Below are 242,155 nucleotides of genomic sequence, written 5' to 3'. Positions count from 1 at the left end.
AGTCCCTCCTTCTTCTTACTTCTTATTGAAAGCTCTCAGATTCCTCACTAAGAAGTGAAGGTGTGGTGGTACATGCCCGTGGGCCCCGGGATGGGGAAAGTTGAGGCAGGAGGACCACGAGTTTGAGGCCACTCACAGTAATTTGGCAAGGCCTAAGAAACCTAGTGAGACCCTGTCTCAAAATAAAATATAAAAAGGGCTGGTGATGTGGCTCAGTGGTAAAGTGCCCCTGGATTTAGGCCCTACTGCCAAAGACAAAAAATAAAAAAGAAGTGAGAAACAATGAACCAGAAATCAACAGTCCCCAACCCTGAATTCAATAATTTCTTTTATCTGTGGGTCTGTATGGTCTGATTGGGTTCTTAAATCCTGCTCTATTATAGAATCATTGTAAGAATTTATAATGAGCCAAGTCTTGTAAAATCATTCCTTATTTTTATGAAGGTATAAAAAAAGGCTCCTTAATAAAATAGTACATGATGTAATACACACTCATTTTTTGAAAATCATAGGCCATTTGCAAGTATAATACTATTTGTGTTAGTCAACTTTTCATTGTTGTGATCAAAATATCTGACACAAACAACTTCAAGGAGGAAAGTTTTTTCATGGCTGATGGTTTCAGAGGTTTCATTCTATGGTTGGCTGGCTCCATTGCTCTGGGTTTGTGGTGAGGCAGACCAACATAGCAGAGGAAAGCTTCTCAGCTTATACCATCCAGATAGGAGAGAGACACACACACAAGATGTAGTTCCCAAGGGCACACCCCCAGTGACCTACTCCTTCTAGCCATGTCCCACCTATCTGTAGTTTTCATCCCTTGCCATGAGTCCACTCAAATTATTAACCCATCAAATAGATTAATCCACTGATGATACAGTCTTCACAATCCAATCACTTCCCAAAGCCCTACCACTGGACACTGCTGCACTGGGGACAAAGTCTTCAACACATGAGCTCTAAAACACAACACTGGATAGGTTACTTGATCCTTAGTTGCCCTTCTGTAAGATAGACAACTGAGGTCTGACCCTCAGGGAGATAGATGACTTCTCTAGAGAGTAGTTGTGAGATTGCACTGTAAGTGGATGCCAGCCACTGGGGGGTTTGGTATGTAGGAGAATCTCAGCAGCTGAAGCCCTTGCTTCAGGCCTCAGTGTGGGACAGATGGCCCTGAATCTGGAAGGGCCTGGAATGGGCAGCGAGGGATTACAAAGAGATCTGGGGCTCCCCAGGAGTCTAGAGAGACTGGCAGAGAGGTTCTTTATGACCTGAGCCTCAGTTCTAGAACTGCTTGGAGGTGATGGGGAAGGGAGACCAGTGGAGAAACGCAGAAGATGCTGGTTGTCTCAAATGACCCCAGAGAACCCAGGGAAGCTCCAGATCTTCTGAGGGACACACAACACTAGGGTATCAAAGGGACAGAGATTTGCGGGCCAGGACAGGGAGGCGTTAATGGGATTTCAGGATCTCACAGATACAGAGGGCTGGAACTAGATGGTTGGGGGAATGGAGAGATGTCAGTGTTCCCACCTCTGTCCTCTAGCATGGTCCAGAGGACAGGATGAGAAGGAGGCATGGCAGTCAGACTGCGGGCTTCCTGGTGCAGCCCCGGGGGGTTAATCTCTTCACATGTGGTCTGAACATCACTGGGCCACCTCAAGGAAGAGGCAGAAAGCCCTGCAGATGCCTCAGGTCAGGCACTGGTCTGCGAGGTGCGTGGTGGACTTTCTGTTGACAAATTAGAGAAGCTGAGGACTAGAGAAGCAAGTTACAAATAACATTGCACAAACTAGCAAGCATGTTTAACTAAGATACAGTTCAGGTTTTGTTGTAAAGGCAATATTCTTTTTTTCTTTCTGCACTTTCTGCCCCCATTTGGTTTGTTACCATTAATTTATCTAGTACCGATTAAAAATCTATAATGTGCTGGAGTGTGCAATCCTTTCAAGGGATACAAAGGTTGGGGATGTAGCTCAGTTGGTAGAGTGCTTGCCTCACATGCACAAGGCCCTGGGTTCAATCCCCAGCACCACCACAAAAAAAAAAAAAAAAAAAAGGGATACAAAGGTAAATGAGACAGGTGGTCAGGGGAGATACATAGGTCAGCAAATCCAGCTGGGTCCATGGCACATGCCTGTAATCAAAGCCAGCCTCAGCAACTGAGCAAGGCCCTAAGCATCTCAGTGATATCCTGTCTCTAAATAAAATACAAATAAAGGACCAGGGATGTGACTCTGTGGTTAAGCACCCCTGGGTTCAATCCTTGGTACCAAAAAAAAAAAAAAAAAAAAAAAAAAAAAAAAAAAAAAAAATCCAGATATTTCAGGATGACAACTGAACTAGAAGCATGGGGCATACAGGTGGTGGGGGGCACATTCTGACTGGGATGAGATTGTAGCAGGGAGAGAAGTCAGGACAGGCTTCAGAGATGAGGTGGCAGTTGAGAGAGTTGACTTAAAGGAGGAACTGGTGACTCCTCCTCGTAAGGACTGTATCTCAAGATAAATGAGAAAGGAGAGGTGAGGACATCATGGGGTGCAGGAGCAAAGTGACAAAGGTGGAGGCCAAGAGTGACAAAGACCTCAGGACTTCAGGGGAACAGTGCAGGAGCATAGAGAGGAAGCCCGGGAGGTTGACTTGCCTGAGAGCTTTGTCCTTAGCTCATTGGCCCTGGGGAACCATGGAGGGATTTTCAGCAGGGAAGTGTTGACCTCTAGTTCCGTCACCCTCATATTCATTTATGGTGCATTTACAATGCTTGTTTTTTGTGTTTGTTTTGTTTTGGTTTTGGTTTTGGTGGTACTGGAGATTGAACCAGGGTGCTTTACTGCTGAGCTACATTCTGAGGTTCTTTTGATTTTTCATTTTGAGACAGGGTCTCACAAAGATGCTTAGGGCTTCACTAAGTTGTTGAGGCTGACTTCAAACTTGTGATCCCCCTGCCTCAGCCTCCCCATTCCTGGGATTACAGGCATGGGTCAGTGTACCTGGTAGCACTTAGTTCTTACCCAGGTCTGTGGGGGCTCCCCACTGTGTGCTGCAGTTCTTTGTCTACACACCTTCTGTCTGAGTGGACAGCATGCTCCTCAGGGCATGGCTGACTCTTGCTCATCTTTATGACTTCTTCATCCACCAAAAGACCTACTACAAGCAGGCATTCAGCCTATCACTTGTGCTAAAGATTTTTCAGTGCAGAGCCAGACAGATGCCATCCCTACCCATAAGAACTTGTGCCCACCCATCTCCAGAGCCCTCTTGGCCCAGTCTGGGGTACCCCATAGGCAGTATTGTCAAGTAGGGGCTTTGAAGAGGTCTCTCCAGAGGCAGAGGAGACCCCTAAAATATCTGGGGATGTAGCTCAGAGGTAGAACGCTCCTGAGTTCAATGTCCCATATTGTAAAAAAAAAAAAAAGTATATGTGTGTGTGTGTGTGTGTGTGTGTGTGTGTGTGTGTGTGTCCATGTCCCCATTAGGGGGTCTGATCTGGCTCATTGACTTTATCAATGTCTTTGGCAACTGGGTAATCAATTGGGTGATCCTAAGAGGGTCATGATCAATCAAATGTTTGTCCCTAGCTTCATGAGGTATAATTGGTCTCTCTCTGTTGAGGTTTTGTTTCTGCTTTGCAACATTCCAGAAAACATAGGGAACAGGAAAGTCACAAAGTAATTTATGGGCTTTTTAGTGCACTCATACGTTTTAGTCCCTAGGGCTCCATTGTCTGGCTCATGAATTGTCTATAAGCTGCCCATTCCACATTCCAACCAGGACATTTTATCCTTTTAGAAACGCAGTTCTTTCTATATATTCCTAAATTTCCATCTCAGTGTGATATAGTAGAAAAAAGTGTGGACAGACCTGACTTTAAAACCCTGCTCTGCCATTTATTAGTTGTGAGAATTTTGGCCAAGCTTTCTCATCAGTTAAGTGTCAGCAACAGTATGAAGTTAACCTGACTGTTTTGTGTATCAAAGGGTATGTCACCAGGTGTGGTGTCACACACCTGTAATCCCTGAGTGTTGGGAGGCTGAGGCAGGAGGATCTCAAGTTTGAGAACAATCTCAGCAACTTAATGAGACCCTGTCTCAAATAAAAATAAAAAGGACTGGGGCTTTAACTCAGTGGAGAGTACCCCTGGATCCAATCCCCAATAATGGAAAAATCAGTCAACCAGTCAATTAAATATATGCCAAGTACTGACATGTGTTAGGCACTCAATATATTTTGGGTATGATAACAATAAGTAATAACTCCTATGGATGCTGATTATTTATCTATTGTCTCTCAGCTCTCAATGCTCCTGTCTGTTCTTTGCTGGAAGCCACATTTCCCAGAATCCTTTGGCATTTGGATCTCTATTAGGTTCTACCAATAACAGGTGCTATAAGGAGTCAGGGGAGGGTTTGCTTATTCCTGTTTGCTTCCTTCCAGTGTTGTCCCAAGCACCTGTGGGATGGACTCTCCAAGATCTGACTTCTACTTCTATAAGGGCCCCTTTCCTGAGTTTCTAAATTCTGACAATTCCACCCGTATCCACTTGATCTAGCCTATGGATAATAGCTTCTTTCTGAAGCCATCTCTGTGTTGCTTAATATTCCATTCTTGCTTTTCAGCCCCCTCATACCAGTAGTCAGTCCCTTATATTCAGTACTCTCTGTTGAAATACCTGGTGTGGTTTCTTGTTTCCCCAGGAGAGTTCCAATAGTAAAACCATGACTGTGTATGGCAGTAGGTACTAAACACCCTGTGGTTGGTGCAGAGATCAGAAAGTGTGTGATGGGCCAAGTGAGATGGCACATGCCAACTTGGCAACTTGGGAGGCCGAGGCAGGAGGATTGCAAGTTTGAGGTCATCCCTAAAACTTAGTAAGACCCTGTCTCAAAAAAAAAAAAAAAAAAAAAATTAAAATCTGTGGCTACTGGGTTCAATCCCTAGTACAAAAGAAAGCAAGTAAGCATGCAAGCAGGTAGATGGTGGAAGAGTCTCAGAGACCAAGGAGTGGGAGGGTCTCAGGGATGGGAATAGATGTAGAGGCAAGTCTCAAACAATGCAAGTCCCAGGCCTGGTGATGAGCAGCACCATACAAGTTGGCAGCCAGGGAGGAGCCAGATGGATTGAAACATGAGATTCATATGAGTCTGGGGCATCTTGTGATGCTGGAAGGGCAGGTTGCAGCTGGAAGTGGGAGAATTAAATGCCAGGATCTGGGGCCAGGGAAGGTGCAATTTAGAGAAAAGGACAGGGACTGAAGAACTGGGTACAATGGCACAAGCTTGTAATCCTAGTTACTTGGGAGGGTGATGCAGGAGGATCAGAAATTCAAGGCCAGCCTGAGCAATCTAGCTCAGAAAAACAAACAAACAAAAACCCAAAACAAAACAAGGTAGAATGCTTGCCTATCATGCGCAAGGCCTGGGATTCAATCCCTAGAACTACAAAAACTATAAACAAACACACAAACAAACAAATAATAGCCTGATGTTGTAGTGCATGCCTGTAATCCATGGCTCAGGAGGCTGAGGCAGGAGGATCTCAAGTTCAAAGCCAGCCTCAGCAATTTAGTGAGGCCTTAAGCAACTCAGTGAGACCCTGTCCCTAAATAAAATACAAAAAAGGTCTGGGGATGTGGCTCCCCAGTGATTAAGTACTCCTGGGTTTAATCCCCAGTACAAAATAATAATAATAATAATAATAATAATAATAATAATAATAATAAAAGGAAATAAATGAAGTAGTGCATGGGAATCCTGACTCCCAGCTCTTGGAGCCATTCTAGGTGGAAGCTGATCCTATAGATTGGGAAGAACCCTCCCTCATGTTTTGTTGACCCCAGATGTGCTGTCAGCCTCCCCTGGGGTGAGCCCAGAATTGCTGGGAATCTCTGAAAAGTGTTTGCTTTTCTCTACTTCTGCCTGTTTTAGGTCTCTCTAGCTGTAAAACACCACGGGGTAACAAAAACATACTGCTACTCCTAAATTTAAGAAAATGGATATTGTCCCATGACTAAAAACACCGAGGAAAAAATGTCCTTGGAGAATGTAAGAGAGCCTTGTGGTACACAATCAGGTAGAGAACAGAGCTGGAAGCCCGGGTGGACTGTCCCCACCTCCTGAGTCACTCCCTTCTACCCTTTGGGCAGGAGCTTGTTCTTTTAAAAAGAAGCCTTGTTGAGCTGGGGCTGTAGATCAGTGGCACCGTGCTTGCCTACCATGGCTCAATCCCAGGACCACAGAGAAAAAAAAAAACTTCCTGTTTTTCACTATATAAATAATGTACATTGTTTAAAAAACAAATAGAAAATACAGGTAAGCAAAAAGAAGAGATAAATGATTCACAATTCCATCACCTAGATATATCTTCATACCTGCGGACACTTTCCTGAGTTTGTACTTGTCAATGTAAAAAAATGGCATCACTTATAATATTTGTAGCCACTCTTTTCACTCTGCATTCATCACGGCCATCTCCTCATGTCTCCGAATGCACTTCTGCAGCATCTTTTCAAATGATATCACAATTAGATAACGACGACAATAATCCACACAGTGTTCCATCGCTTACAAAGCACTTGGCATCCATTATCTCATTTCAGCCCTTGGCCTTCCTGCACTGAGGTCTCTCCTTTAGAAACTTCTGCTTTCAACAGAGGCCACTCTGTCCCTTCACACCTTGTCTTTCCACAATCCCCCCTCCATCCCTCCTGCTTCAGCAGCAGGCCATGTCTACTCAGACTGCCATTGGTGGAAGTGGAGGCTGGCCAGGCCCCTTCTCCAGCTCCGCTTCCTGTCTTGACCCAGCTGTCAACCTCTATCCTTTTTTGTCTCATTTTCTTGCAGACCTCTCTTTGAGCCTCAGATTTTTTTCCAGGCTGCCACCCAGTCTTCTCAGCCTCCTCCATCCCCACCTCCCCTCTTTGCCCCCCTCCCTCCTCCCATCCAATTCTGTGCAAGGACACAGACTGACACTGCCTGAGGGGAGAGGGGAATCCTGAGTGTGCCCTCTGCTCCTTCAGGAAGGGACTCCCCCAACTTCATCTCCAGAAATGACCAAATAGAGTCTCGTTGTTTACAAGTGTGGGGGGCTGGGGCCAGACCCTCACAGATCGACGGGGTAGGGTGAGTCAGAGCCCTGGGTGGGTCAGAGTCCTGGGCGTCCTCAACGTTCCATTGCTGTGTGAAGCCAGGCTCCCACGCCAGGCTCCCTGCCTCTGTGCTCTCTCCTCTTCATCTACTCTGCCTGCCTCCCCGCTCCCCAAGACTTCTCTGACACCTGCATCCTTAGTTGTTGTCCCTCTGTTACCTTGAGAACCACTTTGTGCTTGAAGAGTGGCTGAGGGTAGAGAGGGTGGGGAGAGTCGGGAAGGAGTGCCACATGCCCCTGGATTAGCTTGCGCACCCTTTGGTCCTAGGACTTCCGTCCCCTTCTTTGTCCAGTTAGTACTTCCCTCCCTCTCCTGCTCCTTTTCCACTGAGTTGGGGAGACCAAACTGAGTAGATGCCCTCTGTCCCCCAGGGTGGAGAGAGGCATGTGGAAGCTGGGGTTAGAACCCATACTCAGTTTGCAAAGCTCCTGGGCAGGGGCTGGATCTTCTGACTTCGAGGGGCAAACATCTCAGAGTTAGGGGGAGCCGGAGAAAAAGGCCCAGTGGTCTACACCTCCTCAGCCTCCTCCATCCCTGTGAAACTTGCCTCTTGGCCCTTTGGTCCTCCTTTCTTTCTTTCTTTCTTTCTTTCTTTTTTTTTTTTTTTTTTTTTTGTGTGTGTGTGTGTGGTATTGGGGATTGAACCTGGGCTGCATGCATGCTAGGCGAGTGCTTTACTATGGAGCCATATCCCCAGCCCTTCTTATTTTTTGTTTTGAGACAGGAGCTCATTAAGTTGCCCAGGCTGGCCTAGAACTTGTGATTCTCCTGCTTCAGCCTCCTGAGTAGCTGGGATTACAGATATATGCCACTTCACTTGCGTGGACTGCCTTTTTTTTTTTTTTTTTTTTTTTTGGTGGGGGGTGGTGTACTGGGGATTGAACTCAGGGGCACTCGACCACTGAGCCACATCCCCAGCCCTGTTTTGTATTTTATTTAGAGACAGGGTCTCATTGAGTTGCTTAGTGCCTCACTTTTGCTGAGGCTGACTTTGAATTCACAATCCTGTCTCAGCTTCCTGAGCTGCTGGGATTATAGGCATGCACCACTGTACCCCGCCTGGGCCCCCATTTAATAGCAAGAACATCAGTGGAGAAAAAGGGGAGGGTGGATTTCAAAAAATAGCAAGAGCATCAAAACTCTTAGCCTTGTGGTGCCTTTGAAGGATTTCGCTTCTGCCAGGCATCAGATGGAGGTGAGAACTTGATCTCCGTTCCTGTGTACCTGGGCTCACCAGGAATCCTCCGACCTGACTGAACTGTGACTCGCCAAATATCCTTGGTCGAAATCCATCCCTGCCCATCCACCTGGATTCTTGATTTGATATGTATTCAATGTCACCTCCTCTACCCTCTCCAGAGTGGATGGTGCCACCCTACTGGTCATTCACTAGTGACTCGGAATGGTAGATGACTCAGGTGTTCAGGTCTCCTGACTCCTGAGGAGAAATAAGGGGTTGATGGGGTGCCAGTATTCCTCCTATCAACCTGGCAGGGATGGGAGGAACCCTATCCTTCCCAGGGGCAGGCAGTATTGTCCTGAGGGTCATGCATAGGAAACTCCGACTGAAAGGTGGCAGACCTTTGCTGTGGATTGGTGGTTGTTATGGTTTGGATGTGAGGTGTTCCTCAAAAGCTCATGTGTGAGACAATGCAAGAAGGTTTAGAGGACATGCGATTGGGTAATGAGAGCCTTAACCCAATCAGCGAATTATTATTGAGTGGTAACTGAAGGCTGGTAGGGTGTAGCTGGAGGAGGTGGGTGATTGGGGGCGTGGCTTTGGAGTATACATTTGTATCTGGTGAGTGGAATCTTTCTCTCTGCCTTCTGATCATCATGAGAGCTGCTTCCCTCTGCCACACTTTTCAAAGAATGATGTTCAGCCTTGCCTGGAGCCCCAAGGAATGGACCCGCATGTCTGTGGATTGAGACCTCTGCAGCCCTTAACTTAAAGGCTAGAGGAAGGCAAGTTGTGGGTACCTTGCTTGGTCTTGCCTCTACTGAGGCCTGGTTTGGGGGCTCAGCTCTCCTGATATCAGACCACCTCTGTCCCTCTCCTGGGTCCCTGGACTTCTCTCCCTGGAGCACTGTCCTTCCTACTCCTACAAAGACACATCAGTTGTTCCATGAGACCCATAGTCCTTAGCATCCTCTGCCTAGGTGGACCTGTCATAGGGACACAGACAGTTCCAAGAGATGGATGGTAAGTATAACATTGTTTTATGCTCATTTGTCCCCACTTCATCCTCTACCTTCCAGCCAACTCAGTTTTGTTTGTTTATTATACTTTTTAGTTGTTGATGGAGCTTTATTTATTTATTTTTATGTGGTGCTGAGAATTGAACCCAATGCCTCACACATGCCAAGCAAGCTCTCTACCACTGAGCCACAACCCCATCCCCTATTTATTTATTTTTGAGTTCTGTCACCACTGGGAAGAGAAGAGAGGGCAAGAATTGTGCTTCTGGTCTGGTGAGGTGGTGCGTGCCTGAAATCCCAGAGACTCAGGAGGCTGAGACAGGAAGAACACAGTTAATGGCTAGCCTGGGCAACTAAGCAAGAACCTGTCTCAAGACCGAAAATAAAATAAAGTAAAATAAAATAACATAAAATAAAATGACTGAGATGTAGCTCAGGGATAGAGCACCCCTGGGTTTAATTCTCAGTACCACAGACAAAAAAGAAGGGTGCTGGGGATTCTCTCTCTTAGTATCATGCATTTACCCTTCCTCCTCTGTGGTGGGTGCCCATCCCTCCATCCCAGATCAATCTATTATCTGATTCCAGCTGTATCTGAGAGAGAAGACATGTATTCCCTCCACAAAGTTCCTTGATTAGTAGGGAAGTCCCTTCTGAAGTCCAACCTTCAACTCTCTTGCTACCTTGCTAAATATACTTCTTTCCTGGGACGGAGATGGCATCAGATCTTGTCTTCTAGCTTCCCTATACCCCATTACAAAATGTTCTTCTGAGCCAGCTGCCATCTCTCATTTGGAGGTAGAACCCAGGTAGGAATATATATTTTTTGCACTAAGGATTGAAGCCAGGGTTGTTCTACCAATGAGCTACATTTCCAGCCCTTTTCATTTTTTATTCTGAGACAGGGTCTTGCTGAGTTGCCCAGGCTGACCTCAAACTTAAGATCCTCCTGCCTCAGCCTCTGAGTTGCTGGGATTACACGTGCCCAGTAGGCAGGATATTTTTGGAGCCCTCTTTTCTTTAAATCCCAATCCTTTCCTGAAGCTCCTCCAGCAAATCCAGGTGACCAGCACTTCCTGAGCATGCAATACCCAGCATTGGAGTTTGGGGACAAGATGGGGGAGGGCTTGACCCCATTGCAGCCTTTGGGGTGTGTGCAGGTTCAGTATGCCTGTGAGCTCTGTATGAGCATGTGGATGTCAGACCCAGGGTTTTTGTGTGGAATTTCCTTTCTTCCACTCTCCTAAAGGCCTTGGGGAGACCAGCAACAGAAAAGGGAGATGGGGGAGTACAACTTTTTCCTCCAATAGCTGCAGTTCTAGTTCAAACCATTAGGGGTCACTGTTGCTTCAGTCACCAATGCTGGGCAAGGGCGGAGGAGGGTGCTGTTCCCCCAGGTGGTCCTTGCTGCCCACCCTGACTCTGTCAGGGTAGCAGGATAGCTGCTGTCGTAGAGATGGTCTTACCCTGCCTGACTGCTCTCTAGTTGCAGGACAACTGCTGTCACAAGCAAGGGTACTCAGTACTAGTGGCATTGTATGGTAACTTGAGCAAGGTGGCCCCAAAGACAGATGCAGGAAACTAAAAAGCCTGAGGGACAGGGCAGGTAGCTCAGTGGTAAAGAGTGTGTTTAATGTGTGTGAAGCCCTGGATTTCATCCCCAGCACAAAAAAAAAAAAAAAAAAAAAAATGTCCCAAGCTGTGACCTTCCTCTCCCATTGCCACCCCTTCATCAAGGTTTGTGGTCATTCTCCTGCACCTCTTCCCCTTCAGATGCCTTGCCATTGCCATGAAAGCCTCGGACACTGGCTCCCCTGCGGTGCAACTATAACATCTCTCAAACACAGCTCTATTCATGTTCTTCCCACTTAAAGTCTGTCCTGGGATTTCCTGAAAGGAAATGCCTGCCCAGTGGTCAGCATAGCAAGAGACAAAGATGGGTGTGGGGACTGGTGGGCCCTGCTGGGAGGGCAGATAGAAAGGTTCAACCACTTCTGGCCCTGAGCAGAACATAACAGCAAATTCTCCTGCTTCACTGCCATGGCAGCCCTGGCTGCTCAGGTCCTCACCGGAGGTGCTGTTTGACAGCAGCGTATTTATCCTGTTTGGCTGCCTTGGGTCACCACCTCAAGTCCCAAAGGAGGAAGAGAGGAAGTTCATCCAGTGTTGATGCTGTAGAGATGGAGAGATAACTGCCCAGGACCTGGGTACAAACAGACCTCAGCATTTATTGTCGTTTTCCAGTCTTCCCATGAGAGGCAGGGGGTGGGACAGGAGGGGAGGGAGGAAGACAAGGCTCTTAAAGCCTTAATGATCCAAGACTTATAATTGAGGGGAAGACTGGGCAAAGGGGTGAATGTGCACCAAGGGATGCCCCTGGGGAAAAAGGAGGAGGAGCACCAAGCCTGGGGGTCCCTGGGTGGGGGAAGGGGAGAGGAAGAGTTGGGGCAGGCCCACCAAGGTCAGACTGGGAACCTGCTCACCAGTCCCTGGGTTCTCGCCATGCCCCCTGGAGTGTGTGGCCAAGGGAGGAGGTGATGCAGTTGAAAGAAGGGCAGCAATATGGACATCCATCCTGAGCCTCCCAAACATGGGTGGAGAGGGCTCCAGGTCTGGCTCTGATTGCTCATTTCACTTCAAGCAAGTTGATGGCCCCAGATGCCCACAGGAGATCCAAAGCTGAGGGTGGAGCTCTTCAGACTCTGCTTCCAGGGCAGATGGGCCTTTATTTCTTGGTTGAGCAGAGCCTCTCACTCTGCAGGTGGTCTAATGATTCCTCCCACTGTGGCCCTGCTTGCTTTCCCACAATTCCGACTGCTGAGGTTCTTTCCTGCGTGAGTCTGTTCTGACAGCATCCGCTTCTTTCTGCTCCCGCTCTCTGCCCCACTCTTGGCCATTCCCTGCCTTGAAAATAGCTGGGGGTGGGAGGTGAACATCTGGACATCTCATGGGCACAAAGATCAGGTCCCTTCCTCTGCCATGAGAGGCCAGAATGTTAAGGAATGGGGAGTCCCTCAATGCACTGGACCCCCATTTTGGGGGCTGCAACCTGAGGCTCCTTTTGGAGTTAGTGGGGAGTCGGGCTCTGCATCAGTGGACAGCAGGGAGCCCAGGCCTCCCCGGCACTCTGGGCTGTAGTAGAAGGAAAGCAGGCGAAAGGAAGGCCTCAGTTCTTTCTGTATGCTGTCCAGGATGTGGGTGAAGGTCGGGCGCAGGCGTGGGTTCTGCTGCCAGCAACGGCTCATCAGCTCTTGCCTGGCAGGTGGGGGAGGCAGTGTCAGAGCATCCTGGAGTTGCAGTCACTCACTCCCCGTCTCCTACACTGGGAGGGTCGCTCAGTGCAAGTACAGGGCCCGGGGGCATTATGTTTAGAAGAATGGGAGGAGAGTAAATGGGGGCATGGCTGGCTGGGGGCCAGTGAGTATAGAAGCATCAGAGGTGGTAGACCAGAATCATGGGGGTGGGGTAGGCAGGGGTGACTCACAACTGAAGGGGACAGCCCTCCAGCTCCTCCAGAACCCCGCCGTCCATGACGAACTTGAGCACTTGCTCATTGGACAGGCCCTGGTAGGGCTGTTCAGCCAGGGTCACGATCTCCCAGAGCACCACACCAAAGGACCTGGAGGACACACAGGTGGACTCAAGCTCAGCACCCTTCATGCTGCCCAGTGCAACCCAAGGGCGGGAGTGTCCCAGGCCCCTCCCCAGATGACACCTCCACATCCCCAGAGCCCTCTGGTCCCACCAAGCCCCACCAGACATCTGAGTGGGTGGTGAAGATTCCATCTTTGAGGGACTCGGGGGCCATCCAGCGCACGGGCAGCAGCCCCTTCCCACCCTTGCGGTAATAGTCTGTCTCATACACGTCCCGAGTCATCCCGAAGTCTGGAAAATGGAGGTGGAGGGGGTGTGGATGTCACACACTAGATCCTGCCCCAGAAGTTCCTCTCCCAACCCTCTCTACCTCCACAGTCTAAGAGTCGTAGAATGTGAGGGCTCAAAGGACCTCAGAAGTCATGCCATCCAAAGTCTTTTGACCTTGGACCAGGAGACTGAGATCTGGGGGCTAACTTGCCAACTTGTCACAGGCTGTCGGGGTCAGAGCTGTGGGCCAGGCCCTGTTCTCCTATGCCTAGCAAGGGGAGACTCTCTACCCTTTAGGATATCCTCATCTGCCTGGCACCCTCTGTACCCCCGATCTTGACGGTGAAGTCCTGGGACACCATGCAGTTGCGGGCTGCCAGGTCTCGGTGCACGAACTTGTTGGCGGCAAGGTAGGCCATGCCATCAGCAATCTCACCAGCCATCTGTATCATATCCTCTAGTGCTGGTCGTGGGAGCCCAGGGTTGTTCTAGGGCCAAGAGACAGGGCTGGTGAAGAAGGAACCTCGAGTCTTGTCCCCCACACTGTGCCCAAGTCTTCCCAAGCTTCCCAGCCTCTGAAGACTCAGGGTTCTCCTGGTCCTCACCTCTGCTTCAGGCCGCAAAGATCGAAGATGGCTCTTGAGGTCTCCCCGGGTCATTAACTCCATGATGACCAGAGTTGGCTGCCCTTGAGACACTACTCCCAGGAGACGCACCTGGAATGAACAGAGAGCTTGGTTGCAGTTCTACCCACCTTCCTTTGACCAACCTGATCAAAACCTTGACCTGCTGTGACCACAGCCTGACCCAGACATCCACCCAGACCCTGATCCCAGCCATGACTACAACCTTAATCCTGATCTAACAGTGACCCTAACCCTAACTCACAACTCTCATAACCTTGATCATATCTGACAATTGTCACAATCATGAACTTGGCCCAACTCTGACCTTGATTCCAATCACAACCCTAATAATCCTCTGGACACCCCCAACCATGACACTCTAGTCATAACCCTAAGATCCTTTATTTTTTGGGGGTATGTGTGTGTGTGTGAGGTACTGGGGATAGAACTCAGGGGTGCTCTACTACTCAGCTACGAGCCCAGTCCTTCTAATTTATTATTATTTTTTTAATTTTATTTTTGTTTTGTCTTGAGATGGGCCTTGCTAAGTTGTCTAGGGCCTCACTAAATTGCTTAGGCTGGCTTTGAATTTGTGACTGTCAGTCTCCTGAGCTGCTGGGATTTACAGGCATGTGGCTTTTTTTTGAGATAGGGTCTCACTAAATTGTGGAGGTTGGCCTCGAACATTCAATCCTTCTGCCTCAGCCTCCCTAGTCTCTGGGCCCGAGTTGCTGGGATTATAGGTGTGTAAAACCATATCTAGTTGCTCCCAACTAGGATCCTAACCACATCCCAACCCTGACCTTCATGATGCCCTGACCTCATCTCTAACCCTTTCTTTCCCTCTTACCACATTGCTTTTACTTTAATTACGACCCCAACAATGCCTGACCCTCCTTACCACATGGTGACACTTGAATGCCTTCATGACAGAAGCTTCCTTGAGGAATTCAATGCGTTCCCGTGGGCTGGCCAGCTCATTCACTGTCTTCAGGGCCACGGGCGTGGACTTCTCTCCAGCCCCAAGTCCTTGTGCCAGACCCTCATAGACCATCCCAAAAGAGCCTTGGCCCAGCTCCCGGATTATGGAGATCTGCTCCCTGGGCACCTCCCACTCGTCAGGGACATACACTGAGAGGAGGTGGGGGTCATGAGGCAGGGATGCTGCTCTCTGCCTCACCTCCACCCGCTTCTCGCCTCCTCTTCTGAAGTGCTCCGGTCCCAAGGTCACCATCTCCAAGAAAGTTTCCTGGAAGTCTGTTTCTCCTCCGCTCCTGTCTCCCTTCCCACGCCACTTGTCCACCCACCCCCAGACCTACTATCAGAGGCGCTGAAGTACTCCGGATTCACAGAGGTATACAGGGTGCCATTTCTGCAATGGGAGGCAAGGGGGTCAGGCTGGAGGAGATCTCAGGAAGGAATGAGCATTTCCAGAAAACATGGATGAGGGACACCTTGAGAAGGAGGGTTATTGACCACACCCCAACCCAGGTTAGGGGAAGGCGCAAAACACTTTCTAAGCTAATTTTGGCCCAAGTTCTGGGATATGACAGGTTGGGAATAGGCAGACACAGGAGTGAAGGGGTTCCTGCCCCCTCGGGACATCCTTAGGACTCAGCTAATCAATGTCCTGCCCCCATATCCCTCTTGTATTCTCTCCTAGAGGGATCGACATCAAATGTCTGGGACGCATGCTGAGGTTTCTTGCTACGGCAGGACCAGATTCATTACTTCTTCTCTTGGGTTTAGGGCGTGGTGAATCTTCAGTGCCTGTGTGCCCACACTGAGGGTTTTCCCAGCTAAAACTGGCTAACCAGGTTAACCAGGATTCATCGGTCACCCTAGCTGAGAGGTATGTCTCCTCCATGTTATCTCCAGGGGAAGAGTCATTCCCCAGGGTTAGTGCTTCCTGCTGTCTGATCTACCACCCTCTGATGGCACTGACATGCTGAAGAGAAAGAGAGTGGGAACTATCATCACCTCTTCTTGCCGTAGAAGAAACCAAGGGCAGCAAGAATGATGAGCAGCATGAGCCCCACGGGGGTGACAGTGAGGAGGATGTGCAGACCCCCGGAGTCTTCCTCCTCTAATGGTCAGAGGACAGCAGAGAGTAGGGTCAAAAATTGAAAAGTCCAAGGGAAGGGAATGCTTCCCTTTAAACACTGGGAGACAGGGATAGGGAGGATTGGGGTAGAGGAAGCTGTGGTGGGCACTCAAGTCTGTATACCTGGGCCAGGGATGTAGAAGGCAACACTGTCTGTCCAGGAGCCATTGCCAGCCAGGGAAGTGGCCCGAACCCTAGCAGAGTAGTTCCCAGGGGGAAGCAGGGCCAGGTGGACTCCACCAACTTTGGCATATCGGAGACGGGACACACACAGCACTGTGGCCTCCTATGGGTAGCACAGAGGAGCTGATTAGGAAGGGGGATGTAGGCACAAAACAGGGGCTGAGATGGGGGTGCCCTAGGATACCTACCTCTCCCAAGCGACGATACTTGATTTCATACTTGAGGATGAGTCCATTGGGGTCCGGTGGCTCAAACCACCGCAAGAGAACACTGCTTTTGCTGGCTGCTTCCCAGGCCACCTTCCCTGGAATACCATCGGCCTCTCCTGCGGGAGAGGCAACCAGGCCACAAGTAGTTTACCTCTCACGTTCGAAATCAAGTTAAACTGGGCTGAACTGGAAGGTTTGGGGAAGCTCTGGGATTATAGAAACTGGAAAGGGCGAGCAAAGCGAGTTTCTGGGGCAAGGAGGTCAGGGACAGGGTCCTCGGGTCAGTGGTGGCGGGTAGAAGGTGAAGGTGCACTTACTGTGGGGCATAGTGCGCGCAAAGACGAAGGTGGCAGCGCTGCAGCCCACGGTGTGCGCCGCGTGGTTGCAGGCATGGATGTCGATCCGATATTCCGAGAAGTGGCGCAAGCCGCTCAGCACAGCTCGCTCTCGGGGAACCTTGTCCTCCTGGATCTCAAAATCCGAGCTGTTGCCCCCTAGTCTGAGGGTCCCGGCGGCCCGGCGGTGTCGCACCGAGTCCCTGGAAAGGGAGTAGGTCAGCCATGTCCGGGTCTCTGGAGTCTCGCCCCTCAGTCCCCTGCCCCATTCCGGCTCACCTTTGGGGGCTCTTGTTGATGGACGTCACTTTCCAAGGGGATCTAGGGAGGCCGAAGAGGCACGATCAGGCTGGACTGGAACGCACCCCAGTGCGCTCTGCAACCGCGCACCACCTTCTCCCCCACACCGTCCCACAACTCAGGCCACGACCACACAACAGGCCCCGCCCTCAAGTCCCACTGTCTGGAAGACCCATCCCTCCCAAGGCCCCGCCCATCAGACCCGCCCCTCCGGCGTGCGCCTGGTCGCACTTGGGGATGGTGATGGCGTTGTGTAGAAAGTTTTCAAACTTCTTCTGGAACGAGGCCTCTTGCGCCTCCAGCGAGGGCAGGACTTGGCCAGGAGGTGAGTGCTGGCAAGGGCAGCAGCCGGGTTCCGTCTCCGCCTCAAGTTCTTCATCTTCGCGGTCGAAGCGGGGGTCGTGGTTGCTGGTGGGCAGACGCAAGCCTAGCGCCGCGGCCGGGAAGACAGTAGTTAGAGAAGTGGTCTCCCTGCCTCTGGCCCACAGACCCTGGCCCGGAACCCCCACCCTGACGGCCTGCGCACCGCGGTGGCAGTAGTCATTGAGGTAGAGATCGCCGTCCTCTGCCAGCCTCTGCCACAGTACCAGGTAGTAGGTGATGTTTCCGTTGCGCTGGGTAGGTGGCTTCCAGCGCACCAGGAGGTGGGAGGAGGAGTTGGACGTGGAGATGACGTCTTGGGGCACTGTGGGTGCTGGGGATGTGAGCAGAGTACACTCAGAGGCCGCGGGTTCCACTCCCAAATAGTGTCTGGTAATGAGTCCCTTTATCTGGAGTCCATCTCCCTTCTCTCGAAGAGTAGGTGACCTTCCTTCCTAGAGTTCAGAATTCTGTCCTCCCCTTCTCCAAAGTCTCTTGAGTTCACCCAGCTTATTTACTGCACTGTTCCAACCCCACACTCCCTAGAATCCAGGTGAATGTCTCCTATTTTTTCTAGGACTCAAGCCTCTGACCTCCCTGTCTCTAGGACCAAGGCCTACAGTGCCCTAGCCTCTGTTTCTGGTACTTTGCCCCCCATCCCTTGCCCCTTCTCATTAGATACAGGCACAGTGATTTTGGTCCTTTCCGGGTGTCAGCCTACCTGCAGGCAGGGTTCGGAGGTAGACAATGGGGCTCTGGGCTCCTTGATGGGGGCTGTCCTCAGCAGTGGTCAGTGTGATAGCCCGCACAAACACTGCATACTGTGTCCAGGGCTTGAGGGGGGCTAAGGTCACCCCTGGTTCTTGGGTGCGGCTTAGGGGCAGCTCCACATCCAGCAGGTTCCAGCTCTGAGTTCCACAGGCATCTGGACCCACATGCTCTGTGGCATTCTGGAATGGGCTAAACACCCCATCCCCAGAACTGAGAACTGGCTCAACCCCATCCCCATATTCTACCACACTTTTCCCTTCTGAATCACGGAGGACTGTCATTGTCATTGTTCTTCCTCTATGTGTGAGGGCACACTTGATAGACCCTATGTATCATGTGACATCTGTTGTCAGTCAAATTTGTGATGAAATATCTCTTCACTCTTAGCAGGAAATATTGAGCATTAGTCACAAGGAGCATTAAAAATTTTTGCATTGTAGGCTGGGAGTGGTGGCACATGCCTACAATCTCAGTGACTTGGAAGGCTGAGTCAGGATTGTAAATTCAAGGTCAACCTCAATAACTTAGCAAGACCCTCAGCAACTTAGTGAGACCCTGTCACAAAATAAATAAAAAGGACTAGAGATATAACTCAATGGTAAAGTGCCCCAGGGTTCAATCACCAGTACCAAAAAATTGTTTTGCATTGTATAAATAATGCTAGAAGGTGGATATGAAGTTACCCTAATCCCCCTTCCCCTCAAGTAGAACTGCAGACTATGAGCACAGTTCTATAGCCTCTGGGGGGCTGGTTGCTGGGAAAGATGAGAGTGGAGGCCACATGGGAGATGTCAAGGTAGATGAAGGGGAGAATCTGAGGCTTCATGTTGATGTTCATGATATGTGTTTCTTTGGAGGGAGGCAAAGGGGCGGAATTCTTGCTGAGCAAGGGATGAAACGTGGGATGTCAAAGGGAAAGTGGGTAGCCGGGTGTGGTGGTACATGCCTGTAATCCCAGTGACTCTGGAGGCTGAGGCAGGAGGATCATGAGTTCAAAGCCAGCCTCAGCAACTTAGTTAGACCTTAAGCAGTTTAGTGAGACCCTGTCTCAAAATAAAACAAAAGGGGCTGGGAGGTCTGGGGATATAGCTCAGTTGGTAGAGGGCTTGCCTTGCATGCAAAAGGCCCTGGGTTCAATCCCCAGCATCACACACACACACAAAAAGTGTTTGGGGATGTGGCTCAGTGGTTAAGTGCCCCCAGGTTCAATCTCCAGTACAAAAAGGAAAAAAAAAAAAAAAAAAAAAAAAAAAAAAAAAAAAAGAGTGGGGGTGATTTAGGCCCAGCTGGAAGTGCCTGCCCTTGTTGGGATGGAAGCAGGATAGTGCAGGAGCAAGCGTGTAGAGGTGCAGAATCAATGCCATGGTGAGCCAGGACCACAGTGCATGCATCTGAGGGAGCACACCAGTCATACTGCAAGGCATTAATGTTAGGGGAACCCCTACAGGATCCCCAAGATTCTCTGCCCTCATTGCCCAAATGTATCTGTGCAGAGTTGTGCAGTTGGGAGCTGCATGAGTCAGGGGGTGCAATTCACACTGCAGGCCCTGTCATTGCTTCTTAAAATGTGACCCATGAACCAGCACCTTCAGCATCACTGAGTAGCTTGTTACAGTGCAGACTTACAGGATCTCCTGGGGACTAACCAAATCAGAATCTATACTTTACATATTCTCCAGTCCCTCATGCTAGTCCCAGTCACCTACCACTGAGGAAGCCTCCCACCCTCATTCCAAGACAGACCCTGAGAAAAAAATTAAGAACTCTCAATTTTATTTCATAGGGGGTCTTTCTAAGCTAGGTAGTTGCATCTTTTCTACCTGCAAGAGAGTACTCCTCACTCCTGCCCGCCCAGCCTGCCCTCCAAAATCCATTTCTCCTCTGTAAAGAGATCTTTTTGATTCCTAGCCATGTTTTTTTGGGAAGTCCTTCCTGTGTCCTAACTATGATCCCTCTTGCTAGGGTCAGTCCATTCTCTCCAAAGAAAAAAGCAACCCGTCCCTGGCCATCTCTGCACCCTCCCTTTCTCAGGCTTTAATGAAATGTTGGCAGAGCTGCTCATAAAACTGGCCAAATTAATGGGCACTCCCCAAACCACTGCTGGGGCAGGAGCATGTGGTCAGTATAGAACATTAGCATAGTGAATTGAAGTTTAATTATCCAAGCCTTCCAGCAGAACGATCTCAGCTCTCAGAAGCCCCGACGGTCCTCTTCCTTTCACTTGGTGAGGGAAAACTGAGGCACATTGTGTTGGGGGAGCCAAATGTGGGCCCTACATTGTTGAAATGTGCCTTGGGAGTCCTAGCTTCCGGGCTCTCCATAGCCCTGAGGGGCTCCGCCCTGGGCTGCCTTTGGTCTTGGAAGAAATAGGCGTGCCCTTTCTGCCGGGCCTGGATTGTGACCCCGCGTCTGGTACTCACGACTCCTTGTAGTACACGATGAAGCTGAGCAGGTCGCGGGCCTCCAGCGGTTCGTAGCGCTCCCAGCGCAGCAGGATGCGGTCGGTTTCCGTCACGTTGGATACGAAGCGCAGGGTGCGAGTCTGGCCTGGGCGCGGAGAGCGGGTGAACACCTGCTCCCAACGGGCCTGTCCTCTGTTGGAACCCCCACCCTGCCCCAAGGCATTTACCCACAAAGGGACCTCCAAAGAGGCTGTCCCATTCAAGCGACCCCTCCCACCCGGGTGGGTGTGTCTAGTGTATTTCAAGATGGGTGGGTGTCTGCATGTGTGAGCTTTCCAGTGTGTCTTGGGGTCGCTTCGCATTGTAAGCGCCCTGGCTTGCTCTGGGGATGGAGTCTTGGACCTTACAGGCAGCGCGGTCTCCGTTGGTGCGGGGATTGATCTCAGCCTTGTTTTGCCGACCTCGAGTGCCGGTCACCTCCTCCAATCGGTAGATGTGCTCCAAGCAGAGGCGCGGATTGAAGGCAAAGTAGATCTTGCCAACGGGAATGGTGAGCCCAGTGGCCACCCAGGATCCCAACTGCTGTAGGTTCTGGTTGTCCAGCACGTACAGAGTGTAGTTCCTGGGGGAGGCCGGGGGATTTTGTTCTGTAGGGAGGTAGGGACTGGGGGTGGGAAAGGGGGTGGCTTATGGAGCTTCTCCTGGAGGAGCTGTGCTAGGCACAGGGAGGAGGGTCATGGGCAGCCACTCACACCCCGAACACAGGGGTGAGGAGCTTGAGCACACCCACTCTGCGCTACTAACCAGGAGCTTGATGTCTGGCAAGTCACCCATCCTCTCTGTTGTCCTCATCAATGAAATGGGGTCAACAGCTACCCTATTTCCTTCCTGACTTCATCTCACTTTGAATACTTGGTGTATCCTGATTTGGGGGACACAAGGAGGAATGGTACTCATCCTGAGGCAGTAAGTCTCAGGTTGGGGTGTGGGCACCTCTAGGTGCCAGGAGACATGAGAAGCCACAGGAAAGCACTGACTAATGCTAATTTTTTTTTGGTGTGTGTGTTGGGGGGGGCAGGTACTGGGAATGGAACCCAGAGGAGCTCTATCATTGAGCTATATCGCTCACACCTTTTTTTTTTTTAATTTTATTTTTTTATTTTTATTTTTATTTTTTTGAGACAGGGTCTCACTAAGTTGCTGAGGCTGGTCTTGAACTTGCAATCCTGTCTGAGCCTTCTGCATTGCTGGGATTATAGGCTACCATGTCCCTGTTGATGCTAATTTGTTTGTTTGTTTGTTTGTTTATTTACTTATTATGTATTGTTATTATTTTAGTACTGGGGATTGAACCCAGAAGCACTTTACCACTGAACTACATTCCTAGTCCTTTTTAGTTATTTTTTAAATTTTGAGATAGGTCTTACTAAATTGTCCAGGCTGTCCTTGAACTTGTGATCCTCCTATCTCAGATTCCTGAGTCACTGGGATTATAGGTGTGCACCACTGTGATGCTGATTTAAAGCATTCTTTTTGTTTTGAAAAATTCTGGCTACATTCTGGATAGGTATTATCTAGTAGTTGGTAGAAATGAGTTTAAAACCCAGGCAGGCATGCTATGCAGTCCAGGATCAGATGTTGACAATTATGGTCAATTTTTTTGGAGTTCTATGTAACTATACTGTGTTCCAGGCATTATTTTAAGTGCTTTACACATAACAATATAATAAGTAATATTCACAGCAGCACTAAGAAACAAATAGTGTTATACTAACTCCATTTTACCAATGAAAAACCACCAGAGAAGTTAAGTGACCTATCCAGAGTCACACAGCTAGTAAGTGGCTGAATGGGTTCTAGAGCCCATCCTCTTTGCCACTGTTTGGGGAATGTTGGGGGAAGGGGCTGGTCAGAGGCCTAATTCTGACCCCTTACCCATCCACCATGGCATCCCCCCGGATTAGCTTGAGGTTCTTCAAAAAGCCCAGGGACACTAGCGCGAAGGAGTGCTTGATTTTGAGGAAGCCAGTGATGGTCTCTACCAGCCCCAGGCTGCGCTGCAGTTCTGCCTCCAGGTTGTCTGAGGAAGAAAGATGGATGGAGCAGGAGGAGAAGGGGATGGAGCCACAAGGCTGGGGCAGGAGGGGATCCAGGGGAAGTGGGCCCTCAGGGCTGGGACCCTGGATGAAGAAAGTGGTACTTAGCCAGTTTGTTGCAATGGGCATGGCTGAGAAGAAGGGCATGGTCAGGAGGAGGAATGTGACCCAGAGGAGGTACTGACAGCCCTGGCGAAGGTTGAGGATGAGGCTCCCCTCCACGTGGGTGCAGCCCACCAGATCCTGTGCCGCCTGGACCGAGTCGATGGTCTTGGTGCCTACCTTGCATTCTTTCGGGCACAACCCCTCACACTTATGGCAGAATATGCTGGTGGGGACAATTAGGTGGCATGAGCCTTGGATCCCAGTGGGCCTCCGCAGGCCACCTCACTGCCCCAAGGTGCCTCCCTCGACCTTGCCCTCACCTGCTGCCATTACGGGTGAAACCTGGAGGGCACTGGGCCAGGCAGCTGCCCTGGTGGATGCCGAAGGTGGAGGCGCGGCCAGGCACTGAGCGCAGGCTGGCACAGCGCTCGGCTGTGACGCAGCGCCAGGACTCGTGCTGGTAGGTGCCTGGAGGACAGGCTCTGTGGCAGGCACCCTGGAAGTACAGATGGCGGCAGGCTACGCAAGCACGAGGGTCTTCTGGCCGGCTGCAGCCCCCTAGACATTCCGAGTGGCAGCATGCGCCTCCCGCTGTGCAGGCCAGCCCTTGGGGGCATGGACACACTGTGGGGCAGAGAGCTGTGTTGGATGTCACCCATTCCCCCTCAGTCCTGTCACCGTTTTCCAGTCCTGCCCCACCATGACACTCTCTATCTGTACCCTCTGATTCAGATGACATTGGTTTCCTTTAGACAGGGTCTTTTGAGGACAAGGACCATAGCTCCCTATCTGTGGTTCTCCACCTCCCACAGTGCCCAGCTGGGGGCATCAGAACTCAGGACAGAGCAGTGACCTTGTCCATCAGGGTTGCTGCTCTCCGGCCTGCTGTCCTGTCTAGGCCTGGTGCCCACATCATCACTGGGCATGGTGCCAGGATGAGCCAGCTGGTCTTTCCTGAGCAGTGAGGCCTGGGGCAAGGTGGGCCTGGGAGTGTTTGGAGGGAGGGGTCGCTACCTGTCATTTACCCACATCCCTGCCCATTCTGCCTCCCTTGCCAACTCCCCCACCCCCTACCCTGGGCAGGAGGTGGCCCCAGCAGCAGTGGTGGGTTCGGGGCTGGGGATACAACAATCTGGAAAGTGCACAGTGGCAGCTGGGTATCTGTGGGAGTGATGTGTGGGGTGGGGTCAGCCAGGGTCTGTTGACACTGTACACGAGAGGACTTGCAACAGCTGTGTTTACAGCCAACAGGGAGGCACAGGGAAGTGGCCTCCGATACAGCAGGGATCTGGTTACTCGCCTGCCCTGATGCTGAGGCCTGGAGGTGAGAGGAACTGACCTCCATGAACTGTCTGGAAAAGACTCCTAGGTTGGGGATCCCCGATCTGCTCCCAGCCTATGAAAGGTCTTCCTTCCTTCCCCCGGAACTTTCATTTCTCCCTCATCCCTCATCTTCCCTCCCTTCCTTCTGTGTCCATAAATCTTCCTTTTTTTTTTTTTGGTACTGGGGATTGAACCCGGGGCACTTAACCATTGAGCTGCCTCCCCAGCCTTTTTTATATTTTATTTGGAGACAGGATCTCACTGAGTTCTGAGTTACTTAGGGCCTTGCTGAGTTGCTGAGGCTGGCTTTGAACTCCCTATCCCCCGCCTTAGCCTTCCGAGCCGCTGGGATTACAGGTGTGTGCCACTGCACACAGCAGAAACCCCCCTCCCCGCCCCGCCCCCGCCCCAGCACTGGGGATTGAACCCAGGGCTGCTCTACTACTGAGTTACATCTCTAGCCCCTCTTTTTAAAAATTTTTGTTTTGAGACAGGATCTCACTGAATTACCCAGACTGGCCTTGAATTTGCTGTTCTTCTGCCTCAGAATTCCTAGTCACTGGGATTACAGGTGTGGGCCGCTGCACTTAGCATGTGACCACTTTTACTATGAACATAGAGCCACTACAGTGGCCTAGACACTTCTCTAATACTCTGTAGAAGAACTCATTTCTCATAACAACCCTATGATCCCTTTACAGAAGAGGAAACTGAGGCACAGCCAGTAAGCAGTAGAGCTGAGCCTTGGACCCAGGCCACTTGGCTTTGACCCAAGACTGCTTGTGCAGTTTTCTGTCCATTTGTGCATATTCCCTCCCTACTGCCCCACGCCTGCCTTGTTTGTACCTGTCCTTTACCAACTATTCCATGATTACCTGATGCCGTGGGGTTTTTTCTCACTGCAATACTGGGAATTGAACCCAGGGCACTTTACCACTGAGCTACATCCCCAACCCTTTTTATATTTTTATTTTCAGACAGAATCTTACAAAGTTGCCCAGGCTGCCCTCAGACTTGTGATCCTCCTTCCTCAGCCTCCTGAGTCCCTGGAATTATAGGCCTGCACCTATAATTCCACCTGCACTGTGCCTGGCTGTGATGCTGTCTTGTATCTACTACTAATGCTGCATCAACTATTTCATTCTCCTGAACCTCAGTTTCCTTTTCTGTAAAATGGGAATAACAGTAGAACCTGCCTCATAGGACGAGTGAAGATTAAAACACAGTGGCAGTAAGGTACCCACCTACACCATCCTGACTCCCTTGGCCTCCCAGTCATATTCTGTGCCAGCACCCACCTCTCTGACAGTGGCTGGAGGTCCAGCACCTGTAGTCGGTGTGCCCACCGAAGGTGGTCCTGGCACAGGGCTCGCCCGCAGCTCCCAGCACTCCTGGGCACACGTCAGCACACTCCTCTCCCAGCTTGTTGCCCACAATGTGGTTGGCACCAGGCACAGGTTGCAGCAGTCCCCAGTCGATGGTGGAGAGGTGGCAGAGCTCCTGGTTCTTCTCCACGCGCACAGCCCCACGCAGCACAGCCCCCAGTGCGGGCAGCCCCACATCACGCAGATGTGGCATCTCAAAGATGACCAGCGCATAGCCCAGGAAGAGGCGGGCCCCTCGGATCACTGCTAAGTTGGGGAAGAGGTCACGCAGGCTCTCCAGGCCATAGACACGGAAGAGCAGCAGGTAGTCAGTGACCTGGGTGAGGCGAGGGAAGCTGAGGCCGCGAAAGTCCTCCCCTGTGGCTGTGAACATGAGCAGGATCTGCAAGTGGCCCTCTACCACGCTGCAGTTCTCCAGCCGCCGCAGCTCCGCAACCTCTGAGCGGATGTCCAGGCTGGGGCACACTGTGGACACGCAGGGCATGCAACAGTGAGTATATCCCAGGCCAAGTACCCCATCCCGCGGGGCTACTTTGGGGTAGGGGAACCACACGGGCAACTGGACACTGAATATGAAATCAGGCTCTGCTGTGGGTGAGGGGTAGCCTCCTCCCAGGGTCTCAGAGGGCTCGCCTGCAGCTTGCACTCTCTCTACCAGATGAGCCACCATAGCCAAAAGTCAGTCCTTGATTTCCCCTTCCAAACCCACTTCCCCTTCACAGTCACTAGCAAGTTCATTCCTGCTGTTCATCCTTGACTCTTTTTTCTTTCCTTTTGTTTTTCTTTTTATGGTACTAGAGGTTCAACCCAGGGGTGCTCTACCACTGAGCCTCATCCCCAGGCCTTTTTATTTTTTATTTTGAGACAGTGTCTCACTAAATTGCTTAGGCTGTCCTTGAACTTGAGATCCTCCTGCCTCAGCCTCCTGAGTCACTGGGGTTACAGGAGGTGCCACTGCATCCAGCTACCTATAACTTCTTCTTTCCCTCCCTCTACGTTCTGTGGGCTTCATATTTTACATATGTCCAGAACCTGACCATTCGTCACTGCTTTCACTGTTTCCACCATCATCTTACTCTGGATTTACAGCCTCCAAAATTGCCTCCCTGCTTCTGCCCTGGCCCCTCTATGCCTCTCTACTTTAAAGCCATGGGGACCTCAAAACACAGGTTTTACTCCTCCTCTGCTTGAGCCCCACCACCCATGACTCCATCTTACTTGATGTAAAAGCCAAAGCCCTGCAGTTTAGGTCCCTGTAACCTCTCTGATTTCCTTCCTTTTCTTTCTCCTCTTCAACTACTTTGACCTTTTTGATATCCCTCAAACAAGTCAACCAAACTCCTGCCTCAGGATCTTTGTCCTTTCTGTTCCTTCTAGCTAGAACACTCTTCCACCTACATGGTTTCCTCACCTTTTTATAAGAGACCTTCTCTGACCATCCTCTTAAAAATCCTTACTCTACGCACCCTCCATCCCCTGTTTAATTTTTCTCTAGAGGTCTCAACACTGGTTAATATATAATCTACTTATTTATTTTGTTTATTGTAAGCTCCATAAGGGCAGTGATCTTTGTTTAAATCATTGCTGGATCCTAGTGCATGGTAGAGAGACTGGCACAAAATTGTCATTCAATAAATATTTAACAAGTGATTGAATTCTGTGACTGGGAAGCAATGAGCCCTGAACTTCATGTACCCTGCTTTTTTCGTGGGTGTGGTATCAGTTTTAAAACCCAAGGGAGGTCTACAGCCCTTTGGGGAAAAAAAAAAAAAACTTTTAAAAATTTTGAGATGGAGTCTTGCTAAGTTGACCAGGCTGGCCTGAACTTGCAATCATCCTATCTCAGCCTACCAAGTTGCTGAGATTAGAGGCATACGCCGCCATGCCCAACTCATACACCCTACTTTCTCTGCCTGGTCCCTGCATTTGCTTACTCTTGGAGGGACATCCCATGACTCCCCATTGGAGACTCACATTTCAGTTTTTTTTGCCTGACATTCTGGGTGTAGATAAGCTGATCTCCATTCCTATCTCCAGCCTCAGTCCTTGTCCTGTACACCTCAGGCCAAGCCTTCTTCCCTAACCCTCTTATCCTCAGTTATTCACTTCCCCTTCTGGCTTCCTTGCATTTGGTCCAGCAATGCTAGTCACAAACATACCTGGGGCATCACCCCAACTTTGCTGTCTACATCTCCATCATCCCCTCCAGGGGTCAGTTCTGCATCCCCTATGGTGCCCAGTCCAGAGCTGGAACAACAGGGACACTGGGGACTGTGGACCATAGACATCTGGATCCCACATCTACCCCTCTCTGGGGATCCAGGAGTGTCTGACTTTCTCAGACTCAAGGCCCCAGGCCTACTTCCTTTTCTATTCCCAAGGCATTTAGGGCTATTCACCTATGGGGGCTGGATACCTGGCTTCTTTTTCTCCTAAGGGGCCTTGCATGGCTCCCCCTTGCAGAAGCTGCAAGTCTGAATTCTTCAGCCCGACATTCTGGTCCAGCTGACCTGTCCAGCCTCTGCTGCCTCCCTTCCCACCTGGCGCTGCAGCACATCACACACACACCGCACTGTCCAGGCTCATTCCATGATGGTTTGTTAGTGGGGTCAGGGGCAGGTGGGGCTGATTCCCTGGGGCTTGCTTCACACCTTCTTCTCATCGTTATTAATGGTCCTGAGCTTGACTCTGCCCAGCAACGCTCTGTGTGTGTGTGTGTGTGTGTGTGTGTGTGTGTGTGTGTGTGCTGGGCTTAGGCAGCTACACACACACCAAAGGGAGGCAGAGAATGAGAAGATACTTCTAGCTCCTCCAGGAAAAGGCCAATCAGGCTCTGCCAGGCAGATGGGGGTTCTCTCAGGCGCCCACTTCCCATCATGCCCTTGCCTCTCTAGGGCTCCCCTGATGGGAGTCATTTGGAAAAACAAATCTAAGACCTTTGCAAATTAACCCCTGCCTTCCCTCAAGACACAGCTCTGTGCAGAGCTGCACTGGGAACAGAGCATCTGTGTCCCCCGACCAAACACTAACCCAATGCAGGGACATGCTTCTGTCCTGACAACTGTGTTCCCAGCTGGCATCTGCTGTGCCCTATCCTGGCACAGCAATGGAGGGGGAGAAGGAGGGGCTCAGTGGGAGGGGCACTCTGGTTTGCAGGCAGAGCCTCTGTGACTAGTACCCTTTAGAGGACCCTCTATTCCAACACATTTGTATTTCTGTAGGAATGGCAGGCTCTGCCCTGCCCCCTGGAAACCCCTAGTCTGAAGGGCAACATGAGACCCCTCAGGCAGGCACAGAGCAATGGATTCCTGAGCTCCCTCAATCTGGAGGGGAATGGTGGAATTGAGGAAGGGGGCACCACTTAATCCTTCCCCTTTTGAACCCCCCCCTGCCCTTTTTTCTCTCCCCATTGATCCCCCTGTGTGGCCATGAGGGCCACTTACCTACAAGGTCACTCCCCAACATCTGATCCCTACTTGTGGAAAGTGTCTACCTGGGGGTTAACACTGAAACACTAAGGAAAGGCAGTCCTCCCCCAGAGCCAGTCCCTCTACCTACAGCAGATGGACCCTAAGAGTTGGGGACAAGGGACAGGGCTCTGGATGCAGGAGCTCAGGACCTAAGTTAACTGTTCCATTGTCTAAGCCTGTTTCCTGCCTGCATATTCAGTTACTTAATGGTGTCTGGTTCTCAGTTACCTTTCCCAGCCTTGTCCCTTCCCATTCAATGGCCCTACAAATGACCTCACACCCTCACAGCCTCATTTATGGTTCTCATACAGATTTTACAGGGATCATGATTTCACAATTGGCAATGGAATAGAAGACATCTATTTCTCCCCGTTTCCAAGTCCTCACTTTATAGGGAGCTGAGAGAAAAACACCTTTATGTGGACAACTAACTGTTCTTCCCAATGAGAAGTCCTTCTGAGAGCCAACCCAAGTCCTCACATTGCAGTAAAGAGTAAGATGTGTTCTGGCTGGATGCTCAGTTGTTTGACCTCCCAGCTGTCTAGGAGGGAGATGGAAGTGCAGGAGACAGTGCTGGGGACTCACCCTCCAGTGTGTCCAGGCCGAATCCCAAGGAGAGGAGAATCATAAGCCAGCATGCTCCCCAGGGCCACAGACCAGGCACTGCCATGGTCCCAGCCCTGGCTTGTGTTCTGTCTTGGCTCTCCTCCAGGTGGCTCCAGAGAGAAGGGTCTGACAGACCTTAAAGGACACCAAGACCCGGCTTCAAGAAGGAGGGGAAGGGCAAGGGCAAAGAGCTTAAGAATCCCACTCTGAGAAAAAGAAATGCGATCACAGAAACACAGGCAGTGACAGGCTGCCGGAAACTAGGGACTCTGAGAATCCAGAGACAGAGAGATGGGGACAGAGATGCAGACAGTGACAGGGAGAGCCTCAGAAAGGCCTCCGAAGGGAGAAAGTGGCACAACGTTTAAGAGCAAAAGGCAGACCACGAGGTCGGTCAACCTCGAGGTGAGGCGGAGTGGAAGCTCAGAGAGAACTCCCGGGGAGGCAGAGCGTCGGAGGTCCCGGGACGCGCGTGCTGCTTGACCAAGGAGAGTCTCTCCTGGTCTCCTGGGCACACTCGCTCCCAGGCGCCAGCGAGTCGCGCTCCTGCACTATCTCCCAGGGCCCGCACACCAACCGCGCCCAGCTCCGGTCCTCCCCGCCCCCAGTCGAAACCGATTGGTTTGTCGGGACCTCCCAGTTCTCTCAGCCTCTCCCGCTAAGTCAAAATATTTAGCCTGACAACTGAGGGGGCACAGATCTGTTGGGGAAATAAGGTCAAATTACCAGGGGTGGGGGTGGGGGCAAGAACTGAGCTCCCCCAACCCTGCTTCGGCTGCGATGGGTCTTCTCGCATCCCCACTGCCGCCTCTGCTGCAGACTTCTTCCAAGTGGAGCTGCACAGCCGGCGAGACTGACAGCGCCCGCGTTTCCTGGGGGAGAGGTGTTTCTGGATTCTACCAACAGGTGCCTTGACACCTGCGGGGTAACTCTTAACAGCCTCAACCCGGAGGAGCCTGTTTGTTGAAACCTGGCGAGAAGGTGGACAATGTCTCCTGAATATTCAAGCACCGCGCCTCTCGGAGCCTATCTCAACCTCAGAGGGCCACACTGTCCTTAGCCCCTTAGCGCGAGCGAGGCTTGAGGAGGGCGACCACCCCGTCCGCCTCTGTACGCTCATTTTTACTGAATTCGAGCCGCCGGGTCGGTCTATCTGTGCATCCCTGTATTGGGGACTTAGGAGGACAATCCGTGCTGGGGGGGGGGGGGGGCTGGCAGAGGAAAACTGTTTGCCTCTAGGAGGATTTCCTTCGCCCACTCCCTGGGCACCTGTCTACCTTTTTCCCAAAAGTTCTTCTTCCAGGATCCTCTTCCCTCCCTCTTCTGATCTTGAGATTGACAGGATCTTGCAGCCGCAGAGGCTGGCTGCTGAGAGACCAGGACCTGCCCTCTGGTTCCATGGGTGCTGGGGATCCCGGGGCTTTCCAGGTGCGCAGCCTCCAAGGGCTGACGCGTCCCCAGCTCCACCCGCGGGCGGCTCCCGCGTCCGAAGAGCTAGGAGAAGATCTATTAATTTCCCCGCGAAGAAATCAATGCTCCTGTCAGGACGGCGATCGATGCCAGTCCTGCTTGGCCTGGCCCTACCCGGTTCGTGGGGGCGGGGGCCGCTGCCTGGCGGGAGTCAACGACAGGCCCTAGGACCCGAGGCGCAGTACTTAGTGGGGGCTGCCCATCGCGCCCCCACCCACCGGACCCAGCCCAGGAGCTCACACCTTTGCGCGTGGGCATCTAGCGCCACCCTGTGGTTTCTCCTGGACAGCGGGGTCTCGACTCCTTGGTCTCCCTTTGGCGGCTAAGGGTCTCTCTTTCTCGGCCCTTTCTGTTTCCCTCCCCAGGCTCTGCGTTTGGTCCTTTGGGGGGTCTTCTCCCTTTTCTTACTAGGGTTTAGAGAGTGTGTCACTTCTTTTCTCAACTGACGGGCACCTCTCCCTCAGGCAAGTGGTCGTAGGGCGGGGGCTGTCAAGTGTGACCTGGACTGCAACCTTTCCCCAGCTCAACCATCTTCCCTCCTCCCAATCTAAAAATGCAACTGCTTTATACTCTGGGAGAAATAACGTATCAACCCCCCCACCCCCAGAAGACACTTCGAAGGCATTCTGCGGCGGCCTCTCCACTTCTTCTGGAGATCGGGGGATATTAACGGAGAAGGTTGGTACTGGGGGCCCCGAAAGGGGAGCTGGCAGAGTTGGGGGCTTCGGAAGAAGAAGGCGGGGCTGGAGCTGGCGGGGCGGGGCCGGGCGGGGGCCGCTGGCTCCGCCCTTTCCTGGCGACTGGGTCTTTAACACCGCCCAGCGCACATGTCAGGGGAGGCCGGGTGGCTGGGAGCGCACGAACTGCCGCCCAGCCAGAGCTAGGCGGACGCCGCCGCGATGCTGCGGGGCGGACCGCGCGGGCAGCTCGGCTGGCACCGCCGCCTTGCACGGCCGAGCAGCCTGCTGGCTTGGCTGATGCTGGCATCTGCGGGCGCTGCATCTTGCCCCGATGTCTGCTGCCCCTTTGGCCCCTCGGGGCTGCGCTGTTCCAAGGCTGGGACCCTCCATAGCCTCCGCCAACTGCCGACCGCCGAGAACCTGACAGAGCTGTGAGTGTCCAACCCGCGAGGGGGCGCGGGGACAAGAGGACAAGAGGACATAGCCCTGCCCCGAGGGCGCGGACTCGATTGCTGGGTCAGGTGGGGCGGGCGCAGCGAGGCTGGCACCGCGCAGCCTTTGGCGATGCTCTGGCTTCCTCCACTGCTGCCGCTGCCCCTTTCCCAACAAGATCCGCGGTCGCTGTCTGGATGTGGACTAGAACTCAGGGCAGCTGGGTCGCTGACTTGGGGCAAAGGGAGAGGGGAATCTTCACAGACCAGGTATAAGAAAGCTCAGCGTTCTAGAAGCCGCCTTCCGCAGCTCAACCAGGAATTCAAGCCGTTCCCATGGAGGGTGGTGGTTAGCTGCAGGGAACCCTTCAGTGTGGCACCTATACTGTCTTTCCCCTTTACGAGGGGAAGCCATTCCCTTACTCCTTCTGGTTGTGACCAGCCAACCCCACCTCTTACCCTGGACTTGGGAAAACTGGAATTGGTGGGAGGTGGTGAGAAAATATAGCTTGGCGGTTGAGCTTGCTTCTACCCATTTCCACCATCCAACGTCCCCAGGACCCCTTGATTTGGATGTGAGAAATGGGAACCTTTTTCCTGGCTTCTCTTCCTCCACTCCAATCTTCCTTTCCACCCTTGTCTCCTTATTTGGGTTAAGGAGACAGGGCTATTGCTGAGAGATTCTCCTACCTTCCAGGTATAAAACTGGGAGGAATCTCTAGCATTCTCCAGTCTCCCCACATTGTGCAATAATCAGTTACAAAACAGTCAAGTACTTTTTAGCAGCCGGTGAGACCTATGGAAGTATGCTGTGGTAATTGCCCTAGCGATACTCAAGCATTACAGGGTGATGACTGGAAAATACTTGAGTATTCTGTGTGGCTGGTGGAGCCAGCAAGACTTCTAGAAGAGGGAAGGAACTGCTAGAAGAGTCCCCTCCTGTGGTCTGGACTTAGAGGGTGGGCCAGGATCCCTGGTCTCATGCATTTGACAGGCTAGAAGTCCGAGTTGGGGGCTATCGCTGTCTGGAAGTTACTTGAGCAGCCTGCAATAATTGGCACTGAGTTACTCGGGCATCTTGTGGTAATTAACGGGAAGGTACTCAATATCTCTCTCTAATGGCCCTAGGGAGACCAGAAGATGGCCTTGTCTTGGTCTAAGCCTAGGTTTCTGCATGACAGGAAACCTATCCAGGCTGTCACCCCCAGTCCTGTCCATCCATCACTCCAGGCCTTCAGTCTGACTGCTTGGGTGCTCTCATTTTCCAATTTCTTTCCAAACCCCAAGTGAATTCAACCCAGGGGTGAAGGGGCATGCAGAGTGGTGAGCAGAGATGTCCCCTTGGGTGGGGCAGTAGTCAGATCACCCCCACCTCCTCCTGCACAGTCCCCTCCCTCCTCCCTCACCCATGGAGCTAACAAGGAGATAATGGACTCAAATAGACAGATTGATTATGAATCCAAATGAACGAGGCAGCTTTGAACACGCTGGCTGACAGCTTGCACACAGCCCCTGGCCACACATGCTTACCATCTCGCTGGGTCCCTAAAGCTTGAAACACGCTGCGCATGGGCTGAGGAGGGGTGAGCAGAACAGGGAAGTGCCCTCCCTCAGAGTCACTAGATGCTACTCCCCAGACCTCAGGGGACTGAGGACCTGTGTGTGGCTGTGCTTTGGGCCAAGGCTGGCAGTGGAGAGGAGGAGGGGTCACTGGTTCCCTTACTTAGTGCTTACTTAAGGAAAGTCCAAGGATAGAGGGGGAGAGTTCTGAGAACTGGTGGTGAGTCAGGGGCCCCTGGTGTGTGTGTGGCAGTGGTAGGGGGTGGGGCGGGGGTGTGGACATGTCACTGCAGGGCAGCTGAGTTCTCAGGAACTCTCTGGCATGCCAGACCCAGAAGCTAGGCAGAGCCAGTCATCAGCTATCACCCTGAATGCCTGTTTGTTCTTCTTTCTTTCTTCTCCCCCCTCATCTTTCTTTCCCTAGCTCTCTGTCCTTATCTCTCCATCTCTCTGTCTCCCTTTCCTTATCTTTCTCCTTGCTTCTCTCTCTCTCTGCCAGTCTCTTCCTGTCCATTTCTTTTTCTGTATCTCTGTTTCACTCTTTGTTTTTCTTCCCTCCCTCCCACCCCCCATTCGGACTTCCCATCTTTCTTGCGCTGTGTAAGCCAGCCAGTCCCTCCTCCCCACCCCATGACTGCATCCTCTCATTGCCCCTCTTCCCCTTCCTGGGTCCCTCTTGGGGCAGGGAGGGGCCCAGGGGTCCCTGGCTGCAGCCTCTATGCATCTTGCTTGCTCTGTGAAAGAAAGCATTGGGGGAGGGAGTAGGGGCTGCTGCTGGAGTGTGGGGAGGGGCCTGAGGCTTTGAGGGGGCAGAGAGGGTGGGGTGTGCAGGAGGTTGTGAGTCCAGAGAGTGGCTCCTGAGCAGGCACGTTTGGGAACACACATTTGCATGCCCACAGGGCTTCCTCTATACTGGGTGGGGCAGTGGCCATGATGAACCTGGGCCCTTTGTGGGAGGAAGCAAGGATTTCAGCACAGCCCCCCATGGTTGGGTTTGGCATAAAAGCAGAGCACAAAGCTGAGAACGAACTGGTGTGTGTTTATGAGCGTATGCCCATGCATACGTATGCCCACATGTGCGTGGGAGAGGTATATGTGAGCTTTGCCTGTGTGCTCCTATGTGAGAGTGAGAGTGTGTATCTGTGTGCACATGTGTGTTCCTGTACACACGCGTGCCTGTGTGAATTACGTGAGCAGGAGCATCTCTGTGCATGAGTTTATGCCCCTGTGTGTGTATACATGTGCATGCTTGGGTGTGTGTATGGTGCAAGAGGAATGGGAGAGTGCACATGTGTGCGGGTGTGAGGATGCCTGTGCGTGTGCCCCTTGTGAGGAGGTGTGTCTCTGAGCCTGTGTGTGTATGCTCGTATCTGTGCATGTATATGTGTGTAAGTGGCTCTGTGTGTGAATGGTGCATACATGTGCACATGTATGCACACACATGTGTGTTATTGTGAGGGAGGTGGGTGGTAGGCGTGGGAACCCGAGTCTGGGCTTGACACCTGTGACAACTGTCCATTCTCCCCACAGCTACGTGGAGAATCAGCAGCATCTACACGGCCTGGAGCTCGGTGACCTGCAGGGCCTGGGGCAGCTAAGAAACCTGTGAGGGGGCTGAGGGCTGTGCGGGTGGGGGGCGGGGCTCAGCATGGGGCCAGGGATCAAAGGGTCAGGGAGAGTCCAAGTGTCCCAAGAGACTGGAAGGCCCTTTGAGTCCGAGGGCTGAAGGGTTGGAAGAGTCAGGAAGCTCAGGGGTCTGAGGGCTCCAGGGTAGCTGGGGAGGGGTGTGGGGATCAGCCTTAGGGACTGGGATGGGCACAGAGTAGCTGAGGACCGGGGTCTGATCCTCCTGCACCTTTCCCAGCACCATCGTGAAGAGTGGGCTCCATTTTGTGGCACCAGATGCCTTCCATTTGACTCCTCGGCTCAGTCGCCTGTGAGTGACCCCCGGGTGGGCAGTGGCGGGTGGAGAGGACACCCAGACTTGGGTTGCTAATAGGCTTGGCCCTCCCCAGGGAATTGTTCTGAGGAAGGCCCCAGCCTGGTCAGGGAAACTGTCTCCCCATCCCCCTGGGGCATCTTCTCTACTTCTCGACCTCACCCAGGACTGTTGGAAAGTCCTTCTTGCTGTCTCACTTCCATACTTCATTCTTCAGAGACACTTCTCTTAGTTTCCTGCCCAGTCTGTCTTCCCGGAGTTCAGTTATACACCAGTCGAAGGGAGCAGACCATCTTCCACTGCCTTCCTGGGAGCCGGGTATCAGATCTTCCACTTGTCACCCTCCAGGGGATTCATAGCTGCCTCTCCTGTAGAGGGTAGAGAGGGGCATGAAGTAGATAGAAGAGACCCTTGGAGTCCCTGGCAATTCCTTTCTGGGTTTCTGAGGGTAGAAGTTCAGTTTCTCCCCTCACCAGGAACTGGGGAGATATGGGAAGGGCAGAGTGGCCACCATGTATGGAGTTGTATGTCCTCTAAACTCTGCTGAGTCCTGTGATCTTTTTTTTTTTAGGGGGCGGGTATTGGAAATTGAACCCAGAGGCACTCCACCACTGAGCCACATCCCCAGCCCTTTTTATTTTTTATTCTGAGTCAGGGTCTCACTAAGTTGTTGAGGCTGGCCTCGAGCTTTCCATTCTCCTATCTCAACCTCCTGAGTAGCTGGGATCATGGCCACGTTGCCGCCGACCCAGTTAGATCCAGTGATTGACAACAACAACAACAACCACAACAAAAGTGATGTCTTGTCACTCACTGTGTACTGGGATTTTTTAACCTCAGTTAAAAATGTGTACTCAATGTCATTTCACAATTCTTACGTCAATGAACCGTTAAGTCAACGTGGTGATAGAGATAGAGAATCAGAGGGCCTAAGTTTCTGGGCTGAGGTCACACAGCAGGACGGGACTCACACCCAGTTCTTTCTGTCTCCAGAGTGGTAATGGTTCTGGTCCTTGTGTGACAGTGCCTCTCACAAATTCTAGGATGAAGGAGAAGGGTCAGGGTAGGCCCCTCACAGAAGAGTTCCCCAGGAGCAGCAGGCACAGAGCATGGGGGTCCCGAACCAATGTCCTGTGTGGCCTGGATCAGGCCTCTGGCTGGGCTCACTTTTTTCATCTCTATAGCTAGAGAGCTGCAGCCCTGGGGTCTTTTCCTGCCATATTCCTTAGTCCCTGGGGAGGAACAGGAAGGAGGAAGGGGAAGGGACCTAAGGAAGTACTTTGAGATCCTTGTCCTCCAGCCAGCAGGGGGCAAAGGAGTGTGGGAGCCTGGGTTCTCCCCCTCCTCTGCTGTGGGGGAGTACAGATGGAGTCCCTTCCCCCAGCTGTGGCCTCAGCACTTTGCCAGCTGGGGCCCAAGGTGGGGGAGGGGGAACGGCTGTTTCCTTAGATCCCCCTCCCTGGAGTCTGGGGAGGGGGTTACGTGGGGTTAACCCTTGTTGTCCCAGGCAGAGAACTGGACTCGCAAAGCCTTACCTGCCCTGACCGCACCCCCACGCGGTCACACACGCTCCCTGGGCTCCTTCTAGCTGCCTGGGGAGGGGAGGGGGAGCCCAACGTCAACTTCCTCCTCGCCTCCTCCCTCACGCTGGGTCAGAGTGAGGTCAGAGTGAGGTCGTGGCTCACTGGGTCTGGGGTCTATCTCACCCTGTCAACTCCTGCAGGAATCTCTCCTTCAATGCCCTGGAGTCTCTCTCCTGGAAAACCGTGCAGGGCCTCTCCTTACAGGAGCTGTGAGTGTGGGGCTCCCGGGGGCCAGGGCGCAGGGTGTGTGATGTGTGGGTCCACGTGCACTTGTGTCTCTGTGTGATGGTATGTCACTGTCTCTTCCAGGAAAGGCTGGGGGTGGGGTTGGGGATGCACATGGGGGTGTCTCTTTGGGGCCATGTGTTTGTCTGTGAGCTGAATGGGGATGGGGTGCATGTCTGTACCGCTCCTGACCCGGCCCCTCCCGTGGGGGACTAACTGTGGAAGGGGCTACTTACTGCACTGGGGGTGGGGCGGTGTCGGGGAGCTGGCCTGGACCACTGGTTGTGTGTGTGCCCAGGAGGCTGGGGGTGGAGTCCTGGGCAGTGCTGAGCAGATCACAGGCACACCTGCCACACGTCCAGCACACCATGCGTGCTGGAGGAGTGAGGTGGCACTGGTCCATGGCACTTGGTGGGCATGTGAGGCCTCTGGGTCCCTTCAGGAAGCCACACCCTTCCTTCCTTGTCATGCTGAGACCCTTGCCTGACTTGTCATCCTGGGAGCCCAAGTTAAGGGACCCCCTGTAGTCTTCGACTTTCTGTATTTCTTTCTTTTTCTTTTTTTGGTACTGGTGACTGAAAAAGAACCAGGGGCACTCCACCACTGTGTTATATCCCCAGCCCTTTTTATTTTTAAATTTGAGATAGGGTCTAAGTTGCCAAGGTTGACCTCTAACTTGCGATCCTCCTGCCTCAGTCTCCCAAGTAGCCTTTCTTTCTTTTACTGGGTCATGACAGGGACCTGTCCTGCACTGCACTCCTTCACCTCCAGATCCTCCTCCCTGTTGTCTAACTCATCTCTGTGGCTCCTGAGGCCCCATGCTGCCCACTTCCTGACTCTTGGTGTTGCCTGTGCCTGCCAGGGTCCTGTCGGGGAACCCGCTGCGCTGTTCCTGTGCCCTGCACTGGCTGCAGCGCTGGGAGGAGGAGGGGCTCGGCGGCGTGCGTGCCCAGAGGCTGCAGTGCTCGGGACCCAGAGAGCAGCCCCTGGCCCTCAGTCACAACACCAGCTGCGGTAGGTGTTGGAGTCCTGCCAGGTGCGGGGAAAGAGGGCTGGCCACCTGCCTGAAGTTGGGGGCAGGTGCTGGACAATGCCCAGGGGACCAGCATTGGTGAGGGAGGAAAATGAAGGTTGAGGGAGTTGCCTGGGCTCCAGGTGAGGGAGGAAGCATGCCCAGGATGGGGTTCCAAGGCCACACCCGGCTCTAATGCCCCCTGGGCATCCTGGTGTCCAGGTGTGCCCACGCTGAAGGTCCAGATGTCCAATGCCTCAGTGGAAGTTGGGGACAATGTGTTGCTGCAGTGCCATGTGGAGGGGCAGGGCCTGCAGCAGGCTGGATGGATCCTCACGGAGCTGGAGGGATCAGCCACAGTGACGGTGAGAGACCCCCCACCTTCTCCCTGCTGTCCAGGAGAGGCCCTGGCAGGGCACAGGAATGAAGACGGAGGGAGGCAGCAAAGAGGATTAACAGCACATAGAGGGTGAGGGTTGGAAGAGATGGTTTAGACAAAGATGGCAGGCTAGCACCGTGGGGCAGCCCAGGGCACATGGAAAACATCAGGACAACTGCAGGGCAGGACCCCTCACCTTCATCCCAATGACTGGGGAGGCTGAAGCAGGAGGATCCCAAGTTCGAGGCTAGCCTCAGCAATTTAGTGAGATCTTTAGCAACTTAGCTAGACCCTGTCTCAAAATGAAAAATAAAAAGGGCTAGGGATGTAGCTCAGTGGTTAAGCACCCCTGGGTTCAATCCTCAGAGAGAGAGAGAGAGAGAGAGAGACAGAGACAGAGACAGAACACCTCAGGGCAGATGCTGGTCCAGCAGGGATCCCAAACTCTACTGGACCCAACAGAACTTAGAGCTCCTCTCTGGGAACAGTGCTGACTGAAAGAGGGGCTCAGAGCTCATATGTTGGAGCTCAGAGGGACCCAACAGAGTATCCCCTCATTCACTGCCTCTCTAGCTAAGGCTACTGTAGCCTGGTGTGTGTGTGTGTGTGTGTGTAGGTGCACACCCATACATGGGCTATGTCTTTGGTCATGCACACTTTTGGGGGGGTCTTTGGAGTCTCTTCACGGAGATGCTGGAAGTATCAGTCTTGGGTGTGTGTTGAGCGCATTAGTAAAGGAGACGCAGGTCTGTTTCCAGCTCTTTCACTAATTACTTCTTAGAGCGTCTTTCAGAAAAATCCCATAATCTGCCTGCACTTTCATTTTCTTATCTGTACCCTGAGGACCTGGACATGTTGGCCTTCTGATGTCCTGTCTGCCCCGGGGCATTCTCTGGCCTCTTTTTGTTATTCAGATACGTCTCTGGGCACCTTCCCCGCCTTGCTCTCTATCCTCAAACTGGCCACAGGCAGCTGAGAAGAGCCATGGCAGACTCAGAGGCCTTGTTTACAAGACTCTGACAACAGGTTGTGCCCACCCGTAAAGCTGGCCCCATCTGGATGGCAGAAGTGAACTCACAGGGACCAGGGGTGTGGGCCCGTGGGACTGAGGGTGTAATGTTCAGTTTGGAGGACCTTGCTATGGGAGAGGAGTCCACCCCAGTAATGCTGAAAACCCCTGGAACATACACAAGAGGGACTCTGGAACCCTGAGCAAGGATTCCAGGCACTGTGGAAGGAGCGAGCAAGAGGGGACAAGGCAGAGGCAAGGGTTTGGACACACCTATGCGTGCAGACACCTTAAATCAGCTATCTGCTTTGGGAAACTCCAGGTTTTTGCTTCCTCTTTGGGAAATTTACATGTTTGCTAACACCTGTGTTTCCTCAAAACTTCCTATAGAAAAGTCACATCCTAACGGGGTTACACAGAGGGAAAAAGAGGGAGGGAGGGCATGCAAAACCCAACTTGCACAAAAGGTCGGGTGCTCTTCTGGAATCGTAGCACTCGCATATTCCAGTGGAAGCCCAGGGAGGGCTTGCCTCCTCTTGCACGTGCTCAAGGGAGTCTACATTTGTGAAATTTCCGGATAAACAAGATTTGTCTCCCCCGTCACCGATTTTCATCAGTCTTTGAAAATAGCTTTTAAGGGCTGGGGAGATAGCTCAGCTGATAGAGTGCTTGCCTCGAAAGCACAAGGCCCTGAGTTCGATCCCCAGGAGATGGTTTTGTCCACCTTTTCAGTTCACAAAACAAACATAAAATCCCATGGTTCAGCAAGATGAAGAATCGTCTTCTGTTTAGGTCACAGAATTTACACATGACATGACATGGCCTTGGTTTCGTAGGAAGAGAATTTGAACCTGATTCAAAATTTTTTTGTACTGAGGATTGAACCCAAGGTGCTTTACCACTGAGTTTCATCCCCAATTCCTTAAAATTATTTTGTTCTGTATTGTTTTGAGACAGGGTCTTGCTAAGTTGCAAGACTGGCCTTGATCTTGTGATCCTCCTTCCTCAAACTTCCTGTTCCTGGCTCTGATTCAATCCTTTTTATGTTTTTTGGGTTTTTTTGGTACCGGTGATTAAACCCAGGGGCAATTAACCACTGAGATGCATCCCCAACCCCTTCTAAATATTTTATTTAGAGTTAGGGTCTCGCCGAGTTGCTTAGGGATTTGCTGAGTTGCTGAGGCTGGCTTTGAACTCACGATCCTCCTGACTTAGCCTCCCGAGCTGCTGGGATACAGGTGTGTGCCACCATGCCTGGCTCTGATTCAATCTTTAGATAGTAATTCAGAATCGAGTCACTTAGCCTCTCTAACCTCACTCACTGTCTTCTTTTCTTTTTTTTTTTTTTTTGTGGTGCTGGGGATCGAACCCAGGGCCCTATGCTTGTAAGGCAAGCACTTTACCAACTGAGCTATCTCCCCAACCCACTGTCTTCACCCACCAAAGGAGGGGAAGCGCTGTCGTGGTTTCTAATTTCCACCTTTTATCAGTACTGGCCTTCTTTGGGCTGAGTCTGAGTCTGTTAGAACTGTGTGTAAAACAAGTGTCACTAGGTATGGAGGTTCTACCTGCTTCCCTAGTGGGCTCTGTATGAATGTGGTACTTGGGATTCATGGCATCTGTCTAGCTGCTCAGATGGTCACTTTAGTTTTGGTTTGGAGTGTTTTGTGCCTATTTAGGCATTATTGGTTAAGCTTTTACGTTTCTCAGGTCATTAAACAAGTGATCTGGGAGAGAGTCTGTGAACCATTTGGAAAGGAGGAGGCCATTCCCTGTCATGTCCTCTCCCATCCCTCCTTCCTTCCCTTCCCAGCAGCCTCCTCTCCTTTCCATCTGGACCCCCAAAAGACATCCGCTCCAACCCCCTGCAGCTGAAACCTTCCTGATTTCCCTCTCTTCCCTGATCCAGAAATCTGGGAATCTGCCGTCCCTGGGGCTGACCCTCGCCAATGTCACCAGTGACCTGAACAGGAAGAATGTGACGTGCTGGGCAGAGAATGATGTGGGCCGGGCTGAGGTCTCTGTCCAGGTCAACGTCTCCTGTGAGTCCCCACGATTGCCTCACACCTACCCCCACTCAACTCTTGATGAGGGTGGATTGAGGGAAGGATGGGGTGTGCCTCCACAGCTGCTCCTTCCCAGCCGTTTCCAGATTCCCATGAAAACCTGATCCTTCGGGGGAAGTCCTAGGGGCTCATCAAGGCCAGAGGGATGGAGATGGATTTCTTTCTGGCCCCCTGCCGAAGCCCTGTACCTGAGGCCTTCCACGCCAGCTGCCTGACTTCCTTCTGCTCCAGTGTTTCTCCATCCCCGCCCTTCCAAGGCCTTTCCCCTGAATCCTAGCTTTATTATTTTATATTTTATTTTTATTTTTCATTTAGGATTTTATTCTAGGTTTGGAATGGCCACTTTAAAATTGGTGCCAAGACTCTACTAGTGCCCTGCATTGAATTTCCAGCTTGGGTCAACATTTGCTGCAAACCGAATTTTGTAGGTAGAACAAGTTAGGGGTTGGACCTTCAGTCAAAGGAACCCCAAATCACCAAGACTGGCAGGCTGCACCCTAGTTTTAAAAGAGGGATCTTCCTCACCCTCGTTCCTCTTTAAACATGTTACCTATTTTCTCTAAATCTGCCAAAAAATTATCTTAAATCTCCTACTTAATATCACTTTTTTTTTTTTTTTTTTTTTGGTACCAGGGATTGAACCCAGGGGTGCTTAACCACTGAGTCACATCCCAGCCCTTTTAAAATATTTTATTTGGAGACAGAGTCTCACTGAATTGCTGAGACTGGCTTTGAACTCATGATCCTCCTGACTCAGCCTTCCAATCTGTTGGGATCACAGGCATGTGCCACTGCTCCTGCACCTTTTTTCTTTTACTGTGAAAGACACAGAAATGTGCATAAAATACACACACTTTAAACATTAATTAACCTTACCAGCACTTCTGAAGACCCCCCTTTATCTTGCCAGCACCAACCCCATCCTTTCCCATACCCATACTGATTTTTTTCAAAATCATTTTTGGCTGGGCATGGTGGCCCCATCCCAGCTACTTGGGAGGCTGAGACAGAAGGATTGTAAATTTGAGGCCAACCTGGGTAACTTGCTGAGATTCTGTCTTACAATTTAAAAAAAATTTTAAAAAGGTCTGGGGAGGTAGCTCAGAGGTAAAGTGTCCCTAGATTCAATCCCCAGTCACACACAAAAAAGAGGAAAAAAAAATTGCCACAGCTGCTGGCAGGCTGCTTCTCTAGGGCTGTTGTTTATTTTGGGCCTGCCACTGAAGTTCTTTAATCCTTCATTTTGTATGCCTGCTGCCAGATTTATTTAAGATTCACTGTCAACTTTCTTCTAAATGTCCGTGGCTCCTTGTAAATATCTTAGGACCTTCTTATCTGGTTTTCTTGAGCGTACCCATCTGAGCTCTGGCTCTCTCCCATTGCCCTTGAACTTGTCAGGTCCTTGAGCCTCCCTCCAGCTGTCTCGTGATTGTCCTGTTGCTCTCTGGCCCATAGTCCCAGCCAGTGTGCAGTTGGATACAGCGGTGGAGCTACATCACTGGTGCATCCCCTTCTCCGTGGACGGGCAGCCGGCGCCCTCCCTACGCTGGCTCTTCAATGGCTCCGTGCTCAATGAGACCAGCTTCATCTTCACTGAGTTCCTGGAGCCAGCCTTGGCCAATGAGACCATGAGGCATGGCTGCCTTCGCCTCAACCAGCCCACCCACGTCAATAATGGCAACTACACGCTGCTGGCCACCAATCCCTATGGCCAGGCCGCCGACTACGTCATGGCTGCCTTCATGGACAACCCCTTTGAGTTCAACCCCGAGGACCCCATCCCTGGTGTGAGAACCACCCTGAACCCTGCCCCCACTCCTGGGCTCCATCTGGGGTGGGCATCCAGGTGTCCAGGGTGGATTGGCCCCCTTCCTGCTATGACCCCTGACCCGGAAGTTGGAGTGCTTGGTCCTGGACAGAAAGGGGCTGGCGTCCAGCTCTGGGCTGGCCTTCTAGCCCCAAGCCAGGACTTCTGAACCCTTGAGCTATCCCATCCATTCAGACTGGCTGGAGAGAGAAGCATGCACCAGGGCGTCCAGAGCCCAGCTGGAAGAGGGCCATGTGCACCTTCTCCCTTGAGGCCCAGCAGCCCTATCCCCTCCCCTCCCTGCCCCAGGAAGGGATGAGTCCAGAGGGTCAGGGACTCACTGCTGTCCTCCTCCACCTGACTGCTTTCTCTCCTCCCTCCTGCCACAGTCTCCTTCTCCCCAGTGGGTGAGTAGCCCAGATTGGAAGGCAGCTTGTGTCTGGTCCCTGGAGCTGAGGCGGGGGTAGGGGGTACCTGATCCCTGAGAGGCCAGTTGGGGCCAGGGCAGGTAGTCTTCGGAGCAGACACAGATGTGCCAAGGCCCACCTTCGTGCCCTGTGTCCCCGTAGACACTAACAGTACCTCCAGAGACCCAGTGGAGAAGAAGGATGAGACGCCTTTTGGGGTGAGCATGGGAAGGAGGAGCTTGGGCGGGACTTGGGGTTGGGAGGCTGGGCTAGAGGCTGTCTGCATGTTGTTTCTGGGCAGAGCAGGGAGCTCTTGTCAGCAACTCCCACAGCCAGGCCAGGGTCCCACGGGAGCGGGAACAGGTTTGGGGGCCTGGCTCTGGGCTCCTAGGCAGGATGGAGAAACGGTTTGGGGAGCTCTGAGGGTGCGGGAGAAGCCTCTGGATGAATCCCCCCCCCCAGGTTTCCGTGGCCGTCGGCCTGGCCGTCTTTGCCTGCCTCTTCCTTTCTGCGCTGCTCCTTGTGCTCAACAAATGCGGACGGAGAAACAAGTTTGGGATCAACCGTGAGTGGGAAAGCTGTAGAGGGCTGTCTTTGTCTGTCTGTCCTACTGGCTTTATTTCCTACTGGCTCTTCCTGACCCTGTGTTGCGGGGCGCGGGGTGTGTACACGTGGAGCTTTAGGGCGTGTGTGCTTGAAGCACAGAGGATGGCCTGGCTGCGGGGCTCCGGTGTGTGTGTGTCGCTGGCTGGCGCAGGGTGGTTTCAGAGGTAGCAGCTGCTAATTGGTGGCTGGATTGTAGTCAAACACTAAGTGGGTCTGGGAGGTCTGGGCTCTGTGAGGGGAGCAGCAGGGGAGTTCTTTGGTACCCATGAGGCCTGGGCTGGACAGGAGCCAGACAGCGAGAGAGGCCCTGGTGCCTCCCCTTCCCCCACCGCCTGCTGTCTTGCTCCCTGGCCCTCCTTCCCTCCCCCTGCAATTTATGGGATGGGGGTGGTCTGGCACTCAAGTTATGAGAGGGCCAGGATGGGTGCCTAGGCTGGGACCCCTTCCATGCGACAGTGTCTCTTCTCCAGGCCCTGCTGTGCTGGCTCCAGAGGATGGACTGGCCATGTCTCTGCATTTCATGACATTGGGTGGCAGCTCTCTTTCTCCTACTGAGGGCAAAGGCTCCGGGCTCCAAGGTCACATCATTGAGAATCCACAATACTTCAGTGATGCCTGTAAGGGGCCGTGCTGGGTCAAGGGCGAGTATGTGTATGTGTGTCTAGAAGCCCCTGGGCCAGTGCCCTGCCTGCCCCGGGCATGACCAATCCATGCCTTCACCTTCCCGCACCCATTCCTATCCCAGCTGCAGCTGGCATCAGCCTGTCTCCCGGTCACAGCCCAGGGCCACAGTGCCCACACCCTGTGGGCAGATGCTGTCCCACACCATGGCATGGGGTTGGTGAAGAAGTAAAGGCTGGATTTCAGGCCCGTCCACCCGCTTGGCTGGCCAGGCTGTCCTGCCCGTCACTGCCATCCCGCCCACTTCTGGGGCTCCCACCTGACCCCGCAAGCCCTTCCTAGGTGTCCATCACATCAAGCGCCGGGACATCGTGCTCAAGTGGGAGCTGGGCGAGGGTGCCTTTGGCAAGGTCTTCCTGGCCGAGTGCCACAACCTGCTGCCTGAGCAGGACAAGATGCTGGTGGCTGTCAAGGTGAGGCCCTGGCCACGGGGAACTGCTGGCCTGGGTCCCACCTCCTACAGGACCGTCAGGACAGGGTGCTCTGGCTGGGGTGGGGTCTCTGGGTCTGACATGGCTCAGGACAGATGGTTGTGGGGGCTGCTCTGGAGGTAGGACCATGAGGGCCACCTGAGTGCTGTCCCCACTCCTGACTGCAGGCGTTGAAGGAGGTGTCCGAGAGCGCTCGGCAGGACTTCCAGCGCGAGGCCGAGCTGCTGACCATGCTGCAGCACCAGCACATCGTGCGCTTCTTCGGCGTCTGCACCGAGGGCCGCCCACTGCTCATGGTCTTTGAGTATATGCGGCATGGGGACCTCAACCGCTTCCTCCGGTATGAGCACCTGGCTGTGGTGCTGGCCCCCAGGTCCTGCTCTGAGCCCCTGTCGCCCCTTCACTTTAAGTGTGCCCCTGCTTGTCTGTCGGACTGAAGAGGAAGCCAGGAAGGATCTGGAAGGAGCAGTTGATAGAGGAAGCAAGGGAGAGAAGGTGGTAGAGAAGGTAGGGATGGTCTGTGCAAAGGACCGTGTTAGTGGACAGAGAATTTGCTCTAGCAGAAGCCACGAGCAACACTCAAGGATGGCTGGATGCAAGGATATGTGTTTGTGTTTGGCACGTGGAAGCCATGCCTGTGGGAGGTGGCCGAGTGGATGACCACAGTCAGTAACAAACACTGATCAGGTGCTTTCTATGTTCTGGGCCCATGTTATGTACTTTACAGTTCATTCTTTTGTGGTTCTGTGTACCTGAACAACATATGTACCTACTTTCTTTTGTTGTTGTTTTTTTTTTTTTTTTTGGTACCAGGGATTGAATCCAGGGGCAATTTAACCCCTGAGCCCTTTTTACTTTTTTTTTTTTTTTTTGAGATGGGGTCTCACTAAATTGCTTAGGGCCTTGCTAAGTTGCTAAGGCTGGCTTTGAACTTGCTATCCTCCTGTCTCAGCCTCTGTAGCCTCTGGGATTACATTGTGTCCAGCTCCCCAGCCTTTTTCATTTTTTAGTTTGAGACAGGATCTTGCTAAATTGCTGGGGTTGACCTTGAACTTGTGATCCTCCTGGCTCAGCCTCTGGAGTGGCTGGGATTATTGGTGTGTACCACTGTGCCCGTCCTGAACATATGTATTTTGTACAACACTGTAAATATGTATTTATTTTTCATAGTCTCTAAACATGTATGGCAATTTTTATTTGAAGAAAGTCACACGAAATTTATTTCTTTGTCTTTAGACAGTATGACCCTCATATGTTTATTTATTTGTGCAGGTAATTTTAATCACTTCAACAATGTGCCTGAGCTGGGTGTGGTGGCACATGCTTTTAATCTCAGCAACTCAGGAGGCTGAGGAAGAAGGATGGCAAGTTTAAGGCCAGCCTGGGTAATTTAGTGAGACTCTGTCAAAATTAAAATGGCTGTTGCTCAGTGATAGAACTCCCCTAGATTTAGTCCATAGTACCCGAGCGGTGGAGGGTATGTGTGCCCGTTTCACAGATAAGGGAGGCATTCTGGAAACCTTTAGAAGGAATGAAAAGCCCATGGAAATAGCTGGACACGGAGGGCTGGAGGATCAAGGAGACTCCCAGGTCTCAAGGGCACACAGGTAGTGAATGGCCCCAGGAGGATGAGACCCCAAGTAGAATCCCTGCTCTTAACTCCTAGCTGTATGATCGCATGTTCCCTTAGTCGAATCCTTCTCCCATGAACTGGGAGGATGGGCAGGATTAGCGAGGCAGAGGTCAGGGTGTGTAATCGGCTGCCCCTATTCTTTGAACCTTCTTTGCCAAGGCTCTCTCTGACCTCACTGTCCCCACTGGGGCCTGGAGGACAAAGCAGAGTTCCAGTTCTGGATGAGAAAGGGCTGGGTGACTGTCCAGCTGATGGTTGTGATTTGGTCCCCAAGCATCCCCCAGGGAACCATGGGTCATTTATGAAGTCAGGCTGCACATTTCAGCTGGGGGAGGCTGAGTCTGAGCTCACCCTGTGGACTGGGGGTGGGGGGGGCACTGGAAGGTCAGAGCAGCGGAGGTGCAGCCAGTGCAGAGGGTGAGGCTGCCGCTGGAGTAGCAGAGAGGAGCCAGGCTCCAGAGAAGGCCCAGGATGAGTCCGTCTTCTTGCTCACTAGACCAGGTGCAGCATGGCGCCGGTCTCAGGGGATGCAGGCCAGGGAAACGCCACCCAGTGGGGCCTAGGCTGTGGGAGCAGCTTCAAATGCTGCATGAAACTCTGGGAGAACCAGAGGAGGCCTCCTGAACACTCCTGGATGGGTCTGGGGGCTCCCTTGGAGGGGCCATCTGTTCCTTCCCCCCTGGGCTTTCATGTGTCCAGTTCCCTTTGCCTGCTTCCCTGGACCTTCCTCCCAGTCTCTTCACCCTTGCCTGTCTTGGTCTCCTTTGAAGGGCTACCCATTTGTCTTCCTCAGGACTTGGCTGTCAGTTTAGATGTCCTTCTCTCCAGGAAGCGTTCCTGACTTCTTCCCCTCCCCTGCTGCCCATCAAGTGACCCACACACTGCACTGTCGAGACATGGTCTTTGGTGCTTAGTTCTTTGGAGAGGCTTAAAAAATACCTCAAATTCATAATGGAGGAAAATAGGTGGCCAGTAGGAAAGGGCATTGCTGGCAAGGCAGTCTGCTGAGGTGAAGGTGTCAGAGGGATGTTGGGGATGGAGAGGAGTGACCACCATTGACCTGGATTAAGGAAGAGGATGAGGTGAATGGCATTCTGGAAACCTTTAGAAGGAAGGAAAAGCCCATGGAAATAGCTGGACCCAGAGGGCAGGAGGATCAAGGAGACTCCCAGGTGTCAGGTCCAGAGCCTGGGAGAAGGAGGCTCCTTCCATTAGGCGGGGCAGACTTGTGGGAAAGAGATTGAGCTCAGCTTGGCAAGGGCTGAGACCAAAGTGCCCATGGCAAGAGAGGTAGGGGCTGTGGGCAGCTAGATGCTGGGGCTGGAGCTCAAGGGGGCTTCTGAGGAAGGCCTGGATGTGGGGATGTGGGGCTCTTTCTGGCAGAAGCCCTGGGGTGCGTACACCTGTTCAGAATCCCCCCCCCCATTTCAATGCCTCCTAACTGCTGCTTCCCTGTTCTTCCCTTTCTCCATTTCTGTCCCCCAATGTCCTCCTGCTTCACACCCAGCTCTGGGGGAATCCCAATTCCCAGACTCCCTGAGGATTCTGTCCCAACTGGTCCCTTCTCCCCTCTCTTTCACAGGTCCCATGGGCCTGATGCTAAGCTGCTTGCTGGTGGAGAGGATGTGGCTCCAGGCCCCCTGGGCCTTGGGCAGCTGCTGGCCATTGCTAGCCAGGTGGCTGCAGGGATGGTGTACCTGGCCAGTTTGCATTTTGTGCACCGGGACCTGGCCACACGCAACTGTCTGGTGGGTCAGGGATTAGTGGTCAAGATCGGCGATTTCGGCATGAGCAGGGATATCTACAGCACTGACTATTACCGAGTAAGGGTCTTTCGTGCCCAAGCCTTCCTGCAGCATCCAAACTGACACCCCGGACCCAAAGCCCATTAAGACCCTGTCCTGGTGATCCACCCTCCCCTTCCTCTGGTTGGAGTCTGAGACTCTGGCCTCTGATTTTTGATCCCTTCCTACCTCCTTGGCCCCCAGTGGAGGAGGGTCTGGCTCCTCTGCTATCCTGGGTGATCAGAACCAGCACCATTGGAATTTCCCTTTTAGCTTTGGCCCCTAGACCCGGTGGTTTTTTTTTTTTTTTTTTGGGGGGGGGGGCGGGGCGGGTGTGGTGGTACCAGGGGTTGAACTCAGGGGCGCTCAACCACTGAGCCACATCCCCAGCCCTTTTTTGTATTTTATTTAGAGACAGTGTCTCACTGACTTGCTTAGCACCTCGCTGTTGCTGAGGCTGCCTTTGAACTCGCCACCCTCCAGCTTCAGCCTCCCGAGCCGCTGGGATTACAGGCTTGCGCCACCACGCCCCGCCCCATGTGTTTATCTTTAATGACCGACCGGGCCGGGCTGGCCTGGCGGGCGCCCCCTAGAGGTAACGCTGCACCCGCTCGCCGGCAGGTGGGAGGCCGGACCATGCTGCCCATCCGCTGGATGCCGCCGGAGAGCATCCTCTACCGCAAGTTCACTACGGAGAGCGACGTGTGGAGCTTCGGGGTGGTGCTCTGGGAGATCTTCACCTACGGCAAACAGCCCTGGTACCAGCTGTCCAACACCGAGGTCAGCCCCGCCCCCCGCCCCGACACTCCCTTCCCTTCCCTTCGAATCCCATTGTCAGGGAACTTGGTCCTCCTTCTGCCCCTCTGCCACTGCCAGCATACTGCAGGTACTGCTCCCTCCATTCAGCCCAGATCTCTTCCTCTTCTAGTCCTTCCTCCTCTTACCGTCTGGAGTCCACGTCCAGCTAGTTCCTAGAGGAATCTCCAAACATTCTAAATAGAGCCTGGACTCAGATCCTTAGCTGAATTTTATAGTGGGCCTTAACAGGGTGGAAGGGAAAGGCATGGATGGGTAAGAGGACCTGACCCTGCAGCAGGAAGGCTGGAGGTTAGATTCTCAGAAGGACAGTCCTGCCTCCTCCCCCAGTCCTCCAGGCTAGTCACAGCCAGAGCAGGCCCCAGGTGTTCTGTCTCCCAGAGCAGCTCCCACCCCCTCCTTGGCTCACAGCTGTCAGTTTCCATTTCTCCTCCTAATGCAGTCTGCTCCCTGGAGGCTCGTGGGGTGGGGGAGAGGGTTATAGATTTTAATTTTCTCAAGCACTGAAAGAAGGAATGGAATTAATGCAGCCCATAACCCAAGTCCTTTAATGGGGAGGAGGGGGAAAGTGGGGAAGAGGCTCCAGGCCCCTTCTCCACCCATCTCCCTGCTGTCATCTCTCCTTTGGATTTCTCAGTTGTTCTAGCAGTCCTCCTGGAGTCTAACTTTGATCTCTCTTGCTGCAGTTTCTTTTCAGAGAACCTAGGTTCCCCATGCAGTGTTACCCACAGAACGGAGAAGGAAGTGAGGGTTGCCTTTTACTTTCAAATGTAGCCTCTTTTAAGGACTTTAACTGCAATTGTGCTTGATTTTCTTTTTTTCCTCTCTGGGGCTGAGAGCCAGGGGACCCTTCCCCTCCTCCTGTCAACCTCCAACATTAAGCTGGTGGACTTGTCAAATACTTCAGTCCCTCTCCTTCCTCAGCCCACCTGGCAAGTCTTCTTCAGGTCTGATTCCAGCCTTCTGGAAGCAGTCTTACCCAGGCTTCCCAGAGCCCCCCTTCTCAGTGTTCGAGCAGGAATCTTGGGGTTCACTGTGTACCTTTAGCGCATCAGGAGCGGAGGGGCGCGGACGTGGATGGTGTGCTTGGCAGCCTCAGCGGGGCAGGGCTGCCCTTGCGCCCCTGCCCCCACCTCGCCTGTCCTCTTCTCTGTCTCTCTGGTGGCTCCAGGCGATCGAGTGCATCACGCAGGGCCGGGAGTTGGAGCGGCCGCGCGCCTGCCCCCCAGAGGTCTATGCCATCATGCGTGGCTGCTGGCAGCGGGAGCCGCAGCACCGCCACAGCATCAAGGATGTGCACGCCCGGCTGCAAGCCCTGGCCCAGGCGCCTCCCGTCTACCTGGACGTCCTGGGCTAGGGGCGGCTCCAGGGGCTGGGGGCGCCACCCCCTTAGCCTCTAGCAGCCCCCGGGCGATCTCCAAGCATCTAACTCACCCTCAGCATGCGGGAGGGGCCAGTCGGGGCTGGGAACAGAGGCCTCCTGCTTCCCTAGGCAAGGTTCCGTCACAGCAATTATATTTATTATCCCTTGGCCGTGTCTCTTGCCGATTCTTGGGATGACGTCGCTCTGGGAAGAGGGGCACTGGGACTCAGGTAGGGGTTTGGCTCTGGGATCTTCCCTTACTCTAGTCCCCTCAGCTGCTTCCCTGCCTCATGGCTGAGGTCACCTGGTTCACCTGGTGGTGAGGCAACCTCAGGTCAATGCCCCCAGACCTGCAGACCCTGACTGTCATCCGCTACTTCACATTCCGAAGGCCCCGGGCGCAATGGGAGGGATGGAAGTCAGACGTCCTGGTGGACAGGCTGGACGCAGTGGTGGGGCGAGTTTTCCTTGTGCTGCTGCAGCCCAGCACAGTCAAACAAATGGAAGAGAGAGATGGCGTGCATGTGTTTGCACGCATGTGGAGGCCTGGTGAACCAGCAGGACCCTCGCCTCCCGTTTCCTTCCCCTGTTCCATTCTGCCCAAGGGAATAGGTGGGCTCTCCTTTCCTCTCACTCTTGGGACACCAGTGACCTTCTCTGAGTGACCCCAGGCTTCTGGATCACTAAGTTCCCTAGCCCACTGGTCAGGGGACTGAGCCCTGCCTCCATTTTTCCCACCCCAAAAGCTCGCACTGAGCCAGGGAGAGGCAGATTCCCACTCCCAGACTCATCACTTCCAATCACCTGCTGACCACTGCAATAATGCGTGCTCCCACAGCTCCTCAGGGCTAATGGTGACTGTCTCATGTCCCCCGTGATTCAATCTGGGTCTTATCACCTCTAGGCCTAGCCCAGCGGTGTGTCTGCCTCCTGTCCAGGCTGGTTACTGCTAATGGAAGTCTGACCCAGGGCAGAGGCTGATTGATGGAGGCGGGTATCCTGTCCTGGTCCCTAAGGGCCAAGTTCATAAGCAACTCTCTTCTCCTCTGGGAGACGTGGCGTGGGAACATGGCGAGGGAGTGAGGGAGGAGATTGGGGGATCAGATCCAACAGGTGAGCCCAGGGACAAAGGCAAAGAGAGACTGTGCAGAGACAGGGGCAGGACCCACATATAGGGAGCCCGAGGAGAGATGGCAGGAGTGGATGTACAGACAGAGACAGGCTAGCAGAGACAGGGCGAGAGGGAAGGAGAGAGAGACACGCGAAGAGAACCGAGGGCCAGGGTAGTGCCGTACAGAGTCACAGGAGGGGTGCTGAGGTTACTCCACATTGAGCAGGATGGGGCAGAGGGGTGGAAGTTCAGGTAGCAGAAGGGACCTGCCAGGGCATATGGGGCATTTCTAAGGTCAAGAGCAGTGAGGTGTCAGAGGCTCTTGAGCCGCAGCCACAGGTATTGCTCAAAGAGCTGAGCAGGTGAGTGAGGGGTTCTGGGAAAATTCCCGGAGAGGTTGGGAGAGGGAACTGCAGAGCTTTCGTCCATCCAGAAACAGGGGCTGAAGCTTCCATGCCAATCCCTCAGGCAACTAGGACCCAGGGCCCCTGTGCTGGGGGCGAGGAGGGGTCTGCCCTCACATCGTCAGCCTGTGGCCTGAAAGCCCCCCACTCCCTCCCCTTTACCGAGGAGCACGTAGGTGCACCCACTGACAGGCACCCTGGCCTACCACACGCAGCCCAGACACTCATGCGCGCACGCGCACACACACGCCACCCCTCCCCACTGCTGTTGGATTCCATTGTCATTAACAGTGCCCCCAGCCCCCTGTGGCCCCTGCCCCCTCCCTGTTAATTACCTCCTGGCTGTGCCAAGTCCATTAGCTGCCCCCACACCTTCCCCAGGGACTGAACGCCAGCTGAGATGGATGGTTGGAGGGGGATCGATGGAACAGGGGCCCTAAGGACCCCTTGTGGGGCTGGGACCAGGACAGCAACCTGAGGCTGTAAAGATTGGACATCTGGATCCCCAGACCTGGCGAGGCCCCTCCCACCACCCTTCTCAGAGAGGGCTGGCTGTCTTGGTGGGAAAACAGACTCAGAAAGTGGAGTGCTGGGCACTGAGGAAGAGGCCCCTCTCCACGCCAGCCTCTGCCAGCTCACACTGCAGAGAGAAGAATCAGTGGTGCAGAAACCAGTGAGGCTCCCCCCAGGGGTCCCAGAACTGGGACAGGATCTTTAAAGAACACAGGTGTCCAAGCCATCCCGACCTCTAGCCTCCCGAACCAGCCTCTGCCTCCTTTCCTCTGACTTCCTGACAGGAGGGCTTCTGCTCAGCTTCCAGGAATGGGGCAGGCAGGGCCGGGGGCAGCCTGGGGGAGATGCCACGCTGGCCTCCTTGGACCCTCAGGCTGAAGAGAGTTCCTAGAGAATTCCGGACGGCATAGGCCCTGGGCTATTTAAGTACAATTTTGAGAGAGCCTGTCTTGCCAAAATCCTGAAGTGGGCTTAAACAGGCTGCCCAGTGGGGACAGGAGTGCGGGCATTCTCTGGAGGATCCAGGACCTGGGGGTCCTCACTTTCAGCTTACTTCCAGGTTGATCTGCCAGGCAATCTGGGCATCCTCTGGAGGGTGGAGGTGGGGGAGCAAGGGGACTCCATTGCTCCAAGCATCGTCCCAGATTGTCTCTCTGTCCCCTACTCCACCCAATCTCTGAACAGGCTCCAGTATAGAGTTTGGGTGACAATGACTTTGGAGGTGGTGGAGAGGAGAGAGGTCCTGAACCAGGAGAGAGAGACCAGACAGGGCTGAAACTGTAGGAGGAACCCACGTAGAAGAAAGGAGGGGAGCTGGGCATGGTGGTTACACCTATAGTCCCAGGTACTTGGGAGGCTAAGGCAGGAGGATTGCAAGTTCGAGGTCAGCCTCAGCAACCTAGTGAGACCCTGTCTCAAAATAAAAAACAAGAAGGGTTAGGAATGTGGCTCAGTGGTAGAGTGCTCCTGGGTTCAATCCCCAGTACTGCAAAAAATAAAAAAGAAGAAAAAGGAGGAGGAGGGAGGGACTGAGCAGGGCAACCCAAAGCAGTGCGCAGACCCCAAACCACATGTAAAAGACACAGCCCTCAGGCCCAGGGCTAAGAGGTGGAAGCGCAGGGCCCTGGATCTGCAGAAACAGATCTGCAGGGTGTGATCGACTTTTCTCTGAGCCTTAGCTCAAATCCAGCCCCTGGAATGAGACCTTGAAGCCCACCTGCCTCTAACTGGAGCCCCTTGCTGTCCTTACAGGGCTGTGTTCCTGGTGGTTATGCTTCTAGAGTCTGGAGCCTGGTTCTGCCACTGAGTAGGTGCTAGGCACTGGACAAGGCACTCCGGCCTTCTGTACCTTAGTGTCTTCCACTGCAAAATGGGAGTAACAATAGCACTCAACTCTTGGGTTGTTCTAGGGTCCAAACAGGTCCCCTGTGCAAAGCTCTTCCGGAGGGGCCTGGCCGGCAGCAGGTGCTGCGTCAATGCTCCCCGCTTGCTCCGTCCGGCCATCCTGCCGCAGGCCCTGTTGTTTGGGGTTTGACAGTTGTGCGTCTGGGCGGGAACAGTGCAGCTGCTTCAGACAGTGGTGTGAGGAGAGCTGAGGAGGTGGCTGTGGACTTGGGGTCTCTGAGCTGCCCCACGAGATCCCAGTGGAGGAAGAGCCTGGGGGTGCTACTGGGAGGGCAGGACCAGAAACACCCCACCCCACCCCACTGTTCCCCTTAACTCCAGTCCTGACTCACTGATTTTCCTGACCGGGAATTTCCCTTCCGGCTCATCTCCTCTGGGGGCAGCCATCAGAGATTAGGCAGGCACCCTGCAGGATGCTTCTGGGTCACAATCATCAAAGACCCTAAAGGTCTCCAATAGTACCCATCTGGGGATGGGAAATATACTCCTAAGACGTTCCATCCCTTATCCCCGTGGCTTCCCTTTCTGGAGTGCCAGGAAGTCCTTCCTGCTGTCTAGCCTCATATTTCCCACCTGGATCTGAAGGGGTTACTCAGCTCTAGGCCTGCCCACTGCAGGTCTCAGCTGCCTGGGGCCTGTGGTCAGGGCTAATGTAGGCGAGAGTTGGAGGACAAGAGGGGATAAAGTTATTAGCATCTTCATCTTTGAGGGATATTGATTGTCAGGTCTCCAGGCTTACTTGGTCTTATAATGGGGCACACTGGGGTGTTGGGAGGGACACAGAAAAATCTCACAGAACTGACCCCCCACCCCATATCCTGGAGTGAGAGCTGAGCTAGCCAGGTCTGCTCAAAGGAAGACATGTAGAGATAATTTGGGGGCAAGGACTCTGGAGGGGTAGAGGGATGGGAGGGGCTGAGAGTGGAGTCAGGGCTCAGTGCCCTGGGCAAGGTAGACTACAGTCAGTTGGGATTTGGTTCATTGCACTTGGCTTTAAGGAGAGAAAGATAAAGAAGGAAATAGATACCACAACCCAGCTAGAGAGATTCAAGATGGCAGCCCAAGGGGGAAGAGGAGGGATCCCTACCCCAGAGGCTCCACTCATCCACCAGCCCCAACTTCCCATCATGCAGGCAGAGCCTGCTCCTCTGACACTTGGATCTTCTGTGACACTTCTTTGGCCCTTTGAATGAGTTCTGGATTGTGTGTGAGTGTGTGTGTGTGGTAGGGTGACTTTGGTCCAGTGCGTCTGGTTCTGTGTTGAGTGTGGCACTCCGTGTGACCCCATGAGGAGGTCTATCTAGTCTTGTCTCTGTGTCTGGGTCTGTGCACATCCCTGTCCCCAACCTGAAAGCGGAAGGGATGGAGGCCTGGGAAGGGGCTCATGAATCTAGCTGTCCACCTTCTTCAGACAGGACACCTGTCTAGAGCTAGAGGTTCCCAGCTCCAGGTTGGCCACCTCCAGAGGTGGGGATGGAGCTCAGACTACAGGAGAGGAGGGGTGACAGCCTCAGAGAGCAGAGCAGAGCAGCAGGGTCCCAGGTGGGGGGTGGCCAGGTTGAAGGCAATTTTCCTCCCTCCATCCACCTCATTTCCTTCCTTCCTTCTTCCAGTTCCTCTCTTCCTCCCCTTCTCTTCCGGAGCAGGGAGGAGGGGCTGCGGTGGCTCCTCTGGGCAGGGGTCAGGGGCGCTGGTTCTTTTGCCCCAGAGGAGCTGGCTTCCCCTGTGCTGGACCGGGAGAGGAGGTAATTAATGACAGGGAGGCCAGGAGGGGCGAGTGTTCAGGGCTAATGTTGGTATTAATCAGGAGTGGGTCCCCAGCGAGGGATAGGATTCAGCTGGGGCACTGTGTGTGTGTGTGTGTGTGTGTGTGTGTGTGTGTGTGTGAGAGAGAGAGAAAGAAGAGAGAGAGAGAGAGAGAAAAGAGGGTGCGGGACAGGGGGACCAGGAGCACCTAACTTCTCCATACTGCTCCTCCCCAAACACCCCTCCTGCCCCTGCCCCCATTTTTCTGGATGTCTCTCCTGCTGTGTCCTCCACCTTTGAGTTGGGGGAAGGGCAGATCCTCCTCAAGTCCAAGTCCAGCCCTGGATGTGGGGGTGGGGCAGGCCACCCCCTCCCTGCAAGCCCCTTCCTGCGGGCGAGCACATTAGGTGACTCCTGGGCTGTGGGCCCAGCTAATTGCCTCTCAACCTTCCCCTCATCACCAGGGCGGCCCCCCACGAACTCCATTAGCCCCCTCCCCTGACAGCCCCTAAATCAGCCCCAATTATTCACAGGCGTGTGGGGGGGTCTGGGTTGGACTGTGATTGGAGCTAGGGCGGAGGGCCGAGGCTGGGAGTCTGAGTGCCAGGCAGGCTGGTGGGCAGAGGTGGGCTGGAGGCCCTGTGGGCAGACCCAGACCAGGGACCACCCAGGGGCAGGGATGCAGGAGCCCCAAAGGGCGGCTGGTAGGGGGGCGAGCTGGAAAGTCGGCAGCTGGAGGTCCTGGCTTGTATTTCTGGGACCTAGCAGGGCGAGGGAGGGGATCAGATGTGCCAACCTCACCGTCATCATCAGCATCACTGCCAAGCGTTATGACAAGGAGCCTGGTTGGAAAGGACCAGAGAACAAGAATGTCGTTTGCACGGAGCTTTCCGAAGAGGACCGCCCCACTCCTTGCAGGCCCCACCCCAGCCTGCCACCCACTGTGTGATGCGTGGGGCAGAGGCCACTCATCCCTGTGTGTGTTCTGGCTGGGTCCTCTCTGCAGGGGCCACGGGCGCTCCGGGGACATAAAGAGTGGCGTGCTGGCAGTGCATGACATTCAACCTGCTGAGCAGAGCTGTGTATGCGGGCGACAGTGAGACCACCTCTTAGCTCCTGGCTGCCCTCCCCAAGCAGAATGGGGACCCCCTGCCCAGGAGCCATGATGCTCTATGGATTCCCTCAAGATGGCTGCCTCCCGGATTCCTAGGAGAAACCTTCCTGACCTGGAGGGCCGGGGCACTCCTCCCTGCCCCTAGCTTGCCCTGTTAGTCCTTGCTAAGTGTTTGGTCCCCCTCTCCTCTAAGCCTTCCCTAGTCCAGCCACTTCTCCTCTGCATTAGTTGGTCCTCACCCCCGACAGCCTATTCTCAATACAACAGTGATTCTTTTAAAGCCTGAGTTGGAGTACGTCCCTGCTCTTCTCCCACGCCTTCAATGGCTCCCTATCTCATCTCACACACAGCAAAATCCAACAGCCTTACGAGGGTCTAAGGGGCCTTGCAGGACTCCGCCCCATTACGCTTCTGTCTTCAATGTCTGCCGCCAGGCTCCTCCTTACACACTCGGTTTCACTCTCCTTGGAACGTTGTTTTTGCTATCCTTTGAACATGGCACATGCTCTGACCTCAGGGCTGTTGTATTTGCTGTTCCACCTGCCTGGGATGCTTTTCCCCCAGAACTCTGCATGTCTCCCTCCCTCCTCTCCTTTAGGTTTTCACCTGGAGGCTACCTTTTCAGTGAGAATTTCTGTAACTGTCTTTCCAAAAACCGCACCCCTGGTACTCACTATCCCTTTTCATTTCTCTCTCTCTTTCTGTTTGGAACGGGGGATTGAACCCAGGGGTGATTTACCACTGAGCCACATCTCCAGTTCTTTTTATTTTTTACTTTGAGGGTCTCACTAGGTCACTGAGGTTGGCCTCAAACTTGAAATGCTCCTGCCTCTGCCTCCCAAGTCGCTGGGAGGCATGTGCTACTGGGCTGGGTTATTTTTCTCTATTTTTGGTGATAGCACTTTTTATCATCTAATATATCACAGTTTCACTGATTTAGCTTCTTTATCATCCTTTCACTACGACACCACTAGAATATGTTTCATTAAAACAAAACAAAACAAAACAATGTAGGAGATTGGACCCAGGGCATCACACATGCCAAGGAAATGCTCAACCCCTGAGCTACACCACAAGTCCTAGACAGAAATCTTATCTCCCCCCACCACAGCTGTAGCTCCAAAGCCTAAACATAGTAGGTAATCAATAAATCTTTAGTCAATGAACAGATGAATAATTGACTTTTTCTCAAATCAGCATGTGAGTTACTTCAGGGCAGGGAATTTCTTTTTCTTTTTTTTTTTTTTTAAATTTTATTAGTTGTAGATGGACATGATGCCTTTATTTTATTTACTTTATGTGGTGCTGAGGATCGAGCCCAGTGCCTCACATGGGCTAGGGCTGGGCGAGTGCTGTACCACTGAGCCACAACCCCAGCCCCAGGGCAGGAAACTTTGAATCACTGCCTAAGTAAGTTACTAAATGTAAAGTTCTTAGAAGTTGGGCATAGTGGCACATGCCTATAATCGTAGCTAGTTGGAGTGGAGACAGGAGGATCACAAGTTCCAGGCCAGCCCTGGCAATTTAAAAGACCCGGTCTCAAAATAAAAAAAAATAAAAAAAATAAAAAAAAAACAAGGACTAGAGATGAAGCTTCCTTAGAGAGATCCCTGGGTTCAATCCCCCCAAAAGGAACGATTTTAGAATATTGCCTAGCAATCGGTAAATGCTAGCAATGTCATCATCACCATCACTTTCTCTGTGTTCTGGGCACTAGGTAAACACAATAGGGTGGGGTCCTCAGGTCCCCTCACGCCTTCCTGGGGGCCCTAGGGAACTTCCATCCTTCTAGCTGTAGGGATGGGCTTTGGAGGCGGGGCTGGGGTCCACCGGTTGACCCTGGTTCTCTCTAATGTTTCTTGAGCACTAAATTTGTCAGATCTTGGGAGCACAAAGATGCCTGCTGCCAGGTCCCAGTCCTTGAACTCCCGAGCCTGGTGTGGGGGTGGGGGTGGGGGATAAATATTAACCTGGCATAAACTGAACTGGGAGGCAAGTCTCTAAGAAAAAGGGCAGTTGAGCTGAAGGATGAGAATATGCAGCCAGGTGAAGGAAGGGAAAGGTGCTCGTTCCTCATCTTCTCTGGGCCTCAGTCTCCCCATTTGCTCCTCAGGGTCGGATCAGGTGACTTTCAGGCGCCAACACGCAGCAATTCTATGGTCTTTGGCCTCCGGCCTTTGAGCTGTGCGCTGGTTTCTGCTGCCCCCTGCTGGAGACTCTTGGTAACACGGAAGTCTCGAAAAGCCACCTTGAACTCGTCTTCCTTTTCTTCCCCAAACCACCAGTACCAAATGGTCGGGTGCTGTCCTCCGCCCACACACACCTTCCACCCCTTCAAGCAACAACTAAACAACTGTGCTTGTCTCTCAGGTGGAAATTTCCCAGAAAAAAAATTCTCAGTGCATATTATAGACGAAGGACTTGAAACTAGAATACATAAAAAATTCATAACTGTTATGACCCAGCAATCTCATTCCTGAGCAGCTTCCAAGATAAATGTAAACACGTGTCCACACAAGACTTGTATGCGAATGTTCATTGTAGTCCCAAACTGGAAAAGACCCAGTGCTGTCAACTGGGGGTAAAGATAAAGATATATCCACATAATAGATTACTGCTCATGATAAAGAACAATGAGCTACACACGCCTGTAATCCTAGCAATTTGGGAGGCTCAGCAGGAGGCTGAGTTCGAGGCCAGTCTCAGCAATTTAGTGAGACCCTGCCTCAAAATAAAAAATAAATAAAAAGGGGCGGGGGAAGGAAAGAGAATGAGACAAATATTACCCTATGTACATGGATGATTATACAAACAGTGTGGCTCCACTTTGTGTACAACCAGAGAAATGAAAGTTGTACCCCATTTGTGTACATTGAATCAAAAAATTAAAATAAATAAATAAAAAAGGCTGGGGGTATAGTTCAGTGGTACAGCAGCCCCGGATTCCATCTCACCAGTACTGAAGGGAAAAAAAAAAAAAAAGATCAATGAGCTCTTGAATATTTTCTGGAAAGTGAAAGAAGGCAGACATACGTGAGCACACATTGTATGATTCCATTTATGTGGAAATCCCAGAACTAACACATCTGAACTGACAGAAAGCAGATCAGAGATTTCACAGGGGGCGGGGTGAGAGTGGAGTTTGGGGATATGATGCACAAAAGGGGAACAAGTGAACTTTTGGGGGAGGTGGAAATTGTTTTAAATGCTCTTATTGGGATGGTGCTTACACACATGAACATATTGGCCAAAACTCATTGACTTTTATGCTAAGTGATATGATGCAAAAGGACCAATACTATATGACTTCACATATTGGAGCTACCAGAGTAGTCAAGTTCAGAGACAGAAAGTAGAGGAGTGGTGGCCAGGGGCAAGGGGAAGGGGAGAATTGCAAGGCAGTGTTTAATGAGCAGAGCTTCATTTTCAGATGATAAAATAGTTCTGGAAATGGATGGTACAGATTCTTGCACACAATGCACTATACTCAATGACACTGAACTGTATACTTAAAAATGGTTAAAATGATGAACTTTATACATTGTAACAAAATGAGAAAAAAAAATCTTTAAAACCCCCCATAAGTGGGTACATTTGTGTGTGTGTGTGTGTTACTGGGAATTGAACCTTGAACCCAGGGGCTCTCTTTTCCTGAATCATATCCCCAGTCTTTTTTTTTTTTTTTTTTTTTTTTTTTTCCCCCTGAGACAGTATCACTAAGTTTCCCACATTGTTCTTGAACTTGTGATCCATCTGCATCAGCCACTCCAGTAGCTGGGATTATAACTGGGATTAAAGCCATGGGCCACCGTTCCTGGTTAAGTGGGTTCATTTTTATCATTTATATTATACCACAATAAGGTGTATTTATTTTTTGTAGTGCTGGGGAAGCCCTGGCCTCCTGTATGCTTGGCAAACACTTTACCACTGAGCTACGCCCCCATTCCCCAGACTGATTTAAAAGTCTCCCAGGAGGGATGTTCCGGTTTGGGTCTTGGAACGGCGGTAGGTTTTTCGGTGACAGCCTGTGTTGTGCGATGGTTGGAAGGGGTAGCCCTGTGTTCAGACAGAATACAGACCTCAGTTCAGATCTTGCTTCTGCCAGTTACTAGTGCCCTGAACTCCACCCGACCTCCGTTTCATCGTGTGTCAATGGGCATATGACGGGGCTGATCTCAAGTTCAATGAGCGAACCCTGGAGGGCCAATGCGGGACCAACGTTAGCTGTGCAGTCACAGACCCTGCGGGTTGTTGGGGACGCCCAGAGGCCGCAGGCCGCGAGGTGGCGCCCGGGGGCTCGGGCAGCCCAGAAGCTGCCTCGGGGCGGTGGATAGAAGCGCTGCGGAGGCGGGACCGAGGGTGCAGGCAGAGGCGGGGTCTGCGCGGGAGACTGCTTCCCAGGCTCACACCCTCGTGCCAAGCGATTTAAGGCCAGGCGGCAGGAGAGGAGGGCCTCCTCCAGACACAGAAGCGGCGATCGGTCCCGAGGTGGGGCTTTCAAAAGATCACGGTGGTTGGGCAGCACTGGAAGGTGCCGGGCACGAACCATCTCATTGATGCTTTCCATAATCCCACTTTGCAGATAGGAAAACTGAGGCACGAGACGTTAAGTGACCCAAGCGGCACAGCCAGTGGACTGCCGAGAGGGGGACTCACGCAGGGGTCCTTCCCTCGCCTCCTCGTGCGCTCTCTGCTCCCGGCCTGGGCTGCCTCTGTGATCCCACCCCCAACAGTTTTCCCTCCCGGGCGCTCTGGATCTCCCCTCCCCCCGCTCCCGGTTTCCTTGTCAAAACTTCCTGCCTTGGCGCGGGCCCGAGTTCCCACCCCCTTCCTGCCCCCCGCCCCCAGCGCCCCTCCCCGCCCTGCGACGCGCGGCCTCCAGCCACTCCCGCAGTAGGCTGGGGCTCGGGGCCGGGACCCTCGCCAGCCCTCCAGCGCTCAGTCCTCCTCCCCGCCGACCAGGACCGCAGACACACTGGGTCCCTGAGGCAGGTGAGTGACGGGCGGGGGATACCGGATGGCCACCGCGATCACCCTGCCCCGGGGAAAGGGCATGCGAGCCCCGAGGCCCCCTCCCAGACTGGAGTCCGAGACCCTTGAGCAGAAAGTGGGGAGGAGCCGGTCAGACCGAGAAACGAAGGTGGAGGTAGTGGAGAGGGGTCACAGGGAGGCGACTGGGGGGTTTCCACTCTAAGGAAACGCCGTGGAAAGACATGCGATTGAGACTGCTGGTAAGAGGACTTGACCAGACCGGGGACAGTCTCCCCTGGGGGTAGCAGGTCCTCTCTTTGCTCAAGAGAAGTGCATCCCCAAGAGCACCGACCGACATTGCAGTCAAAGCCGCCTAAACTGGAATCTGGACTCTGCCTCTGTTGCTCGTTTCTAAAGAGGGATAACAGCATAGCGCCGACCTCACCGGGTTGTTTTGAGGTTTAGATGAACAAAAACGTCTCCCGCTTAGAACAGATTGCTAGCCCTGCTGTGGTGGCGCACACCTGTAATCCCAGCGACTGGGGAGGCCGAGGCCGAGGCAGGAGGATCACAAGTTTGAGGCCAGCCTGGGCAACTTAATGAGACCCTGTCCCAAAACAAAAAATAAAAAGATCTGGGGATGTAGGTCAGTGGTGGGGGCTCCCCTGGTTCCAATCCCCAGTGTAGCCCTAAATAAATACTGAGTAGTCTCTGGTCTCCTCCTCCTCCTCCTCTTGGCATTGGGGATTGAACCCAGAGATGCTCTACTTCTGAGCCACATCCTCAGTCTTTTTTACTTTTTTAATTTTTATTTTGTGTTGCTGGGGTTTGAACCCAGGGCCTTGTGCATGCAAGGCAGGCACTCTACCAAATGAGCTGTATCCCCAGTCCCTCATTTTATTTTTTTATTTTGAGTCTGGGTCTTGCTAAGTTACCCAGGCTGGCCTTGAACTTGTGATCCTCCCGTCTTCAGCCTCCGGAGGAGCCAGGTCTGACCTGCTCACCATTTATCAGTGCTGTCTCTCTCCCACCAGGGAGAAATGCCTGGGGGGGCGGGGGTGCAGGACAGGGACCATGTTTGCAGATCCCTGACACCTCTTTGCCATCCGTGAGGACTAGGAAGTCGCTCTCCATGGCAGGCATCTGGAGCCTCAGAAGGCTTCATGGAGGATGATCTGGGGCAGAGCTGGCAGCCAGGGGTAGGGGTGGTGAGCAGGTGGAGTGGTCCCCAGGGGCCCGGGACCCAACAGAGCTGTCTCTCACTGCCCACCCTGTTTCTAACTTCCAGTTATGCACTCTAGACTCCGTTCTTTTAGGAATGGCCTCTCCCGGGCTGAACTGTGACCTTGGTCCCCTGGGATGGGAACAGCTTGTGCTGGACTGAGGTTCCCAGGCTCAGCCAGGCCTCAGCTCCTCTAGGAAGGACTGGACAAGGGGTCAACTCTTAACCCTGGACTAAGCTGGGCTTTGGGGGTCAGGAGGCTGTTCTGTGAACCCCGCCCCACCGGACCCTCTGGAATAGCACCCGTGCGCGCACGCATGTGAGCCAGGGTGCTGGCGGCCCTCCTGCCTCTCCAGTCCCTCCCCTGCTTCTGCTCTCCTGCTTTGGAGGCTTTCCACAGCCCGGCGGCCATATCTCCCTGCGGCTGGGTCAGACAGACTTGCCTTCCCTTTTCTCTCCACTGGGAGCTGAAGCTGGAGGGTTGGCATCTGTTTCCCCACTCCACCCCACATTCCCTATCAGACTTCCCCAGAAGAGGAAACTTGCTCCCCAGGCAGCCCATCCACCAGCGGGGAACCTGGAGAGAGAGAGCTCACTGCCTCCCACTATAGCACACACCCGCCAGGCAGGGGGCTGGGGTCAGGCAGGGCCTCCAAGACCTCCCAGCCTCTGCTCTGAGGAAGGTGGTGGCTCCTGGCACCTAACCCATAGGGCAGAGGCCAGCAGGAAAGGGAAGGAGGCAGAGAAGGAGAGAGAGAAGACAGAGATGGAGACATGAATATCCAAACAGAGGCCGAAACACACAGGCAGAGGGAGGCCCCGACTCAGGGGATCAAGACCCGAAGGGCTTAGACAAATGCAGCAGAGTTGTAGAGGTAGAGCAAAAAGGTCAGAGTCTAAAGAGAAACCGCGGGGGCAGAAAGAAGCAAAGCCAGGCTTTGAAGCATGATAAACTGCTTTAAATCCCTGCTCCACTACGGGTTGGCTGTGGGACTTTGGGCAAATTACTTAACCTTTCTGGGACCCCCTCCCGGCTTTCTTTCCTGGATTGATTGACTGATTACTTCCTTTCTTTTTCTTTTCTTCTGGGGAATAGAACCGAGGGGCACTCTGCCTCTGAGCTACAGGGTCTCACTGTGTTGCGGAGGCTGGCCCTCAACTTGTGATTCTCCCGAGAGTGGCTGGGATCACGGTTGAGCGCCACCTTTGGGTTATTTATCTCTAAAGTGGGAGGCATAATTGCCCCTGCTTTATAGCATGGGCAAGCAAAGTAAAAGAAAGCAGCTAGCCCCAGGTGGCACTTAGGGTTCCAGCACCTGTACGTGGCAAGGCGGAAGGCCTGAGAGATCACCTATACTAGGACCCTGGCCCCCACTTCTGTCACCCACCCCACCCTGTGTAGCGGCATCTGGGGTCTAGTGGAGTGAACAGTGAGGGGACGTGGTCCTGGGGCCTGGAGGCCGAGGGCTGAGGGTTTGGGCCCCTGCCACACCCCCTACCCTCCAGGTGACTCAGTGCCTGCGGTACCGCTGCACACTCATCCCATAGGAACTTGGAGGCCAGCCCTGAGGAACGCCTGCCAGAGGTCAGGAGGGCAGGTCTGGAGCGTCCCTTTGTCTAACACTGTTGGGAATTCTTTCTGAATTTCACCTTTCATCTTCTCACCCGCAATCCCTGTCTTTTTTGGTACCAGGGATTGAACCCAGGGGTGCTTTGCCCCCGAGCCACCTCCCCAGACCTTTTTAGTTTTTCTGAATTTTGAGACAGAGTCTCACTAAGTTGCTTAGGGCCTCACTAAGTTGCCCTGACTGGCTTCAAATTTGTGATCCTTCTGCTTCAACCTCCCTAATCGCTGGGATTACAGGCACGTGTCACTGAGTCTAGCACACCTCACTGTCTTGCGGGCCCTGATCTGTTGTCTGGTGAGCTGAAAAAAAGCCACAGTCCCTCCTGCATTTGCTAAAATACAAGGCTTGGGCTTACTGGACTCAGGTCAGGGTGTGTCTATCCAGCCTCTTCATACAAATGTTTAGTTGCTACTTGCCTGGATGTGGGCACCCAGCAGGTCGGTGCTGGTGGGTGCTGGGGATGCCGTGGTGAAGAAGACTGTCCCCAGAGAGTCCTAGCCCAGTGGATAGACAGACCTTAATAAAAACAGTGTGGTGCCAGGCAAGGTGGCGCACGTCTGTAATCCCAGTGGCTGGGGAGGCTGAGGCAGGAAGACCATGAGTTCAAAGCCAGCCTCAGCAAAATTGAGGCCCTAAGCAACTCAATGAGATACTGTCTCTAAATAAAACATGAAATAGGACTGAGGATGTGTCTCAGTGGTCAAATGCCCCTGAGTTCAATCCCCCATTACCTGCCCCCTCAGAAACAAACCATGTGGTAAACTGGGTGCAGTGTACCTGCTTATAATCCAGTGATTCAGGAGGCTGAGGCAGGAGGATCACAAATTCGAGGCTAGCCTGTGCAATTTAGCAATAAAAAATAAAAAAGGTTAGGGGCGTAGCACAGTGGTAGAGGGCCCCTGAGTTTGATCCTGTTCCACAGTAAACGACAACAGCAAAAAATCCATCATGGTTGGGATGGGGATGTGGCTCAGTGTCGGGGCACTTGCGTGTCATGTGTGAGGTCCTGGACTTGAACCTCAGCACCCAACAAAACCCACCATGGCTCACAGGATGGGACCCAGGAGAAAACATGAGCTCCTGGGTAGGGTTTGGGGAGAGTTGAAAGGCTGCGTATGTGTGCGTGCTCCCAAGGGTGGAACCCGGGCTCGCGCTGCCAGGCCAGTGCTCTACCACTGAGCCCCCTCGCCAGCTCTCAGGAGTGACACTGAGGACTGCAGCCTGGAGGAGCAGCTCTCTCGGCTGGGACGTCCATTCCTCACTCAGTCCCCAGCCTCGGGTGTGAACTCCTGGACTGGCAGGGGTATTCCCGCCGGGCACACTGGTGCCCAGACTTTGCTGAAGTTTGAGGAGGTGTCGGATTGCTGGGAGCCAGTCCCAGGGCAGAGTTGGGGAGAACACGCCAGGTGTCCTTCGAATGGCAGGGCCCACGGTGACTCCGGAGCCTGCAAGAAGGCCTTGAGGGGCTGGGCTGGGGCTCAGTGGCAGAGCGCTTGCCCAGCATGTGTGAAGCCCTGGGTTCCCTCCTCAGCACCCCATAGAAATAAATAAAGTAAAGGCCCAGTGATAACTACAACTAAAAAATGTTAAAAAATAAACTTAGAAAAAAGACCTTGAGCTTGGGGAGGAGTGGATGAGGTTTGAACCTGTGTGTGTGTGGGGGGTCTCCTGGAAGAGGCCGGGAGGACCAGGGGGAAGCAGGGGGCATTGCACAAAGGTCACTGTGGTGAGAGGCGCGTGGGAGTCACAGGCTGTCCAGTGTGTTGGCAGCAGAGGGCTAGGCCACAGAGCTGGACACTGGCTGCCTTTCCTGTGGCGGGAGCCGCAGAAGGTGGTAGAGGGGGGTCGTGGCCAGGGCAGAGCTGTACTTTCTGAAGATGATCTGGGATGATGGTGAGCAGGGTGGGCCAGAGGCTGCTTTGTCCTTTGAGGTAGATTCTGGACCCATGGCCCACGATTGCCTCGGCAGTCAGACAGCCCTTGGGCAAGTCATTGTACCCAAGACCCTCCATCATCTGACCCATGAGATGGGGACGACAACCACGAGCACCTTCCTGGGTGGTGGCGAGGGCTGGGGCTGGCACTGGCGCCAACCTCCAATAGATGGTTGGTGAATCAGAATCCCTGCAATTTCCTGATGAGTAAACAGGTCAGACTGAGGACCCTCCAGCTTCTGTTTCCTGAACCACAGAGAACACAAGGCCAGCTCTTCACCCCTGCTGCCTTCCCGCCCCGGCCCTGGTGCACGCGCAGGCTTCCTGTTCCTCCATCCGGCTGACATGCCTGGCGTGCGGACGGCCCCGCTTGGCTGGACGCAGGAGGGGCTCCGTGCTTGCGTGTGTAAGGGTGTACATGTGTGAACTGTGTGGCGGGTGGCGCAGAGCGGCCAGACTGCTGGCAGAGCTCCCTGTGTGGGGAGGAAGGAGGAGAGTCTTCAGACTGGGATCTTACTGCCGAGTAGGGACAACTGAGTGATTCTGTCTCCATGGCACAGATAGATTAGGAATAGGCATATAGAAACACAGACAGGGAGAGACAGAAAGATGAGTGAGATACAGGGACAATCTTAACCCCAAGCTAAGACACACAGCTTGGTGAGTGGTTCCTGGCTGGCATTCAGCTTCCATTCCCCTTTTGAAAGTAGATGACCTTGTACAGTGAACACACTGCACAACTGTACATGGCAGCCCTTCTTGATGTAGAAAAGGAAGTAAAAAAGCAGAAAGACAGAGACTAAGAAACTGATGGAGGAAGAAAAGAAAGGCAGTTAGCAGAGTCTCTGATGAAGAACAAGAAAAAAATTGAAAAAGGCAAAGAACAGGCTCTAGTCTGAGGCTCTATTCCAGAGTGGTTCCTGGAGTCCCAACCCTTGCTGAGTCCTGGGAGATGTGAGGGGCCTCTTCTTTTACAGATGAGTTTGAGGATTAGCAGGCTTGAGTGAAGTAACTGAGGTCACACAGCTTGTGAGTGACACAGACGGGACTAGAACTTTTGGACTATGAGATGGGAAGGGAGCGGAGAGGCAGAGAAGGGAGGAGGAAAGTAAGAGGCTGGAGTTGGTGCGTGGCCGCGGACGTGGGCGGGGCAGAATCCAGGCATCCTGCCTCTCTGGCTTCAAGATGCCCCTGGCGGGCAGCCCATCGTTCTAGGGGATCAGGTTCTGGGGAGCTGGGCCCCTCCTCCCCACTTCCTCTCTCTGTATCAGCGTTTTCAGCACTATTCCCATTCCCGGATCATCTTGGGGGTTCTTCAGAAAAAACTAGAAATAGTTTTTCCTGGAATTAATACCCAGAGGGCATGACGGTACCAAAAGGGGAGGGGAGCTGGGGCCACATTGGGTGCCGGAGCAGGAGGGGGATGGAGGATGTTATTGAGGGGACCGGCCATGTTAGGAGCTGTGCATGTTGTATATTGATTCAGAGTACGTTATCTATATTACCTCATTTAATCTGCACAACAACCCTACAGAGGAAGTACTATTATCCTGCCTGTTTTATAGACCGGGGAACCAAGCTGGCATCGACACCTCTGTTGGAAACAGGGAGAGAGCGGAGGGACACAGGCCTCGGGGGTTATCCTGTGCTACATGTCTCCCAGAGGAGCTGGAAGGGAGCCCATGGGGAAGTCCCTCCTGCTGTCTTCACTTCCATCAGCCCCACTTACTGCTTTCTATGGAAGTGAATGCTCTTGTCAGGCTCGGGCACGGTGCTGCATGCCTGTGATCCCAGCTGAGTGAGGAGGATCTCAAGTTCAAAGGCAGCTTCCGGAGACCTAGCAAAACCCTGCTTCAAAATAAAAAATAAAAAGCTCTGGGCATGTGACTCCAGTGGTGGCGTGCCCCTGGGTCCAGTACTGCAGGGGGAAAGCAAAGCAAAGCAAAGAAAAAACAAGAGAAAGAACGGAGGAAAGATCTGGATGCCTCCCATCCATCGGGAACTCTAGCCCGCTGCTCCCAGGACTCCCAGACTCTTTCCTTCTCTCTGGGGCCAGTAGGAATGGAGGGCTCCCCACGGGGGAGCAGGGACGGGGAGCTGGGTTGGGCTGGCAGGCTGAGGGCAGGGCGGCGGGCCGTGGGCGGGACTGGGACCTCCAGGCTGGCTGGGAGCCCAGCAGATCTGCATGTGGAGGTGGAGGAGGCAGAAGGGGCAGCTCTCCACTGCACACACTGCGGTTCCCACGCCTCTGACCCTATTCTCCTGGCAGCCCCCACCCCTTCCCCTTCTCCTGTCCACCCCCTGCCAGCTCCCCACTCCCCAAACTGAGGCTATTAAAAAGGAGACACAGAGCTTCCCGTGTCTCGGCTTAGGAACCATCCAGAGGCCTCTGCCAGCAGCCTGGGGTTGGATCCCAGCTCAGATGCTTCTGGCTGTGTGGCCTTGGGCAGGTTTCTTACCCCTGCTGCGCCTGTTTCCGGAAAGCTAATAGCACTGCCTACTACCAAGGGGGATGCGAGCTCTATTTTTAAAATTCATTTAGTCCTAGGGATTGAACCCAGGGTTATCTACTACTGAGTTCATCCCCCAGAACTTTTATTTTTTTTGGTACTGGGGATTGAACCCCGGGGCGCTTATGCACTGAGCCACATCCCCAGCCCTTTTTATTTGTTATTTAGAGACAGGGTCTCACTAAGTTGCTTAGGACTTGCCAACTTGCTGAGTCTGCTTTGAACTCCCGAGTCCCCTGCCTCAGCAGCTGGGGTTACAGATGTGTGCCACCAAGCCTGGCCCCCAGACCTTTTATTTTTTGAGACAGGATGTCACTAAGTTGCCCAGGCAGGCCTTGAACTTGCCATCCTCCTGCCGCAGCCTCCCCTGTTCCTGGGATGACTGCCCTCTGCCAGCTTTACGGGCAATGATTCAGGCAAATGGCTCAGCACCCTGCCTGTCCCCACGCAGTAAAGGATACATGGGGTCACCTTTATTTTGTTATGAGAGAAGGTTTTGGGACCACCAATCCTAAGGGATAGTGGAAGGCGGGGGTTGAGTGGGGAGGGGACTTAGTGGGAGAAGGAAAGGTGAGCCTGCAGGGGGGATCTGGGTGCCCCTAGCGGTGGATCACACCAGGCGCAGTGCTGCTGGGGGAGCTGGGGACAGGCCTCAGGTGTCCTCGTCCCTGGGAACAAAGACTCCGGTGGAACAAGCCCTGGGTGCTTGGTCTGGCCTGTGCTCCCTCCTCGGGGCTGGGAAGGCTTAGGCCCAGCCCTTCCTCTCCCTGCTAGGACCCCCGTCCCCCACCCGCCCCAGTGTCCACCCACTGGCCTCTCTTGACTCTACCTTGGCTTCCAGCCCTGGACTCAGAAGCTCTTTTCTCCTCCATACTGCAGCCCTACCCTGAGGACCTTTGGAAAGGCAGAACTGACCACCCCTGTGGCCAGCTAACCTCCCCGTTCCTGCCACCCTGCTCCATGCTGCTGTGGCCTCCGTGGGTCCATCTAGAGCCCCCAGGTGAACTGCTTCCTCAGGGACCCTTGCCGTTACTCAGGGGCTGGGGCTGGGGCTGGGGCTGGGGCTGGGGCTGGGGCTGGGGCTGATGTGACGGGAAGGATTTTTCTGGGCTTGGCTGCTTGCTATGTGTACCTCCCCTGAAGTCCTTCCTTCCTTGGACTTTGTCTGCCCCACCATGGCTCTGGGGACAAATTCAGGGCAGGGGTAAGTCCATGGAGGCCTATATGGCTTAGGAGATAAGGGTTACTTGGGGACAGGACTGACATCCTGGCTCCAGATAGACTGAGCTCCGATCTGAGGACAGGAGCACCGTGCCAGGGCCAGGGCTTGGAGGGTGAAGACCAAGAGCAGAGGGGAGATGTGGCCTCCATGGTGGCCCTGCCAGCTGAGCACGCTTGGGGAACAGTGGGGAGAAGGTTGACTGGTACAGGCCAGACTGAGCCCTGGAGGTGGGTCCTGGGCCTGAGAGGGTAACCAGAGCAGAGCACGGTGAGAAGGGACAGTTTGGGGTGTGTAGGGGTGATGTGGGGTGCTGCCCTGAGTAGCCTGTGAGGGACCACTGTCCATGGCCTGGCTACCTGGACATATGTCTGATTCCCCCACCTGAGTGGGCCACAGTGCCGGCTCAGGAGCTGAGCCACCAGAAGGGCCTCTTGTCCTGGCCCTTCCCCTGTACCCCACCATCGTGTTCAGGGCTGTGGGAAGATGCAGCGCCCCACTCCCCACCCCATCGTGTTCCCCGGGTCTCCCAAGTTCCCCGCCAGGCTCTATTTCCTGTTTTCAGGCTCTATATCCTGAGTGCGGGGATCTCCCTGGACGTTTGCTAGCCACCCGCTCTCCCCTGTGAGGTTCCTGCCAGGGCCCTCCCGACCTGAAATCTGTGGGCCCCACCTGGTGAGTTTCTTGGGGACTGAGGGAGGATGGGAAGAGGCATGGAGAAGGCTAGAGCTGGACACTGGCTCTGGGGGAGGTGTGGCAGGGCAAGGTGACCTGTGTGAGAGGGCCGCAGTGGCTTTGCATGACCGGAGGGCGGGGTGGAAGTTGGCCATGGAGGGTGGGAACCTGGGAGCAGAGGGGCCCTGCTCTGTAGGCGAGGATGAGATCCGACTGCTGGAGGATTGTGGGGAGCGGGGTTAAGTCGGGAGGCCTATCCAAACCCAGACCTGCAGGGAAGGGCCTCCTGCCTGGGACTGAGCAGACTGTGGGGTCCCTGGAAGTGTGTGGGTGGGGGGCAAGGGGCGGAGCCTGCAGCAGGCATTCCAGAGATACTCAGGGGGGTAGGGGGCCAGCAGCCGTGACCTTTCTTCTTGGGAAAATTGTAAGCAGATGTTAGAGCCTCAGGGAGTCACGGCAAGTTTTAGGAACTCGGAGCACGGATTCAGAAAGCGGCTCTCCCGGGTTGAAGAGCCCAGAGAGCAGATTCATCTGAAGTCCTGACCCTCTTCCAACCCACTGGGCGAGGCCAGGGTGGTGGAAATGGAAAGGAGCCCGTTTCCCAACAATCGCTGGGCTGTCCAAGGGAGATGGGGCTCAGCCCTTCCCTGAATCTGAGGCCAGCTTGGGGACCTCCTTGGGTTCCGCGCCTAGTGTTGGGTGCGGTGGTGTGTTGTCAGATGTTCTAACATTGGCTTTGGGGGCCGGGGCATCGGCCTTGGTGTGGTGTTTACTGATTTCTGTGGTATAAATACCCCCGCCCCCGCTCCCCATGCCTGATTTCAAGCTACTCAGGTGACATCACTGAACTTGGAGTTGGAAAGAGATGCGCACAATCACCTCTCCCGAGCCCATGGCTCCAGCACACTGGTGGTCTCGAGGTCACCTGGATTCAGCCCTACTCCCACCCCATATAGCAGGAACCCCCGATTGCATATCATCAGAATGGTTTTGGCTTCCGTCTGATACATCCAGTGACGGGGAGCTTACCCTTTGAGGCAGCCAGTTCCATTACTGACTTGGAAATTTCTCTCTGAGTCCATCTGCATCCATAGAACTTCCCCTCTGTGGTTCCAATCTCATATCTTGGCACAGATAACAAAGTGCTCTGGTGCGTGCTGGGCTAGGGGCTGGGGAATCAGAGACAGAGGGCCCTGGGTCCTTGCCACTGGAGGTCATGGTCAGGGAACAGGCATGAGAGTGGCCATGTTTAGGTGAAAAGTCCTGGAGGACTCTAGAAGAGATGGGTGGGGGCAATGGGCCAGTGAGGGTTGGGACGCAGAGCAGAAAAGAAGGGGTGTCGCTTGTGCTAGCCCTTGAAAGTTGAGTACTTCGGGGAGAATGGGGGCTGGGGAAGCAAATCATGAGCTAAGACCTGGAGGCTCAGGTGCAGTCCTCACCCAGGAGGAAGACCAGGGGAGCAGGAGGCCCAGAGGCATCCGGCTGGCTCTCCTGTGTGCCCACTGCCCAGGTCCCTGCAGACGCTGCGCTCACCTGCTGGTACCTGGCCCTGTTGCAGGCCTCTGCAATGTGGCTACCTCTTCGGACCCTCCTTCTCCTGGCCCTAGGCCTGGGATTGGCCAGAGCGCTCAGCTCCAGTGATCCCAATGCCTGCAGCTTCTGGGAAAGGTGAGGGAGGGGCCCCATGCTTTGTGCGTCTTAATGCCACGCCCAGGCTCCCTGGTGGTCCCTAAGGATTCCTGGTTCCTTCCTCCTCTTTCTATTTCTGCTCTCTCTGCTGGCCTCTGTGGCCTGTCTCTAACCCCTTTCCCATCTATGACCTTGTCTCAGTCTCATCTCTCCCCTCTCTGACTCTGTCCTGTCCTTATTCCTTCCCTGGATCCTCGTGGGAGGTCACTGCAAGACTGAACACCATGTGGGAGCCATTCATTGTGGACCAAGCAGGGGGCTGACCCCAGAGGATCAAGGGGGACAAGGCTGGGAAACAAGACCTAGGGCAGAATAAGCCTGAAGTGCTTCAACCCATTACCATCAGCTGGGCTGGAAAGTCAGTTTTTCCAGCTCAGTTTTCCCATATAAGGAGGGGGAGGAGAGAAAAATGGTCCTATTGATCCAATCGGGTGAGAGGGAGCTCTGTTGGGAGGGGTCCCAGGAATAGTCCCAAGTCTGGGAGGAGCCCTCTAGACTTGAGAGGTGGGGCAAGATGAGGGTCCCATTCTAGTTTTGGGGAGCAACCTAAATACTGGGGTGTCGATCCCCTACTGTGGCCAAACCCTGGCCCCCATTCCCTCCTTGCCCTGCCTTCTGACCCTGTCCCGCCTCGCAGCTTCACCACGACCACCAAGGAGTCCCACTCCCGTCCCTTCAGCCTGCACCCCTCGGAGCCCTGCGACAGGCCCTGGGAGGGCCCACATACCTGCCCCCAGCCCACGTGAGTGCCCATCTCCTCCACAGGCAGGTGGCTTTGCCTTGGTCTGGCCCCTGCCCCCGTCCTTGCACCCCATTCTCTTCCCAGAACCTTTAGGGTTCGCAGGAAACTTCTTGCCTTAAGGCACCCACTCATTCCCAGCAAGGTGCATTGTGGTCTATGCGGAGTGCATGTCTGGGCTGTCAGTGTGAGTGTGTGTATGAGTGTCTGTGGTGTGTTGCCTTCGCGGTGTGTGTGTGTGTGTGTGTGTGTGTGTGTGTGTGGTGGAGGGCAAAGAGGAAATATCCTTCCTCCCCACCACCCAGTGCTGCACCGTGGTGAGGGTGGGCAGGCGCCAGCCTCCGCGGGATCAGAGGGTCACCTCCTGGCTCTCCGCAGGGTGGTCTACCGGACTGTGTACCGTCAGGTGGTGAAGATGGACTACCGCCCGCGCCTGCAGTGTTGCCAGGGCTTCTACGAGAGCAGCGGGACCTGCGTCCGTGAGTCCTGTGTTGGTCCAGGGCAGTTGTGGAATGTTAGGGGACTTAGCTGCCCCTTCTGGAATCTTCCCTGTTCCCACCATGTGGGGCTACTCCTGTGTCCCTTCAGGTGTCCCCCATGCCAGCAGCCAGGGCAGGAGGGGAGAGGGCCCAGCAGAGACTGGCTGCAGATGGCTGAGTTTGCCTTTCCCTGGAGGCCATTCATCTTCTAGCTATGCTGGCAAGACAGAGCTGGGTTCCAGTTCCCCAAGGAGCGTAGGGTCCCCAGAGTCCTGATGGGCACTTCCCTCAGTTGCCACTTCACACCTGTATCTGCAGCTGACCCACCCGTCTCTCCGTGTCCCTGAGCAATCTGTCTCTGCATCTCTGTCTCAGAGCTCTCCTTCTGTCTCTGTGTCTGCGTCATTGTGTCTCAGGGCCTGGTGTCTGCGTTCTTCTCTGTCTCTGTTTCTGCTGCTATCTAGCTCTGACTTGTCACCATGCAGTCCCTCCTGCCTACCATCTCCCCTAGCACCCTGTAACCCCTCCAAACTGGAACCTGCCCTCCTCTTTCCCCACTTCCCTCAGCCCAACCCACCACCAGCCCCTGCAGACACCTTTTCCCAGCCTGGCCCAGCCCTGACCTCAGTCCCTACCCTCTCTCTGATATCATCCATGTCCCTCCACCTAAAGACAACAAGGTGCTTAGAAATTTTCACAAAAAGGGACTGTGGGGCTGGGGAGATAGCTCAGTTGGTAGGGTGCTTGCCTGTCAAGCACGAGGCCCTGGGTTCAATCCCCAGCACTGAAAAAAAAAAAAAAAGGGACTGGGGAGCCAGAGCCTGGGGTCTTGTCATGTTCTGCCACTGAGTTACTGCCCCTCAGCCCTTCATCCTAGGACCGAACTGGTGCTTGGTGTCAGGCATGGTGGCCCACACCTTCGATCCCAGTAATTTGGGAGGCTGAGGCAGGAGGATGGCAAGTTCAAGGCCAACTTCAGTGACTTAGTGAGATCTTGTCTCGAAATTTAAAAATAAAAATAATAGATAGAAACTATCTAATAGATACTGCAACTGCAGCTCCATGGTAGAGCACCCCTGGGTCCCTGGGTTTAATTCCCAGTAACACACACACACACCAGAAATTGGTGCTTAGAAAACTGCAGGTCCCTGGTAAGGGAGGAAGGTGGGCTGAGCTTCAGAGATGAAAGGTGGTGAGGGGTAGGGGTAGAGAGGCATCTTCTCATTCACCCTCATCTCTGCCCCAGCCCTCTGTGCTCAAGAGTGTGTCCACGGCCGCTGTGTGGCACCCAATCAGTGCCAGTGTGCACCAGGCTGGAGGGGTGACGATTGCTCCAGTGGTGAGTGGCTGGTAGCCTCAGAGAAGGCCTCCCTATCAGGTGCTTTGGACCCAGGGCAATTCCCCAGAGCCTGTGGAGGGGATGGCTGTGGGGGGCCCAGGGACACACAGGTGGAGGCTGGGGAGGAGTCCGGCCCCCCCGTGATTCCCGTCCATCCTCCTTATCCCACAGAGTGTGCCCCAGGAGTGTGGGGGCCACAGTGCGACAGGCCCTGCAGCTGTGGCAACAGCAGCTCCTGTGATCCCAAGAGTGGGGTATGTTCTTGCCTGCCTGGCTTGCAGCCTCCGAACTGCCTTCGGCCTTGTCCTCCTGGCCACTATGGCCCTGCCTGCCAGTTCAGCTGCCAGTGCCACGGGGCACCCTGTGATCCCCAGACCGGAGCCTGCTTCTGCCCCCCAGGGAGAACAGGGCCCAGGTGGGTAATGTGGGGAACGATGCACTGATGGGGTCTCTGACTCAGGGCTACACCGACACACATGGAGAGATGAGGGGACTCAGACAAGGTCCCAAAGGTGGCAGTGGAGTCGAGAGACCAGGATCCTAGTCCCAGGTCTGCTACTCACTAGCTGAGCAACCTTGAGCAAATTATCGACTCTTCAGGAGCTTGTCTTCTGACTGCACGGCAGGAGCAGAGCTGTCTACAAGTGTTGCTGACGTAGCATGAGATAGCATGTGTGTGAAAGATGAACCCTTGCAAGGTGCAGAGGGAGCTGGGGAGTCACAGGAGGTCAAAGGCATTGGGGGAGAAGGAGTTGAACACTCCAGGACAGGAAAGCTACAGTCGGTACTGGGGTCCCCCCGAAGGGCCAGCCTGAGATATGAGAAGAAGAAGCACAGTAGCCTGGGGTGCATGAGAAGCAAATTTGCCACCCACAGCCTTTGGCTCTCCCTGTCTCCTGGTGCAGGGCATGCCTGCTATTTCTAGACCTGGAAACCTTTGCTCTCTGCCTCCTGCAGTCCCCTGGAGGGAAGTGGGTGTAAATCACTGAGGGCCCGAGTACAGGTGACCAGCCCTTGGAGGAAAGGGGGGGCAGTAGATACTGCTTTCTATACCCTTATCTCACCTGCTCTGTCCTGCAGCTGTGATGTGTCCTGTCCCCAGGGCACTACTGGCTTCTTCTGCCCCAGGACTGATCCTTGCCAAAACGGGGGTGTCTTCCAGGCCCCCCAGGGCTCCTGCAGCTGCCCACCTGGCTGGATGGTATGAAGGGTGGGGCCTGTGAGTATGGGGCGGGAGCCTGGGGACAATTTGGAAGAGTGGCTCTGTGCAAGGCTCCAGAGAGGATGTGTGTAAGAGGGTGGGCTCTGGGGACCCTGGAGAGGTTTATGGGGATGAGGAAGGTGTCAAGGAGGTCCTGTGGCTATGGGGAGGCACCTGGGTACCTGGGGCTCTGTAGACCTCTTACCCCCACAGGGTATCATCTGCTCCCTGCCCTGCCCAGAGGGCTTTCACGGACCCAACTGCTCCCAGGAATGTCTCTGCCACAATGGTGGCCGCTGCGACCGATTCACTGGACAGTGCCGCTGCGCTCCAGGTTACACCGGGGATCGGTGAGTGGCTGGGACATGTGTGGAAGCGGCGGGGAGAAAACCAGGAGGAGGTGGGGAGCCGCCAGAGTCACTCAACACGGTGCTCAGGTGCCACGAGGAGTGCCCAGTGGGCCACTTTGGGCAAGACTGTGCTGAGACGTGCGACTGCGCCCCGGGCGCCCGCTGCTTCCCCGCCAACGGCGCGTGTCTGTGCGAACACGGCTTCACCGGGGACCGCTGCGTCGAGCGTCTCTGCCCGGATGGCCTCTACGGCCTCACTTGTCAGTCATCCTGCACCTGCGACCCGGAGCATAGTCTCAGGTGGGCCGCGCATGGGACACGTGATCAAAGGGCCAGAAAACCAGGGGGAGAGGTCTTCTAGGATGAAGCGGCCAGAATGACGAAAAGCGCGGGGTGTATAGCCAAGGGGCGCACAGATGTCACAGAAGGGAAAAGGAGGGGCTTTGGGGTCGGGGAGCGGCCTGGGTATCCTTCGCTGCCTCAGCCCAGCTCTGGAGAAACAGCCAAGACGCCTGGTTGACTTCTTTACTCTGATGACCGTGCCACGTCCCCGCCTCCGCTCACAGCTGCCACCCGATGCACGGGGAGTGCTCGTGCCGGCCGGGCTGGGCTGGCCTCCACTGCAACGAGAGCTGCCCGCAGGACACGCACGGGCCGGGCTGCCAGGAACACTGTCTCTGCTTGCATGGCGGCGTCTGCCTGGCCGACAGCGGCCTCTGCCGGTGCGCTCCCGGCTACACGGTGAGCGCCCTGCGGCCAGGACGAGGGGGCGAGGCAGTGGAGCCAGGTCTCCAGTCTCACCAGCCCGCCCACCCGTTTTCAGGGACCTCACTGCGCCAGCCTCTGTCCTCCCGACACTTACGGGATCAACTGCTCCGCACGCTGCTCCTGCGAAAATGCCATCGCCTGCTCGCCCATCGACGGCTCCTGCGTCTGCAAGGAAGGTAAAGGGAGGCGCTCTCCCGGTGGGGAGATTCGAGGGGCGGAGCCGGCCTAGCGCAGGAGCGAGATTGCAGGATAAGGGCGGAGCTTTCTGGGCAGCAGCTGGACTGTGGGAAAGTATCCAGGCTATTTCCTTCCTGGAATATCCACTTTGCTTTTCTTCAATCACAAACATCATACTTGTCTTTAAAGGCGCAGGTCAGAATGCTCCTCAGTGGTAAATATTTCCCACTCTCATGTATACAGAAACTCACAATAGCAACACCCGGAAGGGCTCCCAGGTCTACCAGGGGTGACATACTGGCGATCTCTAGGTTGAATTCTAATGCAGATGTTTGCCAGCTACTGAATTTCATAAGCACCAAGTCCCAGTCTCCACTGCTCCCTATTGTCTTCCACATGTTTGGGATAACTCATTTAGTTACCTGATGGAGCCTCTGAAAGCATGTGCGTTGTTGATACCTCTTTCATTTTACGGAAGGGACAACTCAGACCTCAGATGGGGCTGTGCATCACTGGAATCTTTTAGCCTTCTGTTCAACACCTAATATCTCATGTTTGTCTAGTGTATGGTGCCATGAGCGTCCTCCCTCCCAATGTCCAGCTCATAGCACAGCCAGCTCCCAGGATTGCTTGCTTTGGCCGGGATCTGGGCCCCCACACCCACCTACTAGGCTTCTCTCTAGGTTGGCAGCGTGGTAACTGCTCTCTGCCCTGCCCACCTGGAACCTGGGGCTTCGGTTGCAATACCAGCTGCCAGTGTGCCCATGAGGGAGTCTGTAGCCCCCAAACTGGTGCCTGTACCTGCACCCCTGGATGGCACGGGACCCACTGCCAGCTGCCCTGCCCGGTGAGTGCTCGCAGCCCTGCCTGCCTTGGGGAGGGGAGGACAGGGCACCTCCAGCTGACCAGCTTACCCTATCTTCCATTCCCTCTTCAAGAAGGGGCAGTTTGGCAAAGGTTGTGCCAGTCACTGTGACTGTGACCATTCTGATGGCTGTGACCCTGTTCATGGACACTGCCGATGCCAGGCTGGCTGGATGGGTGAGTGTTCTAGGTGACCAGGATCCAGGTCTTCTGCAGAGTTGGGGGATGCATTCCATAGGCAATGTGTCCAAGAGAAGGGACATGGGACAGAAGGGGACCCAGGCCAGACTCACCAACCACTGCCTCTCACAGGTAACCGCTGCCATCTGCCCTGCCCCGAGGGCTTCTGGGGAGCCAACTGCAGCAATACCTGCACCTGCAAGAATGGGGGCACCTGTGTCCCTGAAAGTGGCAATTGTGTGTGTGCACCTGGATTCCGAGGCCCCTCCTGCCAGAGACGTGAGTCTCCCTGCCACCCTCCCCAGCCTCTCTCGATGACAGCAGGGTACAGCACAGTGCCAGATAACATTAGCCCCCACTCTGTCCTTCTTGATCTCTTCTTCTGACTCCAGTCATCAGCAGGAAGGAGGGAGGGAAAAGTGGGGTCAAGGGTTGATTGAGTGTTGACCCCTGCCCTCAATCACCATGCACCCCTTTTCTCAGCCTGCCCGCCTGGCCGCTATGGCAAACGCTGCATATCCTGCAAGTGTAATAACCACTCTTCCTGCCACCCCTTGGACGGGACCTGCTACTGCCTGGCTGGCTGGACAGGCCCTGACTGCTCCCAACGTATGTAATAGCTTGTGTGTCTGTGCGTGCATGTGTGCATGCTGAGCGGAGCATGCAGAGGGGGTCTCTGTTTCCCTGCTCCTCAGCAGAGGCATATCTTTTTCTAAACCCCTGGAACCACCCTGATTTAGTTATTTATGTAACAGTATAAGCAAATATTTACTGGGCATCACCTACTTGGTAGGTACTGGTTCTAGGCAATGAGGATGCATCAAAACAGATCAGGAGAAAAAAATTCCTTCCATAAGAAGCCTGGAAAAAGCAGTTCTCTATGGGAGCAGGGGAACACCTAAGTTCAATTTTGGGCATTCTTCTGTTTTTTTCCTCTTACTTTTTTTTTTTTTTCCTTGTACCAGGGATTGAACCCAGGGCTGTTTTACCACTGACCACATCCCAGCCCATTTTAATCTTTTATTTTGAGACAGGTCTTGCTAAGTTGCTTAGGGCCTTGCTAAATTGCTGAGGCTGGCCTCAAACTTGTGATCCTCCTGCCTAAGCCTCCCAAGTTGCTGGGATTACAGGTGTGTGCCACCATGCCCAGCTACTCTTACATATTTAAATTTACCTTTATTTATTTACATGTGGTCTCTTTCTCCCACAAATATATGAGGATGATCATGAAAAAACAAAACAAAACAAAACAAAACAAAACAAAACAAAACAAAACTAGTCCAAAACACCAAATAAGCAAAAGGAGAAGCAAGAGGCTGCTGCCTTGAAAAAGGCTGGATTCTCAGTAGTCAGGGTAAAAAAGTTCAATAACAACTATTATTAGATTATTTGCATCAGACACACAAAATTAATGCATCAAGTCATGTATAGTAATCATCCACGCCTGTAATCCCAGCAATTTGGGAGGCTGAGGCAGAAGGATCACAAGTTCAAGGTCAGCCTCAGCAATTTAGTGAGACCCTGTCTTAAAATAAAAAATAAAAATGGCCGGTGGCATGTAGTTCAGTGGTAAAGTACCCTGGGTTCAATGCCCAGTACCAAACAAACAACTCCCCCAACAAAAAATGAACAAACAAAAAACCATGAAATAGGATGGATATTACTTCCTTCTTATGTTTAAACAAACAAAACAAACCAGGCATCATATAATCCCAGTGGCTCCAGAGGCTAAGGCAGGAGGATGGAAAGTTTGAGGCCAGCCTCAGCAATTTAGCAGGCCATAAGCAACTTAGTGAGACCCTGTCTCAAAATTAAAAAATTAAAAGGGCTGGGGATATGGCTCAGTGGTTAAGTACCCCTGGGTTTAATCCCCAGTACTGGGTGAAAAAAAAAAAAAAGAAAAGAAAAAAACCCAAACAATAAAAACCACCATGCCCAGAGCTAAGCAATCCAGCAAGCCTTCAGTTGCCTGGCACTGGGTACCTTATTTTGAAATGGCTATTAGATAGCCAAGTGCAGATGTTGGGTGGGCGAATGGGCACGGGGGTCTGGAGTTCACTGGAGAGATGGGATTGGAGACAAACACTTGTGAGTCATCCATGTGTACCATTCAGAGCCTTAGTGTCCCCCTGGAGACCAAGGATGAGCTAAAGACTTCAGTAATGCTGGGGGCTGAGACTGCATCCAGGAGTGGATGACCCCGCACCACTAGACAGGCCCCTGTCTCCTGCAGCATGCCCTGCAGGCCACTGGGGAACCAGCTGTGCCCAGGCCTGCCAGTGTCACCATGGTGGGACCTGCCATCCCCAGGATGGACGTTGCATCTGTGCTGCAGGCTGGACCGGACTCCATTGCTTGGAAGGTACCAATAGAAGGGGAACTCCATGCCCATGCTTGCCACTTAGCCCTTGCCAAGAAGGAGGCCACAGCTGCCTTTCCCCTGTGACCCCTGTTTGCTCTGGCTCTCTCCCCAGGCTGCCCCTCAGGGATGTTTGGTGCCAATTGCTCCCAGCCATGCCAGTGTGGTCCAGGAGAGAAGTGCCACCCAGAGACTGGGGCCTGTGTGTGTCCCCCAGGGCACAGTGGTGCACCCTGCAGGATTGGTGAGTTCTTAGCTCCCCACACCTCGCTGTCCCCTGGGAACTAGGACCCAGAGCCCTCACCCCTGCCTTCCTATTGGGTGCCTCTCCCATGTTTGCTCCCGAGCTCACCAGCAGAGCCAAGATGCCATTCCAAGTGCTCCCCCGTGTCACACAGGAAGCCAGGAGCCCTTCACCATGATGCCTACCTCTCCAGTGGCCTATAACTCACTGGGTGCAGTGATTGGCATTGCAGTGCTGGGGTCCCTTGTAGTGGCCCTGGTAGCACTGTTCATTGGCTACCGCCATTGGCAAAAGGGCAAGGAGCATCAGCACCTGGCAGTGGCCTACAGCACTGGACGGCTGGATGGCTCTGAGTATGTCATGCCAGGTGAGCTGGCAGAGGGCCACCAATGGGTGGCGGGCAGAGGGGGTGTTGGGCATGATTCCATGGGACAAGGGGAAGCGGGAGGAGGAAGGACGGGAGATGGGGAGATGGGGAGTCACTTATCCCCTGTGTAGAACAACTCTCTTGGGCCCCTAGCCCGTCTCTGAGCTTCCCTGCGCCTGTGTCTGTCCTGCAGATGTCCCTCCAAGCTACAGTCACTACTACTCCAACCCCAGCTACCACACCCTGTCGCAGTGCTCCCCGAACCCTCCGCCCCCTAACAAGGTCAGTGCTGGGGGAGGGGACCCACCATGGAGGGCTGGCCGCAGACCTGGTTCTCTGGAAAGCCCCGTCCTTGCGTGAGCTTTCCCTGTGGCACCGTCCCCCTCAGGTTCCAGGTGGTCAGCTCTTCGCTAGCCTCCAGGCACACGAGCGACCAGGTGGAGCCCACGGGCATGACAACCACGCCACCCTGCCTGCTGACTGGAAGCATCGGCCTCTGGACAGGGGTAGGTGCCCAGAGGCCGACGCCTCGGGAGAGGTTGGGCCAGCCCGCTGCCCCCTCAGGATGTGTGGGAAGGAAGGCTCAGGCCCAGTTCACAGGAGCCTGGAGCTGGGGAGGAGACCAGGGTCTGGGTGCCCATTGCTTCCCTCTTCTCAGGTGGCAGTCGCCTGGATCGAAGTTACACCTACAGCCACAGTAATGGCACAGGCCCGTTCTATAATAAAGGTATTGACAAAGAGGCAAAGAGGGAGAGGCTGAGCCAGGTAGAGGCAGGAGGGATTCCATCCAGCCTGACTTCTTTCCTCCATACTTAGGGCCCCTCTCTGAAGAGCAGCTGGGGGCCAGCATGGCTTCTCTGAGCAGTGAGAACCCCTATGCCACCATTCGGGATCTGCCCAGCCTGCCAGGGGGGCCCCGGGAGAGCAGTTATGTGGAGATGAAAGGCCCTCCCTCAGGATCGCCCCCCAGGCAGCCTCTCCAACTCCGGGACAGCCAGAGGCGGCGGCACCCCCAGCCACAGAGAGACAGTGGCACCTATGAACAGCCCAGCCCCCTGGCCCATGGTGAGCCCTTCCTCTCCACTGGTGCAGGGGCTCGGGAGAACTGGCATCAGGGAGGTGGGTGCGGTGGGAGAAGGCAGAGGGGATCCATGAGGAGGCATCCTGACGGGACTGTGCAGGAGTAAGATATTTGGGATCCGACTTGGGCTCAAACCAGGATGATGTTGGGGAAGTCACATTGTCACTTAGAGCCTGTTCCTCATCTGTGGTCTACCTACCTTGAAGGCGGAGGATGTGAAATGGTAGTTGTATAGCACATGGAGGGGAGCAGTTGGTACCCAGAAGAGTGCAGGACAAGTCAGGTGACAGATCCTGTGAGGTGGGCAGGCTGAGGTGGCCTCCCCTCCAGATGGCTGGGGGCTTACTCAGCCAGGGGATGGTAGATGGGTCTATGTCCAGGCACCATCCACTTGCTTCTCCATGGACACAAGAAGCTGGAGGTGGGAGGATAGAAGTTGGAGGTCAAAAAGCCAGCTCCCTCTCATCCTGGTCCCTTGTCTCCAGATCGAGATTCTGTGGGCTCCCAGCCCCCACTTCCTCCAGGTCTTCCCCCCGGCCACTATGACTCACCTAAGAACAGCCACATCCCTGGACACTATGACTTGCCTCCAGTGCGACACCCCCCATCACCCCCACTTTGGCGCCAGGATCGCTGAGAAGCCAAGATGGTATGGCAGAGGCCAGCACGCCTGATCCTTGCTGCCCAAGGTTGGGACAGCCTTGTGTACCCTGCCAGGAGCAGGGAGTGGACCCGCAGGCCGTGACAATGAACACTTAATGAAGGAAGTGAATGGAGAGAGGGAGCCTCACTCCCAGGTTCCATCAGGAGGATGCTGTTTGGCAGGATGCCTGGTTCCCTTTCCCCAACCTGCTGCTCCCCAAGGCCTCCAGGGCCCGTGTACATAAACTGGTGGGTTGAATGTTGTTGGATAACTCCAATTTCAGATTGATTTAAAAAACAGGTATTGAGTATCATTTCTGTGCCCACCTGGGCTGGGCTGTGTGTGTGTGTGTGTGGTGTGTATGTGTGTGTGGTTTCAGAGGGGTACCCCTCCTACTGACAGGTCCTGCCCTGAGGCACTCACCAGTTGGCCTGGAGAGAGCCAAGCCCAATTAGCTCTGTAGTAGCCTTACTACAGGCTTCTGGGCATTCACTTGTAATCCTCCATCCTGCTGCTGAAATACAAGCAGACTGGGCTGCTCCTTGCCTGCAAGTCTTCATGTCTTCCTGCGTGCCCCTCTGCTTTTGGGTCAGAATCAGAGCTTGGAAGGCCTCAAAGGTCCTGCTGCCTGGCCTGTCACTTCAGCCTCACCTAGAACTGTGCCCACTGCTGTCACTCTTCTCCACTTATGCTGGCCTTTAGGTCCTGCTGTCTGCCTTACTGCTTCCTTCCCCAGGGGCTGGCACATCTGCAGCGCTTTTCTTCCCCCAGCCAGCTCTTGGCTTCTACTCATCCCTCACACTCCACCTCCACCCAGCCTGATATTTCTTCTTTATATCATTGATGACAACTGTCTTCGTTCTCCAGGTACCAGCAGAAGGCTTCCAGTGTGACAGGCACCCTGTTATTTCCTAATGTGATTTTTGAATTAATTTCTGCCTTTCTTACTAGTCTGTAAGCTCTCTGAAGGCAAGATTCCTGTTTATACTCAATATTGAGTCCCCGTGGCACATAGTAGGCACTCAATAAAGTTCCCCTTTTGATTGAGTAGCTGAGTGAATTAAAGTACCAATGACACTTTGGAAAGTACTAAGACAGATGGTAAATTGTGGTTCTGCGAGTTCTGTTGAGGTCCCAGACTTCCCCAAAGGGTGAACTTTTACAGGGGACGGGCTGGTGGCGGCGGGGGTCGGGAGGGCGGGGAATGGAACAGAGGAAGGTGACAGGAAAGTATATACTTAAAGGGGGCCCAGCAGGTAATGATTTGAATTCTGGATTCCAAGGATGTGAGCTCATCAACTCATTAGCTGACTGAGTCCCCAAAGCTCCAGGAGACTAAATAGGTTGAAGAGAAACCCAACCTCACATCCACGGGGCGGGGTCTCTGGGCCTTTTCCGCTAGGTGTTCTCTCCTTATAGGATAGGTAAGCGGATCCCGGAAAGCGGACCTGCTCCCACCTGGACTCTCCCTTCTTTAGCGTCCTCCCACTGCCACGATCTCTGTTATGCCCGTCCAGTCCCTGCTCTCCCGGGCTCAGGTCTCCGGTGGTTTTGGCTTGCCGGGCGCCCGCCCTATCCCGGCCTCCTCCGCTCTGGTTCGGTCTTGGATCCGCCCGTCTCTCTGCTCTGGTCCCTCCCGCTTCCCAGAGACCCTCTCCAAGCCAGGTCCTCTAGGGTTCACCAGCGCCTGTGATTTCGCACCCCCCAGGTCCCGCACTTCCCCTTCTGCTTTAGCCCCGCCCCTGCGGTCAGATCCAGCGGGCTCCGCCCACCCGGCGTTCCCCACTGCTTGTTCTGGCCTGCGGCGCCCCCTGCCGGCCTCACGTGCGCTCTGCATTGCCCCTGCCGCTGGCCAGCCCGCCGCGCGCGGTTGTCTTGGAGAGGGACGCAAAGGCTCTGCCTCAACAGGCGGGTGGAAGCGGAAAAGACCTCTGATTCAGTCATCCCCAGGGTGAGCCCCAGAGTCTTGTATTGTCTTCCCGCCCCGACGAGGGTCCCAGAGGCACCAGCATGTCTGGCGAGTCGAGCGCGCCGGGAGGTTCACCCAGGACCCCTCGTCCTGGGACCCAAAAGACGTCCGGATCAGTGACCAAGAAAGGGGAGCGCTCGGTCAAGGAGAAGCCGCCGACCGTCCTGCCGCCGGTGGGCGAGGAGGAACCCAAAAACCCTGGTACGCTGGCGGCGGGGTTAGCGGCTCCGCGCATTCCACCCGCCACTCCTTGCTGGGTTAGCCACGCGGAGTTCCTGAATCTCGGCTTGGTAGATAGTTCAGTGGAACTTGATCTTATAGAACCCACTCTAGTTTGGGATGCTGACAAGTACAATAAAATGGTATAGCCGGCTCCTCGCAGCGACTGGGGAGGAAGGGGCCTGGGGCTGGAGGATTGCAAGTTCAAGGTCAGCCTCAAACAACTTAGAGTTGTTTTGTTGGTAAAACAAACAAAAAGCCGGGGATGTAGTTCGGTGGTAGAGAGCCACGGGGTTCAATCCCCAGTACCCCCTCACCGAAACAAAAATAATAATATTAAGTAGGGGTGTGACTCTTCTTGTTGCAAGTGATAGAACCCTAACCCGAACTAATTAAGCACAAAGGGGAATTTATTAGAAGGTTTCCTGATGCAAGTTTGACAGCTTTGCAGTCAGAGAGGGATTGCTGTCCCTGGGATGGAGGTAAAACAACTTGGGAAAGACTTTGATTGTCTAACCTTGTTAGGGCTGGTTGTGGGGTTTTCAGGGTGGGTTATGAGAGCTGGAGAAGGAGCATCTTCCGGAAAGGAACACAAGATAGGATAAGATGCCCTTGTTACATTAAACACACACACACGCACAATGGCTGCTGCATGGACAGTAGAGCAGAAGAGACAGAGAATAGCTCAAGGAGATGGGTTATGAGACAGCCCAGTCCAGGAACAGTGGTAGTTGGGGTAGGGCAGTGATGGTGGAGAGGGGTGGATGGGTTAGACTTCTCAAAGGTGGAAGTAATAATTTGTTGAAGGACTGGACAGGGTGGGGAGTTAGGAACACAGCAACAATCATTCTCAGGTTTCTGGGCTGGGAGCTGGGTGAGCGGAGGTGCCATTCATGGAGAAGGGAAAGCTGGAAGGAGGGACATGCAAACGAGGGCCTCCAAGGGGTGAAGTCAGGTGGGCAGCTGCACCTGTGGGTCTGCAGTGCCCAAGAGAGTTCAGAGTGGAGAAGTGTCTCTGGGAGCTGCTAATGTTCTGGCATGTTTAAGCCATGGGAAGTGAGAGAGATACTCTGGAGAAGAAGGAGGGAGTATAACTAGAGAGGAGTCAGGACCCAGACTTAGAGGTGGTGGAGAAGGAGGAGCTGGTGTGGGATCCTGAACAACTTTGATCCAGAGGTATGAGAGCATGGGGACCCTGGCTAGAGCAACAAGCAGGTCATGGTCGTTTTAGCAGGCACCATGGTGTGCTGTGGCAAGGGTAGACATGGGGCTGAAATGGGGTAGGGAGTGATGGCTGATATAGGTATATAGGTTTAGAGAAAATCTTAGCCAATAGCTTCTGTTTTTCAAGAAGCTGTGAGGCAAAGTCCTTGGTGAGCCTGAAGAAGAGGTGTGGGAGGGGAGGAGGGGAGGAGGGGAGGAGAGGCGGAGCTACCACCATTGTCTAGTGGGGAACAATTGACTAAAGTGCATAGGGCACAGAACATTTCTACCACTGCATGATTATTTTTCCCCCCTTTTGGGTGGGGGTGCCAGGGATTAAACCTAAGGTTTTGTCACATAGTAGGCAAGCAAGCTCTCTTACATGCCCAGCCCTGTCGCATGAAATTCTATGGAAGAGTCTATGCAACCAGAATCTCTGGGGATGGGATCCAGGATTCCCAGTGACTTGTAAAAACATTAAAGTTTGAAGATCTCTGTTCTTGAGAAGGAGGATGTGAATGAAGTAAGGAAGTTTGAGGGGTGCTCCCAGAACAGGGTTCAGCCTGGGTAGGAAGAGAGGACTGCAGGAGTACGCTTAGGATGGGGTCACCCCCGCTGACCTTTGCCTTCTCTTATGCATTTGGTCCACTGGGCTGACATTTCCTGTGCCTGGGGAAAAATGTGTTTCTCACAACCCTCCCTATTGAACCCAGGAGTCTCAAACTTCTCTGTGTCTTGCCAACACACCCTGGGGGTGGGCTACTTACTGTTCAGCCATAGGAGTCCCTCCAGGGCACCTTCCACACCCTTTGTCTCCCTTCGGTGAACTCCAGCTTTCCTACTGCTTCCTTTCTACTGCTTTCAGCACTGGTCTTTACAACAGGGCTTACATTTTTTAAACAACTGTAAAGATGTGATCCCAGGCAGGGCTTGGTGGCACACACCTCTTATACCAGCTTCTAGTCAGGCTGAGGCAGCAGGATGGAAAGTCACAGTTCCTGAAGGGAAGGGAGACAGGGGTGGAGCCTGGGATGCATGCGGACACCCTGTGAAAGGTGGAGCATCACTCTTCCAGGGAGTGGAAGCGCCTGGAACCAGAGGGTGAGTGGAAGGAACCAGCACAAAAAAGGCGTCAGGAGCCTGAGGTGGCAGCACAGGCCTGTAATCTTAGAGACTCAGGAGGCTGAGGCAGGAGGATAGCAAGTTAAAAGCCAGCCTCAGCAATTTAGCGAAGCCCTAAGCAACTGAGCGAGACCCTGTCTTTACACAAAATGTAAAAAGGGATGGGGATATGGCTTAATGGTTAAGTGCCCCTGGGTTAAAAAAAAAAGTGGTCTCTGAGGGGCGCTACCCGGAGGCCCGAGAGCGTGGGAGGCCTGGAGGGCGCCATGGCTCTCTGCTGCCCTCTGGCGGTGTGGGGGCGCTAAAGTCTATGGGCGGGGCTCTCGCCTTCTCGCAGAGGAGTACCAGTGTACTGGGGTCCTGGAGACTGACTTCGCCGAGCTCTGCACGAGACTGGGCTATACAGACTTCCCCAAGGTTGTCACCCGGCCCCGCCCCCACCCGATCTTCGTCTCCTCGGCCTCCATGTCAGAAAAACCCACCCCAGGTGAGTGACTGTGGAGCCCTGAGGTACCTGCCAGGGCTGTGGTCCATCCGTGGCCTCCCATGGTACCGAATGGCGCGGACTCAGGTGGTATGTGTGTATGTGCACGCGAAGGTCTGAGATTCTGGCGCGCGGTGGGGAGAGGCGGGCTGTCTCCTGTCTTCCAAGTCCCAGCACGGATTGGCCTGGCAGAGAAACTGCGCGCTCGGGCCAGTGCTGCGCTCCACTCCCTCCGGTTCAGGGGCGGGTCTCCGGACCTCCGGGTGTTGGTTCTGTCACCTTCCTTCTCACACCTGCCTTCTAGATGATCAGCGACTGTCGGCGTCCTGTAGCCTCAACAGCCTGGAGAGCAAGTACGTGTTCTTCCGGCCTACTATCCAGGTGGAGCTGGAGCAGGACGACAGCAAGGCGGTGAAGGAAATCTACATCCGCGGTGAGCCCCGGGTCCGCTGCTCCCTGGCGACCCCTGCCCTCCCAGGCCTGAGGCACCTCCTCCTCTCCCTTGCAGGTTGGAGGGTTGAGGATCGGATTCTTGGTATCTTCTCCAAATGTCTGCCCTCCCTCAGCCAGCTGCAGGCCATCAAGTGAGCGCGCTGGGGGCATGGGTGACCGGCCCTATCGGGACTGGGGCTCCTGATGGCTTGAAAGAGAGAGGAGAAAGGGTGCTAAAGTTCCCAGGGACTGTAGGAAATTGGGAGGGGGACGTCTACAAGGATGGGCCTGCTTGGGAGGACTGTGGGTAGGGGTTTCAGCAGGTTAACTCCAGCTGCTTCTGTGCTTCCTGCCAACTCCAGCTTTTGGAAGGTGGGGCTGACGGATAAGACCCTGACCACCTTCATCGCCCTCCTGCCTCTCTGTTCATCCACACTCAGGTCAGCACAGGGGAGAGGCCGCCAATGCCTGGGGACTCTGGTTGGGCGGACCACCAGAAGGGGGGCAGTTTGGGTGTAGAAGTGATGAGTCCCAGCTCTGGTAGGCCTGGTTGACATCCAGTGGAAACAGGCTCTGTCCGTGTGTGTTAGACCATGAAACTCTCCATGGACAAGAAGCAGTCCTGGTTTCAGCCTACACCAGTATCCAAACAGCCCAAACTTTGGGCTTCATCCCCTATCTGCCAGTCCTGCTACCACCTAACCCTTCCAAGTCATCTCCCTTGTTCCCTAGCCCAGTATGGGGGGTAGTAATACAGTGTTTATCCTGTAGAAACTTGAAGCCAGGGAAGGAGGAATAAATACTGCAGGGCAGTGTAGGGACTGTGGAGGTGGAGGAATGGTTGGAGGTGGCAGGAAGGAGTCCCACTCCACCTCATAAGTGGGGGCAGGAAGATGTGGAAGGCTGCTTGGGGAGGAGATACTGAGCTGAACCCTGGAGGCCTAGGTGCAGGTCAGGCTTTAGGAAAGGACATTCTTGCACAGGAAGGATCAGGAGTGAGGATGGGGTGGTGTGGGGGTGAGGGTGTTGTGAGCTAGTGTAATTCCAGGTGTGGTTTGGTGTACAAAGGAGAGATCTGACTCTGATGCTGGCCCCTTCTCGAAGCTTCCACAGCACCCTGGACTTTTTCTGATTCCAGACCATTTCCCTCAGTGCTACACATAGGGGCTTGCCTGACTTCCTCTTGGGGATGGCATGGATGTTCCTGTTGAGAACCCGGACTATGTCTTCTTTAAAAAAAATTTTTTTTTTAAAAGAATATTTTAGTTGTAGATGGACACAATAACCTTATTTTATTTTATTTTATTTTTTTAGTTTTATGTGGTGCTGAGGATTGAACCTAGTGCCTCACACTTACCTGGCACTTACACAACCACAACCCCAGCTCCTGGACTGTATCTTCTTTAGCGGGCTTCCCAGCAGTCTTTGTGTAGTACATCATGAAATACACATTTTAGCCGGGCTGAGGATGTGGTTCAGTGGTTAAGTGCCCCTGAGTTCAATTCCCAATGCAAAAGCAAACGAACACAAACACACACACACACACACACACACACACACACACACACACATTTTATTCTATCATGGAAACTAGAAACACTTTAGCTGGCAGAGAAAGAACCATAGGAATTCATTATGAAAGGATAATTCATACCAGCACAAAAATAATTAAAAATGAATTCAGTTTATTTGAAAAGACACTTATTTGGAATGTCTTTACTAGAACACTGAGCAAAAATTACAGATCATGGTCAGGCATGGTGGTGCATGCCTACAATCCCAGTGAATCAAGAGGCTGAGGCAGGAGAATCACAAGTTTGAGGTCAATCTGGGCAACTTAGGGAGACCCTATCTCAAAAAAAAATTTTGTTTTTTTTTTAACGCCCAGGGATGTAGCTCAGTGGCAGAGCATCCTTGGGTTCAATCCTCAGTATTAAGGGCGGAGGGGAAATACCGATGCTGGAAGAAAATGCTTAACTAGAGAAATTTCTAGTTGTTGATTCAATTTTTTGTGTGACTTAGGAAAAAGACCTCTGTTTTCTGAAAAGCTATTACCCTGTGTAGGGATCATGTAATTTTGTTATTATTGTGTAACAAAGTAACCCTCAAATTTAGTGGCTTAAAATCATAAACATTTATTATCTTAATTTCTGTGAGGTCATCTTGGGGTGGATTAGCTGGGTGCTTCTGGCTCAAGGTCTGTCTTGAGAAGGCAGTGAAGCTGTTGACTGAGTTGTGGTCATTTTAAGGTGAGATGGGCAGAGATTCTGCTTTCAAGCTCATTCGTGTGACTGATTTCAGTGGGGCCTCTCCAGAGGCCCACTGAGTGTCCTTATGAGAGGGCAGTTGTTGAGAGTACCAGAGAGCATCCAAGATGGAAGCCACAGTCTTTGTCACCTAAACTCAGAAGTGACATACCATCTCTTCTGTCATATTTGGTGTATTGTAAGGAATTCACTGGGTCTAGTCATACAAAAGGGGAGAGTATTACACAGGGCCTGAAAATCAGGAAATGAGGATTTTTGAAGGCCATCTTGGAGAAGACCTTACCACAGGCCAACTTTGGGGTTTCACATGGCCACCTTCCTGGGTTTTTAGTATGGAGGAATTATCACATATATTTTCTAAACTGGGGGCTGTTGCTCCCCAGAGATCCAAACTTCCTCTCCATCCCCTTCCTTACCTGGTATCAACAGTAACTACTGGTTCTTAGATCTCTCCCACCCTCAGGAAAGTGTCTCTGGAGGGAAATCCACTGCCAAAGCAGTCATATCACAAGCTCATGGCACCGGACAGCACGTGAGGTTCCTTGCCCCATCCACGACCCCTACTTCCTGTCCCTCATTCCAAGTCATCTTTAGCCCTCACCTTTCCTTGTCTTTCCAGCGTATCCCCAGGGGTCCCCAATTCCTGCTCCTTTGCCTTCAGACTAGACCCCCCCCCCCCATTTCCTGAGAGCACTTAGTGGTACCGGGTGTTTCCAGCGACCCTCATTCTCCTTCCCGCTGGCCCAGGATAGCTCACCTGTCTCTGCGGAACAACAACATTGACGATCACGGAGCACAGCTCCTGGGCCAGGCGCTGTCCACGCTGCACAGCTGCAACAGGACCCTCGTCTCACTGAACCTGGGCTTCAACCACATCGGGGACGAGGGCGCGGGCTACATCGCAGACGTGCGTATGCTATGGTGCAGGGCCTGCAGGAGCAGGGCTGCCCCGCCCACGCTCACGCGCCCTCCCACCTTCGCAGGGGCTCCGTCTGAACCGCTCCTTGCTCTGGCTCTCCCTGGCTCACAACCGCATCCAGGACAAAGGCGCCCTGAAGCTGGCCGAGGTGGGTTTTTCGGTCGGTCGGGGCAGGGGAGGTGGACCCAATTACCCCCAGAGGCCAGTGTCTGACGGTGCCGGCCTTGTCCCAGGTCCTGCGCCCCTTCGAGCTGACACACACGGAGGTGGTGGAGCGCCGGCGCCTCCTGCTGGAGAAAGGGTCGCAGGAGCGGTCGCGGTCGGTGAGGAGCCAGCCACCCTGCCCGCTTACCAGTTGGAAGCATTTCTAATCTCAGTCCTCCCTCCCTTTATTGTGACTTTCTCTCAGATGCACAGATCTAGATGCACAGATCTAACGAGTGTGTGCCAAGCCTCTGCTTGTGGGGCTCGAACTGAAGGATTCTCTATGGGCAGTATGTAATGGTTGAAGGGATACTAGATTTGACTGCCTGGGACTTGAAATCTAGCTCATCCACATACCAGCTTGTGACCCTGGACATGTTACTTAACCTCTATGCCTGTATTCTCATCTGTAAATGGATCTACTTGCTAGCATTGAGAGGAGTAAATGAGCTAGTTCATGTAAGGCATTTAGAAGAGAACCTGGTACTTAGCTCAATAAATCTAGGATAAATTCCTCACTCAATATGAGAGCCCCGATCTTGATCCCCAGTTCATCCACACCCATACCTTTGCTGTTTTTCACCAACAGTTCCTTAACCCAGAGGAAAGAGCATCATAGGAATTGTTCTAGCATTTAGGCAGAGAGATGGGTGGTGGGGTGCTATCAGCCTGACCACTACCCACGTATAGGCTTCTTATCCGTTCCCCCATCAACTGGGGGCTCCAGTGGCTTCCTTTGCCCCTTCCCATTTGTGAACATAGCCCTCCTCCTCTCGACATGGGGACTTCAAAATGGATCGGGACAAGTCTCAGATGCTGGGGATGAGCACGGCTGCACTGGCGGACAAGCCAGACAAGATGCAGACAATGAAAGCCCCAAAGGGCCTGAGCAAGAAAAAGGAGAAGCCAGGGGTAGGTGTGCCTGGGAAAAGAAAGCCTGAGGTGGTGGCAGGGTAGGAACATTGGTGATGTACAGAAGGGGTGGAAGGAAGAAGGCCTAGTGAGCCTTTCAAGGTCCACCCACCTGCTGCCCATCCCTCTGGGAGGTGGGACTTTTGGTTCTCTTCTGGATGCTCTACAGGAAGTGGTCAAGAAGGAGGAGAAGTCAGGGTCTGGACAGTCGCCCACACAAGGAACCCCTAAGAAAGAAGACACTGCAAAGTCAAGCAAGGGGAGTAAGTGTGAACAGTTCTCTCAGGCACCTTCCCTGTGTGGAGGGAGAGCATTGGGCAGGATGCAGGAGACTCTTCTTGGCCTGGATATGTCTGCCAGGAATTGGTCTCGCCTCTCTCCCCCTCTCTTCTTTAGTTATTATAGCGAGATGATGTGGAAGGCCCCCTGGGCCCAGACATCATGACCCACCACCTTCCACAGCTTATTTCCTGGGGGAGGACCTGTCCTAAGAATAGGAATCCACCTATCTAACTAGGGTCTCCTTCCAGCTGTCTCGATTGCACCCAGGTTCAAAGTTCTCATAGTTTGCCTTACTTAGCCCATTCTTTCTGGGGAGCATGGGTGGTAGCAGAGGTCTGCTTTGTGCATCGTGGCTCCTCTTCTGGCCCAGAGGTAACCATCCCTGAGCAGAAGCAAAGCAAGGGAAAAGGGACCAAGATGGGGAGCAAAGAGAAGCGCAGCATCCTTCTGGAGTCTGAGGTAAGCTGTCGGAGTAGCAGAGGTGGGGCCCAGGTTTACCTAGGAGGTTCCACCCCCAGCTCCTTCTGGAATGTGGTCTCTAGCCCTGAGTTGTGGCAACAGCCACTTTCTCCTCAAATTTGGTCCTCTACTCCCTTTTCTACCACGCCCCAAATCTCCAGTCCAATCTGGGCCTGCTCTGGGAATAATGGAGCTCCGTGCTTCCCTCTCCCCTCCCAACTTGGGCACTACCTTTCCTTGTCTGGTAGTAGCCCATACTTTGGATCTGTTGTCCCAACAGAGGCTGCTTCCCTAAAGGGAAACCAGTTCATCACCATCACCTCTACCATTTGCTTGCATGCTTGTATAAGGAACAAAGTGTGTTGTCTTTTGTCCCTCTCAGCAGCTCCCAAGGGCACTTTTTAGTCACGACACCGCCACACCCCGCCTCCTGCAGGGCTCCTCCTTCAGACTTCTCTTTTACACCTGGATCTTTCCTCTCAACTTGGGCCAATCTGCTCCTTGCTTCAGAAGCTTCATGGGCTGCCAACTTTATCCCTCCCAGTTCTTCATCCTGCCAGCTGCGCGAGGGTCTCGTCTCCTCCATCAGACACTCCCAACCCTGTTATGTACTCCCAAGGCAGGAAAGGACCCAGTCCCCTTTTAGGATTCTCCCCTGGCACCCAAGACAAGCTCTTACAGAAGAGGAAGTGAGAAGGAGGAAGGGGTGGGTGCCTTTTAATCCCCACTTTGGTTTCTGCCTGTCTTGGGTTGGCTATTTCTCACCAGGTCCTTTGCAGTTTTTCATTTTATCTTCAGTGTCATCCTGCTCCAGCCTGTTTTCCTCATTGCTGTAGGTGTTAAAAAATACTTAGTAAAACCCAAACACCATGTGTGGTTTTATCCTGTGGACCCTTTGCACCCATCATGTTCCTTGCCTGGAACATCTTTCCCTGTCTTCTCCATCTGAGGATATCTATAAACCTTCACACTTCAGCTCACCAGTCACCTCTTGCAGGTGGCCATTCCTGGTCTCTCAGACTTGTCTAAATGTTCCTCCTCTGGGCTCCCACAGCACTCCAAGCTTACCTGTGTCAGGTGCCACGCTATACTGCATTCCCATTTCACTCTCTGGCTCCTGATACCACGGGGGGTATGGGCTTATTTCTTTGCGTCCCCAACACCAAGGACAGAGCCTGGACTCTAGCTGGCACTCAAAACATGTATGTTGAATGCATGAATGAATGAATGGCCTGTTGACCAGCTCCCCTCTCCTCTGCTGCAATTAGTATTCTACTTTAGCAGCTGGTTGCTGAAACTACTGAGATGATCAACCCTCTCCTGGAGCCCGTCGAGCACCGGGATGGGAAGGTTTTCATGCCTGGGAACAAGGTCCTTTTGCACCTCAACCTCCTCCGTATGTTTCCCAACCTCCCTGTTGTGCCATGGGTTTGGCTACCTGGGTGCCCACTGCGACTGCATGGGGGTGCACTTGCTTCTCTCATAGCTGGGCATCACGTCTTGCATGGGCCAGGGGTGAGGGGAAGTTCTGGGTCAGGGAGGAGGCTGAGGATATTGAGAGGCAGATGGAGGGAAGCAGGTGCAAAGGGTGTAGGGAATTCAGACAAGGAGTAAAGGAGGGCTGGGTTCCGGGAAAGGTGATCTCAGGCTGGTGAGTCTGGGAATGGGGAGTGAAGGAGCCTCGCTGAGGAGGGTGGTGGTGTAAGAGGCACAGTCTGTGCCTTCCACTAGGAAACCGCATCACAGAGGTGGGGCTGGAGGCCTTCCTCACTGCAGTGCAGTACCAGGTGCAGTTCAAGTCGAAGGGCGTGTCCAAGGGTCCAGTGGGGCTGCTGTGGCTGTCTCTGGCGGTGAGTCCCTATCCCTGTCTTGTGCCATTGCTGTAGGCAGCTTCTCCCTTCTGATTCCCGATTCCAAGAAAGGTCTGCAGTCCTGATTCTTTTTTTTTTTTTTTTTAATTACAACATAACTTCTGTTCCTCCTTTTCTATCCCCTTTGGTACTGGGGATTGAACCCAGAGATATTTTACCACTGGGCTATACCCCCAGTCCTGAGAATTAATTAGTCCCAGAGGACTAATTTTCATTCCTGTCAGCTGCCACCCTTCCTTTTCCTCTTCTAGAAAAACTGCTTTGACCCACAATGTCCCATGTACACCACGATCCAGGAGCTGATGCTGCCAAGGGACCCCATCAAGACCAAGCTCAGAGAGGAAGAGGCCATGGCTTTCCCTATCTAGCCCCCTTCCGCCATCTTCTCTGAGACTGAGGTGCCACAGAAGCACCTCCTGGTCCCGTGTGGACTAACCTCTCCAGGGGAGATATTAGATCAATAACAAAATCTATTGCTGTACTTTTGAGATCTTAAACTTTGTTCTAGAAATATTTAGAACATTTGAACTCTGAGAGTCTGTTCATGTTACAAGGCCAGAAATGGCAGAATAGTGATGGTCTGGGTCACTCTGCAGTTCTGCTAGGAATATCTTAGTCCCTCTGACATCAGCCAGCCAAGGGAGTCACTCCTCTGCCTCCTGTGGGCTAGGTTTTACAAATCTAAGCAAACCACTCCCTCTGCCACATTCCCCAGAAGAGATGTACTTTGCTAGGGATTGCATTCAGCCTTTGGTCCCGCAGGCAAAGACTTGCGCTTGGTTACTGACATGTACAAACTGTGGAAAAGGGAGGAGTAGATAGGTAGGGTAGAGGACCTCAGCATGGCCAGTCCCCTAGCATATTCCCTTCTGTTTTTCCTACCTGACTGGCCCAGGTGTTTGGTTTGGAAGAGACCGGAGCACAGCTTAAGAAAATGCAAAGTCATGGCAAGCTACTTGGGACAGATTGCGGAGTATATTAACACTTATATAGTAAAGGCATTAAGCATGATAGTCAGCAACTGAAATCAGAGACATCCAGATAGCATTGAGGGTCCTGAAGTGGCCCAGCACTGCCCGAGTGCTAACTCCACTGAAAATAAACATGCCTACAACACAGGACTGGTTTCGGGGAGCCCACTTCCAATCTACATGGAGTCTTCAGAGAAGGTGCAGAGGTACCAGTCTCCCTCACCTGAGCAGACTGCACCTGCTCCACATCCCCTCAGCCTCTACTTCCCTCACTACTTTGCCTCTGTTTACCCCAAACTGCCCTGTCCTGCCTAGTGTGTGGCCTTTGCTCTCACAGGCCCCTGGCCTGTGAGCACTTACAGCCCTCATGGTCTGTTGGCCTCCAATGCTCTGAATGAACCCAGGGGTGCTCTATCACTGAGCTCCATACTTTATTTTCTTATTTTGAGACAGGGTTTAAGTTTGCCCAGGCTGGCCTTGATCCTCCTGCTTCAGTCTCTCAAGTTGCTGGGATTCCAGGTGTGAGCTACAGTGCCCAGCTGCGTTTAGCATGTTTTTGCATTTTTTGGTGTGGGGTGTATAACTTAGCTTGCCCAGTCCCTGTTCAGGGAATAGGCACCTGAAGCTCTGGGAGAGAACATGGCAAGACCTGGATCTGGAGGTATGGTATCAGGGGCTTCCTACAGTTCCCTCTACCCAACCCTGACCAGTCTCACAGGGAACCTTTTAGGGGTAGTACTTTGAAGAATCACACACACCACGATTGAAGAATATTTAACTTTTCTTAAAAAAAAAAAAATCTTAACCATGAAAGGAAGAAAATAAGAGTATACATTATCTTAACAGCAAAACAGTCATTTCCATATCTATATTTTATATATTATATATATATTTATATATATATATATATATGTATATATACACCTAGCACAGTGTGTATATTCTGTTCAGTGGGATGTGGAGTGAGGACATGGGCCAATGCTGCAGTGGCTCCTGGGATGGTCCTGGATTAATTCAGGGACTCCAGCATTCAAATCCCCAGCCCTCCTCCTGGGGTCCATTTTCAGCTCCGTACCTGCTACACGGGTTTTCTATAGGGGCAGACTGGGGAAGGGGGGACACAGGTAGGGGAAGAAGTTCCCCACAGCCCTGTCTCCTGACCAGGATGAGGATGAGTTGTAGGAAGAAGGGGTAGCTCAGCACCAGGCCAGAGGAGGGGCTCTGGAGCTAGGTAGGGCTGGAGCCGGGGGAGACCTTCTTGTCCTCAGAGGACAGTGGTCTGGTTTAGCTCTGTTTTCAGGCCCTGACCCTGGAGCTGGGTTGCTAACCAGAGATGCCAGTGAAGCCCCTCTAACCTCAGCAGTCCCTCTGTAACCACTTCCAGCCCTCCGGGGACAGAAACAAAAAAGGTCAAGTTATTTACAATAGCAAAGATGCACATACAATACATACATATTTATAAGAAACCAAAGTGACAAAGAGGAGGGGTAGGCACCCTGCTTGCTGGGGCCTGTGGAGAGGGGAGGGAGAAAGTGCATTAACACAGCAGCCTCCTCCCCTCCTCTTGTGCACCCATACTCTGAGAGGGGGCAGACCATCATGAATGGGGCCTTTCAGAAGCAGTCAGCATGCTCAGGAGACAAAGGCCTCGGAGGGAAGGGCTAAAGGGAGGGGGAAAAGACACTGAAACTTGACTCCATTCTGAGCAGACCAAGCAACATGCGGGTCTCCCCCTAGGCCTTGGCTGTATCTGTTTCCCCAAGGGCCTCTTCCACAGGAGGAGGTTTGGATGGTTACAGTCCAGGTGACGTGTCTGTGGTGCTGTCTTCCAGGGGGGCATCAGAGCCTGTGGAAGGATGGTAAGAGTGAAGAGCTGGCCAGGTCTGAGGTGGCCACCCCTATGCTTTGTCTAGAAATTCCTCAGGTTCAATCTTCTGTGCCATCCAACTCTAACAAAGCTCTCTTCTCCAGAAACTTTCGCTTCTTGTTAGGCCTTTGTCATGCCCAAAGCCTCTAGATCGTGCCTGTATGTGCTTTGCTTTCCTGAGTTAGGATGTGTGCCTCTGGCCTATCTAATCTGGCTCTGAACCATCTAGTAAGAACAGGTGGTGAATCACATCTATAGCGTAAGGAAAAATGGCTTCAGTTCTGGTTCCCATCTTTACGGGAACGTCTGTGGGCTTCTCTAAAAAGACCCCTTTCTGGGCTGGAGATATTAGCTCAGCTGGTAGAGTGCTTGCCTTGCAAGCATCAAAGCCCTCGGTTCAATTCCCAGCACCGCCAAGGGAAAACAAAACAAAACAAAACAACAACAACAACAAAAAAAACCCTTTCTGAAATACAGAGAATGAGTTAGTAATACTGGAAGGAAAACAGATCCTTGGAACCAACTTTCACACTCCTTGGCCATTTCCTCCTGAGTTGGTGGACACCTCCCTCATGGCAGACATGAAGTAGGAATTGGTTTCACTCACTCACCATCCTCAGGGCAGGACCCTGGTTCATGGCTGTTCTGGGAGTCAGAGGCCAGGGCTTCCTTGGCTGGAGGTGAGAGGGAGCTGTCTGTCCACCTGGCTGCCTCTATGTGGAAACTGCCCACAGGTGTGGTGCCACCAGATGATTCTCCCCCAAGGGACTTCAGTAGCTCTCTGTGGGCCAGTTCCATGTCCTGGAAGAGTTAGAGGGGTGAGGTCTGTTAGAGTCCTTCTGTTCATAAGGCCACTGGGGGAAGGGATCATATTCTCTGAACCATGTTGGGCCCTGGGGATGAGACTGTGATTTAAGGATGTGGCTGGGTGGATTGAGGCCAGGGCAGGTCTAGGGCTTCCAAGACACAGACCTCATTCCTAGGGAATGGTCCTGGGTGATAGATGAGGCCTCTAGGGACCCAAGCCCCACGACCCTCACCTTAAGCCTGTTGAGCTTGTGGGTGAGCTGCTCAATGGTACGGAAGATCCTGCCCACGTCCCTGAGGGCCAGGCTCGGAGGAGAGTGGCTAAAGCGTCCTTGATCTCTACTGCTTCCCCGCAGCTGGGGCTGAGGCTCTGTCTGCCAGCCAGGGAGGCTACCAGGCTGGGATGGGCTTGTGGGTGCCCCAGAAGAGTCAGTGCTGGAGTCCAGAGGTCCTGCTGGCATGCTGACATAAAAACAGTTCCCTGTTCCCATAGCAAGAGAAAGAGATTAGGAGGCAGACACACACATCTAATCTACCCTCCCACTCCCTGGTTGTCCCCCATGCTGACAGGCAGAATGTGGCCCCCACACTGCCTATAAAAACCCTGCTCTCTAGATGGTGATTTTGCTCAGGCTGGCCACAAACCAAGAGGAAGAGCTCAGTAGTGAAATGAAGGGAGAAGGGGCAAGGCTACAGAATTTCATTCCCTTGAAGAAAGGGGAGGATGTTGGGCTGGTTTTAGATTCTTTTGAAAGGGAGTAGGCAGGACTCTCTTTCACCCTGTCTCAGTTTAAGTTCTATGGATGAACTTCAACATTGCCCCTGTCCCACACCTCATCCTCTGGGCACCTCAACCTATCAGAGGTCAGAGGCAGACAGAGGAAGGTGACAGAGGGTCCCTGAAAGGCAGCAGCAAGGGTAAGCACTGAAGAACCTGGGAGGATGAGTAGCCTGTTCCCATAGTGGCATGCAGTGTGGCTAGGTGGGACTGCTTAGAATGCCAGGGCTCTTGGCACTGGTCAGACTTCCTGCCTTGTATCCCAAAAGCACAGGCACATAGCCCATGCTCTGAAAGGGGCTTAGACAGTTCTTTTTTTTAGGCTCTCTCTTCACATTCTTTTTTTTCTTTTTTTTTAATTGTAAACAAATGGGATACATGTTGTTTCTCTGTTTGTAGACAGCTCTTAATGAGTAGTTTCAGAAAGCTGGAGTAGACTTGACAGTGTGGAGTCTACTCCTTGTTTTTGGGCCCACATGCTGCTACCCACCCAGTCCAGACAGAGTGAGTATGTACGTGCTGTGTGTGTTACACAGGGGTCTGATACCCAAGGCCCAGCTCTGAAAGCAGTCCCCTGCTCTAGCCCTGGCCTGGCTGTGGCTCAAGGAGAAGGTGATTACCCATAGCCTTTGATCCGCCTTCCACTTCAGGTGGCTCAGGCTCGGACTGGCCACTCTCTGGTAGTGCAGGGACAACTTTGCTGCCTGCCACCTCAGCTGCAGCGCCAGCGCCACCACCACCACCACCACCACCGGGGACAGGAAAGACCAAAGGCAAGAAAAGGGAAGGGAGAGAGCAGAAGGAGAGGGAAAAAGTAGTGGGGGTGGCAGAAAACAAGAGAAAGGGAAGAACAAAGTGAACATAAGATCATACACAACCATGTCCCAGGAAGTTGTGGAGAACTTTCCACCACTTCACCAAAAGAAAGAAGGAAGGTCAGTTCCCAGAAACCCAGGAGAGGCAGACCTTGGGCAGATGGAGCAGGAGGCAGGGCTGGCATGAAGGGCAGATGGGAAGGCCCGTGGGCTGCAGGCCTCACTTTGTCTTTCCTGCCACATTCCTTAGTTCAGCCTTCTCTCTTCTGCACCTGGCTCTGTGCAGCCAGTGCTACCCTCCCTTGGCCTGACAAAACTGGCCTCGGCTTCTCTGCAGCTAGCCTTGTCCCAAAGCTGTTCATGGGGTGCCCTCCCTACCACCTTGTTCACTTGGTTATAGTTCCCTGCTCTCCAAGGTCTTCCCAGCTTGTTCTGAAGTCCCTCTGCTCCTAGCTGCCATCTTTGTTCTCACCACTGCTATCTGGAATGAGTGGTTGGCTGCAAAAGCATCTGCCCTTGTCTTTCTGAGTCTAAGGCTCTTGGAAAGAAGAGTCATTATCTTTTCCTTAGGACCAGAAGGTGGGTGAAGAACAGAAACTTTTACTGGCAGTTGATTTGTGCCAGGCAGTAGGATTAGAATGGAGTTCAGAGATGACTGGAATTTTGTCTAAGGTCATACAGACATTAAGTGGTAGAGCTAGTGCTTTGGACCTGGGCTGTCCAACTCCAAAGCCTTTACATTCTTTCATGTCTCCTCCCCCAGGGCCCATGCCAGTTTCTGATTACACAGCACCCAGGGTAACAATAGGGAAAGGAAACAGCTGTATGCAAGACTTGCCACTTCCCTAGCAAAAATGGGTGTCTGTCTCCCATGGACACACTGATGTATTTTACCTTTTCTTACAACTTTGTAACTTCCTGCTGCCTGTGTGCCTGAAGCCTCTTCAGGTGGATTCCTATCCAGCTCAGGAGACTCCCAGATGCCAGAGTTTCTGGTCCTTGGGGGCAGGTGTGCCAGAGAATAGAGCACTGTGTCTTTCTGCTCTGCCTGGGCTCCTTGTGGCCCTGGGAGCTGGGTACTGTCTCCATCATCTCCAGTAGGAGCCTGTCCTGGGGATCCTGGGTCCCAGGGATGAGAGGTGATGCTGATGACAGAAGGTGTAGGTGTCAGGTCATCTTCGGGCTCCACAACAGCTGGAGTGTCCACAGTGTGTCCTGGAAGCAGGCTCCACAGGATCAGGTGCCGCAGGTTTTCCACTGTCGGGAAAACAGGGCAATGTCTCCCCAGGCAGGGTCACACACCATGCCAGCGGGGCAAAGGGCAGAGGAGGCGTGGCATTGCTGCTCCCCTGTTTGGACACAGGCAACCTGCACAGCTGCAGGGTGAAGCTGATGACAGGGTCCTTAAGGTACTTACCATCTTCCAAGGCTGAATCAGCAAGTCCTTCTATGAACAGAGGGCCTGGGAGGGCCAGCTGGATGGGGTCCCTTTTCTCTCCATCCAGGGATGCAGGAAGGTGAGGCATGGCACCTGACTCTTCCTCCTCTGTACTACTCTCCTGCTCAGGATCCTCTGGTGGCCTGGGCTGCTTCCCCTGGACTCTCTGCTGGAGCCCAGTGCCTTTTGGATGAGAGGGTAATGTTAGGCAGAGTAAAGGAGAGGGAAAAGATGGAGTAAGCCCAACCAGTTGTGGATCCTAAGGGCTGGGCACACTGACTATTAAGTTCCACACAACTTTATGGAGCCCGTTCTATGGCTAGTCACTGTCCCCTGTTCTTGGCATACATCGGCAGACAAAACAAAGACTTCTTGCTAGGGTTGGGAACTTAAATTCTATTGGAGGGTCACAGAATAATTAAATAAATAAGTAAATTACATAGTTTGTTAGAAGGTGATACGTTCTATAGGAAAGAAGACAAAATACAGCCAGTACAGGGCTTACATCAGCAATATTACAGGTTAAATGGCACAGTCAGAGAAGGCATCACTAAGCTGCATGGAGGGGTAGGAGTTAGGAGGAACATTCTCAGCAGGAGGAAAGAGACAAGGGATCCAGACAGGGAACCAAGATTTATCTCCAAACCAAGATCCGTTGTTATTTCACATAAAAATTCTCAATAAGAAATTTGAGAACTGCCCAGCTCATCTCATCCCAATAATTATGCCTCAACCTTTTGAGCCCCTGCCACATCCCAGTGCTTCCTGTTCTCTACATTCAACTCGCTCTCTAGCAGCAATCCCTGGCTAAAGCACATGGGCTCTGGGACCTGATGACACGGCTCCTCTCTTCCTCTGCTACTAGCTCTGTCACCAGGGAGGGAAGGGGTCTGGGCAAGGGAGCTAGTGCACACTGTCTGCGGTCTGTTGGTCTGTCCACCTTCCTCTCCCAGACTCCTCCCTCCACCCTGGTTCTTCTCTATTCATTTTATCGAAACCTTATACTTTTGGCTCTGATGGACTCTCCCATCACCCCACAACCCCACCCAAACCATGCCTATGAAAAAATGACAGAGTTGGATTCCTACAAGACAATCCACAGGCCTTACCTCCAGTGAGTTCCTCGGGTTCTGGTTCACTATGAAACACTTCTGAATCATCCAGTATTATCCTAAGGGAAGAACCAGAGCAAGGTGAGATAAGATCACCTTCTAGCAATTCTAGCTCTGCCAGCTGAAGTCGGGATGTCATGAAATCCCACCCTGGACTCCCCAGTTAGAAGGGGCAGTGAAGGAGTAGGGTCTGAGAAGGGAGTTGCTGGGCTTCATCTCCTGCCTGTTCTAGACAGGTTGGCAACCTGGGCAGAGGATGGCCCAGCTCCTTTGGTGCCCCAATCTATATCCTGAATCCTACTCCAGGTACAGCCTCCATTACAGCCAGGTGAGAGGCTGTGGGGAGAGAGGCAGTGCTAGAAGGTAGAGAGGCAGGGCATGCTCTTCCATATCCTGGGGCTTGGGGCTGTATTTCCCTGTTAGCACTTCCTTGCTCAGACTGTCCACCCCAGGGTGAAGGGCTTAGAAGCAACAAGAAAAGACAGCTTGGAGTGATGGCACCAGCGCCTGGAGGGCTAAGCACTGCACCTGCTGGGGGCTGGGCCCTGGTGAGCTGGTTCCTGAGGGCCTGCGGGTGGGGGATGGATGGGTGTTGGGGCAGCTCCAGGGTGCCTGGTGGCGTTCCGCACAGCTTCTTCTAAGAGCTCCATCCATCTGTTGCTCGGCAGGAGAAGAGAGGACTGGTGATGAGAATAAGGCCAGGGGCATGCCTTGTCCCCTGCAGATCCCACTGCTCCAAAGCTTCAAAGCCCTCTCCACTCTCTGCCCCAGGGATCTGCTCCCTGGCAGACACCCACTTCCCTCCAGTCCTCAGTGGCTGTTCTCTTGGGTTTGTATGACTTGCAGTGATCAATTACTAGATATCAATCCTCTTTTAAGACCTATGCTAAGTACTCTATGTATACTTTCTCTCTCAAAATAACTAAGAGGTAGCATTATCCACATTCTACAGACAAAAACCCCAAGGTTGAGAAATGTCTGATTCAACCTGTCTCCCTCCACTGTGCCATGTCACCTCTGGCAGCCACTGTTTAGGGAGCAGGGCAAGTGGATAGCCTGGTGGGAGGAGGAGTTCAGAAGGACATGCCTGGTTACAGCATGGGGATGACGACTCCCTTACAACTTGTCTGTGCTTGTCCTGCCTCCTTCTTCCCTTCCCAGCTCCCCAATCCAGGGACTGCTGTGGGGCCCAGACCTGGCCACTGTCCACCATCCGCATACACACCACCCTGGTCCCTAGGGGATGGCGGTTACGTGGGACCCCTCAATCAATTCTCACGTGTTCTTGTCTGATGATGTCAATGCAACCAGCTCATAGATCTGAGGAGGGCCCAGTTCGGATGTGCAGATAATGAAGAAGGCCCGTTTATCTGTGTAAGGAAAGGAAGGTGGAAGGGTCTGTAATGGGGGAAAGGGAGATGGCAGATGTGACTGCATCTGGGCCAGGGTAACAGATGGTAGCATGAAAACTCTGATCCACAATATGGATGAGTAATGCAGCAAGAAATAGACCTGGGTCATCAAAACCACTTGGTACCCACTAATGAAGGTGACAGAAGCAATTCTGGGACCCTTAATGTTGTCTTTCATGGCTGCCCCCACTGACCTCCTGCTCCAATAATAGTGAGGGTTGACTTGTACAGTGTTTAGGGTTTATAAAACCTTTTCATAACCACCAGAACTTTATTTTTTGTTATTGGGGATTGAACCCAGGGGTTCTCTACCCAGTCCTTTTTATTTTGAGTCAGGGTCTCACTAAGTTGCTCAGGCCTCAAACTTGTGATCCTCCTGTCTCCGTCTTCCAAGTCACTGACGTTACAGGCATGTGTCACTGCTCTAGGCTCCATTAGCCTTTTGATCCTCTGGAGAGGTAGGGTAGGTATCATTCCTATGTTACAGATAAAGGTGAGCCCAGAGAATGTGGCTGTCTACTCCTGTTCCTAAGTCTTTCCTCATGTACACTGCATTCCTTGCTACTAGGTGCTGACCACTGGACTGGGCTGTGTGTTGAGGGTGCTTCATCTTCTGTAACCATGCTGTCCCAGGCACTCTTGCAGCAAGAGGACTTATCCTACTCTTCCTGCCTAACCCCACTCTCCCCAACCCTGCTGTGACATCCTCAGACCCCAGGACATTCATGTCCTGGCCAGACTGTCCTTGAGGGCTGACCACCCCTGCTCCAAGTTGTCCATCTTCACCCATCCTACCCCTCACTTGGCCCCATCTTGGGTCACTTCCTCATGCTTAGGCTGGGTCATGAGAGGAGGAAAGGAACATGAGTGAACAGGTAAGTTCTATAAGGCCCTAGATTGGCTCCACATCACCCAGTGCTGGCTGGACACCAGTAATAGTGATCATAACCCCAGAGCCCCAGGCTAGCTGGGACATCTTCTCACAGGTACCTGTAGCCACGGAGCGAATGAGCACAGCGTTGAGCTTGAGTACGGGGCTGAAGGTCTGCTTGCTGTCTGAGGAGCCCACGGCTGTCTTGCTGTGGCACTTAAGCAAAAGCCTCTCATCCTGTCTCTGCAGCAGCACTAGCAGGTCCTCCAGCAGCAGAACGTGGAGGTCTGGGGGTGGGGGCGTTGTGAGGCACATCCTGCTACCCACTCATTCCTCATCAGTTCAAGGGGATCACAGGCTCTTGGATAGCCATCACCAGGACCTAGGAGGCCCTGGGAGTCTGGTAACCCAATTCCCTTTCTCTTTGGTCACTCCCTTTTCATACTATGCCTAAGGATGCCCAAGCCACTACCCCAGTCATGTTGCAAGTGCCCCGCATGCTGGCTACCTTGCTGTGTATGTACATATATATGTATACATATATGTATTTGCATGCTGGGGATAGAACCCAAGGCCTCATGCACACTAGGCAAGTTCTCTACCACTGAGCCACAACCCCAGTCCCTCCCTACCCCTTTAGAGCAACAGGTTCCAGGGCTTATGCAACAGAGAGAGAAGCCCCACTACCACAGATCTCCTAGTCCCCAACCCCTGGCACATACCCAAAGTCTTATCCTTGCTAATCCTCCAGGTCAGGGGCCCCTCATGGATCATCTTCCTGGTTGTAAGATCCAGGCTCTGTTTAGGAGACACCATCACTCACTCAGTAAGTACTCAAGAACCTACTACATGGAAATTGTGCTAAGGTGATGGGAATCAGTGATGAAAAGGAAGCAGTTCTTGCTTTTTCAATCTCATGGGACACAAAGAGAAGTAAAAAGGTGTTTATGAAGTCATGTACTATTTGCTATCTGCAAGATAGACCAATGGCTCTGACTTGGGGCTCCCATTCAAACACTAACACATGCTAAGAGAGAACTGTCTGCTTCTCCTACCCTTCTCAGCTTTATTCCCTCCCAAATGATCTCTGCCTTTACTTCAAGTCCTACCCCAACCCCTGCTCTCTGGGGCTGAGTTCTAATACCTAGTCTTTACTTGGTGGGGCTCTCTGCCCCTGTCTATCTAGGGTTGGGTGACAAAGACAACAGGATGTGTCTTCCAAGTCTCCCTAGGCCTGACAAAGTTCTGCTCCTGAGGGTGCCCAAGAAATGAGCGTGTGAGGGGCTGACTGTGCTATAGCCTCTGCTTCCTACCTTGAACTCTGCTGCCAGAGGGTTGCTGGCCCTCTCCAAGGCAGTGGCATCTAGGCGTTTCTGATAGCCTTCTAATCGGTGCCGGTTCTCTGTCTGCTTCACTGCTTCATTCACAAACTTGAGAATCTCCCGGCACTTATCTCGAGCCCGGCAGAGCTTCTCATACTCAGGTGTGCCACCTACCCAAGAAGGGAGAGAGGTGGTAGTTAGGGGTTCCCGACTACCCAAAGACTGCACCATGGAGTCAGACCTCACCTGCCTACCCATGTCTGTGGTTGCTGGCTCGCCTCATACCAGCAGCCGGGGTTGAGGCAAACTGCCCTTGTCTAACCAGAGGACTTCATATGGCAAGAGTTAACTTTTACTGAGCCTCCTGGGGTTTCAGACACTGAGATGAAAACTAACTGGCTGTGGTCTAGCTTTACTCCTAGACCACAGCCAGCTCTGCTGTGAATAATGGCCAGGATTAAAAGGTTCTCAACGCCTCTCTATCCTGACACTCCAATGTGTGAAATCTGAGGGAGTGAATGATGCTTGGGATCTCAGGGACAATGACAGCAATGGTGGCAGACCCCCTTGGGCAAGAACGCATCTTTAGCCAGTCTTCTCCTCTAGGGTTGTTGTGCAAGATTACTTTTGTGTATTGCACAGAGGTGTCCAGCAGGGGTAAAGTTGGCCTCTGGTGTGAAGACCTATGATCATTCAAAGGAACCACAGTGCCCTCCAGGGTCTGACCGTGAGTCCACCCAGAAGCTGTACTGATCTGCACGAAGTCCCCATGCAGTTCAGTACTAGCAGTTTCTGCTACCGAGTGCCCTATATTTTCCAAAGCACATTTACAATCATTTTCTTCTTTGTCAAAACAGGACAATGACGAAGACATTTAAGACTACAAAAGTCCAGTGACTTGGCTAAGGTTACATAGCAATATCAGAGTGAGGATCTGGGAGGCCTGCTGCTGACCAGCACAGCTCTTCCAAACACATACCTTCTGTGTGCTTGATGATGTTTTCCAGCAGCAGTGGGTACTTGGTGAGTCGCTGCATCTCAGAGATGATGAGGTCTCTGAGCTGCAGCCTCCGGCACTGAGGGTGGCTCTCAGCCTCCTAGACAGTAGAAGGCAGGCAGAGGAAGATGTCAACTCATGAATGAGAGCTTACTTAAGGTCTCGGTGCCAAGATGGGTGTGAAAATGCCAATGGGTCCTAAGCCCAGTTGGGTTCCTCAGAAACAACAGGGGCAGCAGGGAGACAATAACCCAAGGAAAAGGTCAAAACAGAAGGGCAGGTATTTCCTTTTATACATAAGGAAACTGAGATCTGTCTAAGTGTACACTAATATTGGTAGGTGAGCAAGCCCTGCTGATTGCCAATCTAGGGTTGTCTTCAGCTCTAGAAGACATCTAAGCTTCATAACACTGATGTGGGGGAGGTACAAATGGGTGGAGGGCATTGGTGGGTGTCCTTTGCAGCAGAGAAGAGGCTAGGGGGTTGGAGGAAGGAGGTTAGGAGATCCTTGGTGAGCTAGATGGAGAAGAGGGAGGCTGCGGCATAGTCTAGGACATACCTGCATGAAGAGCTGGAAGCGGCTCTCTTTGCGCTGCTTGGTTTTAATCAACTCTAAGGCTATTGACTGATAGGAACAGAATTGTGCAGCCACTTGCTGGAGTTCCTCTTGGGCAGGACCATCAAACTGCAAAGGAAGAATGAATATCCGTCCAAGTTTCCTGGTTATTCCCTCCTCTGTCAAAGTCCCTAGCCTTGGGTAATGGGACCTGCCTCCTCCAATCTCTTCCTTGCCATATGGGAACAGTTTGAAGTCATACCCGAGCCAACATGAGGTCACTGATTTCTTTGATGATGGGACCCTCATCCCGAAGCTTCTTCATGGCTTCACACCAGGAATCTGGGGTAAGGAGAAAAGAGACAGAAATGCCTGGGGTTGAGCTGTACTGCCAGGTCCTTTGTGATTGGGAAAAATGGTTATCTTTGGCAGTAGTGCTATAAGGAAGGGTTTGGAAACCATTATACATGGGGGGAACAGAAGGGCTTGTACCAAGTTGTCTATCAACTTTCCTCTCACCAGAGGACTGGTTATCTGCTCAGAAGAATCAGGCAGAGGGGCTAGATCAGAAAGCTGCAGGCTGGCAATAAGGATATACAGCTCCTTACTGTGGATCTCTATGAGTTCAGGCAGATTAGGGAAGAGACGGGCTAGCTCCTCCCGGGGCATCAGATTCTCCTTCTTCATTCTCTGGTAGAAGATGAGGTCCAGGACCCGGAGTGTACGCAGATGAGAAGCTTCAGTCACAAACAGTTCTGAGTGCAGGTTTGACAAGAAGGGGTAGAAAGATGAAGAAAACAGATGAGCAAGTATCTAGCGTCATGACCTGGTTCTTATACCACTCTACTTTAGGGGAACTGAAATGTTGGTTTTAGATGACAGTCAATTTTCTCGCACACCAGGCCCAAACTGAGGTGGACCTAGTCCTGTTCCTGAGACCCCCCCCAGTATTCACCTCTTTCCCACACTGTCTTAGGTGCTCTGGACCCACGAGTGAATGGAAATTGAAGGAAGCAGTGCAGGTTCTCACCATTGATGACCTCCTGTCGGTCGATTTCCCTCTGAGTCAGCCCAGCTACCACATCCTTGCCCACTGTATGCTGCCAGTTCTGGGCATCTGGCTCTGGTTCCAGGTCAGACAATTGGCCCAGATCATCCTCTAAAAGGTGGGGAAGGAGGGCATCTGTGCAGAAGCCCAGACTGGGGGACTCGATGCTCCTGGGGGAAAATTAGCAGTTCAGTTTCTCTGGAGTTGAAGAGCTCATACTCAGGGTTTGTCTTTCCCTCTCCTGCCCTGGACCCACGAAGAGAAGATGCACAGCCAGCCATGCAGTTACTTGTGGCCAAGCACAAATAGGCCACAAAGATACCAATCAGAGGTACCACTGTGTCAGCACTCACCTGCGGCCCATTTTGGGGGTAAAGGGAGGGGTTGGGTTCTCAAGAGACCTGCAGAAGGAGGGAATATCAACTCTTAGCAACACTTTATCCTGCCTCAGGCCCAGACAGGGATAGGTGGAGCTGCTTGAGTCTGCTCACCTGGTGGAGAGGCTGGAGGCAGAAGATGAGGCTGACTGGTGGAGGCGAGTGGCTTCAGCAGCCGCATCCATGTCAACATCACTTCGAGAACGGGGCACATTCTCTGCCTTCCGAGATCGTTTCATCTCTTCCCGGCCCTTAAGGCTCTCAGAACGGCCCAGGCGAATCTCTGAGCGTGAACTGGGGAGGAGGGACAAGAGACTTGGGGCTCTTACATTCTGGCCAGGTTTCACCTGCTGCCCCATCTTTAAGGGTGCTTCAGTGTGGCAGGTTCTCCTGCTGGCTGCTGGATTCCGGCACTCTAGCTGATGTGGATTTCTCCCATTCTTATCCTAACAGCACCCTTCCTAAGCTTCCATTTCCTTTCCAGGGAGTAGACAGTCTGGGGAGGATGCTTCAAGGGTTTGGTTACAAGCTAGGCCCTACTGATTGTCTTGCAGGCCTGATGAGATGCTGACGACAGGGCCTTGTTGCTTTCTTTGAGTCCTGTGGTGTATCAGCCTTGAGACAGCTGGCATCGCTCATCCCTAGCTGCCCCTGGATGCCCCCCTCTCGCTCCCTCCCGCCATGGTCCTGCTGGGCTGGTCCTCGCTGACATTATTACTAATTTACATCCTGCTCTGCTTCTGAAACCACAGAAGGCCTGGATGTCTGGAGAGTTCTTAATAGCACAACAGGCTGCTACAGCAAGGAAGTCAAGTGACTTGATCTCCATTCATCATGTCTCTCCAAACTGCCAGAGGATTCAAAATGGAGCTCACCTCCTGGGACCTGAGAGTTGGTCTGCTGGGTTAGAAAACTTACTGCAAAGCTGATCCCCTACTGAACTCACCCCTAGAAACCCTTTAGAAGAATTCCAATGTAGAGCAACTCAAAACACTTTTCACCAGTGTCCTTATAGGTCATATTTGCGCACAAACCTCCTTGGTAGGGTAATGGGGCTGCAGAGCTATACACCTTCTTACACCCAGAAATAAGTAATGTTCCTATCAAAAAGTGAGGCTCCTGCTTAAAATAGCTTTAGGATTCTGGTAAAAAGTCTTAAGTAGGGCAAATTTACCCAGCAAGGTGAAGACGGCAAGTTTGTAAAAGGTCTCAAAGGTTCTCAAGAAGTGCTGACAATGTCTTGTAGTCTTAAAATATTTGATATGATTACATGATCACAGTAGTCATATAATTTGTCTTTAACTTACCCAATAATGATAGAACTCAACCTTTCCCCACAGTACAAATCTAACATTCACCACCCCTAAATCTTTGTCAATTCTCATTGGGGCAAAATCTTTCAACATGTGCCAAGTTTATAAAGCCTTCATATGAAGAGAAAGGAATAACCTTGAATTCAAGGAAGATTGTGTATGACTTACAGTTTGATAATTAGTTATTTCAAAGGCAAAATGGCTTGACTATTCAGTTATCTACTGACTTGCTTCTATGCCTGCCTCTGTTCCAACTCAGTGGCTGACTTTAGTGAACATAAGACTATTTTCCTATACACGAGTACACTTCCTCAAGGGAGACTTGGGGAATCTGAATGAATATTTCTGCTCAGATGTTTCTGACTATAGGCAATCTTTATTTGTGTAGACTTTTGACATGACTTGATTGCTGTCATGCCAGTCAAGAGCAAGTAAGTCCTAGAGCATGTTAATACCACACAAGGATTCTAATTAGAACCTGACAGAGATGCGGAATATGAGAGATGTCAGTCTCAATTTCCTTTTTTTTTCTTGGGGAGGAGCAATCTGTTTTGAATCAACTGACTCTGCATTTCCTTGCTGATGTGAACACCTGATGCCCACAGTTAAATTTCATCTTCAAAGTACCCTGTAGAACCTCCTCTCTAGTGCTCTTCTTTGCAGGTAAAGACTTTCTTTCGTCTGATCGTGTCTTTTCACTTCCAGGATTTTCCTTCCCCTTCCCCACTCCAGTCTTCTTTAACCTTATCATTTAGTGTTTTCTTATTAGCTGTTGCATAATATAGTCTAGATCAATCTTGAAGGCTACTGAGTAGTCACGGTGAATCCAAAAAAATTTTTAAAGCACACCGTTCCTTGTTTTCTTTGCTTGCGCTTTCATTGGCCTGATTGCTAACACATTGGGTGTCTTCTGAAGCTATCTGGGGTGGGAAAGTTGGGGGCAGGGGAATAAAGTTCCATAGTGGGATCTTATAGTCTAGTGGAGAGGGGTAAGGCAGCTGGAATTAAACCCTAGTGCCAAACCCTGCCCATGCTCAGTGCTTTGGGCAGCCAGCAAGCCCCATCCAGTCCCTGCTACCTGTCACTCTCCAGCAGGTCCTCGGGAAAGCTTCCTGTTGAGAGTCGCTGTGTCCCCGGTTCTGGGGCATCATACTGCTGGCTGTTCTCAAAGTGCTGAATGATGTTCCTCACATTGCCTGGCTTGACTGCAGGCAAAAAAAAAAAAAGGAAGGACACTATGCTTTCTGTTCTGGGATGATTTCTCAGGGCCCTCACTCCCTTCTAGCCCAGAAGACAGAGCAATGAGCAAGCGTGGATGAGAATAGCATGGGATCAAGAGGCAGGAGACATGATTCTAGTACTGATTCCTCTATAACTATGTGGTTTGGCTTTGGGTGGTCATTCTTTCTTGTTCTACTCTTTCCTTGTGTGTAAAATGAGAGGGTTTGGAAGTACATTTTCTAAAAAGCTTTATTTCTGTTCTGACATTCATTATGACACTTCTGCTTGAAAACCACAACTAGGTTTTTCCTGAGGGGCATGTGATAGGCTTAAAAAAAAATGCCAGGAAGATCAAAAACATTTACATGGAATTTGGCTCTGTTGACAAACTTGTATTGCTTTCTGAGTGCATTATTTGTTATTCCCTGACTGTCTTTCCTGTGCTTTCTGCCCTCTCTGGGTTCGATCATTAAAGAAACAGTTCCTCTATCACCAGAGAGAGGTGACCTAGGAGGATTAGAGGCAAGACATTCAAAAGTCAAGTCTCTTTTCCAAGTTAAGGTGAAAGGGAGCTATTCTTGTTCAAGACAGAGGGGAGGAGGGAGAAGAAATGGCACAGGATGCCACTTGGTGGCCCTGCAGAGGACTCAGACAGGTGTACAGCAAATGGCAGCCTGCAAAGAGAGGAGGAGCTCCTCTTCAAGTCAAAGCATGGTTCCAAGTCTAGCAAAATAAGAGCAGGAGGACTTGGGTTACAAATGCCACTCTGCCTGAGACCACTGGGACAGGGAAGGAAGTGTAAATTCTCTAGAGATCTAGGCCTAATCATAATCAGACTAAGACTTCAGAGATTCTACTACCTACATATAGAGACTTACAAATCTCCCTGTCTCAAAAATTTCACTTTCATAAGAAAATTCTGAAGTCAGAGAGAACAAAAAACATTTGACTGCTCTAAGTCAATACACCCTGGCAGCAGGTGGCTAGGTTAGTATCTTTTTCAAACCACATAAGTAGCTGTGTGTATGTTTTAGGAACAGGAGCTATTACCAGTCACTCCTGTTTGGAGGTTAGGGCGAAATCTGTGCGTTCCAAACTGAATGTGCATCTAGCTATGGGGCCACTGTGTCAGGAAACAGGTGTAGTCCTGAGATCTGGTATGAGTGATAATCCAGAATGACAAGGGGAACAGGTAGAGAGGAATTCATTTTTGAAAAGAGCAAAGTTTCACTATTAGCCTCTGCTCCCCATTCTCGTCTGAATGATAATGGAACCAAATAAAAGTAAGTAACATTATTAGCAACCAGACAAAGAGGGGATGATAATGATCCTAAATGTCAAAAAACCCTCAATACTGAGGTTTTGTAAAGTGTGGGTGAGTGTCTGGTCTTCAGATACAGATACATATCTGTCTGATGTCCTGGGGATTTAAAAACCCCAAACCAAATCACACAACTGCAATGACAAGAGTCAAAGAGCACTGAACCCTGGCATCCTTATCCTACCCCTGACATCAGCAACTGATCTCTACCCTGGGCACTCCTGTGGTCTTTCAATGCAACTCAGTGGTAGGTGCTTGCCTAGCATTCTTGAAGCCCTAGGTTTGAAATATGGGCCTGGGATAGGAGGTCATTCTTTTTATTCCCCCATTATTTTATGACTTTTTTTCAATAATTCTTTATTATTATTGCTTAAGATGGCATAATGAATACAGGACTTCAGGAACTTTTAAAATGATTTGAAGATAATATTTGTAATTGTAGATTTTATATAAAATAAATCCTAGCAACAGAATAATTTTCTGATTGGATCCTACTGTGTATGAGAGTGCATTCTTTCTCTTTAATTACCACAGAACCCAGAAAATATTAATTATTTAATCATATACATGTGGACCTCACTGATGGGAATGAACTTGCCTGATTCTGTGACATTTTGATGTAGGTTCTAAGCTTCTTGTGGGTTAATGTGTATCATTTATCCTAATTTATTATTATTACTGGTGATGGTACAGGGATAGAATGCAGGGCCTTGCACATACTAAGCACAGGTTCTACCACTGAGCTGCACCTCAGCCTCATATCATTCATTTGTTTTACAGTCCTGGAGATTGAACCCAGGGACACTCTCCACTGAGATACATCCCCAGCCCTTTTAATTTTCTTGAAACATGGTCTTGCTAAGTTGCTGAGGCTGGTCTTGAACTTGAGATCTCAATCTCCTGAGCTGCTGGGATTACAGGTATGTGCCACCATGGCCCAATATCATTTATTTTTTGGTACACAGATTCTAGAAGATATTAGGTCCTATAAATGCAGTTAGGGCTGCTCTTTTGGGGCTACTATAGCTCCACAGTAGTACTGGCAGTTAAAAGTCAAAAGAGAGGGCTTAAGCAAAACAAATGAAATAAATAAAAGAACTCTTAGATATCTTCAATTTACTTTAAAAAAAAAAAAACCTTCAAAAATGAGGATTTTTATTATTATTTCAATTGACAATGAAAATCTGAGACACTCCTGCTTTATGGTAGGACACTGTAGGCCACTAATTTATATAGAGTCCTGGATTCTTGGAACAGCACTCATAGAAAGGATACAGAGTTAGAGAAAAGGTCTCAGGATATGAAAGAACTATCAAAGGCCTAAAAAACTGGTTTCTGCCAGAACTGCAAGATGCTCTACCTGGGGAGAAGCGTCCCTGTGGGGATAAGGGTAGGAGCTCCAGGGTTTTGTGTCACAAAGCAGCTTTAGCAACAAGGAGGGACATATAGAAAAACAGAGAGCAGAGAGGGAGAGAGGAAAGAGGGACAGGATAAGAGAAGATAAGATGGAAAAGGGAATGACAAGATTTGGGAGATGGAAATTTGATGTTAATGCAAAGACAAACCCAAAGAAAATGGTCCTTTTACCTTCCACAGGGGACAAGGGAATATGAAATGCTAAAAGAAAAACAAACAAAAACAAAAGTAAACCATGAAAAGTCAAATTATGTTTCAAGAGTCAAAATTAAAATTACATCAAGCTGGAAAATGAGAAGGCAGTGGCAAAAATCAAGGTGGATCTAGAAGAAGCCCTTCCTTCCCCCACCCCACAATGCACCAATTTAAGAAAGTGACAGGCTAAACCCACTATCCCTCACAGGTTCCCACTGGCACTGGGGATCTAAGACACTGACTGTGAAGGCCAGCAAACAATTTTCAGACACATGACATATAGCTGGAAAGAGATCAACTATACATAGGTCAATTATGTTTTGGGTTAAGGATGACATTAAAGGAACCTCTGGGTCCCAACATGCCTCCAACCTGCCTAGTTCTACTAAATAGTAACCCAAGCCCCCCAACAAGGGCCCATAATTGTTTCCCAAATGCAGGACTACAGGTGTGCAGACAAATCCCATGGATGAAGGTGAAGGAAACATTACATGTCATTACATGACAATCTTTGCCAAAGCAGAAATGGTCCTCCTCATGGTTGTTCAGTAGCTATGGTTGGCTTTGAGTTCCTGGATTAAGACCCAGAGACAGGTGTGGACTCCTTGGCTGTGACTCAAAGAGCCCATACTAGATGTTGTCAGGGGAGAAAGCAGTCGTCCCAGAATTTGGGCCTGTGGCTCCCAGAAACACAGGAAGCCCCTCTGCCAACATACTGGTATATGAAGGGGTGTAAGTCCCAAGGAATGCCCAAGGTTGTTGCTCCCCAAATACTCACTGCTCTGAGAAGAGCTTTTGGGCTTCCCAATGTATTTGAGGATGGGATTTCGCTTTTTGTCCTCCAAGGCATCCTTTTCTTTCTTGGAATTGCTGCTCTGCTGAGACAGGAGACACTGGGGTTTAGAAGAGGTCCCAGTACCTCCCAGACATGGCTACTAATCACTCTGCTTCTGCCCGCAAGACTAGCCCTAAACAAATAGCTGGAAAGTTGATTCTTGTTTATTCCCTAATCAGCATGTTCACTTCTGGCAGGTTTGGAGGAGGGAGAGGACTGATTGAGTCTGGGGAGGGTCTAGCTAATAGCTATAAAAAGGCTGTCCCGGTCTACCCGAGTACAGAGAAATGCTCAAGATAAACTATGCTCTCTAGAGTAGCTCTGTCACCTTCTTGGTCTTAGGGAAGAAGGGCAGCCACTTGTCCTTGTCAGGTGCAGATTGGGCCTTTTCAATTGTGTTGGAGGGTCTTGCCTCCCGAAGACGGATTCCAGCATGGCTCATGTAGGTATTGAGGGCAAAGTCCATGGGGGCACTGCAAGAGAGGAACAGTGTTGTGAACCAGAAAGCTCAAGTCACACTCCCTGCCAGCAGGTGGAAAGGCCAAAACCCTGCTCCAAACAATTTTCCCACAGCCACCCAATGGAGTGGGGGAAGGGGTATTATGGGTCAAGGTATTTAAAGGTAAGTTTGGAAAAATCAGAGGAGACTGCAGGCAGAAGCTGGCCAATTGTCCAGGTTGGCACAGCTTCCCAAGAGAAATCTTATTCCTTCCCTGAACAGAACTTTTTTGATGAGGGCATGGTGTTCAGTGGATGGGAACACCAACTCTCTAAAACATAAAGCAAATAATTCTCTGGCTGGTCAAGCCATCGGCAGGTCAGTGAACTGTAACTAACATTCTCATGTATACTTGTCAGGGCTCAGCAAGGGAAAGGGAGAAATTCTCAAAACAACCACTCTCTGCCAAGGCACACTCCTGTCTCTGAGAACAGAGAAAGAGATGGAAAGGGGCTGTCAAGGGGTTTCCAACTTGTGTTTTCAGCCACAAATGAAACTGTCCAGAGCTCTGTGATTAAAAATGTATTTGACCCACAATTCAGTACGTTATCTACTTTGTGAATTCAATGCAGCAAAGCTTTAGCCCTGGCTCTGCTGTCCTCTTAAATAGACTTAAACCCCATCTTCTCTCTCTTACAAAGTGTGTGTACCCAAGGACTGCAGACTTATTTTAATATCAGTTCTTTTATGAGAACTGTAAGTTTATGATTTAAGGAATTAGTATTCCCATTCCATCCACTGACCATTGTGCCCTCAATGGAAATGAGGCTGTGGGGCAGGGGGAGAAACCACAATATATGTCAAGAGAGGAAATGTTACACCCTAGTTTCCCTCTACAGGTGCTGCTAACCCAGGCTGACTCTACTCTCATCATTACTTCTAGTAGTATTTAGGGAAAAAGTGTGTGGCGGGGAGATACAGGTCTAATTTGGGTAGAAAAGCAGAAGCGGGTCTAGAAACATTAGGACAGGGTAGCCTGGGGTCTTTACACCAAGGAGTAGACTCATGCCCCTGGGAAGTGGTCCCCGAGCACCAGGGGCCTAGACTTCATAGCCTTTGTGTGTTATAGTTATGGTCACCTAGGAAATAAACTTGCACAGACCATGGTCTTACAATGCTGCAGACTTCCCTGTGGGTGGCAGAAATGGGAAGCACAGTAGCTAGGTTCCAGTCCTTCCCATCTTGAAAGCTGTAAATGAACCACACTGGACTCACCTCCTGTCTTCCTCGTACTTAGACCTGGAACAAAAGAAAGAATAGGCAACTCGGACTGTAAGACAAAGGCTTGGGGGCTGGGGATGTAGCTCAGTTGGTAGAGTGCCTGCCTCACAAGCACAAGACCCTAGGTTCAATCCCCAGCACTGCAAAAAAAAAAAACAAAAAAAAAACAAAAAAAAAACAAAGGCTTGGGAGATGGGCAAGTTCTTTCTTAGGGGAAGAGGGTGGTGGGCAAGAAGGAAGGGGTGTGATAAAAGTAAGACTTAAGGCTCTGGAGGTCAGAGTTATTCCCTTGAGGAACTTGAGTAGCACAGAGTGATGATGATATTGCTAATGTCCTTCTAGCTAAAAGGAAGGGAATAAGGCAAATATAATCTTTTGTTCACTATTTTAGTGTGTGAAGTTATTAGGGGGAAGAGGCTCTTTTTGTCTCCTTCTGGGACTGACGCTGAGGCAGGGGAAAGAAGGAAGGAAAACAGACATGATATACCTTGAGACCAGATCCAAAGAAGTCTATTTAGAAGAGGTATAACTGGTAACAGTAACAAACACTTGAGTGTTACCATGGGCCAGGCATTATTCTAAGCTATTTAACATCATTTAACTCATCTAATTCTCAAAACTCACTAATGGGTATTATATTCCCTTTTTGTGAGACCCAAACTTCATTGCTTTAAATGGAAATAATTCTAAGTGTGGTGTTAATGCTGCCAATAACCAATCCTTATAATTCCGGTACCTATGAGCTCAAAATAGGCTCAGTCAGGTCCTCAGTCCCAGAGCAATTGGGGTGATTAATGTCATCTGTCTGCATAGGAATCTAAGGCCCAGATAGACTCAGGACCTGGTTGAAGGTCACAGGGTGGGTTTCCAAAGTATATACGTTCTGTGTGCCCTCATCAAATCTCATCTCTAACTAACTCAGATCTTCAATCAAATGCCTGATTCACACATGAAGGTATCTCCTCGAATCTTCAGTCTGAAGTCCCAAAGTACTCAAATTTAGGATGTCCCAAACTGAGCTCCTGATTTTATACCACAAAATCACTCCTTGTGCTCATTCCTATCTCAATCAATGGCACCTTCATCCTGTCACCAGGCTTATCCAAGGATAAGAAACCCTCGGGTCTCCTTTGACTTTTCTCTCTCATACCCCACACTCAATTTTTAGCAAGTCCTCCTGCTGATTCTACTGCTGAAATACCTAGAAATGACCTCTTTTCACAACTTCTGAGCATACTACCCTGGTCTAATCCCTACCATCTTTCCTGGGAATTCCTATGGAGTCTTCTAACTGGCCTTCCTCACTCTTCAGCCATCTGTGCCCATTAACCTAGCCTCACACAGCTGGAATGGCTCTCAGCTGAGTAAACCCTGAAGTCCTTACCCACAGTCCCCAAGCTGTGTGTGGTGTCTCTTGTTACCTCTCTGACTCCATCATTTACTTTTTACCCTGTTCTTGCTACACCAGTCTCCTCGCTGTTCCTCAAAGGCCAAGGGCATTCCTACTCTGCCTCGAGTGCACTTCCCCCAGATATCTTCAAGGACAACTCCCTCACTCTCTTCAACTGCTCACTTTCTTCAGGTGGTTCACCCTGATCACCTGTTTAAAACTGCAACCCACTGACTCTGGTATTCCTGATCCTCTGTATCCTGCATTATTTTCTCCCCCAATGCTTGTTATTTTTAACATACTACATGATTTCCTTACTACTGTCTCTTCCACCATAGTATAAGCTCCAAAAAGGAAAGAACCACTTTGCTCACTAATGCATCAGGAATGTCCTATGTGCAAGGGCCTGACACCAGTGGAAATCCGTCAGTATCTGCCAAGTTGGAACACTAGTGTTAGATGTAGCTATAAGATCATCTAGGCCAATGTTCTTATTTGGTACATGAAGCCTAGAGTTAAGTAACAGGGTAATATAACTACTTAAAACAAGCAGTACTGGGGCAAAAAATTGCTTCTAGGCCTGGAAGAATCCCTACAAAACCTATGTGGACTTGAATTACAGGTGCCTACTATGCATTAGAAAATGGGACTGGAGAAGTGTAGCAAAAGCAGCTACATCACAAGCCCCTTTAGGTAAGTTAGGTTTTTCTGAAGGAATTGGTAAAAATGGTTGTTTCCTAGTTTTAGGTACCTTTGGGAGGAACCTTATCCACTGGGGACTGGAGTGTTGGATTCATGCTCACTGTCAGTATCTTAAAGGTAGGCAGGGAGGGAAGTCAGGGAGGGTTAGAAAGGGGAAGCAGAAGCATCCTAGAGCCTGTGGCTTGTAGTAACCACCAAATGACTCAGGAGCTTTAGCTTCTGCAACTCCCTTGACAGCAATATCCCTTAGCCTGAGAAATGCAGTGGGAGGGCTCAGCTCTCCCCATCTTTCAGAGGAAGAAAAGTCAGGCAAGAAGTTCAAGAGGGTGGAAGAAGACCCATATCCATCAGGCATGTTTCAGAGGGAGAGAGTGGAACTGAACACTCACAATATATCTCCGAGGGCAGCCAGCTGCTTCTCGGCCATTTGGCGCTCTCGCAAAGGGTCCCCATCCAGGTCTAGCAGGTCATTTTCACCATAGAGGCTGCCCAGCCCCAGAGTGCGTTTGGTTCTATGCCAGAGACACAGAACAGGAAACAAATATATATATAGACTCAGCAGACGCGCACACAGAGAGGGAGTCAAACATACATACTGCAGAGGCAAAGTGAAAGCTCTGCTAAGAGGCGCAAGGAGAGGACAGTGGGTGGGAGCTGGCAAACCTGTAGTCATGGATCTGCTCCTGGATCTCAGGCATGGTTGCCTCCTGAGCTTCGCATAGAATGCCCCGGATGTCCTCACCATTCCGCAGGCGCAGATCTGCAGTGAGAACCCAGGGAAGGCAGCATGGGCAGTGTGTTGGGGGAAGAGGAGGTGGCTTCTGCTGACCGTCTCAAGGGGTCTCAGTTCCCTAAGACACTGGGAGGAGAGGCTGGCTTTCTGCCCTATTCACCTAAAGAAAGTGGAAGCCTGGACTCCATTTAGGTGATTTCTAGATTTGGGACTGGATTGTGATGTCCAAGGCTCAAGTCAAGGCAAAAAACATTTTCTGGATGTCCTGCTCCATTAAAAGAAATAATGAAGTCTTTCTCATTGGAAGTGTCTAAATGCTGCCATCTGACATCAATGTGCAGATCTCTGAGAAGCTCATTCCCCTTCTACTGCCCCTGGTCCAGCTCACAGGACTGAAAAAGGCAAGTACTTCACACTTTATGAAACTGAGAGATGCGTCCCTTCCTGTCCTAGCATCTAGCTCTACCCAGCTAGGCCAAGTCCCTGGGACCAGTTGGCTCACTCTGTTTCTGAGCAAGCTCTATCATCTGTACCCGTAAGTTCTCCTCCATCACCCATGCTATAAATCGCTTGTTTCCAAAGGCAGCCTGCAACTTGTAGCCTATAAAAGGCTATGGGTGCTGAGCTTCTCAGGCTGTTGTCCTCTTTACATTGTATCCTCTCAATTCTTCTGGAATCAGAAGGGGCTGAGTAATCACCCAGTCACTGACTGGGTCCTCACTCTGGACCAGCTACTATCAGCATTAAGGGAAGGTAGGAAAGCAAAAATAAATCCCTTAAAAAACAAAAGAAAACACTCCAGAGATACTGACTGTGCAGGTGGGATGGAGTGAGGCCCTGGTCTATGGATTTTTAAAGAGATCTCTAAGGGATTCTGATGACTGACCTGGTTTAGGAATCCCTGATTGAGTTCAATTTTCTCTCCAACTGAGGTCCAGAGAGGTCACATGAAAGGTTGGGAGAAATGAGCCCAGGTCTCCTAATTCTAGGGCCAATGTCTTCACATAACAAGCTCCACCACGCAGAGACAGAGTGAGTGAGCTCCTAGGCAGTTGTCACATTTGTGCCTTTCCATTAAGCTACTCTGAAGTGATCTGGAGGACCTGTCCTATGGGTCTTTTCCCTTTTTATAGGGCAGCTGCCCAGGGACAGGGACTGTCTTGTATGTTCTCTCTATTCTCTGAAGCATCCTGAAAGTTCAGGACAAGAGGGGCACCAAAAAGGGACAAACTGATTCATCAGTCAACTTACCAATTTCAGCTTGTAACATGTCAGGGATCTTCACTCTGAGAGGCTACAACACAGAAGAGTGAGGTGGAAGTGTGAGATCACGTGTTCCAGGGGAATGAACAGCATGCAGGTGGGGAGGGCTGACAGTTATTTTTTCTTCTTTTGCCTATATCTATTCCCACCTCCTCCTCTCATCTCGCTCCAACTTTATATCTGAATTCTAGGCCAAGGTTTTAGGAAATGGAATCTGAGGCTATAGGTCAAGTTGGGATCATATTCTAAGGGTGGCAATAGTTTAGTTGAAAATAGTTTTTCCACTCTTACTTCAAGGCAATCAGGGTGTTCAGAACAGGCATGTTGCTCCAACTGGTGGCAAGGAAGAAATCTGTTAGGCTATCTGATGGGCTCTCCCTCTCTTTCACTTCCAAGGAACACTAGTCTTATGTCACCTCTACTGCAGAACAGTCATAACATGGTGTTCTGGGTTTTGCTGTACCAGTTGTTGATATTTGGATACTGGGGTGGTTCCATAACAACCAACTGAGAACTGGCAGCTCTAATCTCCACACTCAAGACCCACTTAAAGGAGCAAATATAAAAATACTGAAGAAAATAAATTTTCCCCAACCTCGTTAATCCCAATAACTTACTGCCAAAAGAATAAAGCCATTGTGGGATTAGTTCAGTTGATCAGATTAGAAAGTCAACCTGGGAACTGCCCTTGCAGGCAGAAGTTTCTTGTCAGTGGATCCCTGACTATCCCTGGGCATTACATCCAGATGCACAGAATGCTTATCTGGCCCAGATGCTCCAGGTCTTCTCAGTTCCTGCCTTTGGGCAGTAACGTCAGGCGGAGCTTCAGAAACTTGGGTTCTCTTTGCCTTGCTGATCTAGATCACCTGATGTCCCTGAGGCCTCTGTTCTTCATCCAAAGAGGGGCAAAGCAGACATGGTTGAGGAAATAATTAGAATTTGGTGTCAACTCTTCCCTTCTCCAACTATTTCAGATAGAGGCAGTATGTATTCTGTATGTGGAACTAAACAGGTAAAGAGAGAGTCAGTTTTTGAGAGGAAACCTAATCTTTCAGCCTGGACATCTCTTTAAAGACCTGTCTCCACTTGGCCTGAATGATTTGCTTAGTTTTCCCTCTGACTGTGTCTGAAGAGTAAAATGAGATTGTAATTTAATCCATGACTGCCTTACCGCATTTTTCTCTAGGAAAATATTCCAGATGTCTTTTCCCAAGCTTCGGGACTCCTTGGGGTTTATCTGCTGATAAACTTCTGCACACAAGTAAAAAAGCTACAAGTAAAGAGAAAATGTGTTAGAGCAACGGTTCTCAACCAGGAGTGGAACTTTACCCCTTGGGGGGACATTTGGCAATGTATGGAGACATAACTACCAGGGGAATGGGTGCTACTGGTATCTAGTTGGGAAAGGTCCAGAGATGCTGCTAAACATTCCCAAATGCACAAAACTGTTTACCATAACAAAGAAATCTCCAGTCTAAAATGTGAACAGAGCAGAGGCTGAAAAGTCCTGGGTTAGAATGTTTCAGAAACCTGTGACAGAGCAATCCTTATCCCCTTCCCATGTGCTCATTCTCAGGGTCCATCACTCCTCCATTCTGTATCCTTTCCATGCTTGATATTTTACTTGTGTCTCATTTGTTTATATATTGTTTCTTAAGGGTTCATGCTTTATTTCTCTTTGTGGTATGTCCTATCTTTTTCAGGAATGCTCTGAAACACCAGCACTTGGAACTTAACACATGGGTGTTCAATATCCTGCTGAGCAAATGGACATTAGTTCTGGCCTCTGATCGTGGTAGCAGTCCATGACTCGGCAAGAGGCTTATTTTGGACATCAACCCCCTCCTCCATCCCTCTTTCTTTCTCAGTAGCTGAGCAAAATGAGGTAAACTGCAAGGCTGCTGGTGCTGAGCAGGACATGCAGGCACCATACTGCCATGTTCATTCTTCAGACTGAGACACTTTACCACTGCACCCTCTGCCAAGTCTTCTTGGTAACACTTCATTTGCAAGGGTCATTCTCTCAACCCCTCCACCAATCTGTATCCATTCCTTCATTCAAAAAATTCTAGAAAGACCACCTTGTCCAAGAAGACTTCCTAAACTGATCAAGAATGGCAGTTTTCCAGGCCCATCTCTTTCTGCTACTCCCTAGGTAGTGAATGTAGTTAGCTGTGTCATACACAATGAACACTCTCCTTCTTAGGTTTTATCTTCTTTCCTATTGTCACTGTCCTTGAGATGCCTGACTATTCCCATAGATCTGATATGTAACATCTAGAGACTGGGCACAGAGGCCAGAGATTCTCTTTGCCAAGAACAAGCAGGCACTCAAACCAGACTGATACTTCTGACTTACCAGTGGACTGGGGTCTGCCTGAGAGAAGATGTAACGGAGAAAAACTGCCAGATGAGCTGGACGTGACTTCAGTTTTTCGAGATCTTGGAAGACGATGTCACTCTGAAAGGCAGAAGGGTGAGCTTCACAAGCAGGTGCAGAGGCAGGGGCAGTGGAACAGCCTACTCCAGCTTTGCCCCCAAGTTCTCCACCTTCTAAGCTCTATTGGCCAGGGTTCCCTCCTTCAGTTCCCTTCATAGCTGGCGCCAATTACACTATTTCCAGGCAAGGGCAGCTTGCATGGCAAGATGATGAAGAAAGGAGAAAATCAGGAAACTCTCACCTCATTGTTGAAATAACCCGGATCGTAATCTTCCTCTGGGCCAATAATTAAAGGCTTCGGGCTCTGATCTATACCCTGGGGTAGAGAGGCAAGTTGTAGAGATGAGAAGTTATAGAGGATGAGGATCCAATCTCTTGTGGAATCTGTTCAGTAACAGCACAGCACTCACAAAGAAAGTCACTTGGGTCTGATAAACGCTGGTCTCTCACTACTACCCTCAAATCTCAGAGAACAGATGCAATGATTTCCACTTGCAGGAAGCCAACTGCTTCTGGGTGGGGCGCAGCAGACTGAGCAGCCTGGTCACATGACATATGAAGATGGGAAGTAAGAGAAATGTTCTCTTCCTGTTTGCAAAAGATCTAGGGAGGGACCATCAGCTAACAAACTAAGAGCCCACAGTGCCTGCTGTATGACTGGGTTGGGGGCTGCACTGTTTTCCTAAACAGTCACCCTACAACCTAAACAAGCACCCTCCAACTCTGGTATCCTGGTATCTACCACAGTGCTGATGAACAGCTGTATGCCTACCTAGTACTCGTGGCTTAATAAATGATCAGAGAGGGCTGGGGATATAGCTCAGTTGGTAGAGTGCTTGCCTTGCAACCACAAGGCCCTGGGTTCAATCCCCAGCACTGCAAAAAATAAATAAAAATTAAAATAAATAAATAAATAAATAAATAATCAGAGAGCCAAGGAATTGATCTGTCTCTTCCTGAACCAAAGATGATGGGGCTGATCTTTCTCATACCACCTGCATTATTTGCCTTGTCTGCCCAAGAATCTATGGTAGATATAAATTACCTGCTAAAATCCAAACTCCTTAGCTTTTCTTTCTTTCCCTCTCAGACCAATATTAATAAAAACCAAATCTTAACCAACATGATCACTAACTAAAGGGACTTCACATGGCAAGAACATTAAAGATGCTTCACAGGACAAGTTCTTCTCCTTCAGCTTTCATAGCTTTTCTTTTTTTTTTTTTTAATCATTCGTTTACATAGGGCAATTTCATAGCTTTTCTAGCAACTATGTTTTCCCTTAATTACTCTTTGTTTCCAATGACTCCTCAGCAAGGGCTCTGTTTCTGGAACCCACCTAGCTTACTTAAGCCCACCATGATGTTGGCGTGGACTATTTTCCTCTCCTTTTTTTTTTTTTTTTTTGGTACTGGGGATTGAATCAGGGATGTTCTACCACTGAGTTACATCCCTGGCCCCATCCTCCTTTTTAAAATTTTTGAAATAGGGTCTTGTTCAGTTGCTGAGGCTAGTCTCAAATTTGCAGTCCTCCTGTCTCAGTCTCATACCCAGTCCATCATACCCAGTCTCCTCACCACATTCTCAAGAAGCTTCCCCTAACAGTTCCTCCCTGATCCCCTGCTCTCCTTTTCTGTTCTCCTGGATAGTTAATGACTCTACGCCAGAATAATAAACTCACACAGACCCAGAAGATATTGCAGAGTCTAACAGTCATTTGTAGTTGAAAATAGCAAACCCCAGAGAAACCAACTGGTGTGCTTGAAGTCACAGAGCCAGGTCCAATATGCTGCACTAGCATTTCCAGACAGATTGCAAGTAGCCTTCTTTCTTGTAACATCTCAGTCTCTGAGCCCCTTCATCCCCAATAGATGCTGAATGATACTTCCGGCTCTCTGGTGAAAAGCACCACATAACTAGGCTTTTGCTTGTTTGGTAGGAGGATTTTTAAAAAGTCTTTAAAAATTCATATATTTTTTTCTAATTACAAAAGCAGGCTGGGCACGGTGGCACATGCCTGTAATCCCAATGGCTTGGGAGGCCAAGGCAGGAAGATTGCAGGTTCAAAGCTAGTTTCAGCAACTTAGCAAGGCCCTAAGCAATTTAGTTGAACTCTATCTCAAAAAATAAAAAGGGCTGGAGATATGGCTTAGTGGTTAAGCACCCCTGAGTTCAATTCCTGGTACCAAAAAAAGAAAAAAAACCAAAAAACAAAAAACAAGAAGAAAAGCTCCTCATTAACAAATCAAACATATAGAATTGCCATAGAAAGTGAGAATTCCCTGTTTTCATCGTACTGTTGCTGACAGTTTTGTGGACAGCTTAGGTTTCCCCCATGCCATTAGTAATATATGATATTAAGGCACTAGAACAATGTCAATTGTGGTGGCACATGCCTGTATATTCTGTATATTCTCAGGAGGGAGAGACAGGAGGATTATTAAGTTTGAGGCCAGATTTAGCAATCTAGCAAAACCCTAAGCAACTTAATGAGACTGTGTCTCAAAAAAAAAAAAAGAGAGAAAATGCTTAGATGTAGCTCAATGTTAGTGTCTCTGGGTTCAACCCCTAGGACCAAAAAAGAAATGCACTAGAACTATAATCCTAGCTACTTCAGAGGCTGAGGCAAGAAGACTACAAGTTTTATCCTTTAAGAGGTATGGCCTAGTGGGAGGAAGTTTGGTCACTAGGGTATGCCCTTGGGGGATATTAGGACCCTAGCCTCTTCCTCTCCCCCTTTGCTTCCCAGCTGCCATGAGATGAAGAGACCTCGTATGCCACATGTGCCTGCCATGATATGTGGTGCTACCATAGGCCCCAAGAATAGGGCCAGCTGGGTAGAATGGTGCACACCTGTAAGCCCAATGACTCTGGAGGTTGAGGCATGAGGATCACAAGTTCAAAGCCAGCCTTAGCAACTCAGTGAGACCCTAAGCAACTCAGCAAGACCCTGTCTCTAAATAAAGTATAAAAAAGGGATAGGGATGTGGCTTAGTGGTTAAGGGATTCAATCCCTGGTATGAAAAAACAAAAACAAAAACAAAATCAAAAGAAAGAAACAAACAAGAAAACCCCGAAGAATCAGGGCCATTTGGCCATGGACTTAAATCTCTGAAACAGGAAGCCAAAATAAACCTTTCCTACTTTTAACTTTATTATCTCAGGTATTTTGTCACAATGATGGAAAGTTGACACATCTATAATGTGCCAAGCACCATGCTAAATGCTAGCATACTAAGACAAGTTGAGTCTAATGGGAAAATCAGTTTTGTAAAAAAAGAGTTAAAAGCGGAAGAATAAACACTGTAATAGGAAAAAGATGCAGCTCAGAATCCCAAACTTCAAAGGGAAGAGACAACTAATTCACTAAAATCACCCCATAAAAGTGATCTCAGAGAGATAAACGTGTATAGGAGAGCCAGGGAGGGCAGGGTAGAGACAGGGAGAGATAGACAAGAAACTACAACCCATTCTAGGGTTACTCACTGAAGCCTGGGAATAAAGTTCCTGCATAAAAAGTCTTCCAGGGAAAAAATAAAGTGGTTACCCCAAGTCCACATACTTTTCCTCCAAAGACTACCCAGAAGGCTTATCATGGGAGAAAAGACCCAGTTTTTTTCAGGGAAGGAAGAAAAGGTAGATAAGTCAGATCTAGATTCCAGGATTCCAGGGATAATCAGTGGTTGCTTTTAATTAACTTGGGGTATAACTGTACAATTCAGTAGTGACTATTTGGCTGGACAGAAGGACTATCATTTTCTGTTTTCTTCTTTATACCTTGTTCCCATTTTACACACAGGTAATAATATAACAATCCCATGTCTGGAAGACCTTCTTCCTGGATTCAGAGATGAACTGGCACTGAGTCAAAATGAACTCTAGAAAGGAAACTTTAAAGTTTTTTGATCATGACTTTCAATAATAAACTCATTTTCATTTTTCAATCTGGTACACATATATGAAACTGAAACAGAAATTTTACAAAGCTATACTTACTATAGTCAATGAATTCTGAGATTTTCTTTGCCATGTTATTAGGTTCTACTTCATTAAAATATTGCACTGGACCTTTGATACTGTATCATGATTCAAAAGGTGATAACTGAGTTTCAAATTACCATCTGCATACTTTTTACACCAATGACTTTCAGTATGAGAAGTGTACCACTACACTTCAGTATGGGAAGTGTACTACTACTACAGTATGGGAAGTGTACTACTGCTAGATCTCAAGATGATTTTAAGTGGGATGATTTTGTGGAGACTTGAGATAATTTTAGGTGATACTTGGACATGCATTAAAGAATGATGAATCATATTATAAAAATGTTTCTTTTCAGTTTCCATTCAATCCTTTTGATCAACCTAGAGAAAGTTTCAGTCTGCTGCTAATCTAACTTTAATACCCTTTACAAAGGCAGAATCAGTCTCAGGCTTAATTAAAGCCAATGATGAGCAACAGAATCTGGCCAGAGTTTATTTTTGTTTTATCTATTTTGGAAATAAGTGATATATTCACATAGTTCAGAATTGAGAGTATACAAAAGGGTAAATATAATGAAAAGTCCTCTTTCACTTCTATCCTCAAACTATCAATACTGTACTTCAGAAGCAATACCACCATGTATTCTCTAGAGGTACCTTATAAAGAAGACTCCTATTCCTGTTGTGTGTGGATGAGGGGTGGATACTGGGGTATGAAAACAAGAGGACAAAGTAGTTGGGGTGAGAGGGACCTTGGCCACTAAGCTACATCCCCAGACCTTCTTATTTTGAGACCGGTCTTGCTAAGCTGTTGAACCTGTGATCCTCTTGCCTCAGCCTTCCAAGTTGCTAGGATTACAGGTGTGCACCACGGCATTTGGCTACTCTGCCTCTTTTTAACATAAATTGCAGTTTTCTGTCCATGCTCTTCTGTATCTTGTAGACAAAACTTCACAAAAATGTTTCTAAATTTATACTTTGTATTTATACTGTGTAATACTGGTTTTAATGTCAGGAGTGACATATTTTCTTTAAAATGAATTTGAGTTTAAAAAAGTTAAGTTTGAAGAAAAGTATTTCATAACACCATATAGTTGGAATGTGGATATGGAAAAAATCATCACAGTTGTGAATTTTAAGAAATGCTATTTTACAGGACCAGGAAATTGCTTCCCTGTATCTGTATAGGATTCTGTTTGCACAATGACAGGCAATTCCCTGGCTCTCAAGTCAGCCTACTACATTGTCAGGCAGTTCAGATTCTTTACAAGTTTTTGCATGGAGTCAAAACCTGTCTACCTGAAATCTCCCCTGGACCTGGTTCTATCCTTGAGAATGTGGGCTTTCTAGGTTTTGTAGAACCTTAGGGTTCCATGGAAGTATGCCTGAGAGCAGGGGAAGGTTGATAAGGAGAGATGTCTGGAGCACTGAATTTTTATTTCTTTTCTATATTACAATTTCGAATAATAAGATTTTGTTTGAGAAAAAGATTTTGCTAAGAAAAAAAAAGCACAGAAAATTAGAATTCTGGAGAGACAATGAACAAACCTATTTCCTATTCTACCAACATACTAAAAGGAAGACCAGCTATCTGCTTCTTAGCTGCCATGTCCCTACAGATGAATCCACTGACTTGTCACAAAGAAACAAGATCACCTGACTTTCATATTTTTACTTATACTATGTTCTTTCTTCACTATTTGTTCTCTAAGTGATTCTCTCAAATTGTGGATGATCAGGGCAGGGTTTAGTCCAACTATTCAAGACCACAAACTGGACAATAACTGCCTCCAAATCACAGCTCTGGCAGGGGAAAGGAGAACTGCAGGGTGGCTCTGATCACTCACCTGGTCACTGCTGGATGGAGGGACTGGTACATCTGAGCCCTGCCGCCTGTGGTGCTGGGCCACCCTGGCCATGATCACGGGGGAGGTTCGAGGACTGTCTAGTCCAGGGTCTGATGGTACCGAATTCCGATTCATCAATGACTAAAGAACAGAGAATTCTGTGAGAAGGAATCTCATCCAGAACACTCTCAGGACTCAGATCATTTGGAGATGATAATCATGCCTGCATTATACTGTACCCTTGGTTATGTATCACCTCATTCAATCCTCAAAATTAGCCTTAAGGTAGATAATATTATTTGTGCCACTTTTTACCCAACAAAACTAAGACTTGGAAAAGTTATGAGACGAGATCAAGGTCAAAGAGTTTATACCATACTCCCAAATTCAATCCAGACAACTCACTGCCTACACACTTCATCACCAAATATGTCTTCTCTCACTTAATGTTAACTATAGATTAGTTAGGACCACTCCTCCTGCCACTTTTTTGGTGACCTTCCCACATACTGGTCCTTTCACATATATCCATCATCTTCCCAACTATAGGGAAAATAATGAAGTAAACTTCTGTTATCTAAAATTAGGCTTTCAACTACTTATTCACATACTTAATCTGGCTGAATAAATGGTGACTTTGCTGTCACCATTACTTCTTCTATTTGCTTACTTTTACATTGCAAGTTTTTATTTACAGTTTCTATATGCAAACTGAGAACAGCTAGAAGAGATAACCTTTGAGGTTAACCTGAAATTCTTTGCCACTCCAAAAATAATAAGCCATTCAAGCAGAAAAAGACAGTGGCAAAGAAAGAAATTAGGCTGGGTTCATTTTAAGAGGATTAGTCCCTGCCAGGTAGAAATGTTTTTGGTCATGTCACTGTCTTAGATGATTTATATTCTACTCCCTTACCCTCAAAGGTCTGCTATAGTTAATGAAACAGCCTCCCACTCACCCTTTTTATATGACAGAGTTGACTATGATAAAATACAAGCCAGATTTGATGATCTGGCACGTAGGATACATTGAAATCCATTTTTTGGAACCCAGAGCACAGTGACTAAAACCCTTAGTTCTGGAACTGCAGAAGAGATAGATACGCAGATGATGGGCCATAGGCCTTGGTGTGGCCCATAAGTAGCAGAGCCTTCAAATGACCAGGGCAGGGATAGCAAATGCAGTTTTAAATAGGCCATGCTTCTGCTGGCACTCACCTCACTGAGGGAGGGGAAGCGCTCTGTTCCAGAGTCCAAGCCACTGTCTGCCTCCTGAGAATCCAGAGAGAGACGGCCTGGGAAGAAAAGAGTTAGACAGTAAGGAAGAAGCTCTGCCCTGGGGGAAAAAGAACCTTTATTCTGGGCACCTGTGCACAGGGCAGGCAGGGGAAGCACCACCTTCCCTCCTTGCACCAGTTTTCCTTTGTGCTCTTGTCTCATGACCCCCAGGTTCTTCTGGCACATCTTCTACTCTAGCTTTCACCTACCTCTGCACCTGTGCATAGGACATGCCACCTAAAGTAAGAATGCAGATCTATCTCACAACTAATTTTACCCCCTCAACTCATTCCCAGCCCTCTTCTGGTCACCATCCCTTTTCACAAGTATTAGTTGAGCTCCTAAGTGTTGGGGAGCTATTAGGCCAAAAGTTGTCTGGACCACAGTTTTCCCAATATTTTCCTGGTCCCAAAGCTACTGGTTAGATGCTCATTTCTACTGCATGCACTGCCCTGGGTGTTGGTACTGTTTTCTCCCATTATTCTGTATTCCACAGGGCAGATACTATGCATTTTCTTCCCCTGAAGCTGCTTTGTGGGGAGGAGACAACAGATCAGAATCCTGCACTAGAGGTATATGTAAGAGAAAAAAAAGTGTGATGGGGGACTCACCTTCTGATGGTCTCTGGCTGGTGTCACCATAGGTTGGAAGTATGTCCTAAGAGAAAGGCCCAGATGGTGAGAAAATTCTGTGAGCCTCTCCCACTCCTGATTCCCTCCAATCAGAGTCATATTTGCTTATAGTTAGGCTACTTCTGCTTCATTACCTCAACAAAGCCAGACTAGAAGAGATACTGCTTCATTTGCACAGTCTGAGAGGATGGTGACCCCTAATGGTGGGAAGGAGCTTTACCATCACTAAAAAGCAAAAATCTCCCTTGTTTATCACTCTGGACCTCAAAACACCTGTTGCCTTACTTGGATATAGGAAAGAACTTCCTATAGAGCACTACAAAACGCTCAAGCAGGGACTGAGGGAAGATATAAAAGGTTTATCTCTGAGTTTGCTGAGGACTGACAGCATCTGTAGGCCTGAGACTGATTGCCCCAGCAGTTCTGGAGAAGTGATACTGACAGTGCTTTACGATTTACAAAGCACTTTTCTAGATTGCATTTCATCTTTCAGCAACTCTGAGTGTGGCATGCTCATTCCTTGTTATAAAGGAAACAGAAGCTCAGATCTTCAGCAACTTGCCCAAGCTATACTGTAGAAGCCAGGGCTGGAGCTCAGATTTCCAGATCCCAAGTTCAATGTCTCAGACTCATCACCTCACAAGCACAGGGACATTAAAAGTGGGAGTAAGCAAGCACTAGCCCCTGTGATAAGGGCATACTTTCCTTCTGATAATACCCAATTAGGTGGATAATACTGTGATCTCCATTTTATAAATGAGGAGACTGAGATTCCTAGGGATTAAATAACTTGCCCAAGAGTCTCAAAGCTGGTGGGAATGAGAGCTGGGATTTGAATCAAGATGGTCCATATCTACAACATTCAGAAAATGTACACTTTAAATATTTCTACTTGTGTTTCCCAAACTTTTCTGATCTAGATATTCTAAAACAGAAAGTAGATAAGACTTAAATTTCTATTGGTTTTGGCAAATATTGTTCTTTGATACCTTAAAGTTTCTGGAGAGTAACTTCTTATTTACCCAGAAAACTGAGGCTTGCTAGAGATCAGACAAACACTAATAATAAAGTTCCAGAAAAGAACAGATAAAGAATCATCTCCTCTCTGGAATTTTCCAGTGTGGTTAGCTGCTGATGCAGATCCCTCTCAATAGACTGTGGATCCTTTATATAGACTGACATTAAAAAGGACTTGTATTTCTTTGAGAAGACCAACTACTTGAAGGCTTGGTGGTAGAAAAAGCTGCCAGATGAATACTGAGGAAAAACAGGTAATATACATTAGCCATGAGGAAACTATCCAGAAGGGAAGGGAAGGAAAATTAGGAGACTAGAGCCAACAGTCTGATTTATTTCATTTCTTTCTTTCCATTGCAACTGTAAGTTCTTGGAGGTCAAGAAATTGGCTTTTTCTTTATATGGTATCCCAAGTATTGGGATAGAGTTCAGCCTCTCTGCTGCTAAATAAAGAACAGTTGACCTTTGTTTGCTTGTAAAATACTAAACACTTACTGGCTCAGCCTTTAGGTTCTGCCATGACTCATGAGGGCCTTGTGCCCTTGCTTTCTTTCTGGTTCTAACCCAGTTCAACTGCATGGTGCCTGTTCTAGAGCTATGCCTACCATCACTCACCACTAAGCCACCAGTCTCCTGCTGGATCTTCAGCTGTAACTGAGTGACACGCCGCCGGGCACCTTCGATTTGCTCTTCCAGCAGGCTGGCGGGGTTCCGGCTATACACCTCACAGATACGCTGGGGAGGGAGGAGGAGGAGGAGGAGGAGGGGAAAAGGCAGAGGGCGGGTTAGTAGAGAATGGATGACTCACCAGTGGGGAAAACAGGCAGTTATCCCAAAACAAGGAGGAAAGAAAAGAGGTCTCTAGTTTCTAGTAGATGCACATTATTTCACCATCATTTAGGATCAGAAAAAGAAGTGAAAGATGAGAAACAGAACACACGAGGCAGCTAGAGACAGAAGACAAAATACAAAGGCCTGTCCTAATCTGACCCACTCTTCAAGGCTTGGCTTGAGTCCCACTTCCTAAGTGTGGTCTCCCTTGACTCCAACTCAAATGTGAAATACTGAAGTGACAGTTCAGATCACTATATAATAAAGTGCTAAAGAGAACCCTAGGAGTGGAGAAACAGCAGCCTGACTAGAGTAGCCAACGTCCCTGTGCCATCACCAGGAAGCTCGTGGAAAGCAGAAGTCATCCAGCCCTCACCTTGCTCTCCCCATAGCATGCAGCAGAGGGGAGCACAGGGGCTGAGGAAGACTTGTCTCTGAATCCTAGAACCTCCACTCAGGGCTAATGTAGACTTGGGCAAGCTTGAATACATCCTCATCGATAAAATGGAGATGACAGTACTGTCACATGGGATGGTTGTGAGATCTGAATGAGATTATGTAAAAGTGCTCAGCAGGATGTCTGGTACATACTACACACCAGAATACACAGCAGCTATTAATATTTCACTTCACAAGGAGATACTTGACAAACTTTGTTGGTTAAAGAAGTAAAGATGTTGTGTTCACATATCACCTATGTTCATCTGGGGTGTCCGACTACTTGACAAACTTCTGAAAATTCTCACATTAAATGTTTCAGCTTTTCTATGCCTATCAAGCCCAACTCTTCCCCTCAGTGCCAGCAGATAACATATTTGAAAGAACTTTCCCAACTCGCTCCACTTCAAAACACCCAGAGCCATCTTTCCTCCTGCCTCAGCAGAGAAACTGTCTACATCTTACAAAGCTAATCCCTCTACCTATGGGCACTTCCTGGACACTTTTTCACATATCTTCAAAATCGTCCTTTTCCAATGGCTTCTTCCCTTCATCCTATAAAAATGTTCAAGTTCCCTGACTTCAAAACACCACAATGAGGGCTGGGATTAAGCTCACTGGCAGTGTCTGCTTCATATGCACAAAGCCCTGGGTTTGATCCCCAGTTCAAAAAAACAAAAACAAAAACAAAAAAATCCCCAAAACAACAACAACAACAAAAAACCCCAAAACACCACCACAATAAAATCCTTTCTACCAACTCAGATTCTTCTTCAAGCCATTGCCCCATTTTTTTTCTCCTTTCTCTCACAACCAAATGTTTCAGAACAATACCCTACACTTACAGTCCCCTGTACTTTTGCCTTCCAGTCATTCCTCAATATACTTTACCTGGTGTCTTTCCTGTTATCTCAATAGCTACTCTTTTGAAGATCAAATATAATAATCAATCATGTCATATTAGAGGTTGGTACAGTGTACCAAAGAAACATGTAAGTTCCCAAAACCATCCCCAGTTCTCTCCTTTTCTCTCTGCACTGGCACCCTGGGTAATCTCACCCAGACCCCAATTTCAAAGATCATCTTTATGCTGAGAATATCTGAATCTCTATTTCAACCCAGCCTATTCTCCTGAGCTTTAGCTCTATCGCCTCTGTGTGCCTGGAGGTAGTAGTTACCTGAATGACTCATGGGCACCTTCACTTCATTCCTGTAAGGTCTCTTCCTCTCTGCCCTTTTACTTCATCAATGGCATCACCATCTACCCAGACACGCACACTTTGGGCCATCTTTTAAATTCTTTCCTCCCTTACCAACTGGGTAAGTTCTACTGATTTGACTTCTGGGATGTTTCCCATTACTATTCTCTCCTTTTTGTTCTGATTCCTACTAATCTTGTTGAATCTGTTATTATCTTTGTATCTACTGCAACAGTCTCCTAGAAGGTTTCCTTTTGTCAATTCACTTAACACGTGCCTCGAAGAATACTGATTTAAAAATGTGACAAGTCCTCTACTTAAATTCCTTCCATCAAACTTTAAGCTCCTTAAGAAATTTAAGGCCCAAATCACTTTTCAACCACTGCACCCACTGCCATTTTCAATTTTCTAGTCACAGAAGACTGAACCCAATCAAGTATCACTCCATGAAATTTTCTGAACTGTATAAATAATTACTGCTTCTTTTGGGCAGCCATGGTATTTAAAAAATTTCTTAAAAATAGTCATTGAGGTAATTCATTTAAGCCTCATCATCCTGAAGTGTATATAATTCAGTGGCTTTTAGTATATTCATGTAGTTGTGTAACCATGTTCACTATCTAATTCTAGAATAGTTCTATCACCCCAATAAGAAAGCTGTTACCTGTAAGTAGTCACTGCCACCTTCCCCGTTCCACTATTAATCTACTTTCTGTTTCTATCGATTTGCCTATTTTGGACATTCCATGCAAATGGAATTAAAAAATAAGTGAACTTTTGTCTGGCTTCTTTCAGTTAGCATGTTTTCAGGGTTCTCTGCATTACAGCATGTATCAGCACTTACTCTTTTTTATGGATGAATAATACCCATTGTGTGGATATACCACATTTTGCTTATCCATCAGCTGATAGACATTTGGATTGTTTTTACTTTTTGGCTGTTATGAATGTTCATATACAAGTTTTTGTGTGAACATGTTTTTTTGGGTATTTACCTAGGAGAGGAATTATTGGGTCACATAGTATCTCTGTGTTTAACATTTTGAAGATTTATCTGATTTTTCCAGTGTGGCTATATCATTTTACATTTCTACCATCAATGGCAGAAATAGATCAGGACAGTGAATATGTAGATAAAATAAAAACAAATATTTCTCAGATTTGTCCACATCCTTCCAATACTTGTTATTTTGGTTATAGCTATCCTAATGGTTGTGAAGTAGTATTTCACTGTCATTTTGATCAGTATCCTTGTATAACTAACAATGTTGAACATCTTTTCCAATGCTTATTGGCTATTTGTAATTTTTCTGTCCTGCAGCGCTGGAGATGGGACCTTCTGCTAGGAAGTACCCTACCACTGAGCCACACCCCTAGTCTGTTCAAATTCTTTGCCAATTTGCCTTTTTACTGTTGGGTTATAAGTACTTTGCGTATTCTGATAATTAGACCATTTTCAGATAAACAATTTGTACATATTCCTTCGATTCTGTGAGCTGTCCTTTTACTTTTGTGATAGTGTACCTTGAGGCACAAAGTTTTTAATTTTGATGAAACCCAATGATATTTTTGTTTTGTTTTTTTGCTTTGGGGTGTCATCAAAGAAATCAATGCCTAATCCAAGATCATGAAGATTCATATCTATGTTTTCATTAAGAGTTTTACAGTTTTTAAAAACAGCTTTAGTTCTGACACTTATGTCTTTGATCCACTGAGTTAAATTTTGTTAATTGTGTGAATAAGGGTCTAGATTTATTTATTTTTCTTGTTTTTTTTTTTTTTTTTTTTTGTGGTACTGAGGATTGAATCCAGGGCTCACACATGGTAGGCAAGCACTCTACCACTGTGCTGCACCCCAGCCCTTAAATTTGTTTTTTTGCATGTGGCTATCTAGTTGTTCAGCCACCATTTGCTGAAGAGACTATTCTTTCTCCACTGAATTGTCTTGGCATCTCTGTTGAAAATCAAACTGATCACAGATGTATGGGTTAATTTCTGAATTTTATTCCACTGACTTATAAGTTTACCTTATACTTTACCACTGTGTCTTGATTATTCTACGTCAATACATAAATATCAGCACTTATAATGTAACAGGTCCTCATTCATACCTTCATATCCTATGGAATAACTAACCCCTTAACGGGAAGGTTCACCTCTCATTTATCTCTTTTGTCTTTGTAACCATTATAATTCCTGTTTCTCACAGTACCTCTACTCACCACTCTAGAACATACAGAACCTAACACACAGCAAGAACTCAATGTTTATTAGATAAATGAGATGTATTTTCACATTGCTGTGCCTTTGACTTAACCTGTCCACTTGCTAGCATTCTTCCCTCATCTCTTTTGCCTACTGAAGTCCCACCTTTCAAGGTCCAACTGAAATACTATACCCCCTGTGAAGTCTTTTCCCACATGACCCACTGCTAATTAACTGCTCTCTCCTTTGTTTTCTTATTGCAAATTCTTTGTTTCTCCCACTCACCCTCTTTGAATTTCCCCCATTAGATTTTAAACACATTGAGGGGAAGAACCATCTAATCTGTTTCATTTCTGCATACTGCAGGAATTAAAACAATGCTTTATACACAATAAGCACTTACTAAAATATATTAAATTTAAATAGGTGAGATTGCCACAAGCCATAGTTATACCAAGAGTCTGATTATTCCACTCCAGTCAAATTACTTTCTTACTGTTTTCTGTGCATATTATTCCTAGGCCTGGAAATCTCTCTTCATCTCCTCCATCAACAGAGCTCCTACAGCCATGAGTCTGACCCAGCATTCACCTATCCATTCCCATTTTCCATGCCTCTTACCCTTGGAAACTTATAAGATCAATTCCAACTGGCTCTGATTTTCCTCAATTCTAATGTTCCCTTATTTTAGTCTGCCTGTTATGTCACTTATTTGTATTTAGTCTTCATACTCACTATCCTTATCTATTTCTCAAGGAATTTTATTATCTCATTTATTGGTCAAATTCTGCTTTAACAAATTCTACTGGCCAATGACAATTCTTCAGTGGTCCTGAAATTTTACTTTTAAGGTCTTAATTGTGATGGGATGTAGTGTGCAAACTAAAGTTGCTCTGGTATTGCATTAATTCATTAAGGCAATGGCCAGTCTACCTTTACCAGTAACCTCACCTGTAACTCTTTTTCCTCTTGCCTCAGCATATTCCTGAGGATCTGGGTAGCATGTTTTTGAACTTCAGGATCCTAGGAACAGAAAATATAATAGTAGTGAGATTTGGGGACCATCTCAATGCTAATTCTCAATGCTGATCCTTGGGCAATGAAAAGGTATAAAAGTAGAGCCAAGGTCTTAAGTATGATTTGTGTAACATTGAGTATCTTACTGGAATGCAGTAAACATAAAACCTCATTTTGATTTTGTTCCTGAGCTTCCTAGAAACCTTGTCTATAATCACCTTTGGTATCAAACTGCTCTCTAACTTCTCTATGGACTTGCTGGCTGTCTTCTTTCCAATGAGAAATTCCTGTTCCCAATACCTATTTGCATTTTGTCCCTTTTATGCCTTTGCAAAGGTTTTACTACTCTGAGGGTTCTCTATCTGTTTTTATCCTTTTCTGACTCTCTCCCTCTACTGACTGAATTCCATGTCTCACTCCTCCAGGAAGACATGCTCCTACTCCTAGACTTAATAGCATACCCTCCTGATGGTAATCAATAACCGTCCCTAAGCAATGATTTCTGTCCATGCCTAGAGAAGAAATTCCCTAGTGAGGAGAAGCACTCTCATCAGAGGGACTCTCGCAGGTGTTTCACACATTTAGAGAACACAATGAATGTTACTACCTGATAAAAACTCATGTTCATTTACATGGGAGGACACGGAAGCCAGGAAGAACCCTTTCATGCAGGGTACTCATGTTTATTTTACTCTTTGATGATGGTCATATATCTTTTGTCCTGTCTCTGCTTACCACAACCCCATTCAACTTGGTCCCCAATGGGGAGCTCTTCAAAGGAACCACAGGAGGGGGAGTCAGGAGGATTATTACCTGCAGAGGTTTGGGTCCTGTGATGCGTTGTGGAGGTGGCAGAGGTGGAGGTGGAGGTGGTGGGATCACAGGGATGACTCGGGGAGCTCCTGCCAGGAATGGTTCCTGTTGGAGCCCAGAGACACTAACAGGTGAAGGTGAAGAGCCCAGGAGGGTCAGTGCAACATAGGCGCCAGCTGGAGGAAAACAGAGCGGCTTGCTGAAGTCACACTGTTCTGGATAGTAGGTATTCAAGCAACAGGAGGGGATTCTTCTTTCATTAAGCTCATAATCCTGTGAATTAAGTTCTCCTCACTTTTAAGGCCCCAATCATTCTCTAATTCCTTCTTTTCTATCCCACACCAACCTCATTCCACTTGCTTATCTTCCTTCCTGCAGAGACCCCAACCAAAATTTCATTCACAAATATTTGGGATATTTAGTGAGATGTTTCCTTATCTCACTAAATTAAGTAGCCAGTGCAAAGCCCAAGCACACTGCCTACTTGGCACATAGCAGGTACTCAAATTCTAGCCCTCCACCTTCCCAGACTTCTCATATCCTTTAATTCTTCCCTCAACATTTGCTGCTTCTATGTAATTACCTATGCAGACTCAACTGTTGGGTCTTCCTGGCTGTAAACTATTTTTGACCTTGCCCCCCAAATAGGAAATAGGTGAGGAAGAATGCAAATGAGAGGGGGACAGACATGGTCTCAGGAGGATATGGCCTACACAAGAGTGGCAAATATGGGTGTGGTAAAAATGAAGATGTCTGATGAGGAACATCTCTACTCGAAATAACAGGGCTTTGTGCCTGTATGGCTAGGTAGATCACTCCATGTGAAGATTAAAGATATAATTTCAGCAGCCTCAACATCTACCAAAGAAGCCATCTGGATCAGCAGGCTTCCTCTTTTCTCCCTCTCAGTCCTCACTTCTTTAGTTGTCACCCCTATCCAACTCACATTTAATAAGCTTTACCACCTCCAGGTGTGAGCTGTTGGTCACCATGGTGCCGTTGACCTGTTGAAGGGACAAAGAATATTATGTAATAGTGAGAGAAACTAGGAGCTCTTAAGATCAAAATGCCACTTCTTTAGCAAGCCATTTTCCAATACTCCTCAGTTACCTCTAGTCACTTGTTTACTCTCCTTCACATTGAATATGAATTTGTTCCTGTTCACATGTGCCATGTGTTTTGCCTCCCCTACCAGCCTATGAGTTTTTAGGAACAAGACCTGTCTTCATTTCTTCATTTGTTCAGTCATTTTTTGGGAGGGCGGGAATGTAAGATCATCCAACCATTTGCCTCACACATATGTATGCCAATTGGTCCAGTGTGCTACCTCTCTGACTTGAGGATTTCTTTAATGCTTATAGGACACCATTTTGCAGATGGCAGATCTGAATGGATAAGGCATGACAGTAGTTTAGAATAGGCCAGGACCTCAAGCCAGCACAGTGTGGACAGATTATTAAGCTGAGAATCTGAAGGCTTTAACCTTACTTTTATCATATCTGAAATGGGGATAAAAAATCCTACTCTAGAAGTGTAGTTGCTTGGGGTTCAGAACATGGAAGCCAGCTCTCTTTACTCTCTCTCTTACTACATTATGTTTCCTCTCAAGGTGCACCCCCTAACTCAGGGTCTGATTGACAGTTGGTATGGAAACAGAAGTTTGCAATTCAGGCCAGGGCCAGAAAGCACACCTGCCTCCTCTCCTGAGGAGGTGGGTGTCAGGGCCACTCACTTTGATGATTCGGTCGCCCTCTTTCACACCAGCTTTCATGGCTGCACCTCCTGTAAAGAGAAGGCATGGTCAGCAAAACCCCCCAAACTCCTCCAACCCCCAAGACACTGAATATACACTGAACTCCCTGTCTGATTACCTCCCCTCTGAAAGAAATTTCATCTCATTTCAATGTGTGAAGTACCTCCAATCTGGGTAGACAGCCCATTCTGCCCCAGTGAGACGAAGGACTTTTGTTTTGATACTGAAGACTGATCCCAGAGGAGCTTTACCACTGAGGTACATTCCTAGTCCTTTTTTTCTCTTTCTTTCTTTTCTTTTTTCAAATTTTCAGACAAGGTCTTGCTAAGTTGCTGAGGCTGGTCTCAAACTTGCAATCCTCTTGCCTCAGCCTATTGAGTCTCTGGGATTACGGGTGTGTGCCACGGTGTCTGGCTAAGAACTTCTAAATTAGAGTGAACTACATAAGGTCACATCTACTGCTCTCCCCTCCACCTAGATCAGAGGTCAGATTTCTGACAACCAGTCAAGGTAGGAGATAAGCAGGGCCAGGCTCTGGGAAGTATATGTATCTAGATATGTTCCAAGGTCAGATAAAAGTTATTTCTTATTATCCAGTGGGAGAAAAGAGTTTACTGAAATAAGAGTAATTGGTAAAATAATCATAATTGTGAGGAATATGGAGAAAAATATAAATGCAAGCATTTTAAACAGGTGGTTTGTAAGTTCTGAGAGGTTCATAAACACTGAGGATTCATAATATTAAAGATAATGCTAACTGTCTTATTTTCTGTTTTAAAAAAAAAAACAGTTTAAACTATTTATAGTTTCTCCCTTTAAAAAGGACCGGATTAAGGTCTTCTGATGATGGATGTCTAAGAGGCATTCAGAAGAGAATGTGCTATTGACCTTTGCAGGTTATCACTCAACTGGAGGTAGCAGTGGTTTGGACCACTTCATAGTTTTAAATGGCTTAATTTATACCCAGGAAGAACTTACACTTCTGAAACAAGTTAATGTCAAAACAAGTTAATGAAAACCATAAAAATTACGTTTTGTAAATTTGCCCCAAGATGATCATTAAAGCTCTTAAGTTGTATTCATCTGATTGAAATGAAACTCCCACAAAGCACATCTAGATGTTTCTAGTATCTACAGGAAAAAAATATAGCAAAGACCACATTCCAGTTTGGCTTTTCAGTATAGGCCTCAGACTCTCTTCCTCTAAAATGTGCTATTTATGGAAGACTTCTTACAAATAACTTGGAACTCTCTTCCACAGTCATGTAGAAATGAAAGCCAGAAAGAGTTATCTTGCCTAAATACATGAAACATGTGAAGTAACTTCTAATAACTCAGTTATTAAAAACAAAAACAAAAACAAAAACTTTAAAGAATATGAGCAAAAGTTCTCAGACATCAGTGAGCACAAGACTCACCAGAGGAATTTGTTAAGAAGTACATCCTTGGCCCTCCTCCAGAAAATGGTTTTGTACGTAATTCTGGGGTTGAGCCCAGGAATAGGAATTTCAATTATTCTAGGGCTTAGGTAATTCTGATATAGGCAGAACACAGACTGCAGGAGAAATAATGAACTAAAGAAACCTAATATCTGAAAAAGACAAAAGCCAACTGCTTTATTACTCTTGTGATTTCAATGCTAATCCAAATGAAGTCTCTCTCTCCTCCCTAAAACATAAACACATGCAGGTGCGTGCACCCTGCCCCGCAACCCCACACACACACTTCAAAATTCATTCTTTATTGCAAGTCATCTTTCTGTTTTTTCCTCTTTACGTCTGATTCTGTCCAGTCTAAAAGGAGGAGAAAAAAAAAAAAAAAACAACAAAAGTTGCACCCACACTTCACTGGAGGGGATCCCATTTCTGTATCTAATAAGACTGCATAAGTAAAGTACAAATTATTGGCAGTTCCACTAGCTCTCTCCCAGCCTAGTCCAGGAACCCTGAAAAACACAGGAAGGAAGGAAGGAAGGAAGGAATAAAACTATCTTTTCAGAGCTTTACCCGAGGATATGAAAAACATACCTCCCACTGATAAAAGTTAGCTTCTAAGTGTAAGAAGCTGTAATTATTTGCATCTTCGTATGATCCACATTATCTCCTTTCAGTCATATATTTAAAATTCTCTTTTCCTTTTTCCTATAAACATATCCCAAGTCTTTCTCCAAAATTACTGCAAGTATATTTTCTCTTCCCCCTTTAACCCTAGGGTGTAATGCCAGCCTGCTTCCTACTCTTTCCTAGATTCTCCTATAAGCCAAGCCTACAATGTTTCGTGTGAGTACCAACCCATTTGCCACACTGAAGTTCACTCCTTTTAGGGATACTTTAAAATATATATATATATTTTGTTTTAGTTGTAGGTGGACACAATATCTTTATTTTATTTTTATGCGGTGCTGAGGATTGAACCCAGGGCCTCATGCATGCTAGGCAAGTGCTCTACCACTAAGCCACAACCCCGGCCCTAGGGATACTTTTTTATACCTCTTCCTTTCTCTCCTGCTTGTCTTCTTCAACCTGGGTCAACTAACAGTGATTCTACTACTTGGTATATGACAGAGCTTTGACTGTTTACAGTCTTCTATATATACGATGGTCATGTGATTGAGCTGCTCATGAGGCCTTCCCTACTCTTCACTCCCGACCCACCAAGTTCCTATCTTGTTGATCTGTTTTTAATTTCTATCATTCTAACTATTCCTGAAATCCTGTTTTTTCTTAAAAGGGCTTCCCAAAGTGATCAGAAGGGATATAATTATGCCTTGAACCATAAAGTATCCAAAGTTCTAAATACCACTTCATCTGATACAAAGTCTAACATAAGTCATTTATCTTTTGGTAATATATTACTTAATAGTAACTGATTGCAAATGTAAACCGTTTGGACAGTGTGCTGTCTCTAATTGCAAACCTCTACAGAAAGTAACTATCTCTGCTCATTTAGCCAGGTGCTCAGCTACTTGGGAGGCTGAGGAAGATGTATCATAAATTTGAGGCCAGTCTGGGAAACTTAGTGAGACCCTGTTTCAAAATTAAAAAAAAAAGGGGGGGGGATGGGAACATAAATCAGAGGTAGAGTGCCAAATGAGTTCAATCCCTAGTCACACACGTGCACGTACACACACGCGTGCGCTCCCCCCCCTCACAGAAGGGATGGTGGTGAGGGACTAGGGATGTACATAGCTCCATGGTAGAGTCTTGTCTAGCATACAAGAGACCCTGGGTTCAATCCCCAGTACAGCAAGAAAAAAAGAAAAAAGGAAAATGGAAAAAAAGAAAAAAGAAAGTGAAAGTGACTATCCATGCACTTAGCCAGGTAAGGTGAAGAGAAGTATGAAAGGGCCTTTGATGGCAACTTCTGATCCAGCATGAAGGGCTCTCTTTGATGGCAATCAGGCATTTGCCTGATGACTGAGGGTTGTTGCATTGGTTTTGCACTTCCCAGCTGAGGAAGTAGGCACGTAGTGTGATCCTGGGAAATTCTGCCTAGTGGCTTGGTATTGCTCCAGATGTCTTTGGGAAGCCAGCTACAGAGTACTTCACTCATGCCTCCCAGGGCTCCCCCAAGCACACATTCTCCAAGTCATGCAGCATTGTCACATATGTGAAGCCTTCTAAGAACTGCCCACCATAAGCAGGAAAGATGCTGTACTCACCAGGTCGCACAGACTGCACCAGAACAATGCGATCCCCACTGACCGTGAAGCCAAAGCCATGCTGGTCTTTTTGGATGATGACACAGCGTTGAACAAGACCTGGTAGGAAAGAGAGAGGTAGAAAAGGGTGGGGCAGGCAGTGTCATTGGAAGATTGGTACATACAAGCCAAGGCCAATCCAGAAATGCCTCAGTGTGTGTCCTCCTCAAGGAGCCTTCCCACACTAACCCAATTCCTTAGATTCATCCTGTCCTAACACTACTGCAATAACATGCCTCTCTCAGGGACTGGCAAAAACCTGAAATCTACTTTTGTCTTTCATACAAGAAATGGTCCTTCACTGAGATGCTTGTCTCTTTTGTACTTATCTGTTCCTGTTGGTTTGTCTGGGTGATACTAGCCAAAGAACAGGGGAGGGCCAAGTCTAGCCACCTTCCTGAAGACTAATACTACAAATAAGTAGCTCTGCAGGGTGGACTGGAAGTCTTATGTCAAGTTACACCCAATGAATGGAGCAAGTGGGACACCAGTTCTTATTGACTGTTTTTGAAAGAGCTGGATAACTCACATAAGGTGACTCAGGGCTGATCCATTGCCAAATTCAGGCAAGGATAAATGATGGAGAAAATATGAACATCCAAGCACAGAACTTTAAAAAAAAAAAAAAAAAAAAAAAAGGGAGAAACCAAGGTTATGCCTTCCAATTTTCTCCATCCATGTGACTGTGTGACAGATACCACATCCATGTGACTGTCTTTTGTAATGACTCAAACATGGGTTCTAGAGTTAAAATGGAACTGGTTCCAAGTCCTGATTCTGTTCCCAATGAGTTTGTGCAGTTGGGTAAGTTTCTTGACTTCTCTGTGCCTCAGGTCCCTTATGTTTCAATAAGGATAATAAAACCTATTTTCTAGGTGTAAGGAGGCAATTTATATAAAACCCATAACAATGTCTGGTGCACATCATGTGCTCAACATAAACACTAAGATGTGTTACATTTGGGGCATACAGATGGTGTGTATCTCTGTATCTATGGGTTAAGGTCCAAGAAGGTAGTACCTGTTGTCTCTGAGGTGTCAGAAGGCTGGCGGTGGTGGGAAGGGGACTTGCGCTCAGGTGTGGAATCTCCCAGAGATGACAGGCTACTTAACCTGGAGAAGGAGCAAGGAGAGCACATCCATGAGTTGGGAAGGGAGGGACCAGCAGAAGGGTGGTGGCTCTTTAAAGGGCCCTGAGTCTTTGACAAAGAGAGACCACCCCACCCACCTTTAACCTGCTCAATCTAAATTAGCCATGTCTACACTGCTGGCCATACCACCTATCTGGAATCCTGGCCTGGCAGGACAAGCATGATCTCTTTTAGACTCAGCAGGGCGTGTAGGGAAACAGTCCTTCATGGAGCCAGGTGACAAGGAGACAATGGCAAGAAGGGGATGTGCACATATACACATACACACATGCTTGTAGGGTCTTACCAGGCTGCAATGGGGCTGATGGAACAGAACGAAGCAGCAGAGGAAATGAATGCAAGAAAAAGACAGGAAAAAAAACAACAGCTAGTTAGTGTTAAGCGATGATTTGCAAAGAAAAGGGAGACTGGAGGGAAGGACATGGCAGGTCAAACACATACTGAGGCCTGCACAAACACAGCAGAGCACTGTAATGGTTGTAGCAGAGACAAGCTCCCCATTTTAGTTTCACCTCTTTGCCCCTCAAAGTTCCACCTCTCTAAAATGGCAGTGTCCAGAAGGGTAACTGGGCATTTAGTACTAACCTAGTGGGTACATGGCAACTGGCACACTTTTCTTTTGAAAGGAGGGGTATGGCAATAGCTAGAGTTTCTGAAAATTCCATTTATGTCTTGGAATCATGGCAGAACAGGAACCTGGTTCGTTTGTGGTAGTGTATTCTAATCACAGCCAGCCTGAGGTACATGCTAGAAACTATTTGTGACTACTGATGACCAAATCAGATTCATTGCTTAATCTCTTCTTTACTCAGAACCCCTATAGGGACAGAGGAAATTCAAATCATTCCTGTGGCCCTCCTTTTTTAGATAAGTATGCAAGTTGACAGTTTCTGAATCAATAGTTGCTGTCTCTCTGAAAGGGGCAATTGCTACCCTAGCTAAAGTAAACAACCTAATAGACGTTTATTCATGGAATCACTGTATATAATTGCAAAATACTGGAATAATCTAAATGTTCAAAATGGGTGACTGGTTAAATGAATTATTTTATGTAAATAAATTGACATCCAGAACTTAGACATATAAAATAAAGAGAAGGTACTTTTTATAAAACACAATCAGGATTGATCCTGGGGATTTGTTTTTGAGGGGGGAAAAGATACAGAATTATGTGGATATTATAAACAGCAGAAAATAGGGAAAATAAATGATTTGCTTATAGATTTGCATATGTATGTAAAAATACTTAACATCTTGGAAGGTTACAAAAGAAACAACATTGGTTGCTTCTGAGGAGGGAAAGCAGATGGCTGGGCATGAGGATGAGACTGGGACGAGAATAGAGATTTATCATTATGTTCTCTTTTGTACTCTTCAAATTCAAACCATGTGAACATACTATCTATTAAAAAACCAAATAAATATATTTTAAATATAAAGGGGGAAGCCCCACCACCACAGTGGCATCCCTCTTACCTGGACAGGTGAGACTGCTTTTTACTGGCTGATCTTTGGATCAGAGGGAATAGGACATCAAGCAAGAAGAGAGTGTGGGGCCCAGGAGATAGCAATGCAGGAAAGGAGGAAGAAAGAGAAAGAAAAACAAAATACGACATAAACCAGACAAGACACTGGAGATGATTGATTCAAAAGAAAAACCACACTAAAGCTAAGATGGACCCAGGGATGGAAACTACCCACAACACAATAGTAAACTTACTAAGATGCAAATTTATTCATGTCATTTTGTTGCCTAAATCTTAGAGCTTCCCATGTACTCAGAAGAAAGGTTGTCCTGTTCCAAGGTAGGCCATCACCAAAGCATATAACAGGAAGCATGACTTGCAACTGGTTAGGTGCCCCTCTGATATCTCCCACAGCTCCCAGGTCCTAGTCATCCTACAGCACCAATATCCAAAGGTAACTCTTGTACACTTTTCTATAAAGCTGCCCAGTCAAGACTGGAAGGCCCATGAAGGCAGAGATGTTCTGTTGCACAGTGTCCCCATGCTTGACACAGCAGGTGTTCCTATTTTTGGTCCCTGATCTCTACTGTCCTCCTTTAACTTGGGATGGTTTCTGGCTTTGCTCACACTGGTCCTTTATCCTACTCTATCCCCCACAAACCACAAAGGTAAACTTGCAGAAACTTCAACTTCCTTCTTTAAAATTATCCCATTCCATCATTTGCTGTCCACTTCCTACCTAGGGTAAAGATTCAACTTCACTCACCACGTAATAGATGTTCTCTGACGTTCTACAATCTAGACCTGTACTCTCATAAAATAAGCCACAAATCACACGTAGCTATTTAAAATTTAATTTTAAAATAAAATTAAAAATTGTTTTTTCTGATGTACTAGTTTCAGGGGCTTAGAAGCTACACATGGCTAGTGGCTGCCAAACTGTACAGTGCAGAACAGAACACTCCCATCATAACGAAGAGTTCCCTGGAGAGCTTTGCTCCAGACAGTGTCAGACAATAGGGATATGAGCAAGTAGATGTAGAAAATATGCAGAACTTAAATATAAACACTTAGTGACTAGCAGCCCTCCAATCAGAAAGGGACTCACGGAAGGGAGTTTTTTGTTCCAACTGTTCATTTGCTGTCTTCAGTAGTACTCTCAATGCCCCACCACTGGGTTACCCACGTTGGGCTTGAATTTCTCCTCACCACATCCAGAGAAAGCCCATTTACCTTGAGATAACTTGGGCCTCTGCCTTGCTATGTATGTATGTATTATGATATATGTATTTATCTTTTTATTGAACTGGGGATTTAACCCAGGGGCACTTAACCACTGATCCACATCCCCAGTCCTTTGTTTATTTTTTATTTTGAAATAGGGTATTGCTAAGTTGATTAGGGCCTCAATAAGTTGCTGAGGCTGGTCCTGAACTTGCAATCCTTCTGCTTCAGCTTCCTGAGTTGCTGGGATTCCAGGAGTGAGCCACCATGCCTGGCTTGCCTTGTCCTTCTTGACTCTGGGAGGAAGCTGGATTCCTAGCCCGTATTTAAGTCCAGATGTATTTTGAACTCGTAACTTTTTTTTTTTTTTTTTTTTTTTTTTTTGGTGTTGGAGATTGAATTTAGTGCAGAGCACTTCTGTTATGGTACTCAATCTGGTTTGGTTTGCATTTGAGCTGGGGCATGAACAGCTAGCTCCATGTACTCTTGGAGACAAATGAAGCAAAGGCCCATGTATGTAGACTGTTAGGGACATGGGCAAAGATCATTTCAGCAGTCACTGAAAGCTTCTCCTTTAAAAAAAAAAAAAAAAAATCACAGGCTAGGGAAGGTATAATAAGGAACAAGGAAATGTAAGTACAGATGCAGGCCTGGTAGGCAGAAAGAATAGCTAGACTATTGGGTTGGTTGGGTTTTGAGTCCCAGCTGAGATTTGGGAGGAAGGAAAGGAGAGATTTGGAGGTTGTCAGAGAAAAAGACTTTAATGGTGGGCTCCCTTTTCCCATCAAAATTTGACAGCAGAGTTCAGATTCCATTCAGTCTAAACCCTGGGTATGGAGGAGGCCCTGGAGAGTGGAGAATTCCCCCCCAAATTTGAACTCCCTTTAGCATCACTGAGACAGATTTTTCTTACTTCTCAGTTACCCCTAAGTCTCCTCAGTTAAAGAGACCCATGCATCCTTCATAATTTTTTCCCAGGGTTATTCCTTTCATTACCATTGACACCTGTCACTTAAATATGTCTACTATCTCAAGCCTGGATTACTGCAAAAACAAACAAAAACTTTTCGTTTCCACTCTCCACACCATCCAGCAATCCACCACAACACTATGTCCTCCCTGCTGCTGGCCTCTCCACATCAAGAACCTGTGATTTCTCTCCTTACTACCTACACAACCAGATGCACAGAAGCTGTGGTATTAAAGGTCTTCCATCAAGTGGATCCAAATTCATTTCTTACTACTTATCTACATTTACCAGCCTCTGCTGGATCCTAAGAGATGCTGTGCTCATTCCTACCTCTGAGTTATAATGGCCTTCATTCCTTCTCTCTACCCATCTTCTTCTTTTTCAGGATCCTAGAAAAATAGCGCTGATTCTATGAATGAATACCTGACCCACATTTCATTGTGAAAAATTTCAAACCACAATGAAGTTGAAGGAGAAACATGATGAATGTGCCCTTCATTCAGATCCACCGATTAACATTTGTCACACTTGCTTTATCTTTCTACTAAAATACATTTATTCCCCATTTGAAAGTTGCAGAGAGAGATCATGACACTTATGCCTATAATCCCAGTGACTCAGGAGGCTGAGGCAGGAGTATAGGAAGTTTGAGGACAGCCTCAGCACTTCAGCAAGACCCTGCTTCAAAACAAAAAGTTAAATAAATAAAATAAAAAGGTCTGGGTATGTGGCTCAGTGATAAAATGACCTTGGGTTTAATCCAGAGTGGGGAGGTGTGGGAGAATATGATACTTTACATCTACTTTACTATCTATACTCAACAAATTTAACTTTGATACAATATTACCTAATATACAGTACACGCTCAAAACTTTCCGAATGGTCTCATCAATGTTTTTTATAGCTATTCCCCAACCGTCTCAATCCAGGATCCAATCAAGGATTTCAGATTATATCTGTCACGTCTCTATTAGATGCATTAACCTGGCCTATCCCCCCACCCGCCCCATTTTCTTGGTCTCTCATAATAATGATATTTTGAAGAATCCAGGCAGCTACGTTGTTGAATAAATGACCTATGATAGGCATTTGTCTAATGTCTCCTCCTGATTACACTCAGGTTAAACATTTTTGAGAACTGTAAGTGGATTGCTCCATTGGTGATGTGATTACTTAGGTGCTCCTGAGATTTCTCAATGTAAGACTATTTTCCCACTTGAATTAATGAGAAATCCACTGGGTGATATTTTGAGACTATATTGTTATCCTGTTTTCCAACAATCTCTTTCAATAGTTTGACTATTCACTGATGACCTTGCCTGAATCACTTACTGCACTGGTGGTTGCAAATGGCAATCTGCTAATTCCATCATTCGTTCTACAACAGGTAATCTTCATTCCTTTCCTAGAATAGTGTCATGAAATCACAGATCTTGTTTTCTCTCCCAAAGTAATGCATTATAGTTCATTATCCTTTTTTTTTTTTTTAATGTTAAAAATGGCCCAATTTGGCTAGTGGGAGCTTCTACAAATCAACCAGTGTTTGTGTTCTTTTAATATGTCTCCATCTGTCTTTGATCATGTCCTTGCTCTCTGGCACAAAAAGATACTCCAGGTTCATCTTGTACTTTCCCTATCCCAGACCTGGTATCAAACATTTTTCTATGGATCCCTGGTTCCTTTTAGCAGAAATGTATTCAGAAACAAAATCTGGCAGCTAGGTACTCAATGCTATTGAGTCATCCCTCTTTCTAGGCCACTTCAATGTCCTTTTTCCATAATAAGAATCCTGTTCCCAAACAACTTCAATATATTTACTCATTTACTCTATTCTATAATATAGACAAGATGGTTTCTGGAATTGCTACACTAATACCACTAGCAACAATTAAACGTACTAAGTTCAAGGTTTCCTTCAGTTCTTTTTGTTCTTATGTTCTATTTCACTACAAGTCAGTATGCATATGACAGTTAATTTGAATTAATTCTTTTTTATGTTACCAATTTGAAACATTTATTTTTATATTTTACTTAATTTTAGGGTATTTTTTCAGGCTTATTTCATTTTCAAAAATATGTTAAACATTTACATGGTTGAAAATTCAAAATGAAAATATTAAGCATATTTAGAAGCATCCATATCCTTTCTCCCTATTTCTCCCAAGATAACCATTTTCATTTTGTCTTTGGCTTCCTTTCTGTGTTCTTGTAAAACTAAGCAAGTACATAAAAATAATGTTATTTTCCTTTATTATTTACATAGTAGTTTGTACTTTGCTTTTTCCACTTATGATATCTGTGAAGAAACTCACTGAGACCTTCCAACTTCCTCTTCCCTTTTCAGTGCAGCCCACATTGCTCCCTATCATCTGGGCAAAGGTTACAGCTGGACTTCCCAGGATGCTCTAGTGCAGCACTAGGCACAAAGTAGCTACTCTCTACCTTTGTTGCAAAAACTCTTCTCATCCTTGCCTAGAAGGCTGGTCATTAAGCAAGGCCATGTTTGATGACCTTCCAAAGAGCCTAACCTTTTTATTGGCCTGTGGTGTGTTTAGGTGTGTGAGTATGTATATGTATTGACAAAAACAAAGAGAGAAAAAACAAAAAACAAAAAACAGTTGCAACCCCAGCTACTTGGGAGGTTAAGGCACGAGAACAGCAAGCTTGAGGCCTATCTGGGCAGTTTAGCAAAAGCCTAACTCAAAATAAAAAATAAATAGGGCTGGGGATATAATTTAGTGGTAAAGCATCTCTAGGTTCAATCTTTAGAATCAGAAGAAAAAAGTTTAATTGCTAATTAACACTTAAAAAAATACAGATTTCTAGTTTCTTTCAAAAAAAGCAGAAGTTTTGGCCCAACTGGTCTTATGATTGCGAATGGTGACAATCAGCTGAAGCCAGGTGGTATCAACATCTCCAATGAGACCCAACTCTTACTTTAGCCCAGGCACCACTGCACACAGCCTACACTCCTTTCTGCCTCACACAGACCCCTAAAAGGTACAGGTCTCGGGGGGCTGGGGAGATAGCTCAGTCAGTAGAGTGCTTGCCTTGTAAGCAAAAGGCCCTGAGTTTGATCCCCAGCACCCAAAAAAAAAAAAAAAAAAAAAAAAAAAAAGGTACAGGTCTCATGGTGATCAAACATGTCTGGCTTCTGCAGTTTAAAGAAACAAACAACAAGTCCTTTTCCAGCTACTTAAAGGAGGTTCCAAAAAAGAAAAAAAAAAAAAGGGGGGGGGGGGCGGGGTTCCTGGTCTCTTTATCCCTTACTCCATTCCAGCTTGACTGTAGAAGTGAGGAGGAGGCCTAAATGTCCAAGTCCTATGGAACCAATAATAAAGTCTTTACTACTTGTTAGGCACAGTGCTAAGCATCTGACCTCAATCCTCTGAAAGTTTGGTGAATTAGGTAGTGTATACCCATTCAAAGATGAGAGGTCAAGTAAATAGAGTTAAGATATATATATATAAAGTTGGTCTGACTTCAAGGTCTGTGTTCTTAAAGCAAAATGTTATATGATCTGTAGCTATATATGGATCCACCTGGTCTTTATATATATATATCACATGTACTCACATACCTATACATATGAGACTATATAATATTCACATATATTATAAACATATAGAAAATATATACTATGCATATGTTTATTAGATAGACAGGGAAAGATAAAAGTAGGTTGTCTTTTATTAGGGGGGCAGGAAGAACTGGGGATGGAACTCAGGAATTGGCATATACTAGGTAAGCTGAGCTATACACCAGCCCCAAGTTTTTTTTTTGTTTTTTTTGAGACAGGGTCTCACTAAGTTGTCCAGGCTGTGATTCTCAGGCCTTAGCCTCCGGAATAGCTAGGATTACATGAGTGTACTATCATGCCTAGGACTGAGCTACATCTTCTTGAGTCTGGGGCAAAGGAATATTCATGAATCGATAGTAATCCAGGAAAGAGCCACCCTGCCAGGACCTTTACTCCAGATAAAGTCCATACTCTGAACCCTGACCTATCTTACTAGTTGGTTTCCCATATCTACCAGGGTAGAGCTTTAAGCAGGCTCCTAGCACCCTAACTTCCTAAAGACTTTGCCTTTGGGTAGAATCTTCCCTATGGTCTGAGGGTGGCAACCACTGCCCTCTAGGCCTGCATCCCTGCAGTAAAGGCTGTGAGAACAAGTCCTGCCAATTTCAAGTGTCAGGTCTTTCATCCTTAAAACAAGGGTCAGACAAATAGAGTGGAAAGCCTCTGGGGCTCACACCTCAACTGGCTCACTTACTAGTTTTCAGCAGCACTTGAATCACTTTAGGCCCCACCCTCAGGGATTCAACTCAGCAGCTCTGTGGTGTGAAATCTATTTTTATTTAACAAGCAACCCAAGTGATTCTGAGGACCAAACCTTTGAAAAGCTCTCAAAACAAGTTCCTTAGGGCTAGGGAGATAGCTCAGTTGGTGGAGTGCTTGCCTTGTAAGCACAAGGCCCTGGGTTCGATCACCAGCACCAAAAAAACCAAACAAACAAACAAACAAAAAACCAAGTTCCTTAACTTTTGAATCTATCATGAGTTTTCTCCACTGTGAAATGAACATATACTGATATCATTTGTTTGTCTGTTTTCCCTTTTAAACCTTGAGTCCCTGAGAACAAGGGCCATGTCTCATTTATCCTTGAATTTTCAACCAAGTTTCAGCACCTAGTGCATGGTAGATGTCCACTCTGAATACATTTATTAAAGGAATATATACACATTGTTTCTTTCTTCCAAAGCTGATGACCAAGGAGTTATTATTTGTTAAGTGCTTTGAAAGTGCAAATCCCAAAAAACTCTACATGAAAAATACAAATAACCCAGTCAACAAATGGACTAAGGATATGAACAGACGCTTCACAGAAGATCTACAAGCAATCAACAAACACATGAAAAAATGTTCACCATCTTTAGTAATAAGAGAAATGCAAATCAAAACTACACTAAGATTCAGTCTCACCCCAATTAGAATGGCGATTATCAAGAATACAAGCAACAACAGGTGTTGGAGAGGATTGCTGGTGGGGCTGCAAATTAGTGCAGCCACTCTGGAAAGCAGTATGGAGATTCCTCAGAAAGCTTGGAAGGGAACCACCATTTGACCCAGCTATCCCACTCCTCGGCCTATACCCAAAGGGCTTAAAATCGGCATACTACAGAGATACAGCCACATCAATGTTCATAGCTGCTCAACTCACAATAGCCAGATTGTGGAACCAACCTAGATGTCCTTCAACTGATGAATGGATAAAGAAACTGTGGTATATATACACAATGGAATATTACTCAGACATAAAGAATGATAAAATTATGGCATTTGCAGGCAAATGGATGAAACTGGAGAATATCATGCTAAGTGAGATAAGTCAACCTCAAAAAACCAAAGGACGAATGATCTCGCTAATAAGTGGATGATGACACAAAATGGGGGGTGGGAGGGGGCAAGAATGGAGGAAGGAGGGACTGTATAGAGGGAAAAGAGGGGTGGGGGGAAGGAAAAAAATAACAGAATGAATCAAACATCATTACCCCATGTAAATGTATGATTATGCAAATGGTATGCTGTTACTCCATGTACAAACAGAAACAACATGTATCCCATTGTTTACAATAAAAATAAATAAAAAAAAAAAAGAAAAAAAGAAAGTGCAAATCCTATGCAAATGCTTTGTTCTGTTTTTCCCTCGTCTCTTCCAGGTTCACACTTGGGTGACCTGTGCCTGACAAATATCAGGGGTGAGAGGAAAAGGACTAGAATGAGTGAATGAACAGTAAACAGGAAGGTGAGCAGACCCCTGGAGTATTCTAATTCTAGATAGGGCAGGGCTAGGACAGCTCTCCTTTCTTGTTCATGAAAATCTTAGAGAATAAGGATTTGGTTATCAGAGCAGACAACTTGGCACACAGAGGTACATGGAAGAAGGTGGCAGGGTTAGTATGCTAAGGGTTGGTTAGCTTGGTTCAACACTGAATACTTAGTGCACAGGCCATGTGGTATGGCTTCAAAAGCACAGCTTTAGGAATCAAAATACTGGCTCAAGCTCAGGCTTGGCTTTTCTTGGCTTTATAGCATTAGGCAAGTTACCTAACCTATCCAAGCCCATTTCCCAATTAAAAAAAAAAAAAAAAAAAAAAAAGTTGTTAATACCACCTTTCTCAAAAGGTAATGTCAAGGACCAAATCACCTCCACTGACACCTTAAAGTTAGAATATTCAATCCTGAAATCGATCTTTCCAGTCCACATCCAGCCCTGCTCATGAGATGGTCTGTCCTTGGCAATCAGTAACATGCAGGTGTGCATGCCAGAAATCTTTCACACTGACCCACAAATCTAATCAACTGTCAAGTCAAATTGATATGACCTCCTAACATTTCTGGAATTCACTTGTTTCTCCCTATCTCTGTTACCACACTGGTATAGAACACCACCATTTCTTACCTACAAGAAATGGCCTCCCCACATCCTCTCCAGTTTCCATTCCTCTAGCAGTTCATATTCATTGTCCACACAAGGTGATCTTTTACAGAGATGAGTTCAAGATATAAACAACACCTTCAGTGGTTTCCCACTGTCCTCATACGAAGCTCCAAATACTGAACATGGCTTAAGGTCCTTTATGAAGACCTCATCTCCTGTCACTCTTCCTTTCTTTTAAATAATTTTTTAATTGTAAATGGACACAATACCTTTATTTTATTTATTAATTTCTATGTGGTGCTGAGGATCAAATCCAGTGCCTTACACATGTTAGGCAAGCACTCTACCACTGAGCTACAACCCCAGCCTGTCACTCTTTCTTTTGCTCACTGTACTTCAACCCCAGAGGTATTCTCTCCTGCCAGAGTAAGGTGAGCCCATACTCATTCTTCAGGGTTCATCTAAGTGTCTTCCTCAGGGCAATTTTATCTGATTCCACTATGCTGGATTTTTCTGAAATTTCTCTTTCTGGTGCCTAATTCAATATTAACAGAATGAGTGTTGGGTGCTTTTTTGATTGATTAACATCTGCATTCTGAGTTTAATAATAAGCTTGTTTTTCTTCCTTTAAAGTACACAGAACTCCCAGAACACAGTACACAGTAGATATTCAAATCAGATAACGTATGCAATAGAACTTCAAAGTATCATAAGCATATATTTACCATGGCAGTTAGAGGAAGCAGTTTTGAGTGACCTCTTCAATACATATAAATTGGGATCGGTGCCAGCCATGATGGCACATTCCTATAATCTCAGCTACTTGGAAGGCTGAGGCAGGAGGATCACAAGATCTGCCCCAAAATAAAATTTTTAAAAAGGGCAGCTCAGTGGTAGAGACCTTGCCTAGCATGTGAAAAGCCCTGGGTTCAACTGCCAGCACTGAGGGAGAAAAACATTAGTACTGAGTTCACAATTTCATAGTTTTGATAAAGAATGAATAAAGCAGGAAGGTGTTAAGACTCTCCATAAACTTATGGCAGACAGTAACATCAGTCTCTCTTTAAGAGAGTTCTCTGTAAGAACTTCTAAAACCTTCAAACTACCAGATTTCTAGAACTCAATCCCATACAAAAACCAATGAGTGAAGCATCCACTAAATCAGCATATACATGTTAAAGTGTATTGGTAACTACAGGTGAATTTGGGGAGGGGATGGCTAAAGGACTGAGAGAGAAGGGAAACTTTACCCAGAGCCTTGGAGGTCAGGTAGGATTCTTTTTTTTTTTTTTTGCGATGCTGGGGATTGAACCCAGGGTCTTGTGCTTGCAAAGCAGGCACTCTACCAACTGAGCTATATCCCCAGCCCCTCAGGTAGGTTTCTGAAGGGTAGCTGTACTGTGGAAGAACCTTCCAGGGGCAGAAACAGCATACATAGGGGCACAGAAAACTGTAGGGAGGCTGTTACTGCAACACAGTCGGGAGGAAAAGGGAAGGTCCCAATAAGAAAGAAAACTGAGAACACAAAGTGGCAGTCTGGTACTGCCACTTACTGGCTAGCTGATCTTAGGAAACTCTGACTGAGTCTCAGTTTCTCTGCATAAAAAAAATGTAGATAATATACCTTTTCCTGTTCTACCTATCTCACAGAGCAGCTGTGAGAATTAAACAAGATACAGACAATATGTCAAAGGCTCTGCAAATACTAAAGCAACATTAATGTTAGGAAGTATAATGACATAAGGAAGACTGAGGCAGGTTGTGGAAGGCCTTAAATGCTATCTGAGGATTATGGACTTTATTCTTTACAGATGGGGAGTTATATTAGGTAGAATCAAATTTAGCTTTTGAAGAGCTAAGTCTGGCTACAATGACCAGAGGGGAAAAGGAAAGGCTGGAGGTCTAGAGAGCAGGTGGGACAGAGAGAATACATGCCTATCACTGGAACATACCAGAAAGGGCACATGGGTTGCTAGGAGCTAACATGGGGGCATTTGCTGGTTCTGCACTAATAAGTGCTAAAAGCCCCTGACTGTGCCCAGTTCAAACTGATATATTCTGTAAAAACAAAATACCCATCAGATTTCAAGAACCTAGTACAAAACAACAACAACAAAAATAAAATGTCAGGGTTGGGGTTGTGGCTCAGTGGTAGAGCGCTTGCCTAACGTGTGATTCTCATATAAATAAATGAATAAAATAAAGGTCTATCACGTGCTTGCTTTGGCAGCACATATACTAAAAATAAAGGTCTATCAATATCTAAAAAATATTTTAAAAAAGTAAAATGTCTCAATAACTTTTTATAATGAAATAACAGTATTTTGAATATACTGGGTTAAATAAAACATCAAAATTAATTTTATCATTTTAATGTGGCTACTAGAAAAAGAAGTGTCTTGTGTTTCATTTCTATCGGACAGCACTAGTCTGGCTTCTTTTGGCCACAGCTAAACCACACTCTGCTCTTCTCTCTAATGCCAGTGCCTTCAGCTCTTTTGACCAGTCAAAGAAAGCTAGCAGCTTGCCAGAGTTGCCCCTCCAGTAATTTGTCTCCCACAGCACCTGGTATATATTTCTGCCAACCACCTCCCAAACGATCATCAATTCTCCCTTGTTTGTTGGATTGTGAGCTCCTGAAGTATAGTAGTATGCCAAATTCACCTGTCTCCCCAGTGAGGAAGAGCTGGTTCTAAGAGGCAGCCATCTTCAACTCTTAGCAGACAACAATCCAACACTGCTTTAGGCTATGCACCTTTCTCTTTACTCAGAACCCAAAACCCCACCAGCTTCCCAGCTATCAGCTGAGACTCATATCTGATTTATCTCATTTGTCACATATTCTCAGAAAAAGTCCCACACCTGGGTTGTGCCCAGGAATTCAAATTGATATTGAGGAGTAGCAGGGTGATGGAGTGCATTCTGGTTCATCTGATCATCTGTGTGACTTAGGGCAAATAATTTACTTTCTGTGAACTTCAATTTTCCCATCTACAAAATTGGAATAATAAATAGCTTCCCAAACTGCAAGGCTGTTGTAAGAACTGGCATAAGGTAGTCAAGTATTGGCTGGGCATGGTGGCACACACCTGTAATCCCAGTAGCTCGGGAGGCTGAGGCAGGAGGATCGCAAGTGCAAAGACAACCTCAGCAACTTAGTGAGGCCCTAAACAACTTAGTGAGACCCTTTCTCTAAATAAAATATTTTAAAAGGGGGCTGGGGCTCAGTGATTAAGTGCTCCTGGGTTCAATTCCTGGTACAAAAAAAAAAAAAAGTAGTAAAGGATTTAGTTAATGTCTGGCATACAGCACCACTTCATTTTTAATTTTTATTTTGTTTTAAATATTTTTTTGTTGTAGATGGACACAAAACCTTTATTTTATTTTATTTGTATGTGGTGTTGAGGATTGAACCCAGTGCCTCACACATGCTAGGCAAGAGCTCTACTACTAAGCCACAACCTGAGCCCTATTTATTTATTTTTGCAGTGCTAGAGATTGAACCCAGGGCCTTTTGTGTGCTACACAAGTGCTCTACTGCTGAGCTAAATCCCAGCCCTTGGTAATATTTAAAAAATGGCTGGTATTCTTATTACAAGAACCTAAAACATACATAGTAAGCTACTACCATAGTAAGCAATCACAACCTGCCTTGTGACATAAAATACACAAATATTGAGTTATCTGACAGACATGCCCATCTTACAGATCTCTGCAGATGACCTAGTTGTTGACTATCATGTTTAGTTCATACTCACGTGTTTGTTTTTGTCAACACATCCTCCATCAACTCTTTCTCTTTGATGAAAAGAACAATGTCTCAAGACAGCAGAGACCAAGAGATCTGGATATTGGTGCCAATTTTTCAATTCACTAACTGCGAAACTCCACTGACACAAAGTATTCAAGATATGGCTGCGGGTGATGGAGGTGAGTAAAGTCTATGGAAGGGGAAACACAGAAAACGCAGGAGGGAGGGAGGAAGCAAGCTATGAGGCAAGAGGGCAGGACTGACAGTCTAGACACCTGGGTTCTAGACCAGCTCTGCCCCTGTCTTTTTGTATACACTTAAAAAGGGAGAAGAAAATTATACATAATAAGCATCTAATATGTTACAGGCCTTCATTTATTTCCTACATCAACTTGATGAGGTAACAGTGTCATTTTCCTTTACAGATGAGGAAAATGAGGTTGAGAGAAGTTAAGTAAGTTGTCCAAGGTCACAGAGGTATTAAATAGTAGAGAGAGAATGTTAACTCAGTGTGCTTTACAACAAAGTCCCATCTTCCTCCTCTGGATCTTGGCTTCATCATCCCTACAATGATGAGCCACATTATCTCATGTCCTTTCTTGTTGTAATATTGCACGATTTTTTTTGTCCCTCCTGGATTTTCTTCAGCATATCAGGTCTTTGCACCCTGAGAGGGGTCAGGTAAAACTAAATTCATTGCCTAGAGGGGAAAGATTCTCCATATAAAATAAAGTGAAGGCAGGCCATGGCCAAATTTTTTTCAAATGGAAAAAAACCAGCGATATCATTGCCAACAGTGATCTGGAAGCAATTGAGTGTCTGCACTGGTAATGTCCACAACATGGCTAAGAATATTTTTATTCAAGTTTCCTGGTTTTAACGAAGGGCAAAGGAGATTAGAGCAGCAGCCCCTAAACTCACAAGATAAAGAATGAGTATCTCTCAACAATATAAAGAATGAACATCTATCACAGAGCCAAAGGCTTGGGAAGGTTGGATTAAAAAGGGTTTCTTTCTTGGAAAGAGGTTTCTTCCTTGCCACATCATGACCACTTGGAGATGTTGGATAAGCCATATGACACCTCTTAATTCTCAGTTTTCATAATGACAAAACGTATCTCTGCAGGGCACTGTGATAACTAAATTATTTGTTATCTTAAACTCACTCTTCGGGTATATCCTGTTTTCCTGAAAAGATAAATAAATGCGCCGTGAAGGAACACCCTAAAGGGGATGATAATACCTTTAATGAAAACTTCCCCAAACTGGGTTTCCATAAAGTAAGGCATATCTTGCTTTATACCCTGTACAAAAACTGCTATTCAAGTCAATTTTCCATTACTGGCACAAATAAAGAACAGACTATAAAACAGGTAGCCTAGAATAATGGTCAAACCAAAAAGTCAACATTTTGCTTTAATTAAAAAAAAAAAAAAAAAACTTGTTGTGAGCATAGTGGTCTATGCCTATAATTCCAGTTTGGTAGGCTGAGGCAGGAGGATCACAAGTTTGAGGAAAGTCTCAGCAATTTATTGAGGCCCTGGGCAACTCAGTGAGACCAGTTTCAAGAACAAAAAAAAAAGGACTAGGGATGTAGCTCAGTGGTAAAGCGCCTCTGGGTTCAATCCCCAGTACCAACAAACAAACAAACAAATGCAAACAAACTTGTCATTTGGCTAATTTGCCTTTTTAATAATCTACTTTATTAAGGTAGAGTTAAATTAATTTCCTTTCCTTGAGAACACACCAAAGTTAATAGGAAAGTACTATGTTAGTGGAAAGTTAGACTTTGATTTTAATGGCTGAGGTTAAGCCATAAAATGAATAATTTGGAGGTGATGGAGTTGATAGTAAAAGCCTGCTATTTTTTTGAAATCCCCTTCTTACATCAGGGTGACCATAGCCTTTCCTTTAGCTCAAGTACCTGCAGGTAGATGCAAACTAAGTCACCACAGCTGGAACCACCAACTATAATGCAGGGAGGGGACCTAGAACTTCCCAGAGAGTTCCTTCCCTCCACATTCTTGGCTAGTGACTTCAGGAAGCACTGCCGGAAGTAGAAGAAATAAGGGAGGGTGGGTGGAGATGTTCTTCTCCAGCTTGCAAAGGACTCCCTACAAATTCCTGTTCCACACCTTTAAAAAAATGCCCAGAAATTTCCCTTAGAAAGTCTTCTTCAATTAACTCTCCAGTGCTGATCACCCCTGTTCTTTGCATCTTTCTAGCCAGAAGTTTTTGACTTGTGCTATAATCACATATCTTGTCTCTACATTACTTTAAAGAGGAACTCACATATTCTGTGTGTTCTGCCTTAATAAAATACCTATCCTGAAGGAGGGCCTCTCCTATTTTGTATCTTCAGTGTTCAACATGGGTCTCCAACCACACAACATGGGTCCCCAAACCAATAAACTGTGCTCTACAAAGCATATTTTGTGTACATAGTTGGCTGGGATGTTGTCAGAAAAAACTGGGAGTCAACTTTTCTAGTAGCCAGATCCCTGCAGCTCTCACTGCTGTTTCATCAGCAAGGGATCCATTCTGGAACTCTCTGATCCTTACTCCACCCACCTCACAATGACTGATGGGCCTGGGACCACTGCACAAACTGCTGTTTGTAGAAATATACACAGACTAAGTCAATCCCAAGCAACAAACTTAGGCATGTGCCTGCTTGACAGGAGGTGGAACAGGCAGGCCACAAACCAAAAAAATGCACCATTGGTCTTGCCTATCCAGGCACTTCAAGTCTGCAGAGCTGGATGATACAAGTACAGAGGAAACCAGCTGCTGCCTTCTCTTCCCAGGCCATTTTGTGGGAAGACAGGGTTGGGGGGAGAGATGGATTAGAATGGCAGCTCCTGCCACTTCCAGCAAATGCTCTCGTATCTTATACTTTCCTCCCGAATGAAATCTTTGATATTGAGGGAACAGTGAAAGGGGTATTAAGGCCAAAATTATTGGCCCTGGGAGATGGGCTTAAGATCCCTTCTGTATGTTAACAGGAATGATAAGCATTTGTTCTAAAGTATGTAATGTGACTCAGAATTTACTATCAAGCAGCAAAGAATAGGTTAAACAAGGTATCTAGGGGTATGAGGACATGAATGTCTTCTTAGTTCTCAAGTGTAGTCACATATGTATGTGGGGAGGAATAACAGGAAGAGATGAATGAATTCGATGGTCCCTAAAGTTCCCTTCCAGTGAACTGGACACACTGACTGATTCTATCCAAGTACAAATCACATCTTAATGAGGTTTTATTATGTCAACAAGGGACCATCTTGAATTGGGCAATAGTAAGTCGTATTTGAACTTGGAAAATGGCAATGTGCAAAACATAATCTCTAGGAAAACTGGACTGACCAAAAGAGAAAGCACTGTGTCACTTAACACAGGGAATACATTTAAAAAAATTTTTTTTTTGGTACCAGGGATTGAACCCAGGTGGTACTCAACCAGTGAGCCACATCCCAAATCATGGTTTTGAACTTGAGATCCTTCTGCCTCAGCTTCCCAAGCTTCTGGGATTACAGGCGTGCACCACCCCAATCATCACAGGGATACATTTTAAGGAAAGTATCATTAGGCAGTTTGATTGTTGTAGAAACATCAAAATATATTGACACAAACTAAGATAGTTACAACATCACAGGATAATAAAATATTGTAGGACTGCCATTTCATATGTGGTCCATGGATGACCAAAATGTTGTTATGGGGTGCATGACTGTATACTCCATGAAAAATTGTTGAATAATGAATGACCAACTTGGAAATTTGAACTCCTTTCAAATGCTTGTACTCCAAACAGCTCACCCTTACCCTACAGCCCAGTTTTCTAAGGCTGAATTCAAGTAATACCTTCTCTAATAAACTTACCTAACCAAATTTCCCCAATGATTTTTTCAGAAACTCAGTTCATATCCATTGCATTTTATGTCCATAACTATACAACTTAACACTTAATTGTTTTAAAATTATCTCATCCATATCAATCATGTCTTCTTCCAACTGGGTAATAAACTCCTTAAGAGAAGAAAACCTGACAGATACTTTGTTGACAGGGCCCACAATAATTAGTACAGTGCTAAGCATATACTCAGTAAATACTTGTGACTGACTGATGGAATTCTGATGATGATGATAATGTAAGTGCTAGCATTTTTTTTAGGCATCTACTGAAATGAGACAATATGATCTTGAGTGTAGGCTCATGAACCCTCTTCTGGATATAAATGCCCTGCCATTTATTAGCTACGTGACCTTAGGCAGGTAACTTAATCTCTTGCCTCAGCTTCCTCCTCTATAATATGAAGATAATAATATACCTATTTCATGGGATAACTAGGATTAAATTATTTAAAACATGTTTTAAAAAAGCTAAGGACAGGGTTCAATACTAAGAATCAATAAAATGTAGGCATATTTATTTTACTTAATCCTCACAACAACTCATAGGTGGGTATTATATTAATCTTGCCATTTCAAGAAATGGAAAAAGCTTAGTAACCTGCTTGATTTCATGCACCCAAGTAAAATGGAGCTGGTATTTGATCCAAAGCAGCTCAGTTTCAGAGCTCTTCCTCTACTAATATTGTGCTCTCTGGCTACAAATCCTCACCACCCATTTCACTTTGCTACAGATTTGCCCTTAATATTTCAGTGGTCTGAAATCTCCAATCCCAGGCTCAGGAAGGCAGAAATCAGTTGCTTACTTCTCAGTATTCAAATTCAGATTTTTGTAACATTTACTAAGTATCTACTGGGTGGCAAATGTGCTGGGTAATAAGTATCTCATTTGATCCTTAGAGCAATTTTGAAAATGAGTGGGGAAACTGAAGTTCAAAGAAGATAGGGACTTGCCTGAGGGCTCGGGTTGGTAAGACCTACAGCCAGAACTTATTTTTACTCTGACTGCCTGACCCCAAATCCAACAGACAGTCCTTACTAAGTCAGTGTGGCTCTGGATGTTTCCTGGCACAAGTGTAAAACACAGAGCAGACTGCATTTATACATCTGCTGGTCAAATGCACCGGCTTTGGAATTATTCCACTTAGTGGCTCTGTGACCTTGGGTAAGACATTTAGCCTCTCAAACTCATCTGTAGCAGAGGCAACTCATTGAGTTATCAGGAGATCAAACGGTGGAATTCATTGAAGTATTTAGCAGAGGGCACACAACAATTACTCAAAATATGTTAACTACTATCACTACCACCACCAGCAGGAAAGGGGCTTAGTGTAACATTTCACCACCAATTATTTTTTAAATTTTCTTTCATTTTTTGTTTTTGGTACTTGGGATTGAACCCAGGGAAGCACTTTACCACCAAGTTAATGGATTTGCTAAATTGCTGAGGCTGGCCTCAAACTCACAATCCTCCTGCCTCAGCCTACTGAGTCAGGAGTGCATCACCGCACTGGGCATCCCTACCTATTGTTTAAGAACATCCCTAATAAAAAAGATGTTCAAATCAAATGACTGATGGATATATAAATATATAAGCAGTTGAACTCCACATCATGTACAACCACAGGAATGAGATCCTAATTAGAATAAGTTATACTCCATATATGTATGTCAAGATATATCCTACTGTAATGTATATCTAAAAGGAATAAAAAATTAAATAAAATTTTTAAAAGACCAATAGAGAAACTAAGTTCCAGAGAGAAAGTCACTTGTCCACAGTTAGGACAGAGAGTTGATTTCCTAACTTGCAGCATAAAGCTCTTCACCGGAGCCTGCTATCTGCTGCCTCTCTTAATTTTTTTTTTAAATCTAGAATTTCAGGGTATACCACCGACCATTCAGTTCCAAAGGAAGTCCTATAGTCCTTTAAGGCTCCTAACAACACTTTTGAGCTACAGGGATTCACCATGTCCCCCCACCCACCAAAAGCGGGTGCTGGGCAAGCTATTCCAAATGGAAAATTCAACTCCATCCCAGGCGGAAACCCCAAATCTTTGCTGTTCCAGCAGATTTCCAGGACGTACTGGCTCCCAGAAACCACAATTACAGACAAGCTCAAGGCAGAGGAGTAATTAGGCCCATACCATCAGCTCAGCAGTCTCTTGGCCTCTCCCTACAGGGCTGACTCCAGCTCTCTACCTCTCCCATCCCCCTCATCCAAACTCCATCTCAACAACTGTCCAACATAGATGCAAAGAGAATTTCCACCCTTTCTCTCTTCTAGTCCCTACTTGATTTCCAGGAACAAAAGAAGGGTGGGGTGAGAGAAGAAAGAATCATTTCATGGATACAACTAATGCTGAATGGCAGTGAGCCGAAAATAGCTTTCACAGAAAGAAAAGCATTCTTGGGGCCCCTCCCCTTCATCCTGTCCCTTATGTCCCACAAAGATGACATTGGGAAGCAGTTCCCTGGGCAAGACCCCCAAATGTGAAATAAAAGGGATTTTGTGAACCAGGAAAACAGAAACCTCAATCTCTCTAGAATGAGCACAATCTTGGCTGGAAACAGTATGTGGAAAAGATGACTTCTAGAAGGCTTGGGAATCTAGAGTTATAACTCCTATCTCTAAGACCATGGAGGGGTCATTCTAGAGGAAATTTATCCTTCCTGTGGCTACTCCTAATCTTGGCTCATAGGAAAGAAAGCCAGGCCCTGCCTTCATTTCTAAATAGACTACTGCCCTTTTATCCTGAAATACGGGATTGATGTCCTCATTATTTCAAACTCCAGCAAAAAACTTTGTGTAGCACTTTCTTCCTTCCAACATTACTACTCATTTTTTTTGAGTAGTGAATCTGCTCAGTTTAGTTTGATGCCTGACTCAAACACCCCATTAGTGTCCCTTATTTCTCCCAGTGTTCTCAGGACTATACCACTTCTCCAATTCCCACCCGACAGTGTTGAAGGCCTGCAGTGGGTGTGGGTACCATGGATCCCCTCCAGGAACTCTCTGGAGCTAATATTAATGGTTGGATGGTACAAAGGATAAGGAAGGAGTGGCATTCTAAACAGGGGATGGACTTTAATATCCTAAAGGGCTTTCGAACAGTGATGGCTGAGAGGACAGAGTTGAAGGCTGTTAGTACAGTTTCTTGAAGCCATTCCAGAGCCCCTAGAATCATGGCTGATATAAGCAGCTGGAGAAAAGCTTCAAAACAGTATGGTACTGACTCAATTTCATCAAAACTTGACTTAAAATGTATTAATCGCACAAAGTTTTCCTTGATTTAGCTGGTCTAACTGATCTCTCTCCCTAGGCTAACATCACCTCAGTCCTTAGAAATTTACTCTGCACTATTGGTTTGTTTCTTATAACAAAAAGTGGAAAACAGGTTAACACATACACATGCAAACCATTTATTTCAAGTTATATTTGACATATCCAGCATGGGCTGAAATAGGAACACCTCCCTGGAGTTCATTCTAAAGAGAACTGCTTTATATATTAGAGAGTACTTGTTTTGACCTTTTTACTTTAAATATCCTTAAATCAATATACTTCTACATTTCTTGTTTTCCCAAGTAAGCTGTAAACTCCTTGAAGAAAGAAGATATGTCTTCCACTTTTGAAAAACGTTTGTATTCCCTCATCTTCTGCTGGCCAGCGGGATGGAAACAGAGGTGTTTTTTTGCACACATGTGTATGTACAGATACATATAAACACATAGCATCCACCATAAAATACAGAACTCTACACAAACAGCATTGTTCAATCCATTTGTTTGGCAAACCAGATGATAAATGGTAATTGATACAAGTCACAAATCTAAGAGACCAGTAAGCCAAAGAGAAGCTAAAGATTCCAACCCTGAAATTTTCCCCTTTCCCTGGTACTAGAGATTGAACCCAGAAGTGTTCTACCTCTGAGTTAGATCCCCAGTCCTTTTTTATATTTTATTTTGAGGCAGGGTCTCACTAAGTCGCCCAGGCTGGCCTAGAACTTGTGATCCTTCAGCCTTCTGAAAAGCTGGGATTACAGGTATGCCCCTTCACACCTGCCGCAACACTGAAGTTAATTCTGATTTAAAGACAGTGGGACAGAGGGAGACAGGAAGGAGCTAGGATGCATCCCAACAAAAGCACTATAATCGCAGCGTAGAAAACAGTTAGAATCTAGTTTCCCTGTCTCTCTCTCTAGTGCTAAGGGAAAAAGTTTCTAGGGACAGAAAGAGAATTCCTCTCTGATTCTGTGTGCTCCCTGGCGTAGAAGGTTGCTCTGGACTGGGATTCAATGCTCTGGTTCTTTCTGATAGCAAGGGAAGTCAGGAGGCTCTGACTTTCTGGACACTTGGACAGGGCTCAGGTGGGGAAGACAGCAAGAAGACAGCAATGACTGATAAAGTTTCACCTACCACTGGCATCCCCTTCTCTGGATCACACTGAAGGTTTAACAATTTGACTGTTATGTGATGCCATCCCCATAAGTCACCAAGTATAAACATGCCAAGGGCCTGAGCCAGAGAATGCAGGGCCTACATGAAGCAACCTGAGATCTGTAGTATGAGCCCTGCACTACAGGCCTAGTGAGGGTGGGGTTCCTGTAGGACTAGGTTGGCTAATATTAACAACCATTTAAATCATTACTGATTTGGGTTAGAATCTTTCCCCTAGTGGTTCTGCATGTGCAGGCAGTTCACCATCAGGGGGAGGCCCCAGAAATACCAAGACGTGACTGACTATGGGGAAATGGAGAGAGTTCCTCACATGTGTTACCCTGGTCCTCCATACACATCACAGGGTACAGGGTAATGACAGAATGGAAAGGAAGAGGAAAGATACAGGGAGAAGGGAGAACGGGAGATGTAATAAATACACACATGAGATAAAAACACAAAATGAAGAAGGGGAGGAAATACGAAGTCACAAAAGAAATGGAAGAGCAATAGCAAGAGAATGAGGATAAAGATTAGGATAAAGGGCATGTGGAAAGATGCGGAGAAAAGAGAAAATGGGCAAGAGAATAAGCAGTGAAAATTGAACACAGAAGGGAGCTGCAGAACTATTTAAACATCCAACTATCTCAGGAGTTGGTACAGATTCTGAGTTAGCCTGACTTGCCCAGACTCTGGCAGCCGGGGTGTTAAATGGAACTTTTTATTATAGTCATTGGGTTCAGATTTATAAAAGAGCTGTGAAAACATTAATTAGTGTAGAATGTCTGGCACAAAACAGGAACAAAATAGGATGATAGGGTAGTGGTGATAGGAGTTAATTCAAGGAAAAGTGGGTAGTCAGCATCTGGGAGCAAAAACCAAGACTGTAGGATTCTGGATTAAGAAGCTTTCTTAGAAGAACCTCAGCTTCCAATCTGGCCTTACAAAATTAATAACTCTGTCCCCTCCCTTGACACAAATACCACCTATAGTGATCTCCTCTCTGATCACCTTATCTAAAATTACAACCCCACATTGGCAATACTTTCTATTTTATTTCCTTAGTCATTAGTATCCAATATATTATAATTTCATTTCTAATTTGTTTAAAATGTGAGTTCCAGGAAGGCAAAGACTTTTGCCTATCTGTTCACTGCTATAGTCCAAATGCTTCCTACAGTTCCTGGAACATAGAAGATGCTCAAGTTAAAGAATAAGCTGAACTTTATTTAAATGCAACTCTATTCAATTCTCAGTTACCTAAGAAAATGTAGGGGGAGATATTTCATGTAAGTCAAAATAAAAAATGATACAAATCTACAGCTAATCTGAATGTCCACATTTTACACACAAGGAAAGTGAGGTCCAGAGTCTTTGTTATGAATTCAATATTTGTATCCCCTGCAACTCCCAGTCAACCCAAATCCAAAATATGCTGAAGTTCTAACTGGCAGTGTGATGGAATCTGGAGATGGATCCTTTGGGAGGGAATCGGGGTTAGATGAGGTCATGAGGGTGGGGTCCTGAATTAGTGCCCTCAAAAGAGACACCAGTTTGCTCCCTCTCTCCACATGTACACAATGAGGAAAGGTCATGTGAGCACAGAGCAAGAAGGCAGCCATCTACAAGCCAGGAAGAGCGTCCTCACCAGAACTTGACCATGCTGGCACCCTGATCTCACTCTAAGCCTCCAGGATTTTGAGAAATAAATGTCTGCTATTTAAGTCATCCACTTTATGATATTCTTTTACAGGAGCCCAAATTAACTAGAAGGCCTCTGAGTAAATTTTTCAGGGCAGAGTGAGAATTAGAATCCAGGGCTCTATTCCAGGCAGTCAATGAACTTTCTATTACAACAAGACCATAGAATATGCTGTGTATCAGTGTAGCAGTGTCAGTGATCCTGGAAATAACATCTCTAAAAGCTGGAAAAATGGGTTCAGTGTCTCTGTCTCTATTCAACTTCTGAGAGCTTTTTACCTCTGTTGGGAGTCAACTACCTCACTTATGAAAGGGATATGAAGGGAGTTACTCTCCCAAGTCTTGCTTCATTCCTTCACAAGGTGGGGGAAAGAACAAAAAGCAAGGCATGAATTTGTTTTCAAAGGTCTTTCCTCATAGCTATTATTGAGCCACAAGGTTGCATTTAGGAGTAAGAGTCTGAGACACTGATCAAGTCCACAGGAAGTAAAAAGTCAGATTGCCTGGTAGTTTCCTATAGATAATTAAGGCTGAATCTAAACAAATCCTAGGGGCAGTTTAATACTAACACTTTATAAATTCAAATTAAACCTTAAAATCATGACTTCCTTCATCTCTATGAAAAGCCTGCTTATCAAGTACAAAGTAGATTTATACTTAATATGCTTCCCAAATGGCTCAGAGATCTTTGTATTTATGATCACATTTACCTTTACCAATAGTTAAAAATTTATTGGTATGAAGACATGCTTTTGACATGGAGACATATCTTAAGGTACAGGCATGTCTTTGGGAAACTTAAATCTTGAGAAGTTAGGAGTTAGGCAAAATAAACTTAAGTCTGGGCAATGGTACAAATGAGAGAAGTTAAGCCCAAGTCCATGAAGTGTCAACACAGAATTTGCTAAGTGTCGAAGTCATCATAAAATGCAATTCATCAAGGAGAGCCATCATAAGGATCATCATCATGTTAAGCTAAACTCTTGAAGGATGCCCAGAATAAACTTTTATTTTTTCCTAGCTTCTAAATTCGAGTCTGAACCATGATTTGATCTAAACACAGGACTCCTTATCAACAGATTCATTAGTTCATCTAAATTAACTGGTGGAAAACTTTTGCAGAGGGTGAAGCCAGTTTACCTGACTGGAAAATCTGAAAGACATTAAGCTGCCTAGGACCTGTAATCATAACTCTGAGTCATTTCTCATTGCATTGTAACTGCTCCCCTAACCCCCAACCCATTCAGTATGCACTAGCTGGATCTCAATTGGAATCTTTCCTTCCTTCTCTTAACACAAACCTGCTGCTTAGAGCACCTAACAAATTCAGTTTCACCCTTTGCTCAAACACAAATGAAAACCCACAGCTAACACACTCAATGGGGAAAGACTGTTTGCCCCTAAGATCAGCAACAAGCTAAGAATGTTCACTCTATTCTTGAATGTCACCACTAGTCAACATTGAAGCAGGAAGGGCGGCAGTTCTAGCCAGGGCAATAAGGCGAGAAAAAGAAATAAAGGTATCCAGATTGAAAAGGAAAAAGCAAACTTTTTTCACACACAACACGATCTTTTATATAAAAGATCTTAAGGAATGCACAAAATAAACTATTAAACCTAATAAATGGTTGCAGGATACAAGATCACCATATAATTATTGTATTTTTGTACACTAGTGATGAACACAAAAGTGAAATTAAGAAAACAGTCTTAACTTTAATAGCAGTAGAAGGAATAAAATACACAGGAATAAATTTAAGATTTATGGAAGATTTAAAATTAAGATGGCAATACTCCACGAACTAATCTATAAATTCAATAAAACTCCTATTAAAATCCCAGTTAGTTTTTTCTTTTTGGAAGAGACTGACAAGTTGACCCTACGATTCATACGAAAATGAACATTTAAAACAATATCAAAATGGCAATTATCAAGAAAACAAATAACAATAAATGTTGGCAAGAATGTAGGGGAAAAGGTACACGCATACGACTGCAAACACTCTGGAAAGCAGTATGGAGATTCCTAAGAAAACCTGGAATGGAACCACCATTTAACCCAGTTATCCCACTCCTTGGCATACACCCAAAAGACTTAAAATCAGCATAGTGACACCACCACCATGTTCACAGTCACTCAATTCATAATGCTAAGCTATGGAACCTACCTAGGTGCCCTTCAATAGATGAATGGATAAAGAAAATGTGGAATGTATGGAATATTAGTCATAAAGAAAAATGAAATTGTGGCATTTGCCAGTAAATGGATGGAACTGGAGGCTATCATGCTAAATCAAATAAACCAATTCCCAAAAACTAAAGGCCAAATGTTCTATCTGACATGCTGACTCACAACAGGTGGGGAGGAGGGAGGAGTGGAGGTTAACTACATTAGACAGGGAGGAATGGGGAGAAGGGAAGGGATACAGAAATGGGAAAGACAGTAGAATGAATCAGATATAACTTTCCTATGTTCATATATGAATACACGACCAGCAAAACCCCACATCATGTATAATCACAAGAATGGGAAGTTATATTCCAATGTATAATATGTCAAAATACACTCTACTGCCAAGGGCAGGGGTGCACACCCATAATCCCAGCAGCCTGGGAGACTGAGGCAGAAGGATCTGGAGTTCAAAGTCAGCTTCAGGGGCTGGGGTTGTAGCTCAGTGGTAAAGTGCTTGTCCAGCACATGTGAGGCACTGGGTTTGATCCTTAGCACCACATAAAAAAATAAACAAATGGAATAACGATATTGTGTCTGTCTACAACTAAATATATATATATATATATATATATATATATATATATATATTTTTTTTTTTTTAAGCTAACCTCAGCAAAAATGAGGCACTAAGCAACTTAGTGAGACCCTATCTCTAAATAAAACACAAAATAGGGCTGGGATGTGACTCAGTGGTTGAGTGCCCCTGAGTTCAATCCCAGAACTGAAAAAAATAAAACAAAAACAAACAAACAAAAAAACCAACAAAACACTCTACTGTAATGCATATCTAAAAAGAACAAATTTTTAAAAGTGAAAAACAAAAAACAAACAAAAAACCACAGCAGCAGCAGCACTCACAGGTATCAAGGAGAAAAGTAAAATAACGACAAAAGTCAGATTCCCCTTCTTTGTCTGGTTCCGTCACAGCAGGTCTTTAGATAAGGGTGCTGCTCTTGGGGGCAGATGGGGCAGTTATGACAGGCTAATGCTCATGTGGACATCTCATCTCATCTCATCCCAGCTCTGCAATCTAGCCCTGGACACCTATAACTGACCACCTGCCTGAACTCTGGGCCAGGGCTGCTCTACCCTATAGAAACATGATTTATTTGCAGAGTTGAATTCCATTTTCCTCCCATTCCCTGTTCTTGGATCTGTCCCTAATCCTCCTCCCTCCTACTCCATCCCATATTCTACAACACCTTTCTCTAGTGGATTTATTTCAAGGTACAAATAATACAATACAAATGTTCATATTCCCTATCCTGTTATAAGCAGCAAATACATGCCTCCTGTGCTTGCTTCTTGAATGCCTGGCAAACTGCTGTTCATTCCTCAGGCATTCAAATCAAATATATCAGTGCCTCTTGGTGAAGCACCCCCACCTCTTTCCCAGCACAGCTGCTTATACCTTCCTTCTGGACCTGGCTTTATTTTGTACTCTCTTTCCTTATACACCTCTCATTCTGCATAGCAGGTAAGTTTATGGGTCTCTGACAAACCACTTTGAATTCTTTGAACATAATTTTTCTCCTTTAATTCCCATAATGTTCACTTCCATGCCATCTCCACTACTCACAGAACTACATTTTGGATCCTGACATTGCTTAGAACACTTCCACTTTCAAAATAAAGACTCAATTTCCCCTCCCTTACACATTTAATTTGGCCACATCAGCTCTTTCTGTGACCTAATCAGATCCTTTCCTTTTCCTCTCAGGCATCAGCCCCCCTCTTGGCTTCTTTCTAGCCTGGATTTTCAGTTGATCTGCAGTGGTCCTGATTCCTTTGCACACACAATCCTCTCCAACAAACTAACCTCCAGCAAAGCTCCCCTGTACTCAGTTAGGGGGGAAACATCACACTGCTATGAAATCTAGTAGGCAGATTCAAGGTCTTCAGCTTGTCAGGCCTTCCATGCCTCCAGTGAGGGCTTTCTCAGCCTTGGTCAATTCTCTTCCATAACTTTCAATTAGTACTCCAAAACTTAAGGGCTCTCCTCCACATATTTACAGCTTGCCCTCTCTTTAACATCAGATTGTCTTGACTGCTAACAAAATAACTGGGACCTTTATGCATTTTTCTTCAACTTCCTACCTCTACCTACAAGCTCATCACCCTATAGTTATATTTATCTTAGCACTTCCCTTCTGGTTTAAGCCCAAATCTCACCTAAGCCCTGACCCCATTATGCTCTACCTACTCGTACCATAAATTTACCAAATCTCTCTTAACCTGTGTGTGGGAGATATTTTCTTGACCTAGTAAGTACCTCTAGCTATTACCAATTTCATTCTCCTCCACTTACCCAGACTTCTGGAAAAAGTATTCCACACTTACTGTCTCCACTTTTTCATCTCCCACTGACTTCCCAACCCACTACAATCTGGCTTCTGCCTTCAGAACTCTAATGAGATTGCTTTCAATAAGATTGTTGACAGCCAGCCCTTCACTTGAAAATTTCAAAGGATATCCTTTTCCAGATCTCATCTAATGACCTCTCTCTGCATCCATCAATGTTGATTCCTCACAGTTTCAGTCTTAGTTCTCTCATCTGACACACTCTTCTCAGTAGACAGTGCCTACCTCTTGATTTAACCAACACTTATAAATAATACTGCAGACTGCCAAATCTTTTCATCTCTTAGTCTCTCTCAAGTTTCACAGACCTCTATATGTAACTTTCTGGGAAATCTTAACATATAAATACTCAAATTCAATGGACCAAAAAAACTCAACGACACATACCCACCTCTGTATTCCTCCTGGACTCCCTTTCTCACCCCCAAGGTAGACACTCTGACAATCAGAGTGGCTTCTCCTTTCCTTTGGTCACACAGCCAGTTAAACAATAAATACTGTGAATTTGGCAAAAAAAAAAAAAAAAAACGCTTATGTTTCTCATTTTTGTCTCTACTTCAGGAATTCAAAGACAACATGGTATAGTTATCAAGAACAGACTCTATAGCCAGTCAGGCACAGTGGCACATGCCTGTAATCCCAGCACCTAGGGAGGCTAAGGCAGGAGGATCACAAGTTTGAGGCCAACCTAGGCAACTTAGTGAGACCCTGTCTCAAACTAAAAAATAAAAAGGGCTGGGGATGCAGCTCCATGGTAAAGAGCCTCTGGATTCAATCCCAACCCCTCTCCCTGCCACAAAGACTCTAAGGTTAGACTGCCTGGATTTGAAGCCTAGCTCTACCACTAACCAGCTGTGGGATCTTGGGTAAGATACTTAACTACCTATGTCTCGCTACCCTGGGCTATAAAATGGGGACATTAATAGAACATCCCAGGGTTGTCATGAGGATTAAAGGAATTATTATGTGCAAAATGCTTATGACAGTGCCTGGTTCATAACAAGCCTTATTAAAAACAAACAAGCAAGCATCCTTTCTAGGTTAGTTATCTTTATATTCTAACTCAAAGAACATATCCCCATCACTGCATTCATCTTACACTAAGTTATCTATTTCATAATCTGAGTTACTAGAGGCAAGGGTTGTCTTACTCATCTTTGCAGCCTGAAGGTCTATGGCCCTGCTTGTATTCTAGGTACCCATGCAGAGCATGTACTGTAAGGTTGGTTATAAGATTGTGGAGGGTCTTGTTGAATGTAGAGCAGGCATGCGCAAGTCAATGTCTCTTCCACTATAGGAGGAAGAAGAAACGGAATGGAAAATCAGCCACTGGACTCTTGGTGCACTGGCCCAATGGGACTGTTTCCCATGAGGAGCTGGATACTCATTCACTCAGTCAAAAACATTTACTGAATTCCTAACCATGTTGCTTTGCTATATTGGTCCCTTCCTCTCAGTTGAGGTAAGGGAGACTTTTTTCCACAAAGGGTAACAGCAAAGTGGGTAATGAATTAGTGAGGTCTTAGAAACAAATTGGAGTGTGGCTATGTCTTAACTTTTCAGTCATAACAAAAAGGAAGGATACTAGTAAATATTCTTGCCAGGAGCCAAAACCATCCAACTACTCACGAATAAGAGCAGGTGCCCCAGGCACCTGTTATGAAGACTGAAAGAGATAAAGCATCTGCAGTACTTATTTCAGGTCTGGCACATTGTAAACAATCAACAAAAGGTAGTTACCTCTAACATTAGTGTTTTTAAAACTATCTTTCTCATAAGGAAAGCTTGCTCACTTCTAAAGTGAAGAGTGTGCTGAGTGTGGAGGCACACACTGGTAGTCCCAGTTACTCAGGAGGATTACAAATTCAAGATCAGCAAGACCCTTCTCAAAATAAAAAAATAAAAAGGACTGGGGATGCTGGGCATGGATTACATGCATACACCTGTAATCCCAGCGACTCCAGAGGCTGAGGCAGAAGGATCACAAACAAGACCCTCAGCAACTTAGTGAGATCCTGTCTCAAAATTAAAAATTAAAAAAAAAAAAGGACTGAGAATGTACCAGTGGTAAAGAGCCTCTGGTTCAATCCCCAAAAACAAAAAAAGCAAAACAGAATAAAGATTTATGTAAAAATAAATAAAATGACAATATGCTGAAAGGTGGGAATCAATGAGGAAAGAATACGCTTTTTAACAAATGGTGCCAGAAGTGGACATAATTTGCAAAACAACAACAAAAACCTAAAAGAAAACACCTCAATTTTTATTTCATACACCATACAAAAAGTAACTAAAAATAAATCATACAGCTGGGGCTGTAGCTCAGTGGCAGAGTGCTTGCCTAGCATGTATAAAGCAGTGGGTTTGATTCTTAGCACCACAGAAAAATAAAAACAAAACAACAACAAAAAAAGAGGCATTCTGTCCATCTACAAGTACAAATAATATTTTTAAAAAATCATAATTAAAAGCTGGTCTAGGTAGATGTTTTCTAAATTATACAGTTTTACAAATCAATAAAATCCTAAATTCTCTACAAAAACAAACAAAAACCTTACTATAATTTACTATCTGATGGCCTGGAAAATTTTATTTTGTCTGTAAAATGAGAACGATCCCACAGTATTTGGAGGACCCAAAGTATAACAACTAGGCTAAAAGAAAAATTATGCCAATACATACATTAATGTCTATTTGAACCTCCCACTCACCAGATTTTGGGAAATATGCTGGGGATATAAAATCAAAAGCATGCTTCCCCCTCAAAATGTGTTTAAATACCTCAAAGAGTTGGATGAATAGCCAAAGTGCATTCTAAAAAAACAAACAAAACATTGTAGAAATGGGACAAGAATATCCACTCAAGGGTCTTATGAGTACAGCTGCATCATATAGTATCATTACTGACAGAAACACAATGTTAAATGCTCTTGCTCAACTACTCCTGGCCCAGAGATCATTGAGACTTAAGTATAGAAGCAAAGGCTGCTGCCCTACCCTGTGAGATTTTTTAAAGGAAGAAAACAGGTAGGAGAAAAATAACTACAGATAAGGATATATTCTTTTCAGACTCTCCATAGTAATAAAGTAATATGAATAATTAGGATGGAAAGGATGTAGAATTTCTCTGAGCAATTCGGTTTAAACATTTCCTATCAATGATCTCCAAGTATTCCTTTGTCAATCATCCTTCCAGGGCAGCAGGACCTGAAGAGATCATCTCATTCCTCTGATTTTGAACAGACCCGCCTCAATTCTCACACACCTTGCATCCCAAAATGCTATGGCACTTATTACATTTACTCATTAAATTATCATTCCTTGTCTATATGTTTGCCTTTCATTAGTCACTAGATAGTGTCTGACACAGTAAATACTAAACATTTATTGAATGAATAAAAGAATGGATGAAAGGACTGTAGTTGCCTTTCTTTTTGTTTTTTAAAGAATTCCTGGGGTGGGAGGGGTGGGGGGAAGGGGAAAAATAACAGAAAGAATCAAACAACATTACCCTATGTAAATTTATGATTACACAAATGGTATGCCTTTACGCCATGTACAAACAGAGAAACAACATGTATCCCATTTGTTTACAATAAAAAAAAAAAAAAAAAAAAAGAATTCCTAGTAAGAATCCAATACAAAAGGTCCTGACTTTTCTACCAAACTCCTAAACATATGATTGGAAATGAAGAGGTAAAACTATCATTATTTGCAAAGCTGATTCATTATTTAAAAAGCTGATTTTAAATCCTAGCAAATCAATTTTAAAAAGTGAAACTAATAAGTGAGTTTAGGGGTGGGAGGGGTGGGGGGAAGGAAAAGTAACAGAATGAATCAAACACTATTATCCTATGTAAAAATATGACTACACAAATGGTATGCCTTTACTGCATGTACAAACAGAGAAACAGTATGTATCCCATTTGTGTACAATAAAAATAAATTAAAAAAAAAAAGAATTTTTAGGCATGAGTCTCACTCTGGACCAATGCAGCCAATAAACCTGCTTCCTGCTATTTAAAAAAAAAAAAAAAAGGGAGTTTAGCAAGGCTTCAGGATACAAGGTCAATTTTTCAGTAAAGGTGCCAATGTAATTCAATGAGGAAAGAATACTCTTTTCAACAAATGGTGATAGAACTGTACATCATTTGCAAAACTAAAAAAATAAAAAATAAAAAAACCCTCAACCTTTACCTCACTGACCATATAAAAAGGAATTAAAAAGAAATCATTGTTAAGAGCTAGGATCTTAAAACATCTAGAAGAAAACAGAAGAAAATCTTGGTGACTTTGAACTTGGCAAAGGTTTTATTAAAAGCAGTACAATCTATAAAAGAAAAAAATGATACGCTGAATTTCATCTGAATCAAGATTTTCTGCTCTTCAAAAGACACTATTTTATTGTGTTCAAATTTAAAACAGATTTTAAAAGACAAAAATGAAAAATTTTTTTCCCAGCCACAGTCTGGGAGAGAACAGTAACAAAAACCACACCTGACAAAGAAATTGTATCCAGAACATGTAAAGAACCCTTATAACTCAAGAGTTAAAACTGATCATACAAAGCAACAACAATTTTCATAGATTGCTAGTGGAAACAAAAAATTATAAAACCGCTTTGGATAACAACTTGGCAATTTCCTATGGCATTAAATATACCATACCTACCATATGTCCCGTCATTCTTCTAGGATTTACTCCTAGGAAAACACATGCCTATAAAATGGCCTGTACATGAAATGTTCATAATAGCTTTTATTTATAATAGCCCAAAGGTCCACCAACAGGTGAATGGCTACACAAATTATCTATAAAATGGAATACTAAACAGCAATGAAACAGAACACACTATTGATACACACAACAACGTGAATTAACCTCAAAATAAGTGTTAAGTGAAAGAAGCCAGATAAGAAAAAAGTACACAGTGTACAATTCCATTTATATATAATCACAGAAAATGTGACAGGAAAGATATAAATAATTACCTGGGGTGGGGAATAAGAAAAGAGAGACATATTACAAAGGGGCACAAAGAAACTCTTGGGAGTGCTGGGTATGTTCTTTGTCCCCCACTGCCCACACAGTACTGGGGATTAAATCCAGAGTCTCACACATGATAGGCAAGGGCTCTGTCACTGACCTACATCCTAAGTCCATGTTCTTTATCTTGATGGGAACATTCTTGTCATAGATGCACAAATATCAAAATGCATCAAATTATAAACTGTATATGAGTGCATTTGTGTATGTCAAATATACCTTAATAAGGCTATTTAAATAAATAGCATTATGGACAAAAAAAGAGCACTCTGGGCCTAAACTAGAAACTAAAAACTGCCCTCCTCAATTACAGAGATGCAAGCGCTTTTTTTTTTTTTTTTACTGGAAATACAAGTCTATCCTAAGACATCCTGTTTACTGTCCAGGTCAGACGGCTGCTAGATTGTAGCCTTTGAATTTAAAATGGAATATCACAATATGTACACACACTCTTGCATTTTGTCTGTTCACACATATGTATGATTATTTAATCAATTAATGCACAGGCAAATTCTAAATGTGTATTTAGTGAAGAGGCAACAAAAAATAGCAAAACCAGGAAAATTTCATTTACCTTTATAGTATAATAAATGGTTTTGTTTTACAGCACATGTGAAAGCTGTAACACACTGCCTGGGTACAAGTGGAGAAAGCAAAAGATGCAATGGTGAAATTCTGTCAATAGATTCTCAGCAGTAAATTCCCTACAAGACAGCTGCTATGCAGGAAGGAGGGGGAGAGAGAGGTATGATAAGGTACACAGTCCAGCAGAAGAGAGTTGTTGATGAGAATAATGAATTTCAGACCAAATGAATCCAAGTTAGCAGAAACAATAGTTCTTTTTAGGTGTTTTCATGTGGACACTAAAGAGATGTATGTACCCTTCCAGATCTTAAATCCTTTATCAAATATTTACTTGGACATTGCAAATACTGAGCACCAAAAAAGAAAGCAGAATCATTAACACGTCTTTGATTCATAAATGCTTGTGATTCAAGAAATGGTAAGCTGGGTACAGTCGTGCATATCTGTAAGCCCAGCTACTCAGGAGCCTGAGGCAGGATGATCCCAAGTTCAAGGCCAGCCTTGGCAATTCAGCAAGACTGTGGTCTCAAAATAAAAAGGGTTGGGAATGTAGCTTAGTGGTAGAGTACTTACCTAGCCTCTAGGAGGCCTGGGCTCAATGCCCAGTACCACAAAAATAAAAATGAAGACAATCACAAGGACTCACTTAAAACTGAACACCAGGGTGTAAATTTCATTACCATACAAAACGCATCCAATATTAAGTTCTAATTATGTGGCCCTGCAATAAAAGTACTAGCAAGACCACCCTCTGGGAGTTTTCAATCTGAGATGATAATGATGTGTTTTAAAAAAGGAAATAGTCCAAATAAATGAAATCAATTGTGGGTTATCTGTGCCAAAAGAGGGGCAAAATGAAGTAGTGGAAAGTTAGATTAAAAAGTCCTGCATCCCCATTCCAGTTTTTACACCATGTGGTCACAAACCAACTACCTAACTTATGCATAAGTTTCTTTATGAGGACCCTAACCTCATCAAACTGCTGTAAAGATTGAGTAAGATTATACGTGCAAAAATCTTCAATATATCAGCAAGTGGAATCCAGCAATACATAAAAACAATAAATACCGTGACCAAGTGGCCTTTATTCCAGGGATGAAAGGTTGGTTCAACAAATGAAAATTAATTTGTGTCAAATGCTGTATCAAAAGAATAAAGGACAAAAACATGATCATCTCAAAAGATGTAAAAAATTTTGACAAAATTTGACAACCTTCTATACAAAAACACTCAACAAATTAGAAACAGAACTTCCTCTTCCTGATGAGGATCATCTTTAAAAACCCAAAGTTAACATACTACTAAAAGATGAAAAACTGAATGCTTTCCCCCTAAATGAGAAAAATAAGGATGGCAACTCTCACCACTTTTATTCAACATATTACTGGAGCACTGAGCCAGGGTAATTAGACAAAAAGAAATAAAAGCTATCCAAGTCAGGCACGGTGGCACACACCTGTAATCCCAGTGGCTCAGGAGGCTGAGGAAGGAGAATTTCAAGTTCAAAGTTAGCCTCAGCAACTTAGTGAAGCCCTAAGCAACTCAACAAGACCCTATCTCTAAATAACATATAAAAAAGAGCTGGGGGGCAGGGGTTTGGGCTCAGTGGTAGAGTGCTCAACCTAGCATGCAGGAGATCCTGGGTTCCATCCTCAGCAACACATAAAAAAATAAAATAAAGGTATTGTGTCCACCTACAACTAAAAAAAAAAAAAAAGAAACAAAAAACAAAAACTTGAAACTCTAGCCAGAGCAATTAGACAAACCAAAGAAATTAAAGGGATACGAATATAAAAAGAAGAACTCAAACTATCCCTGTTCGCTGATGACATGTTTATATATTTAGAGGAACCCGGAAATTCCACCAGAAAACTTTTAGAACTCATGAGTGAATTCAGTAAAGTAGCAGGTTACAAGATCAATGCTCATAAATCCAATGCATTTTTTTTTTTTTTTTTTCCCGGTACTGGGGATCGAACTCAGGGCCTTGTGCTTACGAGGTAAGCACTCTACCAGCTGAGCTATCTCCCCAGCCCCAGTCCAATGCATTTTTATACATAAGTGATGAATCTTCAGGAAGAGAAGTTAGGAAAACTACCCCATTCACAATAGCTTCGAAAAAAATAAAATACTTGGGAATCAATCTCACAAAAGAGGTGAAAGACCTCTACAATGAGAACTACAGAACACTAAAGAAAGAAATTAAAGGAAACCTTAGAAGATGGAAAGATCTCCCATGTTCTTGGATAGGCAGAAAATATTGTCAAAATGGCCATACTACCAAAAGTGCTACACAGATTCAATGCAATTCCAATTAAAATCCCAATGATGTACCTTACAGAAATAGAACAAGCAATCATGAAATTCATCTGGAAGAATAAGAAACCCAGAATAGCTAAAGCAATCCTTAGCAGGAAGAATGAAACAGGGGGTAACGCAATACCAGATCTTCAACTCTACTACAAAGCAATAGTAACAAAAACAGCATGGTATTGGTACCAAAATAAAGGTAGATCAATGGTACAGAATAGAGGACATGGACACAAACCCAAATAAATACAATTTTCTCATACTAGACAAAGGGGCCAAAAATATGCAAGGGAGAAAAGATAGCCTCTTCAACAAATGGTGCTGGGAAAACTGGAAACCCATATGCAACAGAATGAAACTAAACCCCTATCTCTCACCCTGCACAAAAATCAACTCTAAATGGATCAAGGACCTCAGAATCAGACCAAAGACCCTTCATCTTATAGAACAAAAGTAGGTCCAGATCTTCAACATGTTGGCTTAGGATCAGACTTCCTTAATAGGACTCCCATAGCACAAGAAATAAAAGCAAGAATCAATAACTGGGATAGATTCAAACTAAATAGCTTTCTCTCAGCAAAGGAAACTATCAGCAATGTGGAGAGCGAGCCTACAGAGTGGGAGAAAAATCTTTGCCACTCATACTTCAGATAGAGCGCTAATTTCCAGAATCTATAAAGAACTCAAAAAATACTACACCAAGAATACAAATAATCCAATCAACAAATGGGCTAAGGAAATGAACAGACACTTCACAGAAGATCTATAAGCAATCAACAGACATATGAAAAAATTTTCAACATCTCTAGTAATAAGAGAAATGCAAATCAAAACTACACTAAGATTCAATCTCACCCCAATTAGAATGACGATTATCAAGAACACAAGCAACGATAGTTGTTGGAGAGGATGTGGGGAAAAAGGTACACTCATACATTGCTGGTCGGGCTGCAAATTAGTGCAGCCACTCTGGAAAGCAGTATGGAGATTCCTCAGAAAGCTTGGAAGGGAACCACCATTTGACCCAGCTATCCCACTCCTCGGCCTATACCCAAAGGGCTTAAAATCGGCATACTACAGAGATACAGCCACATCAATGTTCATAGCTGCTCAACTCACAATAGCCAGATTGTGGAACCAAACTAGATGTCCTTCAACTGATGAATGGATAAAGAAACTGTGGTATATATACACAATGGAATATTACTCAGACATAAAGAATGATAAAATTATGGCATTTGCAGGCAAATGGATGAAATTGGAGAATATCATGCTAAGTGAGATAAGTCAATCTCAAAAAACCAAAGGACGAATGATCTCGCTAATAAGTGGATGATGACACATAATGGGGGGGTGGGTGGGGGCAAGAATGGAGGAAGGAGGGACTGTATAGAGGGAAAAGAGGGGTGGGAGGGGTGGGGGGAAGGAAAAAAATAACAGAATGAATTAAACAACATTACCCTATGTAAATTTATGATTACACAAATGATAAGCCTTTACTCCATGTACAAACAGAGAAACAACATGTATCCCATTTGTTTACAATAAAAAAAAAAGAGCTAAGGATGTGGGTAAGCTAAGCACCCCTGGGTTCAATCCATAGTACCAAAAAAACGAAGGTCATCCAGATTGAAAAGGATGAAGAGAAACAGCTCTACACAGATTAGTAGTAGAAAATTTTTTAAAAAATTAAGAACTCAACAATGAAAGGAAAAATGACCCAAATAAAATGGGAAAAGGATTTGAACAGACTTTCTGTAACACACAATGTGTCAGTAAGTACATGAAAAGATGCTTACCACCACCAAAAAAAAATGCTTACCACCAATGAGGAAATGCAAATCAAACCCACAACAGGATACCAATATACATTCACTGGAATTAGTATAATAAAAATGACAGATACTAAGTGCTGGAGAGTATGTGGAGAAATTGGAACTCTCAGAGATTGCTGGTAGGAATGGAAACTGGAGCAAACAGCATGGAAAACATTTTGGTACTTCTTCAAACACATTCAATAATTCCCCTGCAAGGTATGGACCCAAGGGAAATAAAAACAGACATTCACACAAAATTTGTACAAAAATGTTCACAGCAGTACTATTCCTAACAACCAAAAAACTGGAAACATCTCAACTATCTATCAACTGATGAATGTATAAACAAAAGGTGGTATATTTACACGACAGAATAACAACTGGCAATAAAAAAGAATGAGTATGATAACAACACAATGAACCTTCAAAAATGTTAAGTGAAAGAAGTAAGACACAAAAGGCCACATATTGTATGATTCCACTTACATGAAATGCCTCAGATAGACAAATCCATAGAGACAGAATGTAGATTAGTGGTTGCCTGAGGTTGTAGACAGAGGAAAAGAAGTGATCGCTAATGGTTTTAGATTTCTTTTGGGAGTAATGAAAATGTCTGGAATTAGATAATGGTGATGATTGTATAACCTTAAGGGTAGATTTTATGACGTGAATTATATCTCAATAAAACTTTTTTAAAAAGGATATATGTGAAAACATTCAAACTATAAAATTGCAAAGTGCTGCACAAGCATAAGGAATTATTATGATTCAAAATAAAAGTCTGTGGATTGTGAAGTCATGAAGGTTAGATGAAGTAGTAATTAAATCAGCCAATTCACTAATCCTCAAAAAACGAGTCTGCAGGCATGGGAGGCACCCATGATGCTATTTATTTTACATTTAATATACTTCTTGATCTTTGGGTACACTTATATTGATCTCCTCTGCATAGAGATGACCAACAAAGATATCAAAGATAAAAAGCATGTGGGAAGGAAACAGAAACTTATCCTTTTCCATAGTGAAATAAGTTTCTGTGCCACAGTTGAAATGAAAAATTTTTAACTCAGTAATTAGGCCCAGCATTTTTTGCCTAGATTACTAAAATCATTTAATAATGCACTCATCTCTTCTTTTGAATCAAGTCTGTTTCTTTTTAATATATTTTTTAAATGTTGGTAGACCTTTATTTTATTCATTTATTTATATGTGGTGCTGAGGATCGAACCCAGTACCTCACACATGCTAGGCAACTGCTCTAACCCTGACCAACAACCCAAGCCCCTCAAGGCTATTTCTAAATAGTTGAGAAAACTTTTAAAAGCTATGTCAGATACACCATTCCTTTGGCAGCTTGCATAACTATTCCTTTCATGTTTTTTTAAACACAGAGCTTCGGTTAAGTACATGTTTATAAATATTAAGTCCCCACAAAATCTAGCCCAGTGTTGGCACATTAACTTGGGATCAATAAACATTTCTTGTTGAAGTCAATTAATTGCCAAATAAGACTTGAAAGTAAAATCACAAAGGAGGAGAGATTCCTTATCTCTACCAAACTGTGTAGCCAGTAAGCACTTCGAGTATGGGTTGAGCACCTTTACTCTGTCCTTCAGTAAAGCAACACACGGCCTAAAGGATGAGGTCTTTAGCTTCCCAACTAACCTCTAGGTACCCTAAGTGCTGGGATCATTTATCTCCATTAGCTTCCCCAAGGCATGTAGAAGGGCAAGGAGCACACAGCACAGAAGCAGGAGTAGATGCTGAAGCAGACAATGGCTGATTAAACGAGATGGCACGTAAGTCTGACTGGGTTGGGGGGAGAAAGGACCTCAGATTCCAGTAAAACAGTAGTGCTGCCAACTAGTTACCTCATCCTTCCCTCATCACCCCTCCTGAACACCCTGAACCTGTGGGTTCCTAGCCTCAGAGTTGGTAATCTTCTGCCCTAGGTAATTTATTTCCTAATCTTGTAGTTTTTATATAAAAGGATCTCCAGGAGACTGATGAGGACACACTGGGCAGCCACACAGATGGGAGGGCTCCCTGCTCATTACTACCAAGGAGAGAAGGCATTCTGTTCACTGGACGAAGACGGAAGAGTTAGGTTGTATCAGAAGGTGGGCAATTCCAAAAGATGAAAAGAGCTGTCAAAACTGTGTCCTAGGGAACCCATACACAGTAAGGAGAGCAGGAAAGGAAAACCTGGAGAGAAGTCCTCCCTCAATATTCCCAGGCTCTTCCTCACAAGAATGTGATGAGGATGAAGTATAATAAGTGAAATAGAAGCACTGTGTAATGCTTGGTAATAATAATATAATAATATAATATAATAATAATAATATAATAATCCTTGCAAGGATTATTATATTAAGTGAATTCTTAACCCTTTGTTTCTTTTCTTTCTTCCTTTTTTTGAACTGGTGATTGAATCAAGAAATTCACCCCATGCTACTAGGCAAGTATAGCACACTGAGCTACATGTACAGTTCTTTTTTTTTTTTTTTTTTTTGAGACAGGTCTTACTAAATTGCCCAGGCTGGCTTTGAACTTGCAATCCTCCTGCCTCAGTCTCCTGGGTAACTAGGATTATAACAATGTACCACCACACCTGACTCCTCTCCCTGGTTTTGGGGCAACAGCATCCCAATAAAACTCATGGAGTGCTTGATCACCAGGACAGAAATGAAGTGAACCAAGGCTCAGTGAACAGCTGTTGATGACATAAGTATAATCTGAAGGCAGTGGTAGATCACCAGCAGCATCAGATACAAAGACAGCATCAGCTCTGAATTTGCCTAATTTACTCTCCTTGTTGAAGAAAACAGAACTTTAAGTTACCAGGTAGGGAGATTCTTTTCTCTAGTCTGTGCTTCCTAACCTATTAAAAACTAGTTCTCAGATCCTCCTCCTAGAATGAAAACACACACACACACACACACACACACACACACACACACACACAATTTCCTTTATTGGGAGTGTACTTCAAGTAACTGAGCTCAAAGGGATCCCAAGCAACACAATCTCTGGTGTAAATAACCAAAGCAGCAAATTAAGACCATGGAAGGAAAGCTCAGAGTCCCTGATCACCAAGATGACTACTACAGAGAAGCAAGGACTAGAAATTTCATCTGAGTTCAGTTCCTTCAACCAGGGCTACAGGGTAAAAGGTGACTTCTGAGTTCAGTACTATGAGATTTTTTGGAGTTCTGGGTGCCAATCTAGGGGCCAAATCAGATACCTTTCTCAAACAGGGATTTAGAGCCAGAGCACCAACTTTACTACTATGTGGTACAAAGGCTCAACATCCATGACCCGTGGTTTTCTCATATATAAAGGAGAATACTTCCAGTTCGTGTTCTAGGTTTTTTTTTTGGGGGGGGGCGGTGAGGGGGACAAGCACTGTGGATTTAACCCAGGGGTGCTTTAGCACTGAGCTACATCCCCAGGTCTTTTTAAGACAGGGCCTTGCTAAATTGCTGAGGCTGGCCTCCAACTTGCAATCTTCCTGCCTTAGCCTCAATCCTCACTGGGATTACAGGCCATGCCACTAAGCCCAGTAAGAATAATAATTTCAATAACCACTTAGTAGAATGGTTATTAAAGCACTTTACAAAATCAGTAAGGTTCTGGACAAATGCTAATTGTTAATATGGATCTCTCCTTACTGGCCCTTTTGTAAGTCTTTATGGCTGAATGTAATACCATGTGGGAAAATGAAAGGTTAGTATTGGGCTTCTCCAAAGTGCAGGACAGACTAGGGTTCAGGGTTTGTCAGTTTGAAAACTGCAAGAACTTTTAATTAAGAAAGAACCAGTCAACATTTGAACGCTGGCTGATTAAAGATATTTAAAAAACCTTGACTGGAGATTTTGATAAACCATTTCAAGTGGCTGGTTGATACCATCTAAAGAGTACAGAGCCCAGGTGTAGCTACTGTGAGCATTTATGGACAAGAGAAGCACAAGAACAGATACAGATGTCATACAAAAATCAACAGGAACTGGTGTGGTAGAGATATGGGAACAATGAATTTTCCAAATGTAACCACAATAACATCTCCCATCCTTGACACTCTTCCAGAGCCTTGTTACTTCTGAGGAGACAGAGTCTACATCCCCTCCCTGATCCTGGGCAGACCTTTGTGATTCCCTGAAGTAACAGACTCCCGAGGCTAGCTCATCACCTCTGCAAATGTCCTAGAATGCTTGCTCTAGGAGCCTGCAGCCACCTTATAAGAAGTCCAGCTACTATAGGTCATCATGTAGAAAGGTAATCTGAAGATTTCACAGAAAGAGGGGTGGAGAAAGAGAGGTATCTAAGGAGCTCCAAGGGTTTCAAGTCCCCTGACACCTTTGTTCTCCCAGCACAGGTGCCAGAGTGAAGCACTATTGGAAGCCCAGCCCTGGACCAGGAACTCCAGGTAAGACCCCTATCAAAAGCAACTGCTTAGCTCAGCTGAATCAACCCCCAGAATTGGGGAGGAGATTAGAATTAAATGTTAAGTCCCTTTGGGGCAGTATGTCATACAGTAAATAATAATGTTAATAATACTAATCTGTGCAAAGCCTCTAAGATCAGGACAGACAGGTCACATCCAGGGAATGAGGAAACGGTTGTTATAAGTGGACACTGCAAAATATGAGGTAATGATATCAAAGGAATAGCTGACATTTAGTGAATTTTTAACTATGTCACTTTGCATACATTATTTTTACTTAATTTTCAGAAGAACCCAATGAAAGAAACACTACTTTTCTCATTTTCTAAAGGGAGAAACAGGCTTAGAAGGATTAAATAAGAAGAAACTTAAGTCATTGTGACAGTCATACTCCTAACAACTTCTGCAACACAATGGTGAGTATAACCTAAAAGAAGTTATCAAAATACCACAAATTATAATCCTAAAGTAGAATGAATCTCAGAAATCAAATCTAGCTTTCCCACTTTATGACTGATGAAGTGGAGGCCAATAAAGGTTGTGACTTGTCTTAAAACTGCATCAATTCCTCAACAATAAGAACACAACTAATTCATGTAAAAAATAGGCAATGGATCTGAACAAACATTTCTCCAAAGAAGATATGCAAACACATAAGATGCATATTTCTGTCTTTTTTTTTTTTTTTTTTTTTGGGTGCTGAGGATCGAACCCAGGGCTTTGTGCTTACAAGGCAAGCACTCTACCAACTGAGCTATCTCCCCAGCCCCACATTTCTGTCTTATTAAGGAAATGCAAATCAAACCACAAGAGATACCACTTCACACCCACTAGGATGGCTATAATAAAAAAAGAAGAGTTGGGCACACAAGCCTATAGTCTTAGCGTCTCTGGAAGATGATGAAGAAGGTTCATTAACCTAGTCTGGATAACATACATAAACCCCAACTCAAAAGAGAGTGACAGAATGAATGACAGAAGAAAGACAATAACAAGTGTTGTTAAAGTGGTCTTGAATATTTGTATGTGCAAAAACATGTACACAAATGTTCAAAGTCACATTATTCATAATAGCCAAGAAGTAAAAACAACCCAAATGTCCATCAACTGATGGATGAATAAACGAAAAGGTGGTATATCCATACAATGGACATAATTCAACCATAAAAGTACTTATACAATCTATAGCATGGTTGAATCTTTAAAATATGCTAAGTGAAGAAAGCTAGACATAACAAGACACATATTGTATGATCCATGTATATGAAATACCCAGGGTAGGCAAATTCATAGAGACAGAAAATAGATTAGTGGTTTTCAGGAGTTAGGGAGACAGGACAATGCAAAGTAACTGCCCCAAGTTTGTTGGAGGGGTGTTTAAAATGTTCGGGAATTAAAAGGTGGTGATGGTTATATAACTTGGAATATACTAAGAAACAATGAACTGTACACTGAAATGGTGAATTTTATGATACATGAATTATATCTTGATAAACGTGTTAACTAAAAACTGGTATCCAGCTGGGTGTGGTGGCTCATGACTGTAATTCCAGTGATTTGGGAGACTGACACAGGATCATATGTTCCAGACCAGGCTCAGCAATTTAGGGAGACCATGTCTCAAAATAAAACTCAAACAAAAAAGGGGCCAAGAGGATGTAGCTCAGTGAGTAAAGTACCCCTGGGTTTAAGCCTCAGTACAAAAACCAAAACCAAAATACAAGTATCCATTTTTCAAAAAATACCTACTTTACTGCAAAGTATCAGGCACTACAGTGTACTACACACAATGACAAGGCTGCTTAGTGGTGAAGTGCTAAGTCACTTTAATTCTGAGATTTTATTTTTTCCAATCTCACTGAAACTTACCAGGTCCCAGAGTGCTACTCTTTCCCTATCATTAACCAACCAGGAGGCAAAAAGAGAGTTAGTCTCTTCTTGGAGACTGAATGCAAACCTCTGGTCCTAAGGGGACCTTAGACAAGGAGATTTTATTGGAAAGTGACAAAAACACAAACAAAAACAAAATAAAACAAAACAAAACAAAAAAGAAACTGAAGAGACTTGATTCCTGGCTTCCCTCTCTCCTAGAGATCACCTTCACTACTGCTGAATACATCTGATAAGTAGCTCACAACTTACACATTTTTGCCATTAAGCCTTGCCAGTGGTACAGGAAAATGGGAATCACACTAGGCTAGGGCTTAATAGGCACAAATATTTTTAAAAATCCCAACTTCACTATTTCTTAGTTTATAGACTTCAGGCAAGTCACTAAAGTTCCCTAAACCTGTTTCCCCATCTATAAAATGGGACTGAAGCTCCTTGCCTGGATTACCCTGGTGAGATTATGAATAATAAAAAAAAAAAAACACTTTACCAACTACAGTGTACTGTAATAGTACGGACAAGCACCATCATTACTATCCTCTTATCTTGGTTTTAAAGCTTCCATCCTTCTTTCCAAGTCAATCAAGTCCTCCCCTACTTAATCCATTTTGTCCCAGCATCCCAGGTATCACATATGCCCAATGTCCTATTTATACGATGGCTTATAAATGTAATGGATATTGTCTCAGTGTCCTATTTGTAAGACAATCTATATTTTCCATCTTAATGGCAATAAAGGATATATAAACTCTAGATTATGATTTCCAACACATTTTGAGGTATCTGTGTCAATTTCATTGAAATAGTCACAGAACCGAAAACTTGGGACTTAATGAGTTAAAAATTGACTTCTCTTGACTCTAGTCTTTCCCTGAGTCCTGTCACATCTCCCCTCCAGTCTGTCCCATAGCAGTTATAAACCAGGTCTTATGCTTTTGATCATAACTAATAATAAGGCTTTATATTTACTTGTTGTCTATCTTGCTCCAGGTAGAACACAAGTTCCAGTGTATCCCTAGTGCCTAGAACAGTGCCTAATATTTAATAAATGTGCTGAATGAATTTTAAAAATTCCCATAAACTGAACAAATGGGAAATAGGTTCCCCCCCCCCGCGGGGGGTACTGGTGATGAAACTCAGGGACACTCAACCACTGGATCACATCCCCAGACGTATTTTTGCATTTTATTTCAGAGACAAGAGTTTCACAGAGTTGCTTAGTGCCTCACTGTTGCTGAGGCTGGCTTTGTACTGGGGATCTTCCTGTCTCAGCCTCCTGAGCTGCTGGCATTACAAGTGTTTACCACTGCTCCTGGTTCTTTTTTTTTTTTTTTTTTTTTTTTTTTTTTAAACAGTATTAGGAATTGAAACCAGGGATGCTCTACCACTGAGCTACATTCCCAGCCTTTTCTATTTTTTGAGTCAGGGTCTCACTAAGTAGCCCAGGCTGGCCTCAAATTTGTGATGCTCCTGACTCAGTCTTCCAACATGCCTGTTGATTACAGGCTTGTGCCACTGCGCTTGGCTTGGGAAGTATAGGATCTTGGGAAGGATTTTAAAAAGGGAGTAGTCTCTCCCCACATGCCTTGTCCAGTCCTTTCCCAACCTGCTGGATCTCAAAGTTCAGAACTAAAGGATATGTCTCCAGGCATGAGCAGAAGTGCAGCTAATAGTGCTAGGCTAGGCTGAGCTAAGAAAACTAGGATTTCTTCTGGGTCTTAATTAAATGGTCTTAAGGCATGAAATGGTGTTTCAGGAAACTCTCTTGATAGGAACTCCCAGGCTTTGTCTTGTACCTGCCATTACCTCTGACCTATACCAACAAGCTAGCTTAGACTCACAGCCATTGGTCTGAAAATTTTCTGGAAATTATCATAAACAATTCACAATTCACAGGGCAAAAAGAAAAGCATAAGAGGAGAGACTCAAGATCAGGCACTCTTGAAAACCCCAGATGTGTGGCCTCTAAACCCAATTTCAAGGGAAGTGACAAAGACCCTAGGATAAGAACCCCAGAGCAGTCTGGGCCTCCTACTGCCACCCCATGAAGCTAAAGTTGCCAGTGATGGTGTAGGTTACTGTAAGGACAGAATGATGCGCCACTCTGTGGAAGTATGCTCTTTCAGTGCAGGAACCACATTTTAAGAACTCTTACCAACAGTCTAAGAGGAATCAACGACATTTTAAAAACCCTTCCTATTGCAAAATTCAGAACCTAGTATCAGTTTGGGGAATCATTTTAGGAAGTTTATTCTCTCTTTTAACCCAAAACTGAACCACTGAAATTATGTATATTCTGACACTTACCAGAAGCTTTGACATTTCTGTAAGATTTACTTTCTGATCTTTTTGGGGTTTAATTTTGAAATGACAAAAAATTATATGAAAAGAGTGAAGCAAGATTTCACACACAAGGAGCCCAGAAATTATGCTTCAGTTACCTTACATGGTTCAATTTATGGGATATTTACTGTGTAGCAGGCATGGGGTAAGGCGTTAAGGATAGAGTTTTAAAAATCCATAGAAGAAATTCACAACAGGGAATGAAACGACTGTCTTGGAATAGAGAGTTAACCACAAAAGTTCTGTTACAATAACATAAAAGCTAATTAAGAGCACAGATATCATGAGGCACTGTCTCTCAAAGCACAGAGTATCTGCATCATTTGGGAAGTTGTTAAAAAATGCTAATTCTTGGACGGGGACTTCAACCCAAATAATTACTGAGTCAGAATTTCAGGAGATAGGGCCCAACAATTTGTATTTTGAAGAGTTTTCTAGTTGATTCTGATATATGCTAAAGATTGAGAACCCATGACCTACAGTGACACAGATCTACCTTGAAAAAAATTAACTCAAAGGAGTTGTATTTCCCCACCTCCCTTCTGACCAAACTTCGTAAAAGAACTGAGTAGACTGTCCTCTGCCTGGACTTTCCCTCTCTCCTGCCTGGCTCTCGTTTTTTTTTTAACCTTAATTTGAAGGTTCCTTCCTCCAGGAGATCTTTAGTTGTTTCTCCCATGTGCTTTCAACTGATATCACAGAAGTAAAGTTTGGGCACTGCTATCACATAGTTCCTGCTTAATTTTGTCTCCCACAGAATCACTACCTCACCTCCTTTTTCCATCATGACCCACCATTAACTGGTTCCTGCCCTCACCACTGGCCAGAAATCACTGAGGCCACAAATACCCACCTACTTACTAGATGAAGACATCTCTGTCCTTTTTGTCCTTGACTTCTTGGGATCATCTGACACTATACTCCCTCCCTTCATTTTTGAGATTCCACACTGTCCTGGCTCCTTCTATTATCTCTGTCACTCTCTGCCAGTCTTTCTGTGGGCTCCTCCTCCTCACCGATAAATGTGCTGCCCTTCAGTGTTCTGTCCATCACCCTCTTCTTGCACTGGACTTACACTCCGACTGCTGGCCAGACGTTGCTGACCTCTCAATGTGATTCTCTATCCCACAACACCCTTCTGACTTCCAGACCTTTATCCAGTTGCCTGGATCCCCCACAGGTACTTCAAATCAACATTTTCAAAAGGGATGTTGACCTGTCGCTCCCCTTTCTCAATCATGTTCCTCCTCTGCAGTTCTTTTTCACTGAACAGTACTACCCAGTAGCCAAAGCCATAAATAAGGGTCATCCTTTTTCCATACTTCCCTCATTTCTTTGTCCCCATATAATCAACCACTTATTCTAATTCCTCATATTTCTTATCTCTAAGGTCACTTTTGTAGTAAAGGCCATACTCTTCTCTTGCCCAGGGCCTCTTATCTTCCCTCTCTCTGTTCTCAATTCTTTTAATCCAATGTTTATACTATAGCCAGGGTGATCTTGTTTTTGTAAGAGTTTATCTGATCATGTCACACCTACTTAAAATCTCATGGTGGTCTTCCACTGCCCTCAGGATCGAGTACAAAACCTCTAACACAGAGGATCACATGACCTTCAGGCCCTGGCTCCTACTTATCCTCTGGTTTCTTTCAATTAATTGTTCCATGGTCTCACAACGGATCATGGCTACTTTGAATTCCCATAACACTATGCTTTCTTATCTTCAGCCTTCTTTCTGTATGTATTGTTCCCTCTGTCTGGACTTTCCTTCGCTCCTGCCTGGCTCTCATTTTTTTTCTCAATTTGAAGGTTCCTTCCTCCTTCCTCCAGATCTTTAGTTGTTCCTCCCATGTGCTTTCAACTGGTATCACAGGGGTAAAGTTTGGGTACTATCACCTAATTCCTGCTTACTTTTGTCTCCCAACAGAACCATAAGCTCCTTGGGATCATGGTGCACACTAAATTTGCACTGAATCCAAGTGTCTAGCACCCTGTCATATGAAGATCCATTAAGTGATCAACCTTCCTATTTGAGGGAAAGCCTAAATGTTCCTAAATCTGAAACCCTGTTCCTGTGAAGGCACTGAAACCCTAGTAGTTTTTACCCCTGTCCCTAGTGTTCTGAGAAGAGGGGCTGTGGTTCTAGCTTCATACAAGGTCCCATTCACACTATTCACTACACTCTCTCCAGCCACCTCCCCGCAGAACAACAGTGGCCTTTCTCTTGGAGGGAAGCTTCTAAGGGCCCTACTCTGGGAAATGAATGGGGCCAGCCTGGGGCAGGCAGGACAATAGCAGGGTGGGCCCTGTGCCCTTAGACCCTTGCAGGAAAAGGCAGCCCGGAAACCAAGCCGCCAATGGGGAAATCCCCAGAACTCTGAGGAGGGGAAAGCAACAACCCCAACAAGGCTGCTCTGTCCCTGGAAGAAATACCAAGTACCCAAGACCAAGCACCGAATAAGAACAAAAGGAATTCTTGGTTTCATTTCCTGGCAGCAGTATGTAGAGTTGCTTTCTTAAAATCCCTTGACTAGGCATGGAGGGAATCAGTAATGTCAAGAGTGAGCCACAGCTGAAGTCAGGAAATAGCATACCTTGTATAAAGAGAAGATCCTGCCTAAAGATAACGAAACTGGGCACTACAGGGCAACTCAGAAAGGAGTAATAGGACGAGATATAATAACCAACACAAAACATACACAAAATGGAATGGCACCACCAGTTATTTATAATAGTCCACAATGTGCTAAGTATTCTTCCAAAATTTTTATATAAAATTGTTATATGAACAAATAAAAGATAATAGAGTAGAACTGCCACAGGTATGTGCAAAAAGAAGGCTGAATAATATAAACAATGTAGGGTTGATGATGTTAACCAGAAAAGATTTCCTTGAAGGAAAATGAGACTGATAAGGTTGCGGGGAGATAGAGAACACAGATACAAAGGTGTGGAAAGAGTGATGTAGGCCCAGAAAACAGGTTAGCTTACCTGAAGGAGGATGGTAGAGTACAGTAATAAGACCAAGAATTAATGAGTTGTAGGCTGAACCAAAGAAAGTCAGAAATCATGAAAGTCATGAATCCCAAGCTAGGGAGCTGGACTAAAAAGGAAAGACACTGTAAGTTTCAAGCAAAGCAGGATCCGCCTTGGGTTGAGAGAACTTAGGCACCTAATTTTTAACTACTGTTCTGTGTTTGTTCATTATGTTCCCAGTGCCATGGCTGTCAGTCCTCAGCTGAGAATCAGCATAGGACTGCGGGTAACCCAAGCATGGGTCTTCCAGTGACAGCTGAGGAGAGTTCAGGCCAATCTGGGGTCCTTGCCAAACCAGATGCCTTAACAACACTCACCATATGTTTGGCACTATAGAATTCACAAAATGTTTTTACACAAATCATCTTGATCACACAGCTAGTTAGTGGCTGAGTGGGAGTTCACATGAAGATCTCTTATACTACTAGGATAGTTTGTGTGTGTGTGTGTGTGTGTTTGGTACTGGGGACTAAACTCAGGGGCTTTCTAGCATTGAGCTATATTCCCAGTGCTTGTATTTTTTAAATTTTGAGATAGTATCTGGCTAAGTTGCCCAGGCTGGCCTCGAATTTGTGATCCTCCTGCCTTAGCCTCCCGGGTAGCTGGGATTACAAGCATGCACCACTGCATCTAGCTTACTAGAATGGTTTCTACATTCCCAGAGTTTAGTAGGAATGATATGACTAAAAAATCAGAATCCATCAAATATATGCTAATCTCCTCAAACAGTGACCCAATTTCCTAAAAAATCTCCTAGAATGACTCTCCTTTCCCCCTCTGCACTAAAGAACTCTAAAACTCTATGGTAGAAATGGCCTAACCTAAGAGTCTCAGTAAGATATCATTCAGTGTGCCATATTCACTGAATTGCTGGTATCAGTGGGAGACAGAGTGACTATAATGAAGGTCCTAGTCTGTCAACAGCACTATCCTTCTCCTAGTCCACAAGTCTCAAAACCTTGGAAATCAAATTTAATTTGTCCCTAACCAAAGTGTCTTCTGAATCCCGGCTTTTCCTCTTTGTTCCCATCATAACCAGGAACTCATCATCTTTTGCCAAGATTGCTACAAAAACTCCTAGATGGCCTTCCTGACCTCATGCATTTTCAATCCATCTATCAACATCAGAATTCTCTCCTTAAACATTATTTTTTATTACACATAATACATGAACTATCACTGACTCCCTTTTCTCTACCACATAAATAGAGTCAGAATACCTTTATCCTCTATCCTGCCCACTCTGTCAACCTAATTTCTGTCTGCTCTACAAAGATGAAGAATCTTATCATATCCAGGCTACTCCATGCTTGGTTCTAACCCTAGAAGCTTTCCTCATGTTGTTCCCCTGTCCAGATGGCCTTCTCCCGCTTCTACCTAAATAATTTGTAACTATCCCTCCCCTGGCTATTCTTACCAGCGTGAATCTTCCACTCTTTTCTAAAGGTACCTTTCTGGTGTAAATAAAGAATTAGCAATTATGATTTTTTTTTTTACTGTTTTGTGTTGTTTCATTAATAACATTTCCCAACAAGAATGTATGCTCTACATTCTTGTATGTTATCTACCAGAACACTAAGAACTGAGCTGAGCCTGGAGCCCTTTGATAAATATTTGCAGTCCAATCAACTGACTGCCAAGTGCCACGAATCTTAGGTCACCATTTGGAAGGCTGCTAGATTGGTTCCCTATGTGATTTGAGGCCAGGCCATGACTGTTGACTATAGATCACACCATACCATTTTGTAAAAGTTGTTCCGAAAATACTGAAGAGAAAGGAACAAGGACGGGGAATCAAGATGTTGAAATGACATTATGCCAATTTTTTCAAAGCCCCTTTCTCATATGTTCATGTGTTAGTTTGCTGTTCTTTAGAATGAAGAGGAAAATCTTGAAGAAGTCAACAAAGATAGAAGAATACTAATGACTTTAGGGCCCATACTGAAGTCAGAACTAAAAGACAATAAATTGGTTTTAAATTGTAGCAAAGGGTCAGGAGTGGTAGTGCACAACTGTAATCTCAGTTCACAGAGGAGGCAGGGGCCCCTGAGGCAGGACGCTCACAAGTCCAAGTTCAAGGTCAGCCTTGACAACTTAGATCATCTCACAATAAGTTTTTAAAAAAATATTAACTAGGGATGCAGCTCTGTGGTAGAGTATGAGTCTCTGGATTCAATCCCCAATACTGTTTAAAAAGAAAAAAAAAAAAAGGTAGCAAAAGAATGTCTGGTATCCAAAAGGACTTGTAACTGTTGAACTCACAGAACCACCTTCCACTGAGATCATTGAAAATGGGAGAGACTCCCAACTTGTCTTTAATAGCTCAAGACATACCCTATAGTCTGGTGCAATGGCATCTGCCTATAATTCCGGTTACTTGGGATGCTGAGGCAGGAGGATTACAAGTTTGAGCCAGGCTGAGCAATTTGGTGAGACCTTGTCTTAAAACAAAATAAAACGTGCAGGCGATGTAGTTCAGTGGTAGAACACCCCTGGGTTCACTCCCTAGAACCAAAAACAAAAAACAAAAAAAAGACAAAAACAACCCACACCCTACTTAGAATCAACTAGGTAATTCCTTGAGGTCCTACCAGACTCCTGTCATTTTCCCTCTCAAACCTATCCAAGAGTTTTAGCACCATAAATCTGGGTGTTCTTCTAGACCTTAAAAATACCTTCCAAAATGTGAAAAGAGCACCTGTAGAATGGGAGAAAATCTTTACCACATGCACCTCAGATAGAGCACTAATCTCCAGGATATATAAGAACTCAAAAACTTAACACCAAAAAAACAAATAACCCAATCAATAAATGGGCTAAGGAACTGAACAGACACTTCACAGAAGAACTACAATCAATCAACAAATATATGAAAAAATGTTCCATCATCTCTAGCAATTAGAGAAATGCAAATTAAAATCATTCTAAGATTTCATTTCATTCCAGTCAGAATGGCAATTATCAAGAATAAAAGCAACAATAAATGTTGGCAAGGATGTGGGGAAAAAGGTATACTCATACGGTACTGGTGGAACTGCAAATTGGTGCAACCACTATGGAAAGCAATAAGGAGATTCCTCACAAAACTTGGAATAGAACCACCATTTGACCTAGCTATTCTACTCCTCAGTTTATACCCAAAGGACTTAAAATCATCATACTACAATGATGTAGCCACATCAATGTTTATATTAGCTCAACTCACAATAGCTAAACTATGGAACCAACCTAAATGCTCTTGAACAGATGAATGGATAAATAAAATGTGGTACATATACACAATGGAATATTACTCAGCCTTAAAGAAGAATGAAATTATGGCATTTGCAGGTAAACTGATGGAACTAGAGAATATCATGCTAAGTGAAATAAACCAATCCCAAAAAACCAAAGGCTGAATGCTTTCTCTGACAAGTGGATGCTGATCCATGGTGAGGGGGAGGGTAGGGAAGAATGAAAGAACTCTGGATTATATAGAGGGGAATGAGGGAAGGGGTGGGGCGGTGGGGATGAAAGGATGGTAGAATGAGACAGCTATTACCCTATATACATGTATGATTATACTACTGGTGTGACTCAGCACCATATACAGCCAGAGGAATGAGAAGTTATGCTCCATTTGTTGTACAATGTGTCAGAATGAATTCTACTATCATATATAACCAATCAGAACAAATTAAAAAAATGGGGAAAAAAAAACCTTCTGAGGGCTGGGGCTGTGGTTCAGTGGTAGAGTGTTTGCCTAGCATGTGTGAGGCACTGGGTTCGATCCTCAGAGGTGCCACATAAAATAAGTACAATAAAGGTATCATGTCCATCTACAACAACAACAAAAAATAAATTAATTAATTAAAAAAAGAAAAAAACTTCTGAATCCTGCTCTAATTCTATTAGGAACTACAGACTTCACAGTTCCCCCACAAGCTTCCATACCCCTGTTCTTCCAGTTTCCTCTTCCTTTCATCAGGCAGCTGTCACCCTGGTCTTTTCAAACTTTCATTTTTGCTGGTTTTCAGGAAGGCCAGATAATGATTCCTGGAAAAGAGTCCTAACTCACTGAAAGAAAGGACACAGGCATTCTGTTTTTCAGAAGCTCAGAAAACGAAATAGTTAGAAAGAAACAAATCACAGGGGATGGCTAGCCTCATTCACTCATTTTTTTCAGATAAGAAAACTGCAGACCAGAATAGGTAATGACCTTTCCAAGGTCATTTACATAGTTGGCCCCAGCATACTGATATGTTAACTCAAATACCAGTATTCTTCCTCAAACTCCAAACTTCCTTTCATAGGAACTCTAACATGACTTTTAAGGAATCTTTTTTCTAGACCAGAATCAGCAATTTCTTTAGTCTTGCTTACCCCAACTAGTGAGAGAGTGACCTTGGGTGCCACTTGCAGATTTATGCTTGGGTCCTTTCTCAAGATAGTGACTGAGAAAAGAAGGAAGAATGTACAGTCCACAGGGAAGTTTCCAAGTCATGTAATAAATCTTCCAATTTAGTTTTAAAAACAATAAACTAATAAGGTGGACTTTTCTATGAAGATGTGAAGCAGATTCAGTCAATAATGTTTAAAGTAACTCATCTTAGGCTTTACAGAATTTCAGTTAACAAAACCTTTTCACATAAATCAGAATCCTAGATCTTTTTTAAAAATATTTTTTTAGTTGTTGATGGACCTTTTATTTATTTATTTATTTATATATGGTGCTGAGAATTGAACCCAGTGCCTCCTACATGCTAGGCAAGCACTCTGCCACTGAGCTACAACTCCAGCCACAGAATCCTAGATCTTTAAAGCAGCAAAAAACACTATCATTTCCAAACTCTTTTCCACAGAGGTTATGTGCTTCTAGAACTCCTTTTCTATTCACTAATTTGGGGATTAGGTACATGGAATCTTTTTTCTTTTCTTTTCTTTTCTTTTTTCTTTTTTTTTTTTTTGCAGTGCTGGGGATTGAACCCAGGGCTTTGTGCTTGCCAGGCAAGCACTCTACCAACTGAGCTATCTCCCCAGCACCTTTTTTATTTTCAATAACCCACACTCTTCTTTATTTTTCACCCTGTTTAGAAGTACTATACTTCTAAAGAGGGGGAAGGGGGCTCTGCCTGCCAGTTCTCTATGAAAAAGCTTTAAAAATGCATTAATCGAAGAGTGTTCTATATGGGACTGTGCCTGTGGCTCTGTGGTAGAGGGCTTGCCTAGCATGTGTAAGGCATTCAGTCCAATTCTCAGCACCACACATAAATAAGTGAATAAAAATAAAGGTCTGTCAACATCTAAAATACTTTTTAAAAAAAGAGTGCTCTATACAAAATGTTTTTGAGTATCTGAAGTGAAGCTTAGCCTGCTCCTGCTCATAATGGTGATTAATCCACAAATGTTTCGTCTGAAAATTCCCTCTCATCTCACACTCCTAGATTGGAACCAGGGTACATTTAGGAAAAGACTCAGGACTTCAGGGGACTTATTATTTGTAGATTTAGATCCCTATCACCATTCTGGGAGGCCAATTTTCCAAACTAGGTAGAAGTTCAGCTAAATGTCTGGGGATTTATTGGTTCCAGAGCTCAATAAAGACCAAAACCCAGGTAGGAAGAGATCTCTGACAGGAAACAGTTGGTGGGTCTGGATTTACTTTCAATTTGAAAAATTATATGATTCTACAACAAGGAATGGCCAGAGATAACAAAACAAATCCTTTCTGGGTTGGGTGTGTTGCTCAGTGATACACCACTTGCCTAGCACATGTAAAGTCCTGGGTTCAATCCAACACCACAAAAAGAAAAAAAGAAAGTAAACAAACTCTTCCACCCTCATCACTGAAGAGACATCTAAGTGAGTTAAGGTAGAAAAAGTCTTGCCCATTCATCAAAATTTCTGGAAAGGATTCAATAACCTTCCTTTTCTCACATCTAGTATCATCACCCAACCATGACCACCTCTTTCTAGCTCTGTGTACTTCTGCAATAATAAAGCCTGTTCACTCTGCTTAATTCTTCAAAATGGAGAGATCTTTTCATCACTCTTAATTTGTTTGGGGCTACTCAGCTCAGGAAGTAGTACATGAAGTTAAATCAAATCCGTGAGTTCACCATCTAAAATTTACATAGAATTTTACAGTTTAGAAAGCAATTAGAAATATATTATCTCACTGGACTTGTTCCCTTTAAGTCTTATGAGAGAGATGCAATAAACATTATAATCCTCAAATGCATACTGTATAGAAGTATGAGCTGAGTACAGTGGAGCAGATCTGTAATCCCAACTGCTTGGGAGGCAAGTTTTAGGCCAGGCTAGGCAATTTAGCAAGACTCAGTCTCAAAATAAAATAAAAAGGGCTGGGGATGTAACTCAGTGGTACAGCACTTGCCTAGTAGTAGAACCCAAAGTCCTGTGTTCAGTACCCAGCACCACAGGAAAAAAACAAACAAACAAACAAAAAAAAGTGTTTGCAAAACTCTAAAGTACTTTATATAAATGAGCTACTACGGTTTTACACAGTAGGAAGACAGAAAGGTCATGACTTGCCCAAAGTCACATAGCTTAAGGGGAAAGCCAGGGCTCAAACCAACGACTAACTTTTGGTATAATACTCTCTGGTTTGGTCCTCACATGAGCTAAAGTTTTGCAGAGGAAAGCAAACTCCTAACCCATCTGGTCATCTCATAAACATTTGCCAAGGGGAAGAAGGCAAATAGATATAGATGGCTAAGCAAAACTCATCATCATTCCTATTCATCATCAGTATCATAAGCTGTTTGTAATATCAAACACGTTTTTAGAAACTCCTAAAAAGAACATATAGTAAGGAGCAGTAACTGAAGAGGACAAAAACTGAAAGAGACTTGAACAATTACACTATAGCTCATTTTTCAGTAACGACTGATTAACACTAAAAGAAAAAGATGAGTTGCAAATACTTTCTTTTTCTATGGAACCAGGAGACACTACCCAACAGGAAGAAAGAGGATAAAAGACTGTTAAATAGATATTCTGGTCTTCTTTACTGTAAATCACAATCTCTCTCCAAATACATGGTCCTCCAGCATGTGGCTTATCTCCTGGAAAATACACATCACCTACGAAACCTTCTCTAATTGACCTTTTGATAACACGTGAATGTTGCAAACAACCTGAAATGGAAGAATTCACACTTGCTGATATGCTCATTCGTTCTAACATTCATCTGTCAAATATTTCTGAAGCACTTACTGCATACAAGGCACTAAACTAAACATGCAGTACATAAAACAAGCAAACCAAACACAATCCTGTTTTCTGGAGTTTGCAGACTAGTGTTGCTTTTAGGTGGTCTTTGGGAGTCTTGAGTTTCCTAGTTCCTCAAATTAGACTGCATGCTTTCTGTGAGCAAGGACTGTATGCTTTAATTTTCTAAAACATTAACAGCATCTTACTCAAGACTCTCCACAAAACAAACTCAGAAACTAAGAAAGAATAGAATCTGACTCCATAATCTGCAGCATTTCCCTCCAGAGTCGTATACACTGAATTGTTTAAAATTCATAGGGTCTACAATCTGGGATGTCAAAAGGTCCAATAAAATGAAACTATAATGGAGCAAGATCCAATGCAGCCAGCTGGAGATAACAAGAAGGGGACCCGGGTCCCAGAACTGATTTACTTAGCAGGGAAAAGAATCAGGCAGGGGTGAAAACAAGGAAAGTCCCCTGGCCATGGGAGAAAATGGTACTTGAAGTATAGAAACTGCAGGTATGAAGAGCAAGGAAATAACCTTGACTGTTAAAGAGCACTTTACTCTATTGCTCCAGATAGGAAAAGGGAGCCTCACACATTCTACAGGGTGTCTACAAACTTGGTTAGACAGGATGGGGCAATGAAAAGAACCAAGAATTCAGAATCATAAGACATAGGTTAGAGTTCAGATTCTTCCACAAGTCAGGCAAAATGGCACAGGGCAAGACAGGAATCCCCTTTGGGCCTCAGTTCCCCCTTCTGCAAAATGGGAATAATGCCTTCTGACTTGTCTCTCACACAACATTGTGAGGCTCAAATGAGGCACTCTATGAAAGCACTCAGGCAACTGTAACATACTAAACAAGAGACTGAGATCTGCATTTGTGAAGATTTACAAACTCCCAGAGGAGGCTCAACTCAGGAACCTCACTGGCTCTCCCTGCACTCAACACCTGGGTTTCCATCTTCTCACATCCCTGAATTCACAGAAATAGCTTACCATTCATATCTTAAAAAAGACAAGTGCACTGATTCCCAAACTCCAAGAGGATGAAAAGGGAAGAAGGGCAGCCATGTAAACCATTTTCACTCCTTGCCTTGCCATGCCTCGGTTATCCCTTTCCCAGGGCCGAATTAGAGAGAGGCCAGCAGAAAGGGGAAGGAGATCTGGACCAGCCATAAATGCTTTGTCGTTGTTTGACTCCTCTTCACCCCTGTGAAGTCAGTTCCCTGTCTGGGGACTGCTGAATGATTCTAAACTGGACTCTAAAGCAACACAGAGATTAATGTTTGGGAGAGAGAGATTATATGCATTCTAGGCCACATTCCACAGTCAAAAGGAAATGATTATTAGCATGGATAACCAAAGGTTAACCGAACACAGTGAGAACAATTGCTCCCTTGCAAATATTCTTCCCTATCTCTCCAATTATATATTTTTCCAGGTCCAGTCCTTTCATTTGCTTGTTTAGTCCTCCAACCACCCGCAACCCTAAGAACACACCCCAAGATTCTCAAGAAGGGAAAAATCAGAGGTGGGGGGAGGGAGAAAAAAGGCAGACACCTTACAAAGTTGTACCAAATCTTTGGAAGAAAGAATTATAACCTCACTGTAATGCTGCCAGTGACAAGAGAGGCTGGGCTGACTCTTGAAGGGGAGGTATATCATGTGCTCTAAAATATGAGGGCCAGTGCTTCTGCCCATCAGGCCTAAGAGCCCCCAAAACAACTCCTTCCAGTTCTAAGCAGAGGGAAGGCCCATTTTGCAGTCAAGCTTATTAAGAATGGCTTGGAAGATTAAACTTAGAGCATCAGCCATTGGCAAGTCTCAATTTAAACTCTAAGCTTGTAGGAGAGGAAATTCTAATGTGACCTAAGCAACTGGGGGCCATATCAGCCACTGGTAAAAATCAAGACCTGTGTGGTTGTAAATGGTGTTTCTATCCCATCATTTGGGCCAAGGACATCCTTCTCATTCTAGAAATGGGATCCAACCCGTCATCAAGCTGCACCATTCTATACCAGCCAGCCTGGTGGAGACCCACGCCCCTCCTGGAGCCCTTCCCCCAGCAACTCCAACACCTCACATGACCAGGCTTGCTTCTGCCTCCTACTCCTAGGCTGGTAAGTTGGGGACCCAAATTCAGTCTCCAACTTGGCAAAAATCAAAACCCACTGAAAGTATGTCCTCCTCCTTTCCCTCTCTTGGCTTCACAGCTTGCTTACATTAGAGAGACACTGAATCAGGAGGTGTGTTTTGAACACAGACACACACAGGAAACATAATCATACATGCTGACAGTCCCCAGAGACCAATGCTCCTACCCCATCAATTCCCACAGCACACCCAAATCTTTTTTTTTTTTTGCAATCCTTTATAAAAATACAACACCCTCCCTCCTGATCTTTCCTTTAATAAGTGTTGAAAAACCCAAATTATTAGCAAACCTACCTGTCTATACTCTGGGGTAACCTTACACTCATGGTTTCTTGGTGTCTCCACGGTTTGGTTCCAGAATGCTATAGCTTCAGTGCTGATCAGGACTGAATCCCTTGCAATTTCTGAGAAAGGTAAGAAGAGGGCCTCCCAACTTGAAGATTGAATCCTTTTTCTTCCAGTTCTCAGGACCCTGGTAACTGAAGCTCCATTCTACTTCTACCGGTGAACATGGTCTCCTTTCTTAGTCCCTTTTCCCCTCCCCCCCCTTTAAAAAAAAAAAAAGAAAAAAAGAAAGAAAAAGAGGAAAAACTATGACCTTCTTAGAAACCAAAATCCCAACCACAAATCTCTTCAAGGTTAGCACTATGGCCTGAAAAGTGAATCACAGAAAGAATGCGCTTTCAAAATATCAGTCTGAACTGCAAAACACAGATAAAACCATCCTTTTAATCCAGTTTTCCCAGCTGTCCTTCTGTTGGCAAGGGAGCCTCAAGCTCCAAAGAGGAAAAAATAATTCTCTGGTCTCCAATGCTTAAAATGACAACAGCAGATATATTCCAGGAAGGAAAAAAATTGAATAAATCCGAAATAGCACTTGGAAAAAATCTTCCAGCTGATTTGCACAGTACAAAAATAAATAAAACCATACAATAGTATGTACACAACAGCACTCCTTCAACATCCAGTGCAACCCTGGAATCCAAAATCTGTGAATTTTCTTAAAAAAAAAAAAAAGCTTTTATATCAAAGGTTTTGAAATTCTGAAGGGAGTCAATCGCACCAAAAAAAAAAAAAAAAAAAAAAAAAAAATCGCAGAACACCTGAAATGCAATGGTTTTTACCTTAAAAATGGTAGCATTAACCAGAAACCTGACAGAATCTCTGAAAATATTCTCCTTTTTTTCCTTTAAACTTGCAGGTTCCTCCACCTACCCCAGCCTGATTCTCAGACCCAGCCTATGGTCGGCCTTTTTTCTGAGAGACAATTTCCTGAGTTAGTTCTGCTGTTTTGCTCCTCCACATCCAGGCTCCGAAAATTCCTCTTGCCTCAGCCTTCATGAAACAGATTTCGCTTCCTCGCCTTCCCCCTTCTCTCTCCTCGCTCGCCGGGTCAGAAAAACTGCCCCCTTATTATTATTCGTTTGGACTATTATTGTGGATTTGAGTTCGGGTGGGTTCCTCCTCCACACCAGCTCTGGAAAATCCGGTCTCCTCGTTCTCTCGGCCTCTCTTTCCTCCCTCTCGCCCCTCGCCGGCTCCTGCGGGCAGAAGCCCACCGCGCCCCGCGCAGGACCGCCGGCCGGGCCTCGGTTCTCGGCCCCGCTCGCCCCACGCCGGGCGCCGAGCTCCGGCCTCCGCGGCAGCTCGGGATTCAAGCTCGGGCGCGGGCTGGGAAGGCGGCGGCGGCGGCAGGCCGGCGAGAGCGGGCGTCCAGCTCCCGGCGTCGCGGCCGCGCTCGCCTCCTTCCGGGCCCCTTCCCCCTCGGCTCGCCGCTCGCTCGGGCGCAGGCCCGGCCGGCCGCCCCCTCCCCGCGCTCCGCTCCCTCCTCCTCCGCCGCGAGCCTTTCTCCTTCCCTCGCTCCGGCGGGGGCGGGGACGCAGGCTCCTCCTCCTCCCCGCGCTGCCCGCCGGCCTTTCCCCTCACGCCGCTGCGGCCGAGGCGGGGGCGGGGAGCTGACCGCCCTGCGCGTCCTCGCGTCCGCCAACTCCGCCCCCGCCCCGTCCAGGCCTCGCTGCGCGTCTTGCAGACCACGATCCCTCACCGACGCTCCTCTGCTGGTCCCCTCCGCTGGCCGGCAGTCGCCGACCCTGCCCCTCCGTGCGGCCTAGCTGTTCCCAGCTTGGCCGAATCCGCCGCTTGGCCCCGCGCGGCCGGCGGGCGACCCCGGCCCGACCCCGCCAGGCCCCGCGGCACCGCCCCTCGGGTTCGGCGTCCCCTTTCCCCGACTTATGCTCAGGGAACCCGACCTTTGTTTCTTATCCCGCCCATCCCCGCCTCGGTGCCTGCGCCGGGTCGCCCTCCCCACCCTCACCGGGTTTGCCCTGCCTCCCTCCGCTTCTGCTCACCTTTCTAACAGTATATTTAAAAAATTTGTTGCGGGCCGCCTTCCTGGTGTTCAAAAGCACCTTTTAACTGTTTGCCCCGTTTCTGTGGCCCTTTCCACTTCTAACACCCACCAACTTGGAAGGAAGACCCTTCCCGATTTCCCCTCCGATTAGTTTGGGTATCTTAGTACCTACCGGGTTTTGTCAACTCAGTGGAAAAAGCCTTTCCAGGACAATTCTATTTTCATGACCCCCCTCTCATAGAATACAGTTTCTGAATTGTCCCAAGTAACGTGACATTAGTCAGAAGGTCTGAAACATTATGTTTAAAAATAAAAAGGGAACTTTTTCATTAGGATTGTGGAGTGAACTTTGTCTTTTTGCCTAGATTAAATACTTTGCAGTCAGTGGTGTGTTTGCATATGTTCTCTCTCTTCCAAACTACCTGGTTGTTCTTAGGAATATGTGTATATGTATATGTAAATTTACCTACTCATATTCATAAGCTCCAAGTGCCCAACCATGTTAGATGTGAGTATGCAAATAGCAAGGGGGGAAAGAAACCAATGAACATCAGTTGAGGATCTGCTAGAACTAGGAGCTTTCCCTAAATTATATCAGGTTGGCAAATAGAAGGACTTTGCTATAGTATGCATCTTAAATGTTCCCCAAAGGCAATGTGTTACAGGCTTGAACCCCAATTTGGGGCTATTGGGAGGTGATGGAAACTAATGGGAGATCTTCAGGTCATCATCAGGGTTGTGCTTTCAAAAGGAACTGTGAGATACCAGTCTCTTCCTCTCTCTTTTGCTCTCTGGCCATGAGGTAAGTAGTTTTGCTCTGCTATGTACTTCTGCCATGACGTACTGCCTTGCCACAGGTCCAAAGCAATGAGGCCAATTGATCATGAACTGAAACCTCTGAAACTGAACAAACCTTTTCTCTTTATAACTTGATTATCTCAAGTATTTATTAGAGTGACAGAAAAACCATTCAAATCTCCTTCTTTTACCCATCTCTACCAACCCTGAGGCCACAACTCTCAAAGACAGGTTCTGCCCCCACATCTGAATCTCCAGTCTAAATTTCTGTTGGTTTTATTGTGTCTTCCTTTCCCATACTCCTTGCAAAAATGATGCTCCCAAACGTGGATTCTTTCTCTGTGATGATAGATCAGTAACCACCTTTTAACTGTTTAATGTTTTTCATAATATTTACTTTTAGTTATTTACATGCATTTTATTATATACCTTCTAATATGCAGAAATACTAAAAGGTTGAAATAAAATGAAGTACATGTTTTAAAGCACACGTTGTAGTAAAAATTAATGGCTGTCTTAACTGGAAAAGATAGTAGTCAATGATAGTTAGATTCAAACAGAAGTACATTCCTGATTGCATTCATTAAATCATGTTACTCATTTTCTGATTTCATTCACCAATGATGCGAAGGTTTTTAACTAGTGAATTTACTTTTGAACTCAGTCAGTCTTTTTTGAATGTTTGGAAGGTGTTACATTTTTATGTTTTTAACAAAGGGCTTAAAACCCACTAAGAAGCTTTGTTTAGTTTTTCAATTATGCAGACTAAAATTTTTATAAGTGAGATACTGTTTTGATCATTAAAAACATCACAATATTGGAGTGCTCCAAGCAATGGTGAATATCAGCTACTTGGGAGGCTGAGGCTGGAGAATCGCAAGTTCAAGCCTCAGCAACTTAGTGAATCTCTTTCTCAAAATAAAAAATAGAACCCAGTGATAGTGTGCCCCTGGGTTTAATCCCTAATACCAAAAATTTTTTTACGATTTTGGAGCCATTTTCAGTAATTCATTTTCAAAATGATTTCTCCCTATTTTTCTTAGAAAAGTTATGACTCTCTCACTCATTCATAGACTCATTTATCCTTTGAAGGTGCAGATTAAGTGGGTTCTTTTCTGTGTTTTTTTTTTTTTTTTTTTTTTTGGTACTGGGGTTTGAACCCAGGGGCACTGAACCACTGAGTCACATTCCCAGCCCTTTTTTTTTTTTTTTTAAATAATATTTTATTAGCAACAGAGTCTTGCTGAGTTGCTGAGGCTGGCTTTGAACTCGAGATCTTCCTGCCTCAGCCTCCGGAGTTGCTGGGATTACAGGTGTGCTCCACCACTGCTAGGTGGCTTATTGTTGACACCCATTTCTCATAGAACACTGAAAATAAAATGTGTATCTTCTCTCTGTTCACTATATTATTATAGGCCTTTCCTAGAAGACTACCAGTCTGCAAAGCAAAGATTTTCCTATTTTCCGCCATCATTACAAAGAATTGTGAAGTTTGTAGCAATTAATAGACTTGTTTTTGCCCAGTGGATGGTATGAATTATGAAGAATACCAATGTCACCTGTGATGTTAGTTTCCTGGAAACTCCTCCCATTCTACAGTGACAGATGACTTCTAACACAGTGAATGAGTGAGATGCTAAGTCATTAGTATTAGGAAAGCTTAAATAGTTGCTTTTTTTTGGTAGTTAAAGCCTATTCAGCATTCATTCTTTTTTTTTTTTTTTCAGTTGTTATTGGATCTTTTATTTTATTTATTTAAATGTGGTGCTGAGTATCAAACCCAGGACCTCACACATGCCAGGTAAGTGCCCTACTATTGAGCCACAACTCCAGCCCCTCAGCATTCATTCCTAAATATTTTCCACATGTTCATCAGTGCATCTCTTTGCACACTTCACTCTGAAGACTATGGGGCTGGCTTTCCCAGGACGAGTTCCTTGAAGTTAGCTGGCCATGTGTGTGAACTGCAGGCCTCCATTTAGAAAACAATGTTAAAAGTAGATTATAGCCAAGACAGACTAGATTGTAGGAATCTGGAGGTAGTTGTTGATTTTTGGAAAGAGCATTAGACTAGGAGTCCAAAGAACTGAATTTATTCTGGACTGTATCCCTTTCCAGCTTTGTGACCTGCTGTCTGCAGGTTATAAGGACTCAATAAGATCAAGCACGAACTCTGTAAACTCTAGGTTCGGGACAGGGAAATCATGATTAATGTTAATAAAGGGATACCTTGAATCGACATGATCCCTTTAACTCTTTTCCTACAGAACTTTATTAATAGATGTATCCTTTCCTCTGCCTAACATCCTGTGCAATGGTTAGGTCACTGGTTGTTACAATTTAGAAAACTACAGCACAGAGACGTTTTAGGGGATTTGCATAAATTCCCATTAATTGATAGATTGAGGCTAGAGTTTATACCTGATCATCTTTAAGCAGCAAGAGGCAAAGGAAAAGGCAGCTTTTATTTGCTGGCAGGGATTCTAGAAACTTAACACTTAATTGACTAATTAAAGGAGGGCAGTGATGGAGAACCTTGAAAAGTTGAAAATTCTCTCAAGAAGCAGCTTCTCATTCATGGATAGACATCCTATCCATGGATAGACCAAACTGGATGTTTCCTTTAGAAAGCTGGACTCCCCAGAAAGATTCTCCTTCTGGGATGCTGTTATGAAATAGACCTGGTGAAATAAAATCACCACTGGGAGCTGAACATGGTGGCACATACCTGCAATCCCAGGGATTGGAGGTTAAGGCAGGAGGATCACGATTCAAGACCAACCTGGGCAGCTTAGTGAGATTCTGTCTCAAAATAAAATTTTAAAAGGGCAGGGAAGGTGACTGGGGGTGTAGCTTAGTGGCAGAGCATCTCTGGGTTCAATGCCCAGTACCACAAATAGAAAAAAGTATCATTGCTTTTTGGAGATCTTGTTTGTTTATTTGTTGGAGACAGGGTCTCACTATCTTAGCTCATGGTCTTCCTGCCTCAGGCTCCCAATTAGCTGGGATTACAACGATTTTTTTTTTTTTTTAACTGGTATTAGAGATCAAACCCAGGGCCTTGTGCATGCTGGGCAAGTGCAATATATCCCCAGCCCTACAAAAACCTTCTGAAGTAGGTATTACTATCACCCCCATTTTCAGATAAGAAAACAGAGTCCCGGAGAGGTAAAATAACTTGCCCAGGTCACAGAGCTGATAAACCAGACAGTCTAGCCCTGTCGTCTTCACGTTTGACTATTAGCTATCTGCATCTGTGTTATAGGTCCTGGGAAAAAATACAGACCTGAAGAACAATGCACTGGCAGAACCATCTTAGAAAGATTGAGGAGGTGCAGGACTGATTGAGGAGAAATTGGGGTGCATGCAGCTATAAACAGTCCAGTGATTTGGTTCTCCAGGCCCCAAGAGAATTCTTTCTCCCCTGGCGCAGTGACCAGCACATTTTTCCTTATTGTGCTCAGTTCTTTGTCTCCTCTTCCATTGTCCCTTGAGTTAATTTCCCCAGAGATTTGTCCTCTTACCCCTCTTGAGGATTTCAAGGTATTTAGTGGAAAAAGTCTTCTCACTGTAACTCCCACCCAGGAGAAGTCTGCATGGTCTGCAGGGTCACCTCCCAGTTATACACTTGAGCTTCCCAAACTTGTTACCTTCGTGTCTGTGGTTACCTTAGAAACCAACTCTCTGTCATCACACCCCAGTAGCTGAGACAAACTGAATAGCAAAGAAGGTGGCAAGATAAATTGTAAACGAAAATGTGTGAAAGAAAAACAGTTTTAGATTAAAGGATAATATTTTGGGAATCTGTGTGTGTGTGTGTGTGTATGTGTGTTTTTCCTTCCCAATAAGGAAAATTTCCAAAGATCAAATAGGAGAAACAACAACAACAAAAAAAAAAAGGTGAGATCCAAGGGAAAGATTAAAAAAAAAAAATGCCTGAAACCTATTTTACGAACTAAAAAAAAAAAGTCCTTTTAACTTTTTGAAAAAATATATTGACATACTATAAATTAAAATATTTATAATGTGCAGTTTGATAACTTTTGAAACTTTTACACACATGAAACTTAAGTATAATCAAGATAACAAACATATTTATTACCTGGAAAAATTTACTTTTGCTTCTTTCTAATATTCTCTCCCAACCCTTCCCTTTAGATCACTCCCACACTTGGTCTCCAGGCAATAACTGATCATACATTTTTGTATTACTTCTGTTACTCAGCATAAATATTTTCAGATTCATTTATGTCATTGAGTATATTTACTTTATTGCTGAATGGTATTTTAAAAATTTCCATTTCTGATTGCTTACTGCTTAGTACATGAAATTACAGTTATTTTTGTATGTTGATCTTGAATCTTGCAATCTTATAAACCCAGTTCTTAGTTCTAGTGTGTATTTTGTAGATTCCATCAGATTTTCTATGTAAACATTGTGTTATTTGAGAATAAAGGGGATTCTATTCCTTCCTTTCTAATATGCATTCCTTTTTATTTCTTTCTCTTGTCTTATTGCACCAGTGAGAACCTCCAATGCAGTATTGATAGAACTAGGAAGAATGGACACCTGTCTTGGTTCTGATCTTAGAAGAAAGCATTTGTTTTTTCATCATTAAATATAATGTGATCTGTAGGTTTTTCATAGATGCTCTTCTACCAGGTCATGGGTATTCCATTCTATTCCCAGTGTGCTGAGAGTTTTTTCAAGAATAGGTATAGTGTTCAGAGTGTAGCTCAGTGGTAGAGCATTTGCCTACCATGCATGAAGTCCTGAGTTTGATCACCAGCCCTGGGGGTTGAGGGAAAGGCTCTGAAGAGCATATGTACTTTATCAAATTATTTTTCTTCATTAATTGAAATGACTATTTGGTTTTTCTTCTCTAGTCTTTCTGATAAGGTGAATTTTCAGTGTTGAGCCAGGCTTGAATTTCTGGAATAAACTCTACTTGGCCATGATGTAGATGTAAGTATATATAAATAATACACACTGACCTTATACATTAGTTTTAGACTTGATTTATTAAAATTTTGTAAAGAATTTTTGCATTTGTATATTTGGTTAATATGAATCTATAGCTTTTCTTTTAACGTCTTTGTCTGGTTTTGAGTCACACTGGTCTTGTAGAATTAGTTGGAAAGAAGTTTACCTCTTCTTAACTTTTCTGGAATAGTTTGTGCGGAATTGGCATTATTTCTTCTTTAAATATTTCATAGAATACTCTAGTAAAAGGTGTGGGTATGTAGCCCAGTGGTACTCCAGTGAAGCCATTTGGACCTGGAGTCTTCTTCATGGGAAAGTTTTTTGTTTTGTTTTGTACTATGGATTGAAACCAGGGATGCTTTACCACTGAGCTATATTCCCAATCCTTTCTATTATTTTTTCATTTTCATTTTGCTAAATTACTGAGGGCCTCACTAAATTGCTGAGGCTGCCTCAAAGTTGTGATCCTCGTGCCTTAGCCGCCTGAGTTGTTGGGATTAAGAAGTGTACCACCATGCCTGGCTTCATGGGAAAGTTTTAAACTATAAATTTGATCTTTTTTCCTATGTATAAGTTTATTGTATTACTTTATTTTTCTTGAGTAAGCTTTGATAGATTCATTTTTTCAAAGAAATTTTCCATTTCATCTAAGTTATTGAATATAACATCAGAAAGTCATTTATAGTAGTCCCTCTTTATCTTTTTATTGTGCATAAAATCTGGCAACTCCTCTTTCCTTCTCATTTTTTTTTTTCTTGTGGTGCTGGGGTTTGAACCCAGGGCCTTGTGCATGTGAGGCAAGCACTCTACCGACTGAGCTATATCCCTAACCCTCTTCTCTTCATTTTTGATATTTGTAATCTTTTCTTCCAATCTGACTAAAGATTTATAAACTTCATTGATCTTCTTAAATAATTTTTTGGTTTGATTTTTCTGTGTGCTTTTCTTTTTCATTTATTTTTGCACCAATTTTTATTGTTTCCTTCCTTGTGTTTACTTTGGATTTCATTTGCTTTTCTTTCCCTAGTTTCTTAAGCTGAAGGCATTCTTTTTTTCTTTTAATTTGTTCTTTTTAGTTATACATGACAGTAGAATGTATTTTGACATATCATACATACATGGAGTATAGCTTCCCATTTTTGTGGTTGTACATGATGTGAAGTTACACTGGTCGTGTATTCATATATGAACATAGGAAAGTTATGTCTGATTCATCCTACTGTCTTTCCCATTCCTGCCCCTTCTTTCTTCCCTCTACTCTCCTCTGTTCAATCCCACGAACCTCCACTCATCCTTCCCTGCCTCTTCTTTTCTAAATATGCATTTTGACATTACTGTTTTGCCTTCATTCTACAACTTTGATTTCATTTTCATTCATTTTAATGTCATGGGTTATTTAGAAGTGACTAAGTTTTGAAGAATTTTAAGATGTCTTTCTGTTATTAATTCCTAGGTTAATTACATTGTAGTTAGAAAACCTACTTTATATGACATGAATCTTTCTAATTTATTGACGCTTGTTTTATGTCACTGAATATGGTCTGTCTTAGTAAATGTCCCATGTGTTCTGCTTTTGGGTGGCATGTTCTATAAATGTCAATTAGGTCATTGTATTCGATAGTATGGTTCAAACCTTTTATAGCCCTTATCGAATTTCTCGTACCTGTTCTATCAGAGATGGAGTTGGGGGAGGTTTGAACTTTTAAACTATAGTTATGGATCTGTCAGTTCCTCCTTTCGGTTCTGTTTTGCTTCTTATATTTTTAAGCTTTGTCAACAAATGCCTAAATGGTTAAGATTTTTATATTCTCTGAGTGAATTGACTCATATCATTTTGAAAAGACTATCCTTAGCCCTGGTAATATTCTTCATTTTGAAATATGCTTTACATGATGTTAGTGCCATTCCAGCTTTCTGTAAATTAGGTTTAACATAGTACATCTTTTCCCAACCTTTTACTTTTAATTAATTTGTGTCTTTATTTTTCATTTTTTTGGTACCAGGAAATAAACCTGGGGGTGCTTTACCCTTGTGCTGCATCCCATTTTGTTTTTTTACTTAGAGACAGGGTCTTGCTGAGTTGCTGAGGCTGGCCTTGAACTTGTAATCCTCTTACCTCAACCTCCTGAGTTGCTGGGGTTACAGGTGTGTACCACTGCACCAGGCTACAATTTTGATTTGCATTTTTTTAATGATTAATGAGATCGAGCATCTTTTCTTGTGTTTATTTGCCATTTGTATGCCTTCTTTGGAGAAATATCTATTCTGGCCTTGTATCCATTTTTGAATCAGGTTGTTTTTTTGTTAGTGAATTATAAGTATTCCTTATGTATTCTGGATATAACCCTCTAGTCAGATTTATGATTTGCAAATATTGTCTTCTTCCATTCTGTATATTTTGATGCACAAAAGTATTTAATTTTAATTAAATCCAGCTTATGTATATTTTGATGCCTGCACTTTTACTTTCATACTGAAGAAACTATTGCCAAGATGGTTATGGTAGCACACACTTATATTCCAGCAACTCAGGAGGCTGAGGCAGGAGGATCGCAAGTTCTAGGCCAGCCTCAAAAACTTAGAGAGACCTTATCTCAAAATAAAAAATAAAAATAATTGAGGATATAGCTCAGTGGTAAAGTGCCCCTGGTTCAATCCCCAAGACCAATAAATAAATAAAGGTATTAATTCCTCTGTAAGAGCCCCACCCTCATGACCCCCTCTAAACCTAACTACTTCCCAAAGGTCCCATCTCCAAATATTCATATTGGGGTTAGGAACTCAACATACGATTATGGGGAGGGGCTACAATTTAGTCTGTACTGAGATTTTTTTTTTTTTTTTTTTGGTACTGGGGACTGAACCAAGGGACACTTAACCACTGAGCAACACATCCCCAGCCCTTTTTCTTATTTTTTTTTATTTTGGGATAGGTTCTTGCTAAGTTGCTTAGGGTCTTGCTAAGTTTTGCTGAAGATAGCCTTGAACTTGTGATCCTTCTGCCTCAGCCTCCCAAATTGCTGGAATTATAGGCATGCATCACCATGCCCAGCTTGAACTAGGATATTTTTTATGACTAATTCAACCGCTACACTGGTTATGGGTCTATTCAAATTTTCTTTTGAGTTCATTTGGTTGTTATATGTTTCCATTTCATCTCGATTATACAATTTGTTAGAATACAATTATTTAAAGTATTCTCATAATCCTTTTTACTTCTCTAAAATTGATAGTACTGTTTCTACTTTTCATTTGATTTTAGTATTTTTGAGTCTTTTCTGTCTCCCCCTCTCTCACTCTCTCACTTTTCTTAGCCAATCTAGTAAATTTATTGATCTTTTCAAAGGACCAACTTTTGGTCCCATTGACCAAAAGGTTTGGGATATTGTTCTTTTTTATTTATCTTTGCTCTTGTCTTTCTTATTCCTTTCCTTCTAGCTTTGGGCTTAGTTTGCTCTTGTTTTTCTAGTTCCTTGAGATGTACAAGTCTATAGTGATTTAATCTCTTATCGACATATTAGTGTTATCTTTATGTTGTGCTGTTATAGTATGCATCTTTAATTATCATTATCTACTTTCAAGTGACATATCACTTCACATATAATAACCTAACAGCAGTTGCCTTCCATTTCTCCCCTTCTAGCTTCTGTGATTTATTAACCTATATTTTCCTTCTGTAAGGACTACTGGGGACTGAACCCAGGGGCACTCTAGAACTGGGCTATATATCCAGCCCTTTATATTTTGAGACAGGGTCTCACTAAGTTATGAGACTGACCTTGAACTTGTGATCTTCCTGCCTTAGCCTCCCGCATACCTAGGATTACAGACAAGCACCACCGTGCCCGGCTCTGTGCCATTGTTTTCTTTTATCTTTCTTTCTTTATTTATTTTTAACATATATTTTTTAGTTGTTGATGGACCTTTTTTTTTTTTTTTTTTTTTTTTGTGCTGGGGATTGAACCCAGGGCTTTGTGCATGCAAGGGAAGCACTCTACCAACTGAACTATATCCCTAGCCTATTTTATTCATTTATTTATGTGCAGTGCTGAGAATTGAACCCAGTGCCTCACACATGCAAGGCAAGCACTCCACCACTGAGGCACGACACCAGCCCCTGTGCCATTGTTTTCTAACTTGCATTTTTTATTATGAGAAATCTGCTATTGTTCCCACCTTCATTTCTCTGTATATAATGTCTTTTTTTAATCCTGCCTTCTTTAAATATTTTCTTTGTCACTTGTTTTAAGCAGTTGTTTTATAATGTGCATGGTGTGGTTTTCTTCTAGTTTCTTGAGTTCTAGATTCATTGAGCTTCTTATATCTGTAAATTATAGTTTTACTCAAATTTGGAAAATTATTTCTTTAGATATTTTTGTCTGTTCCCTCATCTCTTTGCTGTCCTTCAGAGATTAATTCATATATATTAGGTCACTTGTATACAGTGCTTAATTTTCTTTTTCAGTCTTTTTTCCCTTAAATTTTCATTTTGAATAGTCTTATCGCTATCCAAATGGTTTATTCCATAAAACCATTAATCTTTTCTTCTGCTTTGTCTGATCCAGGGAATTTTCCATCTTAGATATTGTAATTGTCATCCCAAGTTCAATTAGATTTTTTTTTATCTCTTAGATGTCTGTGCTTAATATGCTCAGTATTTCCTTTATCTTTGTGATCATGTGCAATATAGTTATAAACTCTTTGTGTACTAATTCTATCGTGTGTCATTTCTGGGTTCATTTCAATTGATTGATATTTCTCTTTATTATGGGCCATAATTTCCTGCTTTGCATGCCTGGCAAAATTTTCACTGATACCAGACAATGTGAATGTTGCCTTTTGGATGTTAGATATTTTGTTATGTATATAAGTGTACATATGTGTTTTCTTGCATTGTGCTGTAGTATGTATGCAGTTAAGTTTCTGGGAAACAGTTTAACCCTTTTAGATGTTCTTTTAAACCTTGTTAGGAAGAACCAGAACAGCATTTGGTCTAGGATTGATTTCTTTCATTGTTACTTAGGCTAGTCCCTTTGTGTTCTCTACCTCAGCCAATGATATAAGTGATCTTTCACTCTGCCTGGTGAAGAAGACCATATATCTGGCCCTGTATGAGTTTCTAAAATTCTTTATTTATTTTCTTTTTGCAGTACTTGGGATTGAAGCCAGGGACACTTTACCATTGAGCTATAGCCCGTACCTTTTTATTTTGAGACAGAATGTCCTAAGTTGCTAAGGCTGGCCTCAAACTTATGATCCTCGTGCCTCAGTTACCCAAATCTCCTGGATCACAGGCGTGTGTCACTGCACCTGGCTTCAAAGATTATTCTTTCTAATCCTCTTGAGCAGCACTGACCTAAACTCAGCTGGATACTCAAGAGGGACCCTCTGCAGATCTCTGGAGTTCTCTTCTGCAGCAGCCTCCTTCATGATGCTCAGCCTGTGAAGTCTGTCCACTTTGCCCTCCTGGACTCCCAGCTTTGTCTCTTCAACTCAGGGTTACTAATGAACTCTGTTTGGCTTCCTCTTCCCTATACCTTGGCCTGGAAACTGTCCAGGAAGTAAGCTAGAGCAACTCTAGCACTCTCCTCATTTGTTTCTACCTCTCAGAAATCATTGCCCTTCATTGCTTGGCATCCAACATTTTGAGAATTATTGTTTTCATATAGTTTGTTTTTGTTTTTGTTTTTTGTTTTGTTTTGTTTTCAGTTGAAATAACTCAATTTAGCCCTGATATTCCATTTTGGCCCAAATCAGACAATCTGTCATGTCCTTTATTTTCAAACTCAAGCCCCACCCTTAAACTTAAAACTTTTAAAACATTGCCAGGTGTGGTGGCACACCCTGTGATCCCCACAGCTTGGGAGGCTGAGGCAGGAGGATCACAAGTTCAAAGCCAGCCTCAGCAACTTAGTGAGGCCCTAAGCAACTCAGTGAGACTCTCTCTCTACATAAAATACAAAATAGGATTTAGGACATGATTCAGTGGTTAAGTGCCCCTGGGTTCAATCTCTGTATAAAAACAAAAACAAAAAAAAATTAAAACATTTTCCCATTGGTGGAATTAAATTAAATTTAAAGGAATACTTGTGTTTTTATTTCAGGAGGGAGATTTTTCAGTCTAATTGTGGCTCTTCAGTCAACTCTGTGAATTTGTATCTTCCATCATCCAGGATTCCAAGGTTTATGCTGCGTGACGTTGAGAAAGTTAATTAACTTATCTATGCCTATATCCACCTTAAGACATTAAAAAAGGTTTTTTTGATACTGGGAGTTAAACCCAAGGGTGCTCTACTACTGACCTATAACCCAGCCTTTTTATTTGTTATTTTGGGACAGAATCAATCTCACTAAGTTATCCAGACTGGCCTTGAACTTGTGATCCTCCTTGCTTCAACTTCCCACATCTCTGGGATTACAGGCATGTACACTGTGCTGGCTCTATAGCCACATTTTAAAGGTGAGTGTAACTATAATACGTTCCTTATAGGGTTGGTTGTAAGGATTAAATGAGTTAGTTAATACTTGTAAAGCACTTGTACAGTGCCTAGCAAATAGTAGGTGACTATTACGTATTACTATTCATATGTATGAAGAGGTAAGTATTACGCAATAAGAAGAGTTTGACTAGTGTAGGGTGCAGATTGGTGGGAAGTCATGGGAAATGAGGATGGTAAGGTGGGTGGGCACAGTGAAATAAGGCTGTGAACACTGGACTAATGAGTTCAGTTGGGATAGGATGGAACAATAAGCATACAAAAAAATGGATAAACTCTCGTAAGAGTTTTTAAGTAAAATGAGATGAACATCATATCTATCAATATCAGTTTAGCAAAGCATTCAAAAAATGAAATTATCTAGTGTTGGGCACTATTATTCTTGAATGAATGAAGTAAAAATTGATTTTTTTACTTTTGGGAGGGTGATATGGCAGAATGCATCAAAAAAACCCTATGGTGGACATATCCTTTGACTCAGTAATAGCTTAAGGACATTCATTATAGCATCATTATACTAATGAACAATTGGGAAAATTCTGATAAATATGAAATAACTGATTGAATTACAGCCTGTGTCCTGGAATATTATCATGTACACCAGTTTTGTAAAATGAAGCAAAATGAGAAACACAAAAATGTTCTTGCACACACACACACCACAAGATTGGTGGGCAACACTCCAAAAATATTAATATTATTTCTGGGTGGTGGAATGACAGGTGATTTATATCTTTTTACTTCTGTTTTTTTTCCCTCAAATTTTTCTTCAGTATCTCATCTTAATAATAAAAGTTTAATTTTAAAAATTATTCTAATTTAAAGATAGGTAGGACCATAGGGAGCCAGCAAGATTATCTGTTGGAGAAGGGAAAGGGTAAGCACTGTATTTAATTTTAGCGGCAGTAGGTAAAGTGGGATGGATAAGAGCCACGATATTCTGATTACCACTTCTGCATTTTCTTGTGTGAGTTTTACTGGAGGCATTTAGGGAGTCTTGTACAAGGACTTGCAAATATCCTGACTTTTCCCTCTGCCTTTTGAAAGGGAAGTCACAGGGAGCCAACCGCTATAGCCTGCAGCTTTTGCTGGCAGTCCGGGTTCCCTGTTTGGTGGTAACTGAGATGCTATGCATAGCAGCTGCAGAGAGAACCCAGCATGGCTGCCAGCCTATTCTGATGCTTCACTAATCCTCACAGCTGGCAAGCACACAGCAGTCAAACTGGAAAAATTCTCAGTCAAGATCCTAATGACTCAGGAGGAAGAAAGTCTTTCCTTTTCTGAAAAATAGATTGGCATTAAAGATGAATGTGGGAGGCTAGAGAGTTGTGTTGTGAGGTAGGCTGGAGGTTGAGGATAGAATTGGTATTTCCAAATCAATGTGTGTGGTGGAATAGTAAAGACAGATGAGCAAGCTGAAAGCATTAGCACATGCCTATAATACTAGAGACTGGAGGCTGAGACAGGAGGATCATAAGTTCAAGACCTGCCTGGGTAGTTTAGTGAGACCCTGTCTCAAAAAAATTAAAAGGAATGGGGAGGTAGCTCAGTGGTAAAGTGCTTCTGTGTGCAATCCCCAGTGTACCATGTAGACAGACAGAAAGACAGACAGACACACAGACACACAGACACACACACACACACACACACACACTCACATAAAAGAGCAGAAATGAAGTGGAATAAAGTAGAATGACAAAGGCATTGGGTGAAAGGGGAAGCTCTAATCCATCTATTGGCAGTCCTGGGTTTCCCATACAGAAGAGGGAGAGACCCTTGACAGCATGGTTTTCCTTGCAAGTGTTAACTACAAGTTTTCATGGTGGTGTTGGTAGGAGGAAACAGAAAGAGATCTTCCAAGAACCAGGTATCTTGAGCAGAGCTGAGTGATTGGCAGGTATTGAGGTCCTAGATAAGTAGATTGACAATAAGAGCCTCCAGTTTGCTAAGAAACTGGTAGGTAGACCATGTTAGCACAAACAGTAAGGAGTACACAGATCGGAATGGGGTTTAGAGAGCAGAGCCTAGTCCATGAGCCAGAGGAACTCATGAGCATGGCTAAGAAGTGCAAAAAAACTGAACGTTGGTGTGTGTGAATCCTTGTAGTGTAGGCAGCAAAGATAGGAAAGTACCATAGGTCAGGGACAAACTTCTAGGTCCTCATCATCTAAATAGTAGCTTGTAGACTCTGTAATAGTGCTGAGATTGCTCAGAGATGACCGAATTCAATATCCCTGCTTTTTATTTTTCCCCAGAAGACACTACTCACTCAAAGTGGTAACCTTAACCCTTCCGTCCTATTTGAAACTCTAGCTACCTGTAGCTACATGACCATCTACTGCTGTTTGTCATTATAGGGAATTGGCATTTAGGGAATGGATCATATCTAAGATTCTGGCACCTGATTTATGATTTTCCTACATTTTGTGGGTCCTGTCATCATCTAGGACAGGTTCAGATCAGTGTCAATGACTGTCCGGTGTTCAAGCTTTTCTAGTTCTTTGACCATTTTAGGTACACTTCCTTTTGCTTTACATCATTCACTTACTCTCATGACCATATATATCATAGACTTTGTCATCACTTGATTTCATTTTCAGTCTATTATTTCTGACTATAACTTCCTTCATTACCAGCTCTTACCCCTGTTGAACCTATTATTTCTCTCACTAAAACAACATTCTCTGTACTCCTCTATTTCTCCAGTCTATCAACCTTAATCCATAGATCAACTGATCCATCACTTCAACAACCATGTTATTGGGCTGGGGGTATAGCTCAGTGGAAGAGTGCTTGTCTGGCATGTGCTTGTCCAGCCCTTGCATCACAAAACAAAACTTTTCTTATCAATACCATTGCTCCCTTGCAATGAGCAGTTCATCTGATGCCTTTTCTGACTCTACACTGAACTGTTACTCAACTGTGGAATTTGTCAGTACAAATTCATGGTCTCTTACCTCTGCTTGATTTCTTGTGATTCTGTGTATTTCCAAGAGATACCAACCCCTCCATTTTTTCTCAAAGCAACTGTTGTAAACTTTTACAATGTGCCTCACATGTTCCCCTCCATATCCTGTCTCACTCTAGTTTTATGAAGATAAAGTTGAAGTTATAACACATTTAATGCCTACCTCCATCCCTAAGGTCGCTCTGTATATCTACATTTCTCCACCTTACATTTTGTCCTCAAGTTTCAGTGAAAACTTAATCTTGTCATAAATTATCATTTTAGGGCTGGGGATATAGCTCAGTTGGTAGAGTACTTGCCTCGCATGCATAAGTCCCTGGGTTCAATTCCCGGCACCACACACACAAAAAAATTGTTTTATATCATATGTCTTCAACCTTTCCCCTCTATACTCTCTCTTTCCTCTCACACATTCAGGAATGTCTTCCATTTACAAATTGCAAAACTTGCTAATCTATGGCATCCCTTCCCAGCCAAGGAACTTGAAAGAATATTCTATATTCCTTACCTCCACTGCTCATGTATTCTTCATAATGTTTCTTGGATTGTGCCCTATTGTATTTCTGAACTTGTTCAAGCAGAGGGTCCCAGGGATCCAGTGGACACATTTTGGTGACCAATAAACTCTTTTGAGACACTTGAGGCTGTTCATCAGTCCTTAAACTCTGTCTTGGCTTTTGTGACACAACAATATTTCTAAAATGGAGGAATTAGTATAATACTTAGGAGCATGGGGAAATTGATAATTAAGTTGAATCTTGAAAAATAATTAGGGTTTAGCTCTATTTATGTAAGCAATGTGGTAAAACCTTCACTTGTTCAGTACCCTTTGTATACATAAACAGATTCTTGCTGGAAGTCTTCTGTTGGACCATGTATAAGAATGCACACTGAGCAGGACACCATGGCATATGCCTATAATCCCAGTGACTCAGGAGGCTGAGGCTGGAGGATCACAAATTCAAGGCCAGTCTCAAAAACTTAGTGAGACCCTGTCTCAAAATAAAATATAAAAAGGGCTGGGGATGTGACTTAGTGGTTGAGCACCCCTGGGTTCAATCCCTGGTACAAAAAAAAAACAAACAAAACAAAAAAAAAACACTGGATCCATACCTTGTAAATATGAAAAATATAAGAAAATTGTCTGTTGTAACAATAGTTTCAAAGTCCTGTGAAGTTTTCTCATGTAGTAGAATCCTATAAACATAAGTAATAGGAAGAACTTGATGTAAAGCAATTTGTGTAGAATGTTCCAGCAAATATACAACCTGAAAGAAATGTACTAAAAGTTATAAATACATTGTTTATCAGTAGATCATTCTAGATTGAATGTAACTAGATTGCTGTAACTCAGTGATTGAGCACTTGCCTAACATGCATGAGGCCTTGGGTAACACCCCTAATAGTGAAAATAGACAAACAACAAAAAGAGGAACATTTTTGTTCTTTTATTTTGAGCCAAGAGTTAGATCTATGGTTGAGTTAAAATGTATTTCTGTTATGCCAATAGGCATAGACTGAGTACTGCATGTACTCTTTGTGACCACATGAGGCTGAGAGAACAAAAGTCAAAGCCCAAAGAGGTGAGGCTCTGATAAGCCACTTCCAGTTAAAACCAAACACCCAAAGGACCTATCCTCTGTGAAGGTAAACCAGTCTTTTATTCCATCAGGTTGGTCAAGAGAACCTTATATAAAGGTTATACTAGTAGTATAATGTAACCAGGTACAGTGACACACTCAGAATTCACTGAATAACTATCAATAGATGAAAGGGAGTTTGCCCCATAGAAGCATTTTGTCTAATAAATCAGGATATGATAGAATTAGAATAGCAATACTATATAATTCTCAATGAGCTAATGAATCTAGACACTGAACATAACTCAGCATAAAAGGGAGACTATTAGACATCTCCTTATGGAAGGACACTGTGCTAACTATTAAGTAATCTTGTCAAAAGAACACCACTGGACTGTAATCATTCCAAATGTAGAAAGACTATGGGAAACCTCAGTTTTCAACAAATAAACAGCCAGAAAAAAAATTGTGTACCTTATGAATATATGTATCTGTATATGTGTATATATTTATGAGAGAGAGGGAGAGAGAGAAGGAGGGAGGGGAAAACCATAAATAAAAACAGATTCATGAACAAGGGTGTGCTGGCACACTCCTATAATTCCAGCTACTTGAAGGCTAAAGCAGGAGGATTACAAGTTTGAGGGCAGCTTCAGCAACTTAGCAAGACTCTGAAAATAAAATAAAAATGGACTGGGGATGTAGCTCAGAGACAGAATACTCCTGGGTTCCATCCCCAATACAAGAAAAAAATATTTACAAAATATATACTCCAACTATAATCTGTGGGCCTTATGGATACTGGTTCAGATACTTTTTAAAAAGCACATGATAGTTGTAAGACCATTAGAAGTTTGAACACAGGATTTCTGGTGACTTAAGGAATTACTACTAATATCTTGGTATAATAATATTGTGGGTATGTTAAAAATAATGATTTCTTCCTTACCTTTTTAGAGACACGGATTGAATTTTAAATGATTAGAGAAAAAAATCTGACAATTTACTTTAAAAGGGGCAAAAGTTATACTGACAGCTGATTTCTCAGTCTCAACAGTAGGAACCAGAAGATACTGGGCTTTTGTAATTAATGTGGTAAATTTGAAATAATGAAAATACTTGCCAACCAGTAAAAATATCTGTATTAATTAGGGCAATATATCTGTTATAACAAACAAATTCAAAAATACCAGTGGTCTAAGCAACCTAAATGTATTATTTATCTAACAGTACAGAGTGGTTGAACACATAGCATAGAATTCTTCTGTGCTTATTCTTTGGGTATCCAGGTAGGAAAGACTCCATTTTCAGCCCTTTGCTTCTAGAGTTTCCCTATGAGTCATCTTTGCAGCCAGACAAGTGGAACACCACATAAATGAGGCTTGGTGGGGAAAAAGCAGGAGCAGGGGCATGTGGCTAAAATACGTAGGGTTCTAATATTGTCTTGGAAGGGAAGGTAATCATATTGAACATTAAACAAGGATGCAGGTTGTGATTTGGAGGTTAAATATTAAAAGAATAGAGGTGGTGTGTATAATTTCTAAAATAGAGACTAAAAAATTAAGTGAAAAATTTTATTAGAAATTCAAAAGAGCCAAGCATAGTGGTGCACACCTGTAATCCTAATGGCTCGGGAGGCTGAGGTAGGAGGATTGCAAGTTCAAAGCCACCTCAGCAACTTAACAAGGTCCTGAGCTACTCAGTGAGACCCTTGTCACAAAATGAATCAATAATACTAGGTTCTTGAGCTTAGAGTATAATAACTTTTAATAAATACTTACTAAATGCCAGGTAATAGTCTGCTTTTGTGAGGGGGGGCAGGTGATAGAGATTAAACCCAGGGGCACTGAGCTACATCCCCTGCCCTTCTTATATTTTAAGACAGGGTCATGAACCTGTGCATTTTGTTCATTGTACAGTGGTGTGCTAGAGTCAGCTTGCATTGACTCAGGAGACCCAATTGTGCCCATCTTTTCCAAGGTCCACATTTATTGTAGTCACATAGCTTGATATTGACTGTGATGGGAGTATTTACACTATGGTGATTGGCAAATGCTCTAAATCAGGACTTAATTCATTTCCTTTTTGTAGAGTATTATCTAGAAAAGTGCCTGGCACTTAGTAGGCTCTCAATATTATATTTGTTGAATGAATAAACATGTGACACCAAAGACCATGTGTATAATCATTTCCTTAAAGTCTTTTTAGTCACACCTTGAATGGATCAGGACTCATTTCAGAATTCCCTATCACAGGAGACTCTTGCTGTGGACAGTACTGAGGTAATTGCCCTTGCATACTACCTGGTTATTTTCCTAATGCAAACCTTGACATTCCTCCCATATAGTTCTGGTTTCCTGGAAACATTTGACAAAGGGGAAGTGTTAAGAGAAGCAAGAAGGATATCAGAGGTGACTCATCCTGATGACTGGGGTTATCTGACGTTCTCAGGGGTCAATATCCAGTATTTGTGAGGAGCCTGCTTTTAGGCTGCTCTTTTGATTTTACAGCCTTGAGGTTTCTATGAGAATGTTAGGGTAGATGAGGGAACATCACCGATCTGGTGATTAATTAGAAAATATGTGTGAAATTGATGGTAGAGACCATTTGTGAAAGAGCTCCTGGTTGTGTGAGGGTGTATGAGAAAGTGTGGGGTACAACTGGAGTATGGAGAGGATAGGGAGAATGCAGACTTTATTTGAACAGGGAGCTGATATGAAACTGTAGAGGGTTCAGGTGCGGGACCCTCTGTATTAGAAGCAAGCGTGAGATCATGTGTCAATCTGTTGTCACTTCCCTTTTTTCAGTCTTCTGTAAAATGATAGCAAAACTTAATTCTCTCCTAATGGGTATGTGTTAGAGGGATGTGGGAATAGAGTAGGGAAGGTATGTGACATATTTGTCATTATAATTATTAATATTATTATAGGACTGCAGCATCACCATAAAACAACATTGTTGCTTACCCCTTATAAAAACAGCACATGCTTTTGCAATGTTTATTTGATCTTCCACTTGATCCAGTGATATAGTCATGGCATCTGGTATAGTTTGGATCTGGAGTGTCCCCCAAAGGCTCCTTCCTATGTTGCTGACCTTGTCCCCATTATAGCCATATTCAGAAGTGGGGCTTTGGGGAAGTGATTGGATCTTGAGGACTCTGACCTCATCACTGGATTAATCCACTGATGGATTCATAATCATGGCATTATTGGGAGATGGTGGAAACTTTAGGTGGTAGGGCCTAATTGGAAGAAGTAGATCACTGGGGGTGTGTCCTTGAAGTATATGTCAGGTCCTGTCCCTTCTTCCCTATGTCTCTCTTTTCACTTTCCAGTAACCATTAGGTGAGCAGCTTTACTCCACCAAAACCTTCCACAATGATGTCCAGTCTCACCAAAGGCTCAGAACCTTGGGACCAAGTGACCATGAACTGAAACTTCTGAAATGATAAGCCACAATAAATCTTTCCTCCTTTAAATTCATATTCTCAGGCATTTTTGTCAGTGTCAAAAAGCTAACACAGCAGGTAACATTACCATTTACTTTTTATTTAATTTTTACTAAAGTAATACAGTCTTACAATTTAAAAGTCATATGTACTATATAAAATCTATGCAGTGAAAAATCTAATTCTACATCTGTCCTCTGTCCTTCCAATTTCTTCCACCCCAACAGGTAAAACTCTATTGTTAGTGCTTTATTTTTCCAGACTTCCCTTTTAGACGAATGGTAATACCCTCCACTCACTATTCTGCTCCTATTTTTTTCTTTTTTCTTCTTCTTTTTCTTTCTTTCTCCCCTGCCCTTTTTTGCTTTTCTTTTCCTTTTTTGTTTTGCAGTACTGGGAATTGAATCCAGGGCCTCATGCCGGTGAGGGATGTCCTCTACCACTGAGCTATACCCCAGCTTCCTACTTTTTTCCTAAAACCAATCTTAGAGGTAATTCAACACTGTACATAAAGCACTTCCCGCCTTTTTGTCATTGTATGGATGTCCTATAATTTTTTTAACTAGTGCATTACAGATGGACATTTAGTTTGCTTCTAAGATTTTGCTTTTAAAATCGTGCTACAGGATGCAGGAGTCAGTCCTCAGAGAAAAGCAAGGCACAGCCAGGTGTAGAGACACACACTTGTACTCCCAACAACTCAGGAGGCTGAGGCAGGAGGATTGCAAGTTCAAAGCCAGCCTCAGCAACTTAGTGAGGCCCTAAGCAACTTAGGGAGACCCTGTCTCAAAATTTAAAAAATTAAAAGGACTGAAGATGTGGTTTAGTTTTAAAACCTCAGAAATCAATCCCCAGTACAAATAAATAAATAAATAAATAAGAGCTAGACACAGAGGAAAGGTAGTCCTAGGGTGTCAGGATGAGCTTCTGAGCAAAATCCTAAAGGATATGGAGGAGTCGGTCTTAGAAGAGGGTTGGGCAGGGCCTACCAATCAGAAGGATGAGCAGGCATCAAAGCATAAAGGCATGAGCAATCAAGTGCCATAAGAATATAAGGTGGGTGTTGGGAAGTGACTGAAGAAGCCTCTCTGTGGGGTGGGAGTTCTGGGAGCACAGTGATTCCATGCTATATGGACTTGGTTTGGACTTGGAATTCCAAACCCTGAGTCCCATGGAATTTCAAGGTTAACTTTTGTATCTTACTTGTAATGACAATATAAAAAAGCAAATGAGAAAAATCACATTTTGTATCATCTTGGTGGTACTTAATAACCCATCTCACTAAATAATTTCAGTGTCTGCATTTGCCTTTGTGTTTGTCATGAGTTGGCACCAAGTAGCGCTACTTTAATTGTCTCCACTAATGAGAACAGAGGAGGATTTAATATGTAAATGATTAGGAGGCCTAATGTCCTCGCAGTAGGCTGAATGAACAAAGGGATAGCAGAAGTTACAGTAGGAATAAGTGGGAGAAGTGAGTCATAGCATGCACACAGCTCCAGAGACCCCACACTGCAGCCGGCATTCTGCAATCACATTTTGTGTAGCACTTAATTGCAAAAAATAATCATCTTTTGCAATAAATTAGTATTTTTATTTTAAAATGTTTTGGCTTAATAGTTATGTTTCTATTTAACTGGTAAATTGCCATTGCTTTTATGGTTTTATGTGCCATAAATATATATGTATGCCTAGTTTTATGTCTAATATCCAATTAAAAGACATTATACTACAAATAAATGATCATCACTGGGGGTACAGAGAATGTGTTTTTTCCATTTCTGGGGAGCCACTGGAGAATTTTATGTGTTCAGATTAGGTGTCCTTTATTTGCAGGACTGGGGATTGAACCCAGGGGAGCTCTACCACTGAGCTACATCCCCAGCCTTTTTATTTCTTTGGTACTAGGAATTGAACTCAGGGCTGCTTTACCACTGAGCCACATCCCTATCCTTTTTATTTTTTTATTTTGAGACGGAGTCTCATTAAATTGCTAAGGGTCTCACTAAGTTGTCCAGGCTGTCCTCAAACTTGTGATCCTCCTGCCTCAGACTCCCCAGAAGTTGGGATACAGGCATGCACCACCACATCCAGATATAAGTATGAAAAGGAACAGCCTTAGGAATGGAAGAGATGGGAAGGGATAGATCTTGGTGACTAATGGAACAAAAGGTTATCAATGCTGTCATATGCAGAGGAGAGGTTCAATAAGATAAGGACCAAAGTATGCTTCACTGGATTTAATATGAAAGTCATGGAAAATGCATGGGACCACTTTCTTCCTAAGCCCCCAGCATGATTTGAAATCCTTCTCAACTGTATGCTTCCTAGTTGTGGTCCCAATTAATTGATGTTGGCACAAGGATGCCACCTGCTTGACTTTCCATATTTGGTACAGGTGAGAGAAATTACATCATTGGGTAGGGAACAAATCATTCCTGGAACTGGATGAAAAGACTGGTGCAGTGAAGAGGAAATCCTGTGGGAAGTATAGTAGAATACCCAGAGGAGGGGAGTGGGAAATGGGGAAGAGAGAAGATTTGAATAGATGCTGGAGCTGAACCAGGACTAGTAACAAGCATGTGAGACCGCCCCTGAGGTTGGAGAGGTGTTACTATATGGCGGTTGGGATTTTCTGTCAGTCCACTGCAGATTGAGATTGGGACAAGTAGGTGTGATTGACACGGGTTGGTTTGCAGGTTGTGCTGCTCATGGAGACCCAGAACAACTTACTCTTCTCAGGGGCCTTTGAACTTACAAATGAAAAATAAATAGGTTCGACTGGGTGATCTTTTTGGCTCTACTTCTACGCTCCTGGCAGTGGCCCCTGGTAACGGTGCAATATGGGCTTTATTCATTAGGATGTCTATGGACTCATTCTTGCCCACTGCTTGCTTTTCTCTGATTGAACCCTGAAGGTAACTAGTGCTGTGCTCAATTTTGCCTTGGTGGGTTGCTCTGTCCGGGATGAACCTCTGAAGTGTTTAGGAGAAAACATGAAAGAATTACCACAGTGATTAACTAACTATGGTACTAACATTTCCAATGAAATTATAGCTTTCGGCCCAAGTGACTGAAGGGGAATCTTAGAAATGTCATTTATCCTCTCAACACTAAATGAAGTAAGTGCTGCCCATCCTTATGACTGAAATGTTTTCATCATAACCTTCTAAAGAGCTCTCTCCCCTTCCATTTCCTTTTTCCACCCATCCCTATTTCCTCCCTCTATCCTCGCCTGGTCATTATATGTAAATTTAAGATATCTTTTCAGTGTCATATTAATGAAGTACCTGTTTCTAATTTTTAAACAAGAGAATACAAATTATAAATAGCAAATGAACATAAAAACATTTGGTTTCACACATAAAAACGTTTGATGGCACACAACTATAATCCCAGCTACTCAGGAGGCCAAGGCAGGATTGCAAATTGGAGGCCAGCCTGGGCAAAATAAAAAATAAAATAAAAATGGGTGGGCATGTAGCTCAGTGGGAACACCCCTGGGTTCATTTGCTATACTTAAAAAACAAAACAAAACAAAACAAAACAAAAAAAACCTGCGTGCAGTGATTGACCTAAGCCGTCAGCACGCTCTATGATCATATGTCGAAGGAATCACACAACAGTGCAGAAAGTATCCTGGCTTTCAGTGCTGCACGACTATACATAGAAAACATGTAGGTGCTTGAATTTTCTTCCCTTTGGGTCAGGGTTCTTATTAGAGAATGAAAGGGACCGGGTCTGGATTATCCTCGCTACCACCAACAATTCAGGGGAGCAAATATTTTGCTCTTATTTTTGAATCTCTAAGGCCTCTTTCACTTGCTAATCTAGTGTTCTAATGACCAAACACTTTCCACTTCACAAGAGAGTCTGGCTGTACCCCAAGAATGCCAACTTTATGGGGATGCAATACTGATACACGTGAAACAATCAGAGGCCAGCACCAGACAGTAATCAAGTGCCAAAATGCACACAAAAAGGAAAATGCTTGCTACTACAGTCATATGAAAAATAATACAGAGGAATGACTTAAAATTTCCCTCTCTGCGTATAATATACTCTAAGGAATTTTAAGTACCTCTTAAAATTCTTAAAACTCTCTAGCCAAGTGATTATGGTGAGATGGAAAGAACATTAACTGATAATTAGGAAGTTTATATTCTAAATTTGGCTTTTCTGTATGGATGATTTGAACAAGTCCCTTCTTTCTGGGTCTGTAAAATTAGGGGGTGTTGAACTCAATGTTCTCAAAGGTTCTTTCTGGCTCCTAAGAGTCTAAGATTCAACCTAGGAGTCTGATTCCCTAAAATTCCCCCACTTTGTTTCAGTGCTGGGGATTGAACCCAGGGGTGCTATACCAGTGAGCTATATCCCCAGCCCATTTTATTTTTTATTTTGAGACAGGGTCTCACTAAACTGCCCAGACTGGCCTTGAATTTATGATCCTCCTACTTCAGCCTCCTAAGTCACTGGGATTACAGGTGTGCATTGTCACACCTGGCCTGACTCCCTAAAATTCTTGAAGCCTGTGAGTGTCTGTCCATGTCTCTGAAGGCCTAGGAGCAGGGATGGTTTGTGAGCTGACTTTGTTGTGCCTTGTCCAGCTCTCTCCACTGCTCCTGGCAGAAAACTGAGCAACCATCCTGTGCTATTCCTAGGTGAGACTGGCAGTCACAGATGGCCAGGTGTGATATCTGGGCTTGATGGCTGTTCCTGATTGTTCTGGAAACTGACAACCTGCAGTGTCTGTCACATCAGACCAGTTGATCCTTTGGTGAGTTTTCCATGATTTGTTCAGGGGGTTTAAAATGGGAGGGTTCTCATAAAATGTTTTCATCCTGTGGTCAGCCTTCTTCCCCTAAGAGGACTCCGAAGTGACCTCATCCCTTCATCTTAGTCATTGCTTCATGGGCTCTACCCATTCTGCCCAGTCCAGAGCTGAGTGCTCCTGATCACTGGTACTGACTCTGACCACCAGAGGGCACTCTTGCAATGTGCAGACCAAAAGTTCTCTGGAAGCTGGGTCCCATCTTTGCTAGAACATCTGGATTTGCTGAAGCCATTCTCTATTTAAGTGGTTCTCAATGGGAGTGATTTGGCTTCCTTTCCTCAGAGGACAGTTAACAACATCTGGAGACATTTTGGGTTATCACATCTGAATGGGGGAAGGTGCTACTGGTATCTACTAGTTATAAGCCCTGTTGCGGCTAAACATCCAGGAATACACAGGACAGCTCCCCATAATGATGAAATTGTGCATCCAAAATGCCAATAGTGCCACCCACCTGAGCTGAGCTTTTAGTGTGCTGGGTTAACCTTATCCTGAAGGTAAATCTTAGACTAGTGACCTCAAAGCATTTTTCATTGCCTGAAATGTGGGGGTTACAGCCAACAGGTCCAGGACACATGTGAGTCCCCATTATGGAGAAAACCCTGTCCTTGGAACTGGCCTCTGAACAGGACCCAGTCCCATGACAGCATCATCTACTTTCTTGTGCTAGAGAAAGCAATACTAGTTCTTTGTCTTCCCAGACTGAGTGTGATGATGGGAAAGCTCTGGTGTTGGTCCTTCCTATGGGGCTGGGGATGGTCCTGTGGCTTTGGGGGCAAGTGGGAAGCAGGAATTGCCTGGAAAGAGAATCTGAGTTCTCCCTTTTTTGGCATCTGGGCTGTGGGTAGGAGACTGAGATGAACTCTCAGAAACCCTTTTTCCTGGCATAGGCCCAGCTTAGAAACCAGGGGCTGGGTTCCTTGCCCATCTTGACCTTTCTGTTGGGTGACGACCTACCCCTGCCGCACTCTGGGTTTCTCCTTTCCTATTTCAACCATCTGGTAATGCATCCACCACATGAAGGACTGAGAGGCTGCAGAAAGGCAAGGTGAGGGGAAGCTCAGAGAGGGGATTGGAGGGACAGGACAAACACACTGGGCAGAGCTCTGGACCCTCCATGCCTGCCTAGTTCATGCTTCATGTGAGAGAAGAACTGGAGACACAGCTAGACAAGTCTTGAGGTGTAACCAGAGACTAGAGATGAGCAATGTGTTTAATGACCTTGGCCCCTACAGCACCCTTCTTGGTTGGCATGCCCAAGTTTAAGCAAAAGAGCCTCTCTCTCATGTGCCTCCTCAATTCCCCAGACATCCAATGCTTCCACTCTGCTCTGTTCGCCATTCGTAGGGCCTGGGGCGGGGTGCAGGGGGAGAAGGACCCCTGCCAATGGTCTCCTTTCTCACCCAGTCCTTAGAATTCTGCCCAGAGGGCCTCCACAGGGATCTGAGGGTCATTCTGCAAAGATCACTGCTCTTACTGAAGTTCTTTCCTTGAGGTTGGTTTTCCACATTGCTCAGAAGCTGCTTCCTTCAGCCTTTCTTTCTCAGAGTTGATGGCAAGTCACTGGCTTGCTTTCTACTCTTGCTCCAGGGCTCAGACCCTCCCCAACCCCACTTTCCCGCGCCCTGTGAGGACTGTTGAATAGCATTTAGCTCCTCATGGGAACAGAAAGCAGGAGGAATGGAGTGTGTGTGTGTGGGGGGGTGTCCACCAAGCGGGCTGTTTGCCAAGGGTATTTTATTCAAGTATTACAGAGGTGAGGAAGTCAGCCCCTCCCTACCCACCTGCCTGTGACTTGGGGCAATGGAGACAGAAGAAAATACCTAGGATGACAGGAGCCACCAGAGCTCAGAAATCAGAGGGATGAAAGAGAAGCGCATGGAGGTGTGGACAAGGGACTGGAGACCTTAACCTGGACACGGAGAAGAGCCCAGAGAAGAAAGGAGTAACCTGAGACTCAGGGAACAAATAACTTCAGTTATAAAGCCCAGCGTAGATTCTTAATTTCCTTCCTCACAGGGGCAGGTATGGGGTGACTGAAATCATGGAAACCTTAATCTCATTTCTCTCAAAGAAAATTGAGATTAAGAATGTGTCCTTAATCTAGGAGTTAAACCTGAGACCCTTCACCAAATAGAAGAAAAAGTAGGCCTGAATCTCCATCACGTTGGCTTAGGACCAGACTTCCTTAACAAGACCCCCATAATGCAAGAAATAAAAACAAGAATCAATAAATGGGATAGATTCAAACTAATACGTTTTTTTCTCAGCACAGGAAACAATCAATAATGTGAAAAGAGCCTACAGAGTGGGAGAAAATCTTCTCCAAACACACTTCAGACAGAGCACTCATCTGTCTAAAGTTTATAAAGAACTTTAAAAACTTTACACCCTGGGCTGGGGAGATAGCTCAATCGGTAGAGTGCTTGCCTTGTAAGCACAAGGCCCTGGGTTTGATCCCCAGCACCCTCAAAAAAAAAAAAAAAAAATTTACACCCAAAATACAAAGAACCCAGTCAATAAATGAGCTAAGGAAATGGGCAGACACTTCACAGAAGAAGATATACAGGTGATCAACAAATATATGAAAAGTGCTCATCATCCCTAGAAATTAGAAAAATGCAAATTAAAGCCACCCTAAGATTTCATCTAACTCCAATTAGAATAGCTATTATCAAAAACACAAGCAATAGTAAGTGTTGGTGTGGATGTGGGGAAAAAGGCACACTCATATATTGCTGGTGGAGTTGCGAATTGGTGCAGCCATTCTGGAAATCAGTGTGGAGATTCCTCAGAAAACTTGGAATGAACCCACCATTTGACCCAGCTGTCCCACTCCTCGGTTTATACCCAAAGGACTTAAAATCAGCATACTACAGTGATGCAGCCATATCAATGTTCATAGCAGCTCAATTCACAATAGCTAGATTGTGGAACCAACCTAGATGCCCTTTGATTTGACAAATGGATAAAGAAACTGTGGTCTGTGATATATATACACAATGGAATATTACTCAGTCATAAAGAAGAATAAAATTATGGCATTTGCTGGTAAATGGATGAAGGTGGAAAATATCATGCTAAGTGAAATAGGCCAAGCCCAAAAAACCAAAAGCCAAATGTTTTCTCTGATAAGTGCATGACAATATATAACGATGGGGGTGATGGGTGGGGGGGCGGTGTGGGGAGAGAAGAATGAAGGAACTTTGGAAGGTACAGAGGAAAATGGGACTGGAGGGTGTGGAGGACAGAAAGTAGAATAAAACAGTATTACCCTATGTCTATGTATGATTACATGAATGGTGTGAATCTATATTGTGTGGAACCATAGAGATGAAAAGTTATACCCCATTTGTGTACAATGAATCAAAATGCAGTCTTAAAAATAAAAAAAAGATTTTAATTAAGAAAAAGGAAAGAAAAAAGAATGTGTCCTTAGGCTCTCTCTGCTTTCTGATCATGATGTAAGCTGCTTCTCTCTGTCACATTCTCCTGCCATGATGTTCAGCCTCACCTGGAGCCCCTGGGAATGGAGCCAGTCTTCTATGGACTAAGACCTCTAAAATAGAAGACTCTACTTTCTGTACAAGACAATATTCTATAACAGAATTCTCCTTTCACCCTATGGCAGATATCAAATGAATGACAAGGACTGGAGTATTTCACCAAGGGCACAAACAGCAAGAAACTGTTGATCTGTATGTCCTGGAGCTATTACGGGGGGCATGTAGAGATCCTCTTCAGAAGAAAAAAATATTTACACTGATTATGTAGCAAAGCATTTTAGACAGAAACCATACAAACTCTCAACAACTGAGGAAGACTTGTTAGGAAAGACAAAATAGGAGAAATGACTTTACTGAGATAATTATATTGAACTTTAAGCTCCATGTGGCTAAGGACCTTACCCCATAGTTCCTTAATGTTCCCTCTAGCATCTAAGAGTCATGCGTGCATTGTTGATGTTCTATGAGAGTCACATAACTCCTAGATTTCACCAACTAATATTAGATATTTAAGCCATAATGATGCTGTTATTGTTTAAATAAGTAGAGGATTTTATTTGGGAAGTAACACAAATGACTTGGCTTTCATTGGAATTAGAAATCTCCTTGAAAGTCAAGAGATACAAGATATCAATGAATGTATGCAATAGAATAGAAAAATAAAAGACAAAATCCTCTGGGGCAATAAAAAAAAAAAATGTCTCCTTAGTCTGATGAGCAGCTTGGTGGGAGAAGAGGGGGCCCTGCCTTGTTTTCCCCACCCCCACATTGTTATCTTCCTGCCATGCCCCCTGTCTTGGTCCAAGTTCAAATCCTGTAGTTTTGGCTAGTGTCCAGCCAGGAGGAAGGCGGGCAAGAGGAGAGAAGGCGTTGAAAGACCGCTCCCCTTCACATCTTCCTCCACAATTAAGGAGGATCCAACGGCCACACTACTTTGAGGTTTTCCAAATTTGAGGACTCAGAGTTTTCCTCCCCAGGTTTGAGTCTGTGGGTCTCTGAGGGGTAGCCCTCCCTGGGATCCAGGCATCCCTTGGCTCCTGCTATGGGGTCAGGTTTTACCTCCAGCCCCTCAGGCTTGAATGACAGGAGTTGAAGCCGCTCACCTGGGCCCTGTCCCAACCCGGCCAATAGGGGGAGCCCTGGAAAATGCCAGGCCCCTGGGGAGAAACTAGGTCCTGGGAGCAGGGTGTCTAGCTTGGGGGCCCCTGGGAGCGACTGCTCTGAGGAGAGAGGAGGCAAGAAGGGCCCTGAGAGGCCAGTCCAGTTGGAAGGGAGAAGAGGCGGTAGAGCAGGGGAGAAGGTGGCAAAGCTGGACAGCTCGCCTTGGGGCGTCCCAAAGTGGCAGCAAGGGCCCAGCCGGCAAGGGCCCAGGACAGAACCAAGTCCTAGAGAAAGAAAGAGAAGGGGTCAAAAGGCGCCTTCCTCTCAGAGATGCCGCGCACTCCTCCCATTTCCCATTCCTTTCTACCTCTCATTTGAAAGTCTCTCCCCATCTCCACCCCTCGTCCCTTCTTCCGTGTTTGCTTTTCTTCAGGTTCATCATAAATGGCTTTACTTTGGGGAAGCTTCCCAAGACTCCCGTGGGAGCATTTGCTGCCCACTGTCCTCACTCTCTGTACCTCTCCTCAGGCACTTAGCTCAATTAGAATATGTTTGTCTTTTGTGTACTTATTTATCTAATGTCTGTGCCCCAGCTCTGTGGAGGCAAGAATGGTATTTATTTCTCTCCTGAATCCAGCCCAGCCTAGCACACATCAAGTGCTCAGTAAAACCATGTTGAGAGCCAGGTGTGGTGGCCCAGGTCCATAATCCCAGCTACTTGGGAGCCCAGCCTGGGCAAACTTAGTGAGACCCTGTTTCAAAATAAAATATAAAAAGGGCTGGGGAGGTAGGTCACTGGTAGAGCACCCCTGGGTTCTGACCCAGTATCACAAAAACAAAACAAAACACATCGAGAGAAGCAAAGGATGTTTTTGATACAACCCAGTGAATCCATTCTTTGCTCTCTCTGTCCCTGCAGTGAAGATCTCAAGTTCTAGCTTGGTGAAGAATCTGTTGCATGGCCTTGGGCTTGTTGCTTAAATTTGAAAGCCTCTTTTTTCATCTGCAAAGTCCCCTCTCCTGGCTAAGATCAGGCAGCATCATGGGTAATAAGGGAACTGCAGAGTTCATAGCTGTGATCCCAGGGCAGATGAGGGGTGAATCCCAGCCTTCCTCTTCTCTGGTTCTGAACCCTATAGTTCTCCTCCTCCAAGAATCTTACCTTTCCTTCCAAATCTGCCCTCTTTTCCTTTGCCACCTGCCAGGATCCTACAGTAGGGATACCCTGCCTGGAGCTGATTAGCTAGACCTCCAAACCACTTTGTGTATTTCAAGTAGCCTAACTGCAATTCCACATTTTTCTTGGTAATACCACATTGTTTAACCTAAAGGGTGTCAAACCAGTGTGGCTACATTGGCAGGGGGGCATAAGGAATAAAACCTGGGAAAACAAATTCATTAATACTTAAGACATCCAATTTATTGGCCAGGAACAATATTTCTCAAATCAGATCAGTGAAGCATTAATGATCCTCCATGAGAAAATGTGTGGGGACCTCTGTCAGCATATACTCTCTCTGTGGGTGAGTGTTCTTTGTCTTGGGTTCTTAGATGGTGTGGGGACTTGTTTCCCAGGAAGTTTGTGTCCTTTGGATGCTCCAGCTAAGCAGGCAGGGAGAGTTTTGTTTTTGTTTTTGATATTGGGATTGAACCCAGGTGCATTTTACCACTGAACTATATCCCCAGTCCTTTTATTTTATTTATTTGATACAGGGTCTCACTAGGTTACTTAGGTTGATTTTGAACTTGCGATCTTCCCGCCTCAGCCTCCTGAGCCACTGGGATTATGGGTGTATGCTACCACACCACCCAGCTCTGCAGCTGCCTGGCCCCAGCCTGAATCCCTATATCTTCTGTCCAGAAGCAGCTTCCTCTCTTGTCATCGCATGCTTTGAGTAAGGGTGGAGGTGAGATTGGCACAAGGATTTTGGTTGTTTTGTGCTGGGAATCAAACCCAGGGCTTTGAACACACTAGGCAGGTGCTCTACCACTGGGCCACATCCCAGTCTTTTATATTTTATATTGAGACAGAGTCTTGCTAAGTTGCCTAGGCTGGCCTGGCAACTTGCCATCCTCCTGCCTCAGCCTCCCACGTCACTGGGACTACAGATATGAGCCTGTGTGCCTGGCTGGCACAGGTTTGGGAACCCCAGTTCAGAACTGGAGCATGTTGCTGCTACTAACCTTCTGGTGACCTAAACCTGTTGTGTCCTTCAGGGTCAAGCCTGGGGTAGGACATATGTGCTCCAGGAGTGCAAAGATGTGAAAAAGTGCCCTCCAAGCTGGGGCTCAGGAAAGAAAACCTTTTCTTTCCCTCATTGTTTTCCAAGGAGGGCTGCTCTGTGCCTAGGACACTTTCAGAGCTGGGAAGGGCGGGTCGGGGTGGAGGGACAGGGAGGGCTCTTCAGGTGCTATTCAGTTCCAGGCTGCCAGACTGGTGGCCTAGCGAGTCCCAGCCTGCCCAGGGCTGCCCCACACCTGCAGCTTCAGCTGTACTCTCAGGGGCACAGAGTCTGGGTCCCCAGCTGCACCTGGAGTGGGGCAAAGACTGAGGATGCTTATTCCATGAAACTGGCTGGAGCGGAGGGATAGTTCTCTGGTCTCTGCACAAGAACTTTGGATTGGTAGAATGTTTCTGTGATGTTTTCCATAAAAAAAAATCTTAATTTTGTTGCTGTAAGAGCTAACTGGCCTGGAAGACTGTGGCAGGAGATTTGCAAGTTTGAGGCCAGCCTCAGCAACCTAACAAGACTCTGTCTCAAAGTAAAAAATAAAAAAGGACTGGGAATGGGGAATGTAGCTCAGGGGTAGAGCACCCCTAGATTCAACCCCAGTACCAGAAAAAAAGAAAAAACCTAACTGACCTCTGTCTACATTTTCACCTTCTCCCAGTCTATCCCCAGTGTCACTACACTGGCCATCTCCCAGTTCCTCTTTCTGTTCAAGGGCCTTTGCACACTCTGCTTGCCATGCTCTGCCTGTTCCCTCTGAGCTCAGCTGACACCTATGTGCACTTTGGGTCTCAACTCAAATGTCACTTTGTTGGGGAAGTCTTTGATGACGCCCTCGGCACCCTCAACTTGCCCCTCTGTAGCACGTAGCAGTTACAATTGCAAACCTCTTAGTAACTGAACGTCTGCAAGGGCCTCCTTCACCCCATGGCCCTTGTCTTGGTCTCATTGTCTCCTGCCTAGATTATCTTCAGAAGCCTCCCAGTGCCGGTCTTGCTCCTCCTCCAATCCCAACTACACACAGAGTAGAGACATTCCTTCACTAACGATAGGTTAGTGAAAAAATTGTAAATCCATCATAAACT

General features: G+C 46.4%; 6 protein-coding genes, 1 long non-coding RNA gene and 1 other non-coding gene across 24 annotated transcripts in view; 5 read left to right on the top strand and 3 right to left on the bottom strand.

Annotated features, from left to right (window-relative positions):
• Positions 1-1,965: 1,965 nt before the first annotated feature.
• Trnav-cac (transfer RNA valine (anticodon CAC)) lies at positions 1,966-2,038 on the top strand. Its single transcript has one exon. It is a non-coding gene; the product is annotated as a tRNA-Val (tRNA).
• A 9,775-nt stretch (positions 2,039-11,813) lies between these two features.
• Insrr (insulin receptor related receptor) lies at positions 11,814-29,546 on the bottom strand. The gene is made up of 22 exons (XM_047554592.1): positions 29,462-29,546; positions 25,320-25,871; positions 23,019-23,322; positions 22,779-22,921; positions 22,433-22,577; positions 20,905-21,119; positions 20,516-20,642; positions 18,046-18,284; positions 17,491-17,658; positions 17,196-17,391; positions 16,944-16,985; positions 16,647-16,867; positions 16,309-16,445; positions 16,061-16,223; positions 15,814-15,919; positions 15,153-15,205; positions 14,735-14,964; positions 13,813-13,923; positions 13,536-13,695; positions 13,099-13,228; positions 12,828-12,962; positions 11,814-12,598 (listed from the first exon to the last, which is right to left on the bottom strand). The coding sequence occupies exons 1-22, from the start codon at positions 29,544-29,546 to the stop codon at positions 12,358-12,360; spliced, it is 3,903 nt and encodes a 1,300-aa protein (XP_047410548.1). The 3' UTR covers positions 11,814-12,357.
• Positions 29,547-31,807: 2,261 nt separating this feature from the next.
• Ntrk1 (neurotrophic receptor tyrosine kinase 1) lies at positions 31,808-51,532 on the top strand. Of its 2 annotated transcripts, XM_047554604.1 has the most exons (17): positions 31,808-32,063; positions 35,154-35,228; positions 35,488-35,559; positions 37,286-37,354; positions 38,233-38,384; positions 38,605-38,747; positions 41,680-41,812; positions 43,292-43,621; positions 44,033-44,050; positions 44,213-44,268; positions 44,513-44,615; positions 45,127-45,273; positions 45,620-45,750; positions 45,936-46,108; positions 48,984-49,224; positions 49,807-49,965; positions 51,173-51,532. In XM_047554604.1, exons 1-17 carry the CDS (start codon positions 31,852-31,854, stop codon positions 51,356-51,358), a joined length of 2,400 nt encoding a protein of 799 aa, XP_047410560.1. In that variant the 5' UTR covers positions 31,808-31,851; the 3' UTR covers positions 51,359-51,532. The 2 variants fall into 2 exon arrangements, with proteins under 2 accessions (XP_047410560.1, XP_047410568.1); XM_047554612.1 differs by lacking the exon at positions 44,033-44,050.
• A 10,997-nt stretch (positions 51,533-62,529) lies between these two features.
• Positions 62,530-85,342, top strand: Pear1 (platelet endothelial aggregation receptor 1). Of its 2 annotated transcripts, none has more exons than XM_047525130.1 (25): positions 62,530-62,648; positions 70,801-70,921; positions 71,706-71,815; positions 73,374-73,483; positions 74,142-74,246; positions 74,622-74,722; positions 75,969-76,061; positions 76,233-76,476; positions 77,142-77,262; positions 77,476-77,612; positions 77,700-77,912; positions 78,179-78,353; positions 78,436-78,556; positions 79,241-79,404; positions 79,496-79,598; positions 79,734-79,880; positions 80,085-80,210; positions 81,835-81,963; positions 82,076-82,204; positions 82,359-82,571; positions 82,765-82,853; positions 82,960-83,077; positions 83,230-83,298; positions 83,388-83,636; positions 84,138-85,342. In XM_047525130.1, exons 4-25 carry the CDS (start codon positions 73,383-73,385, stop codon positions 84,287-84,289), a joined length of 3,099 nt encoding a protein of 1,032 aa, XP_047381086.1. In that variant the 5' UTR covers positions 62,530-62,648; positions 70,801-70,921; positions 71,706-71,815; positions 73,374-73,382; the 3' UTR covers positions 84,290-85,342. The 2 variants fall into 2 exon arrangements, with proteins under 2 accessions (XP_047381086.1, XP_047381094.1); XM_047525138.1 differs by having other exon boundaries at positions 73,326-73,483.
• An 817-nt stretch (positions 85,343-86,159) lies between these two features.
• Lrrc71 (leucine rich repeat containing 71) lies at positions 86,160-98,331 on the top strand. 6 transcript variants are annotated; one of them, XM_047528526.1, is made up of 15 exons: positions 86,160-86,465; positions 89,146-89,295; positions 89,597-89,725; positions 89,801-89,876; positions 90,087-90,164; positions 92,455-92,523; positions 92,739-92,898; positions 92,975-93,058; positions 93,144-93,233; positions 93,877-94,026; positions 94,196-94,289; positions 94,679-94,767; positions 96,052-96,163; positions 96,499-96,617; positions 96,890-98,331. In XM_047528526.1, exons 1-15 carry the CDS (start codon positions 86,306-86,308, stop codon positions 97,004-97,006), a joined length of 1,677 nt encoding a protein of 558 aa, XP_047384482.1. In that variant the 5' UTR covers positions 86,160-86,305; the 3' UTR covers positions 97,007-98,331. The 6 variants fall into 6 exon arrangements, with proteins under 6 accessions (XP_047384482.1, XP_047384476.1, XP_047384470.1 ...); XM_047528520.1 differs by having other exon boundaries at positions 96,049-96,163; XM_047528514.1 differs by having other exon boundaries at positions 89,597-89,876.
• Positions 98,332-98,488: 157 nt separating this feature from the next.
• Positions 98,489-207,301, bottom strand: Arhgef11 (Rho guanine nucleotide exchange factor 11). 10 transcript variants are annotated; one of them, XM_047549994.1, is made up of 43 exons: positions 207,065-207,301; positions 148,896-148,928; positions 147,706-147,720; positions 147,290-147,381; positions 146,231-146,329; positions 142,549-142,598; positions 141,763-141,820; positions 140,817-140,992; positions 139,938-140,009; positions 134,929-135,048; positions 133,276-133,321; positions 132,605-132,681; positions 131,390-131,530; positions 125,800-125,874; positions 125,478-125,579; positions 124,290-124,388; positions 123,107-123,149; positions 121,786-121,882; positions 121,512-121,634; positions 119,025-119,048; positions 117,639-117,783; positions 117,254-117,353; positions 116,452-116,481; positions 113,401-113,527; positions 111,124-111,303; positions 110,986-111,033; positions 110,615-110,802; positions 110,193-110,339; positions 109,847-109,926; positions 109,588-109,713; positions 109,011-109,128; positions 108,023-108,201; positions 107,432-107,507; positions 106,829-106,996; positions 105,706-105,796; positions 104,955-105,080; positions 104,424-104,485; positions 103,294-103,497; positions 102,771-103,133; positions 101,682-101,777; positions 100,517-100,764; positions 100,088-100,277; positions 98,490-99,455 (listed from the first exon to the last, which is right to left on the bottom strand). In XM_047549994.1, the coding sequence occupies exons 1-43, from the start codon at positions 207,094-207,096 to the stop codon at positions 99,403-99,405; spliced, it is 4,719 nt and encodes a 1,572-aa protein (XP_047405950.1). In that variant the 5' UTR covers positions 207,097-207,301; the 3' UTR covers positions 98,490-99,402. The 10 variants fall into 10 exon arrangements, with proteins under 10 accessions (XP_047405977.1, XP_047405950.1, XP_047405958.1 ...); XM_047550002.1 differs by having other exon boundaries at positions 117,254-117,350; XM_047550021.1 differs by lacking the exon at positions 116,452-116,481 and having other exon boundaries at positions 98,489-99,455.
• Positions 109,463-111,750, top strand: LOC124983122 (uncharacterized). The gene is made up of 3 exons (XR_007108353.1): positions 109,463-109,931; positions 110,561-110,717; positions 111,564-111,750. It is a non-coding gene; the product is annotated as an uncharacterized LOC124983122 (long non-coding RNA).
• A 31,123-nt stretch (positions 207,302-238,424) lies between the features above and the next one.
• Positions 238,425-242,155, bottom strand: part of Etv3l (ETS variant transcription factor 3 like) — a 6,473-nt gene continuing 2,742 nt past the window's right edge. Inside the window, exon 5 of the mRNA XM_047521711.1 lies at positions 238,425-239,123. Within this exon, the coding sequence (XP_047377667.1) occupies positions 238,645-239,123 (479 nt within the window). The 3' untranslated portion in view covers positions 238,425-238,644. The remainder of the gene's footprint in view (positions 239,124-242,155) is intronic.

This window comes from Sciurus carolinensis, chromosome 1 (genome assembly GCF_902686445.1).
Source record: "Sciurus carolinensis chromosome 1, mSciCar1.2, whole genome shotgun sequence".
Classification (NCBI taxonomy): Eukaryota; Metazoa; Chordata; class Mammalia; order Rodentia; family Sciuridae; genus Sciurus; species Sciurus carolinensis.
The sequence above is the reverse complement of the archived record's forward strand: the minus strand, read 5'-3'. Positions and strand labels throughout refer to the sequence as shown.

Bases quoted from the DNA above. Each gene is read 5' to 3' on its own strand.
- Insrr (XM_047554592.1), bottom strand. From the start codon at position 29,546: ATGGCAGTGCCTGGTCTGTGGCCCTGGGGAGCATGCTGGCTTATGATT. The intron at 23,323-25,319 runs GTGGGTGCTGGC...TCTGCCCCACAG, and splicing joins CTCCAGCCACTGTCAGAGAG to TGTGTCCATGCCCCCAAGGG. The intron at 16,446-16,646 runs GTAAGTGCACCT...CCTCTCCCGCAG, and splicing joins TGCGCGCACTATGCCCCACA to GAGAGGCCGATGGTATTCCA.
- Ntrk1 (XM_047554604.1), top strand. From the start codon at position 31,852: ATGCTGCGGGGCGGACCGCGCGGGCAGCTCGGCTGGCACCGCCGCCTT. The intron at 44,616-45,126 runs GTGAGTGGGAAA...TCTCTTCTCCAG, and splicing joins AAACAAGTTTGGGATCAACC to GCCCTGCTGTGCTGGCTCCA. The intron at 49,225-49,806 runs GTAAGGGTCTTT...GCTCGCCGGCAG, and splicing joins ACAGCACTGACTATTACCGA to GTGGGAGGCCGGACCATGCT.
- Pear1 (XM_047525130.1), top strand. From the start codon at position 73,383: ATGTGGCTACCTCTTCGGACCCTCCTTCTCCTGGCCCTAGGCCTGGGA. The intron at 74,723-75,968 runs GTGAGTCCTGTG...TCTCTGCCCCAG, and splicing joins GAGCAGCGGGACCTGCGTCC to CCCTCTGTGCTCAAGAGTGT. The intron at 78,354-78,435 runs GTGAGCGCCCTG...ACCCGTTTTCAG, and splicing joins GGTGCGCTCCCGGCTACACG to GGACCTCACTGCGCCAGCCT.
- Lrrc71 (XM_047528504.1), top strand. From the start codon at position 86,306: ATGTCTGGCGAGTCGAGCGCGCCGGGAGGTTCACCCAGGACCCCTCGT. The intron at 92,899-92,974 runs GTGCGTATGCTA...CCACCTTCGCAG, and splicing joins GCGCGGGCTACATCGCAGAC to GGGCTCCGTCTGAACCGCTC. The intron at 94,290-94,678 runs GTAAGTGTGAAC...CTTCTGGCCCAG, and splicing joins TGCAAAGTCAAGCAAGGGGA to AGGTAACCATCCCTGAGCAG.
- Arhgef11 (XM_047549994.1), bottom strand. From the start codon at position 207,096: ATGAGTGTAAGGTTACCCCAGAGTATAGACAG. The intron at 140,993-141,762 runs GTGAGTTGGATA...GTTTTCCTCCAG, and splicing joins GGTGGTAAAGCTTATTAAAT to CTGGCGCCTATGTTGCACTG. The intron at 124,389-125,477 runs GTAAGTCAGAAG...CTTTACTTGTAG, and splicing joins AGGCAGACCCCAGTCCACTG to CTTTTTTACTTGTGTGCAGA.